Source organism: Heloderma suspectum, chromosome 13, assembly GCF_057233095.1.
Source record: "Heloderma suspectum isolate Gila_16-S chromosome 13, 16-S_ref, whole genome shotgun sequence".
NCBI lineage: Eukaryota > Metazoa > Chordata > Lepidosauria > Squamata > Helodermatidae > Heloderma > Heloderma suspectum.
In genome coordinates this window covers 4,884,653-5,140,456 of record NC_139470.1, presented here as the reverse complement: position 1 = coordinate 5,140,456, position 255,804 = coordinate 4,884,653, and the positions used below count along the sequence as shown (strand labels likewise).

Here is a 255,804-nt window from a genome sequence, read left to right as displayed (position 1 = left end):
TGCAGGCATTGGCATTTGATAGATGGTATTCTTGGTCAAGATATTTGCCCACTAATTATGTTTAAAAGGGCAAGATGCAGTGGTTGGTCCATAGTAACACTAGTCTCAGTTCTTTAGCCTTTCAGGCCATGCTCCAGGATGTAGCAAGGGCCATGAACTACCTACCACCCATGTGTATGTTGCATTTCTTGTAATTATACTACCAAGGATCAGACATTCACCAGTCTATCGCCTGATAGAAAACCCTACACTATTTGTCATTTTCCCACATGTAGCAGACAGTACACATGCTATGTATGCTATCAAGCAACCCTGGAAAAATTGTTAAATGTGAAGGGCAAACTTAAAAGAATTGGAGGAAGAGGGTAGCCAGGGGAAGGAAGCCATGACAAACTGAACAACTTTGCAAAGAATATTTCAGTGATGCATCAAATATAAACATAAAATGTAACTTTAATTATGTTATTTTTATTCATTAAGAGATTCTCACCTCACCTTTTGTTCTAAAACAGAAACCCTTGCTTATAACATTAAGAGCAATAAAATAAATAAATACATATCCAGCTGGCATTCCAAATACTTCAAATATAGTAAGATAACTGATTTCTCACTGAGAACAGCAAAAGACATACAGATTTATAATACATCTTTTAATAAAATTACCTTTTATATTATATAAAATATACTGATGTTCTATCAAAATAAATAGATCTTAAATAGAATAAATATCTTCTTAAAAATTAAAATACACACAGGCTTGTAAGCCTCTACCTTACCTGGGAATAAACCCCATTGAACTCAGTAGGACTTATGCATGGATTGTATTGTAACAATCATATATCTCTCTACTCAGCAATCTTATATATGTCTGCTTAAATGTGAGTCAATAGGACTTGCATTGGATTGCAGGCAGTGGAGGCTGGTGGCTCCCATGTCACTGGGGCAATGAATCCACTCCAGGTTTCAGTCAGAACCTCTCAGAGCTCCGCACCTTGGAGAGCTCCTTTAGAGTTCTGACTGGTTCTGACTGAAAGCCGGAACAGATTCACTGCCCCACTGACATCGGAGCCACCCGCCTCCACTGATTGCAGTCTAGCCTCACTAGTATAAATACCCAGTGCCCGATCACTCTCGTGTTTTTATAGGTGCATGTCGACAAACTATCTTATTGTCTGTAACAGCAAGATTGGCCATGCATTCCTTATAGTATTTAAAGGCATAGTAAAAACCCATGTCGTCTCTGAAAGACGTATTCATTCGTTCGTAAGTAATGGCTACAGGAGAAGAGGTGGACTCAGCGCGATAGTGTCTGAAACAGGCTTTCTGTTGTCTGATGATTGGTTTCAGCAGGTCCTCATTGAAAGTCTTATTAAACTCTATGAATAGTTTCTTAAACCCCATTACAATTTTGAAGGTTTCAGCCATGTTCCGTGCTTGTGAAGGAGTGCAGTCGGGTAGTCCTGCAAACGCTGCAGCGATGCGGCCTTTCATCGGCTCCAGCAGCTCTTCAGTAAAGTTTTTCTTTTCCCCCTAGAGAAGTCGAAACGAACTTGTTAACACTGACCTCTCATGTTAAGCAACAGGGATGCACGAACCGTGCGGGGACCCCACCAGCGCCTCCTGACTCACCCTGAGAAGAAGATGACAGGGCTACAAACACGCATCGAGCTCTCTCCAAGGAACATCGGATGCTGCCTGGTACTGAGCCCGACCACTGTCCCATCCAGCCCAGTATTGTCGACACTGACTGGCAGCATCGGCTGTCCGGGGATTTTTCTTCCAGCCCCCCCGCTGGCAGTGCCAGGTGCTGAACCTGGGCTCGGCCACTGAGCTACAGGCCCTTTCTCTTGAATGGATGCTGCAGTATAGCAGCGAACCAAACGCTGCTAGATGCCTTTCCCCACCGGCTGCTCCATCATTGCCACCTGTGTGTGTGTGTGTGTGTGTGTGTACACACAACACCCCAGAGTTGCTTGCCTAAGAAGGGAGGCAGTTGTACCGCTTCCAACTCAGATGCTTGATTGTGGGGCACTTTCTTTTCTGGCTGGAGGAGGTGGTAGTGGCAGTGGGGGAAAGGGAGCACAGAAAAGAAGACCCAGGGCCGGCCCAAAACATTTTGCTGCCTGAGGTGAAGGGTGAGATGGCGCACCCCCCTCCCCATTCCAGCACCCTGGCAGTTGGATCCCACTTGATGACTGGTGACAGGATAATGTCCTCCACTGCACTTGAGGCAGCAGGCCAGTTTAGGGGGTCCAGGACAGGCTGTGTGCCATACACAGGTCTGTCCCCAACAGAGGGGCATAGCCAGGGACTGCTAGGGATGCTGGAGAAATTTGAGACGGATTAAAATTAGCTTGGATTTCTAAGAATCTGACCTGCGGAACCCACTGCAGAGCGACAGCCTCAGGCTGTGTGGAGTCGGTGGACTTTTGGATGATTTTTTTACTTTCCTGAAATTTACGCATATAAATCTGTAGAAAAATCCATTAAGTTTCTGCTGAAGAAACATTGAATGGAATAGTGGAAAATACACTAAATATTACGTACTGAGGTAAATTATATAAATACTTACGTAAATACTTATGTAAATATTTACATAATTATTTCCGTATTTTTCCACATGATGAAAAAAAAATAATTCGCATCCGTCTGTGGGTGGATGACGGAATGAAAGGCACCTGACAATCTGTAAAACACAGATGGAGTGGATTTTACACAGTCCATACATCCCTAGGGACTGCTGCTGCTATTCCCAGCATCGGCTGCCTGAGGTGGCTGTCTCACTCTTCCTAATGGTAGGGCCGGCCCTGGAAACACCCAACCGCTGAGCATCCAACGCATAAATGGTAGGGTGCGACCCCTCCACATTTCTTGACAGCTTTTACTGTTCTATATCGTATTTTAAGTGTTGCATTTGAACATAAAAAGAGCCCTGCTGGGTCAGACCAAGGTCCATCTAGTCCAGCCCTCTGTTCAGAGAGCGACCAGCCAATTGCCTGTGGGAAACCCCCAAGGAGGACATGAGTGCAGCGGCACCCTCCCGCAACTGGTGTACATAGGCATACTGCCTCTGATTCTGGAACTAGCGTACAGCCACTGCGGCTAGTATCTATTGAGAGCCTTATTTGTTTTGTGAACCACCCACAGAACTTGCTTTACAGGGCGGCTGGCTATAGAAATCCAGTCAGTAAATAAGCCAACCAGCCGTGGCACACTTTTGTGCCCCAACAACAGGTGGAGGACATATGGCAGCCAGTGGAGAAGAGAAATCGAACCCCTGCCTTCTGGGGAGGAAGAACAATGGAGCAAAGGGAAGACCAGCCTGGCCACCATCTGTAGGCTAGAGAAGGGGCAACTGCAGGGATCCTGCTTCTCAATGCCCCACTGGCAGAAAGAACATTGGAATCCAACTGGCAGTTGCTCAGACTGCAGAGCAGACGGGAAACACAATCTATGCAGTGTGGCTTATTTTTCTCAAACAAGCCTCCTTGAGAACCCCTGGTTTATTACTGGGTTGTTCAGGGTGGTGAACAAGCCACACTGCATAGTTAATGAGCCACCCTGCGGGAAATGTCCTGGTTCAGACAACACACTAACCGACAGTTCAACAAACAACCCATGGTGCAACAACAATCTACACTCAACCACTAAGTGTGGATTAGCATGTTGTGTGAACAGCCCCATTATTAACTTCTAAATAAATAAACTTATACTATTGTGCAGTTCTCTGCAGCCCCGTGGGCATTAAAAGGAGAGCCCAAAGCACGCCCATTTTACTGTTCGCTACATTTTAACATATGGCAGGATGCACCTCCCGTTCCATTGCAATCACTGTTAGGCCTGAACCAAAATCACACACATACACACCCACTCCAAATCGTGACCGCTTTTCTGACTGGCACAAAAAATCTACAGATGTGCAACCAGGTGCAGGATTCCTTTGTAACTGAGATTACAGGCTGCAGAGCCTGCATAGCGAGTCCTAATTTGAAATGCATTGGGCTGAAGAAAGCGATTACATTTTGAATGCAATTTGGAAGTTTCTGTTGTTTTCTATGCCTCACAGCTCCGAAGGGTATGAAAGCTACAACTGTGTAGCTGGTTAGCAACCTGAGATCAATGGAAGCCCACATAACTGGCTACTGCTGGGGCCTGATCCATCAGCAATTTCTCCTGTGCTTTAAAATCCGGAGTAAGGGTACAAAAGAATCTTTGTCCTGTTTCGTTGGAGACATTCCCCAATGAATTGTGCCAAATGGCATATAGAGAGTTCAGAAAGTAATGATCTAATGTTTAAAATGCTGCAATATTTTTTATCTCATACAGTTAGTTGCCAATATGAAATTAATGCCTGAGTTCATTGTGAAGTTACAAAAGTGTTTCTTAGCTCTACTTTCCAAGTCTCTGAGCTTTAGGGAAGAGTGTTGCCTTAGAAATCAGTTTCTCCACTTTTACTTATATAAGAATCAGGGGACAGAGAAAATGTTTGTAGCCTTAAAGGTTCCTAGGGTTTAGTATTAAGGGAAGAAATCAGTTCTGCATACTTACATAGGTGCAAAAAAGATAATTCGCACCGTTTTCTAACTTCTCAGTACAATTTTCCTTTTTAAAAAACTCCTCAAAGTCTGGATGTGGAGTTGGGAGTGCTGATACGTAGCAGAGGACAATGATCAACCCACAGATTTCTGTTCACAAGACAAAACAGGTAAATAAATATGAAGGATCATTGTAAACAACAGCTCAATGTAATGAAGAATGGGGCCATTTCCCTTTCCCGTGTCCTGTGTCTGATTTCAGCTTAAGGAAGGTTCCTCAATCAGCAGAACCAGCATGATGGACATATATCCTAGAAATATACTTTGCCTGCCACCGCTGGTCTTCCCTTGCAATGCACAGCCGTGCCAGAGCATTGGGGAAGTTGCAAGGTGCTCTCAGCTCCTTCAGGGCATCTGTGAGGCCCAACACTCTTGGCACGTGTGCTACATTAATGGAGGGAGCTTCCCACAATCCTTTGCAGTGCCCTGGGGTTCTGGGGTGGTCATGCAGGGACTCCTAGAGCTTTTCTACATGAGGCATGAGGCATTTATTGTGCACTCGTGAGCCCTTACTGACAGTTGTTTATGGGTTCTTTAGACGATGACTTGAGCTCCCAATTTTGTTTCTATTTTGTCAGACCACTTTCTTGGGTTTTTTTACAAGGGGGAAAATGGGGTATTATTTCTGAAGCACTGCTTCTACTGGTGTATTTGTGCTATTTCCACAATAGCACTGCTCCATCTAGAGGTTAGGAAAACCTCTTCATGTAAAGCTCGGATCTCAATTTTGCAACGAAACCAAAAGCATATACAGCGATTAATAGCCTATGTAGAAAAGCCCCTAGACAGATAAGTTGATGTGGAAAGATTTCCCCAAAGGTACAATGTTCGAAAACTCCTACTCTCCATCCCCTTATGAGATAAATACAAGAATCTATATTTGCTGTAAAACAGCCTTCCCCAACCTGGTGCCCTCCAAATGTGTTCAACTGCAATGTCCATTATTTGGCCATGCTGGCTGAGGATTATGGCAGTTGCAGTCTAACACATCAGGAGAGTGCCAGGTTGGGAGAAGCTGAATTTGGCCACCAGTAATTGCTTGCATTGGTGAGGTTCCACTAGAAATGCGGTTGGTAACATCCGCTTATTTCAACCCACCCCACCATCCTCATTGTTAGTGAATAATATAATATACCACCTTTTATGACCCTTAATGGTTAAGAGAGATACATTCAAAAACTCATACTTTCTGTAATACTTTGTCACCAACTTTGCCTCCATTAAAACCAAGCATTTACATTTGTTAACCTATTTTTTAAATGCTTATTAGTTATAAGAGGGAAGAGGGGCCTGCAGCTGCAGAGGCTTCCCACCTGGCCCCGAGGCCTCTGCTCTTTCGCCCTGCCCCTTTCTTCTTGGATTCTGTGCTGGCTCTGAAGGAAGGAGCTTCTCTTCCTCCCTGGCCAGCATGTAAAAGCAGCACGTTGCAGGTGCCGGGAGCTCAGTCCAGATTGGGACCACGGCATGGGAAGTAGAGGAGCTTTGGCCCTTTCCCCCTCTGCTGCAGCCCCAGTCCAGTTCAGGGGCCCTGGGCCTTCAATTTGTATTGTCGAGAAAGGATCCCTAGAAATGAATTTGCAGTACCTACCTTTAACACCCAGCATGGTCAATGGAGTCGTAAGAGTAGCTGTCTTCAACTTTCTGTTGACCATTGAGCTTCTGTGCCTTTCTGGTGGACCATGAAGCCGTATTTATACACGATTTAACTTCTGCGCGTATTAATCATACCTTTCCCCCACGCATAGAACCAAACAAGGATTTTTTTCTTTCCATCCATGGCGAATGCGCAAACGATTTCAATCAATTTCCTCTTGCAATTGTAATCAGATTGTCTCTCCCCTTTTGGTTTAGAGTGATGCTTATCAGTTGAACTTGAGAATGTTGCTTCGATTCACATTGTTGCCAGAGGTGCCATCTGACCTTTGACCTGGCTCTGTGTCTAGCCTCAGTACCCCTGTCGCTCTGAGATGGTAAGGGTGGAATTTGCAGCCTATCTGGCTACTTTAACGCAGGAGTGGGGAACTGCTTTGCCTTGGGGGCCAGATTGCCCCTACCCGAGGTACCCCCATGGGTCAGATGCTAGCACCGAGGGGGCCATGCCCCCAAAGTGGGCAAGGACACCGCCAGCATGCCAAGCACTGAGACGGTACCTTCAGGAGGTGTTTGGGCAGTGCCTCACCTGCCCCACACCCCTTGGAAAGGTGTAGGTCGGTGCAGCTCTGACTAAGCCTGCGCCTGGAGGAGCTGCTTTGCCTGCCCCATGCCTTCCCTGATCGGGGTGTGTGTGTGTGCGTGTTATGGAGGACAGGCGAAGCACTGAGCCACATGGCCCAGTCAAGAGCAGGTTTTGTTTCCCCCTGCACCTTTCTCAATTAGGAAAAGTGCAAGGGGCAGTGAGGGGCCCCCACTGGGTTGTGTGGTCCTGAGGAACGCCCCCTTACGTTTAATCTCCCTCTTGTGACTGAGCCGAGGAGGAGGTGACAGGTAAGGCAGGTAAGGCATCCTGCAGAAGAGGCATTCCGTCCCAGGATGCCTTGCAAGCCAGACTGGGGAACTTCACAACGCCGTTTTAAAGGATAGGCCCAGCCTACCTAGGCCATATAATGTTGGGGTCAATCTTCTCCTCCTCCTTCTCTTCTGCTTCTTCTTTATTAAATTTATGTATCTTGTCCCACCATAACAAACAGTCTTGAAACGACTTACACACACAATACAGGAATCCATGATTCACATAACAGGAGGGGAAAAACCTTTAGCCTTACGACTTACACACCATACTCTCTGCCTGCCAAGCAAGCAAGAGGGAGAAATGATGAGAAAAAGGCGGAGGAGCAAGCTGGCGACAATGGTGGTGAGAAGGTGGACTCGCTGAGGGAGGGGGCCCACGGAGGGAGTATTATCCAAGGGCCCTAAAAAACCTGTTTGTTCCCTTCTCTGCTTGTGGATTTTCTCTTCCCAGAGATAAATTATTTTCAAATCCATAGCTTCTCTGTTTGAGGGAGGAAAGTTCTTGAAAATTTCAATTTGTGAGTGTTTTTGTATTAGTTATTACTGCTGTTTCTACAGGTTGGAAGGGGGATGCAGTAAGACTGTGAAGCAGGAACTCCATTTCCCATCATTCTGCCCTGCGGTGACTCTTCCCCCTTTCCCAACAGTCCTGTCTGTGGGTAGGAGGTTTGGAGAAGCAAGCTGGAGGATCTAGGGCCTGGAGAGAAGGAAATTTCGTCTCAAGTAGGCTTGGTAGTTCCAGTAAAATCTCCAAGGCCCAACTGCCAGAGGGGTGAGGGCAGCCGCTTGATTAAACTGGCACTACCAGGGTAGATTAGGGATCACATCAGGCACTTTTAAAAGCATTAATATTTGCTTCCGTGTATGGATCATCCTCGTTATTACTGTAATAAATCACTTGTTTGCATTTTAAATCACTCCTGTAGGAATATTGCAGGTGAGCTTTAATGGTGTTGCTGGGTGGAGGCAATATTAGTAGGTGAGGACTGCATTAACTTGTCCAGGCAATGAAATGAAACATTTGGGCAGACTCGGGGCTAAACTTCATGCTGCGTTAAGCGCATAGCATGCAGGTGAGCCCCACTTTGGAATTTGCCAACCTGGAATGGCTTTGCCGGTGCTGAATAGGGTATCCCGCAACAGGTGACAACTGCCACCCCTCAGCCCCTGAATTTTGGGCCTTTTTATTTAAATTTTGTTTTCCTGGTGATGTTAGCTCTGCTGCTGCATGTGTTCGGACAGTTTGATTGTTTCAGTGGATTGTATGGTTTGCAGCTTTTGCCTTGTGTTGTAAGCTGCTCTGAGAATCCATTGGATTAACAGGCCGGGGTAGCCAAGCTCAGCCAACCAATATGCCAGCTGTTGGGGAGCAAAAGTGAGGGGGATTGTTGCTTTCATGTGCTACTCATGGGAGGAGATATGTAAACAGGTGGGGGATAGAGAGAATGTGTGTGAGGGGAGGAATGGTGATTGTTAATATATAAGAGCTACCTACACAAGGCATTCATTGTGTGCTTGTCATTCCCTGCTCACGGTTGCTTATTGGTTCTTTAGATGACATTGTGACCCTCCGGTTTCGCTTCTGTTTTTAAACAGCACTTTCTGCTAGTTTTATGGAGCAGGGAAAATGTGGTATTATTAGTGAAAGTTAAAGAAAATGCTTTCCACTTGCATAATTGCGCGATTCCGGTATACCAGAGTGCAACCTAGAGGTTACGTAGCGGAAAAGTAGGAAAGGAAATGCTCTTCGTGTAGCCGTGACAAAACCAAAAGTAGATACAGCAGATTGACAGCCTCATGTAGAAAAGCTCTGAATCTTTCAACAGCAACAAAAGGGTCTGTTGGGAGAGGATAGCAAAGACCTCTGCCCAAGAAACTGGAGAGCTATTACTAGCTGGAGGAGACAAGATGGACCAACAGCCAGACTTGTCCTTAGGCAGCCTCAGCTATCCATCAGGAGCATTTATAGCTCAGGAGTGGAACGTCCGCTTTGCATCCTATTTGCTTTGACATCCCATCTCCAATTAAAAGGATCATGTAGCAGGTGATGGCCTAGAGGGGTGGGCAGAAAGTAGACCTACAGATGTTTTCAACTTCAGCTTTCACCATTCCTGACCACTGGCCATGCTGCCTGCGGCTTCTGGAAGCTGAAGTCCCAAACATCTGAGGATGTACCTGCTACTCACCCCTGACCTAGACGGATCAACGGTCTGACACTGTTTAAGGCAGGTACATATCTTCATACATACACGATTCACTTAGATTTGCAGTTTTGTACCATTTCATTGATAATTCATGGTTTGAACGTTTGATATTGCAAGCCACTTTACGTTGTGTTTGTGTGCGTGTTGCTTTTTTAAACAGAAAGGCGGGATATAAATGCTAATTTATATGTGTCTAAATAAACAGACAAGCAATTCAGCGCATATTTAGGCATACCATCCAGTGGGATCTAAATCTGCCCTGGCAACTCTAGTTTCCTGGAGCGCATGGCTTTGCGCAACGGTTGAGTTAGGGCGCAGTCCTATCGGATCTATCCTTGATACTCATAGGTCTCCGAACTCAAAGGCTTGTGAGTGTCCAGTGCAGAGCAGGAGGCAGGCAGAGGCGATCTTTGCCTCCACCGCGCCTCCAGCTCTGCAATTTAGCAAGATGGGCTTTTTTGCCCATCTAGCTGAGGTGACGGGGAGGGGGGGAAGGAAGCTGGGGAGGTCTGGGGATATGGCTTAAGCCGTCCCCTCCCCGTCTATCAGCATGCCCCTTTCCTTTTCCCTCTGAGGTTACTTTTGTGACTCTGGAGAGGCAGCTGGCGCGGTTCTCTTTGTGCCAGCTGTGTGGGGGAGGGAGTACGGAGCTTGGAGTCCTGGGTCCAAGGTTGGAACGCTGTCTCCCACCTTGGATCCAGGAATCCAAACTATCTTATGGGCCCCCAGACTCTGTCTTGGGGCCATAGGATTGCTCTCCCTGTGGATGGAGCCAATGTTATCAGAAGTGTAGGCCCTCCTCAGTTCAGAAAGTGGCTCCTTTAATTGCCAATTGGGACTTTACACACACACTCTTGGATAATTTTTATCTATTTTTTTCTTTTCAAATTTGAATCCATGACATGCTAGTAATGCTAGTGGAAATGACAGTGTTGAGGCCAGAGATGCGCAGATAACGTATGAAATTACTCAGCACAGTTTTGACCTGCTCTACGTTTTCCTGTTGTTGTTTTTTCCAGTCAGCAGGAGTGGGGGTAATGTGCTATGTTGAGTTTGTGGACTCTCCCCACAGTTGATAAGCACCAAAATGTACCACCCCCACACTCCTGGAAATCTAAAATGCCCCTTTCCAGTAATCTACTTCCTCTCCCCCCAGAAGTCACTTATGAGAAAGAAAATACCCCTTCTCTGTGTGAGGAAGATTAGATCAAAAGGCCATGAAAAGCCATCAAGCAAAACGAAGTGAAAGGTGAATGTGACTTTCCACACTAGAGACCTCCCACAATTGGATGGAATCATGACATTGTTAATGATGGCTCTGATTTTACTCTGATTCATAGTGCAGAGTTCCACCTGTCATTGAACCATGCACACAGCTGGGGATTTCTGCTGCTGCAACTTGTAGGGTGGAAGAGGCAAGCCACCTCTCTCTATATTTCATTTTTTAACTGAAAAGTAGCTTGTTTCTTCAGCAGGTGGTGGAAACCTCAAGGAAACCTGTAGCTTGGGGGATTTCTGACTTCTTATTCTCCTTTCTCCTGTGCCATTAACAGCAGCTTGACCTGTAGAAATTAAGTAGGGGTCAATCCATACTTATCCCAGTATTGTAACGTATGGTATACATGTGGGGCTCAAGTGCACTCCCCAACCCATTGCCTTGATTATATTTCTCCCTCCATATTCCATTTCCCCCTGAGCTACCTTTATTATAACTTTTCCGGTGCTTTTGATTTCTGTATGCTACGAAGGCATGTGTCCAATCTAGCAGTATTATAACTTTTACTGGTGACAGTGGCTTTAAACGTGTTTTGTAACGTTTTTCTCCCAACTTCTTCCCCATTCTCATGTCTTCCTCCTCCCCTGTTCTTTCCTTGTACTGATTTTGGTGGGTTTTGTAGGCATTAAATCTGTGTGTTTTTTGGTGTGGCTATTTTTCACTGCACATCTAGACAGCTGTGCAGTTCTGAACAACCACAAACATGTTGTTGAACCACTCCTGCACAGTTGCAAAGGTGCAGTTATCAGACTTCTTTTAAAAAGTGATAAATGGCACCCTAAATTCCCAACTTTCTCTTCTGTGCCCCCCCCACTCAATCTTTCTCCTCCTCTTTCCTCACAAGGTTTTTAATAGGATTTGTGGGCAGGCAAATGGTGAATCCCCCCCCCCGCTGTTCACATACACAGCTGCGCAGTTGTGAGGAACTGCACAATTTATTTTTAAACCTGTGTTCCTGCACATCTGCGAAGTTGCGCGTATAGTCAGTGAATTAAAAAAAATCAAACTGAAATGGCAACATGCCTTCCTATTTCTCCCACAATTGCAGCACCATACTGTCTTGCAGAATGTGCTCGCACTATAAACACAAACACAACAACACATATGGCCCTACAAAGTCCTCTTATTTCTGCCAGTTACAACACTGTGCACAGATGTGTGGCACTTGACCGTGTTATAAACGTGGTGGTGGATAGTGTACTATATTCATTAATGTGCCCCCCAGAGCAGCAGTTGCATTTTTAAAAAATGTGCCAGCACAGTGGTACCTCACAAACAAAAGGGACTGCAATGTAGATTCTACCGGCGTTAAACTTTCCCGTTATTTTATCTTCATACCAGCAAAAGCTTCACCTGCTGAGTTTTTAATGTGCCTGCCGTTTTTACTGGCTACTGAACTAGTTGCTTATTATTTTCAATATGGTCTCAGGAACCATCTCAATTACACCATAGCCCCGTACCAGAGTGTAAGAACCATTGGGCTGGAGCAAATATTTTGTTAGATTTTTTAGTGAGCAGTGCAAGTCACTAGACCCCAGCGAAGCAATTTTTTTCATGCGGCTTTCTCTTTGCCAAATTTGGGGATGAGGGAGAGCTACTCACCCTTTGGTTTTTCTTAATCTAAAGGAAACAGGAGAAGCAATAGATAAAGAGTTTTGTCTAAAGACGGTTCGTGATTAAGCACACATGTACGTCTACTTATGGGTACATGCAGATAATGAAGGTTTAGTGGCAAGCCATTGCAAAGAGGAGCTGAGGGGTGTGGGAGTAGTTCAGTAAGAAATCCCTGCTAGAAAACAAATCGGGGCACCTTGGGATGTACAGAAGGCAAGAGTGGGTCTTTAGCTAGCGAGAAGCAGGATTAATAGCTTAAGGGAAAATAGGATCAGCCAAAAAGGCAATATTTAATAAAATATTTATTTTATTCAATAAAATAAAAGCAATACAACCATACCTGTTTGTATTGCCTTTCTATTACTGCACTAGTGTTTACTTCTTGGCTAGTCCTATTTTTCCTTATGCGAGGGTGCCAATACAAGAAAGTGATGTTTATTTTAATCCTGCTGCATTCAGGTCCTTATGTCTGTCTGATCTGATTTCTAATGCCTGTCAATCTATTTTCTTTTCTTTTGCACTCTGTTGAACGCTCGTTCAGCTCTCTGTAAGGGTGCTTCTCTTCATGACCAATTCTGTTTCGTCCCATTTTTCCTGCTTTGCCCTGGCTTGGATTTCAGCAACTTTATTCTGTTATGCCTGAGCCCTCTTTCCTATAACTTCCTACCTTTTTCTCATTTACTTCATTTAGCAGGTTGGGGTGAGTGTGTGGATTTACTTCTGTCATTCTATTGCCTTTTTCTTTTCCTTCTTCATATTCTTGTTTCTGAGTATCGCACAATTCATTCCCTTGGTGCTATTAATATTCTTCTTGCTGTGTATTGCTCCCCACTGCACTGACCCCTTGTCTAATTTCTTATCTGACTTTGAACATTGGCTTCCTTTCTTTTTCTATTCTTTTGTGATTTGCATATCCAGGTAGATCAGCTCAATTATTTGACGGTTCCATCTTCCCTTGATCTTGTTGGATGTTCTCTTCCTGCCCCCCTCTCCGCCCCACTTCAGCTCGCTCCGCAAGTCCATGTCTTGGGTCTGTTGATAACTCCCTCACCCCTTTTGCCCCCTGGCTTTATTAATTCTTGTCTTTTGTTTGACCACCACTCATGTTTTACTCTTTTGGGGTGGGGTGGGGGATCCTACTTTGATCCTCATACTAAACCTTTTAGGGACTTTCGTACTTCTGATCCCGATTCTTCTTCCTCACAATTTTCTCTTCTGCTTTCTCGTTCTATCTCCATCTGCCCCTCAGGAGGCTGGCAGAGGACTGAAGTATACTGGTTCCCTTACTCCTGTATCCATTCGTTCTCTTTGTCCTTCTGCTCCTCAACCTCGGTTAATCTCCCCATTCTGCCATCTTTGTTCATGTTCTAGATCTGGGTTTCTTCACTGCAATTATTGCTCACTGCTACAGTCTGCCAGGAAAACGCCGAGGGAAAACCAGTGTAGTGTAGTGGTGAGAGCCAGTGTAGTGTAGTGGTGAGAGTGACGGACTGGGAGCCGGGAGATCCGGGTTCTAGTCCCCACTTGGCCATGGAAGCTCACTGGGTGACTTTGGGCCAGTCACAGACTCTCAGCCCAACCTACCTCACAGGGTTGTTGTTGTGAGGATACAACGGTGAGGAGGAGGATAATGTAAGCCGCCTTGAGTTCCTTGCGAGAGGGAGAAAGGCGGGGTATAAATGCAATAAATAAAATAAATAAAATAAATAAAAAACGGCGTCCCTCTAGGGGTGGGCAACGGCTCGGTGCTTGTTCCTTCTTTTCTTTCGGCCCTTTTGAACCTTGCTCCTTCTTTTCTTTCGGTCCTCCCTCGATGGAGTGCCTTTCGCTGTGAAACCAGCCTCCGTATATCTGGGATTTGGGGGTGCGGGGTGGAGAAGAGTTCCCTCCTAACTCCGCCAGAGAGTCTGAACGCCCGGCAGGGGAGAGATTAGCAGAACCTGGGGTGGGAGGAAATGTCGCATAACGTTTAGGCAAGGACTGCTTTAATTCCATGGTTTCACTGCTCAGATAGACCATTTCTGTTGCTTGCTGCTCCGCGGCGAGTCAGGTCAAAAGCGGCTGTCCAGTCAGGAACACCTGGCCGGCCGCGTGCCCGCAGTCACTGCCGCTCCCTCCCGCCAGATTAGCGGCGGCCAGCCAATCCCGCGCAGGTCTACTTGGAAGGAAGGTCTACTTGCGCCCTGCCGGGCCAGCGCGGCCGGGCCGCAGCCTGACGGGAAGCGCGCTGCGGGCGCCCCCTGGCCGGGAAACGGGCGCTTCCCCACGGGCCGCGCCGCCCGAGGCCCTCGCGCGGCCGCTCTCTCCCGGGCGGAAGCGGCGGGAGGCGCGTGGGGTCCTGCGGGCGAGGCCGGCCAGCCGCCCAGTAAAAGCCTCCCCCGGAAGCGCTGCCCCGGCGCAGAGCGTCTCCTAGCAACGGGGAAGCGCCGGGCCCTGCCCTGCCCTGCCCTGCCCCGGCGCGGCCGAGCGGAGCCATGGAGGGCCTCGGCGCCTCGGCGGCCTTTTGGGGGCATCTGCGCCAGCTGTGCCTGGACCAGTTTCCCTGCGGGGCAGGGAGCTGGGTGAGGAAGGGCGGGCGGGCGGGCCCGCTGCCGGGGCGTCCCGTGGGGCCGCGATCCGGCCTCGCCCTCGCCGCGAAGAGAGGGACCTCCCCAGCCCCCGGGCTGGATCCGCCGCCGCTCGCCGCTCGCTCGCAGGACTCGATATGGGGGCAGTCGCTGCGCAGGCCTGCCCGGCGGCGTTGCCAGAAGCGCTCAAATCGCCGAGAGCGGCCCGCCGCCCTTAGGTTCTGTGATGGGCCCCCGTGGGTGCTGGTTTTGGAAGCCCACAGGGAGCCCCGAGTTTGGGAAAACTGGGGGGGAGGCGAGGGCTTGGCTTTGAGAAATCTATCAAGGGCCTTCTGCCCCGTACCTTTCCGGGCATGAAGTGAGCACTGCGTTGTGGAGAGAGTTGTGGAGAGCCTTGCTGTTGGTCGCTTCAGTTAGTTACATTGCCCCGTCCATGTGCGTGGCGCTTCACGTGGCAGAAGAGGACAGTGGCCTGCCCCAAGGAGCTTACAGTCTAAAATCAGATTCAGCGGAGGAAGGAGCGGGGGATGCGCAGGGAAACGATCCACAGTTGGTTCAGTCGCAAGTGTTTAGGGTTGGTTGCTGGCTTAATCGCAGACGAAGGCCGCGAGAACTACGGGGTTGCAAAATGCTTTGAAAACTCAAAAAGGTTCAATATTAGGTGTAATATTATTATTATTATTATTATTATATTATTATAATAGAACTTCAGCTATTGGGTGGTATAGAAATGAAATAAAAATAATATAGGTGTTTGCCTTAAAGAAGACAAAGGAATACTGCACAATTTTTTGGTGTAAACTATACCCCATATGGTGCCATGCTCAGGTTTCTTTAGGGTGATATGAGATTCATGGCAAAATAAAAAGGCCTGCGCCTTGGATATAAAGGAACGTCTCCTCCTGTATGTACCTGTTTGGACCCTTAGGTCATCTTTGGAAGCCCTCCTCTGGGCGCCCCTCCAGAGGAAGCTAGATGGGTGGCTACAAGAGAGAGGGAACTTCTCAGCTGTAGCACCCTGTATGTGGAATGCTCTCCCCAAAGAGGCTCACCTGGCATCTATGTTACCTTTACAGTGCCAGGCAAAGGCCTTTCTTCTCAGTCAGGAATTTTAGAGGCCTAGTTCTAGATATTTATGGCTGCTTAATCTACACTCGTGCTGTTTATTGCTTTGTAGTGTATTTTATATTTTTAACTGTTTGTATGTCATTTTAGTCATTCAGCTGTAATCCGTGCAGAGAATGTTGATTATTGGGCTGATTAAAAATACAATAAAGAAATAATAATTAATAAACAAGATCTTTCAGATGTTATAAAATGTGAATTTTAAGAGCATTTATGGTACTTATTTTTATACCTGTTGATAAAATATATAGACAAATAGAATATAAATATAAATAAATGAATGCAATGTAGGTGCTCTTGAGGAATAATCTAGGGTTGTCACTCTTGACTTAAAAAAACAAAACCGAATCCCCCCTACGTGAGCGGTCTTGTAGCTAATAATCAAATGTGATCTGATTAATAATCAAATGGGGTCAGGGAGGAAGGATGCAACTGCCCCCGTTCCTAAGTGTTGCCCCTGCACTTGAAGCTCGCTATACAGCTGCTTTTGTACTATTACTTGTTGAATGTATTATTGAGTGTGATCATGCTGTTCCAGGTGGGCCATCTGATTGTTAGAACCCCCAACCACGTGCCTGTCTTTCGGCATTTTTCCTGTTCTTTCCTGCCCCCAGCAGGCTTTATTTGTTTCCCTTTTCCTATCTTGTATCCTGTGCAGAATAAGTCCCGTTTTCCACCAAGGAAAGCCAAAGTTTTCCACGGCCCCCGTGTCCCGCAACGGGCCAGCCCCGCCCCTCGTGATAGGCTCCCGCCTCCTGACGAAGAAACGGCCGAGTCGCTCACGGAGTTCCTGAGCAGCCGGGGCTCCCCGTGGGCCTTGGCGCCCGACTGCAGCCCCGCTGACCAGCAACTGCGGGAGCTGGCGGTGCAGGCTCCGCCAGTCATCCAGCGCAGCTTCATCTTCTCCTACTTCAGGTCGCTCAGAATCGTGAACAAAGGCGTGAGTAGCCAAAGACCTTGCTGTGCTGCTGATGTCTAGGATCACAGAGAGCTGCCCAGCATTCCAGAGAGCAGCCTACTCCAGGGGTGTGGAACCACAAGGCTGTGGGCCAAATCCAGACCTTCCGGCGTTTCCCAGATGGCCACCTCCTTTCCCCCAACCTCCAATCCGGACCTTCCAGTGGTTTCCCGGCTTTTGTGCAGGGTTTTCCCCATTCTGAAAGGTTGGAATGCCTCTCCTGAGGCTTCAATTCTGGCAGTCACAGCTTTAAGCTACAATATGGTGGTAGTTTTTGCCCCGTTCCTTTTGCCTTTGGCCACGCCCACCACTGGCATGCCACCCCCGAGAGCTTCTCCGAACTGGTATTCAGCCCTTGCTCTGAAAGAGGTGCAACACCCCGGCCGGTGCTTATTCGACACCAGTGCAGACACCCTTGGTGGCCTTGCCTGTGTCGCTCTGAAGCAGAGGTTTGGGTTCTCAGTCTGTAAAACGAGTCTAATGCTCTTTGCGTTTGCAAAGTCTCCAGGAGCCTCAGGCTGGGACAGAACAGTAGCAGGTTCTTCCTGCTGCCTTTTGGAGGGAAATGCTGAATTTGGATTACCGTGGTGTCACTTTTTAAAATGCAAAGTACTGTCCTGGGGCTGGCAGTGTGAAGTCCAATAAATTGAGTACAATGTTTGCTTTCCATGTGGCTTGGCTCACTCCTTTGAGCCACCTGGAGGTATTTACTCTGCTCTTCTTTGCCTGTGATGCACCTGGTCTCTGTTGGTAGCAACACATTACACTCTGCATTGCGTGGCTTGGTCTGCTCTGCAGGGGTGCCAGTGGGTGTGGGGGTGCGCCTCCTTTGTAACAAGAAGGATGGGCTTGATGGCCTTTGGGTGCTCTTCGACTCCCAGAATATATATGTGTTTTGTTTACCTTCTTCCCAGGTAACTGAAATTGATGTGGATTTGTTAAAGTTTCCCAATCTGGAAGAGCTCATCCTAAGTGCAAATCACATCAGCAAAATCAATTCCACCAACCTTCCTCCAACGCTGAAGGTAAATTAAATAAAAAAGGACAACTAAGGTGTATGTGTGGGGGGGCTGGGGGGGGAACTTGATGGAGGTTGCTGAAATTATACATTGTATGGAGAAAGTGAATAGAGGGAATTTTGTTTTCCATAATATTAGTATTTGGCATGAAATTGATTGACAGGACAGCCAAACTGTTTATTCAAGTGCAGCATGCAAGGAATCCTGCTTTTAATCAAGATGTTATGGCACCATGGTTTCCCTTTGTTTCCATGTGGAAGTCCATCATGCTTTTGATCAAATTCCATCCAAGTACAGCTGCCTATATTTTTTCTGACTAATACACACGCACATGCATGATAACACCATATATGCTATATAACTTGTACTTTCATTCTCTCATTAGAGTTTCTACATAGGTTGTTTTACTCTAGTTGTTCCACAAGCATTTTGGTGATAGAGTTAGGGTGCAATCCTATGCATATTTAGACAGAAAATGTCCTACAACTCCCAGGATTCCTCAGCCAGAAAAAAGTCCTACAACTCCCAGCATGGCTGGCTGGGGCATGCTGGGAGTTGTAAGACTTTTTTTTCTGTCTAAACATGGATAGGATTGTGCTCTCAGGATTATAATTCATGAATTTCTTTATTTCTTAGTGATTCTGTTATAGTATCATGTATCTTCTTTTGTTGTTGCCTTTTAAGAAGTTTATTTCAAAATGAAATAAAATGTCATGGCAAAAAAGCAACTATTTATTCACACAATGTGCAATAAAATGTATGGGATATGTTGCTACAAGATGTGATAGCCACTAGCTTAGATGGCTTTAAAGGGGGATTTGATGGAGGACGGGGAGGAATATCTGCAGCTATTTGCCGTAAAAGTAGAATGAGAGCTCCATATTCAGCAGCAGTTTATACTTGTTGGGCTGCTGCCTTCCTGCCAAGCCTGAGAACTTCCTGGACGCATTTGGCTGGTCACTGTCGGGAACAGGGTGCAGGACTAGGGATCTTTGTATGTTCTCATGAAAACGTCCTCTAGAGCCTCCATTTGTATGTTTGCATTCTTTAAGGTAGCTGCTTCCACCCCCCACCTCCCTGTCACACACACTTTTTAATTTGTTTGTGAAAAACATTTGTCAGAATTATCCTCTCCTCAAAATAATACTCCTAGATAATTTGGGGGGGGGGTCTATCTGGTAGATGTTTAATTTAACTCCAAGAACTGGAGTTAATGATAATATGTGTAACAATATCAGTGTGGTGATCATTTAGTTGACATACTGGAACGGTAGCATCCTGTGAATGGGGAAGGAAGGAGATAAAGCAGGTGTGGGAAGCAGAAATAACAGTTGGATCCTGTATATTTGCAAGGAAGGGCCTTTCTACATGAGGCTTTTAATCTGCACCTTTACCGAGGCTTCTGCTTCCAGATTCTTTGTGGGATCAAGATCAGCTCCTTTACACATGTTTTCTTTCCGGGGGGTTCTTTCTCTGCCTTTCTATATGTTCTATTACACAACCACTAGGTGGTGCTGTGGTATAGTGGAATTGTGGAAATACATGAGGGTTTCATGCCGCCATAAGACCCCCCCACACCCCAAAATGGTTGCAAAGCATGGGAAAGGTCCTGGAGGGTGATGATGTTGTGTAAAGCTCCCAGAAACTACCGTGAGTGAGGAATCCTGAGTGCACAATAAAAGCCTTGTGTAGAAAGGCTCCAAGACTCACCGTGCAATCTTATGCATGTTTACTCAGAAGCAAATGCCACTGTGTCAAGTGGGATTTATTCCCAAGGATGTGTGAGTATTGGTTGCAGCCTAAGAGTGCTTCCAGATGGATGGCTCTTAGCACTACTGATCAAAAGGCATTGTGCAGCTATTCCATCTGGCATTCCCTATTTAATGGATTTTTTTATGGTAAGGAAAAAGGCAGATGAATTGGTGGGAAAACACAGGAGGATTACCAATGGACGCCCAAGGGATGCCTATTATTGTCTGGATGCCCTCCCCACCATAAAATTCTATGGATGCGGCAGGGTGTTTTTCCACCAAAAAAACGTATCCGGAAGCACCCCAAGTCTAAGCAGCCTTCCTCAACCTGGTGCCCTCCAGATGTTTTGGGCCAAACTCCCCGGATTCCTGACCATTGCCTGCTGGCTGAGGTTGATGGAAGTTGAAGTCCAAAACATCTGGAGGGCACTAGGCCAGGATAGCTTGGTCTAACATATTTGCGATATAGTTTGACTGTGGTGTCCCTCTGGGATTGAGAATGGAGACAAAATTCCATATCTCTTTTTCTCCCTCTGGCATTAAATGATAGGAATGGGGTATTCTTGGAACGAATGGGGCATTCTCAGCCTCAGTTGCCCGCCCCCCAGTGGTTCTTCTCCTCCTCCTTTCCCTTGGCAGGTGTTGGAACTTTGTGGCAATGAAGTGGATGGCTTGAAAGACCTCTGTGCCCCCCCGCCTCCTGAGCTCCAGCATCTGGGCCTGGGCCACAACTGCCAGCTTGGCTCGTCTGAGGAGCAGTATCTCACAGACACGTTCTGGTAACTGCAAGCCCATAAGCAGGCAGGGATCACCTGATGCGTTACCGACAACATTACTCTCTCCCCAGCTGTTACTCCGTCATGTTCCTCTGTGTTCTGAAACTATGTTTTTGTCGTTGCAGTAAGCTAGCGAAAGGCCCTGACGTTTCAGAGCAGGGCTGGGGTGGCTTGGGGCAACGGGGTGGCACCAGGTTTTCTCCCCTCCGTCCACCAGTGGGCCCATCAGGGTAGGACTTGTGGGCAGATGTCAGGGGCTCCACTGAGCAAAGTGAATAAGTGGGGGTGGGGGAGAGGGTAAACCAGTGTTTCTTAAACGATGGAAGGGGTGGTGCTGAAGGGGAAGTGCAAAGGGCCCCCCCAATTATACTCTGTTGTCCAAAGGCCCACGAACATCAGGGACCAGCTCTGCATGTGACCATCTAAAGCCACCATCTCCACCTTGTCAGACCATTCAGCAGGGCATCTGCCAGTGCAGGCTGGTGGCTCCGATGTCAGTGGGGCAACAAATCCTCTCTGGGTTTCAGTCAGAACTCTAACGGTGCTATCCAAGGAGCTTTGCTTTGCACCTTGGATAGCTCCTTCAGAGTTCTGACTGAAACCCAGAGTGGATTCACCGCCTCACTGACATCAGAGCTGCCAGTCTCCACTGGAATCTGCAAATACCTAACTGCACCCACCCCATTTCTCCATTCATTGGGTCCACACACACTCAGTGCTCTCTTCGTGTTCCCCTTCCCAAGCAAACTCCATTTGGTTCAGGTGCGAGAAGCACATCATCCCGCTCTTACCACAAAAGTAGGTCTCATTTGAGCTGTGGAGGGGGTGAGCTCTTCCCCTCCTCCAACCAATTCCCCCACATGCTCTTTCCTGGTCACACTAAGGTGTGATATGGATAGAATGTCAGGCACTGGGGTACATACATACACATTTCTGTTTATTTAGAATATTTGCATGCCCGTTTTCAGCGAGACGTTCCCAGCGCCCTCGGAGGCCCGCCATGATGCTTTTTCATCGCACTTGGAGGATAAAGTCATCCGGCTGTGAAGCAATTTAGATGCCACCATTATGGCAGATCTAAGTGAGGTGTCCAGTGCCCCATCTGGCCACATTTTGTGGGGTCCTTTTCCATTAATGCAGTCTGATGACGTGGACAAGGTGCTTGCAGTCATCTGACCCCTGCATGCCCTCTTGATCCCTGCCCCTCATGGCTAAATAAGGCCGGCTGGCAGGGCTTGGCTGACTGGGTCCAGCATATAGCTGACGCCTTCTAGTGTGAAGGTGCCCGGTGCTTTGAAGGAGGCCATAGTGCAACCGCTCCTGAAGAGGCCCATCCTGGATCCAAGGATTTGTGACAACCATGGCCCAGTCGCAACATGGGATTTTTAGAGGGTTCTGGCAGGGCAGCTGCAGGCATTCTTGGACGAAACCCATTATCTAGATCCAGTCTGGGTTCAGGCCTGGTTTTTGCAAAGATAAAACAGAGAGGGACTAAGCCAGGTACGCTGTCCTGAGATCCTTGGAGGTATAGTGGGGTAAAAACAATAATAAATCAAGTCCCATTGATTTCAATAGATCTGCTCTAGGTATGGGTAAATCTGGATCCAACCCAGTACACATATGTAATTCTTGTATCCCTCTCTTCCCCTGGCTTCTGGTAGTCTCTCGTCCAGAGAACTGATCCACCGCTGTCCATCCTGAGTGTGGCTCCCACGTCACAGAGTGGGTCCACCTCAGGAACCTTTTAGCCATGCTTGCTAAAGGTGCCTTTGTTTCATTGGCTCATTCCTGTTCAGGCCGAACCTCGTCTCCCTCGACTTGAGCTATAACAATTTCACCCACTTGCTGAGCCTCCTCTCCAGGCTCCTGACGCTGAAGAGGCTCCGGATCCTTGTGCTGCAGGGAAACCCGTTTGCTCTGCTACCTGGCTATCGAGGGTTCACCATAGACAGCCTGCCCAAGCTCTGCACGCTTGATGATGTGATCATTACGCCGGATGAGAGGCACAACTTCCTAGACCTGACTAGCAATCCAGGTGAGCCTCCCTTGCTTTAAAGCAGGGGTGGGCCACCTCTTTGGGTTCAGGGCCCACTTTGGAGCTCATCAGGGGCCGCACGAGTGGGCAAGGGTGGTTGTGAGGGCAACAGCGCCAATAGGGACCAGAAAAAATAGCTGTAAGGCTGGAAACCACAGTCAAAGAAACAGCTGCACCAGTTTGATTCCCAACATGTTTCGACACTTGGTCTTTATCAAGGGAAAAACTCTTGGAGATTCTTTTGGAGGATTCCCTCTCCTCCAAAGAAGCAAGGGAGAGAGAATCCTCCAAAAGAATCTCCAGGAGTTTTCCCTTGATAAAGACCAAGTGTCGAAACACATTGGGAATCAAATTGCTGCAGCTGTTTCTTTTTTGACTGTGGCTGTGAGGGGGAGCAGTGGATAGACCCAGGGCACACATTTATTCTCTCTCTCTCTCTGTCTCACACACACACTCTCTCCCCCCATCCCGTGAGTGATCATGACGGGGAGGGATCCTTGAATTTCACACACCTCGCCAGTGATCTTGTTTGTCTGTTACATTTATTTATTTGTTTGTTACATTTATACCCCACCATTCTTCCGTTGTGGAACTCAAGGTGGCTACATGTGGTTCCCAGGTGGTCTCCCCTCCAAGCACTGACCAGACCCCAACCTGCTTAGCTTCAGCAAGGTGGCTGTCTCAAGTACCTTCAGGCCGTGCCCTGGAAGTCACACTAGGGGTCCCCAAAGAGGCCATATCTTCCATGGCTATTAGCAGAGGGGAAACAAGTATCCTAATTGGGACTGCTGGAGTCGGGGGAGGCTTTAACTTTCTCTTTCAGTAATCCCAATCAAGGTCTCTGCCTCCTTGCTGCTCTTTAAGAGTTTCTCATGGTCATGTTGGTTCCCGCAACTAACACATTCAAAGGAGTTCCTTTTTCTTGGACTGACTAATACCCCAAATGCTAGAACTGGCTTTGTAAACCAGTTAAGGCTTCCTGCTTAAACCAAAGCCTGTGTGCGTTTTTTCAGTATCTCCTTTATTTTGGATGTTTCATTTGAATATCTGTGCCTGGAGTAAAGCTCTGTTTGCATGCTTTACTAGTAATTGAGATGCATTGGATTGACTGGGTTTGCACAATCACAGCAGGGGAAATATGCCACAGTGGTTTATTTCCCCCTCTGTATGTGCCTGTCACTTGCCGGGGGGATTAGCATAATTACCCTTAGCAGTGTAGCCTGTTGTGTCGTGTGAACCTGGCCATGGGCTGTTGTAGGGTTCTGGGTCGCTTGTTCCCGACGGCAACAAGCCACCCTGGCTGGGTTCACGTGGCACGACAAGCTGCGCTGATGAGGGTAATTACACGAATCCCCCGGCACACGATCGGCATAAGCACAGGGGGAAATAAGCCACTGTAGATTATTTCCCCTTCATGAAGGTGTGAACCAGAGAAGAATGTACCGCACAGTGCAGCTTTCTGCCTGTTGGGGAAGTATCACTAGTGTTTAAAACTAAGTGTGTATGGATTTTCCAGTTCTTCTTTTTTTTCTTTATGGAGGATTCCCTGGAATATCTCTGCCTGGAAAGTGTTCTGTTTGCATACTTTACAGGAGGCAACGGACTCTATGTGTACCAAATTCCAGCTTTCTGCCTGTTGTGGAGGTCCCTAAACAATGTTGAAACCCTTCTCAGTGAGCCACTCAGATCCAGCCATCTTAACAGATATTATTTTATTTTTGTAATAGATTTATATACCCCTTACCATATTTTAAAAATACCTCTAAGCAGTTAGAAATATTTATTCATATGGGTTGGGATATAGCTGAGGATAAAGTTAAGAACCTGATGGGAGAAGAACAGGAAAAGGTGAGCAGATAAGCAAGGGGAATAATGTGAGCACATGCGATTGAATTTAGAGAACACATTCCCGACACATTCCCAACTGGGGTGTGTGAAACATGAATACCATACCATTCCTGCTATTTCTGACACACACAGTGTGAGTGCTGTTGGTTTTAAAGCCAAAACAGCACCACCCATGCACCAGATGGTGGTATCGGCAGGCTTGGGGGCATCACAAGGATTGTAGAAGTAAAGAAAGTAAAAATAACCTGGAAAACCCCCCTTAAAGGTGGAGTGGTGGGGGTGGGGGGATGACACCCAAAATAGACCAATGAGAATTGTGCATGCTCAGTAGCCAGAAAGAATGCTGAGTGTCAGGAAGGGGGATCGGAACACCAATGTGGCAGGGAAATGGAATGGAGTGGCTGGAATCCCGAACAGGGAGCACTCCATGCTGCAACATTTTGTTGCAGGTCATAATTGTATAAATCTAGACATGGTCTGTCTTTGCTAGAGAAACACCTCCCAGGAAGTATTTTATGGCTCTTCAGTGACCCCTAGTGGTCAAGTCTTTTAATTAGGCATACTCTTTAAATAAACTAGAATAGTGAAATTGGTTCTTGCTGGAGGGCCAAACATTCAAAAGGTAGACGAAGTGCCCTCCACTAGCTGCAGTTTGTCAGGCTACCCTAAACCACTTAAAACCCCACCCCAACTCCCCACAAGCCGTGTAGCAATAGCATATTCAGTGATCATGATTTGACAAGGATATGATTTTTCTTGCTCACTGGCCAACGGAATACTGTTTGGGGCATGGGGGGGAGGGAATAACCAGAAAACTGGGGTAGGGTAATGGAATTGAGCCTCACAGAAGAGGCCTGGCTGGAACACTGAACAGGTGCATTCCATGATGCAATGTTTTGTTGCAGATCTCACTTGTAGGTTTTTAGAATCCCTGTTTCACTTTCCTCTTTCTCCACCCCACCAGACTTTTACACAGCTGAGGCAGCAAAGCCTACTCTGCCTCCATAGCTGGGTCGCTCCTGCTTTGCTATGCTGTTAGATGCTGGCTGTAGGTCCTGCTTGGAGGTCCTGCGCTCTGCATTAAAATGGACGTTGCTGTTGTTTAACGTTTCATCCCCCTCTTTCCTAGAGCTCCTAAGATGCAATACTAAAATGATTGTCACCATTGGCAAAGTCAGAGGTGTCCCCAATCCTGTTGGCCCAGAGGAACCGGAAAGTGGCCCCGAGTCCCCCGTGATCACCTACAGCTACTACGTGACGTATGAATTTGCCAAAGGTGAAAAAATTGAGGAAAAGGAAACTGTCAAGGTATATATTTTTGAAGTGCTTCACTTAAAAAACACGTTATCTTCTTGGGCCTTGAGATAGGGTGGCATATGTTCTTTCATGCGGTTCCTGCTGTACCATAGCAGCTTAGAGCAGGGGTGTTGAACCTCTTCCAGCCTGGGAGACAAATTCAATTTGGGAGGAGGCTTCAGGAGCCACATTCCAGTGGTGGGCGGGTCAAAAGGCAAACGGGACAGGTCCAAAACACCGAAAGCAGCAGCGCAGTTTAGCTTAAAGCTCTCCCGGCCAGTCACTAAGCCTTAGGAGATGTGTTTCAGCCTTTTAGAATGGGAAAAACCTGGGCCAAAGCCAAATGGTTGGCAGTTGGGAGAAAGGGGTGGGACCACAGCAAGGGGGCATGGCCATCTGTGGAGCTTTGGATTGGGACCCCAGGCAGGCCAGGTTTACCCTGAGGTTCAGCATCCCTGGTTTAAATGGCAACACTTCTCTGCAACATTGTTTGCATTTCTAATTAAAAGTGAAAGGTTGCATTTCAGTATGCTGAAGGGTGTTTTTGTTAAAGCACAATGTATTTTACAAGTTGAGCCTGCGTAGCCAGAAGTAAGCATGCCTGCATTCAGTGGAGTTTACCCCCAGAGAGTTTTGCATAAGGCTGCAGTCCGTCCCTGTAAACCTAATTGTGAGATTTTATTAGTGGCTTGTTTTATTTGTTTGTTTTTGGATGTCTGTGTTTTATGATGGAGTTTTTAACCAGTTGTAGCTCCTTTGAGTATAAATAATAGAAAAGTGGAATCTGTATCTATATCTGTATCTACACCTCTGTCCATCTGTCCATCTCCCTATCTATCTCCTGGCAGTTTCAATGGCTATATATATGACTTTGTGTTCTTGTTGCCTCATCTAATTATCACTAATGACTGACTGCATTTGCTGTATCTGGTGCATAATAAAATTAATATTAATAAATAATAATCTGGGATTGAAAGATAATCTGACAGAATCAAATGAGCAAACAGTAAAAGAGCAAAAGTAGGTTCTTTCACTTCAGCTCTTTATTATAAAAATAGAAAATGGTAACATCTCTTATAAAAGGTAATCAAAATGTTAACAGAGATAAAAATAAACTGCGCAGTAAGTACATGTCGCGCCCGTCCACCCAAGGGAATGATGCTGGATACTTTTCTGTCCCAGGTTGTGGTGTCCAAGCATAGTCCAACCTCAGTTGCATTGAACGTTGACTCACCAGCAGCCACAGAAGAAGGAGGGAGCCATGACCCCACAGCTGTGGACGCAGCGAATAAATTGGAGCTGCCTCCTGAGACGGGTGGGTAACCCCTCTTCTGCAGGGCTTGATGGAGGGAGGGGTTCAGTGGGGTAGACGGGAACGTGCGCCCTGCGTGTGTCACCAACTACCTTTTTGTGAGAGACTGAGGCTCATGAATGGATGACATTCTGGAGGTGACGGACTCGACCTTGGGGGAGCTGGGGGTGTCGACGGCCGACAGGAAGCTCTGGCGTGGGCTGGTCCATGAAGTCACGAAGAGTCGGAAGCGACTGAGCGAATAAACAACAGCGAGGCTCATGAGAACCCTTAGAAGAGCGGTAGCTAACTTGTGGCTCTCCAGATGCTGTTGAACTCAACGCCCATCCTCCCTCACCCTTGGCTGTGCTGGTTAGGGCTAATGGGAGTTGTCATCCAACACCATCTGGAGGGCCACAAGTTGCTCATCCTTCCCTTGGAAGCCCAATTTCAATTTGATCTTTCAGAAGTAATGTACTCTAGAGGAGTTTGAAGATACTGTTGTGAGATTGGACATTGGACAGAAGAGGGTAATGGATCCAGGAGCACTGCTGGGGGCTGCCTTAATCACCCTAGCAGTGACCAAGTACTTTTCTTTTGTTAGGGGGACTGGCTGATCGCTCTCAATAGCTGAACCTTTGAATAGCCAGGAACAAAAGGAGTGATCCCCCACCCCTACCCCTACCTGCAGCTAAGGTTGAGGTGTTCTAGGTGTCTGTGTGTAAAAAACAGACTGCGCTTTGGGCCAGGGACAGAGACCGAGGCAGAGGGGACGTTTGAGTTTTGTAAGTATCTTACGGTGTTGGCTGTCTGCCGGTTGGAGTGTTTAAGCCAAGCTTTCTCCAGCCTGGTGCCCTCCAGAGGTATTGGACTACAACTCCCATCATTCCCAGACAACGTGGCCAATGGCTGTACGGCTGATGGGGTTTGCAGTTCAGCACTTCTGCAGGGAACCAGGTTGGGCAGGCTTGGGTTAAGCTGTGCCTCCACCTATGGTCAACCTGTATATTTTGTAAATAAACATAAATATCACAAAATGCCAGTAAGCCTCCCGTGACCTCTTTCCAAAGGGAACTAAACCTGGGTAAACTCTATGGCCATGGAACTTCTCGCCACTTCTATGGGAATCTGAGTTCAGTAAAAGCTGGCCTCTTAGCGGAGACTGATTCTTGTTTTGTCCAATCATGTGATAGTTTCCATTTCTGATATCAGTGGTCTAGCCAACAAATAAGAAAATTACCTAGAGCCTGGACCCACTTTCCTAATGACTGTAAAGTTCCATCTCAAAAGACCCAGCTGGTTTGAACTGGTTAGCCCCATATAAAAACGGTTTTGGATGTATTTTGGGAAAGAAAGAGAGAAGCATATTCAGGTTGCCCGGCAGGGTGCTAACTTACCAGATGCTCTATGGGGCACCGTTGAGCTACATCAGAGTTGAGGGCCTTTGCCACATATTATTATTCCTAAAATTAACTGCATTTAAATAAATAAAAGTGATGCTTTGCTTGTACACCTTATTTGCAAAGGAACGATACAGAGCTCTTCACTCTCCTTGCTGAAGACTTCTGTGTAAGTACAGTGCTTGTGGAGGTTTTTTTATTTAACTAAAGCAAGCAAATCAACTTGGCCCAGTGAAAGAGATAATCTTTTCTATTTGCTGTTTCCTATTTTCTGGGATCAGCCAACTGTCTATTACCAGAAAGGTATGATCTCCAACCAAAATTGGGAATGATTGTTGAAGTAGACAGAAAGTTGCAAGCTGCTTCTTAAGTGGCATTGCTACCGATGCATCTTCAGCAATTGAGGTCATGGAGGGATCTGTTAGCATAGCCACACTGGTTAATTATTAACAAAGGATATTATTACCATGAAAAGTCATTTGATCCAGCCTGGATGGTTTTGGTGCCTGCATATAACATATTATATTGCGAATCAAAATTGAGGTTTAATAATCTCAGTAAAAGGGTTTGGTTTGAAATCCACCTGTCTGGTGCAAAACTCCAGTAATGCTGTTGGTCTTGACAGCAGCTAGTTTTCTTGGAAGCCCGCTCTGAGGTGACCGAGGGATGGTGGAAACTAACTGCCTCTTCCCAAGGAGGTCTTGATTGAAAGGCATTGGAGAAAAGATTGACAGGGATTGGAGAACACTGCTCATGTTCTGCATTTATACAAGCTCCTTCAAAATGTGTCTGAAAGGTGCTTTTATCAGGGACAGAATTCTAGTCTTGATAGACCTCTGGGTTGTTAGGATTTTTGGGTTTTCTTATGCAGTGGGGGCTATTGCCTCCGATATCACTGGGGTGGTGAATCCACTCCGGGTTTGCGAAGCCTTGTAGGGAGCGTGTGCCTTGTTTCCAAACTGAATCGCACTTCTGGGAGACTTCCAGGACCGTGATTCCGTTTGCAGACAAGGCACACACTCCCTGCTGTGGTGTCATCATTGGTGGCAGGGGAACACAGTGAGGGCCACAGAAACAACCATGTGGCCCAGCCGTGCCCTAGATGAAATGACTCTGAGTTGTTCTCTTCTGAAGGTGTGTTTTCATTAAATCCCTTGTTTCGCCCTCTTTCCCACATAGCAAATATTCATTCCACCCTTCGAAAGCCCTGGGCTGAGACCATAGAGTGTGAATACAAGAAAGAACATTTCACCAGGGACATGGTGGCTTTGAAGGCCTATCTTCTTGCTGGAACCACTGTGGCAGTTGTAGAGGAAAAGGTAGCTTGTTCTGAGGCAGGTTTTTTTTTTTTTGAGGGACAAGGCCTGGCATGGGAACAAAGCGTTTAGGATGCTTTAAAATAGCTAGCTTGACAAGTCTTTCACTTTGCAGTGAAGCCCTAATTTCATTCTTTAAAAACAGATCTCTCAACATTACCCTTTTTTCCTGCTATGTTTCACCTCCATTGTGTTTTCCAGTGGTATCAATAATTAAGGTGAATTGCTACAAGTAATAAATGTAACCAACTGATGTAAATTGGCCCAGGTATTAAGCTGAGCCTACGATATATATATATATTTGAAATACCTGGGCTCACGGGTAAGCTTTACAACTTGCTTGCAACTATAAAATAGCTCAGTTCTAAGATCCTACAAATGCACCTTGCAAGACTGTAGATTCAAGCTATCTACTTGCTCAAGTTTAGCAAAAGTTTCATAAATAATGCCTATTAAAACCCTTTACTGGGAAGCCAAGAAGGTGATGACACAACTAGAACTTACAAGCAGAATAGAAACATTTTTAAATGCATGGCCTTAAAACCATGGCAATAGGAAGGATTTGCTTTTAGCACACACAAAGGAATATAGTAAAAATTCATGGCCAGATTAAAATTTCTACTCTGATATTTGTCTTTATTTTAATGGATGAAATGGGGATAATGGGGGTGAAGACTGCAAGATCAGTGAGAAAAGATTTTTTTAAATGTTGGCAGACATACAGCAGCATGAAAAACATCCCTCTGTTTTTACATTTTAAAAACCCAGCTTAACTAAGATTCTCGCCTCTTACAGCCCTGAGATGCTCTCTTGTTTTAACAGATTATCTCGTGGCCCATCGATGTCACCCCAGATGAAAGCCCAGCCAAAAAAGGAAAGGGGAAAGCGGAGAAAGGGAAAGCGGAGAAGGGAAAAAAGGACAAAGAGAAAGAGGAGAAAGGAAAAGCAAAAGATGCTGGAAAGGTAATGCTGGTTAGAGCATTAGAGCTGGTTAGACTTAGGTAATGTAGCCATGTATGTGTCCCCCAAAAAGAGGACGCCTATTTGAAGGGCTGCCAGAGGACTATCTATTTCGAAAGCATCCTCTCTTTGAAGGGATGTCCAGTCCAAGTCCAGTTTACAGATAATTAACTGTCAGAAGGAAGAGGAGGAACCTTGAAGTTTCAGATCAACAGCACCTGGACAGCAGACTGAGCAGGCAAGCATGCAGGTCACCTGGCCACAGTCTTCCACACTAGGGTGAGACATGCTGTATTTCTATTTAAATTATAATAATTTCTAAATTTGCATCCATACATATAAATTAGTGTATGCATGTTTTATACAAACCTATGTCCTCTTTTGTCCTCTTTTTTGGTGACTCATGTCCTCTTTTTTGGCAATTCACAAGTGGCCACCCTAGTTTGTGCTTTGTTTTCATTTTTAATATAGCATTTTATTGTTATGCTATGTTTCTTATAAACGAAGCTGGTTTTGGAAAATGACTTTTTAAAAGCAGAGCAAATAAGCTTCTCCAGCTACACAGTCACCTGCTCTCTCCCTCCTGTAGTTCAAACTGGTGTTAAACTCTGCCTCCTGCAGATAAATCATCCATTTACAAAAAAACCAATCTCCTAGTGGCTTTCTACAAGAGACTTTTATTGTGCACTCGTGATTGCTCATGAACAGTAGCTCGTGGGTCCCTTTCACAACGTTGTCATGCTCCAGGGCCTGTCCCGTGCTTTGAAACTATTACCATGGGTTTTTTTCCTAACGAGGAAAGTCTGGTCTCATTTAGAAATGGCGAGATGAGGGTCTCATGTAATTGCGCAATTGTACTATACCACAGCGTGATCTAGTGGTTGTATAGTGAAATATACAGAAAGGCAGAGAAAGAAACCCCCTGCAAAAAGGCATGTGTAAAGGAGCCGATCTTAATTCTGCAGAGAATCCAGAAGCAGAAGCCTTGGTAAAGGTGCTGGATAAAAGCCTCATGTAGAAATGCCCCTAATGATTTCTTGGATCCCATTGCTGAAACATCAGCTGAACTTCCTGGACTGTGAGGCATCCGTCAGCTGATCAAAGAATATCCACAGTTGGCTACAGGATCGGACTCAAAGAGTGCTTATCAATGGGATCTTCTCAAACTGGGGAGAGGTAACGAGTGGGGTACCCCAGGGCTCAGTCCTGGGCCCAGTGCTCTTCAACATTTTTATTAATGACTTGGAGGAGGAGCTGCAGGGAATGCTGATCAGATTTGCAGATGACACAAAATTGGGTGGGATAGCTAATACCTTGGAAGACAGAAACAAAATTCAAAGTGATCTTGATAGGCTGGAGTGCTGGGCAGAAGACAACAGAATGACATTTAATAGGGATAAATGCCAAGTTCTGCACCTAGGAAAAAGAAACCAAATGCAAACTGGAGAGGGTTCAGAGGAGGGCAACAAAGATGATCAGGGGACTGGAAACAAAGTCCTATGAAGAGAGACTGAAAGAACTAGGCATGTTTAGCCTTGAGAAGAGAAGACTGAGGGGAGATAGGAGAGCGCTCTTCAAGTACTTGAAAAGCTGTCACAGAGAGGTAGGCCAGCATCTCTTCTCCATCATCCCAGAGTGCAGGACATTGAATAATGGGCTCAAGTGACAGGAAGCCAGATTACGGCTGAACATCAGGAAAAACTTCCTGACTGTTAGAGCAATATGACAGTGGAACCCATTCCCTAGGGAGGTGGTGGGCTCTCCCACACTGGAGGCATTCAAGATGAAGCTGGACAGCCATCTGTCAGGGATGCTTTGACTTGGAATCCTGCATTGAGCAGGGGGTTGGATTCGACGGTCTTATAGGCCCCTTCCAACCCTACTATTCTATGATCCTAACCAACATTCTTAGCAATATATGTGATCTCAGCATTAAAGGTACCCCTGAGATTGTATTTGTATCAGACAATAGTTTTTTTTTAACAATAAATCACCAGGCGATTTACTCCTAAGCCAATCTGGTCCCCCTTGTCGCCACCTTCCGTTCTCCACTCCCGCTCCTTGACCCATTCAATTTCTTGTTGATCCTGTCCTCCCCCTTTCTTTCTAATGTATTAGGCTGAGTAGTTGTGCAGCCTTTTAATTTATCCTTAATTTATTCTGTTCATTTATTCATTTCATTTCAAAGGTTTTTATACCGCCCAATGTCCAGGGGTGAATTAAATATAACATTCATTCTGTTAGACTGGTGCTAAAAAATGCCGATTATTTGGGGCAAGGATAGGATCGGGTCATTTAAAGTGCAGTCCTGTTCACATCTGTTCAGAAGTAAGCCCCACTGAGTTAAATGGAAGTAAGTCTGGGAGTAAGTCCCATTGAACTCAGTGGATTTACTCCCAGTTAAGGGTGTATAGGATTACGGCCTTAGGAATTAAGATTTTTTTGTCATTTGGTGGGTTTCTTCATGATTCATAATTTGCAACAACAAAAAAACAGTTAAAAAATTACTAATGCAAAACCAGCACTTGGCAGATTATGTTGCATTCAACATTGTTTGGATAGGACTGGGCTTTTGAAACCAAATTATGTTTACAGGATGGTGTCGTTGTTAAGATATATTCGTTAATGTAATTATAAATAAGCTGGAATGATTTTCTCTGACATTGCACCACATCCACACAGGGTGGGAACAAGAAGAAAAAGAAATCGCCCTCTCCTGAGCTACGAAGCGACCCCCCCATCTTGAAAACCCTGGGCTCTGGCCATGTCAACCTGGAAAGCCTTCTCGCGGGGGAATCCCTGGTAGAGACTGTGTGTGATTTCGGCGTTCTGATAACAGAGTTACACGTTCCACCCCCATCACCAAAAGAAAAGGTATCTGACAACTGATTGAGTAGTGTTGAACATGCACACACACACACACACACACTTTCCCTTGTAACAACAAAGGCAACAAGGTTGCTTCTTTGAAGAGAACATGCTCAATATGGGGGCCTTAAAAGATTTGGCAGGCAGGCAGGCTTTGGCCTTGATGTCACATTGATTTCAGCGACTTTGCCTCACTTTTTGACAGAAACTGTTACCTGGTCCATGTTTACAAAGACAGCCAGAGTTAGATGGGCCAAGATGGCTGCCTCCCTGAGGTAAATGGATGGAACATTCTTGATGAAGCCAGAGCCTTCGAAGAGACTCCTCATGGTAGAAAGCTCTAGAATTACAGCAGGAACCGTGAGGCACGTTGGTGGCTTGCGGCCTAGTGAACTGGAGGAACATCCCACTGAAGGAACAGTGGGGTGGCATATTGTTTGCCCATTCTGTGGCTTCATGTTGCACAACAATGGCGGTGCCCCATTTGCTGGGCCTCCTATTGCTAAAGTTAATTTCAGGCAGTGTTGGGGATTCTCCAAATGCATGTGCTGGGCCTCCCTCAGGAGGTACAAACTGTTGTCAGAGGAGGCATGAGAGTCTTGTCATAAGCTTGTGTTTGAAAGGATGATCACAGGTACCTAGTCTGTGTTACGTTTCTACACTTCCTTTTTGCAATTACGTGCCTCTACCTTCCCTGAAAAGCCCAAACTTTCCCCCTCTCTGCAGGATAGTAAAAAGGGTGCAAAAAAGGACAAAAAATCCAAAGCTGGAACAGAGGGTACAGCAAGCCGGAAAACCACACTACCTGCCAAAGGTAATGTAGGAGAGCATGTGCTATCTACATTAGTGTGTGTGTGTATGTACGCATGCTAGAATTCTTGATGAAACCCATCCATATTCCATAAACTGCCAACCTTGCACATTACAAACCCGCAGAGCAGTGGCATTTTGCATAGTTAAGGTGCCAGCGCATTGATTCTGCCTGCACCTTTGCAAGTATTTTGTTATCCTCATGAGGACTGGGAACTATTTTGTTTGGAGTAAAGGCAAATACTCATCAGGGCCCATACTAGATAACCTGGTTCCATGTCAGTGTATAGAGCTTTTTGTCAAGGTGGACTTGGTATGACTGGAACTTATCTTACCACACTGAAAATTGGTGTGGACTTTCCCCAGTATCTCAGTCCACAGTGTTGAGTCTTGGGTGTGAGAACCTCTGAGCGGATTGTTGGTTATATGTGGACAGATGTTTCTCACGTTGATTGCCCCAAAATCTGTTGCCTAGGGCAGTGTGGGCACACTTAATTGTTGGATCTACTGGTTTTTTTACTTGAACCCCAGGATCCTCCAGCCAGAGCCAGGTGCAAAAGTCATTCACTTAGACTTCAAGAGCAAGGTGCCTCTGAGCATGTTCTGAGCCTAAGAATTTGTTTTCAGTACAAAAAACTGGACTGAGCTTACTGTTCATTCACTCCAAAGTCCACTCCTGATCACCCTGTACTTTCTTCATTTCAGCAGCCTAATTTAGGTGGGAAATGTAATTCTGTTCTTGTTGACATCGTTAAACAATTGGGAGTTGGAACCCCTTGTCAATCCACTGCAAGCACCTAGAGATCTACAAGTAGATCCGGATCTGCCTCCTGCCCACCCCTGGCCTTGGGCAGCCACCTTGCTATGGTGCAGGGTAGGACTGCCTCTGCCTTCCATTACACTGCATGCCAGACACAGTGGAGGCTGGTGGCTCCAGTGTCAGTGGGGCAGTGAATCCGCTCTGGCGTTCAGCCAGAGCCAGTCAGAACTTTGAAGGCAGAAAGCTCCTTGAGTGTTCTGACTGAGGCCTGGAACGGATTCACCGCCCCACAGACATCGCAGACACCAGCCTCCACTGACCAAAACATGAAGGCTGCAATCCTATGCGCACTTTCCAGAGAGTAAGCCCCATGAATTCGTATTTGTGAGTAGACATGCACTGGATTGCCCTGCAAATACATGTTTGCATCTTTCAGTCTGTCATTCAAATATTGCTGTTCTCATAAGGAGCTGACTATACCATTTAAGTGTGCCAGCCACAGAATGTTGCTGCCAAACACCTTTGCCTGGTCCAGTGACAGCGGATTGGCGTCAAATATTTGTTTGCCAGCCCTCATGGGTATACATGGTATCTATTTTAATCCATGCTTACCACATGGGGCTGATTATGATACTTACCTGGAAGACAAATTTTCCTTTCCTTCTCAAAAATAGCTTACCATTTCCATTTGGAAGAGCGTTGCTAAGCCACGACTGAGTTGAGAAAATGATAAACATTCAAATGTAGCAGTGTTGATTTGTGTGCATCTGTGTATGGGGTGGGGGAAATGAAGGGAAGTATGCTTCCATACAAAGCGATATTCTTCAATGCATTGTGCAAGAGGGTGGCAGTTTGTTTGCAGATGTTCAGAAAGGAAGAGCCGTTAAGTGTGTAAATGCTGCTGAGGCTCAAAGTGTCACCTTTACTGTGAATCACTTGGAAGAGAAGTGCTGTGTTAATTTGTGCACGCATGACTTGCTCGCAGTTGGAAGATCGTGACTGAGTGGACTCAGCAGCATGCCATGAATAAAAACGAAATGTCTGGAAAAGTGGAACTTGTGGTTAAAAACAACAAGACACACACCTGCGAGACGAAAGATGCCTCTCCCTTGTGGAACAGCACTGACACCTCCATGTGGCCCCTTAGAGGCGTATCCAAAACTCACGCTCACCTCGGGTACCTAAAGCCCTTAGTTCACAATCTGCCTGCCTGTGCCACTTCCTCTTTAGCGTCCACACAGGCCTGCAGTTTCTCAATATACATTGCCTCCCTAATCCTCCTCTTGTGTAAATTTAATCCATTTGCCAAAGACAGCATACTGACTTTAATTACTTCGCCTGCATGTACTTCTCTTGCATGCAGCACCCATGGTTTGTTTCTACTGCTATTTTGCGTGATACCTGCTAGATGTTCTCTCTCTCTCTCTCTGAAATTACATTAATGCTTACTGGGTCGGATCCAGACTCAGTCATAGAGTAAACCCACTGAAATCAATGGGACTTGAGTTATTTGTGGCTTATTTAAGCCCTGTTGATTTTAAGGTGTCTACTCTGAGTATGACTTAGTCTGGATCCAACCCACTGCCTAGTACAGGCATACTGTATCTGGGGTCTTTAATGACCCCCGGTGTTCATTCCTATGGAGTCTGACAGACATCACTTTTTTTCCTTTCACTTCAAAACAAATACTGAATGGTGAACCCCTCCTTAGGAACATAGGAAGCTGCCTTGTGGGTCTCTCTGGACCACTAGTCTCCAGTGTGATCTACAGTAACCGGCGGCAGCTCTCCAGGGTTCCAGACTGGGGATCTTCCCCAGCCCTACCTGAAGATGCCCTGCTTGAACCTGGGGCCTTCTGCATGTACGGCAGGTGTGCTGGCACTGAGCCGCACCCCCCTTTTCTTTCATTTCAACCCCTCTTAAAGGCATGAGAAATAACAAAACACTTCCTCCTTATCCTAACAGCAGTATCAATATTGCATTGTTAAACATACACCGTCACTCCTCCTTAACCTCAAAGGGATATGAAACTACATGAAAACTTTTCCCCAGCCTGTGCCATTTCATACTCCGTGTATGTGTTTCTTCAAAAGATGGTGTGTCAGGTGGTGTTTTCAGATATAACCCTTATTTGAGGATTTCTTTAAAAGGGGATTGGAATCAGTTTTAGGTCCCAATTAAAGGCAGCAAGCTAAAAACACTGCATGTCCATGATATCAGGACCTCAGTGACCCTAAACAGAGTGAAAAATCTATTTTTTCTCTGTCTTTTTGCAGGAAAGGGGAGAAAGAAGGACTCCCCTGAAGGGGGGGATCTTCTGCTGAGCCAGCCCGTCCCTCTGACTGTGGAATTCCAAATGCAACACATGAAATGGAAGTCGACTTCACAAATCCTAATATAGCCCAAAGCGTTGGAATAACTCCTTTGCGGGCAGCAGAGGCTTTGCTTTAAAGACAGCATTGGCAGGAGTAATGGCTGTGAATTCCCAAGAGCTGTATCTACCAGTGACAGGCTGTGGTGGCTACCAGCTAAAGGTTACACGAGGGCAGGGCAGCATGAATGTTGCGCCTCTGTTTCCTTGGGCTTCTGGAATAATAAATTAGCCTGTTTTGCTTCCTCTTTTGAGTGGTGGGATATCTGGGGTGGATTTGCTTTCTTTTGGATAGGGACACCAGGGGACCTGGTGTGTCTTTCTAAAAATTTACAAATGTTCAGGGTGAGGAGGCCCAGGATGACGCACCACCTCCCACAAGCAGAATCAGCACCGGCCCCTAACTCCAGATGGAATTAACTCCCTAGACAAGGTTTTCCCCATCCATCCCCAAGCAAACAGCTACCAGAATCCAAGACTGGTGCCGGTAGCCATATTTTTGCTTCCAACAATAATAGAGGCAGAGTGAGATTATATATTAGATAGGTTATCGGTTTAACTATTATTGCTGCTGCTGCTACTTATTCTTATTAAAATAGATTTCCAGCCTATTAGTAGTAGTAGAAGAGGTATTTTATAGATATCCAGCCTACTTTCCAGGGTTGAAACCCTCACAAAGCAATTTACAACATACTGTAAAATAGAAAATAAATAATCAAACCATAACAAATAATGTTCAAAACAAAAATTATTACAATAACAATTGAGTTAGCAACAGCAGTTAAAGCCTCAGTGAACACACAGTACAGTAACATCAATTAATTGAAGACTGGGATAAATAAGTATTTAGTCCCTACATTTGGCTAAGAACACAGAAAAATCACTTGTCTCTGGTCATCAGGACATCTGATTGGCAGCCAATCAGACCTTATGTCTGTGGGCAACTGGAAACCTAAAAATATGGGCAGCACATGAAAGCCCATGCGCCTTTGGGTGTGCGTATGTGTACTCCATTATTTTTGCCTGATCACTTTTTATCTGTGATACTTGCCTGCAAAAACTTTTTTGTCTAGTGTAGTCCAGTGAAAGATATCTTAGGGTGCAATTCCATGCGTGTTCAGACAGAAATAAGTCTTACAACTCCCAGCATCCCTCCACCAGCAGAAGGGCATTGCTTCACAGAGGAGAGTAGCAGGAGGAAGTGAATGGACTCTGTATCCACTTTTTCAGCACGATTACAGAACCTAATAGCATCCGTCGCAACATTATCCTTGATGTTGGAGAATGGGGTCTTTTGCAGGTTCTGGTCTGGCTGTGTTTGTGTCTCTGTTGTTGCTGGTGAGTCCTTGGTTTTAGATCAGGGGCTGCCTTTAAGCAAGAATCAGGGCTTCCTGAGCACAAACCCTCTGTGATGCAGCTCAAACCCCCTGCAGCTTCGCTGGAGGATGCTGCCTTGAGCAACCTGCATCCTTTTGTGATGAGGATGCACAAAAGTTGTTCCGCCTTTGATTTATGCTCAAAACGTATTATCTGAGGGACTGCTTATTTCCGTGTAAGCTGCTTTGTTACCAAGATCAGCAGGAGAGGCCCTTTCAGAGACACCTGTGCTTGTAGAGGCCTGCTTGTTGGGCATGCAGCAAAGGACTTTTCCTGTGTGGCCCCCAGACTCTGGAACTCTCTCCCTGTAGAGTCGTGTCCGGCCCCCTCGCTCCCTGCCTTCAGGAAAGGGGTAAAGATGCATCTTTTTAACAGCTTTTAAAATAATTCAGCACCAGGGTAAGACCTCTGGCATTTGGCAGCATATGATCGGTTATTAATCAGGGCGTGAGATATTGTTTGGCTATATATGCATCTGCTCTGTTTTTATGTTTGGAGCTAAGCTGTTTTTATATTATGCATAATATTGTATTTTTTTGGTTTTGAATCTTTGCAACCCAGCCAGAGAGCTTTGGCTATCGGGTGGTATAGAAATATAATAAATGAAATGAAATTCTCTAAGGACTGGCCATTCTATGCATGTTTTGATGGGGAAAATAGTCCTAGCCACTATGGCTGTCTGGGGAATGCTGGGAGTTGTAGGACTGTACCCCCATCTAAACATTTTATTTATTTATTTACTTACTGCTCCACATCAGAGTTTCGGACTGGTGAACAGCAAGATAAAAGAATAAAAACCCATAATTAAAACCATTAAAATTTTTAAAGGAACAGATTGTGAACATAATAAACCGTGGCTGGGCACTCTGGGAAAGCCTCTCTGAATAACGTCTTCAGGAGGTGCAGAAATCAACACAACATTGGCCCCTGCCTGACCTGCGGAGGGAGGGAGTTCCACAGGAAGGGGGCCACCACACTGAAGGCGCTGTTCCCGCTGGACTCCAACCGGGCCATAGGCCCACGTGGAACCCCCACGAGGAAGCCCTCCAATGACCTCTGGGACCGGGCAGGTTGGTAAAGACAGGCACAGGATGGCGCCCTACGTTATTTTGGAGGGGCAGTGAAAGCAAAGAAGCCGCCGCGCCGCTCCATTCCCTGGGAGCCCGGCAGCTTTGCACAGCCCGCCCTGGCCCCCACGCCGCTCCTCGATTCCCGTCCGGAGAGCCGCGGCGGCGGCGCCCTGGATGGAAGCGTCGTCGCCATGACGACCCTGGCCCGGGTTGTGCAGAACGGGACACGCCCCCCCGCGCCCCTGGTTAAGAGCGCCGCTGCCCGGCGAGGGCCTCGGCGGCTCCTGCACAGCGCTGCAGCGGAGAGGGGCGGGGGCTTCGGTGCAGCCGCCGCCTGCCGCCGCCCGCCCGGCTTGAGTTCGCCGCTCGGGCAGGGAGGAGTCCGGCGCACGCCGCCTTTCGCTCTCCGCACTCATTGCAGAAGCGGCTGAGAGAGGAATCCCCGAAGAACGCCCAGCCGACGAGGGCGAGGAGGTGAGCGTTTGCCTTTTGTTGGAAGCCGCGCCAGGCATCGCGATGCACTTCGCAAGGTTTGGCTGGGTGGGTCGGTGGGGGCTTGTACAGCTTGGGGCTGGCACCGGAGCCAAAGCAAGCGCGATCTCCCTTTGGATTAGCCCTGCTGGCTACAGGCATTGGTTTAAACAGCAACAACAAAATCAGATCCCCCAGCTGAGTATGTGCCTAGTAGGATTTGAAGCCCCCCCCCCCCCCAGGAAAGAGTGGCGGCACGGGGAGAACCAGCCACATTTTGCCGTCCTGCCCGACGCGTTTCGAGCCCGAGGAGAGATTCTTCCCGCCGAGGCGAGAATCGTAGAATGCGTGAGATATTCATGGCAGCCTTTCTTGGCTTGTACTTAAAAGGGCAGGCAAAAGAAAGATGAACCTATTGAATTTCTGCCGGTTGGGCTGCTTTGGGGGGGGGGGCGGGATGCCGCCCTCTTTTGTTTTTCTTACAGGGGTGCGACAGTTGGCTGCCCCTTGTTAGGGCACTGCAAAATAGTCATCAGAAGCGAGGTAGGAGAAATCATACATCCAAGGTGATATGCTGAGATTCCACCCTCCCACCGCCCCAGGTTTTAAGGCTACAGTCTTAAAGCATGCTAAATTGGAAGCAGTAAATCCCATTGTAATCAGTTGTGCTTCCTCTTGAATGAGCTAGGATCAGGCTGACAAAGTAAAAGTTCTTTAAAATCTTTAATCTTGTTTGTGCAAGAAAACCAACCTCAAGAGGTTGGCCAACATTCTTCCCATTTTTCAGACAAGGAATAGAGGTTGTGCTATGAAGCCGTGGCCTGAACATGATGTTGGACTGCCTCCCAGTTGTGGGAATGTTTGCTTTGGGGATGTCCCAAGGCTTACTCTGGGATGCAGAATCCCCTGCTTCCTTATTCTTTGGTAAGGGAAGGTTAGACATCAATTGGCTTCACACCTGAGAGCGATAGAAACAAAGCTTTACATCAGTCCCAATACAACTCGATCATCTTGTAGGGGATGGTATCACACTGGTGGGAGTGGTCCCAAGCTAATTCAGGGTGCAAAGCTAATTCAAGGGTACAAAGTTCCTTAGTTCTATCAGCCAGGATTGCCATGGTGGGGGCACCACACTTGAGAATGACTTTGCAGAAAAATTAAGCTTTTGGATGGACACAACCTTAGGAGATCTCTGTTCAGGGGGGAGGGTGTGATTTGGGGAAGGAGGAACCCCTTTCAGATTCAGGGTTTTGAATTCAGAGCTGCTTCTCTGCTTCATCCAAAGGGTTCTCTCTGCTGGGCCACAGTTGTGTAATGAGGCAGCATGATCTTGCGCACACTTCTGCATGTGTAAACTCCATTATGGTTAAGGGGACCCCTCCCAAGTAAATGTCCCTTTGAAATTGCAGCCTTAAAAAGTTTCACCAATTTTTCCCCAAGTGGATTACAAAATGGCTAAGGGGTCAGGGTGCAAACTCCAAGGGCTCCATCCAAATATTTGGAGAAGGGGCAGTAAAATATTGGCGGGGGTGGCAGGAGGGGTTATATGCAACAGCAAGACTTTGGCGTCGATGGCCAACGTTAGAACAGCGAATATTGCCGTTTGCTTCCCATAGGTTTTGCTTGTATATTGGTAAATACAACAAATGCATGACGATATTGTAAATCCCCCATCCAAAGCTAGCTCTGCCCCTGACACTTGGAAATGTGGGAAATGCGTAATAGCATGAGGAGGGTCTAGCTCAGTGGTGGAGGACCTGCTTGGCTTGCCAAAGGCTCCAGGTTCCAGTCAGAAGGGGCAAAACCTTTTCTGCTGCAGACCCTGGTGATCTGCCACCAATCAGAATGAACAAGACAGTCTGATAGTCAAGACGGTCTGAGCTGATTTCAGGCAGCTTCCTACGAATTCATTCTCCCTTTGTCATCGCCGTTGGTATGGCTTCGGGGGTCATTTTACTTACAGAAATGTACCGGGGGGGGGAGGACTTGGGGAGGGAGATGAAGGCACCTCTTTTTGGCCAACCACTACATTAGCTGGGCCATCTGCCCTTCTGCCACCAAATGCCTTTCTGCAATGCTCAGGCAATTCCCTCTGGGACTCCCTGCTGTTACGCTTCTAACTGAGGGCTGCTGGTAAAAGATGCTACAAGGGACTTTACATGGCTGCTGGGAACCAGTCCATTGATCGATTGACTGGACTGTGGTTTCATGGTGAAACGCTTACATGCACCATAGCATCTGTGGTCTGTGCAGTTGAAGAGGATTTGCACCATGCTGGCTGGAGGCAGGAGGGGCAATCATTGCTTCTCTGTACCCAGAAAGCTCAAAACCTGCGTATTATCGATCAAACCAGGTGTATCTATTACAGGTTGTTGGTGTCCGGTTATTTTCCGTCCGCTTGCTCACACAGTTTGCAGCGTAGGACTTGGAGGTACCAGTGTCGGATTTAATCAACAAATGTTTATATGGCTGGGCAGGTCACTTGCCTTTATTCTGATGCTCTGGGGGAAGGAGAGTTAGAAAAACGTGATTGAGCAAGGAGCGTTTGTTGCGATGATTGTGTGCGTGTGTGGGGAAGTAGGTAAGTTGGAGTGCGTAATTACAGGCAATCCTTTAAAACAAAGGTTCCATTGATTGATTGATTGATTGATTGCATTTATACCCCGCCTTTTTTCCTCTTGCAAGGAACCCAAGGCGGCTTACATTATCCACCTCCTCTCCATTTTATCCTCACAACAACAACCCTGTGAAGTGAGTTGGGCTGAGAGTCTGTGACCGGCCCAAAGTCACCCAGTGAGCTTCCATGGCCGAGTGGGGACTAGAACCCAGATCTCCCGACTCCCATGTTTTAAATACAAGTGCCTATAAAACTGCTTGGCAAGCACCATGTTAGGTGGCATTCCTGTTTCCCCCCCATCTTGGAGGGAATGCCTCTTCTAAGACAGTGCTTGCATGCCTCTAAAAGGCAAAGGAACTGTGCTGTTTGCTTCAGTTCTTGCTTTACCCACAAGCATATTTATGCAGATTTCATCAATGAATTGACTAAAACTCATCCTACTGATTTAAGGTTTTTTGAAATCGGGGGACAGCCCAGTAGTGAGGTGTGCAATTGTGAATTGGTACCCAGGCAGAAGGAATCCCTCTTTCTGTGTATCCATAATCTTTCACACAGAATATTGGTCATGCTGGTTGTTTTGTTTCCCCCCATTGGATGTGACTTGACTCGCTTGCTTAACTTATATGGAACACAGGGATAGGCAGTCTAATGGTGATCTGTCTCTTAACTATGCAGGTGCTCAGTCCTTCCACAGCATCTAAGATGCAGCCCAGGACAAGACGATTTTCACTGTACATCTTGTCAGCTTTGTTGCTTGCATGCTTGGTATACGTAAGGAGAGACACCAAATCGGTTGTGTCTTCAGCATCTGGAAAACCACATGGAAAAAATCAGAAGCGTACATTCAGGCTTCCCGGACTAGCAGAGCCTAGCGAATGCTTGCCAGACATTTCTGTTGCCAATTCCTCCACCTTCCTCCCTGAGGTCTACCGTATTTTCCTAATGTACAAGCATTGCCGGAACTTCTCCACTCTGCTGAAGCCCTCTGGTTGTGATGCGGAGACGTTCCTGCTGCTGGCTATCAAGTCTGCCCCGGTGAACATAGACCGCCGGGTGACCATCAGGAACACCTGGGGGAAGGAGACCGTCATTGGCGGCAAATTGGTGAGGTTGCTCTTCTTACTTGGCCGCTCGCAGGTCAAAGTCCAGGCTCACTCCCTCCACCAGCTTTTGACCTACGAAAGCCTGGAGTTTGACGACATCCTCCAGTGGGATTTTGTGGATAATTTCTTCAACCTGACGCTGAAGGAGCTACACTTCCTTCGGTGGCTGGCGGAGGACTGCCCCCATGCCCGCTTTGTGCTGAAGGGTGACGACGATGTCTTTGTGAACACTTACAATGTTGTGGAGTTCCTGAAAGATCTGGACCCCGAGAAGAATCTCTTTGCCGGGGACGTCATCAGCAAAGCCCGACCAATCCGGAATGCCAAGACCAAGTATTTCATCCCAGAGTCGATGTATCCGGCGTCCTTCTATCCCCTCTATGCTGGCGGCGGCGGCTATGTCATGTCCCGGCTGACGGTGCGGCAGCTGCAGACGACGGTCGAGGAGACTGAGCTGTTCCCAATCGACGATGTCTTTGTTGGGATGTGCTTGGCCAAAATGGGGATGACACCGGTGCACCACCCGGGCTTTAAGACCTTTGGAATCCAGAGGCCCTTTAATCCATTTGATCCCTGCCTGTACAAAGAACTGATGATCGTACACAAACTGAACCCGACGGAGCTGTGGGTCATGTGGACGTTGCTGAAAGATGACAGCCTCAGATGTGCCATGTCAGTAACTCAGAAACTATAGAACAGATTTGGATGCATCTGGTGCAATACAACGTGGCTGAGACTTTGATAGGAGTTGGCTTAAACTGATATTAACGATAATGTGTGTGTGTGTGTTTTAAAGCAGATTGTTTACAGAAGAATAACTGTAATGCATTCTTTATTTTGAGGAGGGTAAGGCCATCAGTGGCTACTGGTCATGATTGCTGTCAGAGGCAGTTTGTCTCTGTGTGCCAGTTGTTGGGGGCCACGAGCGGGAGGGTGCTGTTGCCCTTGTGTCCTGCTTCTGGGCTTCCCATTGGGCCAGCTGGTTTGCCACTGTGCAAACAGAATGCTGGACTAGGTGGGCCTTTGGCCTGATCCGGCACAGCTCTTCCTGTGTTCCTATTCTTTCTAAAATAATTGTTTATAGAAGTTTTTGAAGGCTAATGCTCAAATGGCTTTCAACGGCTGTTCGTCCTGATGGCTATATGGGACCTCCATGCTCAGACACAGTATGCCACTGAATGGGAGATGGATTTTGCCTTCGCGCCCTGCTGGCTGGCATCTGTTTGGTGCCGGTGGGAAGCAGATGCTGGACTAGATGGATCTTTAGCCTAATCCAGCAGGACTCTACTTAGGTACTTGCAACAGTCTTCCCTGACCTGGTGCCCTCCAGATGTGTTGGACTTCCATTATTTCTGGCCATGCTGTTGCCATCCAACACATCTGAAGGGAACCAGGTTCGGGAAGTGGGCTTACAAATTAGTTCCACTTTCAGGTTCTCTTGCTTTGGATGAAGGTCATGGTTTTAGGATCAGGGCTTTAAAAATTAAGCAGTGGTCCTAGTCATAGGGAGAGGGCACAATCCCTTAAAGCTGTGGGAGAGTGAAGTTTGCCTTTAGTTTTCACCCTTGAAATCGTAGGACTCAAAAGCACTTCGTTTTGGCTGGATTCATACGTAGGGCCACATCACCCCAGAGCAGAAACTTCAGTTGGGAGAACATTTTTAACATCTTGGGCAAGAAGTGTATATATTCTCTGTGTTTAACTGCAGCCAGCGGATAGAGTTTCTGCAGTCCTTGGGTTAGATCCAGATTTACGCTGTATCAGCTGTATAGATAGAAGTGGACTTCCCTGCAACCTCCTTTCTGTGGCAGCCCCTCCAACACGCCCCCCCCCCCAAATGCTACACAGTCAGGAGACCCTGCTTGAATGGGAAGAGCTGTAAGGAGGGAAGGAGATCTCCCAAAATTGGGGGGAGGGACCTGTGAGCAGAGCCCTACCTCTTGTGCAAGGTCCCTTCTTCTCACGGAAGGCAGATCCCTTGTAGATGTGACGGTGGCCAAGGTGTGTAATCTACCTAACACCTCAAATGATAGAGGGGATGAGTGGTTCCAAGGCGTGGCTTGAAGGGATAAGAAATGAAGCTAATTGGTTTTGGTCAGCGCCTCACGGGGAGACTGCCTGGCAAATGCCCATCTATACCACCTTGAGTTCCATCATGGGAAAAAGGCAGGACAGAAATGTAGTTTGACAAATAAGAATATTCTCCATGAGCATAAGACCAGGATGTGCCCCTGGTCTCTTCTAATCTGCTGTTGAGACATGACTCTGCTACAGATTTAAACCAGTTTCAAATCTAATAATGGCCATGGCTTCCAGAACTAGGGATACTAGGAATCGTACTTCTGTGAAGCGGTTCGGGTTTGCCAGCAGAACTAGAATTCTTATAATCCTCCGGCAGTGGGAAATGCATGAGAGTAAAGATAATTAAATTGTGGGGTTAGAGTATAAGTGGACCGGGAGGGGGGGGGGGGGCGGTATCTCCTACAGCAGTAAGCTGTTTTGCCCTTAGTAGAAAGTCAAAGGCACTACTCTTGACCTGGATACGGGCTGATTCACTAGCCCTGGGTAACACAGAAATCCTTGGGCATTCTTAGCTGATAACCTGCAAATTAACCTTGCTAAGGATGGTTACACCATTAGTCACCATGCTATGTATACATATATACACACCACTATTGTATGTATAGCTCAATATATAAACTCTATATTGTGTGTGTGTGTGTGTGTGTGTGTGTGTGTGTGTGTGTGAAAGTGAGACAATATAAATTCATTCTTATCTAGTGGCTATAACATACCTTGCTAGATTTTTTGTTTTTCACTGGCATTTTGGCAGGAAAAGTACTTGACTTGGGGCAGGGAGAGTGGGAGGTCAGATAAGCACTGCATATAACATCTGCTCACTTTTTTTCCTTCACAGCAAAGGTGAATAAACTGCCATATTACAGATGTTGAATTACTTTTGTATTGCTAAAAGTGGCAACAGAGCATTGTGGTCATTGAAGCAAAGATTTGGGGAGATTGCAAGGATGGGGAATAGAAAATGTGCAATGCAGCCTTGCAAATAGCCTCTTGGTGGACCACCTGTGGTGAGTATGTATAGTCCCTTGGTGACCAGTCAGGAAAGAAACTAGTAAATTGGAGAATAATTGGTTTTCTGTTTTCCCCTTTTCTGGCTTTTCACTTTAGTGCATGCATATGTGGGATAACTAGCAAGCATACTGTTTGGGAAGGGAGCAGAAGAGGTGTTTGTGCATGTAGGCAGAGTCAGGTTGTATTTATGTTATGTACATGTGTGCAGGGGCAGCAGTGAGAAAAGGATAGATTTAAAGTAGTGTTGTGTCCAAATGTTTCAGCAGATCACTGAAAGCTATTTACCTTAAAAAAAAGAAAAGCATGCACTACTTTCTGTGAATATTTCACTGTAAGCACTGCTTGGTCCAAATTGTGTTTCCGTAGACCTCATCTTTGATTTCTGTTTGACTAAGATAAAATCCATTCTGCATACATCTCACCAGCACCACACTATAGCAGTAGGTTGGGTTTTAAATGCAGTTGTGTAGTTAGGATAGGTTTTATTTGGTCCTTCTCTTAATTTGCCTTAATAGTGGGTTGGATTAGCTGCAACTCAGCATGTTTTCTCCACTGCCTTTGATTTTTTGCTTCCCTTGTGTCGAGTGGTGGTTTGTAGCAGCATGGGACTGTTTGGCCCATGTGGTCATCTGGTTTTGGACAATGTGGTACAGTGGTGCTATTCTCAAAGACGTGTGAGTGGTGCATTGTGGGTCCTGCTTGCAGTGTCTCGGCATAGAAAGGTACAGAGGAGCCAAAGCACACGCGTTTGCCAGGGACGCAGGCCCCAAACTAATCATCTTTAGTCAGTTGCTGAGCGTGTGCTTTGTACACAGAAGATCCCAGGTTCTAAGTCTGGCACCACGAGCTAAAAAGAATTGGGAGGCAGGTGCTGGGAAAGACCGCTGTCTTGAGCACAGGTGTTGAAACCAAGGCCTTGGTGTCCAGTGCTGGACAGTTTGAAGAGAAACGTCATCTTAATTGATATGAGATTCACATTAGTTCAGTAAAACCTGTCCAGCAAATTCTTAGATATACAGAAGTTGCCTTTTACTTAGTTGGCTATTCCTCATCCTGGTAGAGTTTTAACTACAACTCTGCTTTGCCATGGCTCTTGGGGTGAGTGTGCATGTGTGTGTGCAGCGGTGGTGGTCTTTCCTCTCAACTATTTCAGACCCTTTCTAAGGGGAGATGCTGAGGAGCAAATCTGAGACTTTCTGCATGCAAAATGGGTACTCTGTATCCCTGAGCTGTGGACCTACAATTGTAGTGGCTCTTAGCCATTCTACATATTCGTGCAGTACCTACATGTTTAAGAGGCTACAGTTTAAAAAAAAAAAGCCTGTTAAAAGCAAACTATGGTTCTGAAGAAAAGTTTGAAACAGCAAAGGTCACGCAGGGTGCAATCCTATGCATATTTAGACAGGAAAGGCCTACAACTCCCAGCATGGTTGGCTGGGGCATGCTGGGAGTTCTAGGCCTTTTCTCGGTCTAAACATGCATAGGATTGCACCCTTAGGCTCAAAGTCTATACATACTTACTTGGGATGATGTCCCATTGAACTCAGTAGGGCTTACTTTTGAGTAGACATGTTTAAGATTGCACTGTTTGGTGCCAGAAGCAGTTCCTGCTCCATATGTTTTGCCTTACTAGCATCATACTTATTCTTGCCCCTTTACTGTCTGGGCATGGCCAATAAATAGCCAAAGGCTGAACCATCTAAAATGTGGCGTCTGCAGTAAGTTCAGAAACAGAGATGTCTAAAAACCAGCTTTACTTATTTTAGTTGGTGAATATTTAGGGTTTGTAAAGATCTAGGCTTGAACAATGGCTATTTCCTGGTTTGAAAACACAAACATCGTTACTCAAAATCTTTACTTCTGAATCATGCAGAAGAATGTCTGCTTGCTATTTGAATTCAAAAAGCCTCTGACCAGGCTGCTTCATAGAGATGCACCCAGCACCATTGCAAGGTGCAGCCATATTGTCTTCACTGAGGTACCTTTCATGCCTTTGTCTACAATTAGCCCCGTTATAGGATCGTGGATTGTGCTGGATTTGGGCTCTTGTGTACACAGCACTATCAAGTGTTTCCTTCCTTCAGGTACAATTAAGATTGATTTCAGCCATCTGACTTTTTATTTTAAAAATCAGTTTGTGTTGGTTCACAAAATTAGAAAAACAAAAACAAAGTGAAATGTATCCTCTGAACTATGAATTTCTGGCAATGAAATGAAACTCATTCTTGAAATTTCAGGTGCAACTCTTGATGGCATAACTTCATTGCCCTCACAACACATGTAAATATTTTTTCTTACATAAAAAGAACGCAGCCCTTATGGATTGGAAACTATTATTATCTTCAGTCTAAGCATTTGTTACTACAGCATCCCAATTAGCTATTCCAATAATAGGTTTCAAGAGCCACACATTCTCTCTGCTGGCTATTTTCACATTTGCATAGTTGTGTATTTAAATAGAAAAAAGGTTCCCAGCAGATTAGACACTTCGAGTTCAGGGCCTGCAGTCAAAGACTATGGCAAAGCCAAGGATGTTGCAGGTGCCCCTTCTGCTTCTAGGATTTCAACTTCATGCCATCTTCCCCCAGCAAGCAACAGAGCAGTGGTAATGTCCTCAAGGGTGGTGAAACTTCAGTCTTCACGGAGGTAAGCTTCCTCAGCCTCTTCCATCTTGCTCTGCTGACTCGTTGGCGGTAAAGGTTCCTCTTCCTTCAGTTTCATAAGCTCCTCGGTTTTAACTTCAGCCAGCTTAGTCTCGGCCTTCTGCGACATCTGCCGTACCTCTTGCACTTGGGTTTTCACCAGCTGAATGTGGTTGTGGGTTGAGACAGAGGCTTGATCAGCTCCTGAAAAGGTCATGTTAAAGTCAGGGCAGTTTTACATGGGACTAACAACAGGAATGATGGTTCCAGGCAACATCCATGGCTGCTCTAGGATTACAGCAGACATGAGTTGTGTAACAAGGTTGAATCCTGACTTCATCATACTTGGAGCAGACTCACTGAAATCCATGGGACTTAAAAGTTAAGTTAGGCGTTTCTACAGCCTATTGATTTCAGTGGGTCTACTCTTAAGTACAGTTTAAGTCAGGGGTCTCCAACCTTTTTGGCCCTGTGGGTACATTTGGCATTTTGAAAGAGTGCCCTGGGTACCACCACAAATTGGCTTTGTCTAGAGGCAGTGGCGGGCCAATACAAGCGTCGGGAGTGCCGTTAGCTGTGTTTCTGTGCATGTATGAGTATGTATCCTGTGTGCACTGCTCACTTTTGCTTCTCTCTCTGGCTTTTCTTTCTACTGTCTTTCTGGCTCCTCTTTTGTAATCTTTATCTCTCTCTCTGCCCCTCAGCAAGTGCCAAACTGGAGACCCAAGGTTTAAGTATACCCTTGGTGGCAGCCCTTTCTTGCAGTTCTGGTCCCCGATTCCTTTCATCATTCACAGCAATGAATGTGCATCATTCACAGCAATCCTGGTGGTGGTTTACATAAGATCTCTTCAAGCATGGCTTTTTGTGTGTACTTGCATTACATAGATATACAGGGGAAATTCAACGCCCCCCCCTGCCCCCCCCCCCAGCTATGCGCACACAGTGCTTTTGATCCAAACCTTTGGGAGACTGTTCAGTTATACACAACCTTTCTGCCAAAGACACGCGCATGACTGGAAGGAAAAAGTTAACCTCTTTGTATTCCATCAGCATCTGAAGAGGGGAATATGCTTCAGTGAATAATACCTGACTGATATGCTGCTTCTGCTGCCATTTCTGAAAGGCGCAAGGCAGTCATCCACCTGGATTCTAGCTTCAGATACTCTTGCTGCTTTGCAGTCATCTAAGTGAAGCCAAATGCCACATTGAGATTGTTAGAAACACCATCTGGTTTACTCCACTGTAAATAAATGTGGCATTTTATAAGCTGATTAATAAATCAGGATTCAAATAATAAACCTCTTATTTGGCACACTTTCAACATGGTTTACAAGTTACTCTCATTTGACCTTACAACTCTGTGTAAGGTCACTATTGTACCTGAATGGTTTTTAGTACACTTGATTTTGAACTAGCTAACTTTAGTCAAGCTAAGTTAGGGAGCAATCCTACATCCCCTTGGCAGCATCTGGGGGGATATAGGATTGTTTGGTTTCCTAGGTTGGAGCCAGGAAACCACACTCCCTGCATTCTCCCCCTCGTAGCCAGCACAGAGAGAACTATGCTGGCTACCTCTTCGCACTTGCAAAACAGAGCACCAAGACAGGGAAAAGGGGGAGTTCTGAGGGTGGGGAGGGGAGACTGGGGCGGCAGCTGTATGACAAATCCTATGGATGCCCCAGCCTCTTTCTCTCCCCAAAGCCTCTGCTAGAGGGGTACTAACACCTGTCTAGCTTAAATACAGAGCGGGAGGCACAATGCATAGGATACTTATAAGCCTCCAAGTTCGGAGACTAATGAGTAGCCAGGGTGCATCCCATGCGAATGCACCCTTAGTGAGACAGAACAGGGCAGGGAATCTGAATCCCAGTTCCTCAGGTCAAAATCCAGAACTGTTGTATGCTGGATCAACTCTAGCTCTGGAAAGGCACAATACATTGAGCCCAGGTTTCTTACCTCTACTCGAGCACCGATGATCACCTGCCACACTGCATCCTCCTCTTTGGAATTCATTTTCCCAAGGAGGTGTGTATATTTCTGGTACAGTGACACCAATGTGTAAACCGCCTGCAAAGGTAGACATGTCTTGTTAAAAGTTGCATATTGTTGACTAAACAATTTAACCTGCAACTGAATTCATATTGTACCACAGAATTTGAGTCTCCAGAGCCAAGGAGCTTCTTACCGTTGTGTACTCTGTTAAAGCATCAATCAATGCATAAGTCGTTTGAGAGAGAAGCGTACCAGTGCTATCGGTTACCATAGAGACTGCTCTTCGGATCAAGGCTTCATTGCTAAGAGAACTCGGATCATGTTTCTGAAAGACAAATATTGTTCCTTAGGTTGCTTTCCAAAGGTAACAGCGCTTCAGAATCTGGGGAGAAGGAAACATGCTGTTGCCAGCAACATTTTTTTTTAAAGCCAGGAAATGTTAATATAGCTAAAGCAGCTTCCCCCAACCTGGTGTCCTCCAGATGTGTTGTCCTACACATCTGGAGGGTACCAGGCTGGGGGAGGCTGAACTAAAGGATTTACAGCACTGCGGGCCACACTGCACATCTACTGCAAACATAAAAACGCTAGAAGAGCCTTGCTGGGATCAAAGCAAAGGTCCATCTAGTGCAGTATCCTGTTTCCCACAGCAGCTGATCAATTGCCTCTGGAAAGCCTACAAGCAGGACATAGCGACCCCTGCTGTTGCTCTCCAGCAAGTGATATTCAGAGGCACGCTGCCCTTGAATCTGGAGGTTCATGGCTAATAGCTGCTAACAGACATATCTCTCATAAATTGGTCCCATTCCCCTATAAAGCTAGCAGCCATCACCATGTCCTGTGGTGGTGAACGCCATATATTAATTCTGCAGTGCACAGAGATTTTCTTTGGTCTGCCTTTGATCTACTGGCAGTCCATTTCACTGGAAATAGTATTACTTTATGACAAAGGGAGAAAAAGGGCAGGAGCTACTTTTCACTGTTTTCCAAAGTCATCACTTCCTATCATTCTTTTGGCAGATTCAGAGTACCTAGAGTTTTCTGATCCTCATCTCATTCTTGCAGTAACCCTGATTAGGGTGAGGGATGATGGCTTGCGCAAAGCCACCCACAGCAATTCGTGGTTACAAAGACTCCCTATATTCAAACTATTTATATCATATTTTAAGCTTCCTTGTTCAACAACCAGTCAAGTAAAAGGTTGACTAGACTGATTCTAGTTATTAAAAAATATTATTGCATTTGCTCTAGTATTACTAGGATCCCATGACCACCCAAACCAACATCATGAATAGTTCCAGGCATTAACACATTCTATTTAAAGAGAAACAAAACCCAGAAAACTGCTGCAACTCAAACATGTTATTTTATGCTGCCACTGAATTCTGCAGGGCTGTATACGGCCTACACATAAGGAAAGCTAAATTTTCTCATTGAGAAAAATATAACAGTAGCAAGTGCCTCAACTGCTGGATAATATACAGTACAGTTATATTAAAATGAAACCAATCCTGGCCACAGGCTTGCAAAAGACACCATGAAGGGAGGGACAAAAGCAAAAGAGGAACTGTGAAAGAGGTGGAGATCAGAGATAAATTTATTGACTGCTTAAACAGCCCCATAGGAGAGATGCAGATGTAAGGATGTAGCAAGTTTCAAAGGATTGGGGGTGGGGGAAGAGAAAGGGTGGAGGTGTAAAATAGAGGAAGTGATATGGGGTTTAAAGGTAAAGGTGTCCCCAACCAGTCGTGTCCGACTCTAGGGTGCGGTGCTCATCCCCGTTTCTAAGCTGAAGAACCAGCGCTGTCTGAAGATGCTTCCGTGGTCATGTGGCCGGCATGACTGAACACTGAGGTGCACGGAACGCTGTTACCTTTCCCGCCGAGGCGGCACCTATTTATCTACTTGCAATTTCTTGCTTTCGAACTGCTAGGGTGGCAGAAGCTGGGACTGAAGACGGGAGCTCACTCCGTCATGCGGCACTCGGGTCTCGAACTGCTGACCTGCCGACCTTCCAGTCTGCAGTTCAGCGTCTTAACCACTAAGCCACCGCGGCCCTTTAATATGGGGTTTAGCCAAGATAAAAGTATTGGCAGAGAGCTCTAAAAAGTTCTGATGGAGAATCTGCAGGTGCAGAACCCATATGTGTGACGCACAGAGGCCACCAGGAGGAACAGGAAGGGAAATAAAGGTAGATGACAGAAAGAATAAAGAGATTTTTAAAAATTAAGAAGTAGCAGCTTGCATCCTCGCACTTAACCAAATTTTATTTTTCAGAAGGCTACCTGTGCAATAGGAATTGCAGACAAGGTTATTCCAAACCCCAGTGCTGCCACTTTGTTCCATGGTCCCTTCAATCCTGACACACATTGAGTCCTCACATTTGCCAGGACTGGAAAACTCCGCCTAGAAAAGACATCCATCTTAGGTACAAGAGCAGTCAGCTATGCAAGAAAATGTGCAATCTAGAGAAGAAATAGCCCAGATCCAGCAAATTTGGAGCACTCCATCAGTTTACCAGTTGCCAGGAAAGTCCTGCTTACAGTCCCCTCTTTTTAAGTAGTGAGGAGTTAGGAGACTGTAGACCTGACACTGAAAAATAATAAGCAAGGTCTTCGTCAACCCCTACAGGTTTTAATCTATGAAAAATAGCTCAACAGGACCTCTAAGCTTTGACTGTTTAATTCAGAGCTGTCTTACTTATCAAAATATTATTTTAAGTGTCTCCCCACACAACTTATGCCAGACCATCAATGCCATGTTTTTGTTGTTCAGTCGTTAAGTCGTGTCCGACTCTTCGTGACCCCATGGAGCATAGCACGCCAGGCCTCCCTGTCCTCCGCTCTCTCCCGGAGCGTGCTCAAGTTCATATTCATTGCATCCGTGATGCTATCTAGCCATCTCATCCTCTGCCGTCCCCTTCTCCTTTTGCCTTCAATGCCATGTTTACCAAGTATTAAGTCCTGAATGTGAAATGCTCCGCTGGCACATTTAATCACTCTATGGCAGGCTTCCCCATCCTGATGCGCTCCAGATGTGTTAGACTACAGCTCCCAGCATCCCCCAGTCAGCATCTGGAGGGCACCAGGTTGGGGAAGGCTGCTCTGTGGCATATCTTAATGAGCGTTTTTGACATTATGTGCTTATTCTTTCTCCTATATGTCCACGTAGAATATACAAAAAGGCTCATTATGTCAGAGAAGATCTTCTCCCAAAGGGAAGTACATTTCAAAACATTTCGATTCGAGCCCGAGGAGGAGGAAGAGCCGTGAACAAGGAACGAACCCACTTCTACAGAAGGGAAACGGAAGCTCTGGTCAAAGGGACCAGCGCTCGGAGGGGAAGCTCAAGGAAGGGGTAGCGGCCAACTGGGAGGATCGCAAAGAGGGCAAAATGGAGCGGCGGGGGGAAGGGGGTTTCTATAGATACCTGAAAAGGACGCAGCAGCTCCGCAGCCACCGACTATTCGCCGCCGCCATCTTGGAATGTTTTTGGAGGCGCGACGGAAGTGACCTCTTGTCCTACGCCAAGGTAAGTACCATAGAGCCGATAACGTGAGAGACGGACTGGCCCTCCACCTTCCTTTATGGCACTTTTCATTCCTCATTCACTTCCGTTCTTCGTTTTCCCCGCCTTCAACTCTTCCCCCTACGTCATAGGCTCTGACCGCGCCCACTTCGCCTACGGCTTCACATAGATGTAGAAAAAGTTGTAATTACCACGAAACCATCGCCATTCCCTATCGTCACTTCCGCTCTCGAACGGAACTGGTTGTCTTCACGCCCAATCCAAAGTATACATGGAGGGGGCGGGAAGAGAAGGGACGACATCATAGAGATGCCAGTGGCAGAGTGACGCCTGTGAACGATCGTAGTCCATTTACCGGAAGTTTAGGCGTTAGTCAATTCGATAGATCTTGTTCTAGCTCTATGAGGCTTTTAGAGTCTTGAGCGGAGGATAGCTGGAGCATAGGGTGCGAGCTTTTGCGCATGCGTCAATGGCGCCGGCAATTTTTCGAATCTTCCCGCCAGAGGGTGGCGCGGGACTGGCCGTTGGCGGGGCGCGAGCTACTTTCATCCCCCTCGCGAGGTTTTGGCGGGAAATGCTCTTTGAACGCTCCTGTTGTTCATAATGGATCCCCTTCTCATTACTATAGTGTGCTGAGGAAAAACCTTCCTTCCCAGTTTCACATATCACAAGTAGCTGATAAGCTATCTCAATTTGTTAAACGTACATTTCTTTTTTTTTTAAAAAGTGTTAAACCGCTCCTTTTATTCGTCATTTGTTTAGTATATTTACCCCCGCCCCCACGTAATGCTCCCAGGGCAGCTGACATACTAAAACAGCAAAAATAACAATTTCAGCAAAGCAAATACTAAAAAAGGCCAGAAGCAACAGAACAACACGACGAATCAACAAAAACCCAGCAGGAGGGTAAAAACCACCATTCAAATCAGCTGAAAAACATACTGGAATGCCTGGGCAATTTCGGAAAGTCTTTTCCTGATGCCAAAAAGCACCAGGCGAGCATCTTTTGTTCCTTGTGAGGGGGAAATGCAAAGATAGCATTGCCCCATGGCTGAAACATCAGGAGAGCCCTGCTGCATCAGGCCCAGGGCCCATCTAGTCCAGCGCTCTGCTCGCACAGCGGCCAGCCAGCCACGAATGGGAAGCCCACAGGCAGGACACGAGCGCCACAGCGGCCCCCGGCCCGCGTTCCCCAGCAACTGGCATTTATGGGCACACTGCCCCTGGTACTGGAGGGAGCACATAGCCATCAGGACTAGTAGCCACTGATAGCCTTTTCCTCCATAAATGTGTCCAATCCCCTTTTAAAGCATCCAAATTAGTGGCCATCGCTACATCTTGTGGTAGCGAATTCCAGTTTGACTATGCACTGTGTGAAGAAGCACCTGGTGTGAGCAATTCTGACCACCGCACTGGTTCTACACATGGGAATGGCTACTGTTAAAAACTATGGAATAGGGCTATTTTACTTATTTTTGGATTGCTTTAAACTTAAATTGATAGAATTTGTAAGTGATTTGTTTGTTTTGGATGTTCGTGTTTTATGACGGAGTTTTAAATTAGTGTTAGCTCCCTTGAATATAAGTGACAGAAAAGCAGGAGATTATATATGCACACTCACATCCACACACCACCCTAGGGGTGTAATGATGGGTTCTCCTTGGGGGATATGGGTATTGGGGCTGTCATGATGAGCTCCTGCACTTCAAAAGTTACTATTACACTGCTGATCACAAGAGATGTTCCTTAAAATGCACTACCTTCTTGCAGTTTAATCATCAATATATCCCAGAGCAGGCCTTTAGAGCTTACCAAGAATTTCTTCCTCCCATTCAGAACTGGGGCTTCTAGGCAAACTCATTTTTTCAGGAACAGACAGACAGGAACACATCTCTTCATGCACACTGTGGAAGGAGGTTGGGTCACATGTATATAAGTATCCACATCTGGTGTGTTGCACAGTTTACCCACACACCAACAGAATTCAGGGCTGAACTACAGAAGGTGAATTGTGGATCTGCCTTGGTTATCTCACAACATAGCCAAATCCTCTGCACATTTGTGTGCACAGTTATTCCATGCACATGAGTCTCTTATCGAACATCTAAGCAGGCACTGGACTGCTTAAATTAGGGGAAACTATCCAATGCTAATCAAAAGCACAGTCACAATTGCTTAAGTCCCAGGGATGTTTATGGGACACACCTGCATGTATACTGCATTATGGCTACCAGGATGTACACATATTAATTCACTCATTTGCTTGCAGGTATATCTTAATAATTCTAACAATTGATAAAATGCCAGCTAGTTCATATTTCAGCCCTTCTGAACACTGGGGCCATTAACTTGGGGTGGAGGTAGGGGAAGTATACGTTATTACATGGTAACAAACATTTCTTTGATTACAAACATAAATATTCAGGAACTTTTAAACAAAATGCATAGCTTATTTTTAATTGTGACTTTTGTAGTGATCTGAGTTATAGAATATTAGAAGTTTTAAAAGAATGCTATTAATAATACATGTAATTTTTTATCTCTTTTGTTTCAGGGTCTGATGAAGCACTCCTAGCAGGCCTGGTACCATGATAAGCAGTCCAGTGGCTAAGTAGTAATTATTTAGGTACAATTATTTAGGTAACAAAGAATAAATGCTATAAGCTTTCCTTTAATGTTATATATCACAATTCTTATATGTAAGTTACATCAGTTGATTTAAATATGTATGGTAGTGAAGATTTTCAGAACATTCCAAATCTATCTTCAATCCCTCTACTAACTGAGATATTTAACTTTGGATCTCACAAGGTGGGGTGATAGGAATTTTTATGTTCTTATCTGAAGACCTGCTCTTCAATTAATAAAGATTTAATGCAGACAAGTCCCAGTCTGAATTGGAAAAAAAATGATACAAGATCCATAGGTCATTTTATTGATCTTCTTTTCAAAAGAGATAACAATTGTACAATGCTTTAATCCTTTTCCAGACAGCTTAGTTTTAGCAATATTATAACACCCTCAGATTAAAAATAAGAAAATAAAAGGTGAAAACAAGGAGTTAATGTTAGAGAGTACTCCAAGTTGGGGGCGGGGGGCAGGGAGAAGACAAGATGTGAGCCCCTGGGGCTGACTAAAAGAAGACAAGTTACAGCTTGATCAGCCACTCTTGCTTTTACACTAGTACTCCCAAGGAAAGACGAGAGAAAGGAATTTGAGAGGATAAAGCTTGTCATTAGTCCTCCAACAGATTTTGACTCCTGAGAGAATATGTAAAAAAATATTAATTAACAAAACATTTGGCTTGTGTCTATTATATCTAAAAGGTATCTAATTTAGCAGGTGACACAATAAGAAGCTTGCAAAGTCTCTGGAATAAAAGGGGGCATTGTGCTCATCGGGTGTTTGGACGCAGAGTATGTGTGGTCTCGATCTGTAAGCTGCAGGTGAAAAACAGGATGAGCTGTCACTTAAGCACCAGAAAATAAGTGGTCCAGCCAGCCAAAAGCAGTGCTCCTAACAGCACCGTGTAACTGAACAGCACAAAAGCCAGGAGTTCCTTCAGCACCTTCAGGAAATGGACAGCGAACGATTCCTGCATGATTCGGGTTTTGCAAACTGGTGGAGAAAAATGCATGGGAATAGCCTGTTCTGTAAGAGAGAGAGAGAAACAGGCAGAATTAAAAACGTTGTAAAGCGGAAACTGAGTTTGTGATCTACAACAGTGACTTAAATCAACAAGTACATTAGTTTTCTAACAGCACAATCCTATACACGTCTACTCAGTTTTATTGAGTTCATTAGGTCTTGCTCCCAGGTAAATATGTATGGATTGCAGCTTAAATTTGTAAAGGTTAGCAATCTGTTTTCAGGCTGGTGATGGTGGTAGTCCTTTGGACAGATCTTGAAAGCAGTTTGCAAAATCTAACCACAGGCTTAAGACAACAGGCAAGCTGTAAAATACATAGATGATAATTACTTAGTGATGCAAGTGGTTGGCCTAACATGAGGAAATTAGACCTCTCAAATGAATTGTGAGCAGTTGGAGAACAAAACCTCTAGATATATAGCTGATAGTGCATTAATATCAACTAAATGCACTAACCAAAGCAATCGATTCCTCCAAAGGGAGCCTACTTTAATATTTAATGTTATAATTGCATCTAATGGACAGACTGGCAGAAAACATTTATGATTTGATGGTTAAGTACAAATTGTTTGGCTTGTATCTTTACATCTGCCCAAAATAACTAGACTTCAAAGTGGAAAATGTTTAAAAGCCATTCCCTGTCAAATCGATATGCACCAGTTCTGTAACAGAATAAGCTGTAATGGTTCCTAAACTTTGGGAAAGTAAAAGGAGTGTATCCTTTCAGTCCCAGGCTTTGGAAGCATGTGCTTGTTTGCCCTATTAAATTGTGCAAATGTTTGCCTTTACTGTGTTTTGAAGAGCCATTTCAATATAAAGATAAAATATAATACCCCTTTCTCATGGTATTATGTATGCTGAAGATTCATTTAAAAAGATACACCAAAATGGTAATAAATAATCTCAGTTTTGTCTCAACAGTAGAAAAATAAAGCCAGGATCAGTCTAGCGCTAATCTTGGAAGATTATTTCTCTTCCAAACAATATGAAAGCTGTTGGGACCTAATTGAATTTCCAGTGTACCAAGCTCTTGCAATAATTTTTAAAAGTTACCATCAGATAATTTTTTGAAAAATGTATTTAATAATTGAACTTGCTAATTATTTCCAATAGCACCATGTTTTATCTATCTCCTGCAATATATATCAAAAAAAGGAAAAATAGATTTAGAAAAGCACAAGTATTTAAAATATTTTACATGATTCAAAATTAATTACAGTTGAAGGGAAGAAGCTGCTTACCCTGGACAAATGACGGCATTTAAAGTTGTTGTTTGCCTCTGTTTCTGGTCTCTTTCTTGAATGTCTGCCTTGTAGAAATGCTAGCGATATAGCTGGAGCCTCTTCGGTTCTCTTAATCTGAAGAGGCAGGCATCATGACGCTGTATTTACAAGGCTACTTAAGTACTAATGGACTAGGTGTGGTCAGGGACTGGTTGTAGGACAGGATATACACAGCTCCTTTGTTCTTCATTATACATACAAAAATATTCCAAGTTCCTTTTTAATGCAAATATGATGTATACAGCCAGGAGAAATGTTTTTCTAATTACTTCTTCCAATTACTATATTTGCATCTGATGAAGTGAATTCTAGTCTATGAAAGGTTATGCTGTAATAAATTGGTTATAATACTTTGCTGTTTTTGCTGCAGTCATAAGCTGTGATTTCCCCCCATAAAAATGTTTTTCCTGTTCAGAAACATCACTGTATATATTTTTGTTTGTGTACAGCAGCTGCATAAGTTAGGCACAAGAACAGTTAGAGAATAAGACTGCATAATCCTAATTCAAAATTCTTATGATCAGCATTGATCAGTATTTGTACTGGTGGTATGTGTGCACACTGAGGTATAATAAGGTAAAGGTACAAATCATACCCCTTCCCCCGCTCAATGTTTCAGGCTACTTATGATGTCCTCAGGGGCACTGCATATTAAGCAGCTATTATTACAAAATAATAATAATTATAATTATAATAATAGACTTGTGCACAACAGATGCATTCCAAAGACACAAATCTCCGTTTAAAAACAAAAATGAGTGATTGATCTGCATTGGTAATGTTGCTGTAAGTTATATTAAGGCTTTCCTAGTGTGGCTGATTAGGGGATGCTGAGAGTTGTAGTCCAACACATCTGGAGGGCGCCAGATTGGGGAAGGCTGTTCTTAAAAAATGTATAAACTACCTGATGGATACCAAATGCTTCATGGCCCCAAAGCCAACATGTTTTCACATGAAATTGAAATCAACAGAACGAGTAAGAAAGTATTTTTAAGTTCCAAGGCTTTTTCCCAGTGCCAGGGCTGTCAGCAGCACCCGACACCTTTGTGTAGGTGCTGGGATTCACGTTCTCCTAGCAGGGGCTCACCACTGCTGCCACTTGGCTCACCTGCCTTCCCAGTCCCTCACTTATAAGCTTATAGCAGCAGTAACTAGGAAGCTCCCTGCCCATCTTGATTTCCCCCAAATGCCCCAGAGCATGCCACTGTGTTGAACATTACTGCAAAATTAAAAGAGCAGGCAGCTAGCCAGACTCTATGCTGCTACCACCAGATAAACCCATGGCCTGGAGGGCACATGGGCAGGAGGGACACTTTGCAGAGGAGCCCCTTTATTCTGGAACCATCCCTGCTCAGTCCATACACATTTATTTGGTGGCATACAAATATATGTGCAAATCAAGCTCGACTTACTTCTTTCTAGAGATACTATGGCCACTGGGTGCTTTCAGATCAAGCAAAGGCATTGAGCAGCTATTATGTCTTTCCTACTCAACTGTTTTTTTTCTCCTAAGAAACAAAATGGAAGAAGAGGTGGGAAAACACAGGAGGGTTGCAAATCGAAGACACTTAGACCCCCTGTAAAATTCTGTGAACGAGGCAGGGTGCTTGCACATTTAAAGCTTTGTCTAAAAGCACCCATTCAGTCAGATTCTCTCTGCCTTATTTCCCCCACATGCTTCAAGCAGATTCCTTCCTATTAAATGCATATTTGTCTCCACCTTCCTTAAAAACACATACACAGAGGCAGAATTTGAAAGTTGTTGAACACTGTGTTGGGGAGGAGGTGGGCTAGTGACATCACTGGTTTCAATCAACGCTATACACAAATGTCTCTTGCTGTAAACATAGAACCAGTTTCCCCAGAGCTCAGTCCAAAACAGGAAATTGTTCTTCTGTACTAAACAAAATGTAGTATGTGTTCTTTCTTAGCATACTACTCAAATTATTTCAGTATACGCCCTTTATTTGACAGATACCACACCCACTTACCCTTTTTAAAACTGTATTTTTGGCTCTTTATGTTGGCTATTTCAGATGAAAGTATCTCTACTGCATTTTTGTTATTCTTGCTTAGATACATTATAGTTTGGCAAATGGACTCTAAATTTAATCAGGTGCTCTTGTTATCAAATTATTAGCCTTGTGATCAGCAAGGCCTTCACCAGAAACAGATCAAAATCAAGCTACTCAGGAAGCCTGTTAGGTATAATTACTTCCCTAGAGATTTGGTCAAGACTGACAGCTTTTTCCCAGAAACATGCAAGCTCTCCCTACTTTAGGAAGCTGAATTAACAAACCCCAGGCCTTTTGAAAAGAGACAGTAAATAACATGGCTTTCTTTACCGCAATAACCAAAGCTTAATGGGAAATAATCTTCAGAGAAGTACTTGTTCTGAAACAGATCCATTATCCTGTGTTATTAACTCATGACTAATGTTGCTGCTTTTCATTGTTTTATTATTAGTTTTAGATTATATAAATTGTGGATATTGTTACTGATTTTGTATTTTTTTAAAATAGTATTTTAGTGTAAAAACTGCCTTGAGGAAGTATATAGCACTTAAAGGCAGTATGTAAATATTTAAAATGAATAATTACAAATAAAAGAGTTTAAGGGAGCAATCCTATGGCCTTTAGTCAGTGGCTGGACAGCCATAGGATATCTGGTTTTCAGGGAGCCAACTTCCCCCCCCCCCTTCCGTGCTGGCTGAAACGGGGCATTCCGGGGCAGGGAAGGCGGAAATGCCAGTACGACACATCCTGTGTGTCATCTGGCAGCCTCCTCCCCCGCTCTACCTTCCTGCGGCTAGACAGCTGAACTCGACTGTCTAGCTGCAAATGCAGGGCAGGAGAAGCATGGAGGGAATGATTCCCTCCGTTCTTCGCCTGCCCTGCATTGGCAAGGCAGTCGCCTCTGAGTTCGGAGGCGGCCGCCTATCCCCTTAGGATTGCGCCCTAAATTAACAATTATTCCAAGATCTATTTGCCTGCAAATTCAGGCTCTTCCATTTTTGCTCAGGTTATAAATTTGGGTAGATAATTTTCCTGTTCATATATTCTTTACGGGCAAATCCTGACTCTAGTGAAGTCAAAACACAAAACATTAATTTAATTTCAGGGCAAAAATATTTCAATTCATACAAAAAATTGACTGATGAATAGTGCCACATTAGAAGGTTCACTCCATGAGAACACTCCCTTTGGAATATTCAGGAGGACAAGACAGAACTTGAAATGCAACTCAACTTAATAGTTAAGGGCAAACAAAACTCTAAGAGTAGTTACTGAGAAAAACATGAGGCAGCAGCAAGGAGAGAAGTGAATACTCAGAGGCAAAAGCCCTCCCCACCCCATGGTGTACAAAAATACACACAAGTTCTATCATCTCTATGCATCTTAAACCAGATAAAATGGGTTTGCTTCGACAGTAATACAAAGAAATTAAATACTGGATCTACTCAGGAGAAACTGGCTTTGTCTTTGCTTGTCTTTCAGAGTAAGTTCAAAATAATTCAGTATTTACCTATATGTTCAATAACACACACAGGCTAGACAACTGTTGGTATTGCATCTTTATAATAAACATTTGTCTCCTTAAATTTGCATGTGCAAACCCTCCCCCAGCACTCTCCAAACATATCAGTTTTAATTTGATCAGTGCTGACTTCAGAAACAAACAGTAAAGCATATGCACCAAAACGTTCCATGCTCTTCTCCCACTCCTCACCATTAGATTCATTTTAAAAGCTTGTTCAGTCTTGGAAGCTTTTAAAGAAACACCAACATGAACCAAGAGATGCAGATATTTCTACAATATACATTGAAAGGAGGTTTCTACTGTACTGGCACAGAAAATGGTGAAAAAACAGTCATTGCTTTATGTCTCAGGATGTATACAGAAGAAAAGCAAGACTCAAGGGAATAGGATGCTAGAAGCTGTATAATATAAATGGTAGAGGTGATGGTGCTGAAGTCGCTTGTAAACTTACGAAATATTCAAGTCTGTGGAACATAACTTTGGTGGGACACAATGCTTTGCAAGTGGCTTTAGTATGAATGTGTACAGGTCTACAAACATGACACCACTGCTAGGGAAGAAAGTTTAAGAATGGCACGAAGGGACAGAACTAAGAATAAGGTGACAGTACAAAGCGGGGGGGAGTTAAGTGCCAGGAAAAACTTCCTGAGAAATGTGTGAGATTGTGGAATATGTCCACCCAATGGGATGTTTAGAAGCTGCAATAAATAAAATAAAAAGCATGAGAATTATGCTAGTGGGTGCACTGTAGGGTCCAGCCAAAGACAGCTTCCTCCTATGTCTATATTTCAGAAACCAACATTAGGAGCAATCCTTGTCTGTGACATTTTGTTTCTTGATATCCTCCTCTCTTTCAAAGGCATTAGCTTGTTGCAAAGTTCAACAGTCAAAGCAGGAAGACAAAGAAAAATATCATATTTCATGCATTGTGTCCAGCGGCAATTATTCTCCACTGCCAGTCTACTTCTTCTCTGCTCCTTATGAAGACACCTGCACCTAACATGATCTCTTTCATGATCGTTGTGCAGATTCTCTTCTAAAAAGGTGGAGGCTCCAGCTTCTCCATCAGAGATTTAATCCAGCTTGTTCCATTGATTAGTTTAGTTGTTGCAATTACATATTCTGTGCCCCCGTCTTCCATTTGAGACAGAAACCGGAGGGCTGCGATTTCAGCATACGTCACTCCACCCAGGAAGAATACCAGAGTGACTCTGTTTTCTCCATGCTGACCTGCATTGTTTACAGGGAGAGAGAGTGATGAAAACTGGCTTCAAAATTATTTTTTGTGCATTGCCACTTACATCCATACATCCAAATCCTCCCCACTCTCCTTAAAACTCAGTCTCAGACTAGCTACTCAATAACAAGAAAGGCTGCTATGCTGAAATTTGTGAAAATGGGGAAGCTAACATAACCAGAATGAAGCCACAGCAAATATACGTGCAGCATCTATCACTAGAATTCTTCCAGACAGAGAGCTTTTCTACATGAGGCTTTTAACCCACACCTTTACCGAGGCTTCTGCTTCCAGATTCTTTGTGGGATTAAGATCGGCTCCTTTACACGTGTTTTGTTTTTTTTTGCTGGGGATTCTCTTTCTTTTCCTTTCTGTATATTCTGTTACACAGCCACTAGGCAGAGCTGTGGTATAGCAGAATTGCACAAATACACAGTTTCATGCCACCATTCAGAGATATTCCAGACTTTCCTTGTTAGGAAAAAAAATGCTAAAATGGTTGCAAAGCACAGAAAAGACCCTGGAGGATGATAGCATTGTGAAAAGGACCAAACTACTGTGAGTGAGGAATCATGAGCGCACAATAAAAGCCTTGTGTAGAAAGGCTCTGTCAGTTCCTAGAGCTAGCAATAAAAAGGCACTGTGCAGTTATTCTGTCTTTCCCTGCTTAACAGATTTTTTCTGGTAAGAAAAAAAGACAGAAGAGGCAGTGGGGAAACATGGGAAAGTTACAAATGGAAGAAAGCGTGGTCTAGATCCCCTGTAAAATTTTGTGAATGAGGCAACGAAATTGCACAATAAAAGTCTTGTCTGGAATCACCTTCAGTATACGATGAAACTTAAGAGTTAAGCCTGTCTAAGTTAAGTCTGCACTGAAATCAGTGGGACTTGTGTGCCTTTCACTAGGATAAACCCATATACTGACCTGGGGCTCTGTGTGTGCTGCAATGCACATGCAGAACTGCTGCAATTGCAGGGAACAAAAGCAGGTACACATCAAGCTATATCCTCCAGGGACAAGGAACCCGATGTACCTGCGTACTAGAGCTCCTATATAAGTGGTGCACTGCAGGTCCAATATTCAAAAGAGATTGCTGGATCTTGGTTGGTGTCATAGCATGTAAGAGTAAAACCAGAACAACATTATAATACAAATGGTATGTCTAAGGATACCTACGCTTTTTTTGAAGCCCAGTTGGTAACTGCTGCCTCTCTTCAAAGTGAGGGCCTGGAAGCATCTTTAAGACTTCTTCTATGCTTCGCCACCCGGGCCGGGCAAGCAACTGTGCCAGGCGCACACTTAGAGGAGCATAACCACTGTATACATAGGAAATATCATTGGGATTCTGTAGAAAGGAAGGGGGGGAGTCAATGAGGAGCAGCACATTAGCTGATAACCAACATTCATAGGTTATCCTTAGGAATAACACAATTGAGAAACAAGGCACTTAACATACCTGTTCATTGACATCATCCATCCACAAGCGCAATGTTTTCCGAATTGTTGGGTAGTTGTTTCTACTGCTTAACTGGGCCTTCAAGAGTCCAGCTTTTTCTAGACTATTTAACGTCAGTATGTGTTCATAGCCGTAAGTCTATAACAAGAATGGCCTTTTAGCATTGGTGGTATTGTATTTTATACATCATATATGGAATTGTGGGCTGACCTGCTGAAGATAGACACAATCTATCTGCCAAGGATGGAAGGAAGGAAAACAATATTTTTCAAAACTGTGTACTGATTTTGGGATGAACAGCACAATCCTATGTATGTGCTCTTGAAAGTAAGCCAGCCCCCTATGTTCAAGGGGACTTACTCCCTGGTAAGTGCATAGATTGTAGCCTGAGACGTCAATCCACAAACCACCTGCTGTGGAGGTCTAAAGGACTAAACAGTAAATGAGCAAGTCAGTTTAAACACCACACACTCACACAAAATAAATAAATGGTGGGAAGACAACAACATTTCTTGACAGTTGTTGACAAAGCTTTTCTCCCACTAACCATGCCCACCCCAATCCTGCAGAGACTACATGCCATATTCAATTTTAACAGTTTGAGTTACCATACTAACTATTGTACAAAAGGTCCTCCCAAGAATCATCTATATTTGCCTTTTCATCATTCTAACCTGGAGAATCTCTCTCTTATAATAATCCAGAACCTTCTGCTTCAGTCCACTGTTGCACACTGACTGCAGACAAACAAGCCGCAATATCTTGATCAAGGGATGCTTTTGTGCAATACAATCTTCAACGTAATTATTGACCTAAATATAAAAACACAAGCCATCAAACAAAACCACAAGATTCTGAAAGAGACTAAGGGTGCAATCCTATACATTTTAGACAGAAAAAAGTCCTAGAACTCCCAGCATTCCCCAGCCTCAACATGCATAGGATTGTGCCCTAAACAAAACATTTAGCTCTAATTTGTAAGGCATTAGAGGATGTGCAACATCCTTCCCACCCCATCCCACAGATTTCGAGAGCATTTTCCACCCAAACCAGCCACAACAAGGGATTCCTTTTTTACTTGTAGATTTTGTTCATAAAAAATAGTGATTGCCAAATGCTCAGATTCACCAGCAATCTGGGCTAGAATGGAACCTGCAACTGGTGTTGTGGACACTGGGTTTAAGGAAGTTTAGTTTGCAGAAGTTACAGTGGAACAGAGATAAGTTATATACTTAGCAAAAAAGTACACCCACCACAATGCCAAGAGAGGTTAGATAATGGCCAACAAAACAAACTATTTAAGAGCATCCTCACCTTATCAGTGTCTATTCCTGACATAAACTCTTGTTCCACAGTTAAGTTATCAAAGAAGTCTTCAGATGCTTAAGTAAAAAAACAAAAGAAAACAGTAAATGAACAACTTTTATTTGAAAATGAATTATGTTAAGTGGGTCCAGACATATTGCAAAAGCATTAACAGTGCTGGGATCTGGCTGCTGGGACCTTATTTACATGGAATTTATTAAAACTGGTTCCTCGTTATATGCAAGACGTTAACAAAAGTTATAGCTGCAATACTCACTAGTAATGTCTTTGATAAGCTCTGCAATGGAAGTGTGGTTAGCTAAAGAGCTTCTTGCTGCTTGCATATGTGGCAACTGTGAGACAAACTGTTTGATCTCTCCAACAGTTTTAGCGTGGTGCCTTTCCTAAGAAAATAAACCCAGCAGTTAGCAGCTTACATTCAATCCCCCTGGCACACAGACAAAACATATAACTATGATTTGTGTCCTATACTGTGTTCATTGTTTCAACTAAGAAAAAGCAGCTTTGTTTATGTTGATCAAAGAAATCTCTCCCCGCCACACAATACCCCAGCTCTTTGCTATAAAAATACCACAAAACCTGTTCACGATTCAAATTCCCATAATCAATTTTGCAATGTATAAAACTGCCAAATGAATGGCAAATTGTTGATCTGGTAATGCAAACAGTTTAACCCAGCATCTATCTGACTCAGTCTCCATTCTTTGTTTTCTATTATCCAAAAAGCAGCCATTATGGTGCTGTGAAAAGTGTCCTGGATTGGGACCTGAGGGATTCAGGTTTGAATGCTGACCCCAACAAGTTGAGAATATGTCTCAGTATAATGTACTTCATAGCAGCCTAGGAAGGATACAACCAGCAGGATATGTTGTAACTCACACTGGCCTCTTAAGATAGATTTTCTTCCCACTCTATTTAAGTAAAAGAAACTGGCCCATGACATACACCCCAATTACCAGAATACAATTGTTTGTTTTAATGATTACTATTTGCTTTCATGGATATGATTTGTCCCTTTGTTTTGTTGTTAAATTTACTGGTTTTATCTTGTATTTTGTTTTTAAATTCTGTTCTTCACTTCAAGAATCTTGATTGAAAAGCAAATCATAAATGTTCTAAATAAATTGATCCAATGTAATGATGTGAGAAATGATAATCTGACAACTCCTAAGAATGTTTCCTGAACAGAGCAAAATCTTGTTATCTCAGTCAAGGTGAAAATCATAGAGCTTAACTCTAAGGACTAGATTGCCAGAGGTGTGTAATGACATATTAATAAAGGTAATCCAGAAGTTTGTATTCTACGCCCAGCTTCTATCAGAGCAACAAGAAAAAACTACACACCCACACACATCCAAACACATTTATTTAAAAGTGCAGAACTTGGTTGAAGTGTAAACTATATGAATGGCAAGCCCAGGCAGGAATACAATAATGAAGTCTGCCATTAATAGGCCCTCTGCTACCCACAAGCTGCTGTTTCATTATCACCTATTATATCTGACAATGTGCATTTCTTTCTCCTTCCTTCCAACATAAAAGCATGAATGTCTCTGCAAGTGCCAATTATGGAACTCAAACTTTAACAAGGTCCCTTGTTCCACAGGCAAGTGCATCTAGCTTGGCCTTTCGAAGGGGCAGAAAAAACAATGCAGAAAACATGTTTTCAGATCAGACAGCTCAGCAACCAAAAGTTGCAGTTTTATGCACCATCCTATTAGGGTAGGCATGAAGGGTTTTCACACATATGTAGGTATCTGCAAGGGACCAAGCTGCCCAGTTATTTTTCCAGACTGTTATATGGAACTGGCTATGTCACTCCCTGAGATAAACTATGTCAGGAAAATATACTTGATTCTGACACACCATAGCCAAGCCAAGTGTATGCTTTGGTAGCACTATGCTAGGGACAGAATTCAGCTTCCTAAGAATCTCACCTTTCATTAAAAGCGACCAACTTTCTAGTTCTTATGGTTGCAATTATATGATCAAGAGTGTGGGCAATTCTTGCTCAATTCTTGGAAGTGAAAGGGGTAGCTGAATAGGATATTCTACAGCCAGGAGGGCAGGACTGCAGTGTCTACCACAGCTTCTTGTCCCTCCTCATGAATAGTAAAACTAGAATGGCACAAAATGGTAACAAACAGCAGAATAGATGAGGCAGATTTGCTCAATTTCCATAATTTATATATGCTGCAGAACTCTGTTTCTCCCCCTGCCCCCTTGGTGCAGAGTTTGGATCACCTGGGCACAACATGTTCATCATTCTATAGCAGGGGTGGGCAGAAAGTAGATCTCCAGATGTTTTGGACTTCAACTCCCAGCATCACTATTAGCCATGCTGGCAGGGGCTTCTGGGAGTTGAAATCCAAAACATCTGGAGATCTACCTTTCTGTCCAACTCTGTTCTATAGCACACATGGCCTTGGGCATATATAGCATGCAGTAACCTTAATTGTGGCTAGCTCTGGAGCAAAACTATAGATCTGACACATGATCTGACCACCATCAAAAGTGTGTATATATAACATCCTTGAGGCTGAATGGACAACTCAGATGGATTTACATGCCGAAAAAGTGAGGTGACAGAATACTGATCCATTACCTCAAATGCTGCTGATATTATCTTGGCTCTCTTGCTCAGCACAGAGCCCACGGCGTTGAAGTTTTTGTCTCGGATCTCTGCATAGAGCTCCTCTGCGGAATTCAGCTGCAGCTTCTTGGGCTCCGTGGGGAGTTCCTTGCCACCCTCCCCCTGTTTCTTGGGAGCAAACTTTTCTGGAGGGAGTTTCACGTAAGCTGCCCAAACACAAGGCAAATAAAGAGAGCTGCCCTGAGGCCTTTTCAGTGCACAGTGGAGTACACATTGAAAAAATAAGTGGAATAATTAAGCTCAGCAAACCACTGGTAATGCAGTATCTTTTACGGGACCAACTTCTGTTGGCAAATGTTAAGCACACTCCTGAAACTTGTGGGGTGTCAGTTTTAATTCTTTCCAACAGAAACTAATCCAGTAGAAGCTAACACCTTATATCTATTTTCGCTCTCTCTTACTTTTGGGATGTAAACTACTTCTAAACTAGATAATACCAATGAACAAAAGAGAAAAATATTTATTTGTAAGTCCCAGTGAAATAAATGGGAGTTACTAATCTGCTAGAGAACTTCACTTACTCTTTGGGAAATAATGCACAAGGCAAAAATGAGGAGGAGGGGTGGGAGGGGGGTATATTTGTCATTCCCACTATCCCTAAAACCCCAGGAAGGCACAGAGAAGCTGTTAAGGGGAAGACTCTGAAAAAATCCCCTGGGGAAGAAAGAACATAAGAACTAGAGAAGGAGGAGACTGGATCAAGGGAAGAAAAGGGAAATATTTTTAAAAATTGGGGAGGGGGGGAGCTGAGAAAGCCCTATTTATGGAGGCTAAACGTATCTTGGAATTGTTGCCCCTACTCTGGACAGAGAACCTATCTGCCTCCCCAACTGAAAAAGGAACATAACCTGTAAGGAGAAACTAAGCATATATGGACTAGTCAAAGACAGGGCCACCTATTTCCCAACCGATAACTGATTACCCATCCAGACAAACACAATAATTTTGTCACATTCCAGTCATGCCTGCTTACGTACTATTCTGAATTCCATATATTTCATCAATCAGGCCCTCATATGTCAGCTGTGTGGCCAGAGGCGAAATCAAGTCTACGTTGCGGTCAAGCAGCAAGAGGGTATCAAAGACAGGGAATACTGCATTCTGACTCCCGGACAACTCCCGCTTCATCCTGATCATCATATTTGCCACATGCTGAAGACAGAAATATTCAGAATATTATGGCCCAGGCTACAAGCAGTGACTACCACACCAAACATTTTAGACCTCTTTGAATGTGCATTTCTCACTTTCTGAAGTGCTGGCAAACCTCGAGTTTAGTGTTATTGGCCACAGGCAGGTTCAATCTGACTGGTGCCCCTCAGCACTCAAGGAAAGGCGCAGCAGATTAACTAAAATCTCCAGCCTTGCCCTTCTCCATATCACAGTATATGTACCCATGAGATATGATACAAAGAGGGGATTTGTTTTAAGTCAAAGGCAGACATACAGCATGCCTCTTTGAATATAATCACAGTCAAAGAAATGAGCCATCCCAAGCAGACCTTTGTGATTTAGATGGCCCATACAAAGGGGAATGCACACTGTGAAATTTGCAGGCAGGAAGCCAGATTGAGTAAGCTACTGTTAAAAGAAATCCAGATCATATTTACCCGTGCACATTCCCCCTTTCCAAAGATTTGTGGGATTGTTCCATAAAGTGCCTGAAGTGTCATGAGTCCCTTTGCTGCATGGTAAAGGCTGGTCTGATCATTTTCTAAGTAACACTCCTACAAAAAAGGAAAGGATGGTAAGAAACTTAGAATGCAGTTGGTATCCTTAAGTTAACAGCAACAGTTGCAAATAGTTTTGGAGAATTAGAACAGGCCTCGGAGTCCTTCCTTCCAATCCTCTGGTCTGGCAGAATTTACTGCAGTTGAATATTATAAACCACAAACTAGCTCAGCCTCCTCTTAAAAGCCTCCAAAGAGAAGGCAGCCATTGGCTTACTACTGTTATTGTTAAAGAGGTTTTCCATAATATTTATTTTATCTTTTTAAATGTATACTCCACTTTTAAATTGGAAGTTTCAAAGCAGTGTGCAAAAAACAAACAAACATAAAACCACAACAGAACCATAAGAACATAGCAAAACAGAGGAAGTGACCAGAAAAACACTACCAAACAAAAACAGTCCCCTAAGACAGCAACAGTAAAATCAACATATTGAAGGTCTATGTGAAGTTTTCACCTGCCACTTAAAACTGAGCAAACCAGGTGCAGGCAAGCAGGCTTGGGGAGAACAATCTAGGGGAGAACAATCTAGAATTGGGGAGCCACCACTGAAAAGGCCCTTTCCCTGGTTGCCACCCACCTAATATCTGATAGTGGGGGCACCCAGAGAAGGGCCTCTGAAACAAATCTTAATACATGGGCAGCTTCAAGTGGAAAGAGGTAGTCTCCTTAAAATCAAACCTATATTATTATTTAATATATATTTTAGGCCTCCCCAACAACATGGCTTCCTACATATAAAACTACAGCCAAACCCCAATTTTAACTATAAAACAATGGTTAAATTAATAAAACTATAGCAATAAAACAATAATATCAATAACATATAGTGCAATGGAACAGTAAAGAATATAGTTAAAAATGATATTCCGCACCAAAACAAACCAGCAACATGACCATGTCATTTTAAGAAAAGGCAGTTCTAAACAAATGGGTCTGTAAAGCCCCCTAAGGGTGCAATCCTAGGGTCGCTAGACAGCGGCTAGATGGTCATCGGATTTTTCAGTTTCTGGTTCCCAGAAATCCGACTCCCCACCCCTGCTGCCTCATAAGAGGCACAGGTCAACCCCGGCTCCACACTCGGAAGAGCAGTGCGGAGTGGCCGAAAAGGGGGTGTTCCTGGGGGCACTGTTACAACGCTTCCTATGCACCGTCTGGCCTCCTTCCCCTGCTCTGAGGTGCCCCCGTTAGACAGCCAAAATCAGCTGTCTAACTGCAAAAGCAGGGCGGCCGGAGCATGGAGAAGATCCCCTCTGCGCTCCACACGCCCTGCTTTGGATAGGCGGCTGCCTCCGAGTATGGAGGTGGCTAACTATCCCCATAGGATGCGTCCTAAAAGGCCTGTGATGATGGGGCAATACATGTGAACTGCTTTCTTGTAATTGAAACCCATTGCTTCTTGTCCTAGAATGCAGGGAACAGTTGCTCCTCATCTTCTTTGCTGCACTGGAATGGGGGAGAGGAATATGAAAAATCTGGTTCTAATCCAGACCTCAAGTTAACAGGAAGCCAAAGTCACTGCTTGTTAGTACCTCATTAATGAGCACTGGGATGCAACTGGTGCCTTTAGCACAGCCCCTACTAGGGGCTCTGTTTGGAAAGATACCTCGCTCTGTACTACCCACACAAAGAAAGCAAATACTGACTTTAAAGGCACTTTCAGACTCCATGGATAACAGATCACCATCAAACGGAATGAGGTCCAGGCTGTACTCCTCTTTAAGCATGAAGGAGCCCAGGACTCCCTGATCGTTCAGCCGCTGCTCGCACAACAAGCTGCGACGTGGTACAAATAAGATGTGGAAATCCCTCTGTGGACAACGGATTCTGTCTTCACTGGAAAGGGACAAGGAGAGAGTTCGAGAGAAACAGAAACTACCAGATCAAATTAATATACTGCTTCAATATTCTCACCTAAATTCATAAGGGGTGTCACTTTAGATAAGGACTACACTTATCAATGCAAGAAAAACAAAACCAGAGAATGTATGAAGATTCTACTCAGAGGCCTTTTATTTAAAATATACAAAGTAATGTAGACTGATTTTAGCTGGGCTCAAGTGGTTCTGATCTCTCTTTTGTGAGCCCCTCTTGCTCCTCTTTGGGAAGGGGTGTGTGTGTCTGCTGGTCTTTACCGCTCCAGTTATTCAGCAGCGAATCACTGTTGTGCAAGAGGCTCTTTGTTGCTTGTGTTGTCACTCCCAAGTAGAAGTAAAAAGGAAGGCACCATCTCCCTCTGCTGAGGATCAAGCTAGACATGACAGTGGCAGACTTACCTGTGAGAATTGGGTTGCTGCTGTCTCGTGATAAAACAGAAATGGGGGGGGGGGGGCAATTTAAAGGACACCAAAGGTGGCAAAGTGGGGATAGTGAATCTTTTTTCTGCCCAAAACTATTTCTCCCCAGGTGTTTCCCCTCACAAGTGGAGCCCCAAGACTAGAAATAAACAACATCAGTAGAAAAACAGCTGAGGACAATGTTTTTTGTTATTATTTTTTGGTGGGGAGAGCAGGGTCAGCATCCCCTGCCTGCCTGCCTCTACTGCACTTTAAATTGCCACCAGCCCACTCCACTTCAGAGCAATTCAGCATGACCTGAATTGGGTTATGCCATCATCACATCTAGTTTGGATGTGAGGGGAAGGGATTTTCAGCTGGAGTTGAAAACCAACATGCTACTCTACCTGCGCACGTTTTCAACAATTATATCCATGAGCTCTAGCCTTGGTCTGACGAAGAAAATGATATTTTTGACATCAGCATGTGGGAGGTGGCCTGCTTTGAGGGTGAACATTTTCTCCACCTCATGTTCCTGGAAGGAGACAAAAAGTTATATGAAAACAATATGCAATCTTACTTTACTTTGGAAGTTGCTTTCAGGAAAGATTGAAGCAACTGAGGCTTTTTGGTCAACCCATTACTACTGGGAGTAGCTATCCTTATTTTTCTTAAACATGATGTTTAGCTGGGGAGATTGCCCATGATCATAGCATAAATCAGGTCACAAAAAAGCAAAGGTAGCCATGTTGGTCAAAATAAGAATTCTAAAATCCATATCACTTAATACCTTTATTAGGCCCACTCACAAAGGTATTATGGTGATAAGAGTTCTGGAGAACTCAAAAGCTTGCATACTATTTGATGACCTTTGAGTTGGCCTAATAAAAGTATTAGGGTAAATCAGGACACCAGTAATAATTGTTTCACTCCACTTTGCATAAAATTCTTAATCCTCAGAAATGGTTAATAAGACTACCCTGGGATCAACCTTCCTCAGAGATCTTCTAATAAGTAGTAAAATAACCCATGTATATAAGTTACGTAGGGTCCTATAACACACCCAGGACACTTTTCTCATGAAAAAACTGCTAGATAAATACAGACAATGGTACAGATATGCTGTGTTATTTCCAGATCTTGCATAGTGTAATAATGCTGTATTCTTCCTGTGCATTGGTATAACTCCCATTCCTTTCAAAGGGGCTTGTGCAAAGGCATTCACAGTGGATTGTGTCCTTTAGCAGTAAGTCTTCAGTAGGATAATTCCAGAAGAGTGAATTCTGTTCTTCCTCTGTCAAGGCCTTCTCTAAAACACTGCTTTAGACCAGTGCTCTAAACATACTGCTTTTCTTAAAATAAAAGACAGTTTACGGAATATAAATTATAACCAAGGATTTTGTTTTGCCTCCCCACCCTGCCACACACCCCCAGGGCAAAAATGTGACATGCAGGTATCTCCTTCCCTTCATGCTAAACACTCCTGTGCACAAAATTATCCAAGATATCTGGCTTTGTACTGTTTACACAGTAAGGCAAACACACTATTTATGGAGCACATCAGTTTTCCAAACACCAGACCGAATTTTTTTTTTAAACTTTGCCCAAGCCTTACCTTTAGGAGTGAATATTGTGCAATCAGTCCAAACGGCCCGGTAAGATACTCGTCCCACACAATGGCCTATAAAAGGAAAAGCAAAGAATCAGCTGGCCAAGCAGGCGACTTCAAGGATAAGAGCAAGATGGGAAGGAGGAAAGTCTCTGACAATTCAGCTTCAGAGGAGAGTGGCACGTGGGGCACACTGAACAAAACAGTGTGATTGATTCACATGTAACAACCCAGAGCATGGGTTAAGTATGGGTTGTCTTGAATTGTGGATCGTTCTTGAATTGTGGTTGTTGTTACGTGTTTACACTGCACTATAGTTTAACTATGGGTTATTAATTATCAATAGAAGCACAGCTTCCAAATCCCGGGAAGTACTAGTTCCCCTCAACTCAGCACTGGTTAGGCCTCATCTGGAGTAATGTGTCCAGTTCTGGGCACCACACTTGAAGAAGGATGCAGACAAGCTGGAGAGGGTTCAGAGGAGGGCAACAAAGATGATCAGGGAACTGGAAACAAAGCCCTATGAGGAGAGACTGAAAGAACTGGCCATGTTTAGCCTTGAGAAGAGAAGACTGAGGGGAGATATGATAGCACCCTTCAAGTACTTGAAAGGTTGTCACAGAGAAGAAGGCCAGGATCTCTTCTTGATCATCCCAGAGTGCAGGACACGGAATAATGGGCTCAAGTTACAGGAAGCCAGATTCCGGCTGAACATCAGGAAAAACTTCCTGACTGTAAGAGCAATACGACAATGGAACCAATTCCCTGGGGAGGCGGTGGGCTCTCCCACACTGGAGGCCTTCAAGACGAGGCTGGACAGCCACCTGTCAGGGATGCTCTGACCTGGATTCCTGCATTGAGCAGGGGGTCGGACTCGATGGCCTTGTAGGCCCCTTCCAGCCCTACTTTTCTATGATTCTATGAATTAATCTGAACCAACCACTGCCTACTTTCTACTCTACAATGACTAAAAGGAAGCCGTCTTCCAACTGCACCCATAAACAATTGGGTTCAATTGTGTTTATAATTTTTGTTTTTATGCTGTTTTAATTAAGATTTTGTTCATTCAGGCTTTATCATTAGCTACCTTACGTATACTTTTTTTGGCAGAAAGGTGGGATAACAAATAAATAACATAAAATAAAAGCATAACACTGAAGGCACACGTGTATCCTAAACAGAAACCTAAACTTTACAGACCGCATGTATTTTTAAAATATGTATGGCTTTACTATTATTGCAAGCGCCTCTTATGTTTTTAAGTGAAAAGCAGGGATTTTAAAATAAAGAAAGCAAATAAAGAAAGAAAGCAAAGTTGAGGGGTTGCCCCCTGTGCGTGTTGCGTGTCCAGGGTCTTGCTTTGGACCCCAACTGAGCACCATAAGTTGTGAGGGGCCAGATCCCAGAGCTCTGTAAGGCACTCGACCCCCACGTTTATCGCGCCCCCCCCCCGGTTTTCTTCGAGGTTCCCACATTAGAAAGCGCCCCCCAGGGCGCCAAGGGCTGGGATTTAGGAGTGGGGGGAAGCTGGGGGGAACATGGGGAAGCTAGAGGTAATGGAGACCCTCTCTGAGGAGAAGTGAAAAGAGGAAGGGCGTCAGCATGACAGCGCAATCCTGTGCTTACTCGGAAGTAAGTCCGCTGGATTCAGCGGGGCGTTTACTCGCAGGGAAGCGCGCACAAGTTCGCAGCTGGAGTCGGCCAAGGGCGGCCCGGCCGCTGCTCCTGAGGGGAAGGGAGCGGCCTGCTGCGGCCTGCCTCCGTCTCCGCCGCCGCCGCCCCGCCGGAGCCCGCGCTCACCTTGGAGCCGGCGCACTTGTCGAGGAACTCGCGCAGCTCCTTGCGGCCGGCCTCCCGCAGGGCCATCAGGTTGACCCGGCCCGAGTTCAGGTGCGCCGCCATGACGGCCTCGTCGTTTTCTCCCTCCTCGGCTGTGTCAGCTGCGGGCCCGGCCCAGGACGGAGGAAGGGGAGCCGGGCTGGGCCGGCGCGGCGCCGGTCATGTGAAACCGAGGAGGCGGAGGCGGCCTCAGCGCGCTGCCTGACTCCCAGCCGCCCGTGTCTTCGCGCCGGATTCTGAGGGGACGTGAACGGGTGGGCGGAGGGTAAATAGTTCCCTCGCTACCCCTACCCCCATTTTATGACCACAACATACATTCATTCATTCATTTATTTATTTATTTTAAATCCCGCCGTTCTGAAGCAGCTCAGGGTGGTGCACTCGGTAACCCCTTCCTTGAAAAACTAATCCTCACCACCACCACCTTGTGAGGTAGGCTCACAGAGAGCTTCGGCTATTGGGCGGTATAGAAATGAAATAAATAAATAAATAGAGAGAGAGAGAGATTAGATAGATAGATAGATAGATAGATAGGCTAGGCCGAGAAATGGTGTATGCCAACGTCACCCAGTGAAATTCGTGGTGGGGGATTTGTACCTGGCTTTCCCTGGTCTTATAAAGTCTGACCCAGCTTTCCCCTTCCTGGTGCCCTCCAGATGTGTTGGGCTACAACTCCCACATTAGGGGAGTTGTGGTCTAACCATCTGGAGGGCACCAGGATGGGGAAGGCTATAGTCTAAACACTACACCACGCTGACTTACGCAGTGCTGTTCTCAAGTGGTAGATCGTATGTGTGTTACATTTATATCTACCTTTTTCTAAGGAGCTCTGAAGATCGTGCATATCGGGGCTCCCCAACCTTTTTTGGACCCATGGCTGCATCTGAGAATTTTAGAAACTGCTGTGGGCACCACCACAAAATGGCTCCCATGGGCCATGGAGGATGTGGCTAGTCATATAATGGCTGCTATGGAGGCCTGGCTAGTCAGAGGAGGTGGCGGCAGTGGGAGAGAAATCGCAAGACTAGAGGCCGGGAGACGGAAATAGCAAGGCAAAGTAATAGAGGGGAGAGGAAGAGCAAGGCTAAAAGCTAGGAGTGGGGAGAAACAGCAAGATAAATGGGTGAGTGGGAGAGAAAGAGCAAGGCTAGGAAAAGAGAAAAAGGCTAGGGATGGGGAAGGGGGAGAAATAGTGAGGAAGGGGGTTGAGTCAAGAGAAAAAGCGAGGCTGGAGTGGAGAGTTGCAGTGAAAGGTCTGTGTGGATGGAAGATTGGGTGGAACTTGGAAGCAGCTCTTTCCTTCTCTTCCTGCCTGCTGAACAGCTGATCGGTGGCAGGGTCAGAAACAAGAAGGAGAACCGAAAGGCCTAACATTTTCAAGTTTTTTAAAATTAAAAATATTTTTTTGAAGGGAACAGAGAGCTTCACGGACACCGTTGGAGGTCCATGTGGGCACCCCATTGGGGACCCGTTGCTTCTTTTTTATCCTCACAACCTGGTGAGGTTCAGGGAGAGTGACTGGCCCAGGGTCACCTGGTGAGTTTCACGGCTGAGCAGAGATTTGAACTTGGATCTCTCTAGTCCTAGTGAGACACTCTAATCACTACACCACACAGGATTATCTCCGATACCTTTAAATATGAGAAAAATATTCAAACTCCACAGTTGGGCAATGCTTTTATTAGGACCAGCCAGAAATGGTTGTGCAAGTTTCTGAGGTCTCCAGAACTCATCAGGCTACATGATAACCCCCCCCACCACCACCTAGTTCTCCCACCCACCCCACCCCCGCCCACATGTTATTGTTACCACCTAGCCTGATGAAAAGTTCTGGAGAACTCAAAAGCTTGCACAATTTTGTGGCATTTTGGTCGGTCCTAAAGTTATTGCCTAACTGTAGATTTTGGATTTTCTCATGGACCAGCACAGCTATCTTTGTTTATTAAATAGAGTCATATTGTTAAAAATATAGAGCCACCATTGAAATGTTGGTACTGTGCTTATTTATTTATTTTATTTTTATTTTATTTATTAAATTTATTAATCGCCCATCTGACTGGTCACCCAGCCACTCTGGGCGATGTACAACCCACCATAAACAATTTAAAACAATAAAATTTTACCATAATTTTTTTTTTTTAAAAAAATACCCTAACCCACCCCAAATGCCTGCCTGAACAACCACGTTTTTAATGCACGACGGAAGCTCATTAAAGAGGGGGCATGACGGAGTTCCCTAGGGAGGGAGTTCCACAGAGTGGGGGCCACCACAGAGAAGGCCCTCTCCCTCGTCCCCACCAGTCTAGCTGTCCTGGCTGATGGGACAGAGAGAAGGCCATCCGAGGCTGATCTTGTTAAGCGGCCTGTCTGGTGTTGCTGGAGGCGCTCCTTAAGATAGGCTGGGCCGGAACCATATAGGGTTTTAAAGGTCAAAACCAACACCTTGAATTTGGCCCGGAAAACAACTGGTAACCAGTGCAACTCCTTCAGCACCGGAGTGATGTGATCTCGCCAGCGGCTGCCTTTTATCAGGCGAGCCGCCGCGTTCTGTACCAGCTGCAGTTTCCGAACCGTCTTCAAGGGTAACCCCACGTAGAGCGCATTACAGTAGTCTAAATGAGAGGAGACCAGGGCATGTACTACCGATGGGAGCAGATGGTCGGGAAGGTAGGGGCGCAGCCGCCGTATCAGATGGAGTTGATACAGCGCTGTCCGGCTCACAGCTGACACCTGAGCCTCCATGGACAGCTGGGAGTCCAAAATGACCCCCAGGCTGCGGACCTGGTCTTTCAAGGGTAGCTGTACCCCATTCAACACCAGGTCAACATCCCCCAGCTTCCTCTTGTCTCCCACCAAAAGTACCTCGGTCTTGTCAGGGTTGAGCTTCAGCTTATTCCTCCCCATCCAGCCACTCACCGTCTCCAGACATTTGGACAGGGATTCTACGGCCAACCTTGGTGAAGATTTGAATGAGAGGTAGAGCTGAGTGTCATCCGCATATTGATGACACTGCACCCCAAACCTCCTGATGATAGCCCCCAGTGGCTTCACATAGATGTTAAATAGCATCGGGGAGAGGATGGAACCCTGTGGCACCCCACAAGTAAGTGGCCACGGGTCCGAAACCTCCTCTCCCAGTGCTACCCTCTGGTACCTGCCAGAGAGGAAGGACTGGAACCACCGCAATACAGTGTTTCCAATGCCCAACCCCTCCAGGCGGTCCAGGAGGATACCGTGGTCAACGGTATCAAAAGCCGCTGAGAGGTCGAGGAGAACAAGGAAGGAGCATTCACCCCTATCCAGAGCCCTCCTCATATCATCCACCAAGGCGACCAAGGCCGTTTCTGTCCCATGCCCAGGCCTGAAGCCCGACTGAAATGGGTCTAGATAAATGGGTCTATTTCTGTTTGGTTGATAAGTTTCTTTCAAATGAATTGCTAATGTATTGTGAAATACTGAAAAGACTAATGTGCCTGATAAAGTGATCTCTTACCAAGGTCAGCTCAATACATTTTTCTACCCGAGGCAGAAAAGTCCACAAGTGCCTTTCCCGGTGAGTAAAAATGCTACAGTAATAAAGTAGTAAAAACCAAAATATCAATAAAGCCAAAAGCCACCTTCATCCACATGTGTACTCAGAAGCAAGCAAGCCCCATTGTGATCAAGAGGAGCTTCTGCCCAGGTAGATGTGCCATAGGACTGCAGCCTTAAAAAGGCAGCAGCATCAACATAAAGCAAATTAAGGGTGCTACTTCACAGAAGGCTCACTAAAATAACAATGATCCTTTCCTGTCTAAAAGTGATAAACACAGGGGCCAGGCAGACCTCTCTTGGGAGCCTATTCTAAACCTTGGATGCCACAACCAAAAAGGTCTTGTACCTTGGATATCCACACACCATATTTCTGATGGTGGGATGACCCAAAGCAAGACCTCATTCAGAAGATGAACAAATTTCCAGCTGTCATCTACTTGCTGAATTCCTGCAATGAAAAAAGGGTGTAAAATATTTACAAATAAATAAGTTGAACAGTGAAAGAATGAGGAATTTAAGGACAGAATGGTCACCTCTCCTCCCCTTTCTCAGAGCTTCTGTGCCTTCAACAAGCAAAAATTCAGTAGGTGCAGCTTCCCTTCCCCCTTTTTTCTTTTCAGCCCTACACACAAATGTAAAACACACACAAATATACACATCCCACTTCAGGGATTCCATTTATGAAGAAAAAGATGGATGGAATTTTCAAAGGGCTAAAATGTATGTAAAAAGAACAGTGAAAAGGAAACTATAAGACAAGAAGACTGAGGCAAAAGAAAGGGAAAAAAACAAAACGAGGGAGAGAGTAGATCCCCTCTATTGGCTCAGTATCTGGCTCTTCTTCCTTTTAGCTGCCATCCCACCTGGTTGCAGAGAAAGAGAGACAGAATACAGCAAGACCCTTCCTGTTGGTGAGAATACCTACTTCTCATGTTCAGACTTCCTTAAACAAATTTACTAGGAAACTGTTGGAACCCAGTGGGGGCTTGGTTAGTTAGGCTCATGCCATGATCCCAGACAACTCTCACAAAAACTGAAGTATCAGTGACACTCTGGATTTAGTAACACCAAGGCAAAGGAAGAATGCAATACAAGTGACAAGAGAATAACCATTTTATTAAAGATACAGTACACTCAGTTTAGTTTAATACTGATTTCCCTGCTTTTAACTATCCCTATAATACATTCATTACTCCAAATTTCAACATTAGATTGACTTTATACTCATTTGCCAAATACTGTCTGTAATCCGGAGGAAAAAATACACCAGAGGCGTGCATATATATCTATATACAGAGAGAGATATAAATATATATACACGGTTACACAAGAGTTAAATTCCTCTATAATGTACAAAGAACAGGGAATATATAATTTCTCTCTCTTCTTTACATTTGTGTTTGAGACATTCAAAAGGAGAGAGATCTAAACCAGCTTATGTGGTATCACCTTTACTTATATTAAGTAGTACACACATCATCAACTCTATGACTGAGTAATCTCATCAGGAACTTCACATGCATTAAAATAAGCATGGCACAGTTTCACTCATAACAGTGTGTTCTGTTTGTTTTACATTTTCTTCATTTCTTGTAAGGATTTTGCTTCTTAGAAAATCCATAATTATTAAATACTGAATTTTCTGTTTTACATTCATCTGGAACAAAATTCAGACCAAAGGGGAAATAAATAAATTATTCATCAAAAAAGTCTTGATTTCTGAATGGACTTCTAATAAAAACCTGTTACAGGATACAAATTTGCTGGAAGATTTTTTTTGTACATGCACAAAAAACCCCACAGTCAGAAAGAAAAAAAATCTCCCAAGAGTGAGACTATTTAAAGTCATAAAATCAAGTTACTGTGCTGTGCACAAAAGCCCTCTGAGGAGTTCAGATGAACAGAAGCACTAAAGACAATAAGATACTTTTCCAAAATATAAATCTTTTCTTAAATATATTTATATATGTACTTATGTACAACTCTACAGAAGCTGAAAGACCATGGAAAGGGATGTTATCAACGTGCACAGCATAGAGGTTTCTTTATAAAAGGTTTCTCCACAGTAGCTTGTTTGCTTACCTGCTTCATGATATTTTAATAAACAAAATTTCACACTGTTAAGAAATCTTGCTGAAATAAAGGCACTACTGATCTCTAGGTAGCGCACCAGAGCTCATGTATTCTTTGATCAAGAGATAACAGAGCAGATGAAAATAATAAAGAGCTCATCTCTTAACTCATTCCAGTGTCAAAAGCGTTACAAAATCGAAAAACGTACAACTGCAGCTTTAAGAGCTTAGTGCAAATATGAAAATTAACAGCATAATTTTAAAGATCTTTAAATAAGCTAAAACATAACTAGTTGGTTTTTTCTACTATAGGTAAATGACATAAGCCTTTCTTTAAAGATCATACAAACCCAGAAGTTGGAAATGAAAATGGCAGGAAACTGCCTAGTAAATTGTTTATTTTAATTTTAGCTTAGCAAGGGCAGAATAAAGTATTTGGTTGTGGAAGATCAAAATATATCTTTAAATCTGTTGTTTGTGAAAAAGTTAGGAGGGCAAGGGCGGCTGTCCTTTTTTCCCTGATGTTAGCACGCTTGAATGCTGGTGGTGGACCTGGTCCAACTAATGCACAGAGCAAAGTTTATTTTCCCTGGTCCTCTCCTGCATCAGAAGGTCTCGTCGTCATTGCAATTTGTAGCCCAGTGCCCAAACACTTCACAGATTTCACAATAGGGGCGTTCTTCTTTTCGGCTGCCATGGTAAGTTGAATGTGGAGGTTCATCTGGTGCCTGTGCTTGAGTTGGACAATCTTCAGTGTCATGGAGATCGAAACAATCACAAATGTCACAGAAAAGGCGAGGTTTCTTCTTGACTTGGTTTTCTTCCTCACTGTCAAGATGAAAATTGGACAATTAAAGCTGGACACTTTCTTTTTAATACACTATAATTTTGTTACTATATTTTTATTTATTCATTACATTTATATCCCACCTTTCTTCCTCTTGCAAAGAACCCAAGGCAGCTTACATGATCCTCCTCTCCATTTTATCCTCACAACAACCCTATGAGGTAGGTTAGGCTGAGAGTCAGTGATTGGCCCAGAGTCACCCAGTGAGCTTCATGGCCGAGTGGGGACTAGACCTCAGATTTCCTGAGTCTCAGTACAACACTTTAACCACAACACCACAGTCTCTTTTTTTTTGCTTGAATTGTGATTTTAAAGTAGGGGTGGGAAACCTTTTCCTCCATGAGGGCCATATTCCCTCTGGAGAACTGGTTGGATGCTGTATACTGGCAGTGGATAGGGCCAAAGCCAAAAGTGGGACAGGTCACCCATCTCTCTTTCCCTCTCTGCCACATCCTTCTCTGCCCCTCCCCTTCCCTCCTTACCCACATCCAACCACCCCACAATCCCCTCTGCCGTTCACAGCTGAACAGCAGTGCAGTGGGGGAGATCACGGGGAGGGGAGGTTTATACCTCCCTGTAATCTCCCCACACTGCTCAGCTGATTAGTGGGAAACAGCTGAGCAGCAGGGAAAGGGGGACCAAGTAGGAGGCAGGGCCAAGGAGAAAGGGCAGGACTTGGGAGGAGAGGCAGCAGGATGGATGGGGAGTCCCCAGAATGCATCTGGCCAGCAGGTGTTCCTCCCTCCTGTTCTAAAGAGACAGGCAGGGCCATGGGGAAACGCCTGAGAAAAAGCATCACAGCATTACACCGACTGGGCTGGGAAAATAACATTTCTGCCTTCTGGGCCAATTTAGATATGAACTGAACATTAGGAAGTACATCATGCCTCCCACAGAAACTTTCCGCACTTCCCCATGGAAGCCTGTCTTTTGCTGTAGCAAGCCATACAAAAATAATTATTGCTTATTGAGAATTGCGAGTGTATCTAGCAATTTCTGTAGATTTAAGATTTACTTTAAATTATTTTTAATGCAGATGCAAGTAGCCTGAAATTCATACCAAGGATTCACAATGGTTTAAAAGAGCACTGTCACATGTCCTTCACTAGCTCAATGGCATGAATGCTAAAATGCAACCAAAATGATATAGTATCCCAACTGATACCGTAAGTGACCAACCTGTCATAATTAATAGCTTCTTCCTCATTGCCATTGAGAGCTGCCTCAGACATCATTTCCACTTTTAATTTCAGCTCTTCATTTTTCCTTTGAAGATCCACAATTACAGAATTTAGGAAGTCAATCTGAAGGGTTTATGGTGGGAAGAAAGATGAGAGGATTAAAAATACAAGAACATTTAAGGGGAAGCTTTTGCAGAAAGCATCAACTAAAAACCAGAGTACATGGCATAAACGATGCACAGGGCAGAAGTGGGGCACAGAAAAACAAGCTGTGCTGTCTTTATTTACAGAATACCTAAAAATAGTCACTTTTAAGTATTAAACAGCAATGATCAACCTCATTATAGAATAATGTGGAAGTGAGAACTGTCACACCAGGAAAGTGTGTCTTCCAAGATAATGGTTCTTTGAGATAAGCATGTTTTGATATGGGGCTGAGAATTTTGCTATCCAGAAGCTGTCTAGAGTGGTACACAAGGCTGGCCCAGTCAGGAGGTGGGCCAAAGGTGTAAATCCAGGGGGCAAGTTTAAGGGTGGCACATTTTTTAGACAAAATCTAAACATGTAAGAATTGTTTTGCTGGCTTGGACAAAAGACTGATCTAGTCTAGCGTCCTGTTTCACACAGTGGCCAATTAGATGCCTCTGGGAAGCCTAGAAGGAGGACATGAAAGCAGATACCGCCCTTGCCCCCAGCAACTGGTATGCAGTGACACATTGCCTCTGAACATGCTTCTGAAGTGCCATAAGGCCATCATGACTACTAGCCATGACTCCTCCTCCACGAATCTGTCTAGTCCTCCTTTAAAGCCATCCAGGCCAGTGGCAATCTCCACATTTTGTGGCAACCGATATTATACATTAATTGTGTGGTCTGTGAAATGCTTTGTTTTGGCTGTTCTGAAACTACTGCCAATCAAGTGTATTTGGTGATCCCGCAGTCTAATATGGGTGAGGGAGGAAAAAGAAGCTCTATCCACTCTCCTCTCCACAGCATACATAATCTTATAACTTTCTGTTATATTTACCCTTAGTCACCTTTTCTTTTAAACGGAAGTCCAAAATGCTTTAGGCTTTTCTTGTGAGAAATAACCTCCTGATCAGTTTGGTTGGCTTTTTTTGCCCTCCACAACCCCCTTTTCCAGCTCTATGCTATCTCTTTGAAAAAGTGATACCCCTAGGCCCTAACCTCAATGGCTCCCCATCCTCTTGGAGAGATGGCAGGACAGAAAGAACTCTTAAGGTGGCCCTGGCAGATTCCTTAAATAGCTGGTAGCTCAGAAGAACATAAGAAGAGCCCTGCTGGATCAGACCAAGGTCCATCTAATCCAGCATTCTGTTCAAAAAGTGGCCAACTAGTTCCCTGTTGGAAATGCACAACCATGATATGAGTGCACTAACACTCTCCCGGTCCTGTTCCCAGCTGGTGTAGGTATACTGCCTCTGATACTAGAGGGAGCCCTTACCTATGGAGGTAGTGGGCTCGCCCACACTGGAGGCGTTCAAGACAAGGCTGGACAGCCATCTGTCAGGGATGCTCTAACTTGGATTCCTGCATTGAGCAGGGGGTTGGACTCGATGGCCTTGTAGACCCCTTCCAACCCTACTATTCTATGAGCATATAGCCATCAGGACTAGTAGCCATGGATAGCCTTATCCTCCATGAATTTGCCCAATCTCCTTTTAAAGCCACCCAAATTGGTGGCCATCACTATTATCTTGCGGTAGCATTCAACAGGGTAGTAGGAGTTGGTTCACAACCCCCTCAAAACTTTGTCTTGAGGCCCAATGAGCCCTATTGCCACCCCAGGTGCCTGAATAATTTTTCATGTAGAAGATATCAGAATAGTAGGGCTTCTTCCACACTTGCTTGGTTGACTCGGCCCACTAAATAGAGAACTACTCATCTCTAGGTAGGAAAACTCTGGGTCAGCCTCACAAGAGATAAGGCAGTAACTGTCTTGCTGGGCAAAACTAAGGTGATTAAACCTGACAAAAGGCATTTAAAGAAGCAGAGAAACAGCTGAAACAAACCATATGCTGATTGGAGGAAAATTTTCCCAGCAGCAGATGAAAGCAAGGGCAAAAGGGAAGGTGAGAAGGGATGGGGTGGAAAAAAGAAAAAAAAAAACAAGCATTAGTATGTTAATTACACTACTTGCTATTAAGTCTATATGCAGCGTGTTACCTGGAAGCTGACCTGGAGGACATCATCTTTGGGTTCCCCCCTCCAACCCTTTACCCAATACAACAAAGCTGCATTTTTAAATAGTCCTGAATCTGTAAAAACTGCTGAAGTGATGGTTATCAGTTACCAGTAAAATTCACCATTTGAGAAAGACTCTGGAGCCCCAGCATTAATGCCTCTCTCTAAGAAGCAGTGAGCAAGACCTCAGAAATACAACACAGCTCTTCCCACACCCAGTCATGTTTTTTCACATCCATCTTTGGCTCTTCTTTCACAAAGCCAGTCAACTCTTCACACATTACGCTCATCCATGGTATCAGTTGCTGAATTCTGGGTTGTTGCAATTTGTGAAAGCAGCTGTGCTAACAAAGCATGGTTTGTTAACCATGAACAACCCAGAGAGAGAGTCCATGGTTTGTTGTTGGGCTGTGAACTCTGAGTTATTTAAACCACGGGTTGTCATTATGTGTGAACCCAGAATCACAGGTTGAAGGCCCTATAATGAGGCAGCCCGATTCAGGTGCATCAGGCAGCGTGGAATGGGAACAGCAGTGAATTACACCACTCTTCCCATGCAAAGGGCCTACTGCCTGCCCATCCGCACTGCCGCAGCCACTGCCACCCTCCCTACCTGTTTGGCTGGCCGGCCAACTGGCAAACAGTTTGTGCCTACCCGCCCAGCTGGCTGGCAACAGTGGTGGTGGCAGCAGTTCCTCCTCCTCCTCCCTCCCTGCTCATCGGCCCACCGGCCAGCTGCTCCCACCTTCTGCCCCAGCCACAGGGCTCCTGGGAGAGTCAGTCGAAATATCATGAGAGGTCCCGAACTCTTGTGGGAGTGGCTGGGACACTGCAAGAGGTCCTGAACTATCGTGGGAGTGGCTGGGACCTCTCGCAGTATTTCAGCCAGCTCCCAGGAGCCCTGCAGCTGGGGCAGAAGGTGGGAGCCGCTAGCCAGCCAGACAGCCAAGCAGGGAAGGAGGGAGCCGCTGCCATCACTGGCCACCCACCTACCAGCCAACCAGAAGAAGTGGGGTAGGGGCTGCAGTGGTGGCACTGCGGCCACCAGCACCAGGGTCATCAGTGCCACCTTGCTTGAGGCAGCAACATGGCTTGGGCCGGGGCTGGTGGATTGTTCGTAGGTTGTTTGGCCATGGGTTAGGCCAAATAAACCACGGGTTAGTGTTATGTCTGAACCATTTTCTTGTATGACCCTGCTGATTCTTCCTCATCTTCACGGCTGGCCCCAAGCTTGAAACTCTCCTTGTTCTTCCTCCCCATCAGCAATTAAGGGGGTGAGAGTCATCTGTGTAACCAACTTGTCAAATTCTACTTCGCAGCAAGTAAGTTATTACTACGTGGGGCTAAGAGGGAAGAAGTAATACCTGGCTTTCTTGGCTGTTTTCATTCTGGAGGGTGCTGCTGGCTGCGTCATCTTGGAAAAGAAGAAAAAATTAAAAGGTGTGAAAATACTTTCAATCTTGAATTGCTTCCATCACGACTGAAAACACACAGAGTTCTTTGCTCGTCAGGAGCTTACAGTGTCAATAAATAATCACAGGTCAACAGAAAGAACATGTGCTGATACAGTTGGAACTTAACTCTGGTGACCTGGCCTAAGAGAGAGGGTCTGGCCACAATTATCCACATTCTGGTCAAAACCCCCTCACAGTTGGAGTAATGTAATGTGCTGTACATAGGGCTGCTCTTGAAGACTACTTAGAAACTTCAGTTAGTACAAAATGCAGTGACAAGTTTACGAACTGGGACTAATTGAACATTGAATCCCAGCTTTGAAACAATGGCACTGGCTATTGATCTGGTTTTGAGCACAATGCTGGTTCTTACCTTTAAAGCCCAGAACAAGCTGGGTGGAGGCCGTGCGTCAAATGCCCCTGCCTTCTGAAGTGAGACTGGCAGTGACCAAGGAAAGGGTCTTTTCTGTTGTAGCATCCTGTCTGAGGAATTCTCTCCATGGGGATGCTTGCCTGCCACCAACTCTACTATCTTTTTGCCACCATGTAACGACATTTTTATTTGCCCAGACATTTAATGTTATATTTTAGATCTCGAGCTGTATATGGAGCAGTTTTTACTTGATTGTGCTGATGCTGCTTTTAAATATAGCATTTTATTATTATTTTAAAAGTACTTAAAAACTGCTAGAAGCTCCTAAGGTCTTTGCACTGATGAGTGATATGTACAAATTGTAATAAGTACAATAAAATTCTTTGCTGTAAGTGAAATGGCAATTTAAGGAAAAATAAAATTACCCATTTAAACTGTACACAAATCCCTCCTCCCATTTGACAGAGGAAGTGAAGTTTGGGTGATTTTGCTAAAGGAAAATGGATACCCAGCATGGAGGTGTATCAAACAACAGCTGTGGAGCCCAATGTTACTCTTAGACCACCCTGGGTTTGCACTAAAGTCCGTACTGCAGGACACCTGGACTGTCTGTAATCACCTTCTGACTAGAACAGGATATGGTCATGCTCTTTGAGTGAGCATCCTAAAAGGACATATTATGAAGTTCCCCCAAATTCTGCTGATCTGGGAAAATGTGGTCTATGTGGATGGGGACTAGGGTTTTTTGGTCTTGGAGAAGGGCAGCAAAACAGGTCCTATAAGATGACAAGGCCTTGCACAACCCAAGACGAGATGCAGACTTCTTGCATAAACTTTTTGGCCAGCCACTGTGCTCTGATTGCCTTAATTCCTCTGTGTTAACACTTGCAAATTTCAGATCTTGCCTCAGGACAACAACTACAGAAGCCCCCACCATGAAAATATTTTATGCTGATTTCTAACCTTCCTCTTTAAGCCAAATAGAAGGAAAAATAAGAAATTAAATGTCTTTTAAAGCTGTAATACCCTGAAAACCCAATACTGTGTAAGCAAGCATGCCTACATTACTCTTTTGTCACCTTTGTTTAAGACCATCACCAAAATCCCCCTGACTAACTTGCTCACCTGGACCTGTGAAAGATAGAAATATGCACCCATCTTTTCCACACATAAGGAAAGAAAGAGAATCCCATTGTCTTCTTTCTTCCCTTAATATCTGACACCTAAAAATCCATTTTCCAACATCCATGAGTAATCTTAGAAGACTTGTTTTATTCTGATTACTACATCCTGAGAGAAAAAGGATAAAAACAGCAACCCAAATTCATAGAACACGCAGCGAGGGAGAGAAGAAAAGAGGACTCCTTACATCCTTTCTGCTCAGAAGAGCAATCCTCCCCTTTTCTCCCCTTCTTTCCCTGAGAAGGAACTCAACAGAACTTCCCATCACTTCACAAGCCAGCAAATAAGGAGAGGTAAATCCTTGCATCATCTTCTATTCTCCTTCTCTCTTTTCTTCCCTTTTCCTAATATTCCACCCAATACCAAACTCCAAAACTCCTAGGCTTTAAGCTCTTTCTCCATCCACTTTCTCCCCCAGACCCTGCCTTTGCTCTCACACCTCCTCCAAACTCTCTCTCACAACTCCCCAAAGGAGTAGGTTTCTCCCCCATTCAAATAATCTCAAGCTGAAAGTTCCTTCTCTCCTCCCCGTACTTTCTCCTCCTTCCTACACACACACACACATATGATTTTCTATGCATCTCAGTGTACTTCACTTTAAATGCTTGTCTTTAACCTTCTGAGTGTTAATGTATGATTCTAATTCCTCAAACGTATGTATACTTCTAATTCCCCTGACGTGTGATTTTAATTCATTTTACATCCCTCTTTAATAAATCAAAGAATTGCTTTCAAAGACCTTGTGGTCTCTGACTCTCTCAACTTTTGGGGGTATCAGGTTTTCCTAAGCACCCAGAGTTCACCACCAAAAGATCCCTCAAGTGTGTGTTTGGTTTACACGTATGTGATATGCATGTCCATGTAAATTAAAGCATACTTCCTAACAGACAGGAGGCTTGCCTACCTGTCCATAAATTACAGGCACACTGATGCCACTAATGAGTTCACATGTAACAATAATATTGCTACCATTAGGTGCACCATCAGGTTCAAAATGTTGCCTCAAGAAGAGCTCCATCCCAACAGGGTTTCTCACTATGAGAAAGAACACACTAAAGAACACACGACTGGTGTATCCCCCTTCCAGTTTGGATTTGATTTCTTGCTTAACTCCCTTGTGTGACAAGAGGCAAGGATCACATGAGAACCGATGACGGCACTTTCACACATCCAAAATGGCATCAAGTAATAACATCAACAACGTAACAGTAATGAGAGATCTCACCCCAATTGAACTACTAACACTAAGTCATTTCCTTCTTTGAGAGGATGATTTAGACGACGTGGGTTTTTACTACCGCATGAAGGCTTCTGCTGTCACTGCATGGAGGGATCCCCACTTAACTGTGCCATCGGAAGGGATCCAATGTGTGATACACTCTGGAGCCAACCCATGTTCGGCAAGCTGCCACAGCGAAAATGCAGCAGACAGACCAGAGCTGGTTTTACCTGAGGAGCTAGGAGGTTTCTGGCTGTCTCTGAGCTGCTGTTCCAGATTCTTTACTTTTAGCTCAAGTTTCAACTTATCAGACTCCAATGACTGAACTACTGAATGCAAATTCCTCGCAGTGGCATTCTCTCCACGGAGCACTGTGACCTGCAAAAGTAAAAAGAAAACAAGAAAAAAGGGAGGATGTAGGCAGAAAGTAAATCTAGTAAGAGGACACTGGAATAAATAAATGAAGCCTATATTAATCACAATAACCAGAAATGTTCACTCTGTTTGGAGAGCATGTGCCTCTGACCACCAGAAGCTGGGGATAAATACCATTGTGCTGCCTCTTCTTTTGAATTTCCATAAGATATCTGACTGGCTACTGTACAAGGCCAACTTTTCAGGTTAATTTTTTTGGTGCAAAGATACCAGGAGGTGGCTTTATCTTGTCATTTTAATTTGTTGAATGTTTCATTTGAATGTGTCCTCATGTGGCAGGACCTGGTATTTACACATCAAGGCCAAATCGTTTCCCATGGAAACAAAAGAATATAAGAGTGGGCCTGGATCAGACCAAAACTCCATCTAGTCCAGCATTGCACTTCCCGCAGTGGCCGACCAGATGTCGACATGACTTCCCCCATGCCAGTCCACCCAATCACAGGGATCATCATCTGAGGCTATCCTCTGGGAGCCCCCACTAATTGAGGTAAAGGATGTAGCAATTGGGAAAAGAGCGTTTTCAGTGGTAGCTCCCTATCTTTGGAATGCTCTCCGTAGAGAGGCTCACCTGGCACCAACATGGATGTCATTTTGTTGCCAGACAAAGACATTTTTACTTTCTCAGGCTTTTTAGACCTCTTTGGATCTTTTAAATGTTTTTGAGTCACTGAGGTATGTTTATAACCTGCTGTGTTTCATGATTATCATCCCTTTTACTGACTTCACAATGTCATTTGTATTTTTTATTATCGTATTTTACTTTTAACTGTAACTGCCCAGGAGCACTTATTGCTGAAGATGTGATAAATTAAATAAAATAAAATATAATTACAATAAATGGCTCCAACAAACCTACAAGCAGGGGCATGAAGCCAGCAGTATTCCTACATTATTTGTCCCCAGCATCTAGTAGTCAAAGACACACAGCGTCTCAACCTGGGGATTCCACACAGTCATGATCGCTAATTGTTTAGGAACGCAGGAAGCTGCCTTATACTGGGCAGGTTTGCATGTAATGAGAAGCCACTGTGGGGGAATTTCCTCATGGGGGTTCTTGCCATAGCAGGGGCCACCATTTTGAATTTTCGAGCCGCAGCAGGGATGCATCACACCTTCTCATTACGTGCAAACTCAGCGAAGGGGGGTTGTTGGGGTGATTGACAAGCCAACCGCAACCCTAAAACAGCCCATGGGTTCTGGGTGGCATGTCAATCACCCCAACAACCCAGCCTCGCATGTAACAAGAGGCCGCAGCAGCAGCGTGGATTGCCAATTTAGCGCCTCTGGGCGCCGCAACCCGCCATGGTTAATAAGCTGCAGCGATTGTGAGAACCAGGTCATGGGTCAGACCACCGGTCCATCTAGCTCAGTATCGCCGACACTGAATCACAGCAACGGCTCTCCAGCATTTCAGGCAGGAGTTTTTCCAGCTCTACCCAGAGATGCCAGCATTGGTGCAGCGGCGCCAGGGCTAACAGGGATGCAGCACCAACAACTTCTTATTAGCGTGTGCCGCACCCTCCCCCTCAGAATCCCCTGCTCCCTCTGAGCTGAGCTGAAATCCTCACAGTAGGTGGGGGGAAATGAATTTTTCCCAGCAACAATATATTATTCCCTGTTGTAATGTAAAGTATTTTGGGGTGGCTTGGTCTTGAATGGGCAATTCAGACCCATTCACTTTACAAAAGATCTCCTGATGGAGATGAAAACTGCTAGAACTAGTTTGTTGATATCTCAACAATACTGCCTGAATTTCTGAAGTCTCCTTGGGGGCATGGCTACGGGGACTGTCACGATGACCACCTGCACTTCAACATTTGCCACTAGCTGTATCACTGCCTGTGGGGGTTAAACTTGAGACCTGCATGCAAAGCAGGTTCTCTACCACTGAACTACGGCCCTTTGTGTCATTTACTATGGCCCTTTCTGTATTTATAGATCATCTAAGCCACTGGTCATCACCACTGCATAACATTTCATATGGCAAACGTGACTGAGAAAGGCTAGGACTGCTTGTGTGAAGAGGATGGGTGGGAAGGGGGGTGCTTTGTGAACCAGCCCCATGTCAGTAGATTGCGTGAATCATATGCTTCTAAAATTTGTACCTCATTTTTGAGTTTTTCCAGTTCTTCATCTCTCTCTGTAATCAAGGCACTAGTAATACTGATGGATTTCTGTAAGCTAGCCCTCTCTTCATCAATTTCTTTTTTTAAGTTGGATTCTCTAAAAGAGAGAGTCAGACAGGTTCAGAAGACTTGTTCCATTAACACTGCTTTAAAACCAAGAAAAAGAGAGGCTGATTTCTAAAACATATTATATTAGTGAAACGGTTATTATCAGAGAAGTATCAGTTCTAGTTTTTTGACTGAGACTTTATATTTGGCAAAATTATTTGGAATTTTACAACAGTGGAAATAAAGTGAAAAGTTGTACCTACGTAGATTCATGCCAGAATCTGCATATCATCGTATCCATTTGAATTTAAAGGAAGATGTTAATAGGATTGGGAGATAGAGAATTGAAAAGGGGGGGGGGGGAAGGGTTGCACAAAGTGAGCCTAACTTCAGATTTCGTTACTTCTTGGAATAGTTATTAACAAGCAACAAAAAGTACATGCAAGGCTTAGTTACACACTTGTCATGCAAAGCAGGGATGAAGCTGGAGTTATCATTTGGTCCTCACTAATTTCTGTTAATGTCAGTATTTCTGAAGAAAGCAATTTTTGAGTCTTAGTAATTGGGAGCATTTTAACAGAGGGCCTTTTGGCCTGTAACAGAGTAAAACAAAAGAGGAAGAGCTCCAAAGGTTGTAAGCTAGTATTACTCGGCGTATAAGACACCTAATCACCTACTCTCTTTTTGCATGCCTCTCAAGATGTTATTTCCCAAGCAATACAGATTTTTAGAACAATACCAGAGAGATTATATTTGTGGATCTTCAGTACAGCCTTGCTGGGCTGTGTGGCTGGAAGTTGTTTATATTTGCCTACATCCTAAAAGTTGTTTCATGGCATTCTGGAGGGAGGGAGGGAGGCAGGTTACACCTCTCCCAACATCCTGTGAAGGCTTGGCAGCTGGAGCTTCAGACTTCGATAAAGCATTTGATATCCACTAGGTTGATACACAGAACATTTAAAAATTAAGAAAGTACTTTTAGAGACCAATTACAATGATGAGATGCCTATCAAGTATAAATTATAGGTCTGAAAATCCATGCATATGCACTTGAAGTAGCCTAGCTATTCTAAGACTACTTAGAATACTACAGCTAAGTTCCTTTCGGGCTTCCTTGAGTCACTTTGGACACAAGTATTTAACTGCCTTGACTTTTCAATATTTTTTTAATCACTGAATCAGTCCTCAAATTACACTGGGCCCTATCCTTTTAGCTTTTGTGATCACCCCCTTAAGTATAAGCAGGGTAAGCCCTGGTTAGTACTTGGATGGGAGACCGCCTGGGAATCAGGCTTCCTGCATTGAGCAGGGGTTGGACTTGTGGTCTTGTAGGTCCCTTCCATCCCTATGTACCTATCTATCTATGTACCTTTCTTTCTATGTACCTAATATTTTTAGAATGCCATAGGAGTGACTATGATTTGACTAAAATTGCAGGGAAGTTAGGCAGTGTGGCTTGTGGAAGGGCCCTCCTATCTTTCTCCTAATCATCCCCCAATCCACAGAGAACTGCTCTAAAAGCCCCACTGAAAAGAATGGGATGGTACTGTGCAATTCCCATTTGTTTCAAAGAGAGCTGTGCAGGAGGTGCTGCCAGGGGGTTAATGTCCTTTACCAGGGAAGTGGTTGACTGTTTTAAACAAACAGAGCAATTGTTATGGGAGGAAATTAAGATCTGCTAGAGCGGCAGGGGGAAAGACAGGGAGGGAGGGAGGGAGGGAGGGAGATCATGCATGCCCAGATAGAGCAAAATGCAAAAATGAAGAAAGAAATAATCAATAGTCCTGACCTAAAGATTGTTAAATGTCCACAGTATCTACAGTTAGTGAGAACCATGATAACCAGCATGTGAAACACAGTACGATCCTTGCAGTAGCCCAGGATAAATGGCAAAACAAGCAACAATGGTGATACATCACAGAAGTCCTTTCAAAGTTATGCAGATGTTTATTCTTAGTAATGGAAGCAGCAAGTGGAGAATCTGGGATGTACAGACATAGAGGCACACATCACAGCTGCATCAGATGTTTTTTCTTCAAAGACAGAGGAAGAATTGAAGAAACTGAGCCACAGCCCTGAACAGCTGCCCAGAGCAGGTCTCCTAAACAGCAGAAATGCGGTGTTTTTGTTCCAGAAAAGCACAATGACATTTAAGCCCAACTCTGATTCTTCAGAATGTTTGAGCATGAGTGGAAACTACTACATGACAAGTGTTGACCCCTCACTGCTCAAGCAACAGCAATGGGTCTTGCAGAATTACTAGGGCCACCTGTGCAAGAAGCAAAGGAGGTAACAAAGGAGGTGCTGTGTCTAAAATCACAGCAACCCCACAGGCTTGCTGGCACTGAACTATGTACACTCTGAGGTGTGAGGTTAGGAGTGCAAGCATGTAGGTAAACTCTGCATACACAAAGAAGCCAAATTATGCAGATTTGAGTGTATTCATACAGGAAATGCCAGAGGTCATGGAGAAGCGTAGAAGCTACTCCTGACAACCATGCGAGTTAGTAACTTAGTTAATAAAAGAAGAATTGAAATTCTCAGGATGCCAGTCTTTGCAGCGGGTGGAAAAACATTGTGCTTCTGGGGCAACATGTGAAATACGCACAGCTTTGGGGGGTATTCACAGCTTATCATATGAGCTCTTCTTTTGACCACTGATGTTCCAACACTTCATGGCCCTTCTGTAGGTTGCTGGTAAATACTAGGGCGGCAATGTTTAATACTTCTGGAAGTTATCATCTTAAAAGAGGTATTATCTCTGGTGTGACAGAGGAATGCCTCTTCTAAGATGATGCCTGCTGCAACACATGTTTGCATCCCCTAAAAACAAAGGAAGCACGCTCAACTATTATTTTACTCATATGCAGATTTAATCAATTAACTAAAAGCCATATGATTAATCAACTTAGAAACTTTTGATCAGGTGACAGTGCTAATATATTCATTTCAAGTGCCCTTTCTTCTCAGAGACTTCTCACATTTGTTCCCTTCCAACCCCACCCAACTTTGAAGAGTCCTTCCTGTGCATACCCCAAACAGATCTGCCAGCACAAAACCCTCATGATATGTAACAGAGGCTAATGTTTCACTTGCCTCCTATTCCCAGCATTTAGAACTGGCCCAAGCATTAAGCAAAGTGAGGCAGCCCACCTCAGGTCACAATGAGGTGTCATTAAAGGGCAAACAAATTATTCATTTATTGTTTTTTTTATTACTGTAGGGGTAAATCCTCTTGGAAATTCTGCCTTGGGCGACAAAATGCCTTGGATACTCTCTGCCAATATTTATCCCTGGGTAAAAATGTGTGGCCAGTGTTGGGGTTAGTTAAACTGGAAGATGCATGTTGAGTTGTAAACTATGCACATGTGCACCAATATACATTTTGTATATATATCATAGCAATCTGCAAGCTCAGTTATGCTGAGAAACCTCATCAGTGTTCTTGTAAGATGGGATGCAGTTACCCTCAACCTGAAGTGTAATTTCATGGATCAAAAGATCCATTTAAGAACAGTTTCCAATTGGTTAAGTGGGGCAGGGCTCACATCAATTTTGTACAGTAATTTGAAGCGACATTTAAGGCTGCAAGGGGCTCAAATCCACCAGGGAGTATCTCCTGAGTATATTCTACTGAAATGAGCAGATATGTTCCACTGAAGATCTGTGCTCTCGTACAGGTTCAGGAGACATTCCTGGTAAATTACGCCCAGGGGTAGTTACCAAACAGATCAGTGGGTTACTCCCAATAACCCCCCTGCTAGAAATACCACCCAGATTCTTCCCTTGCCACAAAAGAAATCAAGTAATTCCAATAATGAAGCAAGTACCTTAAAGTGATACTGGGCAAGCTTTAAAAATGCAAGATAACAAGAACCACATGTTAGAAACATGGAAGAGAAATGCAAAATACAGTAAAGGAAGAACTAAATTTGCACTGAAGTGGATTCTGTTGCTGTTGTAAAAAAACCAAAAAACAAAAAGATTTAATACTGCTGAGTATTTTACAAAACAAAAAACAAAACAAAAAGCAAGACACTGAGGGAACAAAAGGCAGCCAAAAATATGTACAACAACTTTATTGGAGAAAAAAAAGTTATTTATTGTAACGTGGATAGACTTTCTTTAGTCTTACCATTAAAGACACACAGATATAGCAAAGGAAGCAAGGGTAGGAAAGGGAAGAGAGAGGAGTGAAATGAGTATTGAGAAAATAGCGCAGGCTCAGAGACAAGTCAGACAGTTAGCAAATCCACAATGGATCGAATGAGCTGAAGTAACACGGAGCCCCCTTTTTAGCTAGAGAGTCCTGAATATCTCTAATACCTACTTTCATATTTCACAAGGACCATTTTTGGGTATGAAAGAAAAAAAAAGAATTTTTATGGATGGAAAGGTGTTGGGGAAGATGGCTTGGAGCTGGAGGTCTGGCCACCCCACCCTGCCTGATATGTCCTATCTTTTGCATCACAACGCCCAAGAGGTTAGAAAGAAAACCTCTTGCTATTTCATGAGTGACAAAAATGGACATTTTTGGACGAGTCTCTGGTTAGTTTAACTCTTTGATCCACTGTCATACAACAAAAGCCTTGACTGACTGAATAAAAAGGTATATATTTTCTGCAGGCAACCTCTAAGCTTACTTCATGAATAGAATTAGTTCAAGTTTCCATGCAAGTAAGTTCGCTATTTTTCTGTTACAGTATTAAGTGGCACCAGCGTAATTGTTAGATGCCAAGAGCGTTAATTGAGTAGCATAAATTGAAAACGGAAAGCATCAATGACTCAGAATAATTGCACGTTTCTGGGGAGCATTCTTTCTTTCTGAATAAGCTGTGTCCCTGGTGGTGTTAAAAGGTTAAAATGGGATGTTTCATTCTCAGCTTCATAAGCTCAGCAGTGCCACTTCATGAAAATGTTTGAAGCTGATCAGTGGGAGGGCTTTGCGCAATTGTCAGATCTGTAAGTAAATACTCCAGAGGGTGCTAAAAATGGCACTGAATTATCTGGGTGCTGAAATGCAGAGAGGGGAGAGGAACATCTAACTGGGTAATAGAGGATGGCACGATTAGCAATGTTAAATGCTTCTTAAGGTCAAGCATTTCTACGCAAATTTTAGTGATGAGAAGGATGCAACTGTTTGCATGTAGTTAGTATTCCACATGCAAAGACATTTTGAACAGCAGAAGTGTGTAGCTATTTCAACTGCAGAAGGGTAGGAGGAATCAAAGAGTTTTATCATGGATTTATTTTGTCCCATTTTTGTTCCTAATTGTCTGTATGTACACCTATGCACACGTGCACAAAAGCTTACCTCTTTTTCATCTCTAACAACTGGTTATTGAGCACAGATCTCTCTTCGTCGAGCTGAAAGACAAAAAGAAATTACATTTACCATGCACACCAAGAATTAAATTGTCTACTTTCAATTTCAAACATTCTAAGCCTTTCCCTAATTTGCAGAGTTTCCATGGCAAAATAGTTTCTTCTTTCCAGAGATGCAAAGAGGGAAAAGGAAGGAAGGAAGGAAGGAGGGAGGGAAGGAAGGAAGGAAGGAAGGAAGGAAGGAAGGAAGAAAAGGCCTTCAACTTGGTCATGTTTATGGATATTGGTTATTCTTAGCTGATATGTAATACAAATGACCATCTCTTTCTCACACATATACATATACACAGCCCTCTTACCCCTCCCTCACACATTATTTTTTGGCTGCAGGGTTTTGTTGAGCACAAGCATGACAGGGCCCTCTTATATCCCTACTAATCCCATGGCCCGAGCCAACCTACCAACCCCTTACTAGGAGCTCCCTAGTTGGTCATTACCCTCTATGTCTCACAGTGAGCCTTCTGGTCCTAGGAGGCTGCTCACTTTATTAAAAAGGAAAAAGAAAAGCTTAACTGCAATCCATGGGAGCTTTGGCCTAGAACAGCCGTCATATTGTGCTGAGAATGTGCTGCAAGTCTAAAATAGCTATTTCAGTGACAGCACAAAGCACACCGCCAGCATCAGAGGACAGCTCATCTGCCTCCCCTACACAGGCGAACTACACATGCGATTGCTCTCAATTTCAGGGCTTGCTGTTCAGGCAAGATAAATTAAAACTCCAGAGATGGAAAGAGAAGAATCTGGGGATAAACACTACTATCCTTAAGTCTTTAAGGATACAACTGACAACATTTTGAAAGCTAAAAGCTTTAACAGGCCATATCAGAAAGAAACAAAGGTAGCCCATGGCATTTCCTCCCTTCAAGCTACTGAAACGAGTTCTGGAGTTTCAGCTCCAATTTGTTTGGAAGATGAACTTATGCATATTTTGTTTGGTCTTCTTTTTGCAGACCTGCCATTCCCTTCTTCGCATGCTGATATCCTTTTTTGTTTCTGCACAGTACTTTTCCCTACATGGACTCTGCAATTTATTCTCTGCTTCAAAGAGGGATCTTTTAATTAATTTCAAAGCAGCAACTTATTTATATAACCATGTAGGTAACACCTCCACTTCTCCTTCCCAGTATACGAAGTAAAGAAATGAATAAATTCAGGCCTTAACCTTTAGATGTCCACGTAAATAATTGATGAAACCATATTCATTAAGTTTGCAAAATCTGTTATGCATACACAGATTTGCTAACAGACACTGGCCAGAATTTATATTGTTACCATAGCAATACTGCTCAAAATACCTGCAACATATGTTGAAGATTTGTCACTCTTATCTTAGAAGGCACCAAATTGAAAGACTGAAAAATGAGGACATTCTGGGAACTTTTCTTTACCATTTTCTAACTTTCTCTGGACTGTAGATCAGAGGTTTTCAAAACTTCTAGTTTCAAGGAACCCTTTCCACACTGGCTTTTCTCCCATAGTTTTGTTATGGACTGCTCTTCTAGGGGCACACTCAGTTTACATGGGTGTAGGCCAGGCTGGTTAAATCTCACCATTGCTCTGTGTGAGCTGACAGTGTGCTGAGGAACACAAGAAACTGCTTATACCATTGGCCCCTCTAGGACCCAGTTCACACATAACAGCAGTAAATCATGGGTTAATTAATTAATGATTAATAACCCATGATTTGCCACAGTACATGCCAAATGTGTTCCACAGCTTTTTTGAATATTCAATTCCCAATCGGGCTGACTGGAGGTTGCTACGTGACGTCTGAACCCAGACACTATAGGTTACTTGTTAAACAACTCACAATTAACCTACAATTAACCTATAGTGTCTGGGTTCAGATGTCATGTGGCAAAAAGCCTGCGGCATGTGCCTGGCATGTGCCATGGCATATCATGGGTTAATTAACCCATGATTTGCTGCCGTTATGTGCGAACAGTCCCCTAGGTCCACATTGTCCATAATGACTGACAGCAGCTCTCCAGATCTTTCTCAGCCCTACCTGGAGATGCCAGCAATTAAATCTGGGATTTTTTACACTCAAAATCAGTACTACTGATTTATGGCCCTTCCCCCAAGTGTTCAAAGCCCTGCACACACTTAGAAGTGTTGTATAAATCCTAACGATGATTGACAACAGGGCCTTACATAATGGGGCAAAATCCCTGGAGCTTTGAAATCCATACAAACTATGCAAGAGGGCGTCTGCACCATGCCCTTTCATTGCAGTAGGGTCCTTACTGGAGAAGTTACTAGAGAATTGTGCTTTGTGGTGTTATTTTGAACTTTAAGAATTTAAAATTAAATTTAGTTTGCCTCCTTTGGAGCCATCCGTTCCCATGTCATTAACTCTATAGAGGAGGCTCTTCCCTTCTAGTTGGGGTTTTCATAAAGGTACTGTTTTGCCCTTGCAAAGATTACTAATCTGGGCTAATCCACCACATTAGGCTGTCACATATTTAGACCACCATGCCTTGTGCAGACACTCATTATTAGGTTGCCCTCCCTTATCCAACCATTTTAAGCCTCTTACAAATCAAATTAAAAAATCCATTTAAAAAGGGATGGCTGCAAACCAAATCCGCAAAGTGCTTTGCTGGTGCAGGTCCAGCTTTGGAGCGTATACCCACAATAAATTCTGCATATAATTTTAGTTTAAACTGATTAATCCAAAGATCCTGCTGGTTCTTTAAAGAGACAAAAGGACAAGAACTGTTGTCAGAGGCTGAAATGTAATGCCTGGACTCCTTGCGTTACTGCCCCAGTTTCTTTTTGGCTTCACAACAACCACCGATATAAGTTTTATTCCCAAAGCGAGACTAACAGCAGAGCTGTGGGCATTCTGCACATCCCCAGGTTGCTGCACAAGAACAATCAATTTGCTGTGCAATGTGAAACTTGTCAACCTGAGAAGGATATCAGCCTTTTTCTTTTTTAAATAATCCAGTTCCTAGTCTCCATATTTGCAATGAAAATTTGCAAAGAGAGGACTCCACACTGCTCTCCTCTCATTCTCTTGTGAGTTCCTTGCAAAAAAAAAAAAAAAAGGTTAATAATTCCCAATAATTTCAAAACCTGATTCATACTAGCAGAATTAGAGATATTAAGGAATTGTAAGCAGATACTTGGTTTATTCTGAGATTCTTCTCCAAAAAGTATTTGGATTTTTCTTTTACCTAGTACACTTAACATCCTGACTAGGAGAAGGCTGACAATAAAAATACAGATTGGCTGTGTTCGAATGTAGTGCTAAACCATGGTTTCATGTTACGAGAATGAGCCCAGCTTCACGCATTCCCCCTCCGACTCCAGTGCAGCTGCAAGGACATCGTAAGCTCACACTTCCGTGTCAGATTAACCACAATTTAGCATGTGGCCAGAACTCTAAACTGTGATTAATCTTAAGTATGGTTAGTGAAAACAAGGCAGCTTGAAAAGTATGGTCTGAAGTTCTCCAGTTTCCACTAGCATAGTTAAGATTTACCACCGTTTTTCTGGATGCAATGACATGACTTCTGAACTCCTCTTTGCAGACATGTCAAAGGAGAGGGAAATGCCAGGCTTGTCGTCATAATGCTAAACTGCAGGTTAGTATTACATCCATATCTACCCCACTATGTGAAAACATATCGCTCTCTAAGGATTTGGGGTCATTACGAAGCCCGTGTTGCCCTCACAGCTTTCCTTACCTCCTGGACTCAGAAGTTATCCATAAGTTGCTCCACTCACGTGCAAAGACCCAGCCAGCCCCAGTGGCTTTATGAAGGACCAAACATCTATCCCAGCCTTATAAGAAACCTCACAGCAAGCACAATGAGACTCATTTACATATATTCCATTTCAAAACTCTCTCTCTCTCTCTCACGCACACAAGCACGCACGCAAGCACGCACACACACACACACAGAGCGTGTTTGCAGTATTGGGAAATACAATATTCCTCAACATCCTTGTTCAAGCAGCATCCCTCGTACAAATTAGCATTGGCTGTATGTGTTGTTATTTTAACAAGCTGTTACAGAACATCACTCTAATGAGAATCCCATTATACCGGTGTTAATGTAAGAAAAACCAATGATTCGGGAAATTGAAACTCTAACCGAAAAGCTGACCATCCTCTAAGGTCTGTAAATGTAGACCTTCCACCAACATCAATGAGCACTTTTTCCATCAAACTCTCTTCTGCAAAGGATTTGTTAGGGGTTATGCAATCCTCCCCTCGTCTCAGATTCTTGTAAAGGTGATATTCGAGCACTTTGAAACCAAAGCGCTATAAATGTGGTGCCCTGGCGAAGGGCTGGTTTTGTGTGGCAAGGGTGAATTTTCAGCAGCTATTATTGCCTACAAAAGCCAATGCCTCAATAAAAACATAATTCATCTCTAAGCTGGCTCAGTTCATGCTGCCATATTGCTGATACTGCCAGGAACCGCTGCTCTATGGGAATTTGCATCCTAAAAGGTAAATTCCCTAAAGTCATAAGCATGTGTTGCAACATTTCTCTCTCATACACAGGCATGCATAGACACACGGCATGCTTAGCTCTTAAGAACCCACCTCCAGCGAATTCCACCTTTGGAAAACTGAAGCAAAAGGACTTACCTTCTGGTGACTTGTGACTTCCCCTTTGCCAAGCTCCCCGGCAAGTTTAATGTTCTCTTCTTGCAAGGCTGCAAGCTGCTGGGACTTCTCAGCCTCTGCCAGCCTTAGCGCTTCTCTGCAAGGACAGGGAATGCATGGTTACCATAGGAACAAGAAGGGCAGGGGGGTGGAAATGGTGGGAGAGAAATCAGCTTTGCAGCTTGCAAAAGAAAAAAAAGGAAGAGCCACGTGCTTAATGAGATCTCTAATAAAGAGTCAACCCACATCCCAAATGCCCTCCCTCCACCACCACCCCACCAGCATTGATCCTCGAAAGCAGAGCAGAAGGCATTAACATGGGACCGCTTCTATTTTGTATTACTCTATGCCACTTGAAACAATTAAGAACAGACCAAATACATACATTTACAGCTGTAAGTGGTTGGGTTAAACATAACTATTTAGTTTTCCCCTCACATTAATGGTGTGAGTTGAGAGAGGCTGATGAAGAATTCAGGCACCATAAACTCCCCCAGCCCCATACAACATGGACCAATCCTCAACATCTGGAATTACAGGATACTACAGCAACTAGTTTCTAAAGATTAAAGAAAACCCCAACAACCCCAGAGCAAGTGCAGGCTGAAGTACCCAAGAAGGATTAAGATGACCCACAAAGTAGCAATGATGTCATTGCCTTAATTTGAGCAAACGGTCATATTTCCTTACCACTGGGTGGGTCTTCAGTGCCCTTCAATTATCAGATGATTTTCAGTGCCACCTCTCCCCCTTTACCCCCGCCCCCGGGTTGTCTTTTCCCCTCTGTTTATTGCTTCTGTCTCTGCTGTTCGTGAGCAGCAGACATTCCACAGCTGGCCAACAGGGGGGAGAAAAATCAGTGATGTTCCAGACGTTAAAAAGTCAACCAGGTACCACGGAGGATAAGATGCGGATGCCTACAACTTGCCTTCTGTATGTGCGCATGGGAGCACTGGTGTCTTGCACTACTGCACAACTTGTTTACTAATCATTCCCGGACAACAATCAACTAAAGGGGAACATTGGGGGAAATGTCAAGAAGCAATACAATAAAAGCAGGCACACAATCCACCGTGTTCTTGGGTAATTTCCATCCACCAACAGATGGAACAGTCAAAACTGGTCAAGTTTGAAACCTTTTTTTATAGTGAACCAGTACTATTAACACCGCTGAAGAGCACTGAGATCATCTGCATCTTCCTCAACAAATAAGAACATGTTCTAGTGATTTGGCTTTCAGAGCTTAATAAGTAATCATGGCCAAGTTCTTCTGTAAGTGAACTTGGGTGACGTTTGGATTGTAGGACAGTAAGAACTAGGCCATGTGGCTAGTCCTTCCTGGAATTATGGGAGTTGCAGTCCAACACATCTGGAGGGCACCAGATTGGGGAAGACTGCCTAACACTGAGCCATATCAGCTGTCCATCTAACCCAGTGTGACCAACATTGCCTTGGCAGGAGGGCACGTAATGCATTATGCGGCTGCAAACATGCTTAATGCTTACCACTGGCTATACATGTGGTGAGGAGCCATGGCCAATCCTGGTTCTTTGTCACATGTACCAGTATGATAACAGTCGCAAATGTGTGCTTGTTGTATGCAATTTTTGCATGCATCAATATGTAAAAAATGTAATATGTAGAGCAGGCTTGAGAAGCTTAAACTGGAGGTGCTATTGCAGATTGGTTTCCTGATTGTGGTGTGTAGGTTACATCTGTTTATGATCAACTTTAAAAAAAAAAGGAGACTGTAGATGCTTAGTCTTTTAAAACAGTATGGCATCTGTAGAGAGCCAGCCGTTCATGCATGTAACACCCGCACACACCTGAGAACTGAGGTTGCCCCAATTACAAGGTGAAGTAGCACAGGAAGTCTGAGAGACGCATTCTTTTAACTGAGAAAAAAGCAGTTTCAAAGGCTGCAATTCTCCACTGCACTATGTAATATCTACTGTTTCATATATGAGTGTCCATGAATCCACTCTCACCGGAAATGTATCCCCTATGAGCTGGATTTCTTTCCACTTTTATTAGTTTGATTTAGAACAGATGCCACACCGATCAAGGGCAACTTCAGAACAAGCATCAACCAACTCACTTCCTCCCTAGTAACAATGATGGCCAACTGGGCATTTATGACTCTCTGACAAGAAATAAACTACTTTGTTATCAAGACTAAATTAGTATGACACAGGAGTCTGTGCTACGCAAAAGATGGGTTTGAGAATGCTATTCAGTATGAGTTTCTTTTATTCTTTTTACATGCCATCAATAATAAAAAGATAAATTTGGTATCTGCCCAAAGTTTTGTTAATCCTGGACCAAACACAAGAAGAATAAAGAGAGGTTTGGAAAAACAGATGACCTCCGTCCTTTAGCATCTTTCAATAAAACCTAAATAGCAATTTCTAAACAAATCTGGACTTGGCTGGTTATAATGTCCCCTGAATTGTATGTATGTATGTATGTATGTATATGTGTGTGTGTGTGTATATATATATGCTGTTGTTGTTGTTCAGTCGTTAAGTCGTGTCTGACTCTTCATGACCCCATGAACCATAGCACACCAGGCCTTCCTGTCCTCCGCTCTCTCCTGGAGCGTGCTCAAGTTCATATTCATTGCATCGGTGATGCTATCTAGCCATCTCATCCTCTGCCGTCCCCTTCTCCTTTTGCCTTCAATCTTTCCCAGCATCAGGGTCTTTTCCAGGGAGTTTTCTCTTTGCATTAGGTGGCCAAAATATTTGAGCTTCAGCTTCAGTATCTGTCCTTCCAATGAGCACTCAGGGTTGATTTCCTTTAGGATTGACTGATCTGACCTCCTTGCAGTCCAGGGGACTCGTAAGAGTCTTCTCCAGCACCACAGTTCGAAAGCATCAATTCTTCGGCGCTCAGCCTTCCTTATAATCCAGCTCTCACAGCCATACATTACTACTGGGAGATATATATATATATATAATTTATACACACACACACACACACACATTAACAGACAACATGGCACTCTGTAGCTATGAAACACTAAAAGGGTCAGATGTAGTGATTTAAAAAATGTTATTATGGTTTTCTTCCTAGTGTGGCCTACAGGGCGAAAACGGCCCCCGCAGTTGCTCACCCCTGAACTAGACACAAGACCGACTCTGGACCACTTGCACTGGCTGCCTGTATGTTTCCGAGCCCAATTCAAGGTGCTGGTTTTAACCTATAAAGCCTTACATGACTTGGGACCGCAATACCTGATGGAGCACCATTCCCGACATGAACTTACCTGTACACTACGCTCAACATCTAAAGTCCTCCTCCAGCTGCCTACTCTGAGGGAAGCTCGGAAGAAGGCAACAAGGGAGAGGGCCTTCTTGGTGGTGGCTCCCCAATTCTGGAATGGAATGATGTCCCCGATGAGGTCCGCTGGGCGCCAACATTGCTATCTTTTCAGCACCAGGATCTTTCTTTTCTCCCAGGCATTCGGCAGCATATGATAAGTTTTAATCAATCTGGATTGTCTTATGGTTATGGTTGTTTGAAGTGTTTTAGATATATGTTCTCTGTGTATATTGTCCGTTTGTGTGTGTTTTTTGGTATAAATGGCTTTTAATATCAGTGTACTGTATTTTTAATGTTTTTAATTTTTGTAAACCACCCAGAGAGCTTTGGCTATGGGGCAGTATAGAAATGTAATAAATAACAACAACAACAACAATTAACAACCTTAGAAATGATCACTTTTCCTTGTTGTTTCCAGAGAGGAAGAAATGAAATCAGCAGCAAAACAGGCTTCTTAAACATGCAATTAGAATTTGGGGGGGTTGGTTTTAAAGAGGAACTAGAGAACACTGTAAGTGAGCTGAGTTTGAAATGTACAGTGTGTTACATAACAGAGCTTGGCTCCCTCTGCCCAGAGACTGCAAAACCTGTCTGTCCCTGCATTTCTCCCACAGCTAGTCATAAAAAATCAACATATTTGTTTCAGCTAATGCAAAATTAAAAGAACAAACCAACCTCCTCCATCATCACTGGAAATTAAAAATCAAGACTTCTTTTGTAAACAAAATCCCTTCATCAATTAGCATTACTCATTCCACATTCTCTAGTATATGCCCATTCAGTCATTGTGGTTATTCCTGTAAGGCATTACCAGTACTGCTTTTATCAGAGTTAGTAACAGGCAGAGCGATGAAAAAAGAAGAAAGAGAACAGCTTTGTGTGCTTGCTGCTGGGGAATGGGGGTGGTGGTGGAATCATAGCCTGCAAGACTATTTTAAAAGTCCCAGTGACCCCAGGTGGTTGGACCATGTATGGTTTCAAATCAGTAACGACAAACACACACACACACACACACACTGCACTGTGCTTTAAATCAACCACCACGTATAGAAAACCCAATAACCTTGAGTGACCCATAACTGCATTCCCTTTATAAGTTTCAGAAGGCAGAATCATTATTTTACATTAATTCTCCACTATTTCTTTTCCAGTTAATTGGAAACACACTCCATACACCACAAATAAAACTTATTTGTGCTCATTTTTTTTTTTTTTGGCGCAGAGGCCATGCTAATCTTCTCTGTGTCGTTCCAATTTTAGTATATGTGCTACCAAAATGAGCACAACTTATTTGCTCCCATGAATAAAAATCAAGTCTCACATGGTTTTTACAGAGCAACTGACACAGTGTGATTTTATTTTTCCTATTATTCATGTTGTCTTCCCTATATTTCCTTATACCCACATATATTTCCCTTAAATAGTTAAGTTTTTCTTATCAGTTTTATTAATGTCTCTCTCATTTCTTAAATCCACCCTTTCTTGATTTTTGTCAATAAAGGTTGCTTCCCTCTATAACTTCTCTCCCTACTCCTAGTAGATAACCTTGTAGAACTCTTGATCTCATGTTGAAATGTAACAAATGCAGCGTGAAATTAAAAGGATGTATCCAAAGCTTGACCCTGAAAGCAACCTGAATTGTAAATATTCTGAGTGAATCCTTTTAGCCAAAACATTTGAGTGTCAGTGGAAACATTCTAGCCCAGGTCAGGAAAGGAGAGTGAATGGAGAGTGGATGGTTTTATTGCAGGAAGGCCTAAAGCAGGTGCCTTGGTATGTGCTGAAGATTGCCAAAGTATCAGTTACGAAAGATGGAGATGGGCTAAGACTTTACAAACTTGAAAGGTGTTGGGGAATCAGAAGGATGTGTTAGTCTGTCAGTAAACAACCATCAATCTTGGAATCTGGGATCAGCAAAGAACATATCAAATCCCTCTTTAATGCCATAGGTCCCAACGAAGGAAAAAGAGGATAAACCCCCGAGGCTGCCAGTGTTCAAGAGGGGCGTGGTTGCATCGGGATCGTTGTATGTGCACATACAACAGTACCCTCGATCCATGGAAAATGTGTCAAGTACTCTGGACAAGTGCTTGGCAGCAAGTGGCGAGTATGTGTTGGGTAGAATTCAGGGAATAGGATTTCACCGTCCAGGGCACAGATAAGGCGCAGTTATCTTTGCACTGTCATATTCACTGTTTTGGAGGTTTTCATACGGACAGCAGGTTCCGGCTTGAGCCTGGCTGACACTGTGTGCCCGGTGCACAGTCAGCAGTCTCTGGCGTGAGACTGGCTGCAGGGAAGCTGTGTAACAAACAGAGACTAACTGTATATTTAGTCATTTAAGGCACCACGTTTGGGTAACTAAGTTGTGACCTAGGAGTGTATAGTCCCTTGAGGTACTTGCTAGGTTGTGATTGAGGAGAATGTAGTTCCTTGAAGTATTTGTAACTAAGTTTATAACTAAGAGGTGAACTGCCTCATACGTCTCAGATAGTTTACAACTCTCTGAGGAGGCTCAGTTGTTGTTTGTTTCTTTATTGTCAATAAATCTCCTTTTTCTTTCACCTGCATTGGTTGTGTGTGTCCTATCTCCACCTCAAAAGATCCCAAACCCCTCAGCCTGATCAACGGAGGGGTCCTGGGTATAAATTAAAATTCAAACCACACACAACACTTAAATACTTACAGTTCTTTTCTAATCTCTTCTGATATTTTGTTCTCCATGTTGAGAAGCTCCTGTGACTTGTTAAGCTCCTCCTGATTCTTTTGGTGGTTTTCTTTAAGGGTATCCAACTTGCAAGAGAAAACAGAAAGAAAAACACTCTTGGCTTAAGATTTCTTGAGACTGTACGAACCAAGCTAGATGCAACATTAGAAAGCAGTGATCAGTTCTCCTGGCACTCCGTATTTATTTTTAAAGCAACTGCAGAGGTCTCCAAATTGGACTGGGACTGGGGCACTGGGGAGAGTTTTAAAACCTTTTTTACATCATACAGAGGAAAATCTAAATTGCCTGCCCGTCCCCACAGCTGTTAGGGAAAATGTACGTATGCTCAATGTTTTCCAAAATGGTGCAAAAATCAATTGGTGCAGGGGAAGTAGATCAGGAAAATGGTGCAGGGAAAGGGGTTAACCCTCATCCCACTTCCCACAGCACTGCAAACCAGTGCAGTATAAACACTCACACATCCCACAGCTAATTTTAAAAGGAATAGAAAGATATGGGAGACTCAATTACGAATCTCCAAAGTCTCGTCTAGTTTGGCTGTAAGACTTTCACATTAAAAACACCCAACAGTCTCTTTAGTTAATTACTTATTTAAAATTATTTTAGGCCACCTTTAAGGGTAAAACACTCTCAAGGCAGCATACAAGATAAAAACCATATAAAACAGTTACAATAACATTTAATAACTACATATTCATTAAAAGTTCAATTAAAAACAAAGGTTACTGATTTAAAAAATCAGTAAAAACGGAAGTTACCTAGAACTTCAGCCCAAGAAATTATGGAAAGGACATCAAAAACTGGAGTCCTCAGAGCTTTCCTGGAGACTTGCAAAGAAGGGACCTGACGAAGCCCCAATGGACGCTGATTCCAGAGATGCGAGGCCACCACTGAGAAGGCCCTAACACACTGCCTAACATGCAGCTGATAATAAATATTAAGCAGTACTAGTCAATGTTAAACAGAAAATGGTTACTTCAGGTTTTGGACTGTCACAAAAGCGGAGGGTGGGGAGAGAAACTAGGATGGCTGAAAAGGTTAAGTCTGATGCAGAGGAGACTATAAAGTACATGGGAAAATGCATATTAACACAGTGAGGTAATCGAAGTCCCAATGCACTTCTGCCAGCACAGGAGAATATTTGCTGCCAAACATAATAAGTTCACATATGCATTACTGCCTTAAGATTCACCAACTCTCAGAGAGAACCTGCCCAAACCTAATGCAGCAGGGCTTGCTTGAATTAATTTTAACATACCTACACTTGGCAGAAAATGCATGGCTGTAAAGCCCAAAATGCATTGGCAGTTTGATTATTCTTTAACTAATAGATGTTATGACACACCTCAGAGTCTCCTTTAAATCAGGCATTCGCTGCATCATCCTCTTTCGTGCCTTCTGAAAGTTAAAGTTACCAGCTTTGTGAAGCAAACCACTAAAAGATCCACCCAAACTCTCAAAATGTTAACTGAAAGTTACCTGGCAGCAACCAAGAATGCCAGGTCATCCAAAAAGCTCTCCACTACCCCCTCTGCGCATCAAACCCCAACATGTTTATCAGAAAGTGAGAGATGGAAGTTTCCAAAAACAAAAGAAAACCCTCTACTGTGGGGCTTTACAGTACCTTAATCAGTGGGAAATAGGATGCTGAGCACGGAGTTGGTGGTCCTGGGAATACCATCATTTAAATTGATTTAATGGTTCTGGCCCAAACTGTGCCTGTATTTACTAGGTTTTCATCTATCTTGCAAGAGCTGCCATGAGCTTGTAAGCCTCATCTGTTCACAAGCGCTCAGTGATGTATTTTATTATATAACAGATAATGTCTGTCCACTCTTGGAGAATTACACAGGCACTGGATTTTGATTTTAATTTCCAGCTATCTAGAAACTGACCACTGGCATTAAATTGACCTGAAGGCCCTTAATTCTCTGTGATCTCCAGTAGTGATGGCCTATGCCTTGATAGACACCTGTCTCATTTAAGCCTTCGTGGAAGATGGCTGTATTTCTGAGCGGGGCATTGTTGAGTGGTAGAGCAAACACAAAAGGCGCTAGGTTCAGTCCCCAGCATGTCCAGTAGCATAGATGGGAAAGAGCTGTCTGAGATCTTCGAGAATTGCTGCCACTCAGAGTAAACATCTCCGTAAAAATCAGGACCCACAGTCTGACTCCATATAAAGCAGCTTGCATATTTGGAAGGCTGAAAAACTCTTTATAGCCACCAGTAGATGTCACATAAAATACATGTTCTCTTTAATGTTTGGCAGGCTTGCACAAAAAAAGGGGAAATAATGAGGGAAATGACAGGCATCCTACCACAAACTGTTAAAATTTAGGCTCTGGCAATTTGTCTTTAGACAGATAGGAAGCTGCCTTGTACTGGGTCAGACTGATTGTCCATCCAGCCCAGAACAGTGCAGTCTACTTTGACTGGAAGTAGCTCTCCAGGGTCTCAGACATGGGTCATTCCTATCACCTCCTGTCCAGATCTGAGTGAAGCTTCCTATATAGCCTTGATTTGAATCTGCTTACCTCTTTCTGCAGCTTCTGATTGACCTGTTTAGAATCCTCCAGGGAGGCCAAAGTTTCCATCTTCTCTTTATGAAGGGCATCCTTCTCTTTGGTTACTTGCTCAACTATTTGCAAAGCATCTTCTGCTGTTTGTGCAGTCTAGAAGATAAAAATGGTTATACCAACTCCCATGCAAAATTGTGCTGGACTCTGGTTGCAAATCCATCAACTACCTCCTCCATAGGTGATCCCACATGTCAATGGAACTTCTCTTGAGTAAGCAGCACATAGATGGCTATCAACTATTTGCAAGCTGCTTGTGTGTGAAAACAAGCACTCCATTTCTGGCTGCTTGTGTGCTTTCTAAAAATTAATAAAGTACAATTTAATCTTCATCCATTTTGTTCCATGCAGAAATTAAACTACAATCCCATGCTAGTGTCATTCTTGAGGTGAGATAGATGATCCTAATTAAATCATTCTTTTGGATTACTTTTTGCCATTAAAAAAGTAGTTCAAGAGATATTCACTACCAACATACTTTTTTTTTGCAGGGGAGGCGGGGAGAATACTGAGAAGACAGGGCAGGGACAGACAACAATGGAACTGAAGTAGATGGGGACAAATATATAGTTGAAATCTTTTAGTACTGTAAAGCCAAGTCTTTTGGGGAGCAAAACCAAAGCTTCAGGCTCAGGCAAGGTAATATAAAATAGAATTTGGAATAAAAGCTCTACAGTTTATGAAGAAGAGGGAGGAATGGCTCAAAATTCCAATCTGTCTTCTGTTGGTGGTGAATGCAAACTGTACTGTGAATAAGAAGATAACAGACATTGCCAAATCCTTTGCAACATTAACTTCACAACCAATTCTGCTTGAATTGCCCTGCTGTCTTTTGCCCAATTAGAGCTACAAGGCTTAGGAGGAGGTTTAACAATTAACTTTTGGAAACCAATTTACATGTATATTTTAAACATTTTCAAATATGGGCACATCTGTGCCAGTATATATATATGTTGCATACAGTTAAGCACCTACAGATCTGGAAACCTGCCTTTTTATTCACAATGGAAAAATTGTCTTGCAACATTCAGTAGCTGTGAGGACCCTGAAGCTGCATGTGATCTTCCTACACCGCCACCCCTTATTACAGCAGTTAAAAGATTTTTCAAAAACATGGTGGGGTAAACTTATTACCAGCAAGATAATTAAGGAGGGTGTTCAGATTGAGCCAAGGTGCCGGATCGTGCAAAATTAAGTGCAGACACCGAAACAACCGACATTAGTGTTTGGTGTTAGTAATGGTACTTGACTGACTTTATCAGTATTTTGATACCTCAAATCTTTGAATTACTGCGTGCGCCTGAAGACTCTCAATTTCATTCAATTTCAAAGCAAGCTCATTCTTTTCCTTCTCCAGCATCAAATTTTTGTTCTGAGATGTCAAAAGGCTGGCTGACATCTCACTGTTGGCCTGTGCAAGAAGCGTTACCTCCTCGTGCAGTTTGTAGTAGTCTTCTGAGAATTTTTCTTTCTCTTTCAAGATTTCTTCCTTGATTGTAATCAGATGCTTCTGCTCAGAAAGCAGAATCTCGTTCTCCTGAAGCAGCTTACTGCGCTCCAGTTCAGACATTTCGTGGCTGGAACGGAGATCTTCCAGAATCTTGGAGACACCACTGTGCAGTTCCTGGAGTTCTGCTTTTGACTTGGTCAGTGCCACAAACTCACTCTTTAACTTCTCAATATTGGATGCAAGTTGGTCTGTCTCAACACTAAGCATCTCCTTTTCCTTCATAATTTCTTCTAATTTAGATTCAGATTTTAATTTCTCCTGGTTCAATTTATCCCTCTCAGCTAACAGCTCCTTGTTTTTTAATGTTAGCTGTTCCTTTTCCTTCTCTAACTGGCTGACACTGTTATGAATCTGCATGTTCTCTACCACAAAGGACTCCTTCTCCAGTTTTCTGCCTTCCCGTTCTATTGTCAGGTTATCATGGACTGTTTTAAGCTCTTTACTCAACCTCTGGCATTCTTCTTGCAACCAAGCCTTCTCTTTGCACATCATCTCTTTCTCAGAAGAACTGCTCTTGAATGAAGCTGCCAACAGTTGCTTGGCATGAAGCAAGGCAGAATACTCATTTTCCAATACTGTTTTCGCACTCTGAGTCTCCTTCAAGATTTTGGTCAGCTCGCATCTGTAGCTGGCAAGCTCCTGGTTTTCTTCCATCTTTTGATCAAGCTCTTGCTTCAGAGTTTCAACGCTGCCCTGGAGCCTGGCCTTCTCTTGAGTCAGCATCCTCTTTGCAGAAATGTCCAATTCGTGCTTCCTCTTCAAGTCACACAGGGCTTTGGTGGCAGACTGCTTTTCTGCAAGGAGCTCGGCACATTTTGCTTCTAAAATGGCCTTTTCCTTTGCAAGACTCTCGTTCTGCTTCTTGAGCTTTGAGGACTTCTGAGAAGCCAGCTCCTTCTCTGCACTCACCTGACTTAGCTGCTCATTCAGTGTTTTCTCAGTAAGGGCAGCTTCTTCAGAGACCTTAGCCAGCTTTTCTGAAATGGCCTGGTTTTCATTCCAAAGTTCTTCTCTTTCTCCTGAGAGCCTCCTCTCGGATGAAGTCAAGGCTTCCTTCTCTTGTAGTAACTGAATACATTCGGAGTCTGTTGATGCCCTACTGGCCTTAATCTCTTCCAGGAGCTTTGAAAGACTAGCATGAGAGGCTTCCAGTTGCACCTTGTCTTTGGTAACCTTTTTAAGCTCTTTATTTGATGCTTCTAGGTCAGCTTGCAGGCCTTCAGTTTTCACACCAAGCTTCTGCTTTTCATCTAGAGCCTGCTCTAAGCTTTTATGCAGCTCTTCCTGGCTTTTCAGGAGAGCCTCTTTGTCTGACTGTAGATCCTGGCTAGTCTGCAACAGATTATCCCTTTCCTTTTTCAAAGCCACATGTTGGTTTTCGAGATCCAAGTGTTTTCCCAAGAGCGAGTCCCTCTCAGCAGCCAGAGTAGTTACTTCTTGAAGGAGCTCCTTCTGGTCCCTGGCCATGTCTTCATAAGAACTCTTCAGCTTCTGAATGACATCATCCTTATCTTTGAGAAGAGCAGCATTTTCCTCTGAAAGCTTTCTCTGACAGTCCTCTAGTGCATCCCTTTGGCTGACATGCTTCTGACATTCTTTGGCCAAGGCATCACTATGGGTCTGGAGCTCATCCACCTGGTGGAGGAGAGCTGCCTTTGAAGTGCGCAGAACATCATTCTCTCTAGTTATCTTAAGAAGATCATCTTGGGCTGCCTCTATTTCCAACAGTAAATTTCCTTTCTCAGAAATTAACTCATCATTTTTTGCTTTTTCCTGCTGAGTTTTATTTTCAGCTTCTTGTTTGTCCTTTACAATTTTTTTGTTCTCCAGGTTAAGTTCTTCATTCACTGTCCAAAGTTTTTCCTGATCTTGTTTTAACAACCCAATCTTGGACTCCAGCTCTACAAGTTTTGATAACAAGGAACCTTTTTCTAATTTTAAAGCATTCCCCTCCTGCGCCAAGGTTTCTTTCTCTGATATCAAAGCCCTCATCTCGTCTGACATTAGTTCAATCTCTTTTCTGGCTGTCGCTAACATAGAGGTTAAAGACTAAAGAAATCAGGGAGAAGGGGAAACAAAAAACGAAAAAATGAAGTCAAGCAGACTAACGCGAAGTGTGGATTAAAGACAAATAGCATTACTTTTTTGTTTTTTAAAAAAATGCGTATATACTGACACACAGAGCTCTGCTGAAGCGCCTCCATGTCATCGGACGATTTGCAGTGAACATGTGCATGTCACACTTAGGCATGACGTGGAACCCTCAGAAATGAAGTTGGGCTGGGGCAGTTGGGTGGGTGGGTGCAAATCCCACCGCCCCATTGTATGTTCAGCTGTACACACTTTGGCAAAATGTGTGAGTTTGGCTAAGCATAACTGTTGTGAATAGCGCTGGCCATTTTCCACAAGAAATGAGGTGTTCAAAGGAACTCCATCCAGGCTCAAGTTTCCTCCCAACGAGAACACAGAGTTCTTGTGGCACCCTTTGTGAAAACACAGATGTTTATTGGGGGAAAGGAATGGAACAAACAGGCTGCAGCAGTGGGAACATTTAGAAAAATATGATGATTGCAAGCCATTGACAGGCCTTTCAGATTTCTTCCCAAACTTCTTCCTTCCACTTCCCAAGCTGACCAGAAGCAAACTTCAAGAGCAGAAACTGAATTTGCAGGCTCTGCATTTCTCCACCATATGTCTTCCCCAACAAAAGATAAACAGCTGCCATGTGCCTGGTTAATCAAGCAGGCTTTGGGGACACACCTGAGCTGTTTCATAAGGAGGAGCACTGATATCTAACATTACCAACCTTTACCATAATGCCTCTAAGAAAACGTTCCATTCTTTATATGTATTTCCACCTGTCCATGGTTGATTTTAACACAGCTTGAAGCGTAAAGGATTACTTCAGACGTGCTAAAAGTCCCACAGTGATGGTCTGGTGAAATACCAAAATAGCAACCGCAGAATTTTGTTAATATTGTCTTTAGCAATGGTGCAAGTTCATCCCATGGAATATGGTAACTTACAGATCCCTTAATGTGGACAGCATTTTATCCACATCTCATTTTTACTAACAAATCCAAATAATCATGAACTTGGATTTCAGCTTGCAGCCCTTAGGCCTGTGTGTCAATGTATACACCATATATTCAGCTATAGGAGTAACAAAACACAAAGCTCAAAGCACATAAGCAATGAATGGGAGATGAAGGCAAGGAACAATGTTGAAGAAATGCAAAAAATAAATAAAACGGATGCTATTCAAGTCAAGCTAAGGGCAATATGGAACAGCTTTTGATGGAAATCAAGCAATAAAAATGCCTGAAGAATCCACCACCTCTAAGCTTCCTTTACCATTTTAAATGGAATAACGAATTTTTAAGCATCCAAGGAAAAGAATAATGTGTTTTAAATGTCAGCAAGCTACAGAATGGCAGGATCAAAAATCAAAAGACTGGGAAGGATCTGCAAAAATGTTTACCAGGAATAATTGCATTTAAAACTATTCTCCAGAAATTCTAGTCTTTTTAAAAATTTTGAAAGCCACAACACCGGGCTCCTCAGCATCCCCAGAGCGGCTTCTTTCTTTGCTTGATCTTCTTTGCTTTCATTAAATTATCCCACTACTGAAATTGTGTGCTTTCTTTGTTGCATCTTAAACTTTGTTCCCAAACCAGAATGCACAGCTAGCAGCTGAGAACTGTACTTTGTACTGGTAACAATGTACACATGTTAAAAAAACAACAACCCTAACATTCAGGCATAAGTAACCTTTTTGCATATAGATTAACTAATTGGGATTTATTTTTATGAGACTTAAAGGCCCTGGGGGTGTTTAACTTAATTCTGGAAGTTTCCATGTTCATCTCTCTCATAAACATGGCTGTCTCCAGGAAACTGTAAAGTGGTGTTTGTTCCATTGAGCTCTGGAAGCCAGAGTTCAGTCGGACAAAGTACTAACAACATGGCTTCCTCATCTGCCAGAGGCCACAGAAATCTGTGGCTTTCCTACACCAGCCCAATGGAGCACCTGGCCAGGTTGAGGTAGATCTTGACTTAAAAGTTTCCTTAAGCCTATGCAGTAAATTAAGGGTAAGCAATCGAGCCACCCAAAAAATGATCTATACTTTGGCTACCTGCTTCAGATACACACCTTCGCATGTTCTGCTTCCTTTTTCAACTCTTTGACCTGTTTTTCGAATTCGCTTTTTGTCTTTTGTGCATTTGTCAACAGCTGTCCTGTTTCCTGGAGTTTTTGTTTAAACTCCTTGATGACTCCATCATGCCTGGCGGCCATCTCGGACTGTGCTTTTTCATGTGCCTCCTGCACATCTTTGTACTGATTTTGGCTAGCTGTAATTTCCTTCTCCTGAAAAAATAGAGAGTCCAGCTTGAGCAATAGCGCCCTGCTCCCTTCCCACACAACTAGCCACAGTATTCTACAATTAATTTCTTACTGCCACCTATTTTTTCTTGCATTATGGAAGAGCAAAATCAGGGCCTTTGAAGGCTTGCGGCTTATAAAAAGTACAACAGTAATTGAGGATTTTCTAAGAGTCAGAGATAAAGTAGCACTGTTCAATGGAAGTTTCACATTCTAACTAACTCAACTATAGAAAAAATAATCAGGCTTCAAATCCATCAAGCAACAGCATGTAAGCGGGCCTTCTCGGTAGTGGCACCTACCCTCTACAACACTCTCCCACGTGTGGTTCAAGAGGCAGAAACTGTGGCAAGCTTTAAACACCGCTTGAAAATGTATCTGTTTACCCAAGCTTTCCCTGACTTGTAATCATACTGTTCTACTGTTCTTGTTAAGTTTTTAACATATTTACTATTTATGTTGTTACACTTGTTTTCATATTATATTACATGTATTTTAATGTAAATCACTAAGGGTGCAATCTTATGGCTGCTAGACAGAGGCTAGACGGCCATACGATTGTTTGGTTTTCAGGAACCGACCTCAGAGCCTGCACTCTGAGGTCGTTTCCTGGAAAACCATCTCCCCTCCCCCTCGTAGGTGGTGTGGATTGTCCCCAGGCTCCGTGCTCAGAACAGCAGTGCAAAAGGGGGAGTTCCTGGGGGCGAGGAGGGGAGTGCAGAAGTGCTGGTATGACCCTTCCTATGCATCGTCCGGCCTCCCTGCCTGCTCTGAAGTCCCATGGCTAGACAGCTGAAATTGACCATCTAGCTACAAATGCAGAGTGGCTGGAGCACAGAGGAGATCCCCTTTGCGCTGCACTGGATAGTCAGTTGCCTCCGACCTCGAAGGTGGCTACCTATCCCCATAGGATTGCTCCCTCTGAGATCTTAGGATATGAAGTGGTATATATGCAATTTAAATAAATAAATAAATGAGTTTGTTTGTTTGTTTATTTATTTATTTCATTTCTATACTGCCCAATAGCCGAAGCTCTCTGTTAAGATTAGCGCACACCACAAAGCAGCTTTTCTAGCTTTTCCTTAGAATATGTGAAAAACAATAAGCAATTGAGGTAGAAGGAAGAATGATATCACACTTCCTACTATTCTCAGCATTGTTATTTACTTCTGTCTATGAGTAGAAGGCAAGAAACCTCATGCTGGCTATGCTGGTTTCTTGGCTATCAAAACCTGGCTACTCTAGGGAAATTTCTCTTCACACAGTCAAACTAGCTTTACATATAGATGTTCTTACCAGATTGTCTAACTTGTCCAGCATTTTTTGCATTTCAGCCTGATGCTTTTTGTGCATTTCCTTTTGCTGCTTTTCAGCTTTGCATGCTGTCTGCTCCACATTTTCCTGCAGCTTAGTAGCTCTCTCATTTGCCTTGGTGAGCTGAAGCTGGAGCTCTTCTAGTTGCCTAAAATTGATGATAACAAAAGACATCAGGATTGTAACGCGTGTGTTCTAGATTTCATAGCAATCACTTCTTTATTAAAATGCATGTACTAATCTTCAGAACAATTACTGTAATGCCCTCTATGTGGGGTTGCCCTTGAGCTTGGTTCAGAAGCTGCATCTAGTGCAGACTGCAACAGTTATGATGCTCAGTGGGGTTCACGTCACACCTGTGCTAAAAGAACTAAACTGGCTGCCTATTAGCTATTTGATTTCCAGGGTGATGAAATACAGGAACAGGGAGGAGCAGAACATCACTACCTGGAGATCATACAAGCAGGGACCTGCAGAAGAGAGTGGGGAGGAAACGTTTCCTCTTTATTCATTTATATTTATTTAAAATGGTTTTTCTACCTCCCTCTCCATCCCTCCCCTCCCCAATCCATCTTTCCCCACCTTAATTAAGGGTTTAAAATCAGACACACGTTCAGAGAGAGCTCAACAGCTCTTTAGTTCCTGGGCTGAAGAAAAGCAAACATATCATCATAAGAAGAGCCTTGCTGGATCAGACCAAAGGCCTATCTAGTCCAATGTCCTGTTTCCTACACGACTAGTAGATGCTCACAGGTAGGACATGTCTGCAATAGCACCATCCCACTGTTGTTCACAGCAACTGGCATTCAGAGGCATACTGCCTCAGTTACTGGAGATAACAGATAGCCATCCTGACTAGTATCCACCGACAGCCTTACACTCCATGAATTTGCCTAATCCCCCTTTAAAGCCATCTACTTTGCAGCACCACATCTTATGGTAGCAAATTCCATAGTTTCAGCTAATGCTAAGCACCAAGCTTCTTGCTCCCCTTCAGTTTAACCCTCAGGCTTGGGTGACTGAGAGCTGGCACCTGCACGCTGCTCTTTGCTATCAATGCATGTTCAGCTATCAATGTTAGCAAGCTTCTGAACTGAGTGCACAGGCAACCCCTCATCGAATGCATAACAGTAATTGTTCTGAAGAGTAGTATGTATGTATGTATGTATGTATGTATGTTAGATAGATAGACAGACAGACAGACATATATTCCATATGAGAAAGGAATTACTTTTCTTTTAGCCGTATATCATCATTCATCTTTGTAAGCTGCGTAGAACTGTCTCCTGAGGATTTCATTATTTCGGCTATGTCATTTTCGACTTTGGTTTTAGCCTCGATCAGCTGCTGTTCTCTCTCCTCTCTCTCTTTCAATTTCTTTTCCATGGCTAAAAAAAGAAGTCAGGGGATAAATGGAGCAAATAAAACGGTATATTCAAAACGCTGAACCATATGTCCTAGAAACAAAGGACATGGAAAGTATAAACCTCAAAATAAAATAAGGATTTTTTTCTTTTAAAAAACCATGCATGCATGAAGTTGACTTCCAATGGAAACAGTTACATGTGGAGATTTAAATTTGGAATTGCAGATTATGATGCAATAGAAGACACACAGTGACTCAGTTTGCAAGTAACAACTAACTATGTGTTAAACAACCCATGGTTAGTTAGTCAGGGCTGAGCTGGAGCGGGTGAGCATGCTGCCTTCTGTGCGCTTGCCACTTCCACTATGCTAAACATAGTTATTGCCTGTGACATCTGAACCTGGCACCTTGGGTTGTTGAGGGAGAAACAACAAACCATGGGTTAAAATTCTGGATTATTTTTCCCTCAACAGCCCAGAATGCCAGATTCAGATGTCACAGCAAACAACCCAGGATTCCTAGATTGTTCAGCAAAGCAGAAGCAGCGAGCAGTCAGGAGGCAGCACGCTTACTCACTCCTGCGCCATTACGAATACTCTATGGTTTAAACAACCCAGGAACTTTGTGACATGCAAACCAGGTCCTTTACACTAACAGCATAAAAAGGGAAGGATATTTAAAACACAAAAGACTTGTTCTTTTAGTGGAGGCAAGATAGAACCTAGGCGGGGCTCCTCCTGCCAGTGAGAAAGATGGTTTGTATTGCACAGCATCTGAGAGTGGGTGGGAGGAGCTAACCCATCACGGAACCCTCTTTCATAGACAGAGAGGAGCAAGTATGGTCCAGAAGGCTGATTGAGCAGGAAACTGGACGGGAGCCCTGGGGTTGCAAGGTGGGGACCTGATCTTCAAACAATGTGATCCAGGTCTGGGATGGGAGCAAAACTATATCTAGCAAGGAGGCTGGACTTCAAGATCTATTGGCCCCTTTCAAAACCTATGTTTCATTTTGAAGAAGCCAAACATCACTTGCACGGTGATGGGTTTTTTCCTGCTATGTTTAGAATTACATTTTGCCTTGCTTTTATTATATTTATATCCCGCGTTTTGCAAGGGATCTAAAGCAGCTTACATGGCCCTCCTCCTCTCCATTTTATCCTCACAACAACTCTGTGAGAACACTAGGCTGAGAGTTAGTGATTGGCCCAAAGTCACCCAGGGAGTGACTGGGTGAGAGTGGGGACTACAGCAGGGACTAGAACCCAGACCTCCCAGGTCCCAGTCCAACACTCTAACTACCACACCAGACTGGCTCTCTTTGCTTTTATTATTTTATCTTTTTATTCTTTTCACCACCTTGAGTGTGCCTTTGGCACAGAAAGACAGGATATAAATATACCAAGATCACATAACAAATGCTTGCATTATATGCAGACTTTCCAAATGCAATAAATGCACCACTTCACAATAGTAGAAACACGACAAGATGAAGATAGATATACAGGCCTGGCGCCAGCACCTGGTATGATGGGGCAAGTGTCAGGGCCCAGTACTGCTGCTGCTGGGCTGCAGACACCACCACTGCAGCCAATTCGGCTCAGCTGGATGACAGTGGTGACGAGTGGAACTCCACATCCACACAGCACACATGTACTGGCTGGTACCATTAACATGGGACAGAGGGCCAGTAAACATGCATGGGCAGGGAGTTCTGCTTGGCGCCACTACCACTAGGCGACACACACATACACAGAAGCCCCTCTTGGCCTCCTGGCAGACCTCAGGGGAAGCCCGGAGATGGCACCAAGCAGAGCTTGCATGCATGGACTGTCTATCACCACCATGGCAGGACCATTAATGATGCTGGTCCTGTCCCCATCATGTGCACATCAGGGGCAGGGGCAGCATTGTTAATATGGTGGTGACAGCTAGAACATGTCTGCAGGCTGGAAGCTCTCCTTGGTGCCACAGTCTGCCAAATAAGAGGCGAGGGAAGCAAGGAAGGAAGGAAGTGGTGGGGAGGCATTGGGTGGGGAGGGGTGTCCCGCATTGGTGGTGGTGGGGAATCCCACAATGCTGTGGGGCAAGGGGATTAAGCTGTTTCCCCAGGGCTGCCCCGAATCTGGAACCAGGCCTGTATACACTATGTACGTATATAAAGCCAGTCTTTCGACCAAGCCACCTCCTTACCTGTCAAGTTAGACCTTAGCTGATCTAGTTCAGATGACATGTGTGCAAATTGCTGTTCTTTTTGGTTTAGTTTTTCAACAGTTTCTAGTGGAATAAAATGCAGCATTGGTCAGAGTTCAGTTCAGCTTTTTAAAAGAGTTTTCATTTTATTCAGTAAGGCATTTATGATCAAAGGAAGCTATTCTTTCTCTCTCCCTGCAACCCCATTTTTAAAAACATTAAAATTACCTTCTTGGGAAGCCTACCTTGCATAGATTTTTGTACACTTTCTGCCTCATCACCAGCCTTAGAAAATTTTCCTTTCTAGAAAAAAAACAAGGGGGGAAGGGGAGAAAGCACATTTAACCATTTGGCTTTAATATGTTAGGATAATATAAACTACACTGAAAAGTAGCATTGATAAATGTTTAGATCTACACAGCTCAATACAGCTTTAAGCCAGGTAGAAAGAATGCAGAAAGTTTTAATTGAGAAGGAAAGGCTAATATTTATTTAGCCAATTTTACTGAAAAAGCAAGTCATCCTTATTTATTTATTTATTTATTTATTGCATTTATACCCCGCCTTTCTCCCTCTCGCAAGGAACTCAAGGCGGCTTACATTATCCTCCTCCTCACCGTTGTATCCTCACAACAACAACCCTGTGAGGTAGGTTGGGCTGAGAGTCTGTGACTGGCCCAAAGTCACCCAGTGAGCTTCCATGGCCAAGTGGGGACTAGAACCCGGATCTCCCGGCTCCCAGTCCGTCACTCTCACCACTACACTACACTGGCTCTCCTTGAGCAAATAAGGATGACTCGATATGAAACGTGTGAGAAATTTCCCTTCTAATAGCCCCAAAGCAAAGCTCAAGTGTACAAGCATGATTTCCTCCAATGGTTACTCACCAAATCTTCAAGCTCTTTTTCCAAAGTATCTTTAAGTTGATTTACTGCACCCAAGTGATTTTCAAGATCAAGAAGTTTTTTCTCTTTCCCCTGCAGTTCTTTGACTAGACTAGCAGCCTAGCAAAGATGATCATGTAGCATAAAAATAAAAATTACAAAAGGAAAAAATAAAATAAAGGACTTGGTCAAAGTGACAAATAAAAATATATATGTTAAAACAGAAAGTGAAAACAAAAAATACATGAAATAAACTGAAGGGAAAATGGTGTTAAATTGAAATTGCAAAATATAAATAAGTTTCATTTATAGCAGCACATATGCTATGATTATGAAATTTGAAAATCATCTTCATTTTAGGCTCCAATCCTGAATACTCTTCCTAGGAAGCAAGTCCAACTGAAAATCGATGAAGATTACCTCACAATTGCACCGATAATTCTTTTGATCACACTAAGAACAACATTTGCCACATTACAGCAAATATTCATGTGATTTAAGTTATCAACTGCACAGACCAGGAACAGCCTTTTAAAGATAAATATTAACTGACTAACTTAGAGGAAACCTTAAGTTCCATGGGACTTAAAGTCCGGGTTCAGATGATTAGCAGGGGAAACAATGCAGCGTCAGTTGTTTCTTCCACTCTTGCACATGCCAGTCACACGACTAGGATTACCCCAATTACCCTCTCTGCATCACGGGTTGCCATGTCATCTGAATCCGGCATGTGGTGTGTGTAGTGCATTTTCATCCATCCTACAACCCACGGCTTGCAGTATGGGTTGTAGGGTGGGTGAAAATGCACTACGACTGCACCTCACACCAGGTTTGGATGACATGAAAACCCGCAGTGCGGGGAATTAGGAAGATCCCAGTCGCACGACTGGCATGGGTGGGGGAAATTACTGCCGCTGCTGTGTTTCCCCCACTAATAATGTGAACAAGTTCAACTATCAGTGCCTAGAAGCCTGAAATCTAGGATCTAAGACATCGTATGATGAAATGTTGTAACAGGCATAAAAAGCACTCTTATCATTGCAGTATTTACTTGTGCAGTATTTATTTGTGAACGAAGGAAGGCTATTAACTATGTTCCCCAAACTGTGCCCAGTGAAAGATCTGAGAGCACCTGATGCCACAGCATTGCTGAAGCTAAGCAGATAAAGACACAATCAGTTTCCTGCATGAGGGTCCACTGGGAGCCCCAAGTAACACCAAGTATAAGACATATTTTTTTTGGAAACCTATTTACACCTGTTTCATTCCATACTCCAAAGAAAGGCAGGGCAATCTTGTGTTCACAGAAATACAAGGTCTCCCCAAGGCACCCACTACCTTCTCCCCAATGTGAAGGATAGGGGGAAGCATGGGAGCTTGACTCCCACTCCTTATCGCATCCTGGGTAGCATCCTGGGAGCTAAGAACCAGTTCAAACAGACCCTCTGTCCCTGAGGGAGAGCCTGGAACTCTACAGTTAAAACAAGCTGTAAATTTCCAAAGGATTAGGGGTATGGAAATGTGCCCAGTGTCACCTGCATGCACTATTCTACTAACACAGTCAATGCATAGCCCTAAATAGCTCTCCAGATAAGAATATAAGAGGAGCCCTGCTGGATTAGATGAGCCCAATATCCTGTTTCCTACTGTGGATGACTAATGCTTATAGGAAGTTCCAAAGTGGGGAGTTCCCTGCCTTATCCTCTATGAATTTGTCTGATTCCCATTTAAAGCCATCTAAGTCAGTGGCCATCACCACAGTTATGTGGCAGCAAATTCCATAGTTTAACTACTGCACTGTGTGAGGTACTCCCTTTTGTCTATGTGTTAGATGCAGTGCATGTTTTGTATATCGTTAAAATCTCATGAGGTGATGCAAAAATACTATTTTGTAACACCTACTCTATTAAAAAAAACTTAGGTTGTCTCAAAACAGCACAAATTAAAGTTTAAAAATGGAAAAAGCAAATAAACAGATGGATGTTGGTACAAACCTGGCTACTTTCATTATTTCTGTCATTCTCTAAACTCTGTATCTTTTTTTCGGCTGCCTCAAGCTCCTTGCTAAGTTTCTCCAACTCCAGTTTACCTTCAGAACTGGCCATATGAAGGGCATCAAGTTCCAAGAGCTTTGCTTCGGTGGTTTTTATCTTTGCTTTAAAACTATCAATTGCCTTGGTTTGTTCCTTGCACTTGGCCTGGAGGCCCTCCAGCTCCTTTACCTTTATCTCAGCTTCCTGCAACTTGTTTAGAGTGTCTTCCATTTCCACCAGATGCTGATCTTCAGCACTTTCTAGTTTGGTCTTCAAGGCCTCCAAGCTCCTCTCCTTCTCCTCTGTGACTTCCAGCAGCTTCTCTTTCAGAGCTTCAACCTCCTTCATGAGGTATGACCTCTCATTGTCTTGCTTTAGTTTTAGGTTTGATGTTTCACTCTGATGCTCCACTCTCATCTTCTCAAGCTGGGTCTTGAGCTCTGCAAATTCAGCGGTCTGAGCCCCAACTCCTTTGCTGAAGGAGATCTTCAGTTCTTCCATCGCTTGATGATGTGAAGCAATAGCAGACTCCAGCTTGGATTTCCACAGCTCAATCACCTCCAAATTTTCCTTGTGGGCAGTATCTAGTTTTGTTTTCAGGGATTCATTCTCTTTTGCCACTTTTTTGTTGGATGCCAACAAGGTTTTGATTTCCTTCTGGAATGATTCTTCACTGATCCCAAGCTTCTCTCTCACTGATTTCATCTCATCCTGATGCTCCTTGCTTAGACACGCCATCTTCTCTTGCAGAGTGCTTACTTCTTGTAGCAATGAGAGAGAAGTATCCACATTGCTGATGGGCTTACTGGAATCTAGTCTTGCTCGCAGCTCAGTTACTTCCTTCTCCCGCAGTACTAGATCTCTTTCCAGTTCCATGATCCGAGATTTTTCCGATACAGTGGCCACCTACAATCAACAGTATTTTTTTTAAAAAAGAGAGGAAAAATAATTATAACAGGTTGCACTTAAAAGTATAGTGGAATATACTGATCACCTTCTCAGTATAGAATGTAGCTTCTCTTGTGCTTCTAAGGCAGGCTTCTGGAAGGTGAAACAGATACTGGTACTCTAGTCTAAATTTCTACTTCTGATTATATTGCTAATGGAATCCTATAAATACTCAATTAAAAGCTACTGAAGGTGCATCTGCAACAGCTTAATAACCTCCATTTAATTAAAAAAAGCTATTTGCCCCGCTTTAAACTAAAAGCAAACAGTCCTCACATGTATTCAGAATTAAGCTTTAAATTAATATTTTTCCTCTGTCCATGGACGGAGGTCAAATCAGTTCTTCCAATTGCTGGCAATGGGAGGGAAACATTTAGACAAGCTCTTGAGCATGTCTAAATGTTTCCTGGGTGCATGGTCAGGGGATAAGAGGGCATTTGATCCATTGGATCGACAGCCTCTCCCTCCCCGCTCACCAGCACACCCCAACACACCCATTTCCCCCCACTATGAGGTCAGAACTCTGACTTTTAGAGGGAGCCACTGGAGAGTCCGTCTGAGGTTGGACTTCTGTCTACAGCCTCAGGGGTTTTTTTTTCTGAACAATCACATGGTCCCTGGGATGCTGTCAAAGGAGCATAGGATTACTCTCTAAGCTCATTACACATAGCATGTTTTACTTTTTTTTAAAGCATGAGGCAGATCTCGTTTTGACTGGGGCTGGAGGCAAAGTGTGGAGCTGCCCCTTCAACTATACTGGATGAGGCTTGGCCCTAATATATTTACGGTTCTTCCATTTCCATTGTGTTTTTAGGAATATACATAAAACATCTCATGTGTAAATCTTTAAAAATGTTAGGTGTGAAGCCGCTCTTTCAGAGAAGATTTATGAAATCCCTGTACTGGTATGTTTGACACAACCCAGTATAAGCGGTGCGTGAACCAATGCTCAGTGCAAAAAAATGATATTTCCTTAGCTTTATTCATTTCTGAGATTCTGAGAAGAGTTTATGTGTGAACAAGCAAGGGACTGAATACCTAAGAAATACCACCAGCAGGAAGATCCTTAGTCAGGCAGAACCTATTGCCCTTAAAAGAACTTTCAAGAGAATTGTTTTTCATTGTGCCTGCAGACTGGAGAGTATTTACCCAGAAGAGCCAAGGTACTAACTGTTTTCTTCAGATAAATAAATCATAATGGACACCAACTCAATGCAAAATGAGAAGCTGACAATTATGTGAATCCTTCATTATCGTCCAGAAACAGGATTTGGCAGCTGGCTTCAAGATTGCTGCAAAGGCCTGAGAACTTTAGCCAATTTTATTGAAAAGAAGCAATGTCTATGAATTTGCAGAACAATTTTTCCCTTTGCTCTCATAAACCAAAGTTGAAAGATCAGTAAAAAGCAATCTGTTATACACAGGAGTCCATATATGGTATCTGCAAATACTGAAATGAAAACTCCAGAATAAAACAAGCTTTTCATAAAATCCTGGGTGTGGCAGATAGATGACAATCCCCACCCATCCACCTACCGCCCACCGACCCCCACCCCATGAATTAAATGGTATAAATGCATCCATAGACCAGCTCTCTCTAAATCTTGTGAAGTCTTTTTTTCTCCCCTCCAAGACTGTAAACAAGCGACATGTTCCAATCTTGGACACTGGCAATTTTCTGATTAAGAGGAAAAGGGTCCCTTTAATTAAGAGTCTCATACATCTGCAAAAGAAATCTCCAAGTACAGTTTGGAACAGGCATTAGCAATTTGATATGCCTCATAATAAGAACAAGGGTTTGATCATTAGAAACGGAACATCCAATTAGCACAGGTTCAAAATCAAGTTCTAGCCACAAACTATTCCATCTCAAAGAAAACATTAAAATAAAAAGTTGTGCTAAGTCTGCTAAAGAGTACAAAAGAAAGTGTGGGTGGTGGGAAGAGACTCAAAACTTTTTCAAACCCTGAAAGGGGGCTAGATGTCTGAAGTGACCTACATTCAGTTGAGGCACTGCTGAGCCAAGGATGGCTTTGTAGGTACTGACATCAGGTGCAAGGTTCACCTTATTTAGAAAGGTCTTCAATGGGGCTCTTGCTAGAAACACTCTAAAGGCTGGGATTGCTGCTGTCAAGCTTTGCTACTGAACAAGGCTGACAGAAATAGGAGAGAGAAAGAGAGAAGAAAGAGGTAGATATGCCATACAATATGAGCCCCTGAAGGTCTTCATGAAAGGCCAAGTCTCTATAAAAGCCCCACAAGAAACTGAGAAGGTACTGATCTAACCAAATAGGATTAAGATCTTGCCTTAATACATAGATGACTGCAGGAAGATCCACCACCAAGTTGAACTGGAACACCAAACTAAATCTTCACAAATCACTATTTTATTATTAGTGGATGAGTGATTTAACCGGCTAAATGCTGGTACATGGATTTTTTAAGTCTTTGGGCATGTTTTAGATTTAGTCTTCTCTACCCCTGTCTTTGAAAGTATCTTACCTGGATTTCGTTGTAGTAAGACAGCTATTTTAAGAAGTGAATTGTAAGTTTAATTGGGCCTGACATCCTCATGCTCTTCTTTAACAGTGCAATGGCAAGTGGGAGACAGGACTGTGCACTCTTTTCCAAGACATATTATGCCCACTCAGCTCCAGCATCAGGAACTTTCCCCATCACATGAAAGAGGTCTTGTTCATTAAACAGTGAAGTCCATTACCCTAGTGTCTTCTAACTCTCTCTGGAGTTTGTCAGCTTTGGTCTTTTCAAAGAGCAGGCTCTGTTCAAGCTCCTTAATGCGGGCATGCTCCAGTTTGGTCTGCGTCTGTTAGTAAAAAGGGAAAGGAAGAGAACACAACAGTGCCACCATCTCATGCCAGCACAAGGCGAAAGAGGAGCTACATGCAGGATGTGCCACCAGTTGTCTTCTACCAGTGATGAGCAGCAAAAGATGCATGTGGGTAACAAAACAAAAAGGGGGGGGGGATGAGCAAGGTGATGCTGCAGATGAAAGACTGACTTGAAAATGTAACATATGGCTGATATGTTGAGAGAAAAGATGTGCACACACATAAAGAGACAAGGGAGCATAGACAAAAAGAAAGTGGCAAGGTAAATTCATGCAGCCAAAGTTATTTATCAGTGTGACAATTATCAGCACAAATTAGAATAGTTAATGCTTTGCAAGACACAATTCAAATACCTGAAGGGCCGTCACATAGAAGAGGGCAAAGACTTATTCTCTGCTGCCCCAAAAGCCAGGCCTAGATTTAATGGGCTTAAGTTACAGGAGGGTAGATCTCATTTGAACATGAAGAGAAACAAGATGTAGTGATGGCCACCCCTTTGGATGGCTGTAAAATGGGATTGTACAAATTCATGGAGGAGGAGAAAGCTGTCAGTGGCTACTAGTCCTGATGGCTATATGCTACTTCCAGTATCAGAGGCAGTATGCCTATGTACACCAGTTACTGGGGAAGGAGGGTGCTGTTGCACTCATGTCCTGCTTGTGGGTTTCCCATGGGAATCTGGTTGGCCACCGTGTGAACAGAATGCTGGACTGGATGGAGCGTGGGCCTGATCCAGCATGGCTCTTCTTATATTTTATCTTCTTATGTTCTTGACAGCAAGGGCAATTCAACAATGGACCTAGGGGAGGTGGGGTGGGCTCCCTCTTGCTAGAGGTCTTCAGCCATCCGTTAGGGATGCTCTAGCCCTGGGTTTCAAGCAGGGGTTGGATTTGATGGCCTACAAGGCTGCCTCCAACTCTATGATTCTATCCTTCATCTCTCTACAGTGAATACTGAATGCCTGTACATATCTGACTCCTGGGTTTTTTGGTGAAATATAGGCTTGTGTGTGTTTTTTAAGGATTGTGGTAGCAAGCAAGATGTCTTTCCACATTTCTGCTTATGGCCCAACTGGCCAAGTCTGAATGCATCCCTAGAGGCCTATGACTTCATTTTCTTGGTCTTGCTGTGCTTAATAGTTTCTACTGTTAAATCTAGAAGAGTCAAGAATTGCATGTTTTTCAAAACACAGAAACGGTACAAATCTGCACTTAAATGAAACCGCTTCCTCTAAGGGAAATAACTAAAAATAACTAAATAGATTTCTTCCAAAGACGTATTTGGGGTTTCTTGAGGACATCTTATTAGTGACTTTCCACAGGAAACTCGTCAAAAGGAACAGCTACAAACTGATCAGAAGTAGTGAAAGTGGGGGGGGGGGAGTCTCCAACATAAGACAGCTGAAAATTGCTTCAGACAGGTGAAGTTAAGAGACTCCAATGCCTTCAACATATATTAATGAGGCACACCTCTGAAACCTGATCATAAATGGTGAGCATTATAAATTGTGGAACTTTAGAACAGCTAGTGTACAATGGGTCTCATAAATAGCTCCCTGGTCAGTCACAGGTTTTCGTGGAGGGCCATGTGGAGAAAAATGAGAAAGAGACAGGACTAGAATCAGAGGCCCATGCCCTAGTAGGGGGCCCACTCTAATCTCTGGAGCATCTTGGTTCTACCACTGCTCCTCCTTGCTTCTATTTGTTCCCCTGCACTCTCTGAATGAGCAAGCAACGAGAGGAGTGAGGAGAAGGAGCAGTAACCTCTGCACAGCTTAACCTCTTCCTCTGGAAGTTGTACAGATTGGACCCAGAAAGAAAGGTAAGTGAAAGGGGACGGCAGCAGTTGTGAAGAGGAGGTGGGCACACTCAGAGCATCTTACCCAAGGGTGCCCCAAAACCTTGAACAAGCATTGGTGAGGGTGATGGGCCGGTGACTCAACCACCATTCTTAAAGTGGACTGCGAGGAAAATCTAGTTGCTGGTTCAACCTAAATATGGCTCCTAGCACAAATAAATCATTGCTCTTCCATTGTAAGCTATAAGTGGAATTGCAATTGACTTTCCACACTATCATGGAATATTTTGCACTTTCTGTGTGTACGTCCTACTGCACACCATGACAACATTATTTTTTTAATTGTGGGTTATTGTGAATGAACCCAAATGCTCCCACAGCAAGTGGGATTGTTTAAACAACCAACAGACCTTCCATCTGTGGTTTGGTTAGCACAATGTGCACACCAGGAACTCTGACTTGTCTCTCTCTTGACAAGCCAGAGAAAGAACCCATGCTTTGTTGTAGGGTTGTTTCTCTGACTTGTTGTGGGAGAGACAAGTCAGAGTTCCTGATTTGCATGTAATGCTAACTAAACCATGGACAGAAAGTCTGTGGGTGACTTAGCCACTCCTGCTTGCAGCAGGTGCAATTGGGCTCATTCACAATAACCCACATGTTCTAATCACATCGGTGTCCTCAGCACTACTCTTCCATCTTTGTTAAGGTGGTTTTGACACAGGAAGTGACCTATTGGGCAGCTGAACCTATCACAGCTCAGCACGCATTCACTATATTCCTTGCAGTGGGTGTCATTTTTATTATCCTTTTTCCATAATTGATTTTTTTGTAGCAATAGCACACTTTTTCAGCCATATTTGGTTCTCTTTTTAAAAAAAATCAAAATAGCATAATACCACGTAATACCACTATACTCCTACAATGCGCTCTCTCTCTCTCTCTCTCTCTCTAATGATGGGGGGAAAAACCCTTTCCAGGGTTTTTTTTTAATTGCCACTATATCCCTATAATGCTATAATATCTTTTCTTTGAAGAAGCATTATCAGGGTATAGTGCTAATTTTTAAAAAAATCATTATTAAGAAAGACGTTTTGAGTCAACATCATTGACCAACTTGCTAAAATGGCGCCTACTTCAAAGAAGTATATGCTGAGCTGATAGGTTCAACTGCCAGATGGGTCACTTCTCATGTTAATGACAGACCTCTTTAAAAAACATGGAAGAGTACCGAAAGACAATCTATATCTCTGGAGATGGCATTACACTTTTGTCCTTCATAAAAAAAGTTGGACTTCCTCCATTAAGAAAAAAGATGGAAGCAGCACTGGAAAAACACAAGAGGATTACAAGTGGATGACAACATCATGTGGATCTCCTGTGAAATGTGAGCAAATGAACCATAGTGATTCCACAATGAATCATTGGAAGCAGCCTTAGTATTAAACTCCCTACTGTAAATTCAGGAACAATGGATGCTGGAGAAGCTATTTTCTGCTCTAAAAAGCATCCTGCAAGGGCCAGATCTGGCCCTGGAGTCTTCACTTGCTAACACTTTAGACCCCAAACACAGAACTTGGTTAAGTAAAATCTCACTGATGTCAACTGGGGCTTCCATCCAGGCTATGTGTTTAGGACCAGAACATAAAAGAGACACTTCAAAAGTGTGCCAAGAAAGCCCTGCATTTAAGACGGATGCTAAGGGTTTAGCAGTTCTTTGCTTCACAACTAGCATGCCTGGTAGGGGAGGCACCTCCAGAATTAATTACCGAGTGTGACCTAGAAGGTCTGGTTGAGTTTGGCAGGTTTAGTGAGATCCAAGAGAAACAACTTAAAAAAACCCCAAAACCTCTCTTCCCTGAGAATATTTTGAGGTCTGCTCTACACATGCGGCAAAATGAGGTGGCAGAATAGACTGCGCCACTTCAGGCTCCAGTTGGGGGGTGGGGAGAATCACATTGTTGAATGCTACTGTCTGTTTAAAAAAAACAATAACCCTGCAAGTAGAAAACCAGCCCAGTACAGAGCAGACTCAGCTAGAATTTCCCTACCTGTTGTATTTTATTGCTTTTTTTTTTGGCAGGGAGCGTTTAACCCTGGGAAACATTAAAAAATGACATCCCTCCCCCACATGCCCAATGAAGTGGTATAGTCCACTCCTGCACCTTAGGATTGTACCACCACTTCTGCATGTGTAGACCTAGCCTAATGCACTTTATGAAATACTAATGGTGGCGCACATTTGGGAATGCCTAAACATTGATAATTTCTGCCATACAGCAACTACTAAAATGAGAGGCCAATGGGGACGGTTACAGATGTATATTACATTCTTCCTGTACAAGACCCTGATGCTGGGAAAGACTGAAGGCAAAAGGAGAAGGGGACGGCAGAGGATGAGATGGCTAGATAGCATCACGGATGCAATGAATATGAACTTGAGCACGCTCCGGGAGAGAGCGCAGGACAGGAAGGCCTGGCGTACTATGGTCCATGGGGTCACGAAGAGTCGGATACGACTGAACGACTGAACAACAACATACGAAGGTGACCTCATATACCTTACAGCAGCAGCCCTGAGGCAGCCTGGTGGTATCTCTGAAAAGTTTCATGGACGAGGACCACAGTTCAGTGGTAGAGCACACGTTTTGCATGCAGAAGGACCCAGATTCAATCCCTAGCATTTCCAATTAGAAAGGATCTGGCAGTAGATGAGGGAAATGTCTCTCTCAGCATGGTTAGCCACTGCCAACCAAAGCAGCTAATACTGGATTAGATGGACCAGTGGTCTGACCCGGTATAAGGGAAGGGTAGGCAACTTTTTGGGCTGTGGGATATTCGGCGATTTCAGTAACTGCCCTGGGAACCACCACAAAATGGCTGCCATGGGAAGCATGACAAAGAACAAGTACCTGCCCAAAGGACTGAGAACAAGAGAGAGGTGGGGTCTGAGTTTCAACACACTAAACAACTCCTTCGAACCCACAGTTTTCAGTACCAACAGAAACCTATTTCACAGAAATCCCAGCTGCTGGAAAGAAAATGTGTTATTTTCTTTTTAAGGCAGGTGGGTAGGACACCTTGGCAGCTGCCAAGAAAGATGTCCAGTGATGTACTGGTGCCTCTGGGCACCACACTGCCTTTCCATGGTATTAGGAACTCCATACACTCCTATATGTCTCTAAGTGGGTGGGACCATAACAGGTAAGAGAAGCTGCAGCAGCCATCTGTAGTATGATGATTGGAAAGGATGGGTGAGCCTCAACCCATTCAATGTGCACCCATAATATGGGCTGAGATTTATTTTTATTTATTTCATAACATTTATAAACCACTTTTCTACATATATGTAATCAAAGCAGTGTACAACTAATCTAGAAGCCAGACATCATTAAAGCAAATTAATTAAAACAATATTACAAGCAGTAATATTCAAAAAGCAGCGGCAGAACAATAAAGGCAAGATTGTGTTTTGTTTTTTTATGAAAAGCCAGATGTCTGCTTAAATAAAAATATTATAACAGCCCACCAAAGGGTGGGGGGAGGAGCTGCCAGGGAGAGAGTTCAATTACTGTGGGGCCACTCCTGAAAAAGTCCTGAACGTGGTACCTGCCAATCATAATGTTGATGGTGATGAGCTCAAGGGTGGGGCCTCTGAAGCTGATCAAAGAGTTCAGGCAGGCTCATGTGGGCGAAGAGTGTCCAACACGTAACCTGGTCCCATACTGTTAAGGGCCTTAAAGGTCAAGTATCAGAGAGGAACCTCTCCTACATTACAAGCGATCATCAGGGTCCCCTGAAAGAGACTCGTCTCCTCCCACTAGGACTACAACAGGACTTGATGCAAATCATTGTAAGGGCTGCTGGCTCTCTAGCATGCCAGACCAAGGGGAGCAAGATAAGTGGGATCCCAAACGCCTATTTATCTGACCCTCATCTCTTTTTGTAGTATTAGCTACAAAGAATTGATGAAAAGGAATGACCCTGTTCTACGAACGATTTGTTTTTATTTTGGGTTAGGTTTTTTGCATAGGAAGGGGAGCACGTTGGTCTCATGTGTTTCTCTTGTCTAGCTGTCTCAAAATTGTCAGGAGGCCATTTAAGTTTTTGGATTTACTTATGATGGAAATAAGAGGTTGGGCTGAAGATTTCATAGGCAAACAAGTCCTGGAAGTGAGAGGCTTATGCTTTGCTCCCAAGGCTGCTTTTCAGAACCTAATCTTTGGGGGTTTTGTTTGTTTTGACATCATTGGTTCCTATTTCTAGGATCAGATGCAAGTCAGCAAAAGGCATTGAAGAGATCACTAGAAGCAAAGCACCTTTCTATCTTAATTACCTCCAATAATATCACTACATAGATCAAAGGGAATTTGGAGGAAAAGAAGAATTTTAAAATTACATACTCTAGATTTTTTTTAAAAAACAAGCAAAGACGAGCTTAATCCCTCCCCCGAACATCTTCTGACACCCTCACATCTCTGCATTATCAACAGATCTCACCTATTTTGTATCATGCCCAATATTTTGGCCTTTCAGTTCAAATTCTAGGTCTTTATTTCTGCAGAGAAACTTCCAGAGGGATAGTCACATTAGTCTGCTGCAGCAAAAGAGAGAGTCCTGTACCACCTTAAAGACTAGCACTTTTATTATGGCACTTCGGTTGAAATGCACTCCAGTCCACAAAAGTTTATGTTGTAATAAATTTGTCAGTCTTTAAGGTGTCACAAAGACTCTTGTTTCTACATAGAGTTGACAACCTTTTTACCAGCCTTTGCTCCTCTGCCTCTAACAACACTTGGGCTTCAGTCGGTTTTATCTATGAAAAGCTACACACATTAAATTTCTGCGACTAAGTTATTTTACATTGTTGTAAAGGCACAGAAGCAGGCCCCGTCAGTTTTCCCTCCAACAGTCTATGTCTGCACCAGCATCTGCCTACTGGTAAGCTGTATTAAATGGCTCAGGAGATCATTCCAAAACCCCTGTGCTGGAAGGCTTAGAACCCAAAGTGTAGGGGGGGCAGCTCATACTGCCCTTATACAAATGGATGGTGCAACCACACTTAGAAGACTGTGTACAATTTTTATCACCACACTGAAGAAAGGCTACTGTCAAAGTGGAAAAAGGACAATCAAAATGATCAAGGGGCTAGAGCGACTCCCCTATGAGGAACAGTGGAAACGTTACAACATCTGGAACTATTTAGCTTAGAAAAACGGTCAGTAATAGAGGTGTATACAATTATGCAAAGTGGATAGGGAAACATTTTTCTCCCTCTCCCATAATACTAGAACCCAGGGTCATCTCATGAAGCTGAATTGTGGAATTTGCTACCATAAGATGAAGTGATGGCTACCAAGTTGGTTGGCTTTAGAAGGGGATTAGACAAATTCATGGAGGATAAGGTTATCAATGGGTACTAGTCCTGATGGTTATGTGCTACCTCCATTATCAAAAGTGCACATGCCTACGTACACCAGTTGCTGGGAAACAGAAGTGGGATGGTGCTATTGCACTCATGTCCTACTTGTGGGCTTCCCACAGGCAGCTGGTTAGCCACAATGTGAACAGAATGCTGGACTAGATACATTTTCGGTCTGAAGAGCCTGGCTCTTCTTACATTCTTATGGTCTTAACCTTTTAGCAAATGTTCAAACAAAAGCCACTAGCCACGTTACAATTATCCCTGAAAAGAAAAGGCCTTTTACGGGAGAAGACATCTGCTAGGGAAAAAAGTAAGACTGGGAGATCCAGCATAGAAAAGATTTGGGTGCATAAGGAAAGCACAAAATACAAAACAAAAACAAAAAAAGGAAGGGACAGGTCACATGCAGATTTCATTCGAACACACCATGAGCCTGGTTTGGAACAGCAGAGGAGGCCAAGATCACTATGGCTAGCTGTGCACAGGGAACACTGAAGGAAGCACAGCAGAAAACAAGCTTCAGGCTTAAGAAGAATTCTATTTTGCTTGGGGATCTCTGTTCTGTAGCAGAGATCTTATTGAGGAAGTAACCAAAAGTGTCCTTATTAGGTTGGTAAGATTCTTCCTATCTAACACATGCAAAAAGTGTGTGTGGGGAGAGAGAATCTATCTATGTAATGAAGGGAAGATGTTCTACTAAGTCACTGAAGGCTGGACAGCTGGGTGATACGATAAATGAGGATTAGCTTTCATTACAGATTTCCTCCTTTGACTTGCCCTTTTAGCATTTTATGAAAGGTGAAACAACTGTTTGTGCATCACGACTACCCATGGGTTGTTTAAACCATGGGTAGCTGTGACCATGCGGACGCAAACAAGCGTGCTGCCTCCTGACCGCTTACCCCCTTCCACTTTGCTAAACAACCAACCCAATCCTGGGTTGGGTTTGGGACATCCGAACCTGGCACTCTGGATCGTTTAGAGAGGAACAACTCCCATGGCTTGTTGTTGGGTTAAAACTCTGGGTCGTTTCTCCCACAACAACTGAGAGTGCCAAGTTTGGACATCAAAGTGTTCCTTGGGTTGTTTAGAAAAACAGAAGCAGTTTTTCTAAACTGCTCTAAACTGTATGTTCACTCATTCCTGCATCATCACAACTACCCATGGTTTAAACAACCCATGGGTAGTTGTGATGTGTGAACTGGGCACATGTGGGAAGATAACCAACCCAGTCTCCTGAACTGCCATCCACTGAACATTAGTGGGCACTCCTAGGTTAACTAGCAGAGTTTTGGTAAAGGTTGAAAGTTCTAGTGGTTTTATACAAACAGAGGATGAGATTAGTTTCCTACAAAAACATCGTAAGGCTTTAGATTTAAGGACACTATACTAAGCTTGAGGACTGCTATAAAAACACATCTATGAATATAGTATTTCTGCAAAATTGCTTCTGTTATACAAGTTCCTACATTTAAAATACTGGAATGGTTCTCAAAGCTACATGCACACAAACAGGGAAGCTAATGCCCCAACAGCAGATTATGTCATTAGTGGGTAAAGTACATAATCAACAGAGGTTTTATTGGTAAATAATCTGTGTTAAGATGGGGGGACGTTGCCACACGTTCAGATGTCCTCTTACATTCTCAGGATCTTCAGAAATCTGCCTCTTTTGCTATCAGCAAAAATTAAAACAAAGAGATTTCACCAGAATGCTAAACACTATGATTTAAATACAACCAAAAGGAGACAAATAGGTCAATACACTCAAACTCTTCAAGTGTGTGTGTGTGTGTGTGTGTGTATAAGATACACAACTGCGTCCTCCAATTATTGAAGTAACAATTATGATTCCCTTTTCCCAACGACCTCATGATGCAAGATCTACCTGGAACTGAGGGACTGGCCAGAAATACACCCACTGGTGTGGAAGCCACTGGGTAGAAAAGACCCACATGATCAACTTCACATACACGGTTGTAATATCCACATATGCTCCCCAGCAGCTCAGAAGTGCACTATGGCAACTCACATGCCGCTCTGTTGCTTGTGTTGCACACACATGTGAAAAAGTGAAGGGTAGCTGGGCACAAATGTGATCTTTGGGTAGAACTTTTACAGTGAGTCATTGTGTGAAACGTCCAGGATTCAAGTCTGACATATAGCCAACATGCCTTCAAGTAACTCTAATTTTTGAGACTTCTCAAAAATCAAATACATGTGCTGAAAATGTCCTACAACCCTGTCCTCAAGCACTGTGGGGTAACAGGTGCGTGTCGGAAGATAATTTTATTCCACCCTTTGTTATCTAAAGCCCTTAAAAATAAAGCTGTCTTGAGCACACTTTGATGTGTAGGCAGAACAGAAATTACTGTAATAAATAAATAATATAATTTATATTTCCTGTACATTGATGGTAACACAAAAATAGACATAAGTTCACAGGCTGAGAAGGTAAATGAATGTTCCATGAAGAATCCAGATAAAATGGATGGAAGACTTAACGTAAAAGGAGAACTAAAGAAGATGTTAAACTGAGATGGACAACTACATACAAGGCTAGCACTTCCAGTCTGAAATTATTTGCAGCTCTGCAAGTCAGTTCTGAATTTTGCATTGTACATGATGCTAGGGAAAAGGCATTTAATAAACACTGTTGCTGTTGTTTTTAGAGTAAACAAGAACATGTTAAAGAACGTGTTAACAAAGCTTCAAGACAGCCAACATTATGAAATAAGTGTACAAAACTGGCAGTGTGCACATTGCGTTTCTCTACTTAAGCCTAAACTGCAAAGCAACTTGTCCCTACAGAGTTTGGTAAGGTACATTATTAACAATGAACTAACAAGATGCTCAGAATATACATTTGACTACTGTATTTAATCCAAAAGTTGAAAAGAATGGATTTCTGGTGAAGGATGCTGTTCAGCATAAATATTAGCGGTGCTCGACTGTACTTCTGAACACAGAACAAATTTTACTTGCCTTCATCATTCAGGTCAGTTAGGGTATAGCTACACACTGCAAGTTTTATAACTTTAGCATTGGATTTGTAGTTGGCGATTTGAATAAATTGTTTGGAAAAGCATCTGCAAGACTTTATATTAAACAGCAAGAAGAACAGAATTTTCAAAAGTAAGAATGAAGCAGAGTTACTCGTCCGCATATAGGACAAAGAATTAAAAAGAAAGTCTCCAATCCTGTATGTCCCAAAACATTAGAAGATATTGCAGTAAATGAGACAATGGTATATCTACAGGCATATTTCTGGACTGTCATCATACCATATAAGATCCTATCTTTTTATTTTCTCTTGGCTTACAGTAGTAGTAGTCAGAAAGGTTTTCCTGTTAAAATCCTACAATATAGCTAGCTTAACAGAGCTGGAGGCATTTTACCTCTAAGTCGCCTTTGGTAATAGATTCTTCTTCTACACGGAACTGGAGGTCTTCAACCTTCCTGTGAGCAATAAAAAAAGCAGAATGAAGGCTACTGGGTTCGCCTAGATACTTCTCACTTAAGGGGGGGGGATCAAGCATCACAGCTACATTATTTTGATTAATAAGGAAAGGTACAAGATGTCAGAAGTCATCGGAGCCCTATAGATAAGGCAACGGTTCCCTGCTCCCTCCAAGAAACTGGTCTTGTCTGAAATAAAGCATCCAGAAATTGTCTGAAATAAAGCATCCAGACCTGCTACCTTGCGTCAATCCCAGGTTGTTGCTGAGGGAGGACAACTGGTTCTCCCTCTTCATCAGACAACTGATCTCAGGCTTGTCGGCTGCCTGCCTGGCAAAGACCCTTTCTACACGTGGCTTTTATTGTGTGCCTGTGATTGCTCACTCATGATAGTTTGTGGGTCCTTTACATGATGTTGTCATCCTCCAGGGCCTCTCCCGTACTTTGCAACCATTATCACGGTTTTACCCTTAATGGGGAAAGTCTGGTATTATTTTCTCAATGGGCTCTATAATACCATAGAAATCTTGTGTAATTGTGCAATTCTGCTATACCACAGCACCACCTAGTGGTTGTATAGTGGAACATATAGAAAGGCAGAGAAAGAAAAACCCTGGGGAAAAAAATATGTAAAAGAGCTGATTTTAATCCCACAAAGAATCCAGAAGCAGAAGCCTTGGTAAAGTGGCAGGTTAAAAGCTTAATGTAGAAAAGCCCTAGCTGGCTGCATGTCAGTTGCCTGCCAGTCTGTGAAAAGTTCTTGCCTGTACTTAGGCCTAAGAGCCTGACACCAGACTACTTGACTGGACAAGAAGAGATTCAGCCATCTAAATCTGGATATTACAGAGAAGTACACTGATGTACACCCTCTGACATTTCTTTTAAGACATTTAAGACATTTCTTCATTTAAGTAATTGGAATGATGCATTATTTGTTTAAGGTGTTCCAGCTACATTGACTGGTCTGGTCTACATGGTCAATTCTTCCTTAAGACCTATTGCATCCTCCAAAACAGGTCATCAAGACAAACAACTGGATCATTTTACACAGCTCATTTATATACATCACATCTTTGTGCTTACAGTTCTGAGAATTCACACAACTAAGCCAGTTAAGAAATGTTCATCTATGCCAAAGCTGCAGAATCTCTTTCATTCCTGAGGGCCACATTCTATTTTGGAGAAGCTTTTAGGGGCTGCATTGTGGTGGTGGGTGGGGCTAAAAAATACCAGCATATTTTAGTTTAAAACTCTTACTGCCAGTAACTAAAAAGAGACATTTCAACCATTCAGAATTGGGGGGAAACTGCACAAGAGCCAGGAAAGCATCAAATGATCGGTGCGGTGGAGGAAGGGGTGGGGACGGGGAAAGGGGGCATGGTCATCTAGGGAAGCCCAGAGGGCCAGACTGGAAAACTAGGAGGGCCAGATTTGGCCCCCATCAAGGTTCTGCACCCTTGATCTATACCACTGTCAGCCACTTGCCTGGGAACATATATAGGCGTTTACGGGGAAAACACGCCCTCTACATATTAATCACAATCACTGGGAAGTTCTCCTGTGCAACCATCATGGAAATGAACAAGAGCTATGCAAGAGCACTGCCATTCAGCTCATTCATTTAATGAGGCTTTCACAGAAGAAGTTCCCAGTGGATTGCTCCCCATGTTAGTGTATATGATGGGTCTGCCATTTGAATTTTCTGCCTTAGGGCACCAAAATACCTTAGTCCAGCTCCAATACTACTTGGTATCTAACTCAGAGCAATTGAACTTTATAAGCTGGGGACTTCCCTCCTTGGAAGAGCTTCTTTACAAACTGGATGATGCCCAGCAATTTCCCTTTTTCATAGGCAACCGTAGGAAAGCCCTGGCTGTCTATGTGAATCCTATTCTGCTGCATTGTGACCGATGTGTGAACACTGACATTTCTCTAAAGTTAAGCAGAATTCTGCAGTAAACACACAGTGTGAACAAGAGCTACAGCAGGAACAGAATTTGTGAAGGAAGGAAAAAATGCTTGGTAAGTGGGAAGCAGAGCCACTCAGCTTCATTTTTTAGCAGTTTCTATTGACTCTATAGGTTTTTTTTAGGGTGAAAGGCTACAGGCTGTTCAGTTACAAGTGTATGTGGGAAGTGGGAGAAATCCTAGACAGTCAAAGCTGTGAATACTTCTTGAGCTGTAAAATGCCAGTTCAGTTAATGTATATCAGACAAGTACATCACTGCTGTTACGTTGCCTAGCAACTTCCTCAAAGTGAGCTCAAGGCCAACCAGGGACAGAGTTAAAGTAGTCCCTGAACCAGAGTTTCCATGCCTTGCAGTAACTGATGCCTTATTGCTGAACAATAATCCTAAAGTAAAAAGTCTGCTCACAGAACTCCTGAACGCTATTATTGGATTTATGTGCAAAATTATCTCCCATCTCTTTCTGGTTCATCCTCACAATCCTGCAAAGTAGGTTGCACTAATATTCCCCATTTTACATTGCTGAGGAGCTGAGACATATCCCTCCTCCCAAGGAATCCTGGAACAATGTGATAGAGATCTTTAAAGGAAGAATTATCAGCAACTCCCAAAATCACAATTCCTAAGATTCTTTGAGGGAATTCTTGATAGCTAAAAAGTGGCATAGGACTGAGTGGGTATGCACTACAGGTAGGGTGTGGGAGTGAGTTTTTGAAGACTACACACTAAATCAATAGCCCAGATGGAATTTGAACCTGTGGCCTTGGGTCCCTGTCCCCCCATCCTCATCATCACCACAAATTTAACCAGTTGCCCTGGTTTTTTTTTCTTGTTCTTGTTTTTCATCAGCACCACCACCTTTATAAAGAATTATAGTTTGTACCAAAAGTTTATACATAATCTCTCTGCAATTTTTGTCCCAAAAGTTTGATTTACCTTCTCTCCTCCTCCAGCTGGTTAAGCAGCTCTACCTTCTCTCTGTCAGCAGCTTCAACCAAGGCTCGCAACTGGTCCATCTTAGCTTCCATTTCCAGTATCCGCTGATTAACAAAGATATTTATTTATTTATTTATTTATTTATTATTTCATTTCTATACCGCCCAATAGCCGAAACTCTCTGGGCAGTTCACAGAAATTAAAACCAAAAAGTACACAGTAAAACAATATAAAATATAAAAGCAGTAAAACCACAATAAAACCAGAATAAAACCGAATATATATATATTACACAAGTCACCCATTTACTTAAACCAGACTAGAGTGCACTGGTTACATATGTGGCATACAGTTTCAAAAGATAACCAAAGCAGCTTAATCCCCCTTTGCCAAGGGCTTGAATTTGCCTGCAAAAAGGAGGGAACATCATGTTTTATGAGAACTGAGCTAATGCAGAGCTGATGCATTTTATCCTAGAAGCTGATTTGGTAAGCACAGGAAATGTTGTGGATCAGGCAGTATGGATTGCAGAACTACTCAGAACGCTGGCTTCTTAAACAAATCAGTCGTCATTTTATCCCTGCTAATCATGGAGCCTCTTTGGTAGACGCAGGCAAAAACCGTCCACTCAGTTTTTAGCATGGCCTTTTTACTTATTCCTCCTCTTGCACTAGGAGACAGAGGACTGGTTTTCTGCTATCACCATTACAACAGGCAAATAGTCACAGCCTACCTGGTCATGTCCATCTCGTGCCAATGCTAGCTGCTGCTCTATTTCCCCAACATGGCTGGTGGCCTTGGCAACCTCTGCCCTCTCCAGGTCCCTCTCAGCCAGGAGCTGCTCAATGTGCTGCTGCTTCTCTTTCAGTGCCTCCTGCAGAGCAGTGGTGCCTGAAATCTTCCTTGCGTATCGTGAAGATGTTTCTGTCAACTTCGAGGAGATATTCATTTTTAAGAGCCTAGCTACCACTTTAAAAACCATTAAAGTGCACTTCAGTTCTGCTTAAATTGCCAGCCTTTTACACTAGTAAAACCAGTGTAATGCTACATACATTCACGGGATGCTTCCAACATGGGGCTAACTGGCACAAGGGGGGTGAAGGGAAGCAGTATATGAGCACCCCCCTTAGTTCCTAACAGCTCCCAGGATCCAGCCATGTGCATGTGTGTTGAACAAAGCCGCCACAATGCAAATGGACTGATTCAGTATCCTGTGACTGGGTAGATACTGTATACTCTCCAATGCGTACCCCTCTTGTCTGATCAAAGAAGTGGACAGTTAAGCGGGAGTCTTAAATCCATGTCTATACAGCATGCTCCCCTTCTTCATGGTATGTGCCTTAGTGTGGGTAGAACGACAGTGAGGAACAAAGAACTTTGCAGCAGAGCAGGGACATTTAGGCTGACATGGCTGCCTCCTTTTTTCCATATGCACAGTCGCTGAATCCCAACCACTGTGTAGACAGGGGTCTGAGTGGGGTGCTGGAAAGCGAACGAATCAAGCTAGATTTTGCATCAGTCTAGAAATCAGCTTCAAACCCGTGGGTCTTGGATGTATCAAGTAAGTGCATATAGAATAAGAGTGGAAGCTTTCTTTTGGCTACTTGTTTCAAATATGGAGAGCCAAGGCCTGCAGGAGAGGCCACCACCACCACCGGGGAAGAGGCATGCCTGCTGCTGCTGGGCCTGCCGCCGCCGCCGCCGCCACCACCACCACCACCAGGCCTTCCCTGTAGACTTCTGCCTGGTGGACTGCCAGTCCCTGCAGGACCAGGCCCCCAGGTACCGAGCCAGCTGTGCTGCTCCACCTGCCCCTCCCTGGAGGGGCTACATAAGCTGGCTGGCTGAGGTGGCCTGGGAGAGCCAGGGCCTGCAGGAGAAGCCACCACCACCACCAGGGAAGAGGTGTGCCTGCTGCTGCTGGGCCTGCCGCCACCACCACCAGGCCTCCCTGTGGACTCCTGCCTGGCATTATTTTTAAGGGGATTTTTAATTGTTTTTGTTTTGGTTTGGTTTTTTTCTGGGGGATTTTGTTGTGTTTTTAGGGGTGGGTAGCCTGCCTGATAGGCGGGAGCGAGGGGGCATGTGTCCACCTGATGGAGGCAGTGGGAGGAGTGTTAGGGGCCAGAACATACTGAGGCTGGGCGGCAGGCGCTGGCGGAGCGAGAGGGGCAAGCCATGCCAGGTAAGGGGAACAAGGGAGAGATGTGTAATATTTGTCCCCTGCTCCGGGCCTGTCCAGAGCCAAAGGATGGTTGGGGGAGGCGTGACCCCATCTTCTGGCCTTCGTTTGCTGCTCTGCAATGCCAGGTCTGTTACCCAGAAAACCTCCCTCATCCATGACATGATCCTGGATGAGGGTGCAGACCTGGCATGTATTACGGAGACCTCGCTGGCCGAGGCTGCTGCTCCAACCCTTGCAGCCATGTGTCCAGCTGGATTTTTGTATGCACAGCAGCCGAGGGCTGGGGATCAGGGAGGGGGAGTGGCTGTTATCTACCGAGAGTCCTTGGTCTTCACCACACCCCCTCTCCGGGAGACCAAGGTTGCTGAGTGCATGTACTGGAGGTTGGGCCCGAAGGGCAGTCTGGGGATTCTGCTCGTGTACCGTCCACCCCGCTGCATGACTGACTCCCTGGCCGAGGTGCTTGAGGTGGTCTCTGATATGCGTGTACAGTCCCCTAACTTATTGGTGTTGGGGGACTTCAACGTACATTCGGAGGCCATCCTCACAGGAGCACCTTGGGACTTCATGGAGACCATGGCCTCCTGGGAGCTGCACCATATTCTAACTGGGCCCACCCATGTAGCCGGTCATGCACTAGACCTTGTGTTTATTTCTGGAGAAGTGGGGAGTGATCTGGAAGTCGGGGGTATATCCACCACCCCCTTGTCATGGTCAGATCACTATCTGGTGACGTTGGACTTCTCGGTTCCACAACCCCTCTGCAGGGGTGGAGGACCCACTAAAATGGTCCTCCCCAGGCGTCTTATGGATCCAAATGGATTCCTGAACGCGCTTGGGGATTCTCTGGGGCATGCCAACGGCCACTCGGTCGAGACCCTGGTGGGTGGCTGGAATGCCGCAATCACTGGGGCATTAGATCAGGTGGCTCCGAAACGCCCTCTCCTCCTGAACAGGGCTCGGACTGCACCATGGTTCAATCCGCGGTTACGAGCTCTGAAGCAGGAGGTGAGACGGCTAGAGCGCCGGTGGCGGAAGTCTCGCTCCAAAGACGATCAGAGACGGGCTAGAGCTGTATCTTCAGCCTATCACGTGGCAGTGAAGGCAGCAAAAAAGGAATATTATGCTGCCTCCATCGCATCTGCAGAGTGCTGTCCCAGGAGGCTGTTCCAAGTCATCCGGAGCCTGGTTGGTCCTGTGGCTCCGGAATCACTGGAGCATTCTAAGGCCTCCTGTGAGGCCTTGGCAAGGCACTTTGCAGATAAAATTGATCAGATTAGGTGTGTTACTCTGCACGCTGTGGATACAGTTAGTGAGCAAGAGGCGGCCTGTGGCAAACCGGTTTTGTGGGATCGGTTCCAGCTTCTTCCTCCTGATGAAGTGGACAAGGTGCTTTCATCTGTACGGCCGACCACCTGCTTACTTGATCCTTGCCCATCTTGGCTCATTATGGGCTGCAGAGAGAGACTGGGTGAGGGGATCAGGGCGGTGGTGAACGCCTCCCTTGAGGAGGGAGTGATGCCATCAGCCCTCAAGGAGGCAGTGATAAGACCGCTCTTAAAGAAGCCCTCCTTGGATCCTCAAGTTCTGAACAACTTTCGCCCAGTCTCAAATCTGCCATTTTGGGGCAAGGTGATTGAGCGGGTGGTGGCGGTGCAGTTGAAGGCACACTTGGAAGAAACTGATTATCTAGACCCATTTCAGTCAGGCTTCAGACTTGGGCATGGGACAGAAACGGCCTTGGTCGCCTTGGTAGATGATATGAGGAGGGCTCTGGATAGGGGTGAATGCTCCTTCCTTGTTCTCCTCGACCTCGTAGCGGCTTTTGATACCGTTGACCACGGTATCCTCCTGGACCGCCTGGAGGGGTTGGGCATTGGAGACACCATATTGCGGTGGTTCCGGTCCTTCCTCTCCGGCAGGTACCAGAGGGTAGCACTGGGAGAGGAGGTTTCGGACCCGTGGCCACTTACTTGTGGGGTGCCACAGGGTTCCATCCTCTCCCCGATGCTATTTAACATCTATGTGAAGCCGCTGGGGGCTATCATCAGGAGGTTTGGGGTGCAGTGTCATCACTATGCAGATGACACGCAGCTCTACCTCTCATTCAAATCTTCACCAAGGTTGGCCGTAGAATCCCTGTCCAAATGTCTGGAGATGGTGAGTGGCTGGATGGGGAGGAATAAGCTGAAGCTGAACCCTGACAAGACCGAGGTACTTTTGGTGGGAGACAAGAGGAGGCTAGGGGATGTTGACCTGGTGTTGAATGGGATACGGCTACCCTTGAAAGACCAGGTCCGCAGCCTGGGGGTCATTTTGGACTCCCAGCTGTCCATGGAGGCTCAGGTGTCAGCTGTGAGCCGGACAGCGCTGTATCAACTCCATCTGATACGGCGGCTGCGCCCCTTCCTTCCCGACCATCTGCTCCCATCGGTAGTACATGCCCTGGTCTCCTCTCGTTTAGATGTGCTCTACGTGGGGTTACCCCTGAAGACGGTTCGGAAGCTGCAGCTGGTACAGAATGCGGCAGCTCGCCTGATTAAAGGCAGCTGCCGGCGAGATCACATCACTCCAGTGCTGAAGGAGTTGCACTGGTTACCAGTTGTTTTCTGGGCCAAATTCAAGGTGTTGGTTTTGACCTTTAAAACCCTATATGGTTTCGGCCCAGCCTATCGTAAGGAGCGCCTCCAGCAGCACCAGACAGGCCGCTTAACAAGATCAGCCTCGGATGGCCTTCTCTCTGTCCCATCAGCCAGGACAGCTAGACCGGTGGGGACGAGGGAGAGGGCCTTTTCTGTGGTGGCCCCCACTCTGTGGAACTCCCTCCCTAGGGAACTCCGTCATGCCCCCTCTTTAATGAGCTTCCGCCGTGCATTAAAAATGTGGTTGTTCAGGCAGGCATTTGGGGTGGGTTAGGGTATTTTAGAAAATGTTTTTATTGTAGAATTTTATTGTTTTAAACTGTTTTATTGTATGTTGTGCATCGCCCAGAGTGGCTGGATGACCGGCCAGATGGGCGATTAATAAATTTAATAATAAAAATAAATAAATAAAATATATGCTTAAAATGGTTTTATGTCACGGGTGGGCAAGTGTGGCCCTCCAGATATTTTAGCCTACAAGTCCCATGATCCCTCACCATTGGCTATGTTGGCTACAGCTGCTGGGAATTGTAGGACAAAAAACATCTGGAGGGCCACATGTTGCCCGCCTCTGTTTTAAGTGAACTAAAATGAAAGAATATGTATACCATACATCTACATTCATTAGGCAACCCTATTTAGCTGTCAAACCGAGGTTCTTCTGTGTGCAATGTGCAAGCTGTTATCACTGCCGTGTTCTGTGTAAGCTTAACAAATATGTGGAGTATGAGTATGCTGTTTTACCACTGGGGCAATGGCTGAAGGAGTGGGGAAAGGGAAAAGCCATGTTGGCACAAGGTTTTTTGCTACGGACATCACAACAGCCCACATGAGGGAAAGATGGGAGAAGGCATGCATGCAGTTAGTACTACACAGAACTATGTGGATTATAGCTCCATGCTGATTCTTCCTCAGGGGTCATGACATCAACAGCAGATTTGGCACAGGATGTGTCTGCTCCATGTAACGTAGGCAGTGGGTGGAGGTAAAACTGAAAAAACTGCTATTTGCTTTCCTATTCAACGTTTTGCTTTAGTAGTTCAAGAAAGGAAGTGAACGTACCTGCATAGCAAGACTCTTAATGCAGCAATCGGAAAGTAGGAAACAGAAGGGTTCAAAGAGAAACAAAGGTGGGAGCCTCAACCTAAGGTGGGAGCCTCAACAGCAGATTAGCTTGTTAAGCTGCTAAGCATTCTTTAACATGGGCGCTGGCTAAATATAAAAAACGTCCTTCTGTTAAGCCAAAGAATTTGCTCACTTATTCAGGTCAACCTGGGATCACATGCAGCAAAAAATGGTTTGCCAATACCTGGTGTTTTTTTTTTAATCTATCTTAATTATCACGAAAATGTCTTCCAGCTACATTTTTGTTTCGTTTTTTAAAAAGGGAGGAATAGCCCCATAATGCTATGTTAATTATAACGTTAATTCTAAAAAAAAAAAGTTGAAAAAAACCCTTTCTGGTCACCATGGTGGTGTCTGCAAAGGGTTTTTTTCCAATCATTTAAAAAACTTAGCATTACTATATGATCATGTTATACCACTAACACATCATACATATTTTTTAAAATCAATCCTATAGCATTATGGTATTATAGGTCAATTTCATGAAAAAATAGCTGGAGAAATGCTTTAGCAATAATTAAAAAATCAATTAAAAAACAAAAACAGGATCATACTATGGCAGCCACTCCAAAGTTACAAAGAATGTATATTGAGCTCCAAAATGGTCCCACCCACAGCAGTTATGTCACATCTACTGATGTGGACAGAACATTGCAGGATGTGCACATAGATAAAGTATAATACTCCCGATTGTGTGAAAAGTCAATTGCAATTCCACTTATAATTTACAACTGAAAACTAATGATTTGGTAATACTAGAAGCCACCTATCTGGAAGCAGCCCTAGTAGCATTGTTCTATTAAAGATGGATCTATTTTTGGTAACAAGGATCTATTTTTGGTAACAAGGATCTATTTAAAAACTCTGAAATCTCCTGTGATGTCTGGCCCAATCTTTATCCATCAGTCTATAGGGAGGAATTGCAAGTTTCCATTTGCTGCGGGTGACCCAAGATTAGGATATTAAAAGTTTAAATTAATGTTAAGGTTAAGTATTTAATCTACAGTGAGTAATATGTTAAAATAATATCAATTCTATACTTTTACAGTGTCCAAGTCTTACAAGATGAAATGGTTAAGGTTAACTTGAAGCCAAAGAAACAGGCTTTATAACCACACACATACTGAGATTTACACAGTAAATTCATTTATACTGGCCAATTATACACAACCATGATGATTGGGGTGAAGAGGGGAAAAATTACTTCTGAAACAGCCAATGCTCAAAACAAGTGTGCAAATACAATTAAAAAAAAACACCTACCATGCACATGCACAATAATTTTTCTTTAAAGTAATGAGGGCCAGAACTGTGCAACCCTATGCATGTTTACTTAGACATGTAAGTCCCACTGTATTTAATGGGGCTTACTCCCCAGCAAATGTGTTAAGGATTGCAGCCTGTGACTTGGAAGCTTCAGGAGGACTTGTTTCCAAGTCAATGCCTTTAGGCTTTCAGCCCAATTTGAATATAAAATGCATTCTGGTGAAAAATACAATCCCATGCAAGTAATTCAGAACCCATTCACTTTATAACTGAGGCATACACCTCTTTCTTACTTTAAGTGGCAACTGTTAGCTTGAGTTAAACATTAAGTATACAAGCTTAAAAATAAACTAACTCTTCTATTCCCCAGGGCTAGCTAAGATTTTTTTCATGCATGCTTTCAGTGAACAAAAACATTAGGAGAAAATGGACAATGGAAAATGGTCTGTGCCTTTCCCAAGATTTGTGCTATCCTCTGTTTTACGAAAGCCAGCCACGGGCCACAAGCAGTGCCAATTTCTGCTCCGGGAATGTAAAGCATGCAGTAAGAAAATAAGCTTACTAGTCCTGTACGGCTTGGCTTGCTGCTTACAGATGATGCCACAGAACTCAGTGAACTGAGGGAGGAGGCACTTGGGCTGCGTTTCAAGCTCGTGGGCGTTGGGATGACTTTCCTGACTGTTGTCTTGGCTTTTGCCGGCGTAGTTGATGGGAAACCAATCTTAGTAACTTTATGGACAGGGGCAAACAGACCATATTTGGGCTGACACTGGAAGTACCTGGGTGGGAAGAGGGAGAGAACACCCAGAAATGAAGACCTGCTCCACAGAAAAACATATTTGCTTAGACACAGTTCTATTCAAACATGTTAAAAATGAATAGTGTGCACACACATATAAACACCTCAGCACTAGTCATAAATACTTTGTGTTAGAACCAATTCAATAACCACTTACACAAGTGTAAGTGCAATAAAGTAAATAGGGCTACACCAGTATATGAAGAAATTGAATTGCTCCCTTATGGCTTGTAGAGGCTAATTTTTATTTTATTCTGCTGATAACATAAACTCCTATAAATATTACTGACTGCACATTGCAATACTTAGCAGGAGTGTTTGCAAATTAACAGCACCCCAATGTTCACTGTTCAGCATTTCCCAATACATTCAGTGTGTACTTCTCCTTCATTCACCCCCGCCCCCAATAACTCCAAGGAGTCTTCCATTTAAATCACACACTTGAGGACGCAATCCTACGTATGTTTAGACAGAAAAAAGTCCTACAACTCTCAGCATTCCCCAACCAGCCATGGTGGCTTGGGAATGCTGGGAACTGCAGGACTTTTTTCTGTCTAAATATGCATAGGATTGTGCTCTAAGTGAGACTTCTGAGCTGCATACATGAGGCATGTTTTTTGGACTATGTGATTTTAAGACTGTATTTTTGAAGAGCAGCTAAAAGGTTTGTGCTGCTCACTGGCCTCAAGAACACAGAAACACCTGGATAAAGTCTTCAGCCAGACTGTATGCATCTGGGTGCTTCAAGCCAGTCTTGATTCACACCTTGAGACACATGCAGTTCCATTTTTTTAAATAAAGTTTCCTCTTGAAAGGAATGGGGAGCAATTCAGCACCCTGGCTGAGATTCTAGAACGGGGTGGGCAGAAGATAGATCTCCAGATGTTTGGGACTTCAACTCCCAGAAGCCCCTGCCAACATGGCCAGTGGTCAGGAATCCTGGGAGTTGAAGTCCAAAACATCTGGAGATCTACCTTCTGCCCACCCCTGTTCTAGAACATTCTGGATCTGGCTCGGCACAGGTGCGGAACCCTCATGTGAATGCCTGAGGATCATTACCTTTAAATGCATCCAACTTCATCAAGACTAGCACTCCCAGAGACTTAGCTTATTTTCTGGATTTGAACTAACCTTGTTCCAGCCACTGCACCGTCATTCTTCCCCAGGGGTTCGTCTAATTCAACACCACACCATTCTCCCTTAGCAAAGTCAGTCTCCCCCAGGAAGCGGACTACGCCAGCTTTCGTACCACCAACCTGATTCAAGGATTAAGAAGGGATGAAAAAAATGCTTTAAATAAACAACACAAGACACAAAACTAGATTAGAAGCAAAACTACTTTGCACACTCTAATAGTGTATCACTTGACTTTTCAGATATCTAATATAGAATGTAGCCATTTTTTACCTGCCACCATGTATTCTACTACTCACCATAATGTTATCCAATGCATACACTGTACATCTTTCATATGCTGTTATGAAATAGGGAATCAGTTTCAAAGATAAAGGGCAGTATCCAATACTGCTGCTGCACTCCTGCTTGATCTGTAGCACAAGCAGGACCCACTGCTCCCACAACAGAAAGCTAACGCCTCTATAAACAACCCTAGAAACAAGCGAAAATGCTTGTTTCTGGATCGGCCCTGTTCCAGAAATCAGCGTTTACATTCATTTCAGGTTGCTTTAAGAACCACTAGCTTCCTATTGTGCTCATAGTGGCTTCTGCTAGCACGTGGGTAGGCTTGGATACTGCAGGACTATTTGGTAGAAAACTAAAGATGCAGAACTATTTGGAGGGAATCTGTTCTTTCAAGCAATATGGCTATTGCCAAGAAAATTTAAATTCTTGGAATATTTTTAAAGAATTAATCTTGTTCGCAAATCTGTAATTCCTAGCCAAATTCCACAGTTAGAGTTGAAGTTCCACCTTCTGGCAAATGAAATATATACACAACAGCTGGGCTAAAAATGATCAGGAAAGAAAGTTTTATCCTTGTCCTATCAGTAGCAAATTCCCATGGCTCCTCAAAGATGTCCCATTCTGACTTTAACAACAGATTAGGCACGTGTGATAGGACAGCATGACAGAAGGCTGTCACCAGCTCAGTTCAAAACATCACATCAAATATTGTTTAAGAAAGCTTAAACCATGGTTTGGTATGTTGCTCACACTAGCAAACTAGAATCAGAAACCATGGCTTGAGGTAGATTTGCAAACCATAGTTTTGTACTAAGCTTTATCATTATGTATAAATTGATAAGCCATAGCTACAGTCAACCTTTGGCCTCCGGAGGCCACTGTACAACAGAAATGAAACTGCTGTATAGATGGAAAGTGAAAGCATACAAGCATACGCCTACAGGTCTGGAAGCTCAAAGCATGGTTTTGGTTCAAAATTATAGTTAGCACAAGCCATGCTAGACTGAACCACTGCAGATACAAGCACAACAAATTGGCAACAACTGCAGTTCTCACACATAACAAATTCAAAATAGCAACTACTTCCTCAGGAAGTCTCTTGCTTTCAGTAAGTTGAGTTATTTGGGGCAATTTATTTTTTTGGGCCAATGAAGTTACCTGTAGCAATTGCCAAGAAACACACTAGATTGGAAACATACCCTTTAACCTAGAGAGGAAACTTGAAGAGCATACCACCAACCCCAACAGAAATATTCATAGTATAAAGAGCCTCTAAGAAATACAAGAACAAACATAATTAAGTTTTAGTTTTTAAAATGTGGATATTAGATTAAGCTGCCAGGAGCTTTCTGTGGTCACAGTATTTGCTATATGCACAACTTGATTCAGGTAATGAATCTGAAAACTATTTATCTGTGTTTACTCAGGACAAAAACTAAATGCTTTAGAGTAGAATATCACCTCTATTAAGCTGCTCTAGTGTTTATGTTAATAATATAAGTACTACAGCAGCTCAAAGATGATATTCTAAAGAACATTTAGTGAAGATGTGGTTTTTGATTGTTAAAAGGCTAAAACAACAACAGAATCACTTGCAACCCTATGGAAATTGTTCCAACTTGCCATCATGTACACACTCAACAGGCCTGTGAAGGTATTCCTCTCCAAGAAAGCTCTTTAGGCAAGCCTGATCTGTCAGTATTAATTTCAAAAGCCTGACTGCCACTTCCATTAACTGAAGAAACATGAAGAACTGTGTGTATACTCCACCCTAAAAATAATTGAAATTTTGCATGTTGAGAATCTGAAACACGCACCAAGGAAAAAAGAACTCCATGAGCCAGCCTTTCCCAACCTAATGCTCTCCAGATGTGTTGGACTTCAACTCCTATCATTCCCAGCCAGCATGGCCATGCTAGTTGGGAATGCTGGGAGTTGTAGTATAACACATCTGGAGGGCACCATGTTAGGGAACGTTGCCATAACCTATATAAATATTGCTTGCTATATTGTGCATTTTTAACCATTTTTCATAATTTAGTCTGGTTCTGCTAATAACTGGTAAAGGCAAGGAGCTCTGCAGGGTATTGAAGCCACTCCCCTTAGTAAGCCATGTATATCTAGGGATGTACACAAATTTTGTTTCTGTTTGCAAATCATGCAAATATGGGCCGTTCACAATCCTAAACACCAACGTAAGCACTTTTTTCCAAGAAATGTCTACAAGTTTCTGAATTTGTGATCATGCTAAAAAATGCTTATTTTTTTTTAAAAGCTGCACTTTGCAAGCATGGTTTTTTTAAAAAATTTGCATTTTCATGTTTTAGTCAACAGAGGAAAAGTGCACATTTTTGAAAAATACACACAGAAATGCGCACTCTTCCCATTTGTACAAGCCCCCAAAAAAGGTTACAAAAGAAAATGGGAATGAGCAGAAATGAGCTTCAAAGTGATTTTTGGAGAATTTAGGCAAACTTGAAATATATAACAGCCTCTGTTTTAAAATCTCTCTTAAAAAAATACCCCAAACGAAAGCTAGAGTTCCCAGGAAGCTCAATTCTGCACTCGTAACAAGTTCTGTGCTGCCACAGAATCTCAGCAACCCACACCTGCCTGGAATGCTAGAGAGTCACCTTCCCTCCAACTTGGCATGATAACTGGGATGGGTGAGGAGTGGGGAGAACAGGGGACCCTAAACTGTACCACTCTGATACACAATTTAATTTGGTCCTGAGAAAATTCTAAGTGTACTTGGTGCAGAAAGCCAGCACCCTACCTCCTCTTGATCAAGATTACTGCCCTAAATATCTAAATGGCTATACCAGAATTCATGTGGAGTTCTAACCTCCATTTTGAAGCCTCTATTTTACATTGCAATCAATCATGTTTTAACTGCAAAATTTTTAAGAGTGTAGTTATTCTTTAGAAACAATTTCTAAAATTGAATATCAGGAAAAGTCACAAAAGTACTTGACAAGAAAACAGTTTGTGCTCCCTCAAATATCTCACATGCTTTCAAATTAAGCACACATAAGGACACATGATTTACCCTCAAACAAAAGGCAATCAAGGGTTAGAAAGTGCTATTTTTAATCTTTTGCTGGTTGAACTTCTGCTTCTCAAAAGCCTACGAACACTTATTCAGGAATTAAAACAGTTGTTATGTAAATATGGTCAGATTTAAAACAACTTTCATTCAACTTTTGCTTTTAAATTTTCTGCCTGAAGAAATGCCATGAGGGTCTTGATAATTTTCATTCTGTATCACTAAAAAGAATTTGGTCTGATTACTTCCCCTTCCCTTTGGTTTCTCTCTCCATACACATAGCCAGACTAGATTGGATAAGTAATGCCCCAAAAATTCAGAAACAAGTTACCACCTATGTCCTATCTGTGGCACAGGTAGTAGGAGTTTATGGCAAATCTGGACAGCTTCAGGAGGACTGGCGGGGGGGAGGGGGGAAGGAAGAGATCTAATAACATAATGGAATCCCAGCATTTCTGCACTGGGGATAGGCAACATGGTGCCCTCCAACTACAACTGGATTTTTGACTACAACTGTCATCTACCCACATCACTGTGGTCAATGGGCAGGGATTGTGGAGTTGTAGTCCAAAACGTCTGGAAAGCATCAGGATTTATTTATTTATTACATTTCTATACCGCCCACTAGCTGAGGCTCTCTGGGCAGTTCACAACAATTAAAACCATAAAATGCAACATAATAAAATACAATATAAAAGTCTAAAACTTTTTCATGCCTACCCCTGGTACACTGAATGCTTCTCCAGCACTGCGTTACTGCTTGTTCCCTAGTAAATAGGCCAGAACCAAAACCACCTGAAGCCACAGAAGGCTGCATACATACTGCAGCATGCACTAGAGTAATACACTGGGACTCTGCTTGTGACAGATTTGCCAAAAAGGTTGGTCATTACTATAATAGGAACTATCCTGGGAAGAGTCAAATCAATTTCAATAGCCTTCATTGATATATTTATTTAGGAACCATATTCTAATGATAGCATTTGACTTGGGAGCAGTATAGTTGGTTGCAATGCCACCCCATTACAGCTTTACTACATGGGAAAAATGGTCCAAAATGGTGGTTGTCTCCCCCCAGCCTTTTTTAAAGGCCACTGACGGTTTACCAAAAACAAGGTCAATGTTGCCACCTGATTAAAATAGCTGTGCTAGTGACCTTCACTCATACTGAGGGACTGTGCTAAAAAATTGAAGAGCAGAGGCAAGATCTGCCAAAGCTTTTTTTAGAAGAGTATGACAATCCTATATAATTCAGGAGGGATGATGTAAAACAGTAATGAGCCAAAGCAGCTGATCTGGAGATCATTGGACTCCCTGCACACGCGCGCACACACACACACACGCACACACACACACACACCAGGGGTGCGGGGAGAGGAGAAACAGTTTAGTTTGGAACCTAGTTGGGTTTTTAGATCACAAACATGGACAACACCATGATTAAACATCAGTTGTCAAATTAAAAAAAGGAACAGATTTTCAGCAGTTAGGAGTTAAGGAAGATGTTTATCTCCCCCTGCTTTCTTTTTTTTTTTTTTATAAGCAAACACATAAAAAGCTTCCAGATGAGAGCAGATGGTGAAAACAAGCCCAGCCATGTAAACAGGCATCTTTAACATTCTACTCCTGCAGAACACAACATCGAAAATTTGGGATGCAGCACCAGTTCCCCTCCCAAAAGGAGAATGGACAATGGCCCTGCAGACAACATTTTGTATATACAAAAGTGTCCCAGCAACTTTATAAAATAATTACTCTAGGTTATATGCTGACATGGGCCCATCAGGGTCTTCAGCAGTTTATCCCTGGACTTATCTCCACATTATGAAGAGCCGGTATCGTGTGGTAGATAATGGGTGGGACTTGGATTCAAGTCCCTACTCAGCCACGAAGTTCATTGGGTGACCTTAGACTAGTCATTCTCTTAGATTAACCTATCCTACAGGGTTATTGCAAGGATAAAATAGGATAGCCCCCACAATAAATACCAAAAAGCTCCTGCATTAAGGTGAAATTAGAAACTTTGATTTCATCAGTGTCATTGCTACTCATCATGTACGAAATCAAAGATGAACTGTATTTCTGCTTATATGAATGGCAACCTTTGAAAACGTTATTAAGAATGGGTGGCTGAACAAATCTATGCGTGCAATTTACTGAATCAATAATTATTTTTCGTGTGTACCTGGATTGGTTCCCGACCAACACTTTTGCTTTCTGGTGGTACATGGCCATATATTTTCACCATGGCAAAATTTCAAAGACCGCTTTAGCTCTTCACAGAATAGGATGGGGAGAAGGCTTGGCTGTAGAGATTAGAGGGCATGATTTTTTTAAAAATTCGGTGAATCTATTTAGTTTAAACTCTAGATTTACAGAAAAAGACACAAAATCTTACTGTGGCACCTTCAGAAAAAAAATAGGTTCACTGGGGCATAACACATTTCATAGGAAAGAACCTACTTTGTCTAAAGCACAAAATGGATTGAACTGCGAATGGTGCGTGTCATGTATATGAGCACACACACACACACACACACACAGAAGTTGAAGCTACCAGAGTTAAATGTTATGCCGAGAAAAATGCCACTATCCAACATGGTATCTCTAATGTTATTCCTTTACTAACTAATTTTTCTCTATTTCTGGTCTGCAAACTTGTATTTTGATGTGATATAATACTCAGTGGTAGAATAGCTTTGGCTATTGGGCAGTATAGAAATAAATAAATAAACAAAGAAACAAACAAATAAATCGCTAGCTAGCTAGCTAGCTTGCTAGCTGCTTTCCATGGAGAAGGTCCCAGGTTTAATCCCCGGCATCTCCAGATATGGCTAGGAAAAAAATCCTTCCTAAAACTCTGGAGAGCCACTGCCAGTTAGTGTCAACAATACCGGGCTAGATGGACCAATGTCCTGACTCAGTATAGGCAGCTTCCTATGTTCCTACAGATATTTCCTTTGTTTAGTTACTATTGTCATATCTGCCTAAATTATCATTATATTTTAATATGTACCACAATCTCCCTTTCACTGCGAAGTTAAATCTTAAAGCTGTCTCTTAAAGTTAAGATAGACTTTGCCTTATCTATACTCAGATGAAGACTGATAAAAATGAGAGATGAACTAAAACAAGTCACAGAGGGGAAATTCACAAAAACAAAGACCTGCCTCCCCTAAAGCTTCCCCAGCATGCAAATCTGCTTTGCAATATTTTGTGAACATCTGGCTGGACACTGAAGTTGCAGCTTTAGAACTCATCTGTAGATGTGGGAGATTTTGTCAAGCTACGTTGGAGCCATACAAAAAACAGTCTTAAACCCTTTAGAAACTACACAAGCCAAATCCAACCAGCCACAAACTGAGTTGAGTGTTCATTTCTCCACTACCCCCTGCAACTGCGATACAAAAACATGCATCCATTTCTGCAATAAGACCATGAGACAGGCATGCACTATGGTCTAGAGCAAGTAGATGTGACAATATAGTAGCTGCAGTTTAATGTGGCAGTCCTTAATTCAGCCTTTGTATAATCATAATATATGAGCTTGAAGGAAAATCGCTTTTCAGTGTTCTGCCAGTCACAATTTTATTTGCATTCTTATTTCAATCTTTTACTTGCCTCCTTATTTCTATCTTTTAATATCTATGCTATCACATTTAATTTATTCCTGCAACCATGAGGGCTAAGATTTGTGTTTTTTAAATAAAGAATTCTTAGCTGGTTTGCACAAAAATACCTTAAGAGTCAAATGTCTGTGAATAACTGTACACGGCTTTATCACCCTCTGACTCTTAAGTGGAAGCTTCTGCTTTGGGCCATTATTATACCACCCTCTCTGCTATAGATACTTCTGGCACACAAATAAAATACATAAATAAAGCCAGTTCCCTTGCTCCCTGTGGATTACAAAAGCTTCAAATACATCTGAACAAGGTATTTGTGGGGAGGGAACCTGATATGAGCAGTGCTTTTCCTTTCAAAAGCTCTGAAGTGGTTTTGATACAATGGCATGAGAGCAAATGATTTAGTTTTTTTCCATTTGGAAATCTCGCATGAAGTACTAGAGAGATGCCCATCCACTTCTAAGGTGCGGGATGCAGAAACAGACATAACGGACATAATTAAAGATTAATTACCACTTGGCTGGAACGCCACATGCCCTGAAGCAACACTGTCTCTTACAATATTCATGGAACCTTTTTACACGTACAGCCGTCAGGGACAGCATTATCTACTGACTTTTAAAAAGCGACAAGCATGAAGTTTGAAGAAACGTCTTCACCCTCGGTACACCTGGATCATTTTAAGAGAGCTCCTATTATAACAAATTCAATATGACCTTTTTAAGGCAAGGTCCTCTCAGGTGAGCTGCGCTACTGAAAGGATATTTGAGGGCTATATTTATATATCAAGGGGGGTATCTTTAGAGGGGTTTGATATGAGTATAGGAGGGGTTAATGCTAATGTGCAATGGGGCAAGTAGGGAAGATAGGTATCTTAGAAGCTTGCTAGGGCTTGGGAATAATGGAAGATTAAAGACATGTCCAATCATATTTCTATTAGGTGGGCCTGTATACATCTCTACAGATGAGGTGGCTCTGAGTAGAAGGTTATCACAGGACATTTGGAGGTTGCAAGTGGTTCCAACTGGTTTTAGGGAAAAGGAGAAAGGAGTCGTTTGACCACAGAAATGGGGAACTGAGACACATATGAAATGACGTGGTCCAATGAAAAGAATAATTTCGGAATGTGCATTAAGAAGGGGGTGACCAATTTTAACAGGGTATATAATGGGGTGCATGGAAGAAATCTGGATCTGCCTTCTTTACTCTGGGCTGAACCTGCTACTCTGAGGTCTATTCTGTAGGTCCTTCGGTGAAGCTGAGGCATAGAGAGGAGAGCCCCTTTACCAGTGAAGAGTGTGTGTCAGTGATAACGGGGAGAAACGGGGGTTCAGTCGTTAAGTCGTGTCTGACTCTTCGTGACCCCATGGACCATAGCATGTCAGGCCTTCCTGTCCTCCGCTCTCTCCCGGAGTGTGCTCAAGTTCATATTCATTGCATCGGTGATGCTATCTAGCCATCTCATCCTCTGCCGTCCCCTTCTCCTTTTGCCTTCAATCTTTCCCAGCATCAGGGTCTTTTCCAGGGAGTTTGCTCTTCGCATTAGGTGGCCAAAATATTTGAGCTTCAGTTTCAGTATCTGTCCTTCCAATGAGCACTCAGGGTTGATTTCCTTTAAGATTGACTGATCTGACCTCCTTGCAGTCCAGGCGACTCGTAAGAGTCTTCTCCAGCACCACAGTTCGAAAGCATCAATTCTTCGGCGCTCAGCCTTCCTTACAGTCCAGCTCTCACAGCCATACGTTACTACTGGGAAAACCATAGCTTTGATTAGACGGACCTTTGTCGGCAAGGTGATGTCTCTGCTTCTTACTATGCTGTCTAGGTTTGCCATAGCTTTCCTCCCAAGGAGCAAGCGTCTTTTAATTTCATGGCTACAGTCACCGTCTGCGGTGATCTTGGAGCCCAAGAAAATAACATCTGTCACTGCTTCCATTTCTTCCCCTTCTATATGCCAGGAAGGGATGGGGCCAGATGCCATGATCTTCGTTTTTTTAATGTTGAGTTTCAAACCAGCTTTTGCACTCTCCTCTTTCACTCTCAACAAGAGGCTCTTGAGATCCTCTTCGCTTTCTGCCATTAGGGTGGTATCGTCAGCGTATCTGAGGTTGTTGATAATTCTCCCGGCAATCTTAATTCCGACCTGTGATTCATCCAACCCGGCGTGTCTCATGATGTACTCTGCATATAAGTTAAATAAGCAGGGCGACAATATGCAGCCTTGTCATACTCCTTTCCCAATTTTGAACCACTCGGTTGTTCCATGTCCGGTTCTTACTGTTGCTTCTTGACCCTCATACAGGTTTCTCAGGAGATGTCAGGGTGGACACTGAGCCCATAGAATCCCAGAGTAGTTCTGATTCTGAGGAAGAGTAGTCGCTCCTGGGAGAGGAGCGTGCTCCTCTTTCCCAGGACCAACAGCTGACGGAGATTCCTCCCACCAGCATTCCTAGTTTAGTTAGCAGTCCAGGGAGTGACCAAGCACAGATAGCAGACTTGGTGGATGCGCGACGCAGATGCAGAGAGCGGCGCCAGATGGAGGGCGTGGAAAGGAGGCGAAGTGCCAGGTTGGCGCGCAAACAACGGCTGTGCCCAGAGGCTCCAAGGGAAAAGGGGAGGGACTCTCCCTAGTCCTTAAGTTCAGGGGTCTGCCAGTAATTCCCTTTCAAACGGGGACCAACTGTTCCAACTTAGGGCATAGGTACTGTGCTGCTCAGATCTAGTTGCAATCGGTATAGTTGTTAAGTTGTAAAAGAAGAATAAAGCTTTGAAAGGAATTCCTTTGTCTGTGTCTGGACTTGGCTACTGGTTTAGACAGAGAGAGACCTCCAAGGAGCCCTTGACAGGAGACAGGTAAGGTGGACTGGTACTCCCATCTCTTTCAGAATTTGCCACAGTTTGTTGTGATCCACACAATCAAAGGCTTTAGCGTAGTCAATGAAGCAGAAATAGACATTTTTCTGGAATTCCCTTGCTTTCTCCATGATCCAGCGAATGTTGGAGATTTGATCTCTAGTTCCTCTGCCTCTTCGGAACCCAGCTTGTACTTCCGGTAGTTCTCGGTTCACATACTGCTGAACCCTAGCTGGTAGGATTTTGAGCATAACCTTGCTGGCATGTGAAATGAGTGCAATTGTACGGTAGTTTGAACACTCTTTGGCATTGCCCTTCTTTGGAATTGGAATGTAAACTGACCTTTTCCAGTCTGGTGGCCACTGTTGTGTGTTCCCAATTTGTTGGCATATTGAGTGCAGCACTTTAACAGCATCATCTTTTAGGATTTTAAATAGCTCAGCTGGAATACTGTCATCTCCGCTAGCTTTGTTGTTAGTAATGCTTCCTAAGACTCATTTGACTTCACTCTCGAGGATGTCCCGCTCAAGTTCAGTGACCGCACTATCATGGCTATCAGGGACATTCAGATTTTTCCTGTATAGTTCTTCTGTGTATTCTTGCCGCCTCTTCTTAATCTCATCCGCTTCTGTTAGGTCCCTGCCTTCTTTGTCCTTTATCATTCCCGTCTTTGCACAAAACATTCCTTTGATATCTCCGATTTTCTTGAAAAGATCTCTAGTCTTTCCCATTCTATTGCTTTCCTCAATTTCTTTGCATTGTTCATTTAAGAAAGCCTTCTTGTCTCTCCTTGCTATTCTCTGGATATCTGCATTCAGTTGGCTGTATCTTCCCCTTTCTCCCTTGCTTTTTGCTTCCCTTCTTTCCTCAGCTACTTGTAAAGCCTCATCAGACAGCCTCTTTGCTTTCTTGCATTTATTTTTCTTTGGGATGGATTGAGTTGCTGCCTCCTGAACAATGTTATGGACCTCCGTCCATAGTTCCACAGGCACTCTGTCTATCAGGTTTAATCCCTTAAATCTATTCCTCACCTCCACTGTATATTCATAAGGGATATGATTGAGGTCATACCTGAATGGTTTAGTGGTTTTCCCTACGTTCTTCAATTTAAGCTGAAATTTTGCAAGAAGCAGCTCATGACTTGAGCCACACTCAGCTCCAGGTCTTGTTTTTACTGACTGTATAGAGCTTCTCCATCTTTGGCTGCAAAGGACATAATCAATCTGATTTCGATATTGACCATCTGGTGATGTCCATGTGTACAGTCGTCTCTTGTGCTATTGGAAAAGAGTGTTTGCTATGATCAGCGTGTTCTCTTGGCAAACTCTATTAGCCTTTGTCCTGCTTCATTTTGTACACCAAGGCCATGCTTGCCTGTTATCCCGGTTATTTCTTGACTTCCTACTTTAGCATTCCAATCCCCTACGATGAAGAGGACATCTTTTTTTGGTGTTAGTTCTAGAAGGTGTTGTAGGTCTTCATAGAACCGATCAACCTCAGCTTCTTCGGCCTCAGTGGTTGGGGCATAGCCTTGAATTACTGTGATGTTGAATGGTTTGCCTTGGAGTTGTACTGAGATCATTCTATCATTTTTGAGATTGTACCCCAGTACTGCTTTTCCCACCCTTTTGTTGACTATGAGTGCTACTCCATTTCTTCTAAGGGATTCTTGCCCACAGTAGTAGATATGATGGTCACCTGAATTAAATTCACCCATGCTTGTCCATTTTAGTTCGCTGATTCCCAAGATGTCGATGTTCAATCTTGCCATCTCATGTTTGACCACCTCCAGCTTACCTTGATTCATTGATCTGACATTCCAGGTTCCTAAACAATATTGTTCTTTACAGCATTGGACGTTCTTTTCACCACCAGACACATCCACAGCTGAGTGTCCTTTCAGCTTTAGCCCAGCCGCTTCACTCTTTCTGGTGCTACTTGGAAATTCCCTCTGTTCTTCCCCAGTAGTATATTGGATACCTTCCGACCTGAGGGGCTCATCTTCCGGCGTCATCTTTTTTAGCCTTGTGATACGTTCCATGGGGTTTTCTTGGCAAGAATACTGGAGTGGGTTGCCATTTCCTTCTCCAGTGGACCACATTTTGTCAGAACTCTCTGCCATGACCTGTCCGTCTTGGGTGGCCCTGCACGGCATAGCTTATGGCTTCACTGAGTTACGCAAGCCCCTTCGCCACAACAAGGCAGTGATCCATGAAGGGGACAGGGATAGATAGCATTTAATAAATGCTTTTAGCTTATGTCATTGTTTTAGTCCTTATTTGTAGAATTCAAGTAATTCTGAGTGAATGTGAACACTCTGGTCTCAGTCTCCAAAGGAACCTCGCCTACAACATCAGGGCCAAAGCTGAGGCCATTTAAAGTAGGTGAGCCTAGGTATCCAATACCAGGGACCCTGAAAATTAGCCTCCGATTTTTCCCTTACACTTCTATAGTCAAGACAACAAGTTAGGAGAGCTTAACTGCATTCACCAAATTGAAGCAGCAGTGTCCTCTTCCTTTAACAAGCACAAACTCTGAAAGAGAGCCAGAAATACTTAGGCTCACATCCGTCACCACTCTCCTCCCTAATGGGAATTGAATTTGAAGAACAACCCACAGGGCTCCTTGCTCAACACTCACTGTATCAGGAGACTGATGTGGGGAGGAAAACACTTTTAGATACTATCTATGTGTGATCAACAGAACTGAAGAATTGAGAAGGTACCCTGAATGTCACTGAGGGGCTCAATCTGCCTTCAATACACCAAAACCTCATCTAACAGATGAATAAACATTACACCCTCCCAACGGGAATGAATATAAAAGGGGTTACTTGGGACACCCCACCCTCACCCCAGAAGACTGGTGGAATCCAATGGATTTCTGAATGCTCTTTGGGATTTTCCAGTGGATAGAGCTGGTGATCCAGCCGAGGCCTTAGCTTCACTGTGAAACAGTGAGATGCGGAGGACCATCGACTTCATTGCACCTGAGTGCCCTCTCCAGCGCTGTAGAACCTGCTCTGCTCCTTGGTATACTGGGGAGCTGCGGTCAATTGAACAGGCTAGATGTTGGCTACAGCGCAAATGGCGTAAGCCTTGAAGTGAAGATGACCAAGCACACTCTAGAGCACATAATGGTGCTTATTGTGTGGTGGTGCGGGCAGCAAAGAAGGCTTATTTTGCTGTCTCTATTGCATCCTCAAGTAGCCATCCAGCAGAATTCTTCCAGGTGGTCTGGGGGTTGTTAACACCCTCCCCAGCAAATGGGGCCCTGGCCCCATCAAGGACCCACTGTGACCTTTTTGCATCGTACTTTGAGGACAAAATCGCTTGTCTCTGCAGCCAACTTGATGCTGTTGTTATCACAGTTCCAGTTGAGGTGTCTGATGCCACCATCTGCCTGATTTTGTGGGATCAGTTCCAGTTCCTGCTGCCTGATTATGTGGATGAGGTGCTTGCAGCAATGTGATCAATCATGTGCCCTCTCGATCCCTGCTCCTCTTGGCTAATAAAAGCTTGCTGAGGAGGTATGACTGGGTTGGTTCAAGGAGTGATAAATGCTTCCCTGTGGGAAGGAGTGGTCCCTGCTGTCCTTAAGGAGGCAGTAGTGCGGCCACTCCTGAAGAAGCCCACACTGGACCCAATGGTATTAGACAACTACCACCCAGTCACAAATACTCCTTTGTTAGGGAAGGTACTTGACAGGGTTGTGGCGGAGCAACTGCAGGTGTTCTTGGAAGATACTGATTATCTAGACTCATTCCAGTCTGGGTTTCAATCTGGTTATGGGACTGAATCAGCCTTGGTCACCCTGATGGATGACCTTTATTGAGAGAGGGTCAGGAGGAGTGCAACACTGTTAATTCTGCTGGGCCTCTCATTGGCTTATGATACCATCGACCATGGTATCCTCCTGGATTGACTCCATGGAATGGGTATCGGAGGCACTGTGTTACAGTGGTTCTGGTCCTACCCACAGGGCTGATTTCAAAGAGTAACATTGGGTGCCTATTCCTCAGCCCCTTGGCAATTGAGCTATGGGGTGCCATAGGTTACCATCTTGTCCCCAATTTTGTATAACATCTATATGAAGCCACTGGGAGCGGTCATTAGGGGATTAGGAGCTGAATTCCATCAGTATGCCGATGGCACACAGCTTTATCACACTGTGACATCTGAATCTGAGCCTGTGCAAGTCCTAGATCAGTGCTTAAACTTAGTAGTGGGCTGGATGCGGGCCAATAAACTGAAGCTGAATCCTGGCAAGATGGAAGCCCTGTGGGTGAGTGGTTCCTGAGTCCAGGAGATAGGTTCATTGCCTGCTCTGGATGGGGTTGCATTCCCTCTGAAAGATCAGGTTCATAGTCTGGGAGTACTCCTAGATACATTATTGTCGCTGAAGGCCCAAGTGGCTGCTGCAGCTTGGAATGCCTTTTACCAGCTTCAGCTGGTTCACCGGCTATGCCCTCTCCTGGACAGGAATAGCCTGGCCACAGTGCTACAGGCATTAGTAATCTCAAGACTGGATTACTGCAATGCACTCTATGTGGGGCTGCCCTTGAGGCTGGTCCGGAAGCTGGAGCTACTGCAGAATGCAGCAGCTCAGCTATTGTCAGGAGCTACCCCTTTTCAGCATGTAACTCCTTTGCTGAGGGAACTGCACTGGCTGCCTATGCACTACCAGGCCAGGTTTAAGGTATTAATAATTAATACAAAGTCCTAAACAACTTGGGACCAAGATACCTGAGAGAGCGCCTTCTTCTTTATCAACCTGCCCGGTCACTGAGGTCATCAGAGGGTATGTCCCTGGTGCTTCCACATGGACCTATGGCCCAGTTGGAGTCCACCAAGAAAAGAGCCTTCTGAGCGATGGCCCCCTTCCTGTGGAACTCCCTGCCTTTGGAGGTCAGGCAGGTGCCAACATTGTGTTGATTTGGGTGCCTCCTGAAGACACTGTTATTTTGAGAGGCCTTCCCTGAGTGACAAGCCATGGTTTATTGAGTTCAGAATCCGATCTTTTAAAATGTTTTAATTATTTTAATTATGGGTTTTTCTTCTTTTATCTTGCTGTTCATCACTCCGAAATCTTTGATGTGGCGTGGTATATAAATACTGTAAATAAAATAAAATAAAATGAAATGTGCTTTACATGGAGCTGTCTAAAGACTGCTCACAGGCTCCAGCTCAGCCATAGAAATGATTAAAAAGTTTCCTGCCCTCCCTTGACCACATGCCACTGTTCAGCTAAAGCGGTGGATCTGGCAAGCCACATCTCTAGAAGGAACTATATGGGAGAGGGCTTTTTCTGCTGTGGCACTCTGGTTGTGGAATGCCCTCCCCTAGGAGGCCCAATTGGCACGAACACTGGTTTCATTTCGGCACCAAGTTAAAACATGGCTTTTTACCAAAGCCTTTGAGGGCTTATTGGATTCCCCGAGTTTGCACACTGTTTTAACTGTTTTAGATTTTAAATTGGTATTAGCTAGCTTAATGATTTAATATGTTTTTAGCTATTTAAATTATATATTGTTTTATACTGTTTAAAATGATTTTATTACTACACCACCCTGAGATCTTAATGATATAGGGTGGGATATGTTTTAAATAAATAAATAATACTCTAATGCAGAAGACGTGGCAGCTTGAGCTGGGCCATCCACTAGGGACAGGGCATTAATGGCTAACTATATAATCTATGGCTGAGACTTCATGTTCCACATGACATAGGGATGCTGCCACAAATGGCATCCTCACCTCTCCCTCTCCCCTGCAACAAGTAGGACCACTTATCATATTTCATGATGCTGTATCATTGTAGGCTTCCCTGCCAGGAGCAGCCAAAGATATGGTCCAAGGGAACACACCATGGGCATTTTTACACGAAGCATTTATCATGCGCTCGTGATTGTTCACTCACAGAAGTTCATGGGTCCTTTTCATGACATTGTCAGCCTCCAGGGCCTCTCTCATTGTTTTCTAGGTTTATTCCACCATTTTCGCCATTCGAAGGAGCGAAGGGAAGGAGCCTGGGGAAGGAGGACCAGCCAGCAGCTGCACCAGGTGGATCCTGAGCCTGCTTCTGCCCCCGCCCACAGGTACTTAAGGCGGGGCTGCCAGAGGCTGCTCGGGAAGGAGCCTGGGGAAGGAGGACCAGCCAGCAGCTGCACCAGGTGGATCCTGAGCCTGAGCCTGCTTCTGCTCCCGCCCACAGGTACTTAAGGCGGGGCTGCCAGAGGCTGCTCCGGAAGGAGCCTGGGGAAGGAGGACCAGCCAGCAGCTGCACCAGGTGGATCCTGAGCCTGAGCCTGCTTCTGCCCCCGCCCACAGGTACTTAAGGCGGGGCTGCCAGAGGCTGCTCGGGAAGGAGCCTGGGGAAGGAGGACCAGCCAGCAGCTGCACCAGGTGGATCCTGAGCCTGAGCCTGCTTCTTCCCCCGCCCACAGGTACTTAAGGCGGGGCTGCCAGAGGCTGCTCGGGAAGGAGCCTGGGGAAGGAGGACCAGCCAGCAGCTGCACCAGGTGGATCCTGAGCCTGCTTCTGCCCCCGCCCACAGGTACTTAAGGCGGGGCTGCCAGAGGCAGTGCCTCGGCGTCGCGCCAAGTGCGACGCTAAGTGCGCACTTAGCGTTGTACTTGGAGTCGCAAGATCTATCCACCTGCCTCTCCAGAGACACCAGCAGCCACAACACCAGCAGCAAATAGCAGCAGCAGCAGAGGGCAGCAGCTTTAAAGACCAGGGGAAGGGGCAAACGTGGACTATCTGCTCCTTCTTAGCTGCTGTTCTCTTTTATCTCTTTATATTCTTTTAAACTGTTGTATATTTTATATCTTAATATTTTAATATGTGCCTGGGAGGACTATTGAACAACTCAGGGGGTGGGGGAGGTGCCACCATAACTGTGGTCACGGGCAGGGGGAGGTATGGCGTTGGGGGATTAACAGGCCAGCTGAGGAGAAGAGAGGCTAGACACCTTACAGCTGTCCCCTCTTCTGGTTCTTCCCCCAACCTGATGGTTCCTGGCAGCCTTACCAGTCTGCCCTCGGGTCTGGTGCTGCTGCTGCTGAATGCCAGGTCGGCCCAAAATAAGACCTCCCTCATCCATGATTTGATTGTGGATGAGGGGGCTGACCTGGCATGTATTACTGAGACCTGGGTGGGGGAACTGGGAGGGGTCACTCTCTCCCAGCTGTGCCCTCCTGGGTACTGAGTGCAGCACCAACACCGACTTGAGGGTCGGGGAGGGGGGGTTGCCGTGGTCTATAGGAATTCAATCTCCCTCTCCAGGCTTCCTGCTCATTCGAGTGCAGATCTTGAGTGTCTGTACCTTGTGTTGGGTACCCGGGACAGATTAGGGATTCTGTTGGTGTACCGCCCACCCCGCTGCCCATCAGACTCCCTGCCTGAGCTGACGGAGGTGGTCTCAGACTTGGTGTTGAGGACCCCCAGGATGATGGTCCTGGGGGATCTCAACTTCCATGCCGAGGCCGCTGTATCTGGGGCGGCTCAGGACTTCATGGCCGCCATGACAACCATGGGGCTGTCCCAACATGTCATTGGCCCAACGCATGTAAAAGGACACACGCTTGATCTGGTTTTCTCGACTGGGCAGGAGGATGGTGATCTGAAAGTAGAGGAATTAACATCTGTCCCTTTGTCATGGTCAGATCACTTCCTGCTGAGGTTTAGACTTCTGGCGGCCTTTCCCCTCTGCAAGGGTGGGGGACCTATTAAAATGGTCCGCCCCCGGAGATTAATGGATTCCGATGGATTCCAGAGGGCTCTGGGGGATTTTCCTGCTGGTATGGCTGGTGCTCCTGTTGAAGCCCAGGTCGCTCTGTGGAATGCAGAGATGACTCGGGCGGTTGATCGCACCCAAGCGCCCTCTCCCTCTGAGCAGAGCCCGGCCAGCTCCTTGGTATACACCTGAGCTGAGGGCAATGAAGCAAGAGGGGAGATGGCTAGAACGCAGGTGGAGGAAAACTTGTGCTGAGTCTGACCGAACACAGGTAAGAGCCCACTATCGAGCCTACTCTGTGGCGGTGAGGGTGGCAAAGAGGCAGTTCTTTTCCACCAGCATTGCATCTTCTCAGTGTCGCCCGGCGGAGCTTTTCCGAGTGGTTCGCGGCCTGTTACATTCTGGGCCAGGGAGAGAGACGGTGGAACCCTCGGTAGCACGCTGTGACGGGTTTGCGCGGCACTTTGAGGATAAAGTCGCTCAGATTCGTCATGAATTGGACACCACGATTAATGCAGTTCCATTGGTAGAGGCGTTCAGAGCACCGTCTGGTCCAGTTTTATTGGATGAGTTTCAGTTACTGAGGCCTGAGGATGCGGATAAGGTGCTTGGCCAAGTCCGATCGACCACTTGTGTGCTTGACCCTTGCCCTTCATGGCTTATTAAATCAAACAAGGAGGGGTTGTCCGGCTGGGTCCAGGAGGTTGTAAATTCCTCCTTGAGAGAGGGAGTGGTGCCTGCCGCTTTAAAAGAGGCAGTAATTAGACCACTCCTGAAAAAGCCTAACCTGGACCCAGAGGATGTTAACAATTATAGGCCAGTGGCCAACATCCCCTTCCTGGGCAAGGTGCTTGAGCGGGTGGTTGTAGGACAGCTCCAGGCACTCTTGAATGAAACGGATTATCTAGATCCATTTCAATCAGGCTTCAGGCCTGGTTTTGGAATGGAAACTGCCTTGGTCGCCCTGTGGGATGACCTCTGCCGGGAGAGGGACAGGGGGAGTGCGACCCTGTTGATTCTCCTGCACCTCTCAGCGGCTTTCGATACCATCGACCATGGTATCCTTCTGGATAGGTTGTCTGGGTTGGGAGTTGGAGGCACTGCACTACAGTGGTTCCGCTCCTACTGGGATGGCCGATTCCAGAAGGTGGTGCTGGGGGATTACTGCTCTGTGCCATGGCAATTGTGCCATGGGGTTCCACAGGGCTCTATTCTATCCCCCATGCTGTTTAACATCTACATGAAACCGCTGGGGGAGGTTATCCGGAGGTGTGGGCTGAGGTGCCATCAATATGCGGATGACACCCAGCTCTACCTCTCTTTCTCATCAAAACCAGGTGAGGCAGTGGCTGTTCTGAACCAGTGCCTGGGCACACTAATGGACTGGATGAGGGCCAATAAACTGAAACTCAATCCAGACAAGACGGAGGTACTGTTAGTGGGTGGTTCGTCTGCCCGGCTAGGTGATAATCAACCTGTTCTGGAGGGGGTTGCACTCCCCCTAAAGGATCAGGTTCGTAGTTTGGGGGTGCTCTTGGATCCAGAACTGTCACTTGAGGCACAGGTGAACTCAGTAGCACGGAGCACTTTTTATCAGCTTAGGCTGGTATACCAACTACGCCCTTATCTGGACAGAGATAGCCTAGCTACAGTTATCCATGCTCTGATAACTTCTCGTCTGGATTACTGCAATGCGTTATACGTGGGGCTGCCTTTGAAAACGGTCCGGAAACTTCAGCTGGTCCAAAATAGGGCAGCAAGATTGTTAACAGGGACTGGCCTGCGAGCTCATATTACGCCAGTACTTTTCCAGCTGCACTGGCTGCCGGTCCATTTCCGGGCCCGATTCAAAGTGCTGGTGTTAACATTCAAAGCCCTTAACAGCTTGGGGCCAGGTTACCTGAAGGATCGCCTCCTCCCATATGTGCCTGCCCGGACCTTAAGATCATCAGCAGCAGCCCTTCTCCGTGAGCCCCTGCCAAAGGAAGTGAGGCGGGTGGCTACTAGGAGGAGGGCTTTTTCTGTTGTGGCACCCCGGCTCTGGAATGAGCTCCCTAGTGAGGTTCGCCTGGCGCCTACATTGTACTCCTTTCGGCGCCAGGTGAAGACCTTTTTATTTTCCCAGGCATTTTAGCTTTCTAAATTTTTATCTTTGCTGTTTTAAATCTGTATTTTAAACTCCTGTACTGCTGCTAGGTTTTATTGTGGTTGTATTGTTATATTGTGGTTTTAATGTTCTATATATTTTAAATTGTTTTATTGTATGTTGTTTGGTTTTAGTTTTTGTGAACCGCCCAGAGAGCTTCGGCTATTGGGCGGTATAGAAATAAATAAATAAATAAATAAAATAAAATAAATAAATTCGCCGAAAATGCAGTAAGAAAAAAAGAAGAAGCCAAAAACCACATCAAAGAGGTGGTGTAATTCAAGAATCTCGCAATATCTTAGAAATCTTGCTGCGCCATGTACTGGCTATATAAATGAAACACATAGAATGTGCCCACAAAGGGACTGGGAAAAACAAGTGGGGAGAGGTGCGAAGCACGTGTATTGTGCCCATTACAATCCCGCAAAGACGCTGGAAGACGAAACTCTGGTAAAACTGCAGGATTTTTCCTTAATGTAGAGAGGCTCAATGTGGTGATATCATGACCTCACATAGAATAATCAGCTTTTTCCCTTGGACAGGTTACGTGTGCATGCAAGTGTGTGCACATATAATGAAATTCTTGTTTCAAACCTACCCTCCTGCATTTTGAAATTTGGCACCATCAAGGGAAACCTATACGGGGAAAGGCCACATTTAAGTTCTGGATTCCTTACTGTCTTTGGGAGGGCAAGGCCATTATGAACATGATTGTAAAAGTGACTCACAAATGACAGGCCCTGAAAAACTTTCCAGACTGTTCTTGCTGTTGACAGCCCAGTCAAAACTGGAGCACATCAGCTTGCATCTAACAGGTCTTTGAGGTTAAGCTATGCCCAAGAGGAGGAAAATTGCCAGGCCTGCAGAGCTGTGACAAGTGGGCAAATGGAGTCACTTAACTTGTCCAAATAAGTAAATTAAATACTGCAAAAAGGAGTTTGTGTAACGCTGCTGCTGTCACATAACATAATGAGCTTCTCTTTTTGAACTGGACAGGCCTGATGGCAATTACGCTGCCTTGCAGAAGAACATTCAGGCGCATAAGAGCAGGTGACTGTCTGGTCCTCCCTAGCAACTGCCAATGCCTAAGTTACCCACAAGCCTGAACAGCAAAACCACTTCCAGGAAGTCTGGGCCTCTACATAAGGAATGAGAGTTGAGGGGGAAGGGAAGCCTTTAAGACCCAGGAGGATAATACAGCTATGGCGAATGTTTGAACTATCTGGTCCTTTAGACTTTGGGTTCTTCTAAATTTGATTTAATTCAAGAGACTTCTCTGGTATGATTAAAAACCCAGAACAACTTAGCCACAGGATAATTCAAATCCTATTTCCTAACTGCATGATGTGAAATGACCATACGGAAAAGCAGTCTAGAACAGAAGATGCAAGAGCACTGGGCAGCCACTATGATAGCAATTCCAAAACTTTCTGCTGCTAGAAATAAGATGACTAAGGACACGATCCTATACAAGTTTAGGCAGAAGAAGTCTGACAACTCTCAGCATTCTCCAGCCACTATGACTGGCAGAGGAATGCTGGGAGTTGCAAGGTGTTTTTTCTGTCTAAACATGCATAGGATTGCACCCCAAACCATGAAAGGCACAATGTATCCACCCACAGAGGAGGCTACTGGCTACATCCCTGCTTCCTCCCATCAGCCTTTTCTGGAGGTGCTGGTGATCCTGCCATGTCTGTATTTGGTGTAAGTGGATCATGCAATCCCTCCTGACCCAGAGACACAGCAGAATTACCTGTCCATCCTCTTTCCCTATCTACCTCAAAGATTTGTGCTGCTATTTCCCATTGGGGTCATTGCTGAATCCAGTGTAAGTCTGGTTGGTGTTGCCAAGTCATTTGCTTGGTCTGAACTCAAGTTGCTGGGGGAAGCTGGTTTGGTCCCTGCTCCTTGAACCCAGGGGCCATATGTCTGGGAGGTCTCTCCACGTCCCAGATGTGGGGGCCAAGGAGATCACAGAATCATAGAATAGTAGGGTTGGAAGAGGCCTACAAGGCCATCGAGTCCAACCCCCTGCTCAAGGCAGGAATCCAAGTCAGAGCATCTCTGACAAATGGCTGTCCAGCCTTGTCTTGAAGGCCTCCAGTGTGGGAGAGCCCACCACCTCCCCAGGTAATTGGTTCCATTGTCGTATTGCTCTGACACTCAGGAAGTTTTTCCTGATGTTCAGACGGAATCTGGCTTCCTGTAACTTGAGCCCATTATTCCGTGTCCTGCACTCTAGGATGATCAAGAAGAGATCCTGGCCTTCTTCTCTGTGACAACCTTTCAAGTACTTGAAGAGTGCTATCATATCTCCCCTCAGTCTTCTCTTCTCAAGGCTAAACATGCCCAGTTCTTTCAGTCTCTCTTCATAGGGCTTTGTTTCCAGTCCCTTGATCATCTTTGTTGCCCTCCTCTGAACCCTCTCCAGTTTGTCTGCATCCTTCTTAAAGTGTGGTGCCCAGAACTGGACACAGTACTCCAGATGAGGCCTAACCAGTGCCGAGTAGAGGGGAACTAGTACTTCCCGGGATTTGGAAGCGATGCTTCTATGAATGCAGCCCAAAAGAGCATTGGCCTTTTTTGCAGCCACATCACATGGTTGGCTCATCTTCAGCTTGTGATCGACAACAATTCCAAGATCCTTCTCGCTTGTAGTGTGGTTGAGCCACGTATCCCCCATCTTGTAACTGTGCATTTGGTTTCTTTTTCCTAGGTGCAGAACTTGGCATTTGTCCCTATTAAATGTCATTCTGTTGTTTTCTGCCCAGCGCTCCAGTCTATCCAGATCACTTTGAATTTTGAGATGGTGCGAGCGTACTACGATGTGGTTGGGAGGAATCACGTTGCCCCCTGCCTTCCTTTACAGCTGCCTGTTGTCTCACTGCATCTGTCACTGCTCTTGGCTTGCCACCTTCCAATCAGAAGGCACACCCTGATCAATGATTCATGCAGAAACTCTTAAGCACACTCTGAAGGCAAATATTGTGAGGAGTAAAAGTGAAGCATGGCTACAATTTCAATTCAGAAAAAACTATACCTTAGCTATCAAAGCGCCTTACAGTGTAGTGAATATGGAGTTTTATTTTTATTGTGATTAATTTGATGAATTCGTATGCTACCCTTAAGTCCCATTTTTGGGTAGAAAGGCAGGGTACAAATCAAATCAATCAACCAAATACTCTCAGGGCAGCTAGTAAGTGAACAGAACAGAACATAGCATTACAATAAAAATACAGATAAAACAGATAATAAAATTGGCAACAACAAAAATATTTTCTGCCTGGGAAAATAAAATGATCTTGAAACCTAATGAAACCTAAATGACAAAGTCTAGGTGAGCTTCTCGGAGAAGAGAATTTCATAATCAGACCACCACCTCTGAGAAAGCTCTCTTCCATAGTGGCCACCACTGAGAAGGCCCTCTTCCCCAGGGCCACCTGCTTCACCTCCAATGGCAGGAGCATGAGGAGGAAGGCCTCAAGAGATTATTGCAATGAATAGGCAGGCTAATATGGAAGTAGGCATTATCAGAGGTTCAGTTACCTTATTCTGAAGTGAGGCCTCTTAAGCCATGCTGTTGACTAGTGTAGTTTCTTAGAGAAAACAAAAATCAAAAGCTTACCAAAACTCTGTCCCCCATTTTCAGTTCTCTTTCTCCTTTCTTTACAGAACCGGCTTCAGAAAGGTTTGATAGCGATTCACTTGCTGTTTTGGAAAGATTGCTAATTTGAGAAACAGGGTGTTCCTTTGCAGCAGGAGGAGAAGTTTTGTGGGGAATACCCGTGAGAGGCAGGTGTGCTGCTGCAGAAGGCGAAGACACAAGGCTAGCAGTGGACACGGATGTCGGCGAAGTTGCTCGAGAAGTGGAAGAGGCCTGGGTACCATTGGCTTCATCCTCTGCCACCACTTTCCGTGTTAGTTTGGAGGGCCTTGTAAAGATTCCCCTTAAGGGCTCGCACTGGAAATACCGAACTCCAGCCACGGAGCCATCATTCTTGCCAATGGGCTCATCCAAAACAATTCCTGCCCACTGTCCCGGAGCAAACTGTGTTTCGCCCAGGAACTGGATAAAGCCTGGCTTATTCCCATTGACCCAAACACGCTCCCCAATTCTGAAGTCATCCACAAACTCATCCTGTGCTTCTGAGGCAGGTGCAGTCGATGTCTTCTCACTGGCTGCTGTCTTTTCTGATGAGGCTGGTAACCAAATGCGGAAGGAAAGACAAATGTATTTATTTTGCAGCTGTACATATATCAAACAAGACAGCCAATGTCTGCTTGTATTATTCCAAAAAATAAAGCAAACAAATTGTGTAACACAGGGGTGCTGCACCTCAAGCCCAGGAGCCAAATCTGGCCCAGCTGGGGTCCTAATCCAGCCCCTCAGAATTCCCTGGGCACACCACCTTTTCCCTGACCACTTATTATTTTGGTGGTTTCCTGGCTGATATGCAGTTTTTTCCCCCACTCTAAAAGGTCGAAATGCCTCTCCTAAGGCTTAATTACTAGCAGTAAGAGCTTTCAACAAAGATATGCTGGTATTTTTGGTATTTTGACCTTGTCCCTTCTGCCTTTGGCCTTGCCCACCACTGGAATGTACCCTCAAAGGTGCTGCACGCACTCCCATTGCTGCACATTTCTGATGCAGGCAGCATCTTTTATCGTAAGATGTTCAAACTTGTCCTTACCAGGAGTGGCAGATGCAGCCGGTTTCAGTAACACGCTTCCAGGCTTGCTGATCTTGGTGGGAGCCTTAAGCCCACTCGGCTTTAACATACTCATCTTCTCTTTCACTGTCGGTGTTTTATCCCCTCTGTCTGCAATAACTATCTTTTCCCAAACATGGATGCAGTATGGGTTTCTATGTTTGCCTTTGGGTTAAACCTGTGTACAGAGAAATAAAAAAGGGAAAGATAAATATGCTTTTTGCTCCCGAACAACTTGTAAAGAAACTTCTGTGCGTAAACCCTGCACCCTAAGGAAGAACAAACGAATATTTTCAGAGTGAAGTTGGCAATTGTCACATACTGGAAACCTAATGCTATTAAAACATCTTGACTTTTTTGAAACTTAAAAAGATATCCAGAGTGTTTGCTACATTAAAAAAACAGACTGCTGTTTTCTCATTGAGCGTTCAGCTAAAGGCAATTTTAAGAAAGGAAAGCAGAGCCCTTTACGGCATTACCAACACCACGACAGAAAAGACTCAGCTATTTGAGTCATTCAGACAATTCTACGTATTTGTAAAGTGTTTCGACATCCTAGAGCAAAACACACAGCCTTGCAGGGAAGTAAAATAAAAGAGAAAAAACTGGCACATGATGCCTGTAGAATTCAAGCTTTTAAGATCTGAACAACAACAAAACCCCCTCAAGATGGCTCAGCAGAGCAATTTCCCTTGACAGCTAATGAACAAACGCCCACCTCTGCTCTACTGGAATTCCTTGCTGAAGATCACGAGACTTGTTAGCCCATTATATAGTCCCCCATACAGTGCCTCAGCTCAGTTTCTTTGGAGCCAGAGTTAGAAAGGAGTCCCTCCTCCTCGGTTGCTAGGAAAAGTGAATAGCTTTGATTTAGAGGCCTGTTATAGACTTTTTAGAGGGAACTATACTGCAAGATTCTTTTTCTTGAAGCAGCTTTAATCAAGTATTCCATACTTAGTGATCAGGGCTGACTTGCTTTAATTGCAACAAGAAAGGGAGGATTATATTTAACTTGGAACATGCTGATCTGTGATCTAAATGTAAATTTGGCTATTTCAAACATGCAACTTAAGCCAAAAGGTGCTTGAAAACAGGCAGCATTAATTGAGCTTTAGTGGTTACTTGTGCTGATAGTGGTAGAGGCAAAGAGAACAATTAAATTACTTGCAAGCAGCTCTCCCAAGGGGGCAGAGAAGTTCTGAAGTGCATCAAAAAGCAACTTATTTACTCAACCCTTTTCTCAGAACTTGACACATAGGTTATGGAACGCAGATCCTGGGCCTGCTGTTTACATAATATCTTGGCACCAGGGCAAGTCTCTGTGCCTGCAGCATTTAGGTCATCCTTGTATGACTCCTAGCAGCACCCTGCCAATGGATAGAAGCCAGTCTCTGAAGCATAATAGAACAGAATGCTCTGATGGACTAACGTAGAAACAGTCCCCAGACACATCTTCCTCTCCTCTCGTCCCCAAGTTGACAACTATGTTTCATACTAGTTGTACCCTCACTTTTGTTTAGATGTTCATGGGAAAATAAAGCAAGCTGCCTCTCTCATCATTTTCTACAAAGCTTGGGGTCTTGCAGCTGTTTGGGTATTCCGGCACATGACTCAAAAGCTGTCCTAGACTCTGCCACAGCTCTTTCCCTGCTCTTATTCTCCATTATATCTGTTTGCATGACCCCCACTCCTTCAGCTTTACTGCCTCCAGCTGCCCTGAAGTCTCCTACTCTCTTAGATTATGCCTGTCATTCTTTCTTGGGGCTCCCTATGTCTGTAACTTCTTCCCAAATGCACCAGGCTGTATTTTCTGCTGTGAATGCAGTATTAGTGTTGTGGGTAGGAGGGGAGAATTTACTACCCTCTGCCACACACACATATGCAATTTACCTGCTGTTAAAGGTAAAGGTGTCCCCAACCAGTCGTGTCCGACTCTAGGGTGCGGTGCTCATCCCCATTTCTAAGCCGAAGAGCCAGTGCTGTCCGAAGACGCTTCCGTGGTCATGTGGCCAGCATGACTGAACACTGAGGTGCAAGGAACTCTGTTACCTTTCCCGCTGAGGCGGTACCTATTTATCTACTTGCAATTTCTTGCTTTCAAACTGCTAGGTTGGCAGGAGCTGGGACTGAAGACGGGAGCTCACTCCGTCACGCAGCACTCGGGTCTCGAACTGCTGACCTGCCGACCTTCCAGTCTGCAGTTCAGTGTCTTAACCACTAAGCCACCGCGGACCTCTTCCTCAGACAGGGTATACAGAAGGAGTGTATTTTGCCTCCATAAAGCAGGGAAGAAGCTGAGCCACAGTGATTATACTAGAGACAATGGTTCACATGCAACTGCAAATCATGGTTTGACATTACATGAAATAGCCCTGCACTCACTACATAGTCCCTCACTCCGCTCTCATCATGTGAACCACAAAGGAAAAAATGCCCATTGCTTAAAATGGGGTACAGGGTGACAAAGAGAAAAAAAGCTTTAAAAACACAACACACCTTGTGGTGTAAGCACACACTTTCCCTGTGGAAGAAGGGACTAAAAGAAAGTACTTCTCCTTCCTGCCTGATCTATTCCCTAATATTTCATTGGCACTTAAGAGCCACAGTTCATTTAGTCTAATGCCAGTGGTGTAAATCCCTTGAGCTGAAGCACCCCCTGAAACCCTTCAACTGATTATTCCAGCAGATTAACCACAAGAAGAGGTTATGGGGGGAGGAAACTGACTAGCGTGCCGAGCACTAAAAGCTCACCACTAAGAAATCAACAAGGGGCAACAATGATCAAGCCAAAAATATTTTAAAAATAAACCACAGCACAATCAGGAGGACAGGGCAGGCACATGACTCTGAAACTGGGAGTAAAAACCAAACAGATTTACAGTACTCAAGGCTGGCTAAAGAACATAAGCAGTATTAGATCTACTAACAGATGTGAATGACAGAATATGGCTATCAAGGAAATGACAGGCCTAAGAAGAAAATGTATGTTTAGAGGCTCAGGTTCTTTCACAAATCCCCTTGGGAGGTTTCAACTTCTCTCTATCTTTCTGTGTGTGTGTGTGTGTGTGTGGGCGCGCACGCGCGCGCACGGATGTTGGCTTGTTCAACAACCTTCAGTTGCTCTACACTTCAGCCTACATTCTTGGCCATTGTTTTAAATTAATGCCTTGTTTAGAATAAACAAAACAGATGCCATTTGTCCTTGCTATCAAGTTAAGCAACCCTACGCAAATTGAGAATACTCCTAGATCCAGCTGTCACTTGAGGGAGTCTGGCAACAGTGATTCATGCTCTGGTGACATCCTGGTTAGACATCCTGGTTAGACTACTGTAATGTGTTATTTGTGGGTCTGCCCCTAAATATAGTTCAGAAGTTGCAGTTCAAAATACAGCAACCAGGATTTTAACTGGGATGGCTCACTGGGACCATGTATTTGACAATTTTAAGAGATTTACACTGGCTGCTGGTTTGCTCCTGAGCTCAATTCAAGGTCCTGATTTTAACCTTTAAAGCCTTTCACCACTTGGGATCCAAGTACTTCAAGTTCACTGCTTTCTCCTGTATCAACCTGCATGGGACTTGAGATCTTCTACTGAGGCTTTTCTCAGACAGCCACTACCATGAGAGGGCACATACTGACCATCCTTGTTAATGCATCATAGAATCAAAGGCCTGAGGAGGATCCACGTACCATCCAGCCCTAAATATGAATCTCTATGCATTATCCCACATTCTCCCTGTCCCTGCCCCTCAACCCATTTGCAGATTAACCCATATCATCAAGATTACAGTATGTCAATTTCATAAATGCAAATAAAAGTTAACATGTATTCTAGGTGCCTGAACAATGTGAGGACTAGTTTACTAAGCCATCCAAAACAAGCAAAACACTCAAAACCATATGCCAAAAAGCTCTGCAGTATTATTAGCCATCTTGTCCATTTGCTCTTTTGTTTTTTTTCCCCTACAATGCTTCCCTTCCCTTTCTCATCGTCTCATTTTATTGCAATGGAGCCATTAAGCAGAACACATATTCCTCTACTTGAAGCATTAGTCTTCTACATATAGGAACCATTAAAAAACGTAAGAATTTTCAAAAATGTGATTCCACACTTGAAGTCTGGAATGATATCATCCAGGAAGGCCTCTATTAGGTGATCTTGTGGAACATGTAGATCAGCACAGCATGCAGATCTCTAACAAAATAAGTGTAGCCCCTTTTAACAGATCACCTGTTGTTGTGGTAGAAGTTTCATTTGCTTTTTCACGTTCACAGAAAACTGTGTGTCTCAGTTTTGGTGTCCAAACAAGCAAGAACATTCTGCACCAAATGGGTAATGTCGACACTGAACATTATACTCCATTCTATTCTAATCAGACCCATAGGAAGTATGTTGCTTTAAAGATACAGTAACAGGCTAATTTCTTCACAATGTTAAGACTTAAAAAAAAAAAACTTCCTATCTCCTTAGCCTCAGAAGGAATTCCCTCCCATGCTAGCAGAGTACTAAGGATTTTCACAATCCCTTCACCTACCCTTCCTGCATCCAGACACTTTGCTTATTACTCAACAACTAGCACAAGAACTAAACCAGCTCAGTGTGTTGTGTTATCTTTTCAAAAGGGCTTCAGATTAGTAAACTGCAGGATAACTCAAATTATGGAACACTTCCTAAGCATTTAAGAAGAACTGCAGGGAGTCCATGTAAAAACAATAAATTACGAGTAAAGAAATAGATTTCATGCAAAGTGAGGGATTAAACGGGTGATTTTTTTGTGAAAGAAACTTGGATGAGCAGCAGGCAGTACTTAATACGTGGACATTGAAAAGCAAATTAAACCTCTACACTCTCAATATTGTGTGGTCAACATTCAAAAGCCAGAGTGAGTGGCAGCAAACTATTGCATCAATTTGGGAAAAAGTTTGGCATCGTGTTTTTGGTAAAGTGACAGCTCAGTTAATTATGGGAAATACTGGAGAAAGCAACATGCATAGAAAAGTACATGACAAATGGCACTTCTGTATATGCTTATTTATGTAAGCATATATAAATAATGCTTTAAAGTAATTTAACATTTAAAGTAATGTTTATACTGCTCAATGGCTGAAGCTCTCTGGGTGTTTCACAAAATAAGGTTAAAATAATAATACATGAATATATTATAATATTATTTTATTATAAATATAATAAAATATAATATCATGTAAACTCTAGAACAAATTAGAACAGCCAAAGAATAAACTCAAGGTAAAACCGGCAGTAGAGGATAAGCAGTGGAAGGATCTAAAAACACATTTTTAAAGCTGAAAGATTAAAAAGCTTCAGAGAATAAAGAGGTCTTAACCTGGTGCCAAAAGAAACACAACGTAAGCACCAGGTAAGCTTGTCTGGGGTCAGCATTCCATAACTAGGGTGGCACCACTGAAAAGGCCTCCCTCTGTAGCCCTGCCTCACACCTGGAGAAGGACCTCAGAAGCTGACCTTAGAGTGCACGTAGGTATATTATGGGAATAGATGCTCCTTCAGGTAACTTCCCTGCGTAAAAAAAAAAGTTGCGAAGTAGAGAGGCTAGGATGTCATGAAAAGAGCAGAAGTGGAGTTACGCCAGCAGTTCATGCTCCCCTAGAGAGGCCATGTGTCCTAGTTTACAGAGGAAAGTCCTCTATTTGAAGGGAAATCCAGCCCAAGTCCAGTTTAAACATAAAGAACCCCAAGCAGTGAGAGAAGGGGCCTTGAAGTTGCCCATCCACAGTCAGCACCTGGACAGGAGGCCAAGCAGGCACACAGGATACCTGCCCATAGTCTTTCCACTATGGCAAGGTGCATCATATTTCTATTTAAATTATAGTAATTATCTCTGAATTTGCATCTATAGAAATAAATTAGTATTGGCAAATTTTATGCGAACCTGTGTCCTCCTTTTCTGGCAATGCAATTCCTCTTTTTTGGCAATGCATAAGTGGCCATCCTAGACTCAACCGAAAAGTTGCTACCGCCAAGGATTTCTACCCCAACACTATGTTTTGTAGAAGCAATCTCTGACCCATATGTACAGATGTGAAAGGGAAAAAAAAGTCTATTTAAAAGCTGATGATCTCTGAAGATTACCTACCCAAACCTGAGATATAGCTTCCGTCTTTCCAACAATGGTTAATCACAATGCTAATATCTAGGACAGCTTTCAGGGGATCTGATTCTTGAGTGGCTTGGGAAAGCTTCAAGTGGTGCAGCCTGACATTCCCTCAGCTTGTGCTCTTTAATTAGCAGTACCGGAATGCACAGTTAAGCCTGAGAGGGTGTGGGCTCTCTCCCCCCACCCCCGCTTTTGTATTATGACTTCACTGGCTCTGACCTCATAGCCAAGCATTCAGGAATGTCTGCAAGAATACCTCTTGGAATGCCACTGCAGGCCAAGCTCACTAGATATAGGGGAGGGGTGTTTTCCCAATTCAGGTCATTCCAAAAAGCAGCCTGACAATGCTAGTTTTGTTACTGCATTCTTCAGAAGAATAGACATTCTTATTCCTGATATACAGCCAATACGTAATTAGTGCATAATAATTTGGAATACTGGCAATATACACATTGCCTATGTTACTCTCAAAGCTGGTATCAAGGGTAGGCATAGTTGGGCACATGCTGATGGCCACACCCCATCAGGGGCCCACAGATAAGAGCCCCCTGGAGTTGCTCCTCCTCCTCACTGCAATGTGTTTACTCACCTACCTCTAGCTCTGGCCCAGACATCGACAGTGGTGAGAAGGATGAGCAGTAAGTAGGTGCCACTTCCTACTTGCACACTGGCTCTCTGCCTGTCAAGCAAGCAGTAGCAATAATGAGAAAGGGGGTAAGGAGTGATAGCAGCTGGTGACAATGGCAGTGAGAAGGTAGACTTTGAGGGATGAGGCCCATGGCAGCTGTGTTGTCCAAGGGCTCTCAAAAACCTGGAGCCAGCATTGATTACTCTCTAAAGCACTAGTGGGGACAATAAAAAAAGGATCACAGAAACAAGGGCAATAGGGGAAGAATACACATGAAGTTAAATGAAGCCTGGGTTTAGTTTCAGGAAAGAATGACAACTTCATAGAAGAGCTGGGTTTTGAGTCGTGTCTTGAAGCAAGAGAAAAAGCAGCGGCACAGATATTTCAGGCATAAGGCATGTCAAGATAGAATGTGTGGAATTGTTTAAGCGAGCAGATGACTTCCATATGGACTGAGTGTGGTAGATTTGGAGGTCAGAACCTCATAGGCAAGGATATATCAGAATGTGGGCAAAAACATAAAAGGCGGGGGGACCACGAGGTCATGGAGGATCATATCAGAAGTGGGCAAACTGTCCCACCTCCTTACTAGGCTAAAATATATTTCCCCACTCCCTTTATCTAAACACTGAACACATCTGTTTATTCTGTTCGCCCCCCAAAATCACAGTCCAGCACCAAGTAGAGCAATTACTGGAGTTGGTGACTGTGCAAATCACTAACCTAGTATGAATCACTGGAGAGAGTGATGAACATAGATCCAGGAGGCCTAAGTCAAAATACCTAGCTGGCTTTTGGGAAGACAATGGCCATGTTTGCATGAATGCTACACCAGGATTCTTCAGAATCCTAGGGTAGGTGACCCATTCATCATGAATCCTAGATTATTTTTCCAGGCAAACACAGCCACCAAGACTTCGCCTTGGCTCTCTGGCTCTGAAATTGGGATAAGAACGATCTGTCCCATTTGAGGGCTAAAACAAAGAATTTAATTAAGGTATATATTTTGTGGCAGACCAGCAGATAGCCTATATATGGCTACATCCCAAATAATATAGGTGAAAGTAATTAATGAGTAAAGGTTATTCAAGGCTATATATTACTGTTTACAAAGGGGCAAGAACTATTTTTCTCTTTCCTAATAAAATTAATGATTTTATTTTATTAGGAAAATAATAAAACAATGAATTTATTATGTGCTTGTACTATATGCCAAAACAATGAATCTATTCTGTGCTTGTACTATAAATTCTGCCTTGAGCAACATTTTTGGTAGAAAGGTGAGATATCAATTTAATAAATTTAATAAATATCAAAGTATGTAACTCTTTGTTAAAAGTTCAGTTACTTAGTTGTTAGGGCAAAGCAGAGCACCTTTCTGCCCCCCAAAAGATGACACCTGAATTACTGACAGAGTAATTCATTAAGGGAGTAAAGTTACTTTTCTCCCCACAGATTTGTTGTTGTTGTTCAGTCGTTCAGTCGTGTCCGACTCTTCGTGACCCCATGGACCATAGCACGCCAGGCCTTCCTGTCCTGCGCTCTCTCCCGGAGCGTGCTCAAGTTCATATTCATTGCATCCGTGATGCTATCTAGCCATCTCATCCTCTGCCGTCCCCTTCTCCTTTTGCCTTCAGTCTTTCCCAGCATCAGGGTCTTTTCCAGGGAGTTTTCTCTTCGCATTAGGTGGCCAAAATATTGGAGCTTCAGCTTCAGCATCTGTCCTTCCCCCACAGATTACCTGAATGCAGACTTGCTTGCTTGTAAACTGATAGGCACTAGAGGGACCAGGTTTTCATGCAGCACTAATACCAATATCTCACCAAAAGGCAGAGCCATTATTTCCTTTACAAGTCAAAGTATCCGTTTCTCTTTTAGCAAACCCTATATAATTACATTTTGTTTCCACATAGGAGCTCCCAAAAGCTATCCACACAAAAATTGACAATGCTCCAACAGACTAGATGCTCAGATGCTCTAATATTGCATTTCTTGCCTTAGGGTGCTTATTCATATATTAAGCCTGTTCTCTGCAGTCAGGGATTACGTTATCTGCTGTGTCATTTGTTTTCTTCAACAGAGGCCTCAAGCCAAGCCACAAACAAATCCCCTCATACTCTTAAGCTTTTACCACAGCTTCATTCACTATGCCATTAAGAAACATTCAATAAAGCCATTTATTAGAGAGCCATCTTCACAACTTAAGTGTATTTTCTAAGTTTGGAAAGGGCACCCTTTTAACAGATCTTGCTCTTTAGGGGAAGTTTAGGAGTTCTTTCCCCCATACTTGAAGTATTTGCCTCTAGTTTCTGAACAGTTCTGTTCTGAATGGCATTTGCCATTAGGTTCCTCCAATTGGATGCTGTCAGCTCTTGTGATTCTTAAAATGATGCAACAGCAGCCCACTTCCTTCATTTGCAATTCATGCATCCGCTTTCTATTCCTTTTTTGCTCCTCTGTGCTGAAGGAAATCCATCATCAGGCAGGAACCTAGAGCTCCTCAAGATCATGGAAGGAAAACTGGATGCACTGAGAGAGCTTCCAAACTCCCCGCCCCACCCCATAGCCAATTTAATAAGGGACTGGTTATTGTTGTTTTAATCCAAAACATATAGCAAGATTGACAACAGATCAATTTGAAATATACAACTAAAATGTTACCCAACAATCAACTCCCAAGTTATTATTTACCAAACAGATGCATTCAATAACTATCATAAACATTTGTACAGCAGTGAAGTAATCAGACTAATACCAACAAAAATTATTGTAACACTTTTGGTGATTAATACATAAAAATAAAGCATTTTTGAATAGCAACATATGGCTCTTATTTACATGAACTACAAACTTTAAGTTAGAACAGTATTGTCTTCAAACGGTGTTCTAAGGAGCCATGAGATTCCTCAGTACAGAAACCAATAATGCTTGCTCACCACTACCCATCTTCCCTGCCTTACTTGGCTGCAAGAAAGTCGTGAGCCTGTTCTGGGACGGGGGGGGGGGGAGCCTTCCAGCCTTGAAGCCTGCATCCGGTGTCAGCTGGGGGGGGGGGCAGGGGACCGTACATGTGCATCTCCCCTCCCTGCCTGCTTAAGTATAGGGATCGCTCTGTGTGTGTAGGAAAAAGTTTCTCCCACCCACAGTGATCCCCACTGAGGTTGCTGTTTCTCCGCTACTACGAGCAGCAGCAAAACAGTGATCTCTGAAGCCAGGAGATCATACTTCATTGTTTTTAAAACTCTGCTTAGAATCATAGAAACATAGAATAGTAGGATTGGAAGGGGCCTACAAGGCCATCAAGGCCAACCCCCTGCTCAATGCAGGAATCCAAGTCAGAGCATCCCTGACAGGTGGCTGTCCAGCCTCATCTTGAATGCCTCCAGTGTGGGAGAGCCCACCACCTCCCTAGATCATGGGTTCCATTGTCGTATTGCTCTAACAGTCAGGAAGTTTTTCCTGATGTTCAGCCAGAATCTGGCTTCCTGTAACTTGAGCCCATTATTCTGTGTCCTGCACTCTGGGATGATCGAGAAGAGATCCTGGCCTTCCTCTCTGTGACAACCTTTCAAGTACTTGAAGAGTACTTGAAGTTTTACCCTGAAGTTAAAGTTTTAAGGAGGAAAGATCTTAAATCTCACTGCAGACCCTAAATGAGTTATGCTCAGCACTACTGCAAACCTTCTAAATTGTTTGTACACAGGTGCTGTAGCTTCAGCAGTTGCATAACATCTGATGGTTGGTTGGCTAGCTGGCGCATGCCACAGTTTGTGATGTTTGAACAACCAAATAATGACATGAAGAGCGCTATCATGTATCCTCTCAGTCTTCTCTTCTCAAGGCTAAACATGCCCAGTTCATTCAGTCTCTCTTCTTAGGGCTTTGTTTCCAGTCCCCTGATCATCTTTCTTGCCCTCCTCTGAACCCTCTCCAGTTTGTCTGCATCCTTCTTCAAGTGTGGTGCCCAGAACTGGACACAGTACTCCAGATGAGGCCTAACCAGTGCTGAGTAGAGGGGAACTAGTACTTCCCGGGATTTGGAAGCTATGCTTGTATTAATGCAGCCTAAAATGGCATTTGCCTTTTTTACAGCCACATCACATTGTTGGCTCATATTCAGCTTGTGATCTACAACAATTCCAAGATCCTTCTTGCTTGTAGTGTTGTTGAGCCACGTATCCCCCATCTTGTAACTTTGCTTGATAAGCTGACAGAGCAACAGGCCTACTACATAAGGCATCCTCACGCAAGACAGGATTATAATACATCTATCTATTAGTATTTTAAAACTTAATTTATATCCCGCCTTTCTGCCAAAAAATAGCGCTTGAGGTGGCTAGCAATAAAACCCAGATTAAAAACAAAATCTTAATACATAACATAAAAACAAAGAAATTAAAACACAATTAAAAGACAAAGAAATAAACAGCAGCAACCAATTATAAGTCCCTTCAGCAATAAACTGGCTTATATGCCAAAGGCCTGCCTGAATAAAAACGTCTTTGCCTGGCAGCAACGGAACAACAGAGGGGTTGGCTTCCCTTGGCATGGAGTTCCACAACCTGGAAATCGCCTGGACTCTAATTAGCATGTTAGCTAGTAAGTAAGGGCTTCCATTTATTGTATTGCTTTTACTATTATCCAAAAGTAGGAATCTCTTGCTGAAGCCATAGCTTATTATATAAGCCACAGGATAAGTTTAGCATTTACATGGAACACAGGAAACTAATCATGTGGGGCCAAGATTGCAATGAAAATAGTCATACTTTAAATCTACTCAAGTATGTTCTCCTGCAAAGGAAATTCTGAACAGAGAAAGCCACAACAAAAACTTCTCTATTAAAGTTTGGAAGAATATTTAAAGTCAACACTGACACTGTTATATGCCACCATAGCTCATCCTAGGACTACTTGTATTAGAACTACTTTTTGGAACAAAGATGGACATGTATAGTTTAAAAAACACAAAACTAAATCCCTATGTAACATCTCAATAAGTCAAACTCCTTAAAATGTATTGTTGAAAGGCATGTGCGAAGTCCTACAAAATAACATTTCAACTTAATAGTTTCTCCAGAGTATGGATGAATGCTAAGAAGAGCTGCATATATTATTATCATATTATTATATTTATTTATATCCCGCCTTTTACCCAATACTGGGACTCAGTATACAACAATAACCCATTCATAAGCACTGCAGACTAACTGAATATAAGAGGTGAAATATGGGCACAATCCACTGAGAATTTATCCTATGCAAACCCCATTGAAACAAATGGCTCATTCATTCCAATGCTTTGCTTTTGCTCAAACTCAATTTATCAGTGAGGGAATGTGTAGGAAGCACTTTTATTTGATGGCCCCAACCAATGTTGAGGTCAGTAGTAGTTTACCTTCATGCCCCAATTCAATTATGGGGATCCACCCACATATTGCCTGATGGATCAGGAACCACAGATGTAAGCTGGATGCACACTGCAAATATGTATAGGACACTGGCTCCTCCCACTGCACTGCTTTCAATGAAATGCACAGTTGAACTTTCATTCAAACACACATCCCAATTTGGGCACATTTTAATTAATGTAATATGAGTATCTGTAAAATAGCCAAGAACTGAGCGTTCTGAAAAGAAACTATTTTACACAGGCTGTGAAGAAAATCCAGAGATTTCATAGAATCATAGAATAGTAGGGTTGGAAGGGGCCTACAAGGCCATCGAGTCCAATCCCCTGCTCAATGCAGGAATCCAAGTCAGAGCATCCCTGACAGGTGGCTGTCCAGCCTCGTCTTGAAGGCCTCCAGTGTGGGAGAGCCCACTGCCTCCCTAGGTAATTGGTTCCATTGTTGTATTGCTCTAACAGTCAGGAAGTTTTTCCTGATGTTCAGCCGGAATCTGGCTTCCTGTAACTTGAGCCCATTATTCCGTGTCCTGCACTCTGGGATGATCAAGAAGAGATCCTGGCCTTCTTCTCTGTGACAACCTTTCAAGTACTTGAAGGGTGCTATCATATCTCCCCTCAGTCTTCTCTTCTCAAGGCTAAACATGCCCCGTTCTTTCAGTCTCTCTTCATAGGGCTTTGTTTCCAGTCCCCTGATCATCTTTGTTGCCCTCCTCTGAACCCTCTCCAGTTTGTCTGCATCCTTCTTCAAGTGTGGTGCCCAGAACTGGACACAGTACTCCAGATGAGGCCTAACCAGTGCTGAGTAGAGGGGAACTAGTACTTCCCGGGATTTGGAAGCGATGCTTCTATGAATGCAGCCCAAAATGGCACTTGCCTTTTTTGCAGCCACATCACATTGTTGGCTCATCTTCAGCTTGTGATCGACAACAATTCCAAGATCTTTCTCGCTTGTAGTGTGGTTGAGCCACGTATTCCCATCTTGTAACTGTGCATTTGGTTTCTTTTTCCTAGGTGCAGAACTTGGCATTTATCCCTATTAAATGTCATTCTGTTGTTTTCTGCCCAGTGCTCCAGCCTATCCAGATCACTTTGAATTTTGTTTCTGTCTTCCAAAGTATTAGCTATCCCACCCAATTTTGTGTCATCCGCAAATTTGATCAGCATTCCCTGCACCTCCTCCTCCAAGTCATTAATAAAAATGTTGAAGAGCACTGGGCCCAGGACTGAGCCCTGCGGTACCTCACTCGTTACCTCTCCCCAGCTTGAGAAGGTCCCATTGAGAAGCAGTCTTTGAGTCCGATTCTGTAGCCAACTGTGGATCCACCAGATCGTTGTTTCATCTAGCCCACTTCGAGCTAGTTTGCTCATCAGGATATCATGGGGCACTTTGTCGAAAGCTTTGCTGAAGTCGAGGTATATGATGTCTACAGCATTCCCACGGTCTACAAGGGAGGTTACTTGATCAAAAAATGAGATCAGCTTTGTCTGGCAGGACTTGTTTTTGACAAATCCATGTTGGCTTCGAGTAATCACGGCATTGTTGTCAAGGTGCTTCCAGATGGAGATTTTGAGAAGCAGAGAAATATTTTCAACAAAACACCAACAAAACCAGTAAAGACTATTTTGCTCTGTGCTATATTGTACTTCCAAGAGCACTTATAGTACACAAGATGCTTTGCAATCATTTATGTCCTCAATTTTCACAGGACTGTAGAATATCAACGTGCGCCGATTTAGAGATTAGCACTGGTCTCCTCCTGCTTTAAAAGAATCTATAGGGCTCATGTCACACTACCAAAAAGTACTCAAGGAACAAGAGATTAAAAAACCTGGTGAAAGTTGGGGCGAGATCATAGCTCAGCAGTAGAGCACCTGCTTTACATGCCAAAGGTCCTAGTTTCAATCCCTAGCATTTCCAGTTAAAAAGAATCAGGTAGCAGGTGATGGGAAAGACCTCTGCCTGCACCCCCTGGAATGCCCCTGCCAGTCAAGATAGACAATAATTGCTTTAGATGGACCAATGGTCTGACCTTGTATAGGCAGCTTCCTAAATTCCTTACGTTACCATTTTAGTCCTTTGCCTAAGTATAGCAGCACGTAAATTTATTCCAACTGTATCCACAGCAACAAGAAGATGGTAACAGTTTATCCTTCAGGCAAAACCTAGCTATCTTGCTATTGCACATGCTTTAACAGCAAAACAAATAGTCTATTTACATACATATACAAACATAAAAACACTCCAAGTGTCTGGACAGTTTAATTTTATCTATCAACTTTTGAGATGAGAGAACGAGAGAGCACTTTACCTTGCTATTAATAGACAAACCTGTAAAATACAGCTTGTCTCCTTCTCCTGGAGCACTTTCAAAACAGGTGTAGCCTCTGACAGTGCCACCACAGACAATCATAGACAATCAGGTAGATTAAAAAGTGTGCAAAGATACTAGTCAGCCTGATTGGTATTTTAAGCTGGTAAAAAAAAGCCTCTCCTGTAATACTATCAATCATTAAGGTTTCTTTTTTGTTCCCAGCAGAATCAGTGCTCAGCTTGATCAGTCCATTATATCATGAGCTATAGGGATCAAATACCATTCAGAGAAGGATTACAAACATATTACAAATACAAACTATAGAGTGTAGCTCTTGGAGCTTTGATCAGTCTCCTCAAGCTATGGGTATCAGCCACTCTTTACTCTTGCCTAAAAGATCATGGATAACAGACAATACACAGTGTGCCTCAACATTGCAGTACAGACTTATGATGCACCATTAGGACCAATCCCAATTTGGTAAACTACAAGACAGCTTCTTGAGGCAGCACATATTAGTGATGAGGGGGTTTCTTTCTCTCTGCCTTCAAGTTTGCTAAGGTGAAGGCCAAGATAATGTATTCTTATTCTCAGGACTGGGAGTTAATGGCACATAGTCTCTCACTTTTCCTGAAGAGTGATGGGCATCATGGAGAGCAACATCTCTGCCCACTATGCAACATGGCTGCCACTTACTCCTAGATGCTTGGAGGGAGACTGGACACACATTTCTCACTGAATCCGCATACCCCAAACCCAGTGACCTGACACAGCCAACTTCTAGTCCAGCCATTTTTTTAAATCCCTCTCTTGCTCTCAGATAGTATGTTCCTCATTTCTATTCTTAATGTATCAGACATTCTATATGATAAGTAGCACAGCCCTGAAGTTAAAGTTTTAAGGAGGAAAGATCTTAAATCTTGCTACAGACCCTAAATGAGTTATGCTCAGCACTACTGCAGGCCTTCTAAATTGTTTGTACACAGGTGCTGTAGTTTCAGCAGTTGCATAGTTGCATAACATTTGATGGTTGGTTGGCTAGCTGGCACATACCACAGTTTGTTACTTTTGAACAACCAAATAATGACATGCTCAAGTAGCCATTTTGAACTGCTATAGATGGCTGGTGATGAGTCTATTAGTAAGTTTTTTTTCTATTTCAAAACAGTAACTGACAAATTGAGAAAATTCCCACCTTTAATTAACACAGGAGATAAAACAGCAGATATATTAGAAGTCAAAACCTTGCAGGAAGTAAGGTGTGAGCTGTTGCACTTCAGTTCAATGTGCCTATATATATTTATTGTTTATCAGAGCAGTGCTTTATAAATCAGTCCCAACCAACACTGCCAACCATCAGGGATTATGAGAACTGTAGTCCAGAACATCTGGATGGCATTGGGTTGCCTGTCCCTGCTACAGAGTATAAGACTTGATTGTGGGGAAAGTAGGGTTTAAATCTTTACTCAACCATGATGCTCACAAGGTGGGTTTTAGGTAAATTACTACCTCACAGAACTCTTGCAAGGTTAAAATATCACACTGAGCTCTTTGGAGGAAGATTAGGATAGAAGTTGAACAAAGAAATAGGCCATGGCACCTGCAGACATTATAAAAGTAAACACTGCTCTGATAAACAATAAATATATCTAGGCAAATTTAACTGAAGTGTAATAGTTCACACCTTACTTCCTGCAAGTCTTTGACTTCTATGACTTGCGAGAAGTCCTAGAAGTCTTACTCCTGCTCAACAGCCACTAAATTACACTGGTCCTCAGAACTTGTAAGCTCATTTTAAAACAGGAATCTCCTTCCAGAAGTTACTACTCCATCCCAGAGGTTTTCTTTGGAATACGCAAGAGTAGGACTTTCAGTCTCCTACTTGGGAAACAGGATGCCCATTCTTGCCATGTGCTCAGCATGTAGATGTTACCTCCTATGGTGTGTTCTGTATACAATTCTAAGGGTGTTGTTGTTCAGTCGTTCAGTCGTGTCCGACTCTTCGTGACCCCATGGACCATAGCACGCCAGGCCTTCCTGTCCTGCGCTCTCTCCCGGAGCGTGCTCAAGTCCATATTCATTGCTTTCCTCCCAAGGAGCAAGCATCTTTTAATTTCATGGCTACAGTCACCGTCTGTGGTGATCTTGGAGCCCAAGAAAATAACATCTGTCACTGATTCCATTTCTTCCCCTTCTATATGCCAGGAAGTGATGGGGACAGAGGCCATGATCTTAGTTTTTTTAATGTTGAGTTTCAAACCAGCTTTGGCACTCTCCTCCCTCACCCTCAACAAGAGGTTCTTTAGATCTTCTTCGCTTTCTGCCATTAGGGTGGTATCATCTGCGTATCTGAGGTTGTTGATAATTCTCCTAGCAATCTTAATTCCGACCTGTGGGTCATCCAACCCGGCGTTTCTCATGATGTACTCTGCATATAAGTTAAATAAGCAGGGCGACAATATGCAGCCTTGTCGTACTCCTTTCCCAAGTTTGAACCAATCGGTTGTTCCATGTCTGGTTCTTACTGTTGCTTCTTGACCCTCGTACAAGTTTCTCAGGAGACAGGTAAGGTGGTCTGGTACTCCCATCACTTCAAGAATTTGCCACAGTTTGTTGTGATCCACACAATCAAAGGCTTTAGAGTAGTCAATGAAGCAGAAATAGACGTTTTTCTGGAATTCTCCTTCTTTCTCCATGATCCAGCGAATGTTGGCCATTTGATCTCTAGTTCCTCTGCCTCTTCGGAATCCAGCTTGTACTTCTGGTAGTTCTCGGTTCGCATACTGCTGAAGCCTAGCTTGTAGGATTTTGAGCATCACCTTGCTGGCATGTGAAATGAGTGCAATGGTGCGGTAGTTTGAACACTCTTTGGCGTTGCCCTTCTTTGGAATTGGAATGTAAACTGACCTTTTCCAGTCTTGTGGCCACTGTTGAGCATTCCAAATTTCTTAGCATATTGAATGCAGCACTTTAACAGCATCATCTTTTAGGATTTTAAATAACTCAGCTGGAATACTGTCATCTCCGCTAGCTTTGTTGTTACTAATGCTTCCTAAGGCCCACTTGACTTCACTCTTGAGGATGTCCGGCTCAAGTTCAGTGACTGCACTATCATGGCTATCAGGGACATTCAGATCTTCCCTGTATAGTTCTCCTGTGTATTCTTGCCACCTCTTCTTAATCTCATCTGCTTCTTTTAGGTCCCTGCCTTCTTTGTCCTTTATCACGCCTGTCTTTGCACAAAACGTTCCCTTGAGATCTCCAATTTTCTTGAGATCTCTAGTCTTTCCCATTCTATTGCTTTCCTCAATTTCTTTGCATTGTTCATTTAAGAAGGCCTTCTTGTCTCTCCTGGCTATTCTCTGGAAATCTGCATTCAGTTGGATATATCTTCCCCTTTCTCCCTTGCTTTTCGCTTCCCTTCTTTCCTCAGCTACTTGTAAAGCCTCATCAGACAGCCACTTGGCTTTCTTGCATTTCTTTTTCTTTGGGATGGATTGAGTTGCTGCCTCCTGAACAATGTTACGGACCTCTGTCCATAGTTCCTCAGGCACTCTGTCTATCAGGTCTAATCCCTGAAATCTATTCCTCACCTCCACTGTATATTCATAAGGGATATGATTTAAGCCATACCGGAATGGTTTAGTGGTTTTCCCTACGTTCTTCAATTTAAGCTGAAATTTTGCAACAATAAGCTCATGATCTGAGCCACAGTCAGCTCCAGGTCTTGTTTTGACTGACTGTATAGAGCTTCTCCATCTTTGGCTGCAAAAGACATAATCAATCTGATTTCGATATTGACCATCTGGTCATGTCCATGTGTAGAGTCACCTCTTGTGCTGTTGGAAAAGAGTGTTTGCTATGATCAGCATGTTCTCTTGGCAAAACTCTATTAGCCTTTGTCCTGCTTCATTTTGTACACCAAGGCCATGCCTGCCTGTAATCCCGGTGATTTCTTGACTTCCTACTTTAGCATTCCAATCCCCTATGATGAAAAGGACATCTTTTTTTGGTGTTAGTTCTAGAAGGTGTTGTAGGTCTCCATAGAACCGATCAACCTCAGCTTCTTCGGCATCAGTGGTTGGGGCATAGCCTTGAATTACTGTGATGTTGAATGGTTTGCCTTGGAGTCGTACTGAGATCATTCTATCGTTTTTGAGATTGTACCCCAGTACTGCTTTTCCCACCCTTTTGTTGACTATGAGTGCTACTCCATTTCTTCTAAGGGATTCTTGCCCACAATAGTAGATATGATGGTCACCTGAATTAAATTCGCCCATGCCTGTCCATTTTAGTGCGCTGATTCCCAAGATGTCGATGTTCAATCTTGCCATCTCATGTTTGACCACCTCCAGCTTACCTTGATTCATTGATCTTACATTCCAGGTTCCTAAACAATATTGTTCTTTACAGCATCAGACTTTCTTTTCACCACCAGACACATCCACAGCTGAGTGTCCTTTCGGCTTTGGCCCAGCCGCTTCACTCTTTCTGGCGCTACTTGGAAATGCCCTCTGCTCTTCCCCAGTAGTATATTGGACACCTTCCGACCTGAGGGGCTCATCTTCTGGCATCATATCTTTTAGCCTTGTGATACGTTCCATGGGGTTTTCTTGGCAAGAATACTGGAGTGGGTTGCCATTTCCTTCTCTAGTGGACCACATTTTGTCAGAACTCTCTGCCATGACCTGTCCGTCTTGGGTGGCCCTGCACGGCATAGCTTATGGCTTCACTGAGTTATGCAAGCCCCTTCGCCACAACAAGGCAGTGATCCATGAAGGGGAGTTCTAAGGTACAGGAGGATCATTAAAAAATCTGTTTACACTGCCCTTTGCTAAGTACACTGAGTAAAGACAGGAACTAAGGGTGCTTCCAGGTGGACAGTTCATACCACTACCAATCAAATGCAGCTATTCCATCTTTCCCTCCTTTAACCGATTGTTTGTGGTAAGAAAAAAGATGGAGAAAGTGGCGTGAAAACAAGGAGGGTTACAAATGGAAGAGGCAAAATACTGTGAATGAGGCAGAAAGACTGCACAATAAAAGCCTCACCTGGAAGCACCCTAAGATGTTGGGATGCCTGGTCTCTATTACAACCTTGAATTTCTAATGAGCGTTTCACAATTAAAATAGTTAATGGTGAATATAGGGCATTCAAATCCTAAGAACAATCCAACTTTGCATATCTAAGAATGGAATACATATAAGTAAGATCATTGGCTTCTCCATAAAGAGGCTTTTTATCCCGCAATTTTACCAGGACTTCTGCCTCGGGATTCTTCGCAGGATTACGATCGGCCCTTTACATGCACTCTCCCCACTTTTCCCCTTTATCTGTGAGTTCTGTTTCATTATACAGCCACTGGATGGCGCTGTTGTTATAGCACCACTTCCTCTTTACACGGACAAATCCAAACCAGTTTTTCATTAGTTCATTATTTCTGTTTCAAATTAAGCTGCAGAAATGGTAGGAAACCACAGGAGAGGCGCTGGACAGTGATGACATTATGTAAAGGACCCTCAAGGTTCCGTGAGGAACCAATCTCAATCGCAAGATGAAAGTGCCATGTGGGGAAACCCCATGCTCACTATGCTTCAAACTGATGTAACAGAAAATGAAGGAGCCAAGCAGGAGATGGCTATTTTCAGAAGAAATTTTTATTCTAATACAGCCTTCAGGCCAATGAGAAGGGGTCAAATTAAAAGAAAGTAATCTGCTTTAACATTTCAGCCAACTTAGTATATGAAGAATGTGCACCTGAAAGCCGCTGAAAGACAGTATAAAAACAAAGAATCTTGTAGCATTTTAAAGACTAAAAATGCATTATGGCATAAGCTTTTGTGAACTAGAGTCTATTTCATCAAGTGCATGTCTTTTGTAGTCTTTCAGGTGCTGCAAGACTATTTTTTGCTGCAACAGACTAACATGGCTACCCCTCTGGAAGGTGGCAAGACAGGATGGTAACCCTATAGACTCATCTCCAGACAACTCTAAAGCCTTCTCCTTGTTAGTTTTAAGAACATATTCTACCAATAAGGTAACTAAGGAGCTCCAATCTTTACACTAGCTCCCATTCTTGTCCCTATAAAACACTCTGCACAATGAAAAAATAGCACCCACCCCTCATACCAGATCCAGATTTCTCAGAGTTAGGTACAGGGAAGAAATAAGTCCCCTAAAACATTAGAAGTGGAAATTCTCTAATTCCTGGGCAACCTTCAAGCTCCCTTTGAATCTATAATTTCTGTTTCTAATTTAATATTCCTGTGCAATTTTATGGAAGTATTCAGAACATGTCAGGAACTGCTCAAAACGCAGAGCAAGCAACCAAGTTAATTAGAACTTGAAGCAGCTAATAAGGGTGAAGAAAGGAAAAAATGCAGTGGACTAGTGTTTTACTGCCTTCTGGATTTCCTTCTGCTCTACATCCAAGCCCCTTTAACTGAAACTTATATGGAACTAGCATGAAGAACAATGCTGTCTCCCAAGATGCTGTTAACAAGGAAGCTAGGTGGTGGTTCACAGTTAACTCCCCTAGTAGCTGAAAATATATCTCAGAAAAGCTGAGATCATTGCCAATGTGCTATAAACACACTTCATTGAAATACCAAAACCCTTCCTTCAGCTGAGGCAGCTGGAAACATGTTAACCCAATACGGTTCCCAAAGACTTAGCAAATACTCCCCACAGGAACGCCAAGGGTATAAACATAGGTGGTTTTCATGAGTCACACACACCTCTCTCTGCCAATTCCCAGGCACTGGAACGCTGACATCTTAAAATTAACAACAAAGATGTACATTTAATCCTGGTCTTTAAAGCACGGTACCTAAGTAAAAGGGAGAGAAAGAAGGTGCAAAGCCCTATGACAACCTTGCTGATGGGGAGCCAAGACAATGCTTTTTCCTCAGCCACTCCCAAACAGAATACAAGGAACAGCATAAGAGGAGACAAATTGTTCAGCTGGTGCATATTCTGAGAGAAGACTAGCCATTTTGACATTTCTTGGCATGTGCACTAAGTCTTCATTTGCATTAGCTCATTGCTTGTAATAAAAACCCCCAAGGAAGACTCAAGTAAATTAGAAACAAATGGTGCCAAAAATGCCCTTTTCCCCACCTCAAGCCTTGTTTATACATGAATACTTTTAATGTGCACCCCCTCTGGTATCTGTATAGGAGAGTGGGAGGTTCATATTTCTTGACATTTTACCTATGGCTTTTAATCTCCTCCAGGAACATCACCTAATGCAGAAGGTAGACCATGGTCCACTAATGGACCACAGAGCACCTAATGGCTGCTGGAATTCTTGCAAAGAATGCTGGGACTAGGACAGCCTTAAGTCTGAGGCACTTCTGATGTTCTTTTACAAGAATGTACACTCAAGATCAGTTGAGTATCAGGTTACTTATGTCTTGGCTGTTCAGAAAATCCTGACTCTTGACCTCTGCACACTGTTGCTTTGCAAAATTTAAAATATACTGTTGACTACAGGGATTCTAGTATTTATTTATTTATTTATTTATTGCATTTATATCCTGCCTTTTTTCCTGTTGCAAGGAACCCAAGGCGGCTTACATGATCCTCCTCCTCTCCATTTTACCCTCACACAACCCTGTGAGGTAGGTTGGGCTGAGAGTCTGTGACTGGCCCAAAATCACCCAGTGGGCTTCCATGGCTGAGTGGGGACTAGAACCCAGATCGCTGGGCTCCCAGTCCAACACTCTAGCCACTACACCACACTGGCTCTTGTAAAAAGTATACCACACAGGAGTGAAGTCAGACTGCCCTTGTCCTGATGTATCAGAAGCCAACATGTTTCAGTGTTTCTTAATGGCACTTTTCTTGTTCGAAAAAATGAGTACAATAAAAGGAAGAATGTCAATCATGCAACAGGAATACTGTTCCCACCATTCTGCTGTCATGTGCCATAATGCCGTCATCAGGAGTTACAAGACCTGCATTACCACTTATTGGGAAATGCAGTATATCATCAACACTAGTAGGGAGGGGTGGAGCTCAGAGTCCCCGTGTCAGCACTCAGTCTACCAGTCCCAAGAAATACACACACACACACACACAGTTCATGCAAATGTGACTCCATGTACATTCAAGGGCTTGGCTTTATTTACAAAACCCTACACTCATGTAAATGCATTTGCCAAATCAAGGATTGAACTGTGCAATATTCCACGACAAAGGGTTTCTCCCAAGTGGACTCTAGGATGAGACAAAGTAGATAGAACCCTAGTCGGCCTCTCACATCCCAAATTGTAATGGTTAGATGAATGATACAGAAAACACAAAGCTTAGAATGCCTTTGGTTACATTAATCCCAGGCTTGCAAATATTGTGTAATGTTTATTTAGATCAGGGGTGGGGAACCTTTTTCAGGCCACGAGCTGAATTCCAATCTAGGGTCCCACATTCTATCTGTGGGTATGGTCAAAGGCAGAGCGGGTGTGGCCAAAATGTGATTACCACTGATTTTAAGCCAACTCAGAAGGAAGTAGGACAAGGCTTCTACATACCTACTCAGAAGAAAGCAGGATTCACTCCAGAATCACTCAGCAGCACCTTCAAATAGCATCCAAATACCAAGCCTTTGAATGACTAATCAGAAGAAAGCATGAGTAGCATGTCTACTCACAAGTAAGCAGGATAAGCCTCAGAAAGAAGCATAATAGAATCACTCCACAGTTTTCTCCCCAGGCCCTACCCGCTCTCTCTTGCAGGATAAAAGCTCTTATCTCCAATCAGCAGCTGGATGGAGATAAAGCGTTTTTATCTGCTAGAAGAGGGGGGGGGTAGGGAGTGGGGAAAAAGCTGGATGGGGAACCCCCGTGGGCCATATCTGGCCTGCTGGCTAGAGATTCTCCATCCCTGATTTTGAAGGATTTCTTCAGTCTGGCAATTTAGGAAACCTAAGTCAACTATCTCTCTTTATTTACCTGAGTTAAAGAAACAAAATCCAAACAAGAAGTGCCAGTTATGAGCAAGATATCCCTTGAACCCTGGCACAGGCAAACAAAAGCATGCCTTGATCAGGAGGCTACTTAGGACTGGCAACCATCCCTTATTCTACAGCATCATGGTTTCACTGATATCATAGTTATCCCCTTATTTCCACACTTTATTTCTGAATAATAGAACTGGTAACTCCTTGTAGAGCACCAGAGTGATCCTCCTTTGTTTTTAAAATGAAAAGCTATACACGTGATGCTGTTTGGGAAAGTAACAGCAATTTAATAAACAGCTTGGGCAGCCATTTTGCCATTAGTTTACAAGGTATAGGATGGTACTACTAAACAGAGGAAACCCTTCCTACAGCAGGAGAACAAAGCCATTTTAAAGAAGTGAAGCCCCAAGTCTCCCTACTCGCTCTTCCACTGGGGAACATCAAAATTTCTGTTATATTTCCAGGGATCTGACAGCTGTTAAATACTTGCAGATTGCAAAGATTAAAATACCATGTTATTAACAGGAAATATAACAGAAACACTATTCAATGTACTTCTGTTTTATGTAACCTGCAATTCTATTTCAATCTGGATCAGGAACAAAACATGTATTACATGTGCTCTCTGCCTCACTCACCCCCCCCCCCAGCTTTATAACTCACTCTCTCTTTATACATTTACAGGATGGTAGAACACAGTATCTTTTGCCTACATTTATGTACCGAAGACTCTACTTCTCCTCTTACACTGCAAGTACTACTTGCTAAAATTTGGTTCACATGATGCATATTGTACTTTTAAAAATCACAGAGATGCTAAAGCACTGTAGAACCACCCTATCTCAAAAGCACAAAGCACAACACATACTTGAACTTCATCACAAACCTTTTGCTCATAAATATCTTCAATATCCTTCCCTTACACAAAAGGTATTTTCACGCTTTATATACAAGGGCACAAAGAAACTTATTTGTAGCATGCACAAGAGTGAGGGAGAATCATGCTGCTCTCCTAATGTTTAGTCAGTTTTTAAGCACTAAGGCATATGGGCAACTTATTTTTTTTTAATCAACATATTAAAACATATACTAGATTCAAAAGGGCCTATTTTATCCAGCTGCCCAACCAACACAGTAAAGTACCAGTGATGTGGTATCTGTACTTTGCACACTCACACACATACACGCACACCTCACAGACCAAGCAGAAGTAAATAGCTTAAAGAGAAAGTGAAAATTGAGAAGTCAGTCACTAATAAGAAACACAAAGTATCTGACAAATAATGCAAGTGTAACTTATCAGTCTAGACATCCTACTTCTTGCAATCAGGGTGTATATAATTCAGGATCCTATACCTGTAAGGTCGTAGAGATTCTTAGCAGCTCTACAAGGACATTCATAATCTCTTAACACTCGTGGCAGGAAGTAGCGATTTATTCTCTTCCCTTTGGCCAATCATGTTTCCACCCTACCACTGATGTCATGCAGCAGATTGCACACCAGTTGATTGCTGCATCCCTCCACCCAGTTCAAATGGAACTGCCTGACTGTTAGTTTACAAGTGCTTTTGTGTCAGAAGGCGATCTAGGAAAAAGCACCTTTGTTTCTAACAGCAGTAGTCTCAATAAAATACTTTTAAGGTGCTCTATTGTTAGGTGGATGACCTCGGTCTCTCAGCGCAGATCTACCTGTGTTGTCTGTCTCTCCCTCTCAGGCAGGATTGCTGCCTGGTTACCAGTGAAACCTGCTGCTGTCACCCTAGGCAATAGCAGATCAGATGACTTAGCACAGTCTGTGTGACTCAATTAGAATGCCGACAGATTTTCCAACTCACCCTCCACCCCACAGTGACCCTTATGTTCCTCACAATTCTATGAAAAGAGAAAGGATACCCCAAGACAAGTTTTGTCTCTTTCTGCCAAATCTGAAGAGCTCAACACCAGTCTTCCCACCCTCAGGATGGCAGACTGAGAGGGAGAAGTTAGCTTTGAACCCCCTAACTTTCCACATGCACATGTATGTTGATTTAAAAACAACAACAACAACAACACTTTCCTTCAATCTCCTTTATGTTCACGAAGAACAATACCATACTTTGGCAAAGGGGCACTGCATGGGCACTCCAGATAAGAACCAGATGCACTGACCAGAGCTAGGCTCAACCACCCCTCACTACCTTTCATCATCCTATTATCTTGACAAACAGACTCCAGCCTCCAACTGCCCCTCCACCGTCACCACCACCATGCAGCTGCAATACATAACTAGACTCCACAGACACACTAACAAATTCACCCAAGAATATAAAAAAGGGAGACACCCAAAGTCAGTTGAAATACGACACACCCCAAAGTCCACTCACTCACCCAAGCTTGTCGAAGTAGTGTAGTCTCTCCCGCACCACCCAGAAACTAACCCTTTAACCCAAGGCAGAGATTGCCTTTAACTGCCACCTGAAAGACAGCGCTGTGGATCTTTGTCAGCCCAATCTGACAGACCAAATACAGTCCAAGCTAGAAAGCAGACCACCCTCCAATAAACGATCACTTTTGCCTTCATAAAGCACAACTCCCCAAGCTGCAAAATGAACAGGTTACGCACCCCCCACAAAACCTGACTGATCACACAGCCCAATACAATATCCCAGCCACAAAAAGGGGGTATAGATCCCCCCAAATCCCTGTTATCCCTGCCAAAGAACAGCCCAACACCAGCACTGCACACACAATTATCATTCCACCTTGACAAAGCACAAAGAGGGCTGTTCAAAAGGTGGAGAAACGGGGGCCCAGACAGACTCCGACACTTCCCCGAATCCAAGCATGTCATTATGTATACAGCAGATACAGATATATATAGACAGACGGATATCCCCCCTCTAACACCTCATCTCTAAAATTGGGTTGGGAAGGTACACCTAAGACCGCACTCTCAAATCGTGCAACCGAAATCATCACCCCCAAGAACCAAAAAATGCAAAACGATGTTGCGTTTGTGTGTCACAAATAACAAGTCCGTCGTCGTCCCCCCCCCGCATTCCCCAACACTGGTTTATGTCCCCCTCAACGCAACTCTCCCCTCCTCCAAAAACCACCCCGTCATTCTCCGCTGACAAAGCGAAGCGAAGCGAAGCACCCACCCACCCACCCACATGTAGGAAGCAAGGGGGGGGGATAGATCCCCCAACTTAAAATACAGGGCCCTCTTATACTTAAATACCCCCCTAATTTGGGGGGAGGGGAAACAGCCTGGGGTCGTTCCAAGCTGACACAAAGCAAGGCGCTCCCCCCGCACCCCAAATGTGGAAAACAAGGGTACGGGCACCCCGTATTTAAAGGGGTGACCCAAGCTTGAGCAGGCATCCAGACTCCCCCCCAGCCCCTATTTTTTTTCTTAAGCTTTACCCCCTGTCAAACAGAGACCCCTCCCCACAGTAGGCCCCCTCCCCTCCCCTCCCCTCCCCTCCCCTCCCCTCCGCCGGAGCCCAGACGTGGTCGCAGCGAGCCGGAGGAACGCCGCCGGTCTCGCCCGGGCAGGGGCGCCGCGCACAACGGCCCCTCAGGGCTGAGCGCCGCGGCCTAGTCGGGCAGCACGCGAGGGCCGGGGGCAGCCGTTCCCGCCCTTCCGCCTCACCGTCGCCGGGTCTCCTTCAGCGCCGCCGCCTTCCCCTCAGTGGCGGCGTCGCCGCGGGCAGCTCCGGCGGCGCCTCCTTTCTCGTCCCTCCCCGGCTTCGAAGGGCGGGAAGAGAAAGAAGCAGCAGCCGACCGCGGCTGAGCGGGCTCGGGGGGAGGCGGAGACTGCAGCACGCCCAGCCCCGACGCCGGCCCGGCCGCCTGGAGGAGCCGCCGCCGCTCCTCGTCCCTCTCCTGCCTTCCTTTTGTTTCCCTCTCTCCTCCTCCTCAGACGTCCCTTTCCCCCTCACGCTTTCCTCATGAAGACACGCACCGCTCACGCCACGCGCGGCCTATCGAGCCCCCTTTCGCTGCTGCTGCCCTTTTCATTTTTATTCATGCCTTTATTCACCCCTTTCCTCCTAAACGTGGCCGCTTGCTTGCTTGCTTGCTGAATTAGTTACATTTCTCATTACATTAGCCGACGCTCTCTGGGCGGTTTACAGGGCAAAGCTTTAAACTACGAAATACAGTAAACGTAGTAGCAAATCATAATATAAAACCATGGGTAAAATCCGACATAAGCCCCACTTAAGAGGAGGCGTGTTGAAATGCACGGGACTTAAGTTAGCCACGATTAACTTGAGTCAAATTCATTTCAATGGGTCGACTCCAAGTAGGGCTTACGTTGGATTTTACCCTGTGAGTTTAAAATAGAATAAAACCAAAGTAGTAACCAAGATGAAAGTTGCTTTCAGTGGAAAGTCTTTCCTCTTCTCATATTCCCCCCCCCCGTTATTTTTATTCATTCATAGAAAAATAGAATAGTAGGGTTGGAAGGGGCCTACAAGCCCATCGAGTCCAACCCCCTGCTCAATGCAGGGTCATTTGCATCCCAGCCATCTAGCTCAAAAGGGGGTCTCTCTGAGAATGCAAGCCTGTATACCTGCACACTTACCCAGAAATAAGCCCCATTGAACACAATGGAGTTTAGGTCTGAGTAGACGTGTATAGGACTGTGCTCTTGTTAGTGTAGTGTAGTTTATTCCCAAACAGTGGTGGACCTCGGTAATTTTAGACCCTGGACTTAATGGTCTTGTGTCCACCCATCCTTTTAGATGGCTATGGCTGCAATCCTATGCATGTTCAAACTGAAAAAAGTCCTACAACTGGGAGTTGAAGGACTTTTTTCTGTCTAAACATACATAGGATTGCACTTTATATGTATTACTTCATTTGTGAAGCACACAGCATTTATCTTCCCCCAATCCCCAATTCCATGCTTTACTACTGCTTCTACATTCCTGATATATTAGAATGTTTGCCAACCCAAATTTAAAAAATAAAAATACCCTGAGCATGTGCAGTTTTGCATTTTACGCTCATTTAAACCATAGCACCATCATGACTCCAAGAATAAAATGGCCCTCTGGGTGGTCAGTTGTGGGGGGGGGGGGAGAGGAGGCTGCACTTTTGCCCCAAGTTCCAGCCGTAGCCACACCATTGCTCCCAAATAATTATGCAGAAGGATTAAAGCCTTACAATGCAATTCTATACATGCCTGCTCAAATGTAAGTCCACTCCATTCAATGGGGCTTACTCTCAGGTAAGTGATTATAGGATTCATAGAATCATAGAATAGTAGGGTTGGAAGGGGCCTACAAGGCCATCGAGTCCAACCCCCTGCTCAATGCAGGAATCCAAGTCAGAGCATCCCTGACAAATGGCTGTCCAGCCTCGTCTTGAACGCCTCCAGTGTGGGAGAGCCCACCACCTCCCCAGGGAATTGGTTCCATTGTCGTATTGCTCTGACACTCAGGACGTTTTTCCTGATGTTCAGCTGGAATCTGGCTTCCTGTAACTTGAGCCCATTATTCCGTGTCCTGCACTCTGGGATGATCAAGAAGAGATCCTGGCCTTCTTCTCTGTGACAACCTTTCAAGTACTTGAAGGGTGCTATCATATCTCCCCTCAGTCTTCTCTTCTCAAGGCTAAACATGCCCCGTTCTTTCAGTCTCTCTTCATAGGGCTTTGTTTCCAGTCCCCTGATCATCTTTGTTGCCCTCCTCTGAACCCTCTCCAGTTTGTCTGCATCCTTCTTCAAGTGTGGTGCCCAGAACTGGACACAGTACTCCAGATGAGGCCTAACCAGTGCTGAGTAGAGGGGAACTAGTACTTCCCGGGATTTGGAAGCGATGCTTCTATGAATGCAGCCCAAAAGAGCATTGGCCTTTTTTGCAGCCACATCACATTGTTGGCTCATCTTCAGCTTGTGATCGACAACAATTCCAAGATCCTTCTCGCTCGTAGTGTGGTTGAGCCACTTATCCCACATCTTGTAACTGTGCATTTGGTTTCTTTTTCCTAGGTGCAGAACTTGGCATTTGTCCCTATTCAATGCCATTCTGTTGTTTTCTGCCCAGCGCTCCAGTCTATCCAGATCACTTTGAATTTTGTTTCTGTCTTCCAAAGTATTAGCTATCCCTCCCAATTTTGTGTCATCTGCAAATTTGATCAGCATTCCCTGCACCTCCTCCTCCAAGTCATTAATAAAAATGTTGAAGAGCACTGGGCCCAGGACTGAGCCCTGCAGTACCCCACTCGTTACCTCTCCCCAGTTTGAGAAGGTCCCATTCATAAGCACTCTTGGAGTCCGATTCTGTAGCCAATTGTGGATCCACCAGATCGTTGTTTCATCTAGCCCACTTTGAGCTAGTTTGCTCATCAGGATATCATGGGGCACTTTGTCGAAAGCTTTGCTGAAGTCGAGGTATATGATGTCTACAGCATTCCCACGGTCTACAAGGGAGGTGACTTGATCAAAAAATGAGATCAGATTTGTCTGGCAGGACTTGTTTTTGACAAATCCATGTTGGCTTCGAGTAATCACGGCATTGTTGTCAAGGTGCTTCCAGATGGATTGCTTTATGATCTGCTCCAGAATTTTCCCAGGGATTGATGTCAGACTGACTGGTCTGTAGTTCCCAGGTTCCTCCTTTTTACCCTTTTTGAAGATAGGGACAACGGGACAAAAATAAGGATTGCAGCCTTATTCTCATGTTCTGCCCTCTTTCTAACATGCATTACTTCTCTATCACTTTTCCTTTGTATTATTATTGGAAGCATTACTAACCTGCTCTTCAGCCGAAAACAAAACAGAAGGGTCCCAGAGAAGCCTAACAGAAATAATATGATAGCCTTATTTATTTATTTATTTATTGCATTTATACCCCGCCTTTTTTCCTCTTGCAAGGAACCCAAGGCGGCTTACATTATCCTCCTCCTCTCCATTTTATCCTCACAACAACAACCCTGTGAGGTGGGTTGGGCTGAGAGTCTGTGACTGGCCCAAAGTCACCCAGTGAGCTTCCATGGCCGAGTGGGGACTAGAACCCGGATCTCCCAGCTCTTAGCCCAACACTTTTGCCACTACACCACACTGGCTCTCATAATCTCCTTATAATCTAAAAGACAGGGCACAAAAGGAAAAAAGACTGGGAGGGAGGAGGAAAAAAGCAAATTCAATCCTATAAATATCTACTCAGAAGTAAGTCCCATTGAGTTCAATTAGTCTTACTCCCAGGTAAGTCTGTATAGGATTGCTGCCTCAGGCACTAGTTCTTAGAAAGTGCTGACAGGCAGCCTATAAACACAGAAATAATGTTATTTCTTGCAGCAAGGAGGGAAGCCAGCTCCCTGCAGCCTCTCTTCTCTGGCTGATGGATGGGACCAGGATGATCTTCCTGGGAGGCAGGGAGTGGAGCGTCCCAGTGACCCTCTTTAGTCCCCTGGCTGATGGAAGAGTGCACTGCCTTTCAGCTCTGCAATGCCAGGGCAGCAATTTGTTTCTGTTCTTTAAAGAGCCATGCTGGATTAGACTGAAGGCCTATCTAATCCAACATTTTGTTCCCATGGTGGCCAGTTGCCTACAGGAAGCCCACAAACAAGACATGAGCGGAATAGCACCCCCGTGTTCCCCAGCAACTGGTATTCTGGTTCACACTGCCTCCAATTTCCAGAGGGGTAGCCATGTTAATCTATTGCAGCAAAAGATTAAGTAATTTATTCTGGTATAAGCATCTGATGAAGTGGACTAAGGTCCACAAATGCTTATGCGAAAATAAACGTGTTCATCTTTAATATACCACAAGATTCTTTGTTGTTTTTATCCTCCAAAAGTTTGTGTAATCCTTTTAGACATCGGCTCATCAGTTCCACTGCATAACCAACCTACTGTTTCAATTGGAGCTTTTATTTATCTTTCTGCTTTGTTTCTTCTAAAAAAAACCATTATCTTCGGCTGTTTTCACAAACAACTAACTCTAAGCACATCCTACTGAATTCAACAGCACATCGCCACTACACGCAGGTTCAAAGTGCAACCCTGTGCATGTTTACTCAGAAATAGGTCCCACTGAGTTGTATGGGGTTTACTCACAAGCTAGCGTAGATAGAATTACAGCCTAAGACAAGTGATTAACTGCACATAATAGGGGACAGGGCACATTTGTTTGCAGAAAACAGTATGGTTGTATGGGTGAGGCACCAGGACACACACACACACACACACGTTTAGAGGTAGACTTAGCCAGCTGCAGAATTATACCTGGTTCTTTAGGGAGAAGTTAGCAGGAGGATCATCAGCCCAATTTCCCACATGCATGTTTCAAAAAGAAACAAGTGCTACAGAACAAGATAGATAACATCATGGGATAAAATGACAAAACTGGCTATGTCACTGGTTTACAGAGGGTGGCATAAGCTGTTATATGCCACAATGAATTATAGCATGAACAATTCAGTCGTCTGCATGAAAACCCAAGTCACATTAAGCCACAACTGGGGCGGTAAAAAAATATTAACTCCCTCCACACTCATACAGCCTTTTTCTACTACAGACTAAGATGGTTCCAGGCTGATGATGTTATTTTCTTAATGGATGCTTTAATCTTATTAAACTTTACAGTACACACGATGAGTAGACTCAAGATGCCCTTTATTTATTTTTAACAGAAGTGATGGTGAAAAGGCAGATCTGCCCTCAATGAGCAGTTTCAGAGGAAGACAATAGTTGGAAATACAGCAACAGTGGAAGAACCACGGTTACTGATAAAAGGGGAGCGGCTCTTTATCCTCCATAGCCACATGGCCGTTAAATTTCTCATCTTGCACTTTATGCAGATATACACACCAGCCAACCCCTTGTCCCCTCTTGCTGTGAAATTGACTGAGGGCAGCCTGTTAATAGTATGGGGTCCCCACCACCACAAGCCCCACAGCAACGGCAGCAACATGACTGCTCTTATGCCACAATAAATCTTAAAGGTGCCACTTTGTTGTTTTGCTCTCCATTTTGCTAGCTGTTTCAAACAGAAGAGGCAAGAGTTTAGAGAGCTGGAATTCCTAGTTTAGGGAGCTCCCACTTTCAAAAGCGCCTCCTCCTCTGCTCCCTAATAAAACAGTCATGAGATTTTTTCTGCCAACTCCTTTGACGATGTGCTTTTTAGACAAAGTACTTAAAAAGAAAAGGGGGAAAAGGGAGACTAATATAAATCAGGCAAGTAGATGGATGAATGTAGACACTGTTGCTATAATCTTAACTTTTTCTCCTAACACTCAAGGTAGCTTTAACTCCCCACTATAGAATAATAATTTCTTGCCAATGTAAAACATTATTTTTGATGCACAATATAGTGCGTGTATCAGTTTATCAGCAAGAATTCTAGGGAAACTTCACTTGAGATAGAGATTTGCTTTGTCTTTCCAGATGGTCACCATCTCATGAATAAGTAGTGAATAGTCTCCAACAAGCCTTTTCTCATTCATATGCACCAAGCATTATTATTAAACTTAATATCCACTTGAACATAATAGCCACTTGTCTATAGAAAGGTGTACTCCTAAATTATTTTCTAAAATTAATTCATGTACTGTATATAGAAGCCAAGAGAAAATACAGTACATTTAATTGTCCGAGATTATTAAATATAGAAGGACATTAGCATAAAGTCAGGGAAATGACATAGTCCAGGGCAACCTTGCAAACAAAAGTTACTGGCCCAGGAACATTTTTAGTAGCTGACACATATCTTTTGTTAAGTAATTTGTGTGTGTGGGGGGGGGGAGAACCAGCTTGACTCTATTAGGGTTACCGTCTTTCCAACCTATAGCTACCACCACCCAGTTTGGCTTCTACTGACTTGTTTTTAAAACCTAATCCATTTAAGTCCACTCTGTTTCAGGTCTCTGACCATTCTGATTTCATGGCTTCGACATGAAGTCAACCTCTTTTTTTCTCCTCTTCCTCCCACTCCCCACACTCCACTTTTTGTAACCTCTTGCCTGATTATGCGATCTGGAGGTCTTGAAAGCTTGCCCATAATTTCATGCATATTTCACAGTTCCTAATAAAGGTATTCTGTGCCCATAGATTTTGGAAATGTTAATATGAACCAACATGACTGACTTTGTTTTATGTGTAACTTCTGCTCAGTTTTTCTGCCTAATTGCCTGGAGGCAATTCTTACTTACACAATAATGTTTGGTAGTAAGTCTTTGTGAAAATGTTAAGGGGGAAAAGCGGTATAAAAATGTAATAGTTTGTCAAGCGTGAAGAAAACACTGTCAACAGGAAGTGGCCTTTTTTTCTTTCTTGCCTTCTGCATGCAGTGCCATAGTTAATGCAGCAAGTGAAAAGGCATCTTGTGAAATACAAGGTCTTAATTATAAGTACATAAGAAGGGCCATGCTGGATCAGATGGGTCCATCTTGTCCAGCATTCTGTTCACACAGTGGCCAGCCAGCTGCTTGTGGGAAACCCACAAGTAGGGCATGAATGCAGTAGCTCCCTCCCGTTCATGTTCTCCACAGAATAAGAATCTCTAGCAGACAATACAGAGGACTCAAGTGTGACAACCCAGTCAATCATTTATATTATACAGATCCAAGATCTAGTATTTTCTGGAAGAAGCTGGTCATGCACATTATTGATGGTACAACTAACTCTGTGTGCCAATTTCACAGTGGAATCATAGTGCTTTGATTTAGCCAAAGGAGGTAGCGAATGAGTGTGCAGCTCTCTTTGAAGGCATGTTCCAGAGACCTATTCAAGGCACTTGTCGTCAACAACTGGTGAATTCTTATAAACAATTTTTCTACCATCTTATGGCACAGTCTTCAAAAAATACAGGACTTGGGCTTGCCCATGTTCTGCTTATGCAGGATGTTTTGCAAGATGATAATTAAGTAAATTAATGTACTAATGTACCGCCTAGCTATTATTTAAATGAGGAAATCAACCAGAATGCCTCAGCCTTAATGGCAACATTGCCACTAACCTCTGAGTTGATCTAAGTGACAATGACAAGACAACATTTTCTGGGATTCTGCCTTCTCCTTTAAAGGGTTTCAAAAGGCAGTATTCACTCATTCAACGTCTTTTAAGATGTGAGCTGGATCACCTCTTTGCAGCTGTAAGCCCTGCTTTACTATGTTTTATCAGCTCAGTGGTCCATACTTGGCTTGTTACTCAATATGCCATCATGGAAGGATTCTACCTTAATGTAGCCATTTAGTGCAACCAGATGCACAGGTATCCTATAAAGGAGGAGTGGGGAACCTCAGGCACAGGGGAGGAGGGCAAATCCAGCCCACCCGGGTTCCTCAGAATGCTCCGCCTCCTTTCCCTGGCTGCACCCCTCTCTCCAACCACCAATCATTTGGTTGTTTCCAAGTTTAGTTGCTCACAGTAAGAGCTTTAAGCTACGATATGCTGGCATTCTTTATATTTTTGGCCCCAAACCCTTTGGCGTTGGCCCTGGTCACCACTGGAATGTGGCCTGAGAGATCTTCTCCAAAAATAAATTTGGCTCTCCAGCTGGAAGAGGTTCCCTGCCCCTGCTAGAAGGGAAGCTTTCCTTAGCCCTATATGAAAACCTGTACCCACCAAGATTCCCTCTTCCACCATTAAAAGGTACATAAGCAGCTCCAGCCTTCTTTGTTTCAGATAATCCTTACATGCTGTCTTAAGTGTCCTAATTAAGTAATAAAAGCAAGGTATAAATTTGAAAGAGAAATGATGCACAGCCCACTGCAAAGTTCATCCCCCTGCATGCTGTCTTAGGTAGGTTCCACATTTAGTGCTGCTGAAGCATTGCTTTCCCACAATTAGCTGGAAGAAAAATTAAAGACAGTAAGTTCTGTGACTATATTCCTCATACAAATACAGCAATGCCTGACCCAATAGGCAAGATCCCACTATATGTTTACAAAGAAGTAGGTTCTGTTCAGCAAAAATCTCACTTCTTTCACCTGTCCCTTAATCAAAAGCTTTTGCTTACTCTCACCTTACCTCCCCTGACTCACACATCAATCTGCCCTGCAGAATTGATGTGCAGTGCTTTTTTCCCAAGCATCTGTGGGAAATTACTTCTTGGGTCTCCTAAGCAAGGTTGCTCTTAAAGAGTTCCAGCCACACAATGCAAGTTGAGAAAAATATTTTTTTCCCCACACACCAAGGAGCCATCTTGACTATCCTTGGCCAGACTGCAACGATTTATTCGACAACTCCCGATGCAAAATTAATGATTACTTAATGGATATACTTCTGGTTCCTTACTGTGATATAATCACAGTGTCAGACCAAGTAGTTTATCCCATTCTTGGCAACCTCCCCATGTCCTCTCAGGTTGCAGCAAAGATCAACCTGCTTAAATTGCCCCCTTAGACCTCGTCCCAGGCCAAATCACGCATTAATTTGCTTGGAGAAGTCTTATGCTCCACTGACTTGCATGCAGACTAGCTGCACTTCTAAGTGTACAATCCCATGCATGTTTACACAGAAAGAAGGCCTACAACTCCTGGCATGCCCCAGCTAGCACAGCTTTTTTCTGTCTAAACATGCATAGGATTGCTCATTAAATGTTCAAAAATGAACTAACTAAATACTACACTTGATCTTAGGCAAAAGGCCAAGTAGCAATAAATAAATTTTCCACATAAAGACAGATCCAGGAAAGCAATCTATGTAGAATTTCCAGGGGGCTGGAGGAGCAGCCGTGGGAAGGAGGGGGCAGGGAAGTCCGCTTACGTCAGTGTGGTTGATCTGGAGCAAATTGGTATCCAACCCTATTTCCTGAAATCCAAATCTGTTTATTGCAGTCCATGACCAGATTGAAAAAGAAAGGTAAACAAGATGTATATACAAAAAGTGTACCATCCATGCTGAGCAAATAACAAATTAACTCTTAACTGCAACAGAAAAAACTTAGCAACTTTTCCAGTAACTACAGCAATGGTGTCAGCTAAACAGTAAGATACTTAAAACAGAATGTCTTTGCCAAGAAACTTAGATAAAAAGGAACAATCCTTTCTCCCCTAATATCCCAATAGAAATTGCAATATAATAAAACCTGTATTACAGTCTCTAAATCCCTTGAACCACAGAGACAACAAGGTTGCAATGAAGAATCCTTATGGGATCTCCTCTCTAGCATGGCAGGTGGTAGAGCATTCATACCGGCCAGCGTAAATGCAACCTGTGGCTTATAAACATTAGCAGTTGTTAGTTAGCTCCTTTGCTCCCAAATCTAGCCCCATTTGTGTCTGCGTGTGGAATAAAAAACAGGAGGCAATGGAATGGAGTGGCTGGAATCTTGAACTGTTGGAGAAGAGCCGTAGCTCAGTGGTAGAGCAGTTGCTTTGAATAAAGAAGGTCCCAGGTTTGATCGCTGGGATCTAGGGTAGGGCAAGGAAGGAATCCTGCCTGAAATGCCAGAGAGCTGCTGCCAGTCATTGTCAACAGTACTGGGCTAGATGGGCCAAGGGTCTGACTTGGCAGACAGCTTCTTATGTGAAATTGAATGGAGAATCCTGGGAGAGGGCAGGGTTCTAGCTATGAACAAGAGTACTACTCCATGCTGCAACACTCTGTTGTTGGACCCACTTCTTACCTCTGTTTCCAATGTTCAGGCTATGGGTGGTGTTCCTTATGTAGCCAAAATAGCACCACCCACACACAAGGAGATGGTGCTGATACAACTTCCTTGTGTGTGGGTGGTACCATTTTGGCTACATAAGCAATAGAAATACCGTTTTTAATTGCAAAAATATCAAAACACCTTTAGAAACAAAACCCAAAGGGGGAGAGGGAACCCCCAAAACTGAATTTACCAGTGGAGGCTGGTGGCTCCGATGTCAGTGGGGGGTGGTGAATCTGCTCCAGGTTTCAGTCAGAAATGAAACCTGGAGCGGATTCACTGCCCCTCACTGACATCGGAGCCACCAGCCTCCACTGGGATTTGCATGCTCAATGGCTCTGTAATGCTGACTGACTGTTTGGCAGGAGGGGGAACCGAAAACTGCACAGCAGAGGGGAGATAGAATGGAGTGGCTAGAATCCTAAACAGACAGTCCTCCACACTGAAACATTTTGTTGCAGTTCCCACCTTTCAATTAAACAACAGTTAAGTAGGCCAGTTCAATCGTGAGAGGGTTTTTTGATGCTTCCAAATGCTTAAAAGTAACTCAGTTCCATTGTTCTTTCTGCCATATTTTTAACATATCGTTATGGGCCATGGTGTTCTGTAATTCACTCTCTCTTTTTGGCTTGGCCACCAACACTTAATGTCAATTAAGGGGCAATCAAAGCCAACTAGAAATGACGGTTACACCCTCCAGCCAGGATAGCGACTGAGAACAGTGTCCTACCTAAGAGGGTGTGCTAGAAGAGGCAATGTTTAAATCTGAGTGGAAAAATAAAAAGTTTGTGGGGTTTTCCTGTACTAGAGACAATAATAATACATTGGTTTTAATGTCAAATTGGAACAGTCATTATATCTATATCTATCTGTCTATCTACCTATTTACACACACATACCATTAATCAGTTTGTTTGGACCCTAACAGCAAAGCAATTAGGGGATTTTTGCAAGCATAGGTGGGTTAAATACTTTATTCCTTGAAGAGAAAGATGGAGAAAGCCAACAGCCAGATGGGTTTTACCAAAGCTGTGTTATAACCAGTTGATCGTAGAAAGAACTGCAGGAAAAGTAATGTGGATATAGAAGCTTCGAATTTGGTGGCTTCTGGTAGAGAAGCATGGCCAGCCTGAAACACTGGCAAGAAACGTGTCTACTAATTTCCATTAAAAGCATTACTCACCTTAGGCACAAATCCAAACAGGTTCCGTAGGTACCATCATGCTGCAGAGGAGGAAAGAAGAGGCAATAACACAAGTTTTATTCAATAAAAAGTACATGACAATGAAAAAGCATAAAACGTGACAGGAGCCAGATCCACAGATTCGTGCATGCAACAGTGGCATGCATGTTGTTGCACACAAGGATCATGCCACACTCATCCACCCTACTAAAGAGATAGTCGGCCCAGGTTTGGGAAACCCAGGAAGGTCAAAGTAAGTTTACAAGGTCCCCTTCCCTGCCCCTTCCCACCCCAATAAAAAAGTTTGAGAAATACTGCACTAAGCTTCAGCCAGCCCACTGCATCTTAATGCTAGAAGGTCTGGGAAAAGGCCTTGGAACAACCCCATCCTTCCAGTGCTTCGTCCTTTGGACAGAACAGAGTGAGGAGACAATTCCGTATCAGTCTGGATAAGGAAAGCCACTGCCATGGAACACAAGCTGCTGCTGGGCCTGTGCTTAGCAAAGCTTTTTGGGGTGATGTATTTCCCCCTGTGGTCACTGCAGCCCTTAAGGAGTAACAACAGCAGTAGTTAGAACACTAGATCTGGGGAGAGGATTCAGAATGACACTTTCCACCCCCCTGCCTGCCACTTCCCATTTTGCTGCCACAGAGAACAGAGATAGAAACCAAGTCCATCTCACTCTGGTGTCTGGAGAAAGCAAGGAAACTGGGCTAGTGCCATCTATCTGCTGGAGGCTACCATGGCTGTCTAAGACCTTTCTCTTCTCCCAGGTATTCAGCAGCATATGATAAGTGTTAATTGATCCTGGAATGTCTTATGGTTATGGTTGTTTGCTTTTGAGATTGTTTGAAGTTGTTTTAGATATATGTTTCTTTTGGGTATATTGTCTGTTCATGAGTTTTTAATGTAAATTGTTTTTAATCTCTGTATATAGTATTTTTTAATGTTTTTAATCTTTATAAACCGCCCAGAGAGCTCTGGCTATTAGGCAGTATAGAAATTTAATAAAACAACAACGACGACACCAAGCCACCAGACCTCCATCTTAAAAGATGAGAGCAATGCCCCATGGACTGCCATCCCCGGGCTCTGGCCAATTGGGGAACGTTTAAAGGAGGGCGTATTTCCTCCTTCTGGAGCCCTCAGTAACAGTGATGGGACTTCTAAGGGCCTTTGCCACTCCTGATGAACATTCAGATGAAGCGGGCAAGGCTGAAATCTGAGTCTCCAGACGCACTCAAAACTAAAGCAAATTAAGCTGGCAGTAGGAGCTACAGGAAGACGAAGCACTGAAATGGAGCACAGGCAGACAGAGACAAGGAGTTTCAAACTGCATCAGAAACTGCATTATTTATTGTAAGCTGCTTTGTGCTTCTGTGAGAAAAATAGGATTAGCCATCTCCCAGAGTATTCTCTCCTAAGTATTTACTGCAGAGAGAGAGAGAGAGAGAGAGAGAGAGATCTTATATGTTTTATTCTTATACATTTTACCTTAAGACCGCCTGCATCTACAGTGGATACAGAGCCTCCTTGTTAATTTGCTGTTGCACCGCTTTACACCAACATACATATATATTCCCTTTCAGTAAAAGTACGTCTCCCATAAAGCAAGCCACAGTTCCGATTGCATTTAAAGCATGTTATCAGTTAGTATGCACCAAAACCTCACCACTCAAAAGAAGCAGTAAGCTGGTAAGCCAATACACAGATTGAACACCGCAGCAATGCCTCTTTTCTTAAAAAGATGTGGAGCACTTCTTAACGTGCCTCCTTGTTAAATATTGGCTACATCTGCACTGTTGTAAGTGCTCCAGTAGGGCTGGATTTCAAAACTGGATAGACAATGACATTATGCAACCCTCAGCAGATGTTCTTTTCACTCCTGGAGTCAATGCAGTGCTTGTAAGTGCCGCTACATTAACAGCCCTGGACGGCCAAGCTCTTTGTTCATTGACACGCAGCAGAGGCAGCATCCTTATGCTTGTTGTAAGAAGACCAAAACATGCCTTCAACCATGAAGTAGGAGAGGGAAAGAGAGAGAAAAGAGACTTACAGGCTTTGAGAGGGTGAGTGAACAGATGATGAAACGGACTGCTAACAAGAATGCGAAAAAGGAAAGATAGATCACTACACACTCCTTGTGCTAGCCACTTAAGCAACAATCCTATACACATTATTTTGGAGTCAGCCTACTGAAATCGGTGGGAAGTGCAAATACACATAAAAAGAACCCTGCTGGGCCAGACCAAAGCAAATCTCAGTGGGATACCTGTAAGAAGCCCCCAAACAGAGCATTAAGCAGGACAATAGCCCTCTTGTTGCCCCACAGAAACTGATAGTCAGGGGTACACTTCACCTGAACATGGAGGTTCCATATAGTTACCCACTGATAAGACTCTCCTTTGCATCCAATCCCCTTTTAAAGTCATCTAAGTTAGAGGGCATCAACACAACAAATTCCATTACATTAATTCTACATTGTGTGAAGGTAGTATTTTATTTTAATATTTGTCTGCCCTGAATCATCAATTTCATTGGGTGACCCTGAGCTCTAGTTCTTTGGGAAAGGAAGAAAAACCCTCTATCCACTTCCTCCACACTATGCATAATATTATTAACCTCTATTTAAAGTCCTGTCTTAGACATCTTTTTTCTGTACAAAGCCCCTAATGCTTTAACTTTTCCTTATAGCAGCCTGGTGCCCTTCAGATGTTTTGGACTACAACTCCCAGCATTCCTGGCCATTGGCCATGCTGGTTAGGGCTGATGGGAGTTGAAGTCTAAAACATCTGGAGGGCACCAGGCTGGGGAAAGCTGCCTTATAGGAACATGGTAAGGATCAGGCTGTAAGCATCTTGGCTTTGAATGTTTAAGCCCCAGTTGGTTTGAGACCAGTGTGCCTTAAGGAGCACCTTTTCTAATATACCCCTCCCCCAACTCATTTATGGTCATCTGATGAATCTATGAAGTGCAGGAATTTTTCAGTGAAGGCAAAATTGAGGAACCTGCTAAGGTCAGGGTCTGAAAGCTTTTTAAGCCTAGCTAAGACTTGTTCTTAGCATAGTAAGAAGCAGAGACATCACCTTGCCGACAAAGGTCCGTCTAATCAAAGCTATGGTTTTCCCAGTAGTAACGAATGGCTGTGAGAGCTGGACTATAAGGAAGGCTGAGCGCCGAAGAACTGATGCGTTTGAACTGTGGTGCTGGAGAAGACTCTTACGAGTCCCCTGGATTGCAAGGACTGCTATGGTCCACGGGGTCACGAAGAGTTGGACACAACTGAACAAGACTTGTTCATGTGGGCAGAAAACAACAGAATGAAATTTAATAGGGCAGAAAACAACAGACTGAAATTTAATAGGGATAAATGCCAAGTTCTGCACCTAGGAAAAAGAAACCAAATGCACAGTTACAAGATGGGGGATACTTGGCTCAACAACACTACAAACGAGAAGGATCTTGGAATTGTTGAAGATCACAAGCTAAATATGAGCCAACAATGTGATGTGGCTGCAAAAAAGGCAAATGCTATTTGGGCTGCATTAATAGAAGCATAGCTTCCAAATCCCGGGAAGTACTAGTTCCCCTCTACTTAGCACTGGTGAGGCCTCATCTGGAGTACTGTGTCCAGTTCCGGGCACTGCACTTTAAGAAGGATGCAGACAAGCTGGAGAGGGTTCAGAGGAGGGCAACAAAGATGATCAGGGGACTGGAAACAAAGCCCTATGAAGACAGACTGAAAGAACTGGGCATGTTTAGCCTTGAGAAGACTGAGGGGAGATATGATAGCACTCTTCAAGTACTTGAAAGGTTGTCACAGAGAGGAAGGCCAGGATCTCTTCTTGATCATCCCAGAGTGCAGGACACGGAATAATGGGCTCAAGTGACAGGAAGCGAGATTCCAGCTGAACATCAGGAAAAACTTCCTATTAGAGCAATACGACAATGGAACCAATTACCTGGGGAGGTGGTGGGCTCTCCCACACTGCAGGCATTCAAGATGAGGCTGGACAGCCACCTGTCAGGGATGCTCTGACTTGGATTCCTGCATTGAGCAGGGGGTTGGACTTGATGGTCTTCTAGGCCCCTTCCAACCCTACTATTCTATGATTCTACATAACCAATGTAATGCTGTTCTTTTTGTTAAAAAATGGAGTTAAAGTTGGGGTAGCAAAGTGGGCAGGGCCAAAAATACAAGCCTCTTTTAGCGTAAAGCTCTTACTGCTACTATCGAAGCCTTAGAAGCATTTCAATCTTTTAGAACGGGGAAAAATGGCACAAAAGCTGCGAAACCACCAGTGGTCAGGAGAATGGAGGTGTGGCTACCTGGGGAGCACCAGAGGGATGGACTGGGACACCAGGCAGACCAGATTTGGCCCCTGCGCCTGAGGTACTGCACGCCTGCTTTATCCCCATTGAAATCAATGGGATGAACTAGTCATGACCAACTTAACCCTAATTGATTTAAATGGGACTAAAGTGTGACTTAACTGAAGTCTGGATTCAACCCAATGTGTTTTGCTTTTATTGATTTTTGTATGCCTACTTGGAAGCTAAATCTCTGGAACAAATAGAACAGCAGCAGCATTTCCGACTATATGCGGGAGTGGGACAGGAAGGACAAGACTTCATCTTCTCTGATCCACCTAAACATAGTCATGCTCAATTCCTATTGAAACAGATGGAACAAATTAGCCTTGACTAACTTAAGTCTCCTTGCTTCCTATAGGACTTAGTCATAATTAAATTTAGCGGGGTTGAAGCCTTTCCTGTTTGCAGCTCAAATAATCCAAAATAGTTCAATGGGTTTGCATAAATCATCAAGCTGGGAATGGAGGAGAACAACCAAGCAGGCATGAATTGCATTACCAAAGGTGCATGGGAAAACTTCAACAACACTTGCCCACATCACTCTCACGTCATACTGAGCACTATTGCTCATTTATTTTAATAATCCAGCCTAGATTCTCACAGAACACACCTACTGCCATAGCCTAAGGGGGAAAACTACATAATGGCCAATAAAGTTGGTCATGAAAGATTCCCAATTCAATGGCCACAGGGTCCATTTTGAAGTGAAGACTCTTAAAGGATCTGCATCTTAACGAACATTAACAAGGCAGGAAAGCAGATGTAACACCACAGGTATGCTTATGCACAGAAAAAGAGTAACTGCATAAACAATAAATCTAACTTTCGTAAGATACTTTTTATGAGTCCTGGAAAGAGTGCCATGAAGGTTTACTAGAAACACATAGGCACACACACAGATGTAAAGACATAGCAACAAATATTTCACCAATATCTACATTTGTTGTCTTGGGTCAATAATGAAATAACCTATAGAAGTACTTAGCATAAGTGTTCAAAGAATTCCACCTATATTCTCAGTTAGCTTTACAACAATCACTACTCTGTAAAGGTGGGCCAACACTGTAGGTACTGAATGAGACTGAGCTGAAGAATTGCAGGCCAGGAGGGAGGCATAGCATGTCTCACATATAGAACAGCATTCCTGACCATTGACTATGCTGATGCGGCTGATGGGAGTTGTTATCCAAAACATCTGGAGGGCACGACGTTGGGGAAGGCTGATATAGAAGGTCTTGGGTTTAATCCCTGGGATCTCCAGATAAAAGGCCAGGTAGCAGGTTATGGGCAAGACCTCTGATGGAAACTGCAGAGTGTTGTTATCAGAGTAGGTGACAATACTGGACTGGATGGACCCAAATGGTCTGGCAGAGTATAATGCAGCTTCATGTATTCCAATAGCTTGCCTAGTGAGTTTGTGGCTGAGGGGCAGTTTGAACCAAGGAGTTCCTGGCTCACGACACACATGGTTTGCTGCTGCGCTACATCTTAATTAACTTGAAGACTAAAAAGGTATTTCTCATGGGATTCCAGAAGTCAGGAACAACCATGAAAACCTCAAATAAGAGAGTAACTGCAAGGAAGGTAAATGTTGGTGAGCAGGTGCAGAAGAGGACTTTGGAGCTCCTGTACCTTTAAATGTTGTACAGAAAATTTCAGTAGTTTGCATGCTTTTCTTATCCTCACATGATATGACACTTGGTGTCATTCTCTCTCACAAACACCTATTGCAGAGCCCTGCCTTCCTTTGGATGTAGCCACCCTGACTGTTGCCTAATTCTATTTCTTGACTGTTTTCCAAGTTGATAGTCTCTGGTTTTACATTACTAGTCACCTTTGCTGTCCTTTTACAACAAGGCAGGCTATAAAGAAACTAAAATAATAGATACCATATGAAGTGCCATCTAACTTTGGTGAACCAATGGGAAGAAAGAAAGGCTACTCCCTTGTAGCCTGACAAAAAATAACCCGGGCCTTGCCTTTTCATGTTTGGGGCAAAGCCTAGAAACCAAACAAGCCACAAACTGAGGCAACACAGTATGTCAGTATGTGCTTTCCACAGCTCATGCACAAACCAATCATAGCATGGACAAGTTTAAACAAAGTTTGAACTGCTCCACCCATTTTTGATCTTCTGTAGTTAAGCCAGTCAACCCTTCAGGCGAAGGTGCTTTTCATGTGGTTTAGTTCTAATGATTTATTTGCAACTCCACCCCCCCCCCCCAATTCATGCGATTTAATTAAACCACACATTCTAGCCTGAAGTGAAAGCCTGGGAAGAGTCCATGCATGGAATTTCTTAGATTCTTATTTAGCCAGGATAGCTAATGGAACCTCTACATGCAGAGGCAGCATACCACAGAACACCAGACGTTGGAGACAAATCGTTACTGTCACACCCTGACTGGACGGAAGTTTCCAGAAGCATCTGGTGGGCCACTGCTGAAAACAGAGTGCTAGGCCTTCGAACGATCCAGTAAGGGAGTTCATATGATCTTAGTTATTGCCCTACTAAATAATGAGAAGATTGGAAGGCGTCAAAATTTTAAGTAAGAAACTCATGACCAGCATTAAATGCAAAGCAAAACACATGGTCTCTTGATTCTCTCACAATAGCTGTGACATGGAAGCTAACACAAGTTCTCTTTCCCATGTTCCATTCTCACTTGTTTTCTGGTTTCAGAGGTCTGATTGCTTGATGCCTAGAAATGTCACCACTGCAGCACCTCCTTTTGCCTCAAGTGTTCCTAACACAAAGATTACTTCAAACACACACACACGCACGCATGATCCTCTGGATTATCACCACTGTAGGAAAGAATTCACAACTGAAATGTTTTATGCATCTTTTCTGTCACCAAATGCTTTTTCAGCCTCAGAAGAGCATCCGTTAATAGCCAATGGCCAAACCACTTGATACAGTACCAATGACCTGGATTGACCATGCCACACGTCATAGCCTTAAGGTACCCCTTGAGTGAGGGAGGTCAAGCAAAATTTATTTGACGTGGGTTTGCACACTTTGAATTTCATAGCTTAAGCTATCTGCTTTCAAATATTTTTCAAACCATATGGCAGGTTCAGGTGCTATTTTGAGTCCAGGGTGAGGAGATAACTAATAGATGCTCCCTCTATTTGGTCATGTGCATGAGGGAAAGAGGGACAGGCAGGGTGAATCACTCCTAGGGATAGTCTTGGGGAGAAAACAGTGTAGACACCTTGCTGCAGCTAAACAGGTTGGGGTCTGGTGAGTGGAGGGGAGACTAAATATCCCACTTGATTTCCACAATGAAAGGTGGGACATATGTGTACTAAACAGACAAACAGCTAAGTGTGAGTTACCTTTCCTGTCTTAGGTATGCATCCAGCATTAGACAAAGAGTGTTCAATTTACTGGTGTTACTTATGGGTATACATACCTGTGTCTTCCAATTACAGTACTGGCAACTTCCGTGACAGTAGCAAAATTAAAGCTTCCTTTAATACTTTTTTTTTTTAAGCAGAAAAAAAACAGAAGAGTATAACATTCAACTACAAGAGGATTTTCGAGCTTGATTTTCTAACAGATTTTCCAGTTGTTTATCTGAATAACCAAAAAAGTTATGAAAAACTCATTTATTAAACCTCTGTACACAAGCACTGACATATATGTACAGCAAGTTCAACTATATGATGATGTTACCAAAAAAAGCGGAAGTGACTAAAAAAATCGACCCACATAAATTACTTATAAAATTCTTCAAAAAGGATAGAGACAGTTGCAAAGTAATCCCTGATTATTCCCATTTGATTGCCAGATTTTTTCTCTCTCTTTTAAATGGAAGGGAAAGCATTTTTAAAAGTTCAGAACCTTTTAAAAACCACCAGCAAACTTATCTACAGGATGATCAGCTCCATGTGGAAAGCACAGGTTTCATGTACACAGCACAAAAACCTTCACTTGTTGTTGTTGTAACTCACAAGCCAAAACAAGAGCCAGAAAGATTAACCGATATTTGGAGGACTTTTTCAGAGGAGTCTTCAATGTAATATAGAATAATTAAGTCACTCAGTATCTCTCTCTTATATTAGTGGAAACATTTGTCTTTAGGCAGCAATTGGTCCTAAAGTCAAAATGGAAGCCCTGTACACTGGACTTTAAAAAATAAATCACACCATTTTAGGAAGAACAATGCAACCGCTTTCTATGTGTCTCTTCTTAACTTGATGTTTTCATAGAAGTACAGAGCAACATCCCAAGTTAATGAGCACAGCTGGTTTCTTTTGTATAAAACCATGCTGCAGGAGGAGGACATTAAATGGAAGGCTTCTTGTTCTTCTGCTGGTTCCTAGGAGAGTTCTTTAGTACACTTCTTATTCGGAGGTAAATCCCAGTTGATTCGGCCATATTATCGAATTCGAAAGGTGTTATCCCTGCAGCAAATTTGCTCATGTCAGGGACAGGGCTGGCATTTTTAGACGACACCTCAACCCTGGTGACCACAGGAGAGTCATCGCAGTCCTCCCCGTGGTTTACCTCATACGCTGAAGTCGCGGGGCAGTTCTCGGCGCTGCCTTCAGAATCCAAGTGAATGGGTTCTTCCTCTTCTGTTAAATCAACCAATTCATCAGTTGAAATCTGTTTATTTTCAGACTCTTCTGTTAAATCAACCAGCTCATTAACTGAAATCTGTTTGTTTTCAGACTCTTCTGCTTTGAGTATCTGCTCACTGTTGTCTGAAAGTCCAGATTCTGATGCATCCAACGTCTTGAAAGCGATTTCTTCCACAAGAAGTTCTGACTCGATTCTCGAGGGTGATGATGCCACAGAGTTCCCTGTTAAAGGAGTCCCTGCAGGGATGTCAGAGTCACTGTTGGCGCTATCGGCCTGCTCCAGGGCTGCCCAAATGAGACGCTGCTGCTCCTCCAGCTCTTCCAGGGTCAATGTGTCTTCATCCATGGCAGAGCCCTCTGTTCTCAGTGGGGCAGAATCATCGGAAGGAGTCAAAGGCGGAGTATCACGGGGAAGTGGTGGCGGTGTACATGTAGGAGGCCGAGGAGGGGTAAAGTTGGGTGGGGTACACGGTGGAGTACCTCGTGGCAATGGGGGAGGAGTTGTGTTCAGTGGCGACCCAGGAGGCAACGGAGGTTGGAACTGAAAGCCATCATAACCTGGAGAACTGTGTGGAATGTCCAAGTCTGAAATTAGGAAAAAGGGCACTGTTTAGTAACAGTCCTGCTTTAATTCCTACCTAGCTCTTTCTTCTTCAAATAGCGCAAGACCTTTATTTAGGAGTGTTTTTTCATTAGGTGGGTTTCAGGCAAGATGAATCAGAATTTTTTTAAAACCTGGTGAGTTACTTGGACCTGGGATGCAGAAGACAAAGATGTTTAAAAAAAATTTCATCAGTTACATGTTTTATAAATTTGCTTATTAAAAAGTATACCAGAATCCATCTCCATGTCAGCTGATGATACTTCAACACTGCTTCCTTTCTGTCTTTTTGAATGATGAGAGCTCTGGTGAGACGAAGGTCTTTTATTGCTGGACTTTGGACTTCCCTGAGGAAGTATAAGAAAGAAGCAAAAGAAATTAAGGGTATTTAAGTACTGTTATGAGGATACGTTCATGGAAAATGCTCAAATTCATTGTGGGCCATGGAGAAGAGAGGGACTGTGACGACCTGCCCCCCTCAGAGATATTCTAGGCACCTTTTCTGAACTTTCAACTTTCTTTAAAAGAACAAAAAAGTTTCTAGCCCTTTTATCTATTGCAATTAGTATTATGCTCTTGTTTTCCAGTGGCCTGGATAGTGGGTACAAAGGTACTGGGATGAGTGAAAAACACTTGGATGTTTATTTTAAATTGATTTTAATAACCGTTAAACATATTGCATTGCTTGCATTTAGGTTATTTTACATGGGGTTATGATGCTCCCACAGTATTTTTGCATAGGAGCTGTATATTCCTTATTCACATTAAGTGGTTAAAACTTTCCAAAGGCATTTAAAACAATCAGTTGTCCTTTCATGAAGAACAAGGGGGAAATATTTTGTCATCAGATAATGCAACTTTTCTATGATTGATGTTAACAGATTTTACTTAGGTTATTTCTACTGTGCTCTTCAAGCCCAAAAGGGTTCCCAGAGATGAAAACAGTACAATTAACTCAAACAGACCTGCAAAGCCCTGAATGGCCTGGGGCCAGCACGTCTAAGAGACCACCTCCACTCCTATTTTCCATCACAGCACTGAAGGGAGATGGGGAAATGACTTCAGACTTAACCTCTACGTGCCATGTGAGGACCTCAAAGAAGCACACAGCAGTGTTCTTGGTGGTTCCCTCTCAACTCAAAATTCTTTTCCCCTAATGACTCATCAAAGCCCAAATCTGTACATCTCCAGAAGCAGTGCAAGACCTTTTTATAGTGTCTGAGCAGCTTTTAAACTGACCCTTGGGGGAAAGGCAACAGGAGCTGGGAAAAATCTGGTTTGGGATGAAACATCCCTGGCATTGAAAGTAATTCTGATCCTTCAAATGGGGTGTGGATAGAACTAGGCCATGAGCATATAGTGGGACATGATAACCAGTTGGAGACCAAAGGGCTGTAGGAGAAGATCCATACCAGAGACATTTTGGAGAGATGGTTCTAGAATGCTTTATAGCTAGTGTTAGAAGCTTCTGAGCCAAGAGGGGGGGACTGGAATGCTTGGTTTTAAAGGATAACATAGATACAATGGGCATAACAGAAACCTAGTGGAATGGTTAGGACCTTGGGATTAGGGATGTACGGAAGGGACTTACCTTGTCCCGCAGCTTTTTTCGCGGTGTGGGGGAGGCACTTCGCTTCTCCCCCCGAAGTTCAGGCGAGGGGGGGAGGCATCCCCCCTCACCCGGCCAAAATTCAGGCCGGGGGGGGAGGCGCCCCGCCTCGCCTGGCCGAAATTCAGGCCGGGGAGAAGCGCCCCGTCTCCCTGGCCGCGAAAGAAAAAGTAAAAAAAAACAAACAACCCGTGATAGGCTACGTAACGATTAACGTAGCCTATCACGGCTAGATTTCCAAAGTCAGCTGTGATAGGCTACATTAATCGTCACGTAGCCTATCACGGATGACTTTGGGGGAGAAAAAAAAAGCGTGTACGCAAATGGCGGCGGCCCATGGGCGCCGCCATTTGCGTTCCTTATTTTGGCACGTCTAGTCTGCGTAAAGATTTACGTAGACTACGGCAAAAATAAGGGAACGCTATTTGCGTTGCCCTTATTTTCGCCATAGTCTATGTAAATGTTTACGTAGACTAGACGTGCCAAAATAAGGAACACAAATGGCGGCGCCCATGGGTCGCCGCCATTTGCATATGCGCTCCCCCCCCCCCAAGTCACCCGTGATAGGCTACGTGACGATTTACGTAGCCTATCATGGCTGACTTTGGAAATCTAGCCGTGATAGGCTACGTAAATCGTCACGTAGCCTATCACGGGTGTGTGTTTGTTTGTTTTTTTTTACTTTTTTGTTTTGTAATGGTGGCGGCAGCAGCCGGTCAGGAGACCGGCCGCCGCCCTCGCCCCGCCCCACCGCCACCAAACCACAGCCGGGACCCGCTGCCGAGAGGGACGTTCGCTGAAGTTAAGTCCTATCCCGGGGGGGCGGGGCGGGGGGCCGGCAGAGAATTCCCCCAACACTTTCGGGGGGCCGAATGCCTCGTCACTCGGCCCCCCGAAGATTCGTGGAGAAATTCTCCACCATCCCTACTTGGGATACGTTTATCTCTGGATGCAAACTCCATAGGAAAGACAAGGAAGGGCTTACTTGGGGTGATGTCACTTTGAACATCAAAGAGGTCATAGAATAAAAGAGAGTGGGTAGGTTTCAGTGGAATGTGTCAAACGTAACATTCAGCAGAAATGTATTCCTATACATGTGTCCCACTGACCTATATATTTTGCAATCACAAAGAATTGGGGAGGAATCTTTTCGTTAACTGGAAACACCAACACACACAGCTTTTACCAGCATGCTTAAATATATTCACCGAATGGTAGGTAGAAAGATAGTGGGCAAAGATATCCTTCTGCTGAGATTGCTGAAGAGGTACTGACCCAAACATCCTCCATTCCTGCAGCAAAAGAAATATTGGGCTATTAGGAAAAATGAGGTACTAATTAACATGCAAGACTAGGGTAACTGATATACATCAAAGGAGTTTGTTAGACATGTTTAACAAAGTATGTGGGAAGGAGAAGGAAAGAATGATCTGTAACCAAATGTACTATTTTTATAAACTGATAACCTGCCTTTCAGGAAGAACCCTCACAAGGCAGCTCACAACAAATGGGGAATAAATGAAAAACAAGGGATAAAATTAAAAACGTATTTAAAACAGCAAGAGCTAAAATATCAAGCCACTAAAACTCTACAAAGCAGAGCGGAATAAAAATGTTGAAAATAAACTAATGAGGGGGCCATGCACATCACCTGGGGGGAGGAATTCTAAAATTGAGGGTGCCACTTGAAAAAGACCCTGTCGCTGGTACCCACCAACTTGATCTACCTTAATGATGGCCAAGTCAGCAGGATTTGTGGGGTTCATATGAGTGCAGGCAGTCCTTCAAAACAACTTGCAAAAGGCATGCCAGATAGATAATTTGTAAAAGAACCATGCATGCTGTCCTGGGCTCCTTGGAGGAAGGATGGGATAAAAGTGTAAAAATTAATAGTCACTTACATCTGTTACTCCACTTGGAGGAGACATATTAAAACCTGGATAATTTATCAACTTGGAGACATCATAAGTGACACATCGGTTCTGTTGATAATATTCTTCCTCCTCTGCTTCACCACCAGGAGATGCTATAACAAAGCACCACAAATGTTACTGATATTACTGACAACAGAGGAGTTGGCAAATATAATAGCCAGATTTTCTTGCTTCTAATCACTTTGACAACGGAGTGCTACAATGCACAGATTCTGTAACCCTTTTGTAAGAAGCAGCAGAACCCTGTAAAACTGATCAAGAAAGAATGAGCCATTCCCTTATGCCCCACTTTGACATACTCAGAACTGGCAAATTTAATACCATCTGGCAGAGCCCTAAGGAACAAGCACCCAAGCTCCACTCTGGAAGGATAACTAGTAATTAAATAAAGAACTTCATGGGTTTGAAACACAGTGAGTGTCAAAGAGATCCCATGTATGTACGTGGGATTTAAGTAACTGAACAGAATTTTAAAAATCCACTACAAGCTCTGTTCCAACACAGACATCAACTGACACTGTGCTAATGCATTTTACTGTGACTGAAGTTCTGAAGTAAATGTGGAAAAAAATGTAGAAAAAATGGGGGCTATGTCAGAGCTTAGGGAATACACACCTGTTGATTTCATCTGCACTAACTAATGGCTTTAGTGTTATAGGCATTTAGTTATTCTGGGAAAGATACAACAGGGAAGCCTTTTATAAGACTCTTGGAGCTTCCTGTGCAGTCAGAAACCAGGAAGGTGGAACTTCACCAAAAGGCAAACAATGGCAAACAATTGCCATTCTCCAAAAGGCAAACAGTCTTTCTCTGCCTATGAAAACATAAAAACATTCATAAATAAGGTGAGCCAACGAGGGGCTTCCTTACTGCTCATTTTACCTTTCCCATCATAGAGTGTTAGTCCAGATTTTTCCATTTCTGCCTCTTTGAGCCAACCTGGGGGATAACCCAGCTGCCGCATGCGATAGATGAAAGGAGGGAGACTCTTGTCTGTGACACCAAGGGCATCTTGAAGTTCCTCACTATAATGGGGGAGGGGGGAATCCTGTTAAAATACGACTTTTGGAAATTTGTCTTGCATTGTCAGGTTCTAAGAAAAACACACAGAAACATTTGTGCACTGGTGGAAAACTTGGGCCACACTGGATTTATATAAATGAACTACAGAGTTGTGTCCAATTTCAATATATTTGCAGGTTATCACCTAAAAGTGGAATATCTTCAGAAACATGGCACATAGTACATTATCACAATCGCACAACGATTTAATTTTATACTTTCCCCCCAAAGGCTTTTCAACATGTTTTGGGAGAGTATGTGTAGATGGGCCATAATTGCCCCCCATCATCAGGCTGGTCTTGGGAAACTGTTGTTTACAACAGAAGTTTTAAGCTGTCTTGGAACGGAAAGCATTCAACAATATTTTGCTTTATTTTCATTAATGAACAAGCTGCAGTTTCTGTTGTTATTTAGCTAAGGTAGACACAGTGACCTAGTTCAAACAACATGACAGCCCACCATGGGTTACTTAATTCTCGGGATGCAGCAGTGCGTCCTCCTGCCATTAGGAATATGCTGTAACTTGTCGTGTCATCTGAACCCAGCTGGCAGGGGTTATTTTAGGGTAAGAATCCCTAAAATAGGGGGGGAAAAATCCCTTTGTTTTTGGATCATGCGAGGGCTGTTTAACCCTCAGATAACCCCCGCCAGCCAGGTTCACTTGACATGACAAGCCACAGCAACACCTGGCCAGGGCTTGCGTATTCATAATGGCAGCAGGCATGCACTGCAGCTCCTCATGGGTAAATTAACCTATGATAGGTTGTCATGTCGTGCGAACTGGCCCAGTGACCTGGCTCACACATAATGGTAACCTAAGATTTATTTAACCCATAGTTTACTGCCCTACCCAGGGTTTGTCTACCAGACAATAGATCAAACCTTGGTTTGTTTTCTCAATCCTTAGGTTGCTTGTTTCCCCCTTCCTTCACCTGCTCCCTTCCTGTATCCAAAATGCCTTTGCATTGCTGTAGTACTGGGATGCAGAGCAGCTGGGTTTTTGACCACTCTTTCCACCACCACTGTAGCCTGGCAAAACAACCTATGAACAACCCATGGTTCTGGGTTCGCACGTAATAAGCCCTGGTTTAAACAATACAGAATTCACAACTCAACAACAAACCATGGGTTCTCTTTCTGAGTTTTTCGTGGTTAACAAACCATGGTTTGTTAGCACATCTGCATGTGCATTACAAATTAACTCAGAATTCAACAATCCATGGGTTAAATGAACTGTGGATTAGCATTATGTGCATACTAGGTCAGTGTTTACTCAGTGGGAAAAATGTACCTAATTATTCCTGGTTTGAATCTTCCAAACCTTTCTTCAACTTCATCTGCATGATACCGCTGCTGGAAGTTTGGGTTGCCTGCTTCCCCACAAGCATCCATAAACTGTTTTCTTTTTTCACTTATACGGGCAGCATTACGTGGCTAAAATGTAATTGGAGAAAAAAATCAGGACAATGCCAGCTTAGTGCCATTGATAAGGCTATTACAAGACTCAGTCTGCTCCTTGTAACTTTACACAGAAATGGAACTGTTTTATATTCATAACCTTTGGCCATGAACGCGTCATATCTTGTTAAAAACAATTTCTTTTATTTATTTATTTTTAAAGATCCCACAGTATTCTAAAATATTCTAAAAAGTACTTTTGTAACAAAAAATCTGCCTCAAAACTTGAAACGTGTTAACTATGTAGAAACGGATTATACAACTCTTATCGTATGGGATTTTTCTGAAACCCAATTCAATCCTTCATAATTAACCCATAGTCTACTATCATTGTCCTGGGGATAGAACATGAGAAGACTGAGAAATGTTTACCTGTGGACAGTCTTTCATTTGATGGTCTTCAAAGCCACAATTGAAGCAGTGAGGTTTTGGCCTGCTTTATAAAAGTAATAGGTTTACAACGCAATTATTTAATATTCGCTTAACAAAACACAATTACATTATACATACACTTCCAATGTCCTTTACCAAATCATACTCCATATGCATAATATTCTAAACCAATAATCAGCAGTAATACCACAGAAGTGCTCATGATTAGGCATTCCAACGGCTACACAATCACAATATTTTTAAAGCATACAGTGCAACAATGTCGTACTACTGAGGCTGTTCAGATGACATAACAGCCCGCCATGGGTTATTTAACTCATGAAGAACTGCAGTGTGTGTGATTGCCAATTTGAATATGCAACCCCTGCTTGTGGGTTGTCGTAACATCCAAACCTGGTGAACACGGGATATGTGAGGGTTAAACAACTCTCACATAACCTTAAAACAGACCATTGTTTAACTCTCACATAACCCATGGTCACCGGCTTCATGTGACATGACAAACCCCAAGTGGAGGCTGGATATGCAACATGGTGGCTGCGGGCAATGCAGTGCGTCATCCAAACACAGTCTATTGTGACAAACGGATGAAGTATTGAATATTGGAAATTTGGAAGTAGTGTATACTAGAAATCTGGATACTGGAAATAAAAATAATCCCTTTGACATAAACTTATAACTGTAAATAAGAAATGCCAATAATGAAACACTAGATCTCAGTCCAAATTCATAAAATCTAAACAAACCATAGGGGGTGGAGCTAGGAGAGGAATATCAGATATAATAGTGATGACCAATAAAACTTAAATGTGCGGTTGAATATCTATACTATAAAACAAGCTGCTTTATATATAGGATGACCAGCTTGAACTAGAAAAGTTGAGTACATTTTTTCCTCCCCTTTAGCTAGGAAGAGTTGAAATCGTTAGCCTAGTTTAGACATACTGGCCTAACCACAGTTTGGCTGCCATAATGGTCTTTATGGTCCCATGCTCCCTCTTTCCCTCCCTCAAATCATAGCTTTCCATGAATCCAAATCTGGTTTGCACAAACCAGAACTGGAAGCCCATTTCAATCTGTGGTTTCCAATTCAAATTTGGAGGGAAACTATGGCGGGGATGAACCAGAAATTGAGGGAGGAAACCAACAGACACAAAGGAGGTAGTGTGTGAAAATGTAGTCCATTTATGGCTTGTCCATCATGTGATTTGAAAGGACACTGTCAAGTTTCAATAGCACCAGTACTTTGATTTTCAAAATATTGGGGGAATACCTTTAAAAAAGTCAATTTGGAGACATAATAATGGACACACACAAACCAAATTACAGAGCTCGGGAGAGGTTAAATCCCCATTTTTTAAAATCAAAATCAACCACACTACATTTCAGGTGTTCAACTAGAAATTTTCATAGGTTTAGAGAAATACAAACCTTTTAGGCTTTACTTGAATTTCTTGTCCATCTAGGGAAAGAATCTGCGTGAAAACTTGCTGGTATCTTAAGAGTTCAATAAGGAATTGCCATTGTATGAAGCAGAATGGAGCGTGTGTGTGTGTGTGTGTGTGTGTGTGTGTGTACACATGATTTCTAACTACAGCCCAAAAGTATTTGGTGCAAATTATTACAGAATATTTATTGCTTTAATAAAAGATAATATCGAAATCTTTATCAGTAACATGATGGTGAGATTCTGCTCAAAAAGGAGTGGCTCCATCAGTGTTGAAAGCTTGCCTTCTTTCTAGTAGAGTTTAGTTTGATCAATATAATGTGTTACCTGATACTCCCTCTTTCCAGAAACACAACATAAAGGCACAGTAACATTTTAAAGGAAAAAAGGAAAGCTTCCTCCTGTGCAAGCACCGGGTCATTACTGACCCCTAGAGGGATGCCGCTTGCGCTGGCGTTTTCATGGCAGACTATAGCGGGGTGGTTGGCCATTGCCATCCCCAGTCGTGACTACCTTTCCCCCAACAAGCTGGGCACTCATTTTACCAGTCTCGGAAGGATGGAAGGCTGAGTCGACCTGAGCTGGCTACCCAAGACCCGGCTTCCGCTGGCATCGAACTCAGGTCGTGGGGAGAGTTTCGGTTGCAATACTGCTGCCTACCACTCTGCGCCACACGAGGCTCAACATTTTAAAGCAGAGCTGCAAATCCATCCACCAGAAACTATTTCTTTACCAAACAGTATGTGCCCTGTAACTCAGACACTAGATTTATGCAGTTAAGCAACTCAAAATACACAGATTGAGTCAATCTGGTTTAGGTCTGATTGCATGACATAGCAGTGTTAGGAGGAAAAGGGAATGACATTTAACTAAATAGGATACTTGGGTATTTCCCATCCGTCTGTCAGCTGAGGATTTTCATTTAATATAGGCTGCCCCAGTTTATCAAGACAAAAATTGGTAAAATAGAGAACACTTCCTACAACCTGTAGAAAGAGTCAAAAAGTGTCAGTATTTTGTCAGATTGAAAGGCAACATTTATATTTAAAAATGTACTTAAATATTTCACAAATGCCTATTCTTGATATAATTAAGTACATCAAAATAATGTCTCCCATGTTTTAAGGATTCACAAATCAGATCTTACATTGTGGACTTCAGTAACGATGTGCCCAGTCAAGTAATACAAGATATGACCTCCCAAGAGTTATATAGCTAATTACAGTAATAAAGGGCAATGAGAATTACACAGCTATTGACTAATCTTGTCAACCATTTTCTAATGCCTTGGCAAGAAAATCTGAAATATAGGAGTCAACCATACACATTGCAGAACAGAAAAGTAACTTACACTAAAAGCTTCCTTGATTTTTTTAGACGTATTTGAGCTTGTCGCTTTATGATCTTCTTCCAACACAAAACTAGAAGGCTAATAAAAAGAAAACATGGTTTGAAAAACAAAGGCCATCTTTATCAAGCAGGGAACTACATGATCTGCATGTTCCCCTTGCTACCCCTTATGCCTGAACTCAGTCCCAGAACACCAAGACAATCCCAACACTCTCCCTTCAAATCCCAGTGCAAACTATGTGAAGCAATTGGCTTAACAGCTTATAAGCATGCTGCTGCCCTCCATCACCATCCCCAATGCTGTCAGCAGGGAAGCCCTTTTGTCCACAGGAGCTCCAAGTTCACACTGGAGAGCAAATTGAGTTCCAGGGGCGTGGCATAGCTTGGGCGTAGATCATATGATTAGGCTGCGGAAGATTTCACTGGGGTCTCAGGTGGAAAGGATGTAGGAACACAGGGAAGCTGCCTTATACTGAGTCAGGCCATGGGTCCATCTAGCCCTGTATTGTTGACACTGACTGGCAGCATCTCTCCAGGTTTCAGGCAGGGTTTTTCCCAGTCCTACCTGGAGAAGCTGGGGATTGAACATGGGACTTTCTGCATGCAAAACAGATGGTTGACCACTGAGCTACAGCCCCTCCTCAAGCATGGCTGGGAAAGAGACTTGCCTGAATCCTTGGGGAGCTGCGTTCAAAGTGGACAATACTGGGCTGGGGGACTAACAATTTGGCTTTGCATAAGGCAGCTTCATGTGCTCATATGGATCTGCAATAGCCTCCAATGTGCTTTATCAAAGATCAGAGAATTACTGGGTGATTTAAGAAACTCCAAATGTAATGCATGGTTCTCTCAAATGCCAACATGTTTCAAAGGCAAATTTTAGCTTTGTACGCTATTACACTGAACAGAATATAATTCTTTTGAAGCACTGTCATCATGACAAGGTAACACACTGAAATGGGATTTTTTTGACAGATCAGCCATATGAACCGAAACATGTTATTTCTAAGAAAATGTACCTTGTGTGCCTCTCTCTCATCATCATTTCCCAGAAACATGACATACCTTTAATCAACAACAAAGGCTACTAAGGCTGGTCTACCACAATAGCAATAATGCATACCAAGAAAAAAGGTAAAGATATGTTTAAATCACTCCATTAATATATAAATACCTGAGGCTTAACATTGAAGAAGGTCTTGTCAGATTCAGCTCTCTGTTGCTCCTCATATCTTTGAACTAAACTAGATATAAAATCCTCTATTTCTTGATGATATTGCCTACACAAGAGATTATCAAAATAGATAATAAACTGCCCTGTTGCTTGTTTTTAAACACCAGACGAAGCGACAAAGCGTGTCTCCATTAGATACTACTTTTATACATTGTTCAAGCTGAGGATTTTGTTCTGCAAACTTATCTTGCATAAGAAATAGCTTGCAGATCAAACTTCTACAGACAAAAACGTACAGGCATTTGTCCTATCCAGTGTTTTGATGTCATTATAGACACTCAGAATTGCTTTCATGTTGCAAACAGTTTGGTTTCTCTGACAAGAGTAAGCTTTAAGGAACCTGCAGACTTCATGAAACCAAGCCTGCTAAGAGACATTTTGAGCAGTGTTCTTTAATTACCCCTTCAAATTCTTTAGACCTGGTACAGCAACCTGCAACACAGGGAAGCTTCTTTTCGTTTTTCTTAACTGCTCTCCTTTACTCTCACCCACCCAGTGAGATTTAAAAGAAGATTTTAAATTCTCTTTTAAAAAACATGAAGATAACCAAAAAATAGACATGGGGCTACTGGTGAGAACCACCTTTAGATTGGGGTGTGGCAGACTTGTGGGTCAGACCCACCAGCTGAAGCTCTACACCTAGAATGCTCACCAGATCCAAGCATTCTGAACAGTGAACTTAACCAATGTAAGAAACATACTTACTTTGAAACAGTATTGTTCATAAATAAAATCTGTAATAAAGGTCCATCAAGTTTAGAATCATCCACTGCAAGTCCACTAAAAAGGAAGCATAAATTTATCTTTATGCATTTTAGGTAGCAGTTTAGACAACCCTACAGAATGCCTTTGATGTTGTTTGGAGGCAATATGCCCACTTTATCAGACACAGCAATGTTTAAACATCTTATTTTACCATCCCCATTATTCTTACTAAACAGGTCTTCTCACAGTACAGCACACAAAGAATAGTTTACTAACCAAAATTATTTCTCTTTTGACATCACGCACTACAATTTAATATTTAAATTGTTAAAATTTAACCATTGTAAATAGCTGATTTCCTATATTGTTCTTTAGTGATTACTCAACATACATGGACAAGCAATTAAATAATAATCTTTATTGTTATATATCCAAAAAACAACCAGGATCCATAGAACTATGCAATTAGCTTCACATGCCCAAGAGCACTCCCTCCCATACAGATGTGATCCAACCACTTTTTAAATAATTATGAAAATAAAAAGTACAAACATAACATGCATTATTTCAGACATCTATAACAGTTTTGAAACTGAGGGCTTTTGGGGGAAAATCACATTTTACATGCCTAAAGTAGCTCTTTGGAACTCAACTACCATCTTTTGACTAAACAATGAACTAAACATTACAGATGGTGGAGCCGTTTACACATACCTTGGTCGAGTCAGTATGTTCAGTTTTCTTCTGAGTTCGCAATGTTAATTATTTGTTAAGGAATTTCAAGTCACACTATTGCTTCAGAGTAATGAATCTGGAATAACTACTATAGCCCCTGCTCTGCATTCACAATCAGTAATAATGAGAATCAGAGCTCCAGACACAAGCATAACAAGAACTGAAACAGCAGATAGGAAAAGAAAGTATGTTTTTCAATAATTCCTTAGCCATTCAAATTGTGTGACCAAGGAGTGGCCAAAACACATTAAAGGGGGATGCTCAATGTATATTGTACATGAATAAAGGAAGGGATCTTGAAGGGAAATGACCTTACGGCAACAGGTTGGGATGAACATCTTTTCATAGATGTTCATCCCTATGAACATCTATCATATGTTCCTCTCCAGGCTGCATCTTTGTAGGATTGTTGACACTTTTGATCTCACGAAATTGCTGGAGGGAGGCCCCATCGTCGTCTCCAACAGATAATTCACTTATTTGAAAGGTTGTTAATGGGGGGGGGGGGTCTGGTCTCCTGTCCCTTTTTAACATCTGCTTAAGAGACAGATATTCAACAAGCACTGCTCTCCCCATAAATGCTTCTTCATGCTTTCTGGGGGCTCAGCATGGGGTTGGGGAAACCACATGGTGATGATACAAGCTAGTGTGATATAGCGGTTAGCCTGCTGGAGTTTGAGCAGGAAGCCCAAGGATCAAATCCCTGCTCAGCTACAAAGCTCACTGGATGAACACTTGGCCAGTCACACCCTCAGGTTGTTGCGGGGTTGAAGTGTGGTTGTGTGTGGGAGAACTGCATATACGACCTTGAGCTCTTTGGAGGAAGAACTGGAATGTTAAAATCCAATTTGCATTCCAGTATGGTACAGTGATTAGTGCTGGACTGGAAAGACTCACATTCAAATCCCAACACAACCAAGAACCTAACTAGGTGTGATCCTGGGCCAGCTTTTCTCTCTCAGAGTAAACTAATTCACAGAGGTTTTATGAGGATGCAAACCAGACGGGGTGGGGACGGTAGAAGAGAACTGTCCACATTACCCTGATCTGCTCAGAAGTGTAGGATAAAAATAGCACAAAAGAAAATTTAAAAATGTGCAGCCTGCTCTTTGATACAGTTTCCAGGGTGCAGCAGACATGTATGTTGCAGCAAACACAGTTAAGAGCACATTCGTATGCATGTTTAGACAGAAAAACATCCTACAACTCCCAGTATTCCTGAGCCAGCCACACTGGCTGGGGAATGCTGGGAGCTGTAGGCCTTTTTTTGTCTCAACATGCATAGGATTGCGCCCTAAGAGTCTCATCTGACACCTTTACAAACTAACAGGATGTATCATGGCATAATCTTTTATGGACTAAAGCAGCCTTCCCCAACCTGGTGCCCTCCAGACATTTTGGACTGCAGCTCCCATCATTCCCAGCCAACATGTTTCATACTGGCTGGGAATTATAGGAACTGTAGTCCAACACTTCTGGAGGGCACCAGGTTGGGGAAGGCTGGGCTAGAGAGTCCCCTTCAGCAGATAAAACTCTTGTCTATGAAAAGTGATGCCACAACAAACACAAATACGTAACTAAATCTTTAAAGTGCCACAAGCGTCCTGTTTTTGCTGCAACAGGCAAGCACTCCTCTTGGATATGTTCAGGCTTAAACAATTCATCCCCCGTATACTTAGAAAAAACAATTTACTCTGGTTAGATGTGCACCTCATAATCACCGAAGAGGGAGGAGCGCAGAGAAACAATCTTGAAACGCGGCTGGGAGAGGAGGGACTGGAAGGGCGCCCCTGTCGCTGGGCCTAGAAGGGCTACACCTGTTGGACTACTGCCTCTTAGCGGTAGAAGGGAGTGGAGGAGGAGGAGGAGAAAGAGAAGGGGGAGGGGGATTTGAGGCGGGATCTCATTAAACTGGGGAGGGGGATGAAGTGGAGGGAAATGCCCCCAACGAGGCAACCCGCCCCGGGCTTGCCCTGTCAGGATATTCTCGGCCTGCAGCGCCCTGACGGTCTCCTCGTACTCCCTCAGCCGCTCGCGGAGCTCCTCCGTTTCCTCGTCGCTCTCCTCGAAGCGGGTGTGTAGCGGCTGCGCGGCCGGGACGGGCGCCGCCTCGTCAGCGTCCAGCTGCTCGAAGAGCTCGCGGTCCCCAAAGTCCACCTCAGCCGCCATCTTAGGGCGGGGAGAGGAAGAACCTGCGCGTGTGGGCGGCCGGCCGGTCCTGCCGCGCCAGAGGAAGCTGCCTCCGCTGAACGGAGAGGAGGGGAAAGGGGCAGAACGCCCCAACGATACCTCGGAAAGGAGACAGGCTCGGGGTTTCGATCGAGGCCTTCTCCCTCCCGGCCTCTTCAGGCAGGAGAGACTACGACTCCCAGCATGCAACGCCGCAACATCACGCTAGCTGCCCATAGGCCTGAAGTGCATTTTAGCGCTGGGGTTTGTAGTTCAACCTGGGTAGCAGTTGGGGCAGCAATGCATGCTGGGATTCGAAGAACACTTCCGCCCTGTGACCAAGATTCCGGAAGAGGACTGAATGGGGAAGGGAAAGTTTGAAATAGGGTAGATCAAACTAAAAGCACGCTCCGGGAGAGAGCGGAGAACAGGAGGGTCTGGCGTGCATGGGGTCACGAAGAGTCGGACACGACTTAACAAGACCAAATTAAAAGCCGATTTCGTTTGCTTCCCTGGGTGAAGCACGTTTTCCTGAAGCAGTTACTTTATAGATTAGCATTATTAATCTTGACATACTTGCGCGGCGTGAGGCAATAAAAATAGACACTTGTTTAATTCCAGGAGCTGTACAAATTAGTATTATTTGTACAGCTCCTGGAATTAAACAAGTGTCTATTTTTATCCACATTTTCACACGCACGGGCCGTGCTTTCTATTCTCATCAATATAGCACGTTTAAATCTCACACATAGCAAGCTATCCACCGTTTTTCATCCATTCCCTAAAAGGACTTTCAGCAGCTGTTTACGTTTGCAGCAAGCTGTCACAACTTAAAACAATTATCTAAAGCAAAGGGAATCTTGTTACACAAAGCTGGCTTGAACCAGGTGACAAATGATTGTCTCCTTTTAAAGGGGGAGGGCTGTTTCTCACAGTAGTGCTTAAAAACATCTTGATAATTTTGGAGAAAGGCAATACATGCATTATGTTCCCAGCACTTTAATATTCACTGAACTCTTTTCACTGAACACACCCATTCACCTCCTCTATTTACCTGCAAGTAAATTCTATGAAATCCCTTGGGCCTTGATCACAAAGCTGCAATTGTAAATTTACTTTTGCAACCCTGTAGTTTTGCAGTAAGTTGGAACTTTTCTATTTCAACATCTCCCCCCTGCCACACACACACACACACTTTTTCCAGTAAGGGGAAAGGCCCCTTGGGGCTGAATTGACAGTAGCAAGAACATAACTGGTGGTAGGGGCTGAGAGTTCAATCCAGTAGAGATAATATGAGGCTTTAGATACTGTTTGAGAAAGCAATTCGTAATGGACATTTTTTTTCTCTTCCTGAACAAGCCAAGCCTTCAACTAGTCCTTAAACTGGGTAGACATCCCATACCTCATCGGTATCTCAATAATCAGCTGAACTCCAAAGGCATAGTCTGGCAGGCACTATTGCTGTACATATTTTCATTACATTCAGACTGAGCAGGTTCCAGTAAGCCTTGTTTAAAAAGTATAGATTGCAGGGCGTTGTGATTTTGTGTTACCAGATTTGAGTTTTTTTATAACCAAGTTTACACTGTAAATGTTGAACTCCAGAAAAGGAGTGAAGTCTTTATGCTAATTCAATGGAAAACTTTGCTGGAGGTATTCTTGTGGTTCTTCTAGTTTGCACAAAGCTTTACCAAATCCTACTGACTACAGAAAGCAGGCCTAGAACCTGGCAAAAACTGGTCTTCTGTTATACAGTTTGTCTCAATTTGAACAGGTTGGGACTGAAATCTGGTACAGGACAAGAACAAGACTCTAGCAAGTAAAGACTTCATCAACAGGGTTAGTGAAAGAATCTTTGGATCTGTGCAAGAGGGGGTATTAACTAGCTGAACAGCAGGAGAGAGTATTCCACATCCGATATACTAAAGCCTACTTGCATTGACCGTACAAAAATAGTCAATGCAAAACTGAGGTATTTCTTTTACTCTTAGCTCGTTTTCCATATTGGAGTGAGTTTCTTTCTCATGTTAACATGAAATTCAAACAAATACTACAAAATTAAACTCTGAACATTTTATCCACTGAACTTAAAAACAGTACTATTTGAGAAAAAACATTTTTATTAACCAGGTTTTTGCACTGCATTATGTACCCACTGGCCCAGTCTGCTAGATTAACAACTACACAATGTGTTTTATGTTTCAAGAGTTGAAAATAACTGTACAAGATTAAAGTACAAAAGTACACAGACAGTGGACACAAAATATCCATGTATGAGTTTACCCTCACCTGTTCTGTTTTGAAACCACAGAACTAAAAATGTCCTTCTATAGCTCTGTGAAGTATAATGGAAGTGAGTATAACCTGATTACAACATGGAACACCAGTTATCACTGATCTGATATTTACAAAAATTGTAATGTCAATAAATTAAAGTCAATGCAACACCCATGCAAGCTAGGATGCTAGCTTTTGGCGAACAAGGACCCAATATCTGAACAAGAATTTCTGACAAAGTCCTAGGCTTTAAGATCATGTCCTTTCAAACAGCATCCATTCCTCGCATCGAAGATGTAAATCCCAATCCCATTCCTCTTTGTGTGTGCGTCTGTGATCTTGCCATTTCATATTGTGCATCTAGGTTTCTGAATACTTCTTCCTGCTGCTTCAAAGTCTTATAACTTTCTTCATCCACTGAACTACTGCCACCACCACCACCACTTTCCTCTTCGCTCTAAAATCAAAAGAACAGATATTTTAGAAAAAAAGAACATATATGGCCTCTGAACCATTATACTGGCAGTTTATTCAACTCAAGCATCATCGTTGTAACTGAAATATCTACAATAAATAAATATAGAGTGTGAATTCTTGACTGAATGTATTATCAGCTTCCGCTATATATGTTGTCGTTGTTCAGTCATTAAGTCGTGTCTGACTCTTCGTGACCCCATGGACCATAGCACGCCAGGCCTTCCTGTCCTCCACTCTCTCCCGGAGCGTGCTCAAATTCATATTCATTGCATTGGTGATGCTATCTAGCCAACTCATCCTCTGCCGTCCCCTTCTCCTTTTGCCTTCAATCTTTCCCAGCATCAGGGTCTTTTCCAGGGAGTTTTCTCTTCGCATTAGGTGGCCAAAATATTTGAGCTTCAGGATCTGTCCTTCCAATGAGCAGTCAGGGTTGATTTCTTTTAGGATTGACTGATTTGACCTCCTTGCAGTCCAGGGGACTCGTAAGAGTCTTCTCCAGCACCACAGTTTGAAGGCATAAATTCTTCAGCGTTCAGCCTTCCTTATAGTCCAGCTCTCACAGCCATACGTTACTACTGGGATCCGCTATATATAGTGTATGATTAAATTCATTTTGGTGTAGGTTTAGAAGAGCACTGTGGAAACGAGGTTGTCACAGCTCTTCTCATCTAAAGATACAACAATGTCCACCTGCCACTGGAACACAAACCGCTGGTGGAATAGATTCCATCTCCCACTTGCAGCCCCCCAGACTAACTCTGGAGGGTTGAGGGACCACCTGGAGCAGATTTGGGTGGAGTGAAGGGGCTATATGGAAGAGCGCAAGGGCAAATCCTGTTGTACGAGATGCCTACTCATATGATGCAGTCCACAATCTCCCAAGTCACTCTAATCCATTTTGGCTTTTCCCATAAGCTTATGTCATTCAACTAGCCTATATTTCTATCGTTTGTATGATTTTGAAGTTAGGTTTCGTTATCTTGTTCACCTTCCATTATATTTAATTTTAGTCCTCCCAAAAAGTAACCAAAAGTTCTCTGGACATATTACACAAGTGATATTGGAGGCCTATTCAATGCTAATGTATTAAACCTCCTTGTTCCTGGAATACAGGTAAAGGTTACATACTCCTTTCAGAACTCATGGAGAATGACATTGTATCCTGCTGAATATGAATACACACACACACACACACACACACACACACACTTCTTCTACAGACTCACATAACCAGAATTCAATTGAAAAGCAGTTCAGATATGAATGTATCTATATTCCACAGCCACATACCTTAATACCCATTAATTTTCTAAATTTAACATTTTGGTCCTTATTTCCAAAGTTCAGTTTCTCCCAGATTTCTGCAGATTGTGATTTATCCTATAAAAACATGAAAGAATTTGTTACATACACATATAGCACATAGATGTTCTCACCTAATTTGAGTTTATAGGTCCACTGATACTATGAAGAAAATGCTGTTTAAACATCCCAGCATGAAGCAGATAAAACAATTTCATACATATTCTAAGAGGCTGACAACGTCTTACTCTTTTTTACCTTATCTCTCCTAAGACACACACCCTTCCTGAACTACCTCTAGTAAGACACTGTTAGTGTCTATCCATTAAGTCAACTGGGCTATGTACTGGTTCTGCAAACCATGAACCCTTCAAGGCTTTTATGTGAAGTGTAGAAGCTCGTTAAAATTCTGAAAATCCCAGAAAGCAACAACATTCATTTATAACCGTTGTTGCTTATATGTTGTGTTATCAAACTTCCCACCTTGCTGACATATAGCTTATGCACATCATATGCTTGTAGGTAAGCATTTCTATGGCACCAAATTGAGATAATTGGGCAGAGTATTACCCCTTCTTTTTTGCCTTGCCACAACATTTTCCGCTTCTTTTCCTGTTCAGCAAACTTCATAGGATTCACTGCTGCTGGATTATAATAGCTTGGTACGGCGATTCCTGTCTCAGCCAGGGCCTTTGCTTGCAGGGCTGCCATTTGAGCTGCCATAGCTATCTGAGGAGTGACTTGTGTCCCAGAGGCCAGAAGAGCTGCAACGTTGATGACAGAACTACCTGTGGCAGCTGCCGCTAAAATAAACATTAAAATGTTGAAACACGTTTTCAAACTTAGATACATAGAACAATCTTTAATATTCATGAGTAGTAGAGACTAGCCAGCTACAAGAATTATTTCAATAGACAGCTTTTCCCATGGCGCTTGTCTGGTGGTGCAACTATTTTTAGGGTCTGTCTGTAAAAAAGGTTTTGAGGGCAGAGCTGAAAAGCCTCTACTGGTTTGCTTATTTAAAAATCTGTTAAAATGGAAGAAATTGGGGAATACTTATTTTGCTTATGTTTTCTTATTTTAGATCTCAAATTCAAATCTATATTTTTTTCTGCTGTTACTATTCATTATGTCTCAGCAGTTCATAAAAAACAATTACCAGCAGCCATTTCTTGTTGCTTCTGTTTTTCAACCAGTTCTCTCTCTCTCTGTTCTTGCAGTTTTTTTGCTCTTTCCAATCTATAAATAATAATGCAGAAAACTGTTAAAAACTATTTCCACTTTCTGCATACAGTATAGCACACATACGTGTGTGTGTGTGTGTGTGTGTGTGTGTCTGTCTCTCTCTCTCTCTCTCTCTCTCTTTTACAGTAAGGACAATTTCATCCCTGAAGGACTTACATGTGACCCTCCAACTGATAAGCATGTTAAAATAGTTTTTTGTTACTGCAAACGTGTTTGACAATGTGTTGGTGAGTAAGCATGAATACATTGTCTAGAAGGAATTACATTTCCGATTTCAACTAAATATCAAGATTTTTCAAGTGGACTAAAGCAGCTTCCCACGTTTCAAGTTTTATAGAGGTTAAAATTGGGGGAGAACAATTACAATGGACCTCTCAAAGCTAGCAATGCTACATTTCTATTCTGTCAGTAACAGTTATGTCATTGTCTTCTATAAATGTGAGAGAAGAGCAAGGTACCTTCTGGCCAATGCTTCCTGTGCATCCATTGCTGTATTTCTTCCCCTGAAAGGTGGTGGACTAGGAGTTCGGCTGTGACTTCTGCTGAATCTTCTCGGTTTTTCAGGTCTTTTCTTCCTTTCCCTGCAATTAATCATATTTTAACCATCATTGTTTCATAAGTGTTTCTTTGACAATAAATCAATCTTAACCGATTTCCAGAATATATTCTCACTGTAAGTGCTACCACCCACCCTATGTTTTTTAACATTTATAAAAAGAGAGCAAGCATTTACATACCTGCTTCTACTCCTAGTTCTGCTCCTGCTCCTGCTCCGATGCCTGTGTCTAGATCTTGATCTAGAACGTGATCTTACACGCCGCTTTTTATCTCGGCTTCGAGATCGTGACTTTTTTCTATCACGGCTTCTACTACGATGACGCCTGAAAACACATTCCAAATTCCTGGTAATATTTCCTAGCTTCGCTATTCCTATTTAATAGCAGCAAAATGCAAGGAAGCCTATGCACTTTCTTCTATTTAAGAGATTACAAAAATCTGCAAGGGAAGTTTTGGGCTCATTTACAAACTGCGTATCTTCACCTAAAATCAAATTAGTGGCCTGAGTTTCACTTAATATTGCCATTCTGCAAAACAAATTACTGACATAACCTAAGGGTTTGATAGAAGGGTACTGTATAAGAATACCAAATATGGGAAGAAAAAAGTTCAGAATTACTGGCTGCCTCAAATACTAGAGGATAAAGCATTTACATGCTTAGAATAATTATGAACAGTTACACCAAAACCATGCAGAACAAGTTAGCACATCAGTGATGCTGTACCAACACTGCAAGCAGATATGTTGGAGCCAACACTTAGGATGAGCATGTAGCTGAGCATTAAAAAAAGTCTACGAGTACATTCACCAAGTAGTAAATTCAAACACCAAAGGCTTACATTTGGCAAATTTAAATCACTTACACTTTGTGAGCAGCATAAATAACTATAAAAATCCTGAAGAATTTCCAAAGTAAGGTAATGTATCCAAAAAGTGTTAAATAATCTACCTTTCACGAGACTTAGACCTTGAATGACTCCGTCCCCTTGAGGATTTTCTCTCCTTGCGTTTGTGCCGATCCTCACCATTTTCAGAAGTGCTCAGGTTCTCTCTCCCTTTATCAGAGGAGTGTTCTTTGTCATTATGATCTTCTGATTTGTGTTTCTTGGAGGACTTCTCTTTGGACCCATGTCTTCTTGCCTGTTTTAAGAAGAAGTTGGTTCTTTCAGGAAAATAGTGCAACAAAAAGAGTTAGTATGGGCATCAGCAGATAAAGAATGATATGTTGTGATGCAACATTAGTAACCTTAGGAGCGTGGCCCAGTCAAGTGTGATGGCTTTAACACCACCATCTACCCAATGTTGCAGATACACATTATCATTCCTCCTCCCACCATTTCCACCCCACCCCCAACTCTTTTGAAACCATTTTTGTACAAGATTATAGCATCTCATCCCACAGTCAATTTTCACAGTATTAGGAATAGCAGCAACGTTTCTAGTATTTTGTTACCTCATTCACAGAGACAAGACATTGTTTCCTATGGCTACAAAGTGGATGGAATGAGCATAAATATGAGACCTGTGTAAAGGTTTTAAGTACAGGCTCATCAGCAATGAAGACGGCTTGAAAGTAGATCTACTGGCCGTCCTTATAATGCAGTAACTGAGATTTGTGTATGCAACATATTTTCAGCCTGAAGCCTCACACTTCAGATGACTAAGATGATGTCTTGTTTTGATCCTGCAGAAGCCTGTGCATCTTTTGAAACAGACTCTTATCATACAAAGTATTAAAATGAAAGGTTTTTTGGTGGAGAGTCTCTGTAGCTTTCCTTGTCAGTTTAGTGTGTGTGTGTGTGTGTATGTATTTCTACTCTGAAGATTGTAAGGGGTTTTCTTTTTGTGAGAATCGAAAAGTCACAACCAGAAGCAGTAGTAAAGATAAATCCCAAGTGTTTCATATAATAGTTCATGTCTCCCAGACCCAACTAATCCCACTGAAAGCCAATACTGCACATATTTACAATCCATCAACTCATTGCTGAAGACAATTGGGTGTACAAAGGCATTCCTACACTAAGACAAACAAGTGTTAAGCCACTAGACATACTATATGATTTTTTTTGTTTCAAATAGTTTCTAACATCAATTAGATCCATATGGGCTACTTTTTCAGTCACTTGTACAACCACTGAAGAAAGATTATTAGAACTTCACTGTAAAATAAAGAGTGCAAAGCATCTGCTTATTACATACAAAAGATGGGGCAAACCCACAAACATGGAATGAAACCCCACTCCAAGGCAGAAGTGATGAACCAGTAGAGGTGGGGGCATCTCCACATTTGCACAATGCCCAAATCCTCCTGCCCTTCTTCCTTTTTAGCTGTAAAATTATCTCACTAGGAGAACTATAAAAAGCCAATACATTATTCAACAACTATGTAAACATTACAGATTAAGACATAGACCTATACTAAAGATGTCGGGCCAAGCATCCACAGTAATTTCAAGAAACACCACTAGTTATTCCCACTGAATTTAAATTGAAGATGTACCGGTATACCTTGTTTGTACCTCTTGTACATTTTAAATGAAATATTTAAGTGAAATATTAAACGTAATGGAGCAGTCTTCTAAACATACACTTTGTATTAAAAACCACCATTATATCCCATAACCGATTTAAGTTTCTTTTTAAGGGAAATATGAGTTTGAATGACTAATAGTTACCTTATCATGAAGTAGGCTTATAATTTTGCTATCTGAGTCTGGAGCGTCTTCAGTTCAGTCTCTTCGCGCATTAGCACGCTGAGTATGATTTATTATAGAAATGTTATCATGTGATCTAAACAATATAGTCAATTTCACAAATACTCTCCTAATCTTTTTTTTAAAATAGAGCTTCCATTGGGAAAGGGGAAGAGATGACCCTGCCCCCACATTAAGAAATATCTCTCTCATCTAAGGCTATCCAACAAAACCTAGCTAACCTTTTGGCTATTGCTGATGCTTGTCCACTGGAGGCAACTGACTTACCTAGCAATGCTATCACTACCGCCGCATCTCATTCCCCTTGCCTTTGCTTTAACACCATTATTACTCCCAAGAACTCTGTCATATGCACTATCACCAGAGAAATACTTTAAAATACAGAGAACTAAGTGGGGATAAGATGGGGAACAAACTTTGCAAATTCTGAGCAGAACTCTGGGTAATGGAAGCTCTGTGAGAATCAAATACACAAATCCTATTTCTCCGAAGAAATGTTTATTGTGGCAGTTTCCACAGTTAATCTCTGAATGAACTTCTGTCAACTATTACCTTTTTGTCATAATGATGGTTTGTCATGCTTCTCACTCCAAGCACATTTTTTGAATTTTCAATTTTTTGTACTTACCATTTAGACAATTATATCTTAACATTTATACATGATATGACATACTTTTAAATATGTCTTGTACAATTACCCAAGCACTACAAAGTATTAATTACCTCTTTGCTTCTGCTCCGGCTTCTGTATTTTTTCCCGTCATTATCTAAGGAAGGAAGGATTTATCAATCAAGTGAGGAACCTGGGAAACGATTCTCTTTCTTTACATACACTCCATTCCCTGCCACACCCACTGAATAAGCTATTTTTGAGGTTTCAGTGTGGATTGAAAACAGAATTTCAATACCTTGTTATCTTTTGCCTTATTACCTACTCCCCCCATCAAGTCGTAACATAACGTTGAAGTGCATGTTGAGAAATGGAACACAGATCTCAAAAGGACTTGAAAATCAATTTCAAAACTTTGTATTTTCACCTTAAATATGTTTATTTGTAAGTTACACTGGTTTCAATGGAACTGACCTCCAAGTAAACAGGCTGCCATCTTAAGTATAACACAGAATACCACTAAACCACAAGTTTATCCACTAACGGGATTTTATAAAAGAAACTATAACAGCCAGAGGCTTCCATACCTGACTTTCGTTTTCTTTCTCTTGATCGTGAACGTGACCTTGAGTAATGGTGTTTTGAAGTTCTCGGAGAACTAGATGCATCCGAGCGTTCCTTTTTCTTCTCTCTATCAGGAGATGATTTCTCTGGGGCTACTGTATCTCGCTCTGAATCACTAGCCTATGTTAAATGAAACCGTTCTTAATATTATGCAGAATGGCTGTCTGATTTACAAAAGGTACTATGTTCTAACTATTGCCAAGTAACCTAACTGGAGCATTGTTTTACTAGTCCTTTTCTTTCTTTTTTTAAAAGAAAACTAACACAAACTTCTAGAATCCAGTTCATATGTGGGCTTCTTCAGGCTATATATACCAGCAACATGAGTAATTTAAATCGTTATTTCCCTAGCAGGCAATCCTGTCAACAACCACTGAATAACAGCATGTTAAAACAACCAAACTGAAACACTGTTGCAGTACTGTCTATCACAGAAGGGGATGTGAAGAGCTATGATCCCTATAAGCTCTTTCTAGCTTCTGATACATGAGATGGATCCAGTGCCTTCAGTTAAAGAAGATACTGAAAACAAAGCTCCTCCTCAATGACACCTAACCCAACACACTGAAGCAACAGCCCACAGTTCCTTCTTTAAACTGCTCCTTTTCCTTATCTCAAGTAATTTTTCATCTTTTTACTAAAAAGGTTTGAGCAGACATATTAGTCCTTGGTCTATTATATTTTCCACACACTCCTTCCTAGCAATATATAAGGCACAACATATGTTGCCTTTTTATTACTAGAGACAGATGTTAGTATAGCTTTTCCCATCCTGGTGCTCTCCAGATGTATTGTATTACAACTCTGATCATTCCCAGCCAGTTTGCCATGGCCATGCTTAGAGACGCGAAGGGCCAGAAAAAAACTGGAAAAGTACAGGAAAAAAACTGTTTTTTTCCCCAAGGATCTTTTTTTTAAAAATCTTTTTCTGAGAGATTGGAAAAATTGAACAGCTTTGGATTATGAAATATTTTCTTTAGAATTTAAGGCAAAGAGTTTATATACTGTTACTAAGCCTTTACTCCCCCATGAATGATTTCTAAAAACAATGTAATAAGACTTTTATAGAAAGATTAGAGATGTGAAATGCCTGGAAATAACGAAGCCATGGAGGGAAATGTTTTTAAATCCTCTCTGTAAGATTCTCAGCATAGTTATTTCTTCCATTTCTTATTAAAATTATTGATCCAATATATCTTTTACTAATAGACATTTTAGGATGCTCCAAGTCATGCTCAGTTTCCCAGCATGTGAATAGAGTCAACATATAATACGGAAGAAAATGTACATTATTGAAGTTACCTCTGGTCAGACCAAACCAGGAACCTAAAAAATGTTATATAATTTGGTTTGCTCATAAAATTAACATGTTTGGTATATTAAATTTTAAAACTGTAGTTTATTTAGGCAATAATTACAAATTTACTGAGTTCACTTTTTAAAGTTTTCACATAATGATATCCTGCCAGAGGCTGACAGGAGTCCAAAATATTTGGAGGGCATCGGGTTACGGAAAGCTGTCCTAAAGCAACAAAGTGGCTTTAGATCTGTAAAGAGTGCTAAAAAAATAAGTATTGCTTATTTTTCAATGTTTCTCAACAACTCCATTTTTTTCTGAAAACCCCCAGGGGAAAAAAAATGGGTTTTTTTCTCCATGGCTTCAAGATTTCCAGAATTTTTTTTATCTCTAGCCATGCTGGCTGAGGATGAGGGAAGTTGAAGTCCAATATATCTATAGGGCACCAGGTTGAGGAAGGCTGATAGTACAAAACACCCTGTGACATGGTTTGACTCACCACCACAACTCAAATATGCATTTTCCAAATGGAAACTTATTTTAAAATCAACATCCAAATGTCAACATACAGAGGAACTGCATTAACCAAGAACCTGTTTCATACCAAGAACCTGTTTCAATAGCATTCTTTAGAAACCAGACTTCCTCTCTAACTTCACTGCCAAGTCAGGCTGTTTATGCTATACCCATGTCATAAAGTAGTCTCTTATGAGGTTTAATGAAAGGGTTCGCAAATTAGTTTGTTTCCACAGGCTGGACAACACAGGCAGTGATGATGAAACTTACAATGTTGTTTTACAATGGGCTGGATGAACATGAGCGAATTTCTGCCACTGGAGGAAGCAACTTTTGCTAGTTCCCTCTACTCTCTGCAGCCCCCCCCCCCCCAATCTGCTCCAAAAGGTTGGGAAAACTTCTGGAACCCTATGGGATGTTGTGCTGGATGAAGGGAGGATTGATTAAAACTGCCTCCCCTGTTGTTTGTAGTAGTTTTACCTGATCCAACCCATTACGTCTGGGTGTGAAAGGCTATATATAAAAATGCAAAGGACTTGATGGCTGTAATCCTGTGCAAACCTATTTGGGTGTAAGCCCCACTGAACTCAATTGGAGTGACTTCAACACACAGGATTGAGCTATGAATATACCAACTAAGGACACAATTCTATCTCGATAGCCCTCAGCCTCCGAAGTCAGAGGCTGCCGAATATCCAATGAAGGGCGACCGGAGTGGGAGCGGGGGAGGCGGCATGACACAGAGGAAACTGCATAAAGCAACTTGGCAGTCTCCTTCCCTCCCCCAGGACCACCCCCTTTCCCGCATCTCTGCACTCCATTTAAGAGGGCAGAGACGGGGAAGAACTGTGCTGGCTCCAAGGGGATGAGGAACGCAGTTTCTGGGCTCTGAGGTTGGAGCCCTGGTTCCAGCCTCGGATTCCAGAAACTGAAATACCCTATGTCCTCCAGATGCTGTCTAGGGGCCATAGGATTGTGGCCTAAAAGCTTCTGGACCAGAATAACCCATGGGCCCATCATGGCCCCATTAACAATTAGTAAATGTGGACATTCAAAAAATGGTGTCTCGCTTTTTTCAATTCCTTTTTTCCTCATTCATTTTCATGAGCAATAACAATTTTTAATTAGCAACCAGAATATTACAAGGGATTGTGTTTTTATATATAAATTTTGACACAACTTCATACTTTATTTCAATCAAGTTTGAAATAGCATGAAAATTTACATATTTAAATGTTTAAGTTATCAGCCTGAACACTCAGGGTGTGGGAAACGAATCCTTAAATACAGCAAAAAACAAGACAAAACAAAAAGCCACCATGCCAAACAGGGACAGATGGGAAAATTCTCCAACATCTTTAACTATGTCATTTGGACTTGTAAATATATTTATGTCCAACAATTCCTCCAAGGAGCACAGGGCCTGTATACATGATTCTTCCCTTACCCATCATTAAATATAAGGGAAACTGGAGTTTAAATTGGATCTTCCCAGCTTGCCAATGGAAAAACTGGAAATTTGAGGCAATGTTGCAAAACTCCTAAAAATATCTCATCTTTTGGAATGAGAGCAATGCCTTCTAAGAAAAAAAAGGTCACTCAAAAGATGTAGTATGAAAAATGTTTATGGAAAATAATCTACAGCATTAGAAAATGTTAATTCCTCTGTATACTGTAGATCAGGGTTGGGCAATTTGTGGCCCTCCAGATGCTTTGGACTATAACTCCTATCATCCATCACCACTCGCTAGGATGGCTAGGCCTAATGGGAGGTGTAGTCCCAGACACTTGGTTTGCCCAACCCTGTACAACACTCAAATCCAAGATGCATGTCTTAACTGCTGCCATCTTCATGAGAGCCTTCATTTTCTTGAGAATTGTTGCTTGCCTTCTTCTGGTGCACTTTGTTTTCATCTGGCAATACAATTCTCTGTGCACTTACATGAGCGTAAGTCTAACTGAACATAATAGGGCTGAGAAAACATGCCTAGAATTGAGATGTCAAATGATGATGATGATGTTTCTTAAGGGGACAATCCTATGCATGTTTAGCCAGAAAGCAGTCCTATAACTCCCAGCATACCCCAGCCACCCATGCTGCCTGGGGAATGCTGGGAGTTGTAGGACTTTTTTTTCTGTCTAAACATGCATAGGATTGCACCCTAAAGTAAATTAAATACTGTAAAAAGAGCTTTAAAGAAAAACATAACCTTATCCATAGGCTTCATATTTAAAATACATAACATGGGGGACGGGGCAAAAAGAGAAAAATACCAGAAATTTTATGTAATCGCATATGAACTGGGAAAATACAGGGCGGGGGCACTGGAGGGGGCCTCAATAACATTACCGGCAGCTCAGAACATTTTTTTATTTTTTTAAAAGCTGCATTTTAGCTTCCTAGTTGGAACACACGGGAAAAAAAAATCTGGGAGTTTAAAAACAGATAAATACGGGGAGGGGTGATGGTGAGAAGAAACCAGCCAAGATATTAGCAGGAACTCAAAGCCAAGAATTAAGACACCAGCAGGAATAAGGGGGGGGAGGGTACTCCCCAAAAGCTGCGCTCCTCCCCACCCAAACAACCCTCCTTCAGACCGACGCCATCGAGATTAACTCCAGGAACCGTCCGTCCATCCACCCCCTGCCCTATCTCCAAAAAAGGGGGAAGGAGGGAGAAACCGCAGGGAAACTTCGAGAAGGCGCGCTGGGGAGACGCCACTTTCTCCTTCCTTCCCCCTCGCAAGGCCCATCATGGCGCCCGCAGGGGGGGAGGAGACGGGCGCCATCTTGTCTCACGCATACAACTGAATTCCCTCCGTCCGGCTCGGGCCTCAGCCTCAACAACACTAACAGCCCCGTGAAGGAACTGGGGAGGCTCACCGCCATGTCGGGGTTGGGGTATAGGGGAGGGGAAACGGGGCGCTCGCCGGTCCTCCTCGTCTAGCGCTCGTGGCGGCTCCGGCTCCTTCGCGCCTGCAGCCCCTCAGCGAGCGACTGCGACGCTCGCGACTCCTCAACTGACTGGCTGAGGAGAGCGACCAAATCGGCCCCACCCACTTCTCGGGATTCCCGGATGGAGCGGGGTGGGGAGGGAGGAGGACAGCAGCCGTGCGGCCGCGCAGTATGTGGAGAGGCAGAGGGACGGCGCAGAGGAGCGTAGAGATATGGCTCCTGTAGAGTGACCATCGAAGGTCTAAATACGCAGCTTCCTAGTTTATTCCAAAATCCCTATTAGTGTGATACTTTTATTGGGTTCACCGAAAATGTTCAAGCCCTCGAGTTCTCCAGATCGCTTCATCAGGCAAGATGTTACAAAAGCAGGTCCTACTTTATTGTATTTATATGACATTGGGTGGCCAGACGACAGTTCTCTGGTTGAAGAGCTGTCAGACCTCTCCCCTCCATTTGAAGGTGCCTTCTATTTGAAGGACTGCCTAGCCCAAGTTCGGTTTAAATATAAGGAGCAAACACAAAAAGAGGGATAGCACCGCAAACGGCAGAAAATGAGGGAGGAAACTCCAGATGCTACTAGCAAATTGTTTTTTTGTTTCTGGCCCAGTGCGTTTTGGATTGTAAATGTCTGGCCCTTCTTCAGGGGCACTATACATAGTACTATACATAATATACAAAAGAGAATGGAATACTAACAGACAATATTTTAATCAACGAAGTTAACAAAATATTAAAAACGGACATAAAAACATCTAAATCAACTTTAAAAGTTTTTAAAAGTATATAAAACACTTCTTATATACTAACAAGTCATCCCCTTAAATTTGTAAGTAATACACACAGCAAACATTTACAGGACGAAGCACCTTTATATTCAGAACAACCCAAAGAAAAAGGACTTTCAATATCTGCATCATTGAATCCACCACTCAATAATAATAATAAAGAGACCATGGAGGTTTGAAAGACTGTGTGTGTGCATGGGAGGGAGGCAACACCACTCTTCCAAATTATTCATGTTCAAAGTATATGTAAATATAATTAAAGAGCTTTCATATACGCAAAAGATAATAACATTTCTTTTGTAGTAATATCCACATATACTGTGTCTCCTTCTGTAACCCCTCCCTCCATACTGGAGTCTTATATACCAACTGCAGACTAATTCCAATCAGATGGTCACAATCAGCCCCCCCCCCCCACAAAGGAACTGTACTCAAATATCGTGCTTAAGGGGCCAACACTAATCTAATAAAACTGAAGTGGTATTAATCCTTCATTGTTGTTGTTGTTCAGTTGTTCAGTCGTGTCCAACTCTTCGTGACCCCATGGACCATAGCACGCCAGACCTTCCTGTCCTGCGCTCTCTCCCGGAGCGTGCTCAAGTCCATATTCGTTGCATCGGTGATGCTGTCTAGCCATCTCATCCTCTGCCGTCCCCTTCGCCTTTTGCCTTCAGTCTTTCCCAGCATCAGGGTCTTTTCCAGAGACTTTTCTCTTCGCATTAGGTGGCCAAAATATTTGAGCTTCAGCTTCAGTATCTTAATCCTTCATAGACCTAAGAGATTCTGAATTT

The 255,804-nt window shown here is 43.6% G+C and overlaps 8 protein-coding genes and 1 non-coding gene across 25 annotated transcripts; 2 read left to right on the top strand and 7 right to left on the bottom strand.

The window, feature by feature from the left end:
• Positions 1-14,356: 14,356 nt before the first annotated feature.
• On the top strand, positions 14,357-39,345 carry LRRC43 (leucine rich repeat containing 43). Of its 2 annotated transcripts, none has more exons than XM_084820218.1 (12): positions 14,357-14,758; positions 16,548-16,829; positions 17,762-17,872; positions 20,257-20,396; positions 22,190-22,428; positions 25,406-25,584; positions 26,755-26,887; positions 29,443-29,582; positions 30,402-30,542; positions 33,222-33,413; positions 34,134-34,221; positions 37,254-39,345. In XM_084820218.1, the coding sequence occupies exons 1-12, from the start codon at positions 14,672-14,674 to the stop codon at positions 37,376-37,378; spliced, it is 1,857 nt and encodes a 618-aa protein (XP_084676344.1). In that variant the 5' UTR covers positions 14,357-14,671; the 3' UTR covers positions 37,379-39,345. The 2 variants fall into 2 exon arrangements, with proteins under 2 accessions (XP_084676344.1, XP_084676345.1); XM_084820219.1 differs by having other exon boundaries at positions 14,607-14,758; positions 22,256-22,428; positions 37,254-39,344.
• Positions 39,346-40,031: 686 nt separating this feature from the next.
• On the top strand, positions 40,032-46,768 carry B3GNT4 (UDP-GlcNAc:betaGal beta-1,3-N-acetylglucosaminyltransferase 4). The gene is made up of 2 exons (XM_084820216.1): positions 40,032-40,269; positions 43,559-46,768. The coding sequence occupies exon 2, from the start codon at positions 43,586-43,588 to the stop codon at positions 44,678-44,680; it is 1,095 nt and encodes a 364-aa protein (XP_084676342.1). The 5' UTR covers positions 40,032-40,269; positions 43,559-43,585; the 3' UTR covers positions 44,681-46,768.
• Positions 46,769-49,176: 2,408 nt separating this feature from the next.
• Positions 49,177-55,200, bottom strand: DIABLO (diablo IAP-binding mitochondrial protein). The gene is made up of 6 exons (XM_084820217.1): positions 55,143-55,200; positions 53,999-54,119; positions 51,907-52,038; positions 51,678-51,788; positions 50,808-50,904; positions 49,177-49,922 (listed from the first exon to the last, which is right to left on the bottom strand). Exons 1-6 carry the CDS (start codon positions 55,190-55,192, stop codon positions 49,708-49,710), a joined length of 726 nt encoding a protein of 241 aa, XP_084676343.1. The 5' UTR covers positions 55,193-55,200; the 3' UTR covers positions 49,177-49,707.
• A 3,507-nt stretch (positions 55,201-58,707) lies between these two features.
• On the bottom strand, positions 58,708-60,150 carry LOC146335973 (uncharacterized). The gene is made up of 2 exons (XM_084820215.1): positions 60,132-60,150; positions 58,708-58,892 (listed from the first exon to the last, which is right to left on the bottom strand). Exons 1-2 carry the CDS (start codon positions 60,148-60,150, stop codon positions 58,708-58,710), a joined length of 204 nt encoding a protein of 67 aa, XP_084676341.1.
• Positions 60,151-63,259: 3,109 nt separating this feature from the next.
• VPS33A (VPS33A core subunit of CORVET and HOPS complexes) lies at positions 63,260-77,940 on the bottom strand. Of its 3 annotated transcripts, none has more exons than XM_084820323.1 (13): positions 77,803-77,940; positions 76,009-76,074; positions 74,801-74,928; positions 73,764-73,953; positions 71,997-72,113; positions 71,364-71,538; positions 70,339-70,532; positions 67,990-68,116; positions 67,722-67,789; positions 67,082-67,219; positions 66,408-66,545; positions 66,128-66,296; positions 63,260-64,943 (listed from the first exon to the last, which is right to left on the bottom strand). In XM_084820323.1, the coding sequence occupies exons 1-13, from the start codon at positions 77,902-77,904 to the stop codon at positions 64,750-64,752; spliced, it is 1,806 nt and encodes a 601-aa protein (XP_084676449.1). In that variant the 5' UTR covers positions 77,905-77,940; the 3' UTR covers positions 63,260-64,749. The 3 variants fall into 3 exon arrangements, 2 of the variants coding, with proteins under 2 accessions (XP_084676449.1, XP_084676450.1); XM_084820324.1 differs by having other exon boundaries at positions 77,629-77,828; XR_014785795.1 differs by having other exon boundaries at positions 63,731-64,943; positions 65,876-66,296.
• Positions 77,941-82,470: 4,530 nt separating this feature from the next.
• CLIP1 (CAP-Gly domain containing linker protein 1) lies at positions 82,471-223,819 on the bottom strand. Of its 9 annotated transcripts, none has more exons than XM_084819237.1 (28): positions 223,782-223,819; positions 215,988-216,028; positions 177,755-177,950; positions 176,689-177,263; positions 153,365-153,489; positions 151,997-152,213; positions 144,950-145,147; positions 144,217-144,320; positions 141,253-141,313; positions 139,497-139,529; positions 130,506-130,610; positions 126,800-127,744; positions 124,809-124,925; positions 124,167-124,224; positions 123,922-124,005; positions 121,597-121,753; positions 120,348-120,513; positions 118,821-119,036; positions 113,116-113,253; positions 110,540-110,646; positions 104,512-104,626; positions 99,835-99,887; positions 94,452-94,569; positions 92,139-92,286; positions 89,045-89,094; positions 87,509-87,514; positions 85,474-85,598; positions 82,471-84,275 (listed from the first exon to the last, which is right to left on the bottom strand). In XM_084819237.1, exons 3-28 carry the CDS (start codon positions 177,846-177,848, stop codon positions 84,053-84,055), a joined length of 4,338 nt encoding a protein of 1,445 aa, XP_084675363.1. In that variant the 5' UTR covers positions 177,849-177,950; positions 215,988-216,028; positions 223,782-223,819; the 3' UTR covers positions 82,471-84,052. The 9 variants fall into 9 exon arrangements, with proteins under 9 accessions (XP_084675363.1, XP_084675360.1, XP_084675361.1 ...); XM_084819234.1 differs by lacking the exon at positions 223,782-223,819 and adding an exon at positions 184,502-184,587 and having other exon boundaries at positions 215,988-223,327; XM_084819235.1 differs by lacking the exon at positions 223,782-223,819 and adding an exon at positions 222,720-223,327.
• Positions 109,036-109,137, bottom strand: LOC146335971 (U6 spliceosomal RNA). The gene has a single exon (XR_014785833.1). It is a non-coding gene; the product is annotated as a U6 spliceosomal RNA (small nuclear RNA).
• Positions 223,820-223,962: 143 nt separating the features above from the next.
• Positions 223,963-239,830, bottom strand: ZCCHC8 (zinc finger CCHC-type containing 8). 3 transcript variants are annotated; one of them, XM_084819242.1, is made up of 14 exons: positions 239,469-239,830; positions 237,463-237,505; positions 236,749-236,823; positions 235,984-236,089; positions 234,811-234,888; positions 234,342-234,445; positions 233,444-233,509; positions 231,992-232,055; positions 231,453-231,595; positions 229,982-230,124; positions 229,067-229,191; positions 228,374-228,457; positions 225,789-225,903; positions 223,963-225,540 (listed from the first exon to the last, which is right to left on the bottom strand). In XM_084819242.1, exons 1-14 carry the CDS (start codon positions 239,650-239,652, stop codon positions 224,657-224,659), a joined length of 2,214 nt encoding a protein of 737 aa, XP_084675368.1. In that variant the 5' UTR covers positions 239,653-239,830; the 3' UTR covers positions 223,963-224,656. The 3 variants fall into 3 exon arrangements, with proteins under 3 accessions (XP_084675368.1, XP_084675369.1, XP_084675370.1); XM_084819243.1 differs by having other exon boundaries at positions 231,992-232,052; XM_084819244.1 differs by lacking the exon at positions 239,469-239,830 and having other exon boundaries at positions 237,463-238,882.
• A 1,924-nt stretch (positions 239,831-241,754) lies between these two features.
• Positions 241,755-254,295, bottom strand: RSRC2 (arginine and serine rich coiled-coil 2). Of its 4 annotated transcripts, XM_084819231.1 has the most exons (11): positions 254,157-254,295; positions 249,424-249,580; positions 248,950-248,993; positions 248,188-248,265; positions 246,462-246,674; positions 245,691-245,834; positions 245,412-245,534; positions 244,868-244,947; positions 244,279-244,511; positions 243,697-243,786; positions 241,755-242,386 (listed from the first exon to the last, which is right to left on the bottom strand). In XM_084819231.1, the coding sequence occupies exons 4-11, from the start codon at positions 248,193-248,195 to the stop codon at positions 242,195-242,197; spliced, it is 1,083 nt and encodes a 360-aa protein (XP_084675357.1). In that variant the 5' UTR covers positions 248,196-248,265; positions 248,950-248,993; positions 249,424-249,580; positions 254,157-254,295; the 3' UTR covers positions 241,755-242,194. The 4 variants fall into 4 exon arrangements, with proteins under 4 accessions (XP_084675357.1, XP_084675356.1, XP_084675354.1 ...); XM_084819230.1 differs by lacking the exon at positions 248,188-248,265; XM_084819228.1 differs by lacking the exon at positions 248,188-248,265 and having other exon boundaries at positions 246,462-246,652.
• Positions 254,296-255,804: the final 1,509 nt, after the last annotated feature.

Coding starts and splice junctions, on each gene's coding strand:
- LRRC43 (XM_084820218.1), top strand. CDS start 14,672: ATGGAGGGCCTCGGCGCCTCGGCGGCCTTTTGGGGGCATCTGCGCCAG. Junction 16,830..17,761: donor TCAGAATCGTGAACAAAGGC/GTGAGTAGCCAA, acceptor CCTTCTTCCCAG/GTAACTGAAATTGATGTGGA. Junction 34,222..37,253: donor AACCACACTACCTGCCAAAG/GTAATGTAGGAG, acceptor GTCTTTTTGCAG/GAAAGGGGAGAAAGAAGGAC.
- B3GNT4 (XM_084820216.1), top strand. CDS start 43,586: ATGCAGCCCAGGACAAGACGATTTTCACTGTACATCTTGTCAGCTTTG.
- DIABLO (XM_084820217.1), bottom strand. CDS start 55,192: ATGGCGGCGGCGAATAGTCGGTGGCTGCGGAGCTGCTGCGTCCTTTTC. Junction 52,039..53,998: donor CTGCAATTCCTATTGCACAG/GTAGCCTTCTGA, acceptor TTTGTCTTTCAG/AAACATGATCCGAGTTCTCT. Junction 51,789..51,906: donor CTTTAACAGAGTACACAACG/GTAAGAAGCTCC, acceptor CTACCTTTGCAG/GCGGTTTACACATTGGTGTC.
- VPS33A (XM_084820323.1), bottom strand. CDS start 77,904: ATGGCGGCGCACCTGAACTCGGGCCGGGTCAACCTGATGGCCCTGCGG. Junction 67,790..67,989: donor GCTTATCAAAGACATTACTA/GTGAGTATTGCA, acceptor TTTTTACTTAAG/CATCTGAAGACTTCTTTGAT. Junction 66,297..66,407: donor TGGATGATGTCAATGAACAG/GTATGTTAAGTG, acceptor TCCTTTCTACAG/AATCCCAATGATATTTCCTA.
- CLIP1 (XM_084819241.1), bottom strand. CDS start 177,848: ATGAGTATGTTAAAGCCGAGTGGGCTTAAGGCTCCCACCAAGATCAGC. Junction 139,530..141,252: donor TTACCAAAGGCGACTTAGAG/GTAAAATGCCTC, acceptor TTTTGCTGATAG/CAAAAGAGGCAGATTTCTGA. Junction 104,627..110,539: donor GAAGAGATTAGAAAAGAACT/GTAAGTATTTAA, acceptor CTGTCCTTGCAG/AGAAGCGCTAAGGCTGGCAG.
- ZCCHC8 (XM_084819242.1), bottom strand. CDS start 239,652: ATGGCGGCTGAGGTGGACTTTGGGGACCGCGAGCTCTTCGAGCAGCTG. Junction 233,510..234,341: donor GACGGATGGGAAATACCCAA/GTATCCTATTTA, acceptor TGAACTCTTAAG/ATACCAGCAAGTTTTCACGC. Junction 228,458..229,066: donor CTCCAAGTGGAGTAACAGAT/GTAAGTGACTAT, acceptor CTTTTGCTGCAG/GAATGGAGGATGTTTGGGTC.
- RSRC2 (XM_084819228.1), bottom strand. Junction 248,994..249,423: donor AGAAAGAAAACGAAAGTCAG/GTATGGAAGCCT, acceptor TTCCTTCCTTAG/ATAATGACGGGAAAAAATAC. Junction 245,835..246,461: donor AGGTCTAAGTCTCGTGAAAG/GTAGATTATTTA, acceptor ATGTGTTTTCAG/GCGTCATCGTAGTAGAAGCC.